Here is a 285876-nt window from a genome sequence, read left to right as displayed (position 1 = left end):
TGCACATTAAAGTTTGAGAGATATTGTTCTAGAAGTGGCTTACTGACCAGGGAACCACCATTGAAATTTGGGACAAAATGGTAGGACAAGACTCAGTTTCTTAAAATGAAATAAAAGTCAGAGATGGGCAGGGATTTCCATCTGTTTTAGTTACTGCCATATTTGTGGGCCTGGCGCAGAGCAGACGCTCAACCAATATTTATAAAGTGAATGGACAAGGGAAGAGTCCAGTTTCTGGAGCCAGGCAAGAGGCCAGAGTGGGGCCAGGAACCACCATGACTTGATGCTAACTACTAGGGCCAAGCTCTGTCTAGTCCTCTTCCCAGGACAAGATTGGTCCTGATGCCATCACAGAGCAGATCTCTGGCCACATGAGACATGAGCGTGTTAAACTGTCTCATCTGTGGAGATTAGCAGGCTACAGAACAATGCAACCGGGAAAATACACCGGCCTTCTTAAGTAGGTCTGCTATAGGAATCGGGGACTGCACCAACCTGTGGGGAGGTAGGTGGCCAGAGAGGCCCCAGGTCCAGAAATAACTCATCTGTGCTATAGGATTAATTCCATGAAGCTGCCTGGTACACGTTTGTCATGGGCAGAATTTAGTGCACTCAGCATCAATTCTATTACTCTCCTATTTCCTCTGTGCAAAACAGATGTCAGTAAGATACATGCCGGGGTCAAAGGCAACCAGTGTGGCTCTGTGGGTTAAGGCCAAATTCCATGTGCTATACGTAGGTTGGGCAAATGTTAAATCCTACAAAGAACAAACAGTATTTGTTATTAACTAGCCTTAGAGGAATGGATCAATAACTCATATCTGAAGTGACTATTATTCCTAGTCTTCAGGGGTGCCAGTCTAGAAAAGAAAACGTTTCTGTTTGTTTTTCCTACGTATAGCATTATCCCGACTTTCCGGATCACCCTGACAGTAGCAGTTAGGATTTCAGTAAGGTAAATTCATTCTCACTCTGCCCTAGCAACAAACTGGGCTGAAGATTTCTGATAGATTCCTCAAAACACCAGGCCCTTTTTCCTAATGATTACTGTAAATATACTGTGAACACAAGAGAATGCTTTTTAAAGCAGTGTTGTTTTTCTCAGGCCACTTCATTTGCTTGATTCCCACAAGTAAACTGGGTGAATAGTCATTGTGCATTTCTAAGGGTTCATCTCCCTCCGCCTTGGACTGGATCTCACATTTAAGGCAAAATGAAATGACTGTATTAATGGCCATACCAGTCATGGCAAAGTTCCCATGAATAACTGTTTTCAGAAGAAGAAGAATTTTCCATCACTGCTTCCTCCCCACTAACCTGATCCTCAACCTAATTTCTAACTGTCCCAATGAGCCTGGTTCCACAGAGGGAGAGTCCTGTGGGTGTCTCTGCAACTTCTCCAAGGGCTTTGAAAGTTGGTTCCTGGGTGCCTGGGTGGATCAGTCAGTCAAGAGTCTGTCTTCGGCTCAGGTCATGATCCCGGGGTTCTGGGATGGAGTCCCGCATCAGGCTTCCTGCTCAGTGGGGAGTCTGTTTCTCCCTCCCCCTCTGCCCCTCCCCCCTGCTTGTGTTCTCTCTCTTTCTCAAATAAAGTCTTTTTTAAAAAAGAAAAAGAAAAAGAAAGATGGTTCCTGCCCAGCACACAGTCCCCCATGTCGCCAGGTGCATGTGAGGAGGGAACAAGAAATCAGACATTGTACTCATTGGTTACCAGACAAGAAATTTAAACTCGTGTACTCAATGGTCCTGCAGTAAACTGGTGTGAGTGTACCGTTGCACGATTCTTGGCTTGTGAAAAGGACACGCTAATTAATTCTCCTTTGCTTTGGAATAGCACTCAATGGCAAGTCACCAAAGTCATGCAAATTCCGTCTTTTCAAGCCATTTTTGAACAGGTCTATGTTTCTTTTTGTTGACTAAGAGAGACAGCGAGTTGTCATGTTCACAAAGATGACCTAACTTGAGCTTCTGTGGTTTGGGATCCTGCCTGCCTGTGTTTCACCCTGTTTTGCCTCCAAGGCAGGAGCCTACAGTCTCCCAGCCAGGAGATTGTGGTTAGTTTCCTGGCCTCCAACCGAGGTGGGGACACACCTGCACCGCTGAGGGAGGGAGAGCCTGTGGAGGGTCCATGAGGCCAGGGCTGAGTCATTCACCCAAGAGACATGTCAAACGGCATGAGAACATCAGTTTGGCATTTAAGGAGCAAGAACCCACAGAAAAATTCTTCTGTATGTTAACAATCTAGTCCATTTTTTTAAACTAAACCAAGAAAAGAAATTCAAGTTTGGTGTCACCTTACTCCAGTACTGAGGTTTACTACTCAAGTGAAATTACCCCCAAAAGAAACCTCAGCTTCACCCACAAATCTAAGAGAGGTGAATGGCCTCCACCTGATAATATATCCTCCCATGGGCCCCTCTCTATGACTCCCCACACTTCACAGTTCTATTCTAAGCCCATGGAATTCAGAAAACCCCACTGTAAGCCATCGTCTTAGATTTTTCTACCCAAACCAGTTTTCTCTCTCAGAAAATTACTTGAAATGTAACTTGAATAAACCTGAGCCTTCTTCCTCCCTTATGGAGGTCCATCTTCATGTGGTATTTTATTCAAAAGAAACACAAGCTGGGGCACCTGGGTGGCTCAGTCGGTTAAGTGGCCAACTCTTGATTTCAGCTCAGGTCATGATCTCAGGGTCATTAGATAAAGCCCTGCATCAGGTTTCATGCTCAGCATGGCATCTACTTGAGATTCTCTCTCTCCCTCTCTCTCTCTGCCCCTCCTCCTACTCATGTTCTCATTCTCTCTCTCTCTCTCTCTCCCCCACTCTTTGTAAAATAAATACATATTTTTAAAAAACACACAAGTTGAATTCCAAATGCCTTAAAAAACCATAAATCTTTGCTAAGCTTCTTGAAGAAATGGCCATTTTTCTCACTCAAAGTCCCACTCAAGAGCTACACCCAGCCCATTCTCTCTCCAGAGAGTAGTTTCACACTTTTTCCTATGAAAATAATCTAGCTTATGTGGTTCTTTCCATCCTAGCCATCATCTTAATCCAGCCACAAGAATGGGAGGCCACACAGCTCAGAATCCTCCCAGAGAATGCTGGAAGGGAAGAAAAGCTGTAACTACCTGTGCCTCAGGGGCTTAGTTCCAAAAGTAAGAATGGGGAACAGAAGCAAAAGGACACCGACAGCACTATGAGAACCTGAGGGACCTTCTCCATCGTCAAGATGGCAGCCCTCCAAATGGGGCTGGGTTCTGGTGCGGCTGCCCTGATGCTCACCAGCACATGGAAGGCCAGCAGTGAAATCTTCAGGAGCCTCCGTGGAATCCTGGGAAAACTTTACCCAAACAGGGATAGTCAGAGCAATCTGCATGTGTTTGCCTCTCTGAGAAGAGCTTTTGAAAGATTCAGAAGGTTTTGGTGTAAAATGGTATACAGCCAAAAGAGAAAAACAGGGTTCACATCAAGTTTGATTTTCATTCCAGTAAGCCATTTGAAATGAAGGAGACAAAGTCTTTCCAAAGATGTCTTCAATGATTCAGAATAATTGAGTCCAGTTTAATTTGGTGCATGATGGAATTAAGAGCAACATGGCTGCTTCAAGTGTGTTTTGCAGTTCCCAGCATCACTAATTAGCTCCATGACATAAAGGTTAATGAGATAAAACATCTATAAATCGAGTTGATGGCTGATTCAAGAAGAAAACCCCCAACTCCCGCTACGCCGTGATAACACTATAATTTCACTCTTTTAGGCTATTTATTTGATTAAATTTGATTATGTGAGAAGATATACAAATGTATAATTATAAAATTCATACTTAAGTTATAAACTACCTTGCCCAAAGCTCCTTTCTAAATTTAGTTATTCAATACCCATAAGAAAATAAGTCAATCGTTAACTATTATCAGCATTAATTATACTGGAATTAACTAATTTGATGAGAGGGTTCATAGTGACCCTTCCCAAAGAGAAGAAGTCTATTATATTCAAAAACGATGTTCCTTAAAATATAGAAATAAAACAAAGTCCAGAAAATAAAATTGTGGATTTTATTGACTAAAGTTAGAGGGGAATTCGGGATTTAGAGAACATTCTGGTGAATCCTTTTGTAATGTGAAGAATTCTATCCCACTTAAATCCTCTATTTGTATAGGTGAGTTTTTCAGATGGTTATGAAAAGAAAAATAAAAACCTCAGAGTCAGGGAACAAGGTTAACATCTCAACTCAACCACTTACTGGTGTCCTTAAGCAAGTTACTAAAACATCTGTGCCTCAGTTTCTGCATCTGTAAAAGGGGATAATAGACTCTTATCTCATAGGGTTTGAGGACAAAATGTGATAATTCATGTATATCACTTAGCACAGGGCCTGGCACATAGTAAATGCGAAGTAAATTACGATGATTATGAGTCATGTAGGGCCTAAGTGTACTTAGACTTTACTTCTTGAGCCTAGTGCACAGAATGTGCAACCTTGAAGCATGAATTTAGTAAGACAAAGCTCTTTTCCATTTATCATGAAGGTATAGTTACTCATTATCGAGCTAGTTTGAGTGCAATATTTAGCAATTTTTCCTTTTGTCAAGGACTTGACAAAGGTCTTGATGCACCTTGGTTTTTTTCCCATTGCGGACTTTGTTTTAACTTTAAAGATTAAAAGAGTTATATCGTGTCCAAGGCATGCAGATCCCCAGGAGATGGGCAAGTAGCCCAGAGTCTCACTGATATTTGATACAAGGGGTCTTGAATAGAAATGGCATTTCCTAGGCCACATTTTGAGACTTTGGCTATACAGGAAATACCCACATCTTCTGACACTCTCTGATCCTCCTGACTGAACCCACTTCCTCAGAAGAGCACTGGGAGCACATTCTTAGAACAACTATCTCACTTCCAGATGTCCCCACTGGGCGCGTGTGCGTGCGTGCGTGCGTGTACACACACACATGTGCACATTCCCAGCAGGCAAGGATGTTCTCTGCAGGTTAGAGCACCGCAAGTGAATGGATATGAGGAGACTCTAACACATTGGTATCAACTATTGGCTCTGACAACCAGAGAATAAACTCCATTCCAGGAGAGAGTCGAGGAAGAAGAGGAAGCTGAAACTCTGCGGAGAGCCGAGCCTCGCAGCTGCAGCCCAGGTAGGCCCAGCCCAGCTGACCTTTGTTCTGTCTTCGAAGAACCACACAGGCTTGCGTCCATCCCTCTGTCTATTGCATCAGCTGCTGCCCATCTGCCTTTCCCCTCCCCGCCCCGGGAAGTGGTAAGGAGGGTGAAGTAACAGCCTGTGAGGCAAGCACTCAGGCAGGGGAAATCTGGGGGAGGCTGGCTCACTCCTTCCAGCCAGGCCCCACCCAACAGGCGCTCCTTAAACCTAAGTCCACGAAGGGCAAGTGATCAATTTGCCCAGAATCCTCCCCACTGTCCTTCCTGACACTGCGTGCGCTTCCTTCTAGCTCCACTTGGCCATGGGTGGGGTCATGGGCAGGACCTTGGAGCCTTCTGTTTTAGCCAGGGTGGGCTCCGGGATCTCAGAATGTCAGAGCTGGAAAGCCTCAGAAGGCATCTGAATCAACATTTTCCTTTTGCAAATGATAAAAGTGAGGCCCAGGGAAGTAACGTGATGTGCCTGGGTGGGCGGGGCGCACAGCTAGATTGCATCAGCTTATTATGACTACGGCCCACACCTCCTCTCTCCTGCACAACCTCAGGAACTGCTAAAGAACCCCAGTGTTCAGACTTCAGACTTGGCCAATCTTCGGATGGAAGACAGCACCAGAAATGAATGTTCAGAAGTCACGTAAGCTGGCAAGTAGGATGCTTAGAAGATTCTAAGGAGTGGGCGCCTGGGTGGCTCAGTCGTTAAGCGTCTGCCTTCGGCTCAGGTCATGATCCCAGGGTCCTGGGATCGAGTCCCGCATCGGGCTCCCTGCTAGGCAGGGAGCCTGCTTCTCCCTCTGCCTCTCCCTCTCTCTCCCTCTCTCTGACTCTCATGAATAAATAAATAAAACATTTAAAAAAAAAAGTCTTTAAAAAAAAAGATTCTAAGGAGTGAGATTGACATACATTCTGAACATATGCAGAAGAGGAGGAGAGGGGGATCTCCCAGGAGAACAGGCCAACATCAGGCTGAGCTGGGGCAGGAGTAGACTGTGAGGGAGAAAGAGGGACCATTCTGGAGCAGGCCCAGTGAGATGACCCTATGCCTGAGTCTGCCCAGGCCCTCAAGCCCCCTGGATCCTGGGATGTGCCAGGCCCACTGAGGCAGACTGGCAAGTTCCAGGTTACACTTCAACTACCAGGTGCACTTTGGCGGGACTCAGAACAGGGGAAAAAAGAGCAGCCATCAACGGAAAGTGTTGACGTGGGCTTCCAGGGTACTGGGTGAGATCAGGAACCACTGACGATGTGTGCTGACTTAAACGGTACATTAGAAGCTATAACTGCACATAAATTTACACACATATTCTTTTAAAAAAAACACGTTATTTATGTATGATTGACATATAAAAAGCTGAAAATACTTCATGTATACTTGATGAGTTTGGAGAACATACAGATTCTTTATTAACCTGTGATTCCACTGATGCCCAATCTAGGAGGCAGCCAGCTTCCCTGAGCTACCTGCAGCCCAGGAGTGCAGCCTCAGTGAGCTCCTGTCCTTTCTGGGGCCTGTTTAATAATCACCTTCTTTGGCTTTTAACCCAAGGACTGGAGCAACACCTGACAGTCCTGCACTGTAACCTTTTCCTGAACTCTGGAAAACTCACACTTGAGCCTGTGAGCATGATACTGATTTGATAGACACTCGGGCTCATTATCCGGCACATGTGATTGTGCTGAAGGTGACATACTATTTGACCAACTTTTAAAACTGCCCACCTTCTGATAGCCCCTCTGGACTCATGAGTTCAGTCATGTTCTCTTGCTGACTACCCATCTTTCTGATTCAGGTATCTACTTTTACGGTGCAATTACTTGTCTCAAATTTTCATAATCATCTCAAAGGGGATTCTAAGGAGTGAGGTTGACATACATTCTGAACATATGCAGAAGAGGAGGAGAGGGGGATCTCACAGGAGAACAGGCCAACATCAGGCTGAGCTGGGTTTTGGTTTTTTTTTTTAAAGCATATGTGTGTAAATTTGTGTGTAGTTATAGCTTCTAACCTCACTCCTTAGAATCTTCTAAGCATCCTACTTGCCAGTTGTTTAACAATCTTCCTTCTTTTCAGCCTGATGTAGAAAGGTTTTCCAGCTGCCAGTAAATGCTGGGCCTCACCAGGTACCCTATGGGCACAGTCCCACCCAGTGTGTGGGGGCCCCAGGGAGGGCCCTCAGGACCACAGGAAAGCTGGAGGATAGGGCTTCCATGTGACCATGGGACTTCCCCATTAGGCCATCAAGCCCCTGGCATACCTAGTAAGTCAGCCTGACACGTCACACCTCACCCTTTCTCAAAAAAGTGTCAGATAAGTGAGAGCCTCTGAGTTGGGCAACCCCATGGAGAGGAGTAGGAAAAGTACACAGGCTCGCTGGGGGAACAGGGAGATGGTCCTGTGAGCAAGAGGGTCTGGCAGAGTCACAGTGGGGAAGCGGGTAACAGGAGAGGGATCAGGGAAAAGGCCCATGGGAAGGAGCCCCAGACAGTGGAGGGGGGGTCCAAACCAATACCATCAGACGGGTTTCTATTTTTTCGCCTAACAAAGTTTCATTAGTCGACTCAAATGTTTGCTCTGACTTTCTGCCCCTAAGGAGGAAGAAGGTAGCTAGTCCAAGGATTTGGAATTTGGGCCTGTTGATTTCCAAGTATGGGAAAAATCTATTAAAAATGAGCACTCGTACTCTGTCTTCATTCCATTCCTAGCATAGACAACATTACTATTCCAAAGAAGGAGAGTGAATAACAGAACATAAAGGGAAATTTGAGATCAGCTAGTCAACATCCTCATTTTACAGATGAGAAAACTGAGACCCAGAGAAGTGCTCAGAATCAGTCAGCCAATCATTGCAGAACTGGTAGGACTAGAATTCTGTCTCCTAACTCAGTCCCTGCCTTTTCTTCCCTTCTACCTGTCCCCATCCCAGCTGCCATGACTGCTTAGGGGTGAAAGTTTGCCTTGGAGCGCCCTCCTCTGGCTCTGGCTCTGGCTCTGGCTCCAGGCTGCGGGCGCAGTTATGGTGTAGGCCTGGGTTCTTGAACTTGAAATGAAGCATGCAACAGAATCACCTGCAGGGCTGTTGAAAACAGATTGCTGGGCCCATCCTAGGAGTTTCTGATTCAGTAGGTCTGGGGCAGGGCCCAATCATTTGCATTTCCAACAAGATCCAAGGTGATGCTGATCTACTGATTCAAAGACCACTTATTGAGAGTCTCTGGTATAGGCAGAGATCTTGTGGCTCTTGCAGCCAGAATACTGGGATTCAAGTCCCAGCTTTGCTCTGTATGTACTGTAACCTTGAACACAATGTTACTTAATCTGCTGGCATCTCAGTCTCTTCATCTTATGATGGTAACTATAATAACCACCCAGAGAGTTCATGTATAAAATAAATAAATCCAATGTAAAACTACCTGAGGATTGCTGTACTGATGCTGTGTGAATACACAGACTCACAAATCTATGACCCTTGTCTGGAGAGATGGCACTGTGCACCAGGGGAGGCCCATGGTGACAGAAGTGTTCTCTTAATGCCACTCAAAAATACCACAAAGCCAGCCGAATCGGTGTTCATTCTTACATAAATATTGCCTGAGGAATTATTAGGGCCCTGCACTGGATTTACAAAGGTGAATGACACAGTCCCTGCCCTGGAGAAGCAACTAAGAGGAAGATAAACATGCAAATCCTAATAATTACTTCCTGGGTGATGAACCAAGGAAGGAACCCTTTGCCTTGGAGCACACAGCATCCAATCTGGTCTGGGGAGTCGAGCAAGATTTGAAGAGGCATCTGACTTTTGAATAGGGTCTTGAAGGATGAATAGGAGTTCTTTAAGAAGAGAAGTAGCAGGGGGCACTCCAGGCAGAGGAAATAGCATATGCAAAGTGGTCACAGACGTGTGAAAATGCATAACATTTTCGGGGGAATAACAGTAGTTCTATGTAGCTAGAGCCCAGCAGGTCTGGGGAGAGAGAGCAGAAGATGGGATTGGCAAGGAAGGATGAGGCAAGATTCTGCAGAGTCCTGGATGCCACGCTGAGAAGTCTGGATCTGATCATTGCTCTGGTGGGAAGCCACTAGAAGACACCCACTTTCTCCTTGGAAGATTCCTTGGAAAAAAATCCCTAATGTATCCCCAAGATGAAAATTTATGAGCCAAGGTACTTCACCACCCTCTGCACCCCCAGTGCCTCTGAGCCTCCCCTGCCAGGAAGCCAAGCCCAGAAATGCCTCCAGAACTGGGTGGGGGCCCTTGGGAACAAGCTGCCCTGGAAGGCAGAGGAGCAGCCTCTTACCTCTTACCTTCATCAGATAGGCGGCACTTTCCCAAGATTTCCTCATTCCCTCTCCCCTTGGGTGTGGAGTCCCTGGGAGAACAAAAGACTGTTATCTTAAGCTAAGAAGCCTTGGGAGGGGAGGACGGGCGCTCTGGCAGCGCTGAAGCAATCCAGGAAGAGCCCCGTGGAAACCTACACCTGGGGAGCAAGCCCCTTGCCTCACTGACCTCACTGAGCTATGGACACTTTTGCAGCCGGAAGAACCTGGAGAGTTCATCTGTTCCAGGTGCCTCCTTTCCACTCAGAGGTGGCTGGAGATTCCGGAGCTCCCTCCCCACATCAGACTCCAAGATTTAAAGCCCCAGTCTTGGGAAAAGTGGTGGTTTCTTTGGCCACTGGCCTGCTGCCCCTCTCCTGAGTCTCTCACATAGTCCCCAGCCAGCCAAATCCCTGCCCCTCTTTCAAAGTCAGTCTTGTTTCCAAACTGGCAGACAGCGGAGCGCGCGGAAAGTGCGTGCTGCTCTTTCTGGAACCAGCAAGGGCAAGGAAACGGGCCAAGCTGCTATTGGAAACTGCATGGGCTGGGGTTTTTATACCAGTTCCTCTCTCTCCTGCAGAGGGGGAAGCAAATTGCTCTGGCGGGAATAATCCCTTTTGTTTTCAGCAAAATATTTTAATAGGTCTTTGGGTTATGCAAGGATAAAATTTCAACCTATTCTGGAAAAGAGAAAAGCAATCTGGTACAATGTGAAGCTACAGGCCCTGCATCATAATTGTAGAGGGTAGTTTTCCTTCAGAATGAATGGCATCTCTTCGGGGTTTGGGGGGAGTTTTGTTCAACGCTGCAGCCTGGTCTTAGCTGTGCTTTGGTGAGTTGCGGGAGGGGCCCCTATGGGCTGCGGAAGAGAGGAGGACTGAGCTCCTGGACACCAGGGAGGACCTCCCAGTCAGTATGGGATTCCCAGGAGGCCTCACAAACCCTGGAGGAGGAAAGCCAGGAAAGGGCTGAGCCAGGATCTGGACTGTTCCTCTTCCTCGGGGGTTGCCATTTGTTCCTCTCTCTGGCAGGGCTACTGAGACCATCAAAGCCAGTCCCAAATCCACTGAGCTCTTTCTGAAAAGACCACAAAGTCATGTAAAACTGGCACATCCACCCCCAGACCACTGCCACAGCCCACCCAGAGTGGAGTAAGAGCCCCTCTGTGAGAGCGGAGCCTCCCCACCCTTCAACTTGGTTCAGTTAGTAGCCCCAAGGTCTGGTGGGATATGGACAAAACCAGTAGAATCTTGGAGTTGTTAAATGTTTTACTTTTATTAAAAATTTTCCTTTTCCTCAATACTTTAGTTTGATAAGGTAAAATACTCTATTTTGAAAAAGTTGCTCTAGGAAACTGGATCATCGTGGGATTAAGGATGCATGTCCTGCCAGGCATAGGGAACTGGGTTTAAGGCAGGAACCAAAGGAAGGAATAAATGGGCATTTGGGGGTTAAAGCACTTCTGTCTTACATTAGTGTAAAAATTACATTAATCTATTATTTACATAATAATACATTGTAAAGATAATAAATATATTACTATGTATATTATTTTATAAGAAATATAAATAATTAAAAATAGTAATTTATAATAGAAAAATCCATGTTAATATAAATGTCATACACTACTTTATAGAAAATATAAATAATATGTAAGTGGTAAAAGCCATAAATATCACGAGTTATCTCACCACCAAAAATTAATCGACGTTAACATTTTGGAATACTCCTTCAGAGGAGCTTCTTCTATGCATATAAACAAACAAATTACTAGATATACTTGCTTCTCCCTCTCCCACTCCTGCTTGTGTTCCCTCTCTTGCTGTGTCTCTCTCTGTCAATTAAATAAATAAAAAACCTTTAACAAAAAAAGGGGCACCTGGGTGGCTCAGTCATTAAGCGTCTGCCTTCGGCTCAGGTCATGATCCCAGGGTCCTGGGATTGAGTCCTCTGTCCGGCACCCTGCTCAGCTAGAGGCCTGCTTCTCCCTCTCCCACTCCCCCTGCTTGTGTTCCCTCTCTCACTGTGTCTCTCTCTGTCAAATAAATAAATAATCTTTAAAAAAATTACTAGATATACTGAACATTCACACACTTATTTTACAATCCCAATAAAAAGAGAACATGCTTCTTTTTCAATACTTCTAGTAATAATCCCAGGGCCAACTCTTGTTGGCCCAGCTTGAGTCATGTGCCTATCCCTGAATCTAGAACCCACAAAAGCCAATTTAATGTTTAAGACTGTTTAAGTGAATGTATACTTTTTTGAGTTGGTATAATTAATGCATAAATGAGACCATGTATGTGGAAGTTCTTTGCACATGCGAGTAATTATGAAGATGATCGATTACAAACATTATTATTAATATCACCACCCTTTCCCCACCATCCTTCTTCTTTTTTTTTTTTTTTTTTTTTTTTTTTTTAAAGATTTTATTTATTTATTTGAGAGAGAGAGAATGAGAGAGAGCACATGAGAGGGGGGAGGGTCAGAGGGAGAAGCAGACTCCCCGCTGAGCAGGGAGCCCGATGCGGGACTCGATCCAGGGACTCCAGGATCATGACCTGAGCTGAAGGCAGTCGCTTAATCAACTGAGCCACCCAGGCGCCCCCCACCATCCTTCTTCTTTACTTCTCCTTGCTTTATCTCTTTTTCTGCTTTCTCCTCATCCCACCAAATCCCCATCACAGCTGGATTAACTAGGCTGTGGTGGACTGGTGAGGAGACCAAGTACTATTTATAGCAGTGTTTCCTTGGGCAATGTGGTGTGTGGGAATTTCTATCTCTCATTGCAGCCAGAGTGGCTTCTGAGAACTTTGTCTAGAGTGAGGAAAAATGTGGAGAACATACCGCCTCTCTCCCAGCAAAGGCAAGCCCTGCCTTTTACACTGTCTACTCAACTATTTAGGGCACAGATTTTGGTAGAATAAGAGTTTGTCACTCACTCAGGGAGTACCTGAGATGGATACATTTTTTGTCAGTGGACTCCAGAAGGACATTTCAACTGGAGAGAAGCCAGAGAAAAACAACCATTATGACTCAAAGCCTGGAGAGGATATCAGTGTGAGAACCGGCATTTTAGTTTGGCAAATTAAAGCCTGGGAAGAGATCAGGGACTGTAAGAACAGAGTGACATAAAGTCCTTTATGGAGTTTTAGACTGAAGTAAGTAGTTTGGGGACAATTAAAATGAATTCCTACTTTAAAAATTGGGTGGTTGACAATACATGTATACTGGAATTGAATAAGTAAATGACTAGATAGTGGGAGCCAGATTTCTTATTTTCAGAATTTATATTTACAGATAAACATGAGGAGAAGGCTAAAATGATCCATGGGTTAAGGAATTAGAGTTGAAGACATCAGTGGGAACCCATGCTTAACTTAATATAGATATAGTTACATAGGGAAATATTTATAGATATGTGTACACACATCTATTTCCTTGCTATGTCAGCTGAGAAGACCTAAGGAGAATAACATCCCTGTAGAAATAAGCACATCTATCACCAGATACCATTCTCCAATAAAAGGACTAGGTCACCTTGGAGAAATGGTTGATTCTAGAACTGGGGCAGGAAATATGCAGGATGATCCAGGAGCATCTAATAGTGCCAGGAAGTAAGGAAGTGCCCCAAAAGTCCACAATGATGGGGGAGGTGGAGAGAGACACAAAGGGACACAGGAGCCAGTTGAAAGAGCTCCCAATGACCAAAGCTGGAATAATTTGAGCAAGAAAATAAATAAAGTAGTATTGTATTATAATCCAAAGTATAAAATAAGTATCCATGAGTCCATACTGATACGAATAAGTAAGTAAATGAAGAAGAATAGATAATATCTCACATGCAGAAGAACTCCAAATGATTTGTTGTTACATAGCATAGCTCCCCACCCCTTCACATGGGCTGCTCATAGCGACCTCCTTAAAAAGAGGACAATTTGGAAAGGAGTGAGGGAAGAAGTAACTCTGTAGTGCAGACACCTGTTAAATACTAGCTTAGCCAGGTGATCAAGGTCAACATCAATAGTAGTAAGTCATGTTGATAAGTATGTACCCTTGATATGATGTGACAAGAATGGCACTTCACCTCAGTGGTCTTGCTCCCAAAAAATCCATAACCCAAGTCTAATTATGAGAAAAGCATCAGACGAATCCCAGTTAAGGTGCATTCTACAAAATGTCTGACCAATACTCCACCAAACTGTTAAAGTCATCAACAACAAGGAAAGTCTGAGAAACTGTCACAGCCCTGAGGAGCCTAAGGAGACATGACAACTAAATAATGTAGTATCCTGGAAGTGATCCTGCAACAGAAAAAGGACATTAGGGAAAAACTAAAAAAAATCCAAATAAAGTTTGCACTTAGTTAATAATGAGGTATCAATATTGGTTCATTTATTGTGACAAATGTATCATACTAATGCAAGATGATAGTATTAGGAGAAAGTGGGTGTGGAGTATATGAGAATTCTGTGCCATCATGGCAATTTTTCTATAAATCTAAAATTATTCTAAAATAAAGGGTTTTTTTTTTTTTTAAGTACCTGATTGTATCATGTACCGCAATGTTCATATTGACTATTTTTGGGTGGTAGAATCATGAATGCTTGCTTTATTTTTTTTTAAGATTTTATTTATTTATTTATTTGAGAGAGAAGAACATGAGTGAGGGGAGGGGCAGAGGGACAAGCGGACTCCCCACTGAGTGGGCAGCCCAACCCAAGGCTCCATCCCAAGACCTCGAGATCATGATCTGAACCAAAGTCGGACGCTTAACCTACTGAGCCACCCGCGCATCTCCATGAATGCTTGATTTAATGTGCTGCTCCAATTTTCTACAATGTACTATTTATAAAATCTGTAAACATTTTTTTTAAGTAGGTATGAACTTCTGGTTAGACAACAAATTAATCGTATGCCTTCATCTCCTCTCCCTCCACACACCCCACAACATTTTTTTTTTTTTTTTTAAGTATAGACCTATGAGAATACAGAGAATAGAAGTGAGGACGTTAGTGGACAAGAGAGTTAGTTCAGCAATTTGGGGATGATTAAACTTGGCTGGAGGAGAGGTAACTGAATTAGTAGGGTAAGTAAAACTAAGACTCAGAAGGGCCTGGAGAGGAAACTGATGGTGATGATGAAGCAGATTCTACCCATAGAGCCCAGAGAGATGGGGGACTCAGAAGCAGCAGGTTTTGCAAGAATTGGGTTTGAAGCATGAGCTAAACACTAAGGAATTGGTTGAAAAAGATATGTGGAGAAATAACAACTCTGGATCCCCTCTTAATCCCATACGGTCAGGGAACTATGTCCCTACAAGAGACTAGATGGGGTTTTTTTCTCTAGAGAAATTGAAACAGAGCACTTCCAAGTTCAGTGACTCCAGCAACAGTAGAGGGGCAGCTGCCTGGCTGAAAACAGGAAAATCAAGTGTAAGTTGACATGTTAATATTGGGGCCCTCTGCCAGACTCCTTCCATTACACCATTCCCAAAAAGGAACTGTCAGGTATATGTCCCCTGGGTAGAAGACTGGAGGATTCTTCACTGGAAAACATTTACTAGCTCCAGAGAGAAATCCTCTAAGTAATGACTTTTCATGATCTCCCAATGAAATGGTCTGAGAATGAAGCCCTCCAGTAAAATCCCTCTCACGGTTTGAAAAAGGAATACTCAGAGGATGAGAGCAATTTGAAATTTAAACTGTGATAGCTAAAATTAAAGATTCAACAAAAGGGCAGAAAAATAAAGTTGAAGAAATCTCCCAGAAAGTAGAATAAAAACATCAATGTAAATTAGTTTTAGAGAAAAGAGTTTTAGAGGATTATTCAAGGCAGTCTGACATCTGTATTCAGTTTCAGAAAACAAAATATAGGAAATTATTATTTTTTAATAATAATGTAAGAAAGGACATAAATCTCCAAATTAAAGTTACCCTCTAAATGTCCAGGAGAATGGGGGGAAAATACCAAGGCAATAATTTGAAATTTCAGGATGCCAGGATAAAAGACATAACCTAATAGCTTCTAGAGAGAAAAATCATGTTGTGTGTGAAGGTGTAAGACGCCGTGGAATCGGACATCTCAACAGCAGTACAGGATGCTGGAGGACAGTAGTGTTGGGCACCCTAAGTTCTGAGTGAAAATTATTTTTATCCTATAAATCTATACTTATCCAAATAAAGGACAAGTATAAGTGTGAAATAAAGATATTTTCAGATACGTAAGAACTCAAAATTTGTACCTCCCACACACCTTTTCTTAGGAAGATAGTGAAGGATATGATTCAGTGAAATGAGACACTAAGCCAAGAACTAGGAACAAGGGGATGCCAGAAAACAGAGAAACAATCCAAAGGATAAGACTAATAAAAAGAAGTCCTAAGATGACACCTGAGCCCCAGGTATAAAGAGCAACCCATCCAAACTGAAGCAAGATGAGAGAGGGCATAAAAAGGAGACCTCCAGGGATGGAAGGCAGGAATGATAGTGATAGATTATTTGATACATTTGGACATTTGGAAAGAAACATCACTAGATGTTAACAGATACATAGAAAACATTTTTTAAATATTAGCAATAGTTATTAAAAAGAAACTAAGCAAAAGAAAAACTATGGCAACTATTAACTGCAAGAAAAACACAAAGGTTGATGGAATGTAATTTGTAGTAATGTTCAGCAGTGAATAAAATTTAAAGAGTCATAATACAATAGACATTGACTATTGATTTTTTAAAAATCATATTATATGGGAACATAAAAGAAGAGAAAATGCAAGAAAACTAAAACTTCAATTACCATGAAGAAAATTGACAGTATCTGTCACGCTCATGCATAGGAGACAAGGCAAGGCCAAGGCTTGATTGATTCAACCAGTAAGAACATAAAGGGCCACTTTTAGATTTAGACAATTTATTACTCACATAGACAACAAAAAGAAGCCAAAGGTGTCAGCTCCCTGTGATCCTGGTCCCAGACACCAAAAAGGATGACACTGAAGCAGAAGGGGCCAAATGACTGAAACATGAGTTGTGGGATACCTGTTGTTGAGGGGCCAATTCTAGACTGTAGCTAAGCAGTTTCATATTCTACTACTCTAGTCTGAGGCATGCTTTAGTGATTTGGAATATAGAAGTGAGGAGGTCTCCTAGATCATAGCTAGAAAGATAAAAGATATGGGATTAAAAAAAATAGTGGTAAGATTCCTATAATTAGAATTCTGGGATAGAAATTTTTTTTAAATGGCAGAAAAAAAAAAGCCCAAGTATATCATTAATCTCAATAAATATAGATTTAATATATTAATTACAAATTAATACTTCCAATTAGATCTCTTAATCAAAATCCAGCTAGATACTGTATAAGAGAGGAACAAGCCTTGAAACAATGATATAAAACAGATGAAAATAAAGGGATAGAAAAAGAGACACCAAGCAAGTATTAACCAATAAAAAGCTGGTTTTAATTCAATGTTATTGTCAAATAAAATATAAGTTTTAGCTTTCTTTTCTTTATTCTTTTTCTTATGTTTGGTATGTTTATTACTCCAGCAAAGCAGATACAGAAATTGCTACATAGAATTGAGATGCTGCCATACCAAAGGAAAAAGGGAAAGGAAAAAGAAAACACTACAATATGTGGTATTGGCTTTGGAGCTGGGCAGAGGGTAGTGAGGAAAGTTTTACTGGAAGCTGAAAAAAATGGTGCCCTCTGTGTTGCAGAGGTGCAACATTTGAAAAACTGTCATCTGTGATCATTTGGAAGGCTTAGGTACCTACTGAACTTGTAGATTCAAGTGAAGAGGCTGTGAAACAGGATATTTAGTAGTGTATCCTGGTTATTACTACCTGCATTTGACAATGTTCTACAAGACAGAAGAAGGTTTAGAAAATGATTGGCTGGTTTTCAAGAAGGGATGAAAGATTAACAGCGAATCTAGAATTCAGGGACTTGCAGGACTGAAAGATCAGTAGAAAATAAAGCAGAGAAATGCTGCATGCAACAAGGTAACTTTGGGCAAAGATTTTTGTTAAAATAGCTTTTGGGCAAAGATTTTTGTTAAAACTGCTAAATAGAACTAGACCAAGAGCCCACCCTACCAATGAGAACATGCAGTGGCCCCAGCTCCTGTTCCATGCATGCTCCCCCATGAGAGGCCGCTTCCTCAAGGGAGGCTCAGAAGAGCTCCAGTTGTCACAGGAGTCACCTACAGAACTGATGCCACTGCTCCAGGAGCTTGTGTTTGGACCCATCCTCCTGCCTTCTGAGGCTCCCCATGATTTCAATCTGAGCTCAAGGCCACATCTGGGCCTGACAGGCCAAGACAGAGGATGAGGAAGGTGGAGACCCCAGCACACCAGTTGTTGTCTGCTCTGCCTGTTCTGCTTCCTGTTCCACAGTGCCAGAGTGCATGGTCCTGCATCAGGACTGGAAGCAATGCTGGTAACTGATGCAGACCTGTAGAGAGGGCATGCATGAACACAAGCAAGGCAGTAGAAGCTGTAGAGACCCAAACCACCTATTCACATAGGAAGTCTCTGCATAAACCAGCACCCAGAGATGAGTGGGTAGATGAAATCCTAACATGGAAGGTGGGCCAGGAGGTATCAAACTTGGAGACAGTCTTTGGGCCTAGGAGTAGGAGCCAACAGCCATGGGTTTGGATGTGACCATCACGAAGAGCTGCATGTTTTCAGTCACCTCCCCATCATCCCCGCCCATCTTGTTCCACCAATTGCCACACAAAACAAAGACTTGGGTTAAGGTAATTTAATTTAATTTTTTTTTTAAGATTTTATTTATTTATTTGACAGAGAAAGACACAGTGACAGAAGGAACACAAGCAGGGGGAGTGGGAGAGGGAGAAGCAGGCTTCCCATGGAGCAGGGAGACTGATGCTGGGCTCGATTCCAGGACTCTGGGATCATGAACTGAGCCAAAGGCAGACGCTTAACAACTGAGCCACCCAGGCGCCCCAAGGGCATTTTAATTTTAAAAGTAATTTCACAATCTAAGGGTAAAATTGGTTACCTGAGCAGGTTTTCATTTATCTGGTCATTAGTTCACCAGCATGTTTTTCTGAGACCCTCCCATGGGCCACCATAGCACATTGGAAACAAGCGATAAATACCATGACCTCTGCCCTTGAGTCATTTAGAGTTAGAAAGGAAAAAGCAACACTAAAGCAACTAACTTATTTGAAAGAAAAGGTAAAAATCCCCACAAACCAACAACCAATTCTAAAGAGAATAAGGTAGCCCCCAGTACATCCTTTCAGTTGGACAAAGAAGAGAGTATAAACAGGATTCCACATAAGCTGGTTAATCAAAATATTTGCAATGAAGTCTAGAAAGAGGCAATTCTCCAAAAGAATTATGGGAACAGCTATGGACATACGGAGTTCCCTAAAATCAAATAGTTAAAAAAAAAAAAAAAAAGACAAAGTTTTGGAGAGAACAGCATTGTCAAAAGAGCCACCAACCAGTACTGAAAGAAACTGTGACAGTTTGAGATGTGAAATGAACTTCAAGCCACCGTCCGGCACCTGAGAGTGAGTACCTCCCTAAATTTTGATAATGAGATTTGGAAAATTGTCCACACAGAAAAGCTGACTAACACCTTATAGGAAATTTCTAACACAGCAAAATAGAGAAAATAGTATAGTGAAACTCCATATACCCATTATTCTACTTCAATAATTAGGGAATGTTCTTTCAACTACATCCCCACCCGCTCCCGCATCTTTGTCTTGGATTATTTTGAAGCAAGTCCAAGATTTCTTATCATTTAAACTGTGAATATTTCAGTATGTGTCTCTAACAGCTAAGAGACTCTCTTTAAAAATAACCACAATGTCATTATCACACTTAAATTTTTTTTGCCTTGAACCTATTTTTTTAAATTGTGGTAAAAAATACATAACATAAAATTTACCATCTTAACCATTTTTAAGCATATAGTTCAGTAGTGTTATGTATATTCACATTGTTATGAAACAGGTCTCCAAAACTTTTTTATCTTGCAGAACTGAAACTCTATACTCATTAAACATCTCCGCTTCCTGCCCCATCCCTACCCCAGTCCCTGGTAACCACCAGTACACATTCTGTTTCTATGAATTTGACTACTTTAGATACTTCATACAAGCAGAATCATGCAGTATTTGTCTTTTTGAGACTGGCTTGTTTGACTTAAAAATAATGTCCTCAAGATTCATCCATGTAGCATGTGACAGGATTTCCTTCCTTTTTAAGGCTTTTTAAGGTTCCATTGTATGTGTATGTGGTATTTTGTTCATCCATTCATCCATCGATGGACATTTGTATTGCTTCCACTTCTTGGCTATAGTATCACACTTAAAAGTTCTTAACATTACTTTTTTAATATCAAATTGCATTTACTTGATATATCTTTTAAGTCTCATTTAATTTGCAGGGTCCCTCCCTTTTTATTCTTTATATATATTTATATACTTTGTATATATTAAATATTATACTTATATATTATGAAATATATATCTTAAAATATATTTTTATATTATATTTTTTTATGAAACTGTGTCATTTTTTTAATAGAATTTCCCACAGTCTGGATTTTGCTGATTGACCCTTTGTAGTGTTAAAAGAAAACCACAGGTTCAAGGTGGAGTAACTCACCCCCAGGACAGCAAACCGAGACTTAATTGCAGTTTCAACCTCTCCAGCAGTAGAATTTTTTTTTTTAAGATTTTATTTATTTATTTGAGAGAGAGAGAGAGAGCAAGTGAGCACAGGCAGTGGGGAGAGGGGAGAGGCAGAGGGAGACACCTCACGGAGCAGGGAGCCTGATGCAGTGCTCAATCTCAGGACCCTGGGACCCTAGGACCCTGGGACCATGACCTAAGCTGAAGGCAGACGTTTAACCGACTGAGCCACCCAGGCGCTGTCCAGCAGTGGAATTTTAAAACCAATCAATCTGGAATTTTTCTGGTGAGCCCAATGAGGTAACCTGTCACATGGACCCTCTCCATCCTCCAAAGGAAGGTGAAGTAATCTGCAAGATAAGAGCCCCCAGCCCTTCCCTCTAAAGGAAGGTAACCTTGCCTGAAACAATCCTTTCTTTTCTTTTGCTAATAACTGCTTGCCCTATGCTCCTTCCTATAAAAACCTTCCATTTTGTACAACTCCTAGGAGTTCTCCTCTATTTGCTAAATAGGTTGCTGCCCAACTCATGAATCACTTAATAAAACTAATAGAATCTTCAAACTTACTCAAGTGAATTTTTGTTGTTTAACAGTAGTGTTGTTTACATCTTTCTTTATACCCTGTATGTCCAATAAATTGGTAAATATGTAGCATTTTTATTTGATTCAGGTTCAGCTTTTGGCAAGAATACTACTAGACTGTGTTGTATACCTCCAACGGTAATGATAGTTTAAGTGTCAATGACAATGATAACTTCATTGGATTAAAACACTTAAACTATCCCTCTTTGGCCAGTGGGAGCCTCTTCAAGTTGATGCTGCTGTTCTTCTGACAAGACCCTAATAGTATTCGACAACTTCTTTCTATCTGGTTTGATTTTTCCACACTGTACATTATCTTATCCTATAATCAACCATTTCCCCCAAGGAGCCCTGGTCTTAGTAAAATGTGGTATTTAGAAATCACAGTCTGGGAGTTAGAGGTGCTCATTGTTACTGGGTTGGTTATTGTTTGAAAGGACTTCTCATTTGACCTCACTGGGAGATTATTTTAAATTGATTCTAAGCCCAGGGATGCCTGGCTGTCTCAGTTGGTAGAGCATGTGACTCTTGATCATGGGGTTGTGGGTTTGAGCCCCACATTGGATATAGAGATTACTTAAAAAATAAAATGTTTTGGGGCACCCGGGTGGCTCAGTCGTTAAGTGTCTGCCTTCAGCTCAGGTCATGATCCCAGGGTCCTGGATCAAGCCCCGCATCGGGCTCCCTGTTCAGCGGGAAGCCTGCTTCTCCTTCTCCCAGTCCCCCTGCTTATGTTCCCTCTCTCGCTGTGTCTGTCTCTGCCAAATAAATAAATAAAATCTTTAAAAAAATAAAATAAAATAAAATGTTTTAAAAAATAAGTAAATAGATTGTAAGTCTATACTTATATTTCCAATTCAAATTTTGAATTTTTGCTTAATTTATTTGATTTTTATATTTCTATCTTTTCTCTTACCTGGAAATCTTGGATACTAATGATGTTAACATAATTGTTTATTTGCTTCATCTTACCTACATATAGTAGGTAAGTTCCAGAATAATATTAATAATATTGCTAACAATATGATTACCGTAAGAAGTTTAATATTGTTATAGGGCTTTTGGTCATTATTCCATAGGGTGTATTCTTCTATAGTCACATCCTCAAATTATTGTTTTTTTGGTTTTTTTAGTTTTTTTAAAAGATTTTATTTATTTATTTGACAGAGAGAGACACAGCAAGAGAAGGAACACAAGCAAGGGGAGTGAGAGAGGGAGAAGCAAGGTTCCCGCTGAGCAGAGAGCCCCATGCAGGGCTCGATCCCAGGACCCTGGAATCATGACCTGAGCCGAAGGCAGACGCTTAATGACCGAGCCACCTAGGCGCCCCAAATTATTGTGTTTTAAAGTCTCTTGAGGGGCGCCTGGGTGGCTCAGTCGGTTGGGCGTCTGCTTTCGGCTCGGGTCATGATCCTGGGGTCCTGGGATCGAGCCCCACATCGGGCTCCCAGCTCGGCAGAGAGCCTGCTTCTCCCTCTCCCTCTGCTGCTCCCCTTGCTTGTGCTCTCTCTCTGGCAAATAAATAAATAAAATCTTTTTTAAAAATTAAAATTAAAAAAAATTACAAAAATAAAGTCTCTTGAAACAATTCCCTAAGTTTTGCCACCAATTTGATACATGGTATCATTTCCTTTTTTTAAAATTGCTTTCTTCTATTTTAATTTATTGTTTTATAATTACGTAAATATTTATATGGCTCCAAAGTCAAGTCCATAATATCATCTATTCAAAGAAGTTTAGCTTCGGGTGCCTGGCTGGCTCAGTCGGTAGAACATGCAACTCTTCATCTCTGGGTTGTGAGTTCAAGTTCCATGTTGGGTATAGAGATTACTTCAAAATAAAAAAAAACTTTAAAAAACAAAACAAACAAACATGCAAAAAACCCAAAGAAGTCTATCTTCTATCAACGACACCTGTGCTCACTCTCTCTCCCAGAGAGAACCATTTTATTTTTTATTCTTTGTTATGATTTATTCTGCTTTTTAAAATATAGACAAACACATACGCAGACAAGTAATTTCTTTTAGATAAACAGTAGCAAACAATACATATTTCCGCCACTCTACTGTTTCATCTCACCAATGTAAGCTAGAAATTGCCCTATAGAAGCATATGGAGATGTCACTCATTCTTTTTCACAACTGCATAGTACTCCATTGTGTAGATATACCACAAATGATTCAACTAGTCCTTTATTAATGGGCAAAATAAAATAGAATTTAAGATAAAAAGTATTGTAAGGGCCAAAGTGGGACATTACATAATGATAAAAGGAACAATTCACCAAGAAGACATAATAACTGGGAATTTGAATGTATTTAATGCAGCCTTGAAATAGATAAAGTAAAACCCAAAAGTCACAGAGAGAATTTTACAAATCCATAAAAATCCATATTTTGTTCATTTGTTTCATAAAAAATGGCTAGCAGTATCTCACCCAGGGTCTTGGAATACTTTTTAGATGCAGCCATTGCATACCTGACCCTCCTACTTCTGTCTTACCTTATCCAATCAACTCTCCACACTGAAGCCAGAGTGATTTCTCTAAAACATGCACTGGACCATGCTTAAAACCCAGCAATGACTCCATAAGGTGCTAAAAGGTCTTGCTGCTCTGGCCTCACATTTGTCACCAGCCACCTTCCCCATACTCCCACTCTCACAGCCAGTCACACCAAACTGATTTATAGATCCTTAGGATGTACCATGGTTTCCCTTACCTTGGGGCTTTTGCATATATTATTTCCTCTACCTAGAACACTGCTCATCTTTTCCTTTCCTTTTCCTTCTCCTCCTCCTCTTTCTTCTTCAAGATAATTCCTTCTAATCATTTAGGATTTGGCTCAGGCATCACCTCCTCCAGGGAGCCTTTCTGGCTCCACCAGACTGGGTGCTTCCTTAGATGCCTGACATTCCCTAACACAGCGTGTATTCACCTGCTGGCCTCAGGCCTTTCTTTCTCCACTCTAGATTGTGAGCTGATCCTGAAAGGCCAGGATTATGGTGTTTTTTAACCACTGTATCCCCAACCCCTAGCACATGCCTAAAATATTTAAAGTCTCAATGTTTATTAAATAAATGAATAGTGGGGGCTCAGTGGGTGGCTCAGTCGGTTAAGCATCCGACTATTGATTTCAGCTCAGGTCATGATCTCATGGTTGTGGGATCCAGTCCTGCGTCAGGCTCCATGCTCAGTGGGGAGTCTACTTGAGATTCTCTCTCCTGTCCCTCTCCCCCTCTAAAATAAATAAATCTTAAAAAATTATTTTAATAAAAAAATAAATGAATAGTGAGTAGAGGTAGGAATTATATTACCTTTATGTTACTAGAGAAGAACAAAGGCCCAAAGATGGTCAAAAAACAAGTCAGAATCAGATGGAGGTGAACTCCCTAAACTTCTGATCTCTTAGCCAAGGCTCTGGCCTCAAGGTCTCACAGACCCATAATGAGCTGTCTAAAATAAACAATGTATCTCACATGTAGAAAACAGATGATGTCTAGGAGTTTTATAAGCAAAGCAGTGCAAATGGGAGCTTCTTGGAGTTCCTGATCCTGAAGTGTCAGTCATTTCTGGGCTGGGTGGCCAAAAGCATGTAGGATGGTGAGAGAGGTGCCCCTCACACCAGCCCTTCCCTCCTGGGCTTCTACCCAAAAACTCCACACTCAGCATTTGCTCAGGTGACCCTGGAAAGTGTTCTGTGCTCCCCAACACTTTCTACTATACCCTACAGAGTGAAAGTCGGCTTTCTGGAGCAGAAAGCTCCATCCTGGGGTGGAGGAGGGTGTTGGGAGGAGGGGACAGTGCAGAAGGGCAGGGGGATAACAGATGAGGCTAAATTAATTTTGGAAACCATTAAATCTTTGAAAAGAGAGCATGTTTTCAGCAGGGACAGTGAATCACTGTGATTTGCAGAAACAGGCACAAAGCAATTAGCCATCTGGATGCTGTGGCTTCCAGCCCCCCAACGGAAACTTCAAGTGAGCGGAAGGCTGGTCATTACCCGGCCCAGGCCCAGCTCTCCAGGTCCCATAGATAAGTCTGTGCCTCCAGCCGGCTGGGAGCCCAGAGGCCTGGGACAAAGGGCAACTTGGCAAGAGTCACAGAAAAATGGGCAGGAAATGCAACACCAGCCACAGGGAGCCAGGACTACTTCCTTCTTCCTGTGAGCACCTCTCAAAAGCCATCATGACTGAGTGAGCAGTTCATTCACTTGACAAGCATTTGTTAATCACCTACTATCTTCCAGGCCCTGTGCTGCTGGTACATAAATCATGTCACTTAATCTTCACAACATGCATAAGAGGAGTTCCACACCGTGAACAACTGCAAGGGGACCCATCACTTAGGAGCAAGGGGACCCATCACTTGGTACTCAGTGCGAATAGCACTCCTTGGAGTTATAAAGCAGTGTAGCCTTGCAGGAGAGCTTATTATCTTCTTTAAGCAATGAGGAAATAAAAGCTAAAAAAGATGACGTGAACTTGCCCAAGATAAGTAGCAGGATTGAGAAGGTAACTCAATATTCTGTGCCCTTTCCTTAGATGAACGTATTTGCCAATTCTGCTCTGTCTGGCTCATAAAATTATGAGAACGAAATAATACGCATGGACATGAAAGGGTTTTTTATAAACTGTAGAGTGCCATACACAGCTGAACTATTCTTATTAGCAGTTATCCCGCCTCCTGTGACCCTAAGGTGCTGCCCTTCCATTCACTCCTAGAAGCTGCTAGGGAGTACTGGCCAAGCCCATCCAAGAAAAGAGTCATCCAGCTTTTCCAGGAGGAGAATGTACAGTGGACCAGAAAGAGTGTTGCTCGAGGAAGCCTGCCTGGACTGAACGGGGCTGTGATTTATAGACTACAGTGGTTCTGGCACTGTTGAGCCATCAGGCTGCACCATGTGTGGCCGAAAGGCCAAATAGAGCCAAATGCTGCCAAAGGGAGTCTTCTTCCAGGGAAGAGAAAGAAGCCAGGAAGGGCAACCACTTAGACTGACCAGAGAGAGGTCGGTGCCCCCATGCCAAGGTGCCTGGGGCCTCTCACCTGCCCATGTTTGCTGTGGGACCATCAACCAACCACTTCCCGCTCATGCTTTGGTAAAGCGTTGCCTCTCCAGAGCCTCAGCCAAGAGCTATTTAGCCAAGCTCAGGACTCTGCAGTGGCCTAGGAGGGCCCAGAGCTTCTTGGCCAGATTTTCATTTGCCATCTACATCTGCAGTCCATCCAACTGCTGCTGGGAGTACCAGCTCTTTGACCACAAAAAAACTGGGTGAGATTCCCAGTCCTGTCTCTCCCTGGCTATGACCTTGGGCCATAGGCTATTGACCTCTCCCCTTGCTCTTTTCATGTACAAAATGGGCTTAATGTTCTTTACAGGGGGTTGGGGAGGCCTGAATGAGATCACAGGTGCTCTTGGGGACAGGCAGGTAATGGAACTAGTGATGAGAACTTCCACAAAAAGCTTTCCTGACTCAGCCATGGCTGCCACGTGGAACACAGGTTCAGGGGTGCCAGATCTTTATATTGGTCAGAAAAATTAGAAATCTGGATTTTCATGTGAACTTTTCCAATTTTCGAAAGCCTATAAGGACAGAACAGAGCATGTCTGCAGGCTGAGTGTCAACTCAGATGACAATGACATTTCTACAGGTATCCTAACACACTACCTGCTCAAAGAATGGGTTTCCTTCCTCCTCTCCCTGTTTTACTCCTTTCTTCCTGGCTCCCTAAGGCTCTGCCTTTCCTCTAGTCTGTCACCCACATTGTAAACTGAGCTGGGGTTAGTTCAGCCCTGGGGTGGCCTGAACGCAAGGCCATGGGTGGGGCCAAGGGACGACAGATGTTCTCAACAGAAGCAGGCTGGGTGCAGGCCCGCCACTCAAAAGCCCCACCAAGCCTCTTTCCCAACAGGGAGAGGGAAGGATGAGGAACAGGGATCTTCAACCGCAAAATGAATGAATGAGTGAATGAATGAATGAACTAAGAACAAATGAAAGAGCCAGGGCTGCCTCAGGTAGAATTTTGCTTGGCAGCTGTGGGGTAGGACTGAAGATTATGCTCTTCTCAATAATGTTGACAGAGCTCTGAGAAGGCCTCTTGCAAAGGTTGGTGGGGCCTTCAGCTGGGAGTCCTTGTGGAGCAAGTAGGCTCAGAGCCAAGTGAAGCAAACTGCCTTCCAGCTCCCAATCTCTATCTCATGCTCTGATTAGAATCAGGCTGCAATCTCCTCCCCCAGAGACTTCCAAAGAATTAAGCTGGGGCTGCCGGAAGCAGGAGTGCAGGGCGAGGCTGAGGGGGTAAGGGAGGGGGTGGGCACTTGCATCAGGGCCCTTCCCAGAAGGGGCAGGTCCTTCCTAGCACTGAGCCTGCTGGTCTCCCCCCTCTGCCCTTTCCCGGACATGCCAGTATCCCTCACTGCAGTCTTTCCCAGGCTTGGCTCAGGCTGGTCAGTCCTCAGGAGCCCTCGGTGAAGCCATGAGGAAGCACATGGTCCAGAGACACATCCCTCACTCTCTCAGCTGCTCTGAGGAACGCTGAGGAAGAAACCCCCACAAAGCCGCTTTTCTTTCCTGTGGCACTTCCCAGCAGATCCTCCAGGGGAGGAATTTTCCACAGCGTTCCCCACCCCGCATCCGGGTCTGACTAGAAGGGGCAGATGTGTGCCCAGCCACGTCTCCTTCCTTCTGCAGCTACACAACATGACCTCGGTGCCTACCAAACAGACAGTGGAAACTCATCCACCCAAACATCAGATACAACTAAACTGAGGGCTCTTTACAGAGCAACAGAAAGATAACAGGGCTGAGGGCCTATTCGGGACTAAAGGAGACTAAAGAGAATGACTACTAAACGCAATGGGTGACCCTGGACTGCATCCAGATGGAGGGGGGGGAACTGCCGGAAAGGACATCATTGGCAAAATGTAAATAGGGACTATATCATAGATGGTAATATTTTTGGTGCTAAATTTCCTAAATTTGATTACTGAAATTTATGGGGAAAAAATGGGGAAAAAAATCCTTGATTTGTTTCCTCTGACGTATTTAGAGATAAAGGGGCACATCTGCAACTTATTCTCATAGGTTCAGAAATAATAATTATAGGGGCACCTGGGTGGTGCAGTTGGTTAAGTGTTGGACTCTTGGTTTTGGCTCAGGTCGTGATCTCATGGGTCTTGGGATCCAGCCTTGTGTGGGGTTCTCTCTCAGCACAGAGTCTGCTTGAGTTCCTCTCTCCCTCTCCCTCTGCTTCTTCCCACCCCCCCCCGCCCCCTCTCTCTTTCTGTGTCTCTCAAATAAATGAATAAGTCTTAAAAAAAAAAAGAAAGAATAATTACATTATTATTCCTCAAACAGTTAAGCATACAGGTAGCATATGACCCAGCAATTCCACTCCTAGGTACATGCCCAAGAGAAATGAAAACATGTGTCCACACAAGAACTTGTACACCTATGTTCACAGCAGCATGTAATACATGCTCATTATGTAATACATGATCATTATGGAAGTTTTGGAAAATGCAGACATTCAAAGAAATAAAAATCACCTGTAACCCCCAAATTCTGTGAAAATCGTTAACATTTGGGATTGATCTGGTGGTGATATATTTAGAGTAAACAATACAATATTTAGCACACTGTGCACATTATTTTGTAACATACTTTGTTCCCTGTATATAACAGACGTCTGCTGAGTATTTACCACATATCAGGTGCTGGGTTTAGTGCTGAGGATTCTGAAATGAATAAGACAGACATCCAGCCCTCAGGAGTGAAATCTAGGAGCAAAAGAGACTTACTAGTAAACAATCAGAAGGCAAATTGATGATAGCCACACTAAAAAAAAAAAAAAAAAAAAGGAGACAGGCCCACCTGACTCAATCTACAGATGTTGGAAGGATTTTTCAGAGGTTCTCTGTAGAAAAACAGACATTTCAGATAGAGAAATGGGGAAGTGTTGTCTGGGTAGAGAAAAGAGTATGTGTCGACCAGCTGGGCTATACTCATGGACTGTTTAGGCAGTGGATCATGGTGGTAGCAGGCAGGGAGGGATAGCCATGGGGCTGAGACCAGATCATAAGAGAACTCGAACTCCATGCCAGTGCTTCTAGACTACAGCACAGCGTTCAAGGGTTAGAATAGACCTCCAACCTTCTAATTCTCCCTCTTATAACACAGTCCTTAAAGTCCCAACTTAGGAGGCAGATTGGCTGTGTTTAAATTCTGGCTGTGTTGCTTACCTGCTTTGTGACCTTGGGCAAGTTACTTAACCTCTCTAAATCTGATTTCTCATGTGGACAATGGAAAAAATAATAGAACCAAGCTCACTTGATTACTGTGAGGATCCCATGAATTTACAGTAAGTTGCTTAGAGCAATGTCCGGCATGTAATAAGCACTAAGTATTTGTTACTATATTTCACCCAACATCACCTCAAGCCTCCCTTCTAGCAGCTGAATTTTCAGTAATTTATCTCCAAGAAAGTGTTATAAGAGCAAGGTAGATGCCCAGGGTCCTGGGGATCACAGGAGCAGACCATTTGCCAAAGCTGGAGCCAAGATGTGCAAGGAAGGAGGAGAAGGCAAGAAAGGAGGCTCCTTACTTCGGGGAGCCCTCACTAATGTCTGATTGCCTCCTATCAGGAAGTTGTCCCCTGGGGCTGGGGCTGGAGCTGGGCTTGTCCTTTGAGGGGAAAGCTGTGATGGGAACACTTCTCTCTAGGGAGGAAATGGGCAGGGAATGACATTTGTGTCCCTACCAGTATGCAAATCATCTTGTGAGACAAATGCTTTTGCAGGAAAACATATCCTGTTCTCTGCAGAACATTTCCCCTGACGTCTGGGAGGAACCAATCGGGTGGTCAGGGCCAGAGCAACTGCTCAGGGAACTCCTGACCACTGGCTTACAGCCCTGAGCGGGCGGAGGGGTGGTAGAGAAGGAGGCCTGTAGGCTGGGCAGCCCCAGACTTGGCAGCTGAAAAGCGAAGTGGCCCAGGACCCCTCTCCAGCCAGGTTCTCCCAGCGAGCAAGGAAGGCAGTGGAAGCCTGGCAGAGCAGTGTCTGGGGGGCCAGCGGTCCTGGCATCAAGAGCTGACTCAGTCCCTAACCCACTGTGTAACCCTGGACAAGTAATTTCTCTCTCTAGGTCTGAGTTTCCCGATCTACAGAATGAGAGGGTTAAATTAGAGAAAGCATTTGCGACGTGGGGAACACAGATGCTCAAATCATAAATGGGAATTCGTGCCACCTTCAACTGTATGCAGATTTCCGTGCATGTGGTGTTTTTCTGGGGAGGTATACAAAGCTGTCTTCAGTTCACAGAGGGCTCTATTACCCCGACAAAAGTTTTGGCAATCTCTGTGGTCCCCTGAGCTAGCTGCTGGTTAGATAGAAGTCTCTTAAGGACAAGGATGTGTCTTGTAACATCAGCATAGCATAGTATCCAGCACACAGTAGATGCTCAATAAATATTTGTTGACTGAATGAATGACACTCATCAAATGCTGGATAATGACCATAGCAAAGGGTGGTGTTTGTTGGTGCAGAATCTCAGCTGTGGGAGTCAAGGTGGCCAGTGATGACGAGGCTGATGTGGGGACAGAGCACTGGGCAGTGAAGGAAAGATGTTGAAAATGGGTCCTGGAATCTGCTCAGTTTGTGAATTGTCTGGCTTGGGTTTCTAGTCTCCACCAGACATGCACACCTCCAGCCCCCCTTGGTTTCTTATGGAAGACTCAGCCAAGCCAAACTCTGCTCAACGTTCCAAGGTTCAGCAACTAGATCTGTCTGGTAGCAACAATTTAAATTCCCATGTTTCTCCAACCGGAAAATCCACTGAACCTGAAGAATGTGGATGAACTGCCTGGTCTTTGGGGGGGTCACTGGAGCTAGTACAGGAGTGAGAGTGGAAGCAGGGGCAGCAGGCCTCCCCATCCAGGACACCTGCAGCCCTAACCGCCCTGGTGCCCTCCCTCCCGGCCCTGGCCCCAGCTTGGGCTCCTGGCTGACCTCCGTCACCCTGCATCTTTGAGCCTCTCTCCACTCACACCTCCTCCTGGTCTCTCCTGGCCTTAATTAAAATGCCTTCACATGTTTTCTATGACCTGGAACAATGTTTCTGATTGGGCGCTATGTGAAAAAAAAAGGGGGGGGGGTGGCATAAAAATTCTATCTCTACGGTAAAGTCTCAACCCCCAAATATAAAACATATAGACATATGTATATTATACCACTTTTAAATTACGGATTTATGTAGATGTTTATATAATACTTTAATGTTTGCTCTGTCTTAAGACCATCCTATTTCTCCACTCAGGAAAACTGCTCAGGTGAGAGGCATTCTGGGAACTCTGCTGCAGAGGAGGCACAGGGCTTGGGGGCACCTGCCTGGCAGAGAAGACCCAAAGAGGATAACCAACCACATGGCCCAAGACACAGAAGTCCTGGAGCAGACACACTCTGGACCTGGCTATACAAAGCTCATCTGCCACTGTGCCCAGGGAGGCCAGGCCTGGGAAGAAAGGTTCCAGCTGGTCAGCCCCTTCCAGGCAGGATCTCAGCCCATTGGGAATGGGGGGTGGGGTGAGTGCAGGACCCAGCAGGATCCAGTTCTCTTGGAGAGGGGGTGATGAGGCTAGGTCAGGCCTGGGGCTTGGGGCTGAGCCTTTCATGCCTGCAGACCTGGGGCAGACCAGCTCTTTCCCCAGGCAGAGGCCAGCACTCAGGAGGAGGATGGGAGAGGGGGAAGGACTACCCAGTCTTCTTGGGAAGTGGGGAGAAGAGAACTGGAAGCCATTTTCTTCTTTCCCCTCTGCAGGCTGGCTTCCAGCCTCACCCGTTTTCTGGAACCATTCTCTTGCTAGAGTCCCATAGGCCTCCTTCCAACAGCACCAGTGTTAACACTGCTGGTGCCCCCCTTCCTGGAACTCTCTGCATCATTAGCTTTCCTGATCTTAAGCTCCTGGTTGTTCTTCCCCTGGGACCACCTATTCTTCCTTCACTCTGCCCTTTACATGCCCTTCCTTCCCCGCTGGGGGCACCCCCCAAGGCTCAATCCTTGAGACTCTGACTTCTTTCTCTACGCTCAGAAAAACGAGCCCTCTCTGGGTTTCAGTTGATGCCTCTATGTTTACCAATGGATAATGGAGGGACATGTTCACCACTGGCTAAGGGAGAGATTCTTTAAGATACCATTCTCACTTTGCCGATAAGAATTCAGATGACTTAAGTGACTCCCCCAAGGGTCACCCACCCTGGGTAACCTGGCCCATTTTGTCACCTTCTCTTCCACTGTGGCCCCACCTTCCACAGCTGGTGAGGCTATCACACAGGCTAAGGGAGCATTTGCAAAGTGAATAGCCTGTAAAGGAAGCACCACTTGGTCGTAAGAAGTATGAGTGCCTGGGCTGCAGACTCCCCCTGCCCCACCCCATGCCTCCGCCAGGTCCTTGCCAAACTGTCCCAGGTGTGTGTCCTGGTGACTCCCTGGCCTTGGGAGGAGTCCTGAGCTGGCGATTTGACTTCCTCTTCCTTTTTCCCTCTGCCTCTACTGAGAGCATCTGGGAGGAGTTGCCTCTGTCAGCTGGTCCATTTGTAGATTACTATTAAAATAATCATAGATGATAATAGTGGTATCTCCATTCAACTAATATCTGCTAGGCCAAGCAACTACAATATACCCTGTTTTCACGGGTTCTGGAAATACAGCAGTGAGCAGTACAAATCCTGATCCCCTACTGTAACAGAAATATACTGAACAAAGCGTTTCGGCCTTCGGTGACACATACGTAAACTCATACAGATGATGCTGGCCCAAATGCTTTCACCACAGAGACTTACCATTTTGTCTGCCCAGAACAGCACCTCCCCTCTTTGAGGAAACGGCTCCTTGCCCCACCATAAGGTATAATTATGGAAGGAGCTGCCCAACATGAGTAGCGTTCCAGAGTTCACAGGGGTGAATGCGTAACCCAGATGGGGCCAGTTATAGAACTCTTGGCCACTGATTGGTCTAGGAATAGTCACACGGCCCAACTTGAACCAATCAGAATGCTTCCATCATTTTTTCCTCTCCACTTTTAATTCTAAATAAATTATACGCAATGCTATCATTGAAAAACGTCAAACCTGACAGTCTCCTTCACCTCCCACCCCTAATCTTAGTCCCTCGTTGCTTTTTTTTAAATTTTTTTATTGTTATGTTAATCCCCATACATTACATCATTAGTTTTAGATGTAGTGTTCCATGATTCATTGTTTGTGCATAACACCCAGTGCTCCATGCAGAACGTGCCCTCCTCAATACCCATCACCAGGCTAACCCGTCCTCCCACCCCCCTCCCCTCTAGAACCCTCAGTTTGTTTTTCAGAGTCCATCATCTCTCATGGTTCGTCTACCCCTCTGATTTCCCCCCCTTCATTCTTCCCCTCCTGCTACATTCTTCTTTTTTTTTTTCTTTCTTAACATATATTGCATTATTTGTTTCAGAGGTACCGATCTGAGATTCAACAGTCTTGCACAATTCACAGCGCTTACCAGAGCACATACCCTCCCCAGTGTCCATCACCCAGTCACCCCATCCCTCCCACCCCACCCCCCACTCTAGCAACCCTCAGTTTGTTTCCTGAGATTAAGAATTCCTCATATCAGTGAGGTCATATGATACATGTCTTTCTCTGTTTCCTCGTTGCTTTTTTGTAAGCATTTGGATACAGTGTGAAATATATGTGAAAAACATACACATAGACATATCTATTATTATTTCAAGGCTTTGTTTTCATTTTTGTTTATGCTTGAGTGATACCATATTGTATGCATCATTCTGCAAATTACTCTTCCTATTTACCAAGATGTCTTAGGGGTTTATGTCAGTACACATTTCATTCTTTTTTTAACAGTTTCCATATTTTCAGAGTATAAAATATACCATGGTTTAAAGATGGACATTTAAGTTATTCCTAATTTTGTTCTACAAATAACATTTCAGACAACATCCTTGCATTTATTTCTTTATGCACATGTGTGAGATTTACTAATCTGGGTTTTGAGAAGTGGCACCATCAGATCAATAGTACCCACATTTAGAATCATAATACATAGTGCCACATTTCCCTCCAAAGTGGCTGGGACAACTTACGCCCCCTCCAGCAGTGTATCAGAGCATTAAGAAGTCCCCATTTTCCCATCCCTTCACCAACAGTTAAGATTATCTAAGTTTAATATTTTTGAAATCTGACGACTGAAAAATGGTATGTCGCTGTTTGCTGGGGCTTTCTATCTGAAGCTGGTGGGAAGATCTCTCTTCTCTCTGGCACAGCCCTGAGAGCTATGGATGAACCAACACCCAAGAGGGGAAGGCAAGTCCCAAGGGTGTCCACTCCTGGAACCTAGTTGCTCCCTCTCTGCTCCACAAGTCAGCTTATGTGAGCCAACACCTTTCCCTTGGGGGCTCAAGCTAATTAGAATGGTTCCTGTTACTTTCAGCCAATACACCAAACTTTTTTTTTTTTTTTTGTAATCTCAACATCCAACGTGGGGCTTAAACTCACAACCCCAAGATCAAGAGTCACAAGGCTTTTCTGACTGAGCCAGCCAAGGCACCCTTGAACTTCTGATTAAAATGTATAAATGACTGTTGGGTCTGTCACCCTTGTCTCTGAGCTCACAAGGCAACTGGTAAGTCTCTCATTGCTCCTTGTCTTTTCTCTTCTTTCCTTGCTCTCCTTACTCACACGCACATCGCTCACCAGAGGCACCACCTTCAGCGGTCCAGATCACACTGCAGAGCTCTGAGGGCAGGGCAGGGCGGAGCAGCGGACTAAACCACCCCCAGCAAGAGCAGGAGGAAGGAGAGCATTAGCCTGGCTCCCCAGTTGGAGTCTTCACAGAGTGAGCACCAGCACTCTTAGAACCCAGCTTATTTGCCTTGGCCTTGTCAGAGATGGCCAAGGTCAATGTTAACAGAGGGGTCAACACCTCTGTTTTAAGGGAGAAAGAAAGAAAAAAGAAGAAAAGGAAGAGAAAGCAGGATTGAAAAGACGCAGTAGAAGAATCTGCCCTCCTTTTTGTTCTTAATTATCATACTCCCCAGCACTGAGGGAAAACTCATTTTGTTACAAATCTACACTGCAGTTGCAGCTTCAGTGACAGACACAACACAAACACATAAACACAGGCTGTCAATGTTCTTTTGATGGTAGTGTGTGTTTATTGTTTTATTTTATTAACAAGAGTGAGAACAAGGTGCTAAACTACATCCAATCTAAAATAAAAGGGAACCCTTACTCCCATAGACATCATCTCCTGAGTTTACAAAACACGAGGACCTGGTCTTCCCCTGGCTGATCTAACACTGAGCAAGATGCCATCAAGTGTGTCTCTGGTTGAGATGACCCACGGTGCTAGAGATCTGAGGACAAGTCTTTTCAGATATGAGCTCATTTCACCCTGGAATAATTCTGAGAAGTGGAATGGAAATGGGATAGAGACAACATCCCCACGTCAGAAAGCAGGGGCCCTGGAGATTGAGGCCGTGTTCTTCAAGGTCAAACAGTGAGACAGAAACAAGACAAAAGCCTGCCCTCCCAAGACTGGAATGTGTGCGAAACTGTGGGCAAAAGGCTGGCCAGACTGGGAGCTTGGGTTGGGAGGTAGAGGGAGAAAGATGTGCCCCCAGGGCCTACTTGCAGGGCTGCAGGGCCAAAGGGGGCCATGGGAGAAGGATTCGCACAATGAGGAGCTATGAGAAGAGCCATATTGCTTCTCGCCCTGTCCCAGGAAATCTTCAGTAAAATGAGTCCCCCACCCTATGTTTGGTAGAAAAGGATTTTTTTCTGGAAGCTGGTAAAGGGGCTAAATTTTGCATTACATGTGCTGAGGTCAAAATAGTCAATGCACGAGCAAGAGAGAACAATCTGTGAAGCACCAGTGTGTGCACATCTATTCTATCTATCTACATCTATAGAATAGATGTACACACACCTGAGGATCAGTATCCCCAGGATCCAGAATGGTGTCTGGCATGTAGTAGGTGCTCAGAAGGTATTTCTGGAATAAATACATACAACTCCTCACACGCGCAATTTCAGCCACGCACACCACTCACTGTGTCTTCCTCCTTCAAAGTCTGGTTCAACATTCACTGAGACTCTGCTGTGACTAACCCACATCCTCACAGCACTCAGCACCCATCCTGCTGCCCCAGAGAGGTCCTCTCTGTTGCCCACTCCATGCCCAGGAAAGGGGTACAGATAAGATGTGCTCTGGAAGGACACTCTCTCCTTCAGTGAGAGCTGCCAGCCTGCCTACTTTGCCTATGGCTAGGGTAGGGCTGTGGCCTTGTCCACCTAGTTTTTAAAGCATGGTTTCAGGTCTGCCCCCTACTGTGAAAATGGAGAAACTTCACCCAGAGTGCCAACTCCCATACTTCCTGAAGCAGCAGCCTGGCTGATCACTTTGCTCTGTGCTAGGCGGGGGGCCTCAGCTCTCTGGGCAGACCTGACCTCTCAGCCCCAGTTTGCTCATCTATAAAGGAGAAGGTGGCTGCAAATGCCCTCCTTGCTCACTTGACAAGGACATGGTAAGGGTCAAATGACGCCAGACATGTGACAGCCCCTGAACTCTGTAAAGCCCAGGCCAGGTACGGTGTTGCCATTTTCTATCAGTAGGCCTCTGAAACACACACCCCACCCCACCCCCCCACAACCCTGACCCCACCACCTTCATCCCCAGGGCAGAGCTTACCTGTCCCTTTTCCTCCAGTCCTCTAGTCCCAGGCCTGCTGGGCCACCTCCTGGGCCTGGATGTGACACCCTGGCAGATGCTGCTGACCAGAGGACAGCCCTGGTACCTCATTTGTTAGGTCCCATGATCAGAAGCAGCAGGCTGTCCATCCAGGTGGGGAGCCGCTAGCATGTGGAAGGCCACAGCAGCTTGGGTTAGATGCCCGCTGGGCTGAGCCAGAAGCTAGAGGCTATCATAGAGACAGAGCTTGTGTCCCCAGGTGACCTGAGCCCCAGGGCAGGCTGAGGGACACAGAGGTTGTTCTTAACATGGTCTCAGACAGAGGAAAATCCCCAAGGCCCTGGTATGCAGTGGCAGTGAGGCACCCCAAGGGTTGCCAAATTTAGCAAATAGAAAAATAGGACAGACATCCAGTTAGACTTGAATTTCAGATAAGAATCAAATACTTTCAAAATATAAGTAAATCCCATGGAATTTTTAAAAAAGATTTTATTTATTTATTTTGAGAGAGAGCGAGCAGGGGAAGGGGCAGAGGGAAAGAGAGTATCTTGAGCAGACTCCACACTGAGCACAGAGCCCAATGCAGGGCTTGATCTCACGACCCTGATGTCACGACCTGAGCCGAAATCAAGAGTCAGCGCTTAACCAACTGAGCCACCCCGGCGCCCCTCCCATGGAATGTTTGACATATACTTATCCTAAAAATTATTTGTTATTTATCTGAAATTCAAATTCAACCGGGCATCCCATATTTTATCTGGAAACCTTACCCTCTCTGAAATCCCCAGGGTTAAAAGGGCTCAGGGAATCCAGCGCCCTTCCCAGAGCCTGCAGTGACAGCCCACTGGCTGTTCTGGGAACTCTTCTGAGAGGCCACTTCCTGGCTGCCTGCGAAGGCTGTGTCCTCACTTCCTGGGTGGTGACCCGTGCAGCCCAGCATTGGGTGGCAGGAGAAGAAGCACGACAGAGGGAAGAACCAGGGGTCCCCTTGGGTCATTTTACCTGTGAACCTCTGTGAGACAAGAGTAACCTGTCTCCTTCACAGGGTCTTGTCCACATGGATGGAGGTCACCGGCAGGCAGGGGCCCTAACATACCATGTGCTCCTCCTAAGAGTACTGTCGCAGGGGCTGCACCTGCCTTTGCTCAGCTCTTAAGTGCTGGGGTCCCTAGTGTTCCTCCCTCTTCCCTGAGCCACCTCATCTACTGCCCCACTCCAGACACTGTCTATCGAGAGCTCTGGCCCTTTACCATAGAACCAGCATATTCTAACTGACTCAGGGCTGACACCATCCCAGGGGCTGCTGTGCGCAGGCAGACCATCAGCTCTCACCTGAACTGCAGATAGCCTCCTGGCCTGCCCTGCTCTGAGTCCCTGCCAGACCACACCCCGGGCCCCCTGCTTAAAAAGCCTCAAGGCTTTCCCACCGGTCTCAGGATAAAGTCAAAACACCATGTCTGTCTTCTGCCCCCGTGCAGCCATATCTCTTGTTGTGACACAAACCAGCCAGCACCGTCCCTCCTCCCCAGGCCACTGTCTACCCAAATGCCTTGCAGTTCCCTTGCCAGCTCTGCCCCCACCCCCAGCATGCCTCTGTCCACCCCAGCCCTCAGTGCCCTTCACTTATCCTTTTACTATGTCCTTCCCTGCACAGTGGTGATACTCGCCACCCTGCCAGGCTTCACAGGTCTGAGAGAGAATCAAGTGAGAAAAGGGATGTAAAACTAGCTTGTAAACTGGAAAGTATTGTGAGAGGTGAAGAACAGAATGGCAGTTGGGTGGTGTGGAGGAGCCTTCAAGCCTCCTTACAAGCTGACTTCAGATGAAATTATAGCAGTTCAGGCAGGGAGGTGTGGGTAGGTGGGTGGGCAGTGCCTGGGTGGGGGCCTTAGCGGAACAGCCATAACCTGTGCATGAGATCTGGGCTGCATGGGAACCCCTGGAGAGGAAGGGATGGTGATGAGGGTGCAGGACAGTGGGGCTTTGGCCCCTTCCTTCCAGCTCAGCAGGATGAGTCATCCGGAGGTGCCGGCCCAAATCTCGCCCTCCTCCACTCGAGGCTGGGCTGAAATGGTCCAGAGGATGTGCCCAGAGCATGGAGACGGCAATGCACAGAGTGAGTCACAGAGCTGAGTCAGAGCCCACTCAGCCCTTTTCTGGGCTCTGACGAAGGCTGTGCTAGCAGAGAGGTATTCTTCCAGCCTTGCCCCTTTCCAAACACACCACACACCACACACACACACACACACACATGCACGCACACATGCACACGCATACTTACACACTCAATACTGCAGATCCATGAACTCACAACATGCTTCCCCTGACTGCTAGCCTCACTTATTTCAAAGGTTCAGTGAAATCCTGGGTCTCCCATATAATGGGCCATCTTCACTCTATCTCCCTCTCATTCATTCATTCATTCATTCATACTTCAGATACCAGGGATAAAAACCTAGTTCCTGTCTAAAAGGAGCTCTCTACCAGGCAGGGAAACAGTTTCCATTCGGGCCCTGCACTGCAGACGTGTGAGCCAGTATGGCCCTGGGAGAGCCACGTACACCACTGGCATCCTGGGTCACAGGAGGGGGAATGAGGGAGCCGGTCCCAGACACAGCCCCTCAGTGTTGGGATGAGCCAGGAAGTGACTGCTCAACATCCAGTCCCAGGACTGCCAAGTCCAGGGCCCTCTACCTCCCCATGAAAACGTTGAGCCTTAAGGACGCATCTACAAAGATTTAAACAACATTCTTCTTGCAGTGAACATGGAGAAGTTGACATGCGCAAGCATAGCCTAAGCTAATGGTTACAAAACAGGTTCTCGTCTGATCTGTTTTCAGTTGTGAAGATTGATTTTTGGCTTCGAACCTGTAACAGAAAACACCTGCTTCTATCAGAGAATATACAGTATCAGAGGATGAGTTAGCAGTCCTCTCCTTCTAGTCTAACTGCTTCTACAGAAACTGAAACTCAGATCCAGAGAGGAGAAAGGAAGCAGAGTTCTTTGACAATTTCCAACCATTTTCCAGCCTTTAAACAAATATAATTTTTGCTACAAAAATAAACCACATTACAGAAAGAATGAAAAAGAAAAACCACATTAATCCCAACACTGTAATATAACCATGGATATCATTCTGCTACTATGTCTTTATGGTTTCTTTTTACACAATTATAATCATATGTGCATGTAACTGTGTGAACTTTTTTTCATTAGACTGCATTCTAAGCATTTCTACCATGTCACTAGAGGCTTCATAACCATCATTTTTAATGAGCATATAGTATTCCCACAAAAAAGACAGCTGTCCTTTTTTCCTATTTATTATTTAACCATTCCCTTTTTTTTTTTTTTTAATTTTATTTATTTATTTGCCAGAGAGAGACACAGCGAGAGAGGGAACACAAGCAGGGGGAGCGGGAGAGGGAGAAGCAGGCTTCCCGCTGAGCAGGGAGCCCGATGCGGGGCTCGATCCCAGGACCCTGGGACCATGACCTGAGCCGAAGGCAGACACTTAACGACTGAGCCACCCTGGCGCCCCTTAACCATTCCCTTTTTGAAAGACATTTAAATTATGCCCAAAGTTTGGCTCTCATAATGCTAAATTGTACTTTTTCATTTATTTATTTGCGTGGGTTAGACAGACTCCCATAGGTGGAATCATTCTGAGGCAGAAAGTGTGAATATTTTTAAGTCTCCCAATACATGTTAACAAATTGCTTTCTCTAAGATTGTACTCCTTAAACTGCCACCAGCAATGTGAGGGCCTATTTGCACCGCATCCTCACCTTTCATTGCATACCATGGCTTAAAATAAAACCACAACTTATACATTTCAACGAGTGACCAAAATATAAGTGTTCATAACTTCTGCCCCCCCCAATTCCCCACTGGCATTGTGAAATGATAATCAAGTGTGGACTGCCCCCACACACAGATGTCCACGGAAGAGCATGACAGTGTGATACCAGGCACTTTAAAATGTAGAAGTGTGTCAAAGTCTATGCAGAGGCACATTGTGGGGAAGGACTTCTATATTTTACTTTGTACACTTCTGTGCTGTTTTAATTCTTCACGGTGTGCATATTACTTGTAAAATTAGCACGATGACAAAGATATTTCCGGATATTTTTGGAGGAAAAAGCTTGCCAAAACTAGCACCTCCTTTTAATCTGCAGAGTCCTGGTTCAGTGCACGAGCCCCTCAAGCCCTAAGCCTTCCCCAATCTCGAGTTTTCTGTCAAATGGTGGTGATACCACTAATAACACAGGTTACATAGTGAGATCATTCCTGTAAAATGCTTAGCATTTTATTAATGCTAAATGACTTGCATTTAGTAAGTATTAATAAATGTTAACTACATCATTATTTCATTCTGACATTTCTTTTAGTCCCCTCCCCACAACCTTAGCCACTATTTCTTACCACTTATTCCAGTAATTCCCAGTCTCCAGGGAACAAAGCCCATGTGAAGCCACATTAGCCACATAACGTTTCCTGAGAATTCTGTTCGGCAAATCATAAGCCATTAACCCCAGAGCGACACAAAGACATAACACGGGAGGGAACCAGTGGCGCGTGTATGTGGGCAGCGCACTTGAGCACAAATGAGTGCCCGTTCCATTCCAGATGGTGATGAGGATGCACAGCATTTGAAAATGGCAAAAATGAGAGCACTTATTTTCAGGAGAGGAACAGCTGGGGGGAAAAACACCCAGAGAAGTAAAAATAAGAATATCTGATTTTTTTAAGAACTGAAATCTCCAAACCCATAACGCTTAGCATCTCAAATACCTTATACTTATTTTCAGGGGAAAAAAATTAACAAAACAAAGATCATTTTTAGAAAGAAAAGCTGCATAGAAGGGCACTAAGCTAAGAGGCAATAACATGTGAAATCTGGCAGAAGGGACCTGCAGTAGACCCCTGGGGCCCAAATCCTGGCTCTTCCACCTGACTATCTCTGTGAACATGGCCAAAGTATTCATCTTTTTGTGTCTCAGTTTCCTCATCTGGGAAATGGAGATAATAAAAGTACCTACTTTTCTAGTGTGAGGTTGTTGTGAGGTTAAGTGAGTTAGTAAGTGCTGGCCAGGTACTATTTTTGTATGTGGTTGTTGGTCTCAGGCAGCACGGTAGCCGTGGGCCCCTTGCTTGGCAAACCTCATAGCCAGTCTTTGTGAGGGTACCCTCTGTGGACGTGTCCATGGAAGGAGGACCATCCCCGGTCTGCAGGCAGAGTTTTTGCTACTGCTCAACCCCTCTGGAGACAGTGATCCAGGTGAAGCGAAGCCTGCCCTGCTGGCCTTTCTGCTGGCACCAGGCTTTGACAGTCTCACAGAGGTGGGGATGGTGCCTGGGGCAGGGGTGGTGGAGGGGTCATGCAGTCAGGCAGAGGGAAGCTGACCTTGAAGGTTGTTGCTCCTAGAATGACCTCTGATTGGATTGCCTAGGAAGACACAAGGCCTCCAGGCAGCTTCCTGGGTAAGAGGGCAAGGTGCTTGCAACCCAGAGGCCAGGAGCAACGCGGGCAGGCTCTTGGGGGAGAGGGCAGAAATGGAGGGGCTGGTGTGGGAAAAAACAGAGGGGGAGGGGAGGGAGAAAAAAGAGGAGCGGTTAAGGGAAAGGTAGTGGGTGGAGGAGGAGGCTGGAGGCAGTGGGAGAAAGTGGAAGATCAAAGTCAGGGATGGGAGATTGTGGGGGAGAGGGAAGGAGGAGGCAGATGAGAAGGAACCAGCAGGGAGACAAGCGGGGCCCCAGGCCAGAAAGGGCAGCCCCGCCTTCCCATCCCGAGTGTGACTATTTACTGAGCAGTCCTCCTTCCTTAGCAGAAATGCAGCCTCGGCCTTTCTGGCCTTTTCTGGCCTTTTCTGGCCTGACTTCATCCACACACGCCTCCGACGCACTAGTCAGGCAGCCGCTGGGGAGGACTCGGCAGGAGCCTCAAATGCCACCTACTCCCCAGCCTCTCTCCCAGTTGATGCTTCTATTTTAGGCACCACATTATTTCCTGCTGTGATTTTTTCAGCCTTCTAATTCGGGCTCTGAGGTAAGCCGTGACATCCGCTCCGGCTCCCGCAGCCTGCCCCTCCCGCCCCCTGGAAGCAGCAACGCGACCCTTCCTGGGGTGGCCACCCCTGCGCCCCGTGCCGCACAGCACCCCAGAGACTTCAGGGAGTCACTCCACCACCAGGGCCCCAAAGGAGGCTTTCGGAGGAGGGCTTTCCAGCCCGTCCTCCCCACCCCGTGCCCGATGAAAGGCTACCTAGAATATATTTCTGGGCAAGGATTTAGAAAAAATGGCAGGGGCCAGGTATAAATTATACCAGTGTCCCTGTAGATGCTTCGGAATCAGTGGTTTTCAACTCTTTTTTGGACAAAGGCCCCTTTGAGAATCTGATGAAAGCTATGCACCCTTTCCCCAGAAAGTGTCCATATGCACCCCCCCACACACACAAACAGACCCTGCAATTGTGCTTATGTCAGGGCTGTGCGTGCAACCCTAGGAGTCTGAGGACCCCGGGTCAAAAGCCCCAGCTCAGAGGCCCCGAGTAGCCCATAGATCAGCTCCTCTTGCCAGTTTCCTCCCAAACAGACTCACTGTTCCCTTCTTCCTTTCCTCTCCCCTCCCTTGTGATCTGCCTCTTTACAGTCAATCAATGTATGTTTTTTAAAGAGGCTTTGTATGTGCAAGGATTTCACCCCCAAATGGCCATGGGAGGTCAGTTTGTAAAGCGCTTACTTGGGATAGTGGGCATCCCTCTGATCTCCAGTCTAGTTCATTCCCTGGGTCCTGCCTAACTGGTGGTGGAAAGGACATCGCACTTGGACTTGAGGAGACTTGCACTGGAATCCAACACTTAGTAGCTTTGGTGCCTGACCTCCCTGAGCCTCCACTTCATTTGCACAATGGGAACTCTATTAATAAAGCTTCCCTCCCAGGACTACATGAGGCAGTGCAAAGGCATGCAGTTCTCAAAGGGATTTCTCTGTCAAGGGAGGGGTCAATTTACTTCTCACTCAATCACTCAGACCTTGTCTGCTGCCCCTCAGAGTAGGCAGCACCCAATAAAGTTTTCGTTTTTGTTTTTTTAATGCTGATAGGAAAAATAAGTCCAAAATAAGGAAGTGATGTGAGATGAGGTATCTCCAGAATGATAAGTGAGAAGTCAAGAGCCCATCCCCAAGCAAACAGAGCAGCTACCATGGAAATCAGCCTTTGAAATCTGGCTGCTTTTGATTCAGGATCTCTCCTCTTCCCACGGGGGTTAAAAGGGATCCTCAATCTCCTCCTCTCCGCTGAAGCCTTCCCTACGACCTACAGACACGCCTCCCTCCCCCCATCCCTGTTCCCTAAGCTGCCCTCTGCTTGTGGTCTTAGTTCTTCCTCCCTGCCCTGCGAGATGTCTCTAGAGTGCCAGAGTCACCTCTACTTCCTAAATATGCATTCTCAGCGTGACGCCCTCCTCATTGTCCAGTTCAGGGACCTTTTCTCAGTCCCTGCTCTCTCGACTTCTGGACGTGTTTTCTGACACTACAGAGGGCTATTCTCAAGCTCTCTTCTCCTGAGCTCCTACAGCTATACCCCAGCTTGGCTCTCTTCCCGCCTCTCTGATTGCTCCTTCTCTTTGTTGGCTCTCTTCCTCCTCTGCGCCTTTTAAAGGGTGGGTATGCCCAGGGTTCATCATGTTGCCATCAGTTCTCCAACCTGTGTCCTCTGCCCTTTGGTGACACCGATCCTGGTGGTTTCAGCTCTCTCCTCTAGGCTACCAGCTCTGACCTCTCTTTGAGTTCCAGTCCCAGTTTCATCTGCCCGTTGGGACAGTAAATGTAAGCCCTGTTGTCATCTAGAAATGAATTCTTCATCTTCCCCCAAGTCAGCCTTCCCTCCTGGTTTCCCTTTTCTGTTTGGGGCATGACATTCCCCTGGTCACCCAGGCACAAAGGTGCCATCAACTTTGACTCTTCTGCCCTCTCCGCCCACCTCCATGCCAGCACCAAATCCTGTCCATCTCCCCTTGGGCTCTCCCTGGCATCCACCCTTCCTTCCCTTTCTCATCTCCATTCACCTAAACCTAGCTCTTAGCTCTGATGGTTGTAGTAGCTTCCTGGCTAGTTTTTCTACCCATAGTCTCTCTGTTCTTTAAAACAGGTTAACTTGGGAGTCAAGACCCATCTCCATTATAGCTTTCTCAACCATCTGAACTGCTTTAGCTCATCTTGCCTGTTCTAGTCACTTTAGCCAGTACATCTTATCTTGTCAGGTAATATCTATCCTATTGTTATTTACTGTTTCACATTTTTTACCTAAATGGGAAGACCCTAGAGCTCTTTCTTAGCCCCTGACCTGAGCTTGCCCAGGACCAGCCAGGACCCCTGGTGTTGCACCCTGGCATTCAATATAAGTGCTTCTGATTCCTCACTGTCTCACCTATTTGGTCTGGCTCACTTCAGACCTCTTCTTTATTAAACAAGGAAGGCCCTTCACCATAAAGCAGAGAACCCAAATTCCAATGCCTAGAGGGGCCAGCAGGTCATGAAATGGGTGAGGTAGGCCAAGTATACAATGATAGGGTGATGGGAGATGGCATCTAGATCCCATGTGCCCAGTTAGAGGGGTTGCTGCTACTTGGTCCTCCTTCATTGCCACTGGGCCAGGTATAACTAGATTTTCCAGCTTTTCAAAAGAAACAAATTTGGATTTTTACGGGAGATTTCCCAACTTTTAAAACACTGTGTAAGCCAAACAAAACACGACTGCAGGCTAAATTCAGCCTGTAGGTAACCCCGGACATAAAGGTTTCCTGCTTTGTAATTATTCTTAACATGGCAGCAACACTTTGGACTGGAGGTTTCTAGTTACAGTTGTGTCAGTAACAAGCTGTGTAACCTTGGGCCTCAGTTTCCTCATCTGTACACGAAGGATCCTATTAAATGATCCCCAAAGCCTTTTCAACTTGGTAATTCTGTGGCTCCTCAGCTTATCCTAAAGGGTGGGGGAAATGCTGTTTAACTGAATCGTCTGGTTAATGAGATTTACTATAAAAACACACCGAACGTAGATTACCACATTTCAAAGAACTAGAATACAATAAAGCATTGGTTAACTGAAATTCTCCAGGGTTAACTGGAAAATCCCCTTTTCATCAAGCTTATTGTTGAAAGACTTTCTGAAGTACCGGAGTTCAGTTTCCTGCCTTTCTAAGCAAAGGAGATGCGGCAGTGCTGGGCGAGGGGAACTGATGAGTCAATGTCTGGGGATGGCTCTGCCACCTGGGCTAACAGGGGTGGCCGCAGGGCAGGCCAGGAGCTGCTCATGGTCTGGGACCCCTGGCTGAGGCCAGAAGATAACTACACTGGGGCCTCACCAGCCTCTTTGCAAGACTTGGACCCTTGGGTTTAACATCCACGTTGGGAGCCTAACCTCACCCATAAGCTGGGAATTAGTTGAAAACCCACCCTGTCCAGAATGAGTGTTGAGGCTGAATGCCATGACACCACCCAGAGCTCCTTCCCACCAAAAAGAGTGAGCTTTGCAGCCCAACACATCTTAGTTGGAATCTAGACTCTTCCACTTTTTAGCTGTGTGACTTTAGGCCAATACCCTAACCTTTCTGAGCCTTAGTTTCCTCGTCCATAAATTGGAGGTAACAATGCTCTCTCTCATAAACTTGTTACGAGGACTGGTGAACAGTGTCTGCTAAGTGGCTCCCGTGGTGTTTGGAGTTTAGTAAGTGCTACATAAATGGAAATCATTATTCTACTAGGAAGTAACATCTTTTATCATTTAAAATCCAGTCTGATTCTTTAGTTTTTTTCCTAGGAGTGTTAGAAAGTAAATACCAGTCATCTTCTACTTTCCACAATAGACACTTGACAAACCAAATGTTTACAAAATTAGATGTTGTCTCCAGCTCCCCTGTCCCTTCCATCCTACACTATCATCTTGAAATAGACACACCAGCCTTACAATCAGAACCAACATCTCCATTTTGCAACTGTCATACTAATCGACTTAGTCAAGAATCATCAATGGATGGAAAAGTTTGGTGAGGGCAGAGTATTCACAGGCTTAAAATATCTCCCCTTAAATTACTTATTAATTATAAAGGGAGATTCAAAGAGCTGGGACAAATAATCCTAAAATTTGTATGGAACCAGAAAAGACCCCAAATAGCCAAAGGAATGTTGAAAAAAGAAAACCAAAGCTGGAAGGATTACAATTCTGGACTTCAAACTCTATTACAAAGCTGTAATCATCAAGACAGTATGCTACTGGCACAAAAACAGACACATAGATCAATGGAACAGAATAGAGAACCCAGAAATGGACCTTCAACTCTATGGTCAACTAATCTTCGACAAAGCAGGAAAGAATGTCCAATGGAAAAAAGACAGTCTCTTCAACAAATGGGGTGGGAAAATTGGACAGCCCCATGCAGAAGAATGAAACTGGACCATTTCCTTACACCACACACAAAAACAGACTCAAAATGGTTGAAAGCCCTAAATGTGAGACAGGAATCCATCAAAATCCTAGAGGAGAACACAGGCAGCAACCTCTGTGACCTTAGCCGCAGCAACTTCTTGCTAGACCCGTGTCCAAAGGCAAGGGAAACAAAGGCAAAAATGAACTATTGGGACTTCATCAAGATAAAAAGCTTTTGCACAGCAAAGGAAACAGTCAACAAAACCAAAAGACAACCGACAGAATGGGAGAAGATATTTGCAAATGACATATCAGATAAAGGGCTAGTATCCAAAATCTATAAAGAACTTATCAAACTCAACACCCAAAGAACAAATAATCCAATCAAGAAACGGGCAGAAGACATGAACAGACATTTCTGCAAAGAAGACATCCAAATGGCCAACAGACACATGAAAAAGTGCTCAACATCACTCGGCATCAGGGAAATCCAAATCAAAACCTCAATGAGATACCACCTCACACCAGTCAGAATGGCCAAAATAACAAGTCAGGAAATGCCAGATGTTGGTGAGGATGCAGAGAAAGGGGAACCCTCTTACTCTGTTGGTGGGAATGCAAGCTGGTGCAGCCACTCTGGAAAACAGTGTGCAAGTTCCTCAAAAAGTTAAAAATAGAGCTACCCTTCGACCTGGCAATTGCACTTCTAGGGATTTGCCCCAAAGATACAAATGTAGTGATCCAAAGGGGCACCTGCACCCCAATGTTTATAGCAGCAATGTCCACAATAGCCAAACTATGGAAAGTGCCCAGATGGCAACCCAGATATCCACTGGCAGATGAGTGGATAAAGATGTGGTATATACGTACAATGGAATATTACTCAGCCATCAAAAAAGTGAAATCTTGCCATTTGCAACTACATGGATGGAACTAGAGGGTATTGTGCTAAGTGAAATAAGTCAATCAGAGAACGACAATTATCATTGTCTCACTCATATGTGGAATTTAAGAAACAAGGCAGAGGATCATAGGGGAAGAGAGGGAAAAATAAAGCAAGATGAAATCAGAGAGGGAGACAAACGATAAGAGACTCCTAATCATAGGAAACAGAGTTGCTGGAGGGGAGAGAGTGGGGGGATAGGGTGACTCGGTGATGGACCTTAAGGAGGGCATATGATGTAATGAGCACTGGGTGCTATATAAGACTGATGCATCACTGAACTCTACCTCTGAAACTAACAATACTCTATATTTTAATTAATTGAATTTAAATTAAAAAATAGAAAAAAATTATTAGGGGAGAAAAACAGTAACTTTACAGTGGAGAAACCTGGCAGGCACTTCCTTAGCCAAGTGTTTGAAGTTAATGTCACCAATCCTGGAACAAGCAGACATCATGTGGTTCCTGACAGGATGCACTAAGAAGGACACAGCATCACTTCTGTGAGACTCCTGTCCACAAATGCCTAACCTGAATCTAATCATGAGCAGACATCAGACTAGACCAAGCTGAGAGATATTCTACAAAATGACTGGCTTATACTCTGGAAAAATATCAATGTCATGAAAGAGAAAGAAAGGCTGAAGAACTGTTCTGAATTAAAAACAAAAGGGATATGATAGTTAAAAGGAATGTGTGATCCTGGGTTGGATCCTAGACTAAAAAATATCATTATAAAGAACATTATTGGAACAACTGGATAAATTTAATATGGATTATGTTAATCATCCATATTAAATATGGATTTAATATGGATTATATTTAATATGGTAGTGGTATCATACTGATGTAAATTCCCTGATTTTGATTTTGTATAAAACAATATCCTTGTTCTTGAGAAATTCACACATAACTACTTAAGGGTAAAGATGTATATATAATGTCTCCAACTCACTCTAAAATCATTCAAAAAAAGAAAATCAGCATAAACGTGGAAAAATACAAGCCAGGAGAAAGAGAGAATATTAAAACAAATATAGCAAAATGCTTACATCTGGTGAACTTGAGTAAAGAGTACACAGGAGTTCTTTGTACTAGTCTTGTAGCTTTTTGGTCAGTTGAAATTATTTCAAAATAAAAAGTAAAAAAGAAAAAGAAGTCAGAGTCGGGGTGCCAGGCACAGAGCCTCGTGTGGTGAAGCAGAAAGAGCCCTGAACTGGAGACAGTCCTGTGAACTGCAAGATACTTAACATCCCTAGACTCTGTCCCTTCACTCCAAAATGTACATAATAATACCACCTTTCTCTTAGGGTTGTCAAGAGGACTAAATGAGGTAATTTATGAAAAAAATCTGGCACATGCCAACATAGTATTCTCATACTCTACAAGTATATGCTGCTAAGGGTCCAGAAGTGATCAGTACAAACAGAATTCTTGCCCTCACGCAGCTTATACTGTAGTCAAAAAGGTGGTAAATAAATAACTAAATGAACAGGCAGATGTAGAACTACAAACTGCCGTAAATTCTGAGAGTAATGGAGTGTGGCAGGAGAGCTGGGGAACCCTACCACATATACAGTGGTCAGGGAAAGCCTTATTGAGGAAATGACATTTAAGCCAAGACTGAAGAATAAGGAGGGAGGGGCTGGCAGTCTAGGTGGTGGGAGCGGCAGGAGAAAAGGCCCTAAGGTGGGCAAGAACTCAGTGCATGCAAGGAACTGTGACATTCTCGCCTCTGCTAGAGCATTTAGAACTCCTTGAATGCTCCTTGAGGGAAAGGGCAGCAGAGCACCTAGCAAAGACTGGACACTCTGTGTTTGCTGAGTGAACAAGGGAATGGGTATCCCTTGGTTTCAGTATCTGCCATGGGGAGATCTCCCCTCTCCCAGCCCTTAGCTGTACCACGTAGCAGAAAGGAAGCTTTCTTTTGAACTTGCAGCTCAGACATTTACCCCTCTGTGGGCAATTTGCTTAGATCACAGAGCTGGAAGGGACCCCCAAAATCTCATGCTCCCACCTCTCATGTTGGAAGGAGGAAGCAGAGGCCCAGGCTCAGGACAGACTTACCAGAACTCATGGACCTGGTTGGGGACCCATGTCTGGTGCCTTCCCCTGCCTTGCAGTCTGCCTTGTTTATTTGTTCAGCAAGTTTGTTTCAGCCATGGCACAGCCTGTTCTGATTCTGGAACATTTATGAGATGAGCCAAAAAATTACAGAAAAAATGGTCTGCTATTGGAGCTAAGGGGCGGGGCAGCCAGGGTGGGAGACAGGTTTCAGGCCAGCTCTGGGGCAGAGTTTTGGCTTGTCCTTTGCTGTCTTTTTCCCTTCTGCCCTTGGGAACCAAAGGGACTCTAGTGGGATTTCCTGCCTCAGTTTCTCCAGGACCATGACGTGGACAGACTAGAACATTCGACCATAAAATTTCCAATTCTCATCTCCACCCTCATTAGCTCCATTCCAAAATTCAGCTTCCACCCACTAAGTTCATGCCACAGCCTGATCCATTCGATCAGCCCAAGGGTGGAGGAGGGACAGCAGCAGTGTGGGACTGTTCTGCCCCCTCTGCCTGCTGCGGCACCCTCTTTCTCGCTGCTTAGGAACTCTTGCTTATCCTTCAAAACCCAGCAGTTATGGTCACCATCTCTAAAACGGACTCCCCAGGTAGTCGGCCAGCCACCCTCCAAATTTTAAAAAGCTCAACCAGGATAAACAGGATAGCTAAAATGCTGATTACTTTGCTTTTGTCTGACTGGATACTTACTCGGTGTGTAGTAATGTTAGTTATTATCTTGTGTTGATCAAAAACATTTACTTATTTGCAGTTACATAAATCATTAATTATGAAGAACTTAGAAGTAAATAATTAATAAATGCAGTTTTTTGGGTGACAACATAATTTATTTAAACTTTAATTAAGTCTAGGGTGGGAGAAGGGATGAGGTAAGGATGACAAAAGGATTTGTGGTAAAAATGTGACTCTAAGGTCCTATGCAGCCTTTGACTCACATGGCTGCCTCATGTCCCCAAAAGGCCTGGTGCATAGTAGGTACTCAGAAAGTATTCACTGAAGGTATGAGTGTGTGAGGATAATGATCCTCCCTGGCCCCTGGGGTCATTCCTCTTCTGCCCTTTTACTCTAGGCAGCTCCCCAAGAAGCAGAGTCTGGCCAGCTGTGGGAGGTGCTGTTCTCCTTCACTTCCAAGATTAGCTCAGACCTTAAACATCACAGTCCCGCGCCTGCTCCTCTCATGCCAAGGAAAACAGTGGATGTCAGAAGCCTCCTTAGGTATCTGGAAGAGAACAGCTCCTTCGGCTCCCTCCCTTCCTTGCATGAGGTCATTGAATCAGGATGACAAAGCAAACAGTGACATGTGTTGGGACTTGTTTTGCCCTGATTCCAAGCTTCTCCAGCCCCTCCCTCCTCCCAATCTTCAGAATGGCAGACCTAGGTGTGGACAACTAACTGAACTGAACCCAGTCCTTGGGATGCTAGGAAATGCATGCTAATTAGGAGACATCCTCTGCAGCAGTAAAGAGAAAGTCCTGGGGGCGCCTGGGTGGCTCAGTCAGTTAAGCGTCAGACTCTTGATTTCGGCTCTGGTCATGATCTAGGGGTCGTAGGATTGAGCCTGAGTGGTTGGGCTCTGCGCTCAGCAGGGAGTCTGCTTGAGATTCTTTCCTTCTGCTCCTCCCCCCCACTCACGCACTCAGGCTCTCTCTCTCAAATAAATAAGTAAATGTTAAAGAAAGAGAGACAGAGACAGAAGGTCCTAGATAAACCTCAGTAAGACAGGGAATTAGGATATTAGCACCACTGGACATTTGCACAGGGGTTTCCCAGGCTTCCATGTGCTCCCATTTGTTCTCATTTGAGTTAAGGAGGGCAAGAATTCTTTTCCAACTTTGCAGAAAGAATGAGAAAACTGAAGGTCACTTAAGGTGAGCAACTTAATCAGGGTTACATGGCTTGAGGGTCACAGAGCCAGACTTGAAATGAATTTTGTGACTCTAGTTACATCTTCCCACCTCACAACAATTCCTTGAACTTGAGTCATTGGTACACCTGCTTCATGCTTTTTGGCTATTGCATACCACCATACTATTAATTACTTAACACTTTTCTTTAAATAAACTCACTTAAAAAATTGACTTCATTCTAAGCAATAATACATATGCATCTGTATATATGTATAAGTAATATATGTGTATATTTATATGTGTAACTGCTAAAATTAAACATTTTCATCCTCATCCTTTAAAGTCAACTCTCATAACACCAGGGATGCCAGTGCACTCTTTGAGAAACTGTCCAACTGTCCTACATCAAGTCTGCATTACTAAAGATGGGTCTTCACAGACGGCAGCCAAGTGGCTGCCCCTGTTGAAATGGACAGCCAGTGGGATTGCTCAGGGATATCAACAAATCAAAAGTTACTGAATCGTGGAGGATAAGGGAGAGATCATGGAAGCCAACTCCCACGGGGCAGGGCCTTATACAACACACCCAGTCACAGTCCTAAAAATTAAAAGGGACACCATTCAGAGACATAAAGATGAATCAGATGTAGTCCTTGCTCTTAAAAGCTCAGAACTGACAAACATAAGCAACTGGAAACTACAAAGAATAAGCAAAGGATCTGGAATCAGAGAAACTCTAGACTTGGTTCCACCATGAACCTGGCATGATAACATCTCTTCTTGTTACTTTTTAAGACTAACAGGAGATTCAGATTTTTAAAATGGGCATAATATATTGAAATATCAAGTTGTGTATCTTAATTATATACAATTTTTATCGAATTGTACTTCAATAAAGATGGGGGGAAACGGGTGTGAAAAATTCTCTGTAAAAAACCATAAAGCTCTACAAATCAAAACCTCAGTGAGATACCACCTCACACCAGTCAGAATGGCTAAAATTAACAAGTCAGGAAACGAGAGATGTTGGCGAGGATGCGGAGAAAGGGGAACCCTCCTACACTGTTGGTGGGAATGCAAGCTGGTGCAGCCACTCTGGAAAACAGTGTGGAGGTTCCCAAAAAGTTGAAAATAGAGCTACCCTATGACCCAGCAATTGCACTACTGGGTATTTACCCCAAAGATACAAATGTAGTGATCCGAAGGGGCACCTGCACCCCAATGTTTATAGCAGCAATGTCCACAATAGCCAAACTATGGAAAGAGCCTAGATGTCCATCAACAGATGAATGGATAAAGAAGATATGGTGTATATATACAATGGAATACTATGCAGCCATCAAAAAAATGAAATCTTGCCATTTGCAATGACGTGGATGGAACTAGAGGGTATTACGGTAAATGAAATAAGTCAATCAGAGAAAAACAAGTATCATATGATCTCACTGATATGAGGAATTTGAGAAACAAGGCAGAGGACAATAGGGGAAGGGAGGGGAAAAATGAAACAAGACAAAACCAGAGAGGGAGACAAACCATAAGAGACTCTTAATCTTGAGAAACAAACTGAGGGTTGTTGGAGTGGACGGGGGTGGGGGGATGGGGTGGCTGGGTAATGGAAATTGGGGAGGGTAAGTACTATGGTGAGCGCTGTGAATTGTGTAAGACTGATGAATCACAGACCTGTACCCCTGAAACAAATAATACATTATATGTTAATAAAAAAAATTTTTTTTAAAACCATAAAGCTGGGGCGCCTGGGTGGCTCAGTCGTTAAGTGTCTGCCTTCGGCTCAGGTCATGATTCCAGGGTCCTGGGATCGAGCCCCGCATCGGCCTCCCTGCTCTGCAGGAAGCCTGTTTCTCCCTCTCCCACTCCCCCTGTTTGTGGTCCCTCTCTCGCTGTGTCTCTGTCAAATAAATAAAATCTTTAAAAAAAAAAACAAACCATAAAGCTGTAATATAGCGTGTAAGTACTAAATAGGCAATGCCCAAACTCCTCCATTGAATATTTGCATTACTACTAGAGAACTACTTTCTCAAGGTGAAATGAAGCACCAGCAACAACAGGTTGGGAAGAGATTTAAAGGAGCACCATTTGGGTCTTACCAGCATCCCTGACTAACTTGCTGCTCTCGGGTCTTGGGCCCAGGAAGACACTGGTGAACCGAACCAGCTTGCTACCTATAACTCTTTCAGAATCTTGATTTTCTTTTCTGATTTGTACTCTTTCTTCTGCTTTGAAACATTTTCTTCTTGCTCTCAGCCCAGCATGCAAGGTGACTGCATAGTAATGGGTCTCTACTGCCCTCTTGTGGCCATTCTCTGACACCGCAGCATTGACTTTTGGAGGGGTGTGCGTGACAGCCTGCTTCGGAAACCAGAGCCAACCCTCAAGATCAAGATTTTCCGGGCCAGCAGAGGACTTAAAGCCCAAATTAAAGCCAGCTGCTGGAATCCAGAGCTCTTTGACGGGAAGGGGTAGTTCTGCCTGGTTTTGCCCCAAGTAGGACAAGAATCCAGGCCCTCTGCATTAACCCTAATCAAATGGTCAGTTCCTGGATTGTCCAGTTTGTCTGGAGCAAGATCTTGGAAATGAAGGCAGCTCTGAGGTATCCCTTCTCTGCCCATAAGACCCAAGAGTAGAAAGGGCCAGGACTAGAACTTCCAACCCCCACTCATTTAAAGCAACAATAAACTGAGTCCTCATTTTGTGAACTGGTAGGTGCCATGGGCTAAGGGTGGGGTACAAAATAAGATATATAATTCCTATCCTCAAAAACTCATAAAGCTTACAAATGTAAATAACCCAAGCATACATATAATTAACGGACATCAGGCCATAGGAGTAAGGGACATCATAGAAGTAAAAAACAAAATGCTACAAGACTGGTGGGGAAGGAGAGATTCATGACGACCATGCGGATCAGGGGTTTCTGAAGGTAGTGAGATTCAAGCTGGACTTAAAAAAATGACAGGCATGAACAGACATGAACAAGGAAGACCACAATGATACTAATAATAGCTACATTTAGGGGTGCCTGGGTGGCTCAGTTGTTAGGCGTCTGCCTTCGGCTCAGGTCATGATCCCAGGGTCCTGGGATCGAGCCCCACATCGGGCTCCCTGCTCCGCGGGAAGCCTGCTTCTCCCTCTCCCACTCCCCCTGCTTGTGTTCCCTCTCTCGCTGTGTCTCTCTCTGTCTGTCAAATAAATAAATAAAATCTTTAAAAAAATAATAATAGCTACATTTGGGGAGAGCTGATTATACATCAAGCACAGCTAAGGGTTTTGTAGTTATCTATTATTTAATCTCCATAATACTATAAGGCATTATTTTCTCTATTTGATAGACCAGGAAACCAAGGCTTAAGGCCATGTACAGCAAGACTTGATAGAAAATATAGGAAGAAGTAAAAGCAAAAAGTGTGTTTGGGGAAATAATCTATTATTACTAGAGTATCAGGTACACCTGGTGAGGTGGCAGAAAGGAAGGGACAAGGGCATATGGGATGTATGATGATCAGAAAGTACAGGAACCCTATAATCAAGGATTTTGAAGCCTCAAATGAATTTGGACCTCACCCTTTGGATACTGAAGAACCTCTGAGATTTCAGAGCACAGGACCCTGCTCAGGGATAACTCAGATGTGTGGAGGAGAGCATGATGAGGCAGGGACAAGAGGAAGGGAGCTCTGTGAAGAATCATGGGGTGAGGGGAGCTTGGGTCAGGGCAGTGGGCAAGCTAAGAGATGAATCTTAAAACCTTTACATGCAGAAATTGTTAAGACTGACTTGGGGGATGAAGAGAATGGAGCTACCTTTGGTGGGAACCACTGTCCCCTCCCATGCTGAACCCTCCAACCCACCTCATCTTACTGGGGGAAGGGAAACTTCTGGTCTCCCACAGAATGGAAGCCTCAGTCCCACCCCGGACTATGGTTGTGCCAAACCTCTAAGACCAAACAAAGCAGGGCAAAGTCTGCTCTGAGACCAGAGAAGAATCTTGAAAATTGTTCTCAATGCCCACATCAAGTGAGGAATCTCAGGATCAAAGAACAGCCTGTCACAGAAGAGACCACGCCAGTTTAATGCTGTGACCCACTTCCCAAAGGTCAGGGAGAGTTTTATGTCATTTCCCAGCAGTCTGTCAAACCTGGATGGGTCCAAACAGGGTTGGATCAAACCCTGTATGGGAACACAGCTCCCCCGCCAGGGGCCTGGATTCCTGCTTTTGACTACCTCGGGGCTGGGCTGGCGGGCTTCCCTCTGGTTCCCACTTTCAGGAAGCCGGCCACAGCTGCTGGCTACTTGTCACACCCTATCCGGAAGGTGGCAGCATTTCAATGGTAAAGCAACAGATGTCCAGGCGGTGGCTAACAGCCTCAAAGTTTGTTGGGAATTATGTCACATTTCCCAAAAGAGCTAACTCCATCCAGTTCCAATGAAGTGGTAACTGGTAAAGGCTTGGGCTACAAGGAGACAGCGAGGCTTCATAATTCCTATCCTAGACTGGGGCCATTCCAGGGAAAATATTTAAGGCAGGCACTCAACAAACATTTAAATGTACCAGGCACTGTGCAAACTCCTTAGAAATTTCCTAAAGCAGACAAAGAGACTTGTTTTAATGTTAAATATATATCCTTGACTTTTTTTCTCCAGAATGCTGCTCACAGTGACACTTACTTTACCTTTTTCCTCCAATAAATGAGTCCCCATACCAAGAAAAAGTGCTCCCAATACCAAAGAAAGGGCAATCAGCTGTCCAAGCCTATGGTCGGCCTGCAAACTTCCTGCCTGCCTCCCGGTCTTTAACCCCCAACCGCTGGTGCCCCCTGACTCCTAGGCTCACCAGGTGGAAGACAGGACTGTTCGCCAGCCCTCTCTCCTGAGATCCAGCCTGCTGTCTCCAGCTGCTTTCCTGACATCTTTACTTAGATGTCTCAATGGAACATCAAGCTCAACTTGTCCAAAACTAAACTTTTATTCTCCTCTGACTCCACCCCCTCCTCCCACCAATCCATCACTCAGTCTCAGCCACTCCACTTTTCAAGATATTGCTAGGACCCCACGTACCTCTTTGCATTTGGATCTCTACTTAGTGCAAGCTGCCACAATCTCTCACCTGGACTTCTATAGCAGACTTCCAACCTGTCTTCCTGCATCCTCTTGTCCTCTTCCCTCCTTCCTCCACACTGTAACTTTGAGTGTCCTTTTAAAAACCCAAATCTGATCATTCACCATCACTAACACCCAAATGGCTTCCCACTGCTCTTTAAATAGAAAGGCAGAAGTGATACAGAACTCCTGGGGAGACCAGGACAGCTGACCAGGGACACCTTGCTTTTAGTTAACTGATAGTGTTCTTGCTGTAACAGTATTTCTTGTAATGACTAATAACCTTACTTTTCTTTCTTTGAAAAGGAGACTGGATTACCTTGATTTCTGGTGACCATAAAACTGCAACCTCCCAGTTTAGGAGGGTATAATTAGCCTTTTGAATAGAAACTTATCAAATATCCATGAACTGGGGCACACATTACTTCTTAAAGTTCTTGTAAACACCTTGAGCCAGATGGGACCTTGAAGATGAATTAGCCTAGAGCAGCAGTTGGCCAATGATACCCTGTAGGCCAAACCAAGTCTGCCACCTGTTTTTATAAATATTTACTGGAACACAGCCACACTCATCCATTTGTGTACTGCCTATGCCATTTGCCCTCCAGCGGCAGAGTCGGGTGGCTATGACAGGGACTGCATGGCTTGCAAAGCCTGAAGGACCCGGCCATTAACCGAAAAGGCTTGCTAACCATGCTGTAGAGGTTGGGCTGCACATTAAAATCACCTAGAGTGCTTTTTATTTTTTATTTTTTATTTTTTTAAAAGATTTTATTTATTTATTTGACAGAGAGAGACACACAGAGAGAGGAAACACAAGCAGGGGGAGTGGGAGAGGGAGAAGCAGGCTTCCTGCCGAGCAGCGAGCCCGATGTGGGACTCGATCCCAGGACCCTGGGACCATGACCTGAGCCGAAGGCAGACGCCTAACGACTGAGCCACCCAGGTGCCCCTGGAGTGCTTTTTAAAAGGGATCACATCAGAGAGTCTGATTAAACTCATTTAAGGTGGGACCCAAGCATTAAAATGAAAAACTTAACAAATTTCCAGAGGTGATTCTAATATGCAGCCACAGTTGAGAGTCATTGATTTCATCCAGTCTCCTGTCTCACAGATGAGGAGCAGGCCCACAGGTCAGGATTTGTCTCCTGTTTGTAATGAGTGACAACTACTAATGCCTACAAAGCCCTGTACAGCACATCCCTCTACATTATCTCATTTGATCCTTAGAACAAATCTGAGGTTCAAAGAGCAGGAAGCATTACTGTCCCTGCTTCACACATGACAGAACTGAGCCTCAGGGGATTTAAGTCATGTCCCCAAAGTCTCCTATTTGGTAAAGGGAGCTAAGACTCCTGCGCACATCTTTTCAACCAAGTCCACCGACCACTGATGTTCATTGTACAAGCGACATATTTATGTTTTATTTTGGCATATGGAGTCCTATTTGCTTTCGGGGTCTCCAGAACACTTAGAAATCTGCCTTCCTAAATAGACTCTGCTCTGTGAGCCCCTAGGATTCCTTAGGAACACCATGAGGGAAGATGGAGAGGATGCATGTGGGAATGTATCTATCGATCCCATTTCTGTGCCCACACTTAACCAGAGTAGATATATTTTTACCTGTTCAAACCTAAGGATCCCACATATGATTTTGCTTGAATAAAGAGTTCCACCTTTGAGGACCACTGACATGGCTTGGACCTTTGCTTACTGTTTCAATCCAAGATGGCATGGTCACTCTGCTCCTGAATTCCAGTCACTTCTTATATCAAGTTCTTCCCTGTTGGTCTAAATGAAGTCCTAAATAGTAGTTTCTCATAATACCAATATTGGTATTGTTTTTTGAGAAATGAAAGGCATCACTTTCAGTAGACCAGGATTCCCACATCTGTCAGGGAGTTCTGAAGTTTCTCATTACTGCTCCTTGCCTACTTCACGTATACCATATAATGAAGAAAATATATATATATACACACACACCATATAAAAAAAAAAAAGGAAAACATCACCCTCATCCACTCTCTTGCTGGGCCACAGAGTTTCTCCTGCCTGCTCACTGGGTCTGCCTCCTGCCTAATCCACAAACTCTCCACCTTGCTTCCACTCTTAGGCTTTCATTCCCTGTGGAAGTGGGGTGTTCACTAATGTTGGGGAAGGGAGAGGGTACACTGGGGGAGATAAGACATCTTCTCACATTTCTTTGTGTTTCCAGAGAGGAAGAACTTTTATTCTCCTCTCCACAGAAGTGAGAAGCCCCATAATGGGCAGAACACATCCAGTTTTTCATTCTATGACCCTATTTGCACCTTTCTACAGGAGAAGGAGTGACTAATCTGACTGGTCAGAGTCCAGGACATTCAAAGGACTGAGTTTTTATCAGGACTGGTGCCTGAGTGCACAAGGTGTACTATGGTCCTGAACTGTGTCCTGATAAATCAGGGTCTGTTCTCAAACCTGGCAGGAGGATTACAGTGGGAGGGAGGAGGAAGCCCCCACTCTGTATCTGCTTTTAGTTCCAGGAATGACACAGACGCCCAGGGTCACACTATGGCATGACCTCAAATCTGAACACTTATTTGAGGAGGCCCTATCAGTGAAGCTAAAGTCTAGCTGCCAGAAGCACCCTATTCCTCAGGAGAAGCATAGTCCCTAAAACTTAATGAAAGACATTGTGGCCTTAAGCAAACATGAGACATCTTCACCTTCTCTTTTAATAGAGTCATATCTCACTTTACCAATTCTCAAAATATATGGTTTCTTTTTACATACATACACAAACACTTTTAAACGAGAATCAGATGAGTAGATAAATTTAGGGAGCCATGAGAATGGAAGAAAAGGCCCGTCACCAGATTTTACAAAAGATCACCTGAACTCCTTCTCTGGACATTCAACTTGATATAGGACCCTACATATCCCATGTCACATGGTCCACAAGGTCTTCCTTTAGGATTCTGAAGCAGTCAATAGCCATACTTGTCATTCAGATGGGTCCTGCCATCTCCACTTTGGCCTAGATCAGAGTATAAAGAAAGAAACACATTCACTTTTCCAAAGTCAGGAGGGAAAAGATACCCAGACATTAGTGGGCTAAAAAGTAAAACAGACAAAAGAGGTTTCATCTATTCTAGAACTCTGCCTTTTTGCATACAATTTCAAAATTTGGTTCTCTTTCCATTTCTACCTTTATATTTATTAGCCAATAAAAAGCAAACATTTCTAGTAACAAAATTTCTATTAACTACTAGTATACTAGAAACCTAATCCATAGAAAAAGCAATCTATGATGAGCATATGGGGAACAAGCATCTCATATATTGCCTTAAGAGTGTATGTATGAACATAAGCTGTACCCCCTCCACAGAATGCAATTTATAATGTCTTAAAAATGTTTATAGCCTCTGATCCAGCATGTTAACTTTTATGATTTTTTCTACATATGCACCTCTATACTTGCAAAAGTATTATGTTTGAGGTTACTTATTGCAGAGTTGTTTTTTTAATTAATTAACATATAACGTATTATTAGTTTCAGAGGTAGAGGTCAGTGATTCATGAGTCTTATGTAACACCCAATGCTCATTACATCACGTGCCCTCCTTAATGTCTATCACCCAGTTACCCCAGCCCCCAACCCCTTCCCCTACATGCAGAGTTGTTTGTAATGGCAAAATTGGAAACACAGCATATATTCATTGAGGGAATGGAATAAAAAGCAAAGGTATTATCTATACCATAAAAAAGAACTATGCTACAAAGGAAGGAAGGAGGGAAGGGAGGGAGGGAGGGAGGGAAGAAGGAATCTATAGCTATGGAAAGATCTCCATAGTGTTAAGTGCAAAACAGCAAGGTATAGAATATGCTTCTATTTGTGTAAAAACAACAGTGAAATATTATGTATTTAACTGCTCACACAAGCATTTTATGTGACATATATAAAAAGTCACAAGAAAGTGATATTTGGCACCAAGTAGCTGAGGCAGAGCCAGTAGTTGTTGTTTTTATAACTTTTTTTTTTAAAGATTTTATTTATCTGTCAGAGAGAGAGCACAAGCAGAGAGAGAAGCAGGCAGAGAGAGAAGCAGGCTCCCCACTGAGCAGGGAGCCCGATGCAGGACTCGATCCCAGGACCCGGGGATCATGATCTGAGCTGAAAGCAGATGCTTAACTGACTGAACCACCCAGGCATCCCTGTTTTTATAACTTTAAAGAAAATTTAAAAGTCATGCAGAAGTAAAGAAAAATATATAATGAATCTCCATGTACTCATCACCCAGCTAAAACAACTATCAATATGTGACACGTCCTGCTTTATCTATTACCCCCTCCACGCTCCCTCATCCTCTACTTCTATAGGATTATGTTAAGGTATATCCCATATATTCCATCTGTGAACACTTCTGTACACAGTCCTAGAAGATAAGGACTTTTTCTAAAAAACATAACATCATCCACACTTTAAAATAATTAATAATTTCCTAGTATCATCGCTTATCTGGCTAGTGTTCAAAATTATCTGACTGGTATATAATTTTTTTAATAGTTGGTTGTTCAAATAAGGATTCAAGCAGAATCCACAAATTCTATTTAGTCGATATGTCTCTTCAGATCTTTTACTCTACCTGTTCCCCTAGAAGGGAGAACTTTCCCACTACATACTTTTTTTTTTAAGATTAAAAAAAAAAAAGACTTTTTTTTTTTTTAAAGATTATTTATTTGAGAGAGAGAGAAAAAGAGAGCACAAGCAGGGGAAGCGGTAGAGGAAGAGGGAGAAACAGACTCCCTGCTGAGCAGGGAGCCAGATGTGGGGCTCGATCCCAGGACCCTGAGATCATGACCTGAGCCAAAGTTAGACGCTTAGCCAACTGAGCCACCCAGGCACCCCTATTTATTTTAGAGAGAGAAAGAGAGAGCACGAGTGAATGGGAGGGAGGGGCAGAGGGAGAGAGAATCCCAAGCAGACTCTGCACTGAGCAAGGAGCCCAACATGGGACTCAATTTCACGACCCTGAGATCACAAGCTGAGCTAAAATCAAGAGTTGGACACTTAACCGACTGCACTACCCAGGTGCCCCATCCCACTATATACTCATAAAAACTTTCTTATTTCGAACCTTAAATATACATTACCTATTCAGAAATATAAATAATTAAGTCTTAGAAGAGAAGAAAAGTAATAAAAACAATCTACCTTCAGGTGGGACCCACACACAGTAGTCTGGGTCATCTTCTGGATATTTGGAGGAAAGTGTTGCTGGAAGCTGCAAAGAAAAGATAGGTTATTTTACTCAAAAGAATTTTAACTCTAAGAATCATTGTCCCTATGCCTGTCAGCAAATAAAAACTAAGAGAAAAGCTTCCATTAATTACCTTAACATAAGTAACCAAAAAATGGGGGAACACTCTCTTTCTGAACCTTGACTTTTTGCCGTAAAGCCTCAACAAGCTGATTTTCAGCCAGTGAGAGTGAAGTGATGTTTTCTAAAAGGGGTTGTTAACAGAGGTATGAGTTCTAATGGTATAATCCCCATAGAGGGAAATGTGGAATCTGTCTTTTGATCTAGGTGCAGAAAAGAGTTAACAGGGCAAGCCTGACTGCTATCCTTTGAAAGGCCTGTTTACAAGGTTGGCCCTCGCCTGGTATCTGGGGACTTGGATTTCTGGAGGGTTCCCACTACCCTGATAAAAGTGGCTTACTATGCCTACAATGTCTATAAAAACAATATGGTTCATGCTGAACATCTACTTTCCTTCTGGGAGAATGGAATTTGAGGGCATGCCAGGCAGAAGGTGCCTATGTGATCAGTCCCCAATAAAAATCCTGGGCACTGAGTCTCTAATGAGCCTCCCTCGTTAGTAACATTTCATAAACTGTCACAACTCATTGCTAGGGGAATTAAGCACATCCTGTGTGATTCCAATGAAAAAGGACTCTTGGAAGCTTACGCCTGGTTTCCTCAGACTTTGCTCCACGTGCCTTTTCCCTTTGCTGACTGTACTTGGTATCCTTTTACTCTAGGATATCATAGCTATGAGTACAACCACAGGCTGAGTCCTGTGAAGCCTCCTGTGAATTACCTAGCCTGAGGGTCTTGGGACCTCCTGACACAATCTAGCAATCCCACTTTTGGGAACTTACTGTATCCACACAAAATTCTGTATACACAAGATTATTCATTATAGCACTGTTATAATAAAAGACTAGAAACAACCCAAGTGTCCACCTATAGGGAACTGGTTAAGTGGAGTACATCCATACAGTAGGAAGCTCTTGGTATACTGATACACAGTGATTTCCACAATAGGTTAAAAAAAATAAATCCTGATGTAGAATACAGCACATTACATTCTGTCTTCTGTGTAATAAAAATAGTCAAATAAGAATATATTATTCAGGGGCGCCTGGGTGGCTCAGTCATTAAGCGTCTGCCTTTGGCTCAGGTCATGATCCCAGGGTCCTGATCCCAGGGTCCTGGGATCGAGCCCCGCATCGGGCTCCCTGCTCCGCGGGAAGCCTGCTTCTCCCTCTCCCACTCCCCCTGCTTGTGTTCCCTCTCTCGCTGTGTCTCTCTCTGTCAAATAAATAAATAAATAAATCTTTAAAAAATATATATATATATTATTAAAATATCTTTGTATGGCATAAAAGGATAGGAACAAAGATTCACAATTAATCAAAGAGGTATATGTGGAGTTATAGGGAACGGTGTGGATGGAGAAAAGAACAGAGAATTCAAAACATAAAAATTCAAAAATAAAAGAGAGCCCAGACTTCTAGAAAAGGGAGTATTAGGCAGTTGGGAACCCTGCTAAGACAATCCTTAAAAATTCACTCTTCTGAATGTGGTCTATGACAAGGGGATTCACTTTTACTTCTAGAGAGGTGAAGATTATGGCTAAAGTACTTACTTTGCCTGGACCAGGAGCTTTCTTTTTCTTCAATTCATCTCTGTTTTTCTCATATTCATTCTCTGATGCTAATTTGAGAAAAAGAAAAACAAGAGGCAATAGCTATTTCAGAATAAGTAAAATAGAAAAAAACAAATTCCTCCTAAGAGAGCATTATAAAAATTGAAGAAAACATGTAACAATCAAATTCTCAAAAATTCCTTCTACTATAAAGACTATCTTAAGAGAACTTTCTCTCTGCTAATAACCCTACTTTTCAAATCCTAAGGCTGTTCTACAAGCTTGAATATAATCACACCATTTAAAAAGGGAAAGGAGGGGCGCCTGGGTGGCTCAGATGGTTGAGCATCTGCCTTCGGCTCAGGTCATGATCTCAGGGTCCTGGGATCAAGCCCCACATTGGGCTCCCTGCCGAGCAGGGGGCCTGCTTCTCCCTCTCCCTCTGCCTGCTGTTCCCCCTGCTTGTGCTCTCTCTCTGTCAAATAAAAATAAAATCTTTAAAATAAAATAAAATAATTAAAAGGGAAAGGAAAATGAGGCTGATTTTACTATTCTACAGTTCAACCATTACAGTTAAAACAGTAGAAAACCAGTCCTTTTTTTTTTTTTTAAGATTGTTTATTTGAGAGAGAGAGAACATGAGTGAGGGGAGGGATAGAGAGAGAATCTCCAACAGACTCTGTGCTGAGCACGGAGCCCGATGCAGGGTTCAATCCCACAACCCAGGAGATCATGACCTGAGCTGAAACCAAGAGTCAGACACTCAACCAACTAAGCCACCTAGGTGTCCCAAAACCAGTCCTTTCAATTTATTTTATTTATTTTAATAGTTTTGGAATCACTCTCATGATAGGCAGACTCATCTCTGGGAGATGAAAAGTTGTGGAGGGCTTTGCATGGCCAGGGCTTTCCATGCCAGGGAAGCGCGAAGGCAGTAGGAATTTTGTAGGTCAGGGAGACAGAACCCCAGGAGGTAGGAAAGGAATAAAGAAAGGCAAATGGGATGGCGCCAAACATAACCTCTCATATATTCCAGTTCTGTCCAGGGCCCTGGCAGGAGCGTCTGCCCAGTGTCTGAAAGGCAATTCTCTGTGCTGCTTCAGCTCAGCTCCCAACCCCTCCTGTCTGACACCAGCTGGTTGCTCGTGTGCAGGGCAGCAATGGAGTCAGCTACACTACTTGCCTGAGGGCTCCTCACATGATGCAGCTGTTTCACTGATCTCTTGATAATCTTTATTCTGTTCCACTTGGCTGAGTTGAGACATGTTTTCTATAAAATGCAGAACCAGAGCATATTGTTATTATTTAATTCATGGTGGGGAACCAAGAAAACAAAAACAAAAGCAAGAAAAGCTAAGTAAATACATAATCATCCAGCTTTACTATCATTAGCTTCAATAAACTTAATTAGATTTTCAAAAAAATGTGCCTCCATATGTTTAACAGAGAAATCAATTTTCCACTTTAAAAACTGGCCAACTCTGAAGTAAAACTTTTCAGCACTACTTACCAAAAGCCTTAAAAAATGTACATATTCCTTGGCCTAGAAATTCTATTTCCAGGAACATATTCAAAGAAAATAATCAGATGAGTACCAAGATTTATTATATATACAATATGTTTAGAATAGCAAAAATTAATAAATTACGTACAGGTCTAACAACAGGGAGGTGATTAAATAAATTATGGCACAAGCATGTGATGGACCACTATGCTCCTTACTGACTCCACATTTTAAAAGAAAATTTTAAGACATAGAAAAAAACAGGTTATAAAATAGCATGTACAATATGATCCTAACATTGAAAAAAAAAAAAAAGAGGCCTAGAGTAATCCCTAATCAGCTGCAGATTTACTCATTAATGTACCTTTACCAAATTTTAAAATCTGCTATTTTTACACACACATATATTTCCTTTGGTCCCTTAACAAAAAAGTACTTATTGCTCGCCCTCCTACTAACCTGTTTATGCCACCTTCACAATGTATGGATCAAAGATGGGACTCATAAAAAAAGTACGTGTAAGTACCTTGTTGGAAAAGGCTAAGCATTTTGCCAATAACTAAACAAAGGAAAATGCAAAAACAAAAGATCTCTCACAGATGAAAAAACAGAAACTTTTCTTTTCTCAAACAACTGAGGATGAATCAAGAGAAGGCCTCCATACCAGGCCTGGCACTTTATGCAGACAAACTGGATTTGTTTTGGAAGTAGACATGCGTGCATTCCCATGCATATTTAATGTCAGTTTTTGTTTTGTTTTTCCTCATGCTCCCTATTTTCTGTGAAGTCTTAACACCCTGCAGGAAAATAACTCCTGCAGCTGACAAGGGACAAGAGGATACTGAAAAGATGAACAATGATCTCTGGGGGTGAGATTACAGGAGATTTCTCTTTTCTTCTTTGGACTTTTACGTATGATCCAAAGTTTCTAAAATGAATACACCTTCCTCTTATAATCAGAAGAAAACATATTTAAAAACCAATCAATTCCCTCTTTTGTCATTTGTCATCAAACCTTGGCTGAGGTGGGTGAGTACTGTGTGCCAGCTTGTCCACTAGGTACCATGGACAAAAAGATGAATAAGGCACTGTGCTTCCTAAGAAGTGTGTACCGAGGGCACAATTACGCTTAGCCTCTGTTTTAGAGATGGGAAAATAATGACTAAGGGGAGGTTTACCTGATCAGGCCCCATCATGCACCCTCTTCTACTGCCCTCCAATCACACAATGGAGGCAGCTCAGGGCTGTTCCACAGCAGCTGTGGTTTCAGATTCCACAGCTTTCAATGTTCTGTAATTCTGGAATACACTGGAAATGCCTGCTCTGATTTTGCAAAGAGGATAAATAATGACTGACGGTCAAAGAAAGACCAAGAAAGTATGTTTCCAGGGTCAGCGGTATCACATATCATAAAGTGCCACAAAGTCAAAATGCATAAGCAAGAACTGGCTTTGCTTTTCAAACCTGTGCACAATCAATGCAAATGCCCCACTAAACAGCACGGGAAGGAGAAGAAAGATATTACCATGGGTTTTTGTCTCTTTAGAACACATGAGGTCAGTGGCAGGCCTCGCTTCCTGCACTGCATCTTCCGGCTCTGTCTCCTGCTGCAGCCTACTGCTTCCAGCCTCCATTTTTCCCCTTTCATCCCCCTCCTTTTCCCTCTCATCTTCCTCTTCTTCTTCCTCCTCCTCCTCTTCTACTTCAGGCTCATCCTTCATTCTCATTAGAGCTGGAGGGAGTTCTGGACGCTTAGGGGGTAACTTCTATGAATGAAACAAAACCATGAACAAATAGTTCCACATAATGATAGAGACAAATCTCTTCAAGGAAATTAAGCTAAATGTGTAAAATGTCTAACCTCTCCAGGCTGATGGACCCTGCAGAAGTCTGCTGGAAGTAGGACTCGCACATGAAATTTTACTCATCTATGGACCTTTAACACATATCTTTATTAGTTTCTAGGGTCAAAAGAATATTAAGTACGAGTCACTTGAAACAGCTTGTAGGGAACTAAAACATTTATTGCAGGTACCAGCTGCAGGAATTCTGTCCTGTTACCCCTCGTGGTGTTAAAGGGTCTTAATTCATCACAAAATCTTCCGGGGTAAATCAGACACACATTTCTGAGAAACAGATCATTTGTGCAGCTTTTTCATTTTAGATTTAACACAATTTCAAAGAAAGGAGACATGTAAATCAGTAAAACAGACCCTGAAGACATTTTCTTTTTTTTTTTTTTTTTAAGATTTATTTATTTATTTTAGAGAGAGAGACAGAAAGAGAGAGAGCAGGGGGGAGGGGCAGAGGGAGAGGGAGAGAATCTCAGGCAGGTTCTGCACTGAGCGTGGAGCCAGACCCACAGCTCAATCTCACAACCTTGAGATCACGACCTGAGCTGAAACCAAGAGTTGGACGCTCAACCGACTGCACCACCCAGGCGCCCCCTGAAGACATTTCTTAAAGAATAAGGCCAAATATTTTAATCAAGACCTTTTAATAAAATTATTAGAAAAAGTTGATTGAAGCTTAAGGGATAGAGAAAAAGTACCAAAGTATGTTGGGCATATCATTTTTAAAATATAGGACTGAATTCAGTAAACCTCTAAAGAGAGCTTTTTAGTAAAGAGTTTTCCCTCTAACTAAAACACAAGTACCTGCTCTCCCCCGACCCTCACAGAAAAGCCTGCATCTCAGGTGAACCTGAGTTTGCCCTAATTCAAGGTGCTGGGGGCTGAATTCTGTCCCCACAAAATTCATATGTTGAAGTCCCAACCCCCAGTACCTCAGAATGTAACCACATTTAGAGGTAAAATTTTTAGAGGTAAGTTAAAAGAAAGCAGTTAGAGTGGGGCCCTAATCCAAGATGACTGGTTTTCTTGTAAGAGGAGGGGGAGACACCACAGGTGCAAGTGCACAGAGGGATGACCACAGGAAGATGCAGGAAGAGGGCGGCCACCTCCAAGCCAAGGAAAGGGACCTCAGCGGAAACCAACCCTGCTGGCATGCTGATCTTGGACTTCCAGCCTCTGGAATTGTGAGAAAATAAATTTCTGTCATTTAAACCACCCAGTCTGTGGTGTTTGGTTAGGGCAGCCCTCACACACTACTACACAAGGTTCAGCTCTTTAGGTATGAAGGACCTTTTAAAAGCTGAATCTGTGAAGAGGGTCGTATGCAAAGCAAAAACATTCACCAGTGAAGTGTTAGAGGACAGCAGAGAGATCACAAAACTCAAGAAACCGAGGACCTGGATTTGATTGCCAGTCTAGTCACTTATTGATGATGTGATCTCATATTTAACCTCTCTGAACCCGTTTCCTCACCTGTGAGAGGTAATAATTCCCACACGTCATGAAGTGTTGGAGGGAGTAAATGAAGCGTGGAAGGCCGTATGGCAGGGCCAGGTGCAGGGACTATATGACTAGCAAATGTTAGCTGAGTCTGAACGTTACAATATCCACCCACCAGGAAAAGAGACACTTCTTAAATGCGACATTCATCACAAATTAATAAATTGATGTTCAATGTACAAATCAGTTTACATGCAAACTGACTCGAGAGCTAAAAGTTTAACACCATGACCCCCAACTTACCCCTACTGTTCCCGTTTTTAATTTGAATTTGCTTCCTCCTTTCATGGCACCAAAGAGAGGCAACGTAAGCTTTTTAGCTTTGTTTTCCACATCTGTAGGCTGACTTTCAGTCCTAAGAAGAAAGAAGAATTATACATACCTATTCCAGTGAAGCCAAGATTTTTTCTAAAAACACCCTGGACAATGACAAAGAAACTTTTGGCAAAACAAAAATTTCCACAAAATGAGTACCGAAGCATATATTAATAGGAAAGGCCAAGAGAATCTGAATGGACAATGACACTGCTGACTCTCAGAGACACAGGGCTATTAAGGGCAAGATGAGGCTCCGACTTTAGTAAGCTGCAACATGCTACCTGACTTCACCTTCATAAACTGATACTGATAGTACAAAGATCACTATCTTTGGGGGCAAGACCCCATTCCCACTGAGTGGTAGGAGATAGATCCATGGGGTAAAGCCCTATTTTCCACCAATCTCTCAAGAGGACTCACAGTGTCTTACTTATCTGGAGTCCACACTGACATCATACCACACACAAAGGCTCTGATCACAAAAGTTTAAAAAAAAAAAAAGTGTGTGTGTGTAGGGGCTATACTGCATGGTGAATAATGACAAAGACATAATGAGAGACCTTACAACTGATGAGCTTGTCACCATTCTCACTGGCTGGACAGAGTTATAACAGCTAAGCCCACTCGGGTAAAGCTGAGGAAGAACAAAGAGAAGAGATTGTAGAAATTAGGAAAGAGCAGGTGAAAAAAAGAAATGAGCAAAACCAAAAAGGGTGGCAGTTGAGTTGACCAGACACTCAGAGAGTAGGCAGCATGAGGAGACAGAGGGAAGGACAGGCCTGCATTCTGGAATACGGGGAGAGCGCTGGCACGCCTGATGCACAGTGACCCATACAAGAAACTGACCTCGCTGCTCCAGCTAAAGCCCTATTTGCCACTGCTGCCTTCTTCTTCTTACCCTCTCGGCAGTGCTCTTGGGCCTAGCCTCACTCCCTTGCTCTCTACCACAGACAGACCCATTGCCTTGCTAAGGCCACCAGAAGAATCCTGCCTGCTTGGCCTTAAATATTATCCTTCACAGCCCCTCCCCAAAGGCCTCAAAGACAAAGTGAAGAGCAACACAGATATTTTTCAGCTCCATTAAATAGCTTGGCTGGTCTGGAGGACGAGCAAAGACACCCCAAGGAGACGAAAAGGCAGAATATGGGATCACAATCAAGAGCTGCTTGGGTCAGCGGGAAAAGGTGTTAGGTAGAAAGTTTGGAAGTTCAACCCTCAAGTGAGAAGAGAGGGAGAAGGTACACACATCTAAAGGCCAGGATCTAAAGTAGGAAAGGGAGGTGAAACTAAGCAGACACACAGACAGCAAGAAGGGAGGCTCTGGAGGAAGCTGACATACCCTCTCTCGCAGGGATGACTTATCAAGGGAAAGGATTTTGGAGTTAGAATTAAAACTCACTGTTTGTTTACCCTGAACTATACCTCAGGAGTTTTTATCCTTTCTCCATAAATACGACATTGCGAATAGCTGCTAGGTGTAGCGGAAAAAGGACAATGATGACCACAGTAATACATATATGCCAGCACTTTGTCAAGTGCTATTCATGTCATCTTTTCCTTTTTAAAGATTTTATTTTGTTTCATTAGAGAGAGAGCACATGAGCAGGGGGAGGGGCAGAGGGAGAGAGAGTGCAGAGCTCAACATGGGGCTTGATCCCACAACCCCAAGATCATGACCCAAGCCAAAACCAAAAGTCAGATGCCCAACTGACTAAGCCACCCAGGCACCCCTATTCATGTCGTCTTTCAACATCACCTGTACTTCTAATTTACAGAGGAAAGCAAAGGTCAAAGAAATTACATAACTTGCCTCAAAATGCCCAAAAAGTAATTCATAGAGCTGAGAATGAAAGCCAGGGAGTCTAACTTGAGTGCTAACCCCCCTCCTTACTATCAGTAAATGAAATACCACTTGGGTCATAGCTTTTGTGAACTGACCTATGAATCACTGTATGAAATATCCAAACTACACATAAATCTTTTAAGAAACCTGCTAGTAATTTGGGGATTAATTTTCTGTACAGATGATCAAGGGCTCCAGAAACATTTTGTCTTTACATCTCTATTAAAAAAAAAAGGTGCCTCCCAATATCTAGATATTCATCTATGCAATGCCCCCACCATCAAATTACAGGTTTTGTACACAGTGCTAAGTGGCTACATAAATGCTTACTGACAATCTAAAGTAGCACTGTCTGATGTTTATAGCAGCAATGTCCACAATAGCCAAACTATGGAAAGAGCCAAGATGTCCATCGACAGATGAATGGATAAAGAAGGTGTGGTATATATATACAATGGAATATTATGCAGCCATCAAAAGGAATGAAATCTTGCCATTGGCAACGACGTGGATGGAATTGGAGGGTATTATGATGAGCAAAATAAGTCAATCAGAGAAAGACATGTATCATATGATCTCACAGATATGAGGAATTCTTAATCTCAGGAAACAAACTGAGGGTTGCTGGAGTGGTGGGGGGTGGGAGGGATAGGGTGGCTGGGTGATAGACATTGGGGAGGGTATGTGCTATGGTGAGTGCTGTGAATTGTGTAAGACTACTGAATCACAGACCTGAAACAAATAATACATTATATGTTAAAAAAAAAGAAGAAGATAGTAGGAAGGAAAAAATGAAGGGGGGGAAATCGGAGGGGGAGACGAACCATGAGAGACTATGGACTCTGAGAAACAAACTGAGGGTTCTAGAGGGGAGGGGGGTGAGGGGATGGGTTAGCCTGGTGATGGCTATTAAAGAGGGCACGTATTGAATGGAGCACTGGGTGTTATACGCAAACAATGAATCATGGAACACTAAACTAACTAACACTAAACACTAAACACAAAAACTAATGATGTGATGTATGGTGATTAACATAATAAAATTAAAAAATTAAAAAAATAAAGTAGCACTGTCCATGGGGCACCTGGTGGCTCAGTTGTTCAAGCAGGCAACTCTTGATCTCAGCTCAGGTCTTGATCTCAAGGTGGTGAGTTCAAGCCCCGCATTGGGCTCCAGGCTGAACCTACTTAAAGCAGCACTATCCAAACAGAACTTTCTGCAATAATGGAAATGTTCTACATCTGCGTTGTCCAATATAGTAGCCACTAGCCACATATGGCTATTGAGGACATGAAATGGGACTACTTGACTGAAGAACTGAGTTTTTAATTTCATTTAATTTTAATATCACAGGAGACTATTGGGTGCTATATAGGTCAGCACAGATCAAAAGAAAATAAGAAACTTTCCAGAGTTAATTACCTTCATAAGTGAGTGATCCCACCTAGGCAATACCACTTTTTGAGATGCCTACCTGAATTGTGCTCACTGGGAGTTGCTCATTTCCACAATAACCTACTCAACATTTTCAAAATTTGTTGAGACCACATAGAACAAAATGTGAAAATAATGTCAAATTGAAAGACTGGATCTTACGCTCTCTCTCTCTCACTCACACACACACACACACACACACACACCACACATACATTCACACACTCACAAATACTAGCCAAATCTGGGAAAAATTAGTCCCAAAATCTTGTTCACAAATTACTAAAAAAAAAAGGATTAGGTTAATTTCTTCCAATAATTTTCACAAAATCAAAGTTAACCAATAAAATCAACTTTAGGGGGTTATGCCTTCCCCCATTTTAAAGGAAGAAATTCCACTTTAAAAGTATTTAAATATAGGGGCGCCCGGGTGGCTCCGTCAGTTGGGCATCCAGTTCTTGATTTCAGCTCAGGTCATGATCTCAGGGTTGTGGGATCGGGCCCTGCATCGATCGGGCTGTGTGCTCAGCTCAGAATCTGCTTGTCCCTCTCCCTCTGCTCCTTCCCCTGCTGTGTTCTCTCTCTCTCTCTCAAATAAATAAATAAATAAAATCTTTTAAAAAAAGTATTTAAATATATTAAAATTGTCAACTGGTTCTTAGGAATTACAAATCAGGTGCTAAAATAATCTGCACTCAAATATTTTCATCTGTGGTTTTAAAATCATAGGTTAAAAAATGGTATTACATTATTATATTTGTATTCCTCTTATAAGCAAGATTGAGCATTTTTTTTTATATAGTTAAGAGCCATTTGTATTTCTTTTTCAGTGGCCTGTCAGTTGATATCCTTTTCCCATTTTTCTCTTCGGTAGATGGTTGTCTACTTATTCAAAGGTCTTTATATATTAGGGAAATTAGCCTTTTGGCATGTTTCTCTTTAAAGAAGTTTACTCTGCATTAAAAGATTAAGTAAAAAATTCAATAAATAAAATCTTTTAAAAAGGCAGGGTGGGGGGGCACCTGGGTGGCTCAGTCGGTTGAGCGTCTGCCTTTGGCTCAGATCATGATCCGAGAGTCCTGGGATTAAGTCCCACATCGGGGTCCTTGCTCAGCGGGGAGCCTGCTTCTCCCTCTGCCTATGCCTCTCTCTCTCTCTCTCTCTCTGTCTCTCATGAATAAATAAATAAAATCTTAAAAAAAAAAGATTAAGTAAAAAATTCAGAGCCTTGGGGCGCCTGGGTGGCTCAATCTGTTAAGCGTCTGCTTTCAGCTCAGGTCATGATCCCAGGGTCCTGGGATCGAGCCCTGCATCAGTCTCCCTGTTTCTGAATGTACAGAAAGCCTGTTTCTTCCTCTCCCTCTGCTGCTCCCCCTGCTTGTGCTCTCTCACTCTGTCAGATAAATAAATAAAATCTTAAAAAAAAAAAATTCAGAGCCTTCCAATGAAACAGGAATCAATATAGTTTTCTCTAAAAATCCTACAGCAGTCTATATTTCACAAATGAAATGGTTTTGACTGTATGAAATCACTGCCTCCTGTGCTTTAAAGGATTTCTTACATTCTATTTCTATTCTGTAATGATTATCTAAGAAAACAACTATATAATTAAAAATGTTATCTATGCAAACATGTTTATTTAAAATTTCAAGTATAACTAAGACTTACTTTTTCAGCTCTGGAATCTCTGCTGGCTTTACAATTTTTATCAACCCTTTAAGTCTCTGTTGTTCTTTCCTCAGTTCAAAAGTTCTCAGGTGAAGTTTCTTCCGGGACACACCATCCAATGCACTCCCTGATTTCATTTCTGACATAAATGCATCTAAAGAGTCCTGAGATGGTGACTCTGACAGAGCTGTCCAAGAAAGGGATAATATATATTCAGAAAATGGGCCTCAAATATTTTAAAATTCAGCCCCAAGTTTCCATAGAAAAGTCACTAACAGGGGCGCCTGGGTGGCTCAGTCACTTGAGCGTCCAGCTCTTGACCTCAGCTCAGGTCATGATCTCAGGGAGTCTGCTTGGGATTCTCTCTCTCTCCCTCTGCCCTCCCCCCACACTGCACACTCTATCCCTCTCAAATAAATAAATAAATCTTTTTTTTTTTTTAAGTCACTAACATAAAGCTGGGCAGAGGACATTACTCATATCAGGAATAAAAAAACAGGGGCGCCTGGGTGGCTCAGTCGGTTAAGCGTCTGCCTTCGGCTCAGGTCCTGATCCCAGAGTCCTGGGATCAAGCCCCGCATCGGGCTCCCTGCTCGGCGGGAAGCCTGCTTCTCCCTCTCCCACTCCCCCTGCTTGTGTTCCCTCTCTCACTGTATCTCTCTCTGTCAAATAAATAAAATCTTAAAAAAAAAAAAAAGGAATAAGAAAACAGGTTATAGCTTGAAGACCTCGGGACATCATTTTGCCTCAATGGGCTTCATTTTCCTCATCTATTATATAAAGAGTTTAAAACAAATAACTTACAATGTTCTTTCTAGTTCCAAGATGCTATGTTGCTCCTTAGAAAGACTCCATGTTCTGTATATCTTATTAACTAGGCTCAGTGCTGGCAGAGAGCACTACATATGGTAGACGCCCAATATATACTTGTTTAATGGGTCATTAACTTACCTTTGCTTGAGGCTTTCAGTTTCTCAGAAATCTCAGAGAGTTCCTTTTCAGCATCATTTAACTTTGCAACCTGTAACACCCAAATTAACAGGGTTAGCAAATGTTTTTCTTCTTTCAAAATATGGTAGCTTTTCTGTCTTCTTCCTCTTATTTTCATAATTGTTACAAGGTTTAAGAGGAGTCATTCAGAATTCCAGTTAAATCTGCATCTTATGGAGTTAACAATTTTCATGTGTTTATTTAATTTGAATTAACTTCTGAATTAACTCAAAATTAAACAGAATGAATGTACAGAACACAGACTTGACATTACTCAAAAGAACTCAAGGCATTTGTTTTCATTGATGAATCAAAAAGATGTTGGGTAATGTTTTAAAGCTCTCAATACTACTTAATATAGTGAAAACACATGCTATCTTATGATGATTTCATAAAGGATATACAGTTTAAGACTACTACCGAACTATACTCTTCAAAATTCCTTTCACAATTCTTGACTGCCAGAAGTCTAAAATCAGTTTCACCTCAGAATGACCGAATTTGAAAATTTTTCCTTTCTTTTTGTAGGATTAACATCATATCCAAAGAATGCTCTTTCATGGATCAATATCCACCTAGAGATAGACAGTCTCTAGCAGCAAGCCAAACTTTTTCCAACTTGAGTAAGACTGTTTGTTACTATCAAATTTACAGATCAAGAAAGCTATACTTCAGTACCAAATTTCAATGCTACTGCTTTAAAAATTATAATTATAAAACAAATTTGAATAATACATTATCTTATTTAAAAATTAAACTACCACAGCTACTTCTATAATTAAAACTTGCCAATGATTCAAAGGTCTCTGGCTTCTCATCAATCTTCCCAGCTTTCTTCATTCGGTTCAGACGCTTCTTTTCAACCAGGCCGGTCCGATCAAGAAACGTGTCATCATCACTATCATAAAAGTCTTCATCCTCCCAGTTCTTGGCTTTCCTTTTCCGAGATACTAGGAGATAAAATAAATGGTAATTAAATGAGTTTAAAGAAAAAGAAGACAAGTAGGTAAGCAGCTTAAAATATCACCATGAATTATTTCAAGACTCAACAAGCTGTCAAACTACATATAAAAACAAAGAGTTAAACCTGGAAGACATTATGCTAAGTGAAATAACTAGAGTAGCCCAATTCACAGAGACAGAAGGTAGGATGGTAATTACCAGGGGCTGGGGAAAAGGAAGAATGAAAAGTTACCAACCAGTGGGTACAAAGTTTCAATATGGGAAGATAAGAAACTTCTGAGAGGGATAGTAGTGATGGTTGCACAACAATGTTAATGTATTTAATACACTTAATGCTTACAATGGTAAATTTTGTGTTATGTATATTTTACCACAATAAAAGAATTAAAACAAAGGGCTAATTTATTTAATGAGCAAGAAGTTCTCAAAAATCAATGTGTAAAAAAAGGAAAAAGATAAACAAGGAAAAGGCCAATAATCCAAAAATTTTTTAAAGGATAATGAAAGCCGTTCACAGAAAAAGAAACATAAATGGCCAAAAAAAATTTTAAAGATGTTCAACACTTTTTAATAATTAAAAAAATACACATTAAGGGGCGCCTGGGTGGCTCAGTCATTAGGCGTCTGCCTTCGGCTCAGGTCATGATCCCAGGGTCCTGGGATCGAGCCCCACATCGGGCTCCCTGCTCCGCGAGAAGCCTGCTTCTCCCTCTCCCACTCCCCCTGCTTGTGTTCCCTCTCTCGCTGTGTCTCTCTCTGTCAAATAAATAACTAAAATCTTAGCCATAGTATCCTCAACTCTTATAAAAAATAATAATAATAAAATAAAAAATACAAATTAAAATAATGAGATACCACTTCTTACCTATAGACTAGAAAAAACATGAGAAGATTAATAATGCCCAATTTGGCAACGGTATGGGGAAATGGACTCTCAAACAGTTGGTGGGAATGTACACTGATACAATCTTTTTGATGATCAAACTCATAACATCTGTCAATAATAAAAATCCAGTTGACCTAGCAATTCCACTTATAGGAATTTATCCTACAGATATCAATGCAACATTGTTTGTAACAGTGAAAAATCTGGAAAGCTCATCAAGAGGGGACTATGGTAGCTATTACTTTTTTGACCCTGTGCCATCTTACTCCCCTTGTTCTGGTAAAAGTACCCCTTTTCTTCTAGAAAACTCCTCCCCCATTCCATCTGGATTAGGGGTAGTCAAGTGACCAAAGCCAATCAGTAAGAATCCTCATATTTATATTTAGATATAAGGAAAAAAGGGCTCTTTTTCCAATGAAGTTATGAAAGAGGAAAGATATAAATTCTGTAAGCAGCCAGCTTTTCTGCACAGGGTAAGAATCTATCTGCAAAATAAAACCATGCGCTCATGAAACAGATCACACAGATACACATATACAGTTTTATAGTGTCCTGGTGATACTGAGAGTTCTGGTTTGATAGGACCAGAACTTAAGGTCCTGGTTCATGCACTTCTTCCTTCAATCCTGTAAACTACTCTTCCCAGGCTCTGGAGCCAATAACTTTTCTCCCTAAGCTAGTTTGAATTGGGTTTCTATTATTTACAACCAAAACAGTCCTTATTAATATAAACTTCATAATTTCCAAGTTAAGATGGTACATTGAACATACATATCTAATTTCATTCTTTCCCCATATCCCACTAAAGCTGAAGTAAAAAGATTTTTTTTAAAAAACATTAATCTAGGGATGCTTGGGTGGCTCAGTCGGTCAAGCATCTGCCTTCGGCTCAGGTCATGATCCCAGGGTCCTGGGATCAAGTCCCGCATCAGGCTGCTTGCTCAGCGAGGAGCCTGCTTCTCCCTCTGCCTGTCACTCCTTCTGTTTGTTCTCTGTCTCAAATAAAATAAAATCTTAAAAAATAAAAAAATAAAAAACATTAATCTAAAAATAAATGAATAAATTAAATAAATAAATAAATAAATAAAACACTAATCTACTGGGGCAGCTGGCTGGCTCAGTTGGTAGAGCATGCAACTCCTGATCTCAGGGTTGTGAGTTTGAGTCCCATGCTGGGTAGAGAGCTTACTTAAAAAATAAATAAACAAATAAAAATTCTAACTCTACAAAGACAGGGAGAAGGGATAGCAACACCAAATTTTTGGAAATTAGAAAGTAGACAGACAAGTGGAAACTAAATTAGCAGAACTAAAAAAGATGAATCCTAAACCAACAGTGAGGAAAGCCGAGAATCAATCTGATGATACTGTAGAATCTACAAAAGGATCTTGAACTGGGGATGGTTAGTAGTGCTAAAATAAGCAGACGAGAGCAAAAGCTGTCGAGAAACAGATCCCCTTCCCTGCCTACTTACCTCCTTCCCATCCCCAGAAAAAATCCAGAAGTTAATCTCTAGAAAGGGTAAGACAGAAAGTCTTTGCATTGTGGACTGACCAGTTGAGTTGAGGGCATGGGTACTGTATTCTAAAAATAGTACTATCCTGAAAATAGGTGAATATTGAGAATCTGCTCAGCCATCTTCCAGCACTTAGCTCTAGAAATTTCATGCAGGAGACTGGAAGAATATTCTCTGAGGAATCCTGCCTGCAGAAGAGGAAAAACCTAAGGATATTTAAATGAGGAGTTCCCCAACAAAAGGCCCACCAACATCATTCCATATTGTTGCTCAAAGTTAATAAGTCCCACCTATATAATCCAAGCTGTCAGTCACCTTTTTTGTCCCCAAATAAGAATCTACAACCAAGGACTACACCACTGAGAAACACCTCTAACATGCAGACTAGAGACCACACAAAGAAAAAGAAAAGGCAACCTGGAGAGCACAGATTAGCAGTGAGATTAGATACTTACAATCCATGAGACAAATAGCATATTATGTTTTAAAAATGAATATTCAGGGGTGCCTGGGGGGTTCAGTTGGTTAAGCATGAGACTCTTGATTTTGACTTAGGTCATGATCTCAGGGTCGTGAGACCGAGTCCTGTGTCAGGCTCTGCTTCCCCATGGAGTCTGCTTCAGATTCTCTCTCTCTCTCTCTCCCTCTGCTCCTCCCTCGACTTGTGCTCTCATGGGCATACGCGCTCTCTCTCTGATAAATAAATTAAATCTTTAAAAAAATGAATATTCGAGGACAAAAATGAGCCTTGGAAATTAAAATCTTGATAGCAAAATAGAGACGGAAAGATAAAGCTGCAGAAATCTCCCAGAAAGAACAAAAAGATATAGAGATAAAAAAAGCAAAGAAAAGGGGCACCTGGGTGGCTCAGTCATTAAGCATCTGCCTTCGGCTCAGGTCATGATCCCAGGGTCCTGGGATCGAGCCCCGCGTCAGGCTCCCTGCTCAGCGGGAAGCCTACTTCTCCCTCTCCCACTTCCCCCTGCTTGTGTTCCCTCTCTTGCTGTGTCTCTCTCTGTCAAATAAATAAATAAAATCTTAAAAAAAAAAAAAAGACAGAAACTTGAGACGGTCAGTCTAAGATGTTCAATATCTAAGCAAAATTCCAGAGAGAAAGAGAAAACAGAGGGATGAAATGATTAATGGCATAATTCCAGAAATGTTCCTGAACTGTCAAAGATTTCCAGATCAGGGGCGCCTGGGTGGCTCAGTCAGTTGATCCTCCAGCTCTTCACTTTGGCTCTTCACTTCGGCTCAGGTTATGATCTCATGAGTCATGGGATCAAGCCCCAAGTCAGGCTCCAGGCTCAGCACAGAGTCTGCTTTGGATTCTCTCCCTCTGCTCCTCTTCCGCCCTGCTCACTCTCTCTAAAATGGATAAATAAAATCTTAAAAAAAAAAAAAAAGGCATTTCCAGACCAAAGGACCCAATAAGTACCTAGAAAAATGGATGAAAATAGGCCAACAGAAAGGTACATCACAGTTAAGTTTCAGAACCTTGAGAACAAAGGGAAACTCTAACAAACTTCTAGTGAGAGGGGGGGAAAATAACTTATAATTGATCAGGGTTTGAACGGTTTTGGACTACGAGAGCAACACTGGATATAGGTGATAAGAGTAATACCTTCAAAGTTGTGAAGGAAATTATTTCCAATTTAGAATTCTACTCCCAGCCAAACTATTAACTGAGAATAAAGCTAACATAATTATATTTTCAGAATGGAGAATTTAATAAAGTTTACTTGCTATACATCCTTTCTCAGGAATCCACTAGAGGATGTCTACCAAAACAAGAGAGTAGACCAAGAAAAATGAAAGATGTGAAATCCACTGAAGACTATCATCATCCATGCCCTCTACTATTATATCAGCTTTTTTAAAAAAGATTTTATTTATTTATTTTTCAGAGAGAGAGAGAGAGAGCACAAGCAGGGAGAGCTGCAAGCAGAGGGAGAAGCAGGCTCCCCACTGAGCAAGGAGCCTGATGCAGGACTCAATTCCAGGACCCCAGGATCATGACCTGAGCCAAAGGCAGATACTTAACTGACTGAGCCACCCAGGCGTCAGTCCTGCAGCAAGTCTAGAGAGCAATAAGCCCTAAAAGAATAGTGCTCTTCAGGAGAAATGTTTTCAAAAGAGTCAGAACTGATCAATTACTGAATGTGATTGACCATGTGGAAAAATATACTGAAAGGCTATTAAAAGGTGAGAGAAGAATGACCAAGAGCTATAAAATCCAAACACATGAAAAACAAACACAATTATTCACTTTAGGAAAAACAAAAAGAAAAAACTGCTCAGTTGCGACTAATATTTGCATAAACATAATCATGTAAATACTAAGTACTAATTTAAGTCAGTAAATAATGTTTTAAAATACATGACTCAAAGTCAGTAACACAAGATGGCGTAGGAGTAGGAGACCTTATTTTCGTCTGGTCCCTGCAATTCAGCTAGACAGCTATCAAATCATTCTGAAGACCTGTGAACTCAACCAAAGATCTAAGAAAATAGCGGCAACTCTACAAACAGAAAAGCAACCACTTTCTGCAAGGTAGGAGGTTCGGAGAAGTGAATCTGAGGCAATATATCGGAAGATAAACCATGGGGGAAGGGAGCCTCTGTAAGCCGGAACCAGAAAGTGATATAGCAGCAGAGCACAAAACAGTTAGCACATTTAGAAGTCTGCTCTGGTGAGGGACATCACTCAGGTGGCTAAGTGGGGACAGAACCCTAGCTGGGACACTGTGGTCTCAGGATCCCCAGGGTCACAGGAAGACGAGGGGTGCCTGAATGTGTCAGAGTTCCCAGGCATTGGAGCGGGGAAGCCGGCTGCAATCAGCGTGCATAGGAGTGGGCTCTTAGCTCAGGTTGCCATAAACCGTGAACTGCAGCACAGTCAAGCGACTGAACAGGGGCCCAGCAAGTGGCAGAACTGTGGCGAGACCCGCTCTTCATCCCCCAGGAGAAGCGCCGGGGGCATGCCCTGCAGAAGTCTTCAGGGTTTGGAGACTTGAAACGAGGCCACATGTCTGATAATAGAGACAATCTGTCACCTGCTAGGTGAGCATGGAGTGCAAACAGAGACCAGAGAGACAGGAATGATTGACTGCTTTTCCCTGAGGGCCCACTGAGGAGTAGGGCCCCAGCTCTCAGCTCTGGGGCTGGAGATTGGGAGGCTGCCATTTTCATTCTCATCCTCTAAAGTGGCATGGAAAGCCTTCAGGGAACAAAAGCCACATAGAGCAATCTGGAGCAAATTACTTAGCCTGGCCCCCTGGCAAGGGCGGTACAGTTCTGCTGGGGCACAGACACTTGAGAATCAACACAACAGGCCCCTCCCCGAGAAGATCAGCAAGAACATTGGCTAAGACCAAGTTTACTGATCATAGGTAACTGCAAAACTCCAGCACTAGGGGAAAGTAGTATATAGAATTCATGGCTTTTTTCCCCCTACGATTCTTTCAACTTTAATTTTTTTTCTCTTTTCTTTTTCAACCAATTTCTGATTTCATCAACTTTTCTTCTTTTTAAATCTTTTTTAATTTTCACTTTTAGTTATATTCTATCCTTTCATTGTATTTAATTTTAATTTCGTACATATATAAGTTTTTCTTTCTTTACAATTTTGGAGTATAGTTTTCTAATAAACAGACCAAAATACACAGAGGATCCAGTGTATTCTCTATTCTGTTCACCTGTCTGATTATATTCTCTCTCTCTCTCTCCTTTTTTTTTTTTTTTCCGGTTTTGGGCCTCTTCTGACTTGTTTAGTGTATATTTCTCTGGGGTCGTTGTTGCCATTTTAGTATTTTGTTCTCTCATTCATCTCTTTTTCTCTGGCTAGAATGACAAGATGGAAAAACTAGCCTCAAAAAAGAGAACAAGAAGCAGTACTGACTGCCAGAGACCTAATCAGTATGGATATAAGTAAGATGTCCGAACTAAGTTCAGAATAACGATTATAAAGATACTTCGCTGGGCTTGAAAAAAGCATAGAAGACACTACAGAATCCCTTTCTGGAGAAATAAAAGAACTAAAATCTAATCAAGTCAAAATAAAAAAGGCTATTAATGAGATACAATTAAAAATGGAGGCTCTGGGGCGCCTGGGTAGCTCAGTTGTTGGGCATCTGCCTTCAGCTAAGGTCATGATCCCAGGGTCCTGGGATCGAGCCCTGCATTGGGCTCCCTGCTCCCCGGGAAGCCTGCTTCTCCCTCTCCCACTCCCTCTGCTTGTGTTCCCTCTTTCGCTGTGTCTCTCTCTGTCAAATAAATAAAATCTTTAAAAAAAAAATTGAGGCTCTAACTGCTAGGATAAATGAGGCAGAGGAGAGAATTAGTGATGTAGAAGACAAAATGATGGAGAATAAAGAAGCTAAGAGAAAGAGGTAAACAACTACTGGATCATGAAGGGAGAATTCAAGAGATAAGCGATACCATAAAGCGAACACAATATTAGAATAATTGGGATCCCAGAAGAAGAGGAAAGAGAAGGCAGATGCAGAAGATATACTGGAGCAAATTATAGCAGAGGACATCCCTAACCTGGGGAAGGAAACAGGCATTCAAGTTCAGGAGGCAAAGAGAACCCCCCTCAAAATCAATGAAAATAGGCCAACACCCCAACATATAATAGTGAAACTTGCAAATCTCAGAGACAAAGAGAAAATCGTGAAAGCAGCTCGGGACAAGAGGTCCATAATCTACAAGGGTAGAAACATTAGACTGGCAGCAGACCTATCCACAGAGACCAGGCAGGCCAGAAAGGATTGGCATGATATATTCAGGGTTCTAAATGAGAAAAATAAGCAGCCAAGAGTATTTTATCCAGCTAGGATGTCATTCAGAATAGAAGGAGAGACAAAAAGCTTCCAGAACAAACAAACTAAAAGAATCTGTGATCACTAAACTAGCCCTGCAAAAAGCATTAAAGGGGATCCTTTAAGCAAAGAGAGAGCCCAAAAGTAACACAGATCAGAAAGAACAGAGAAAATATACAGAAACAGTAACTTTACCGGTAATACAATGACACTAAATTCATATCTTTCAACAGTTACTCTGAATGTAAATGTGCTAAATGTCCCAATCAAAAGACACAGGGAACCAGACTGGATAAAAAAGCAAGACCCATCAATATGCTGTCTGCAAGAGCCTCATTTTAGACCCAAAGACACCTCCAGATTTAAAGTGAGGGGGTGGAGGGGCACCTGGGTGGCTCAGCTGGTTAAGTGTCTGCCTTTGGCTCAGGTCATGATCCCAGGGTCCTGGGATCAAGTCCCACATTGGGCTCTCTGCTCAGCGGAGAGCCTACTTCTCCCTCTTCCTCTGCCTGCCGCTCCCTCTGCTTCTGCTCTCTCGCTCTATCTGACAAATAAATAAATCTTTAAAATAAATAAATAAATAAACTGGGGGGTATAAAACCATTTTCATGCTAATGGACATCAAAAGAAAGCTGGGGTGGCAATCCTTATATCAGACAAATTAGACATTAAACTAAAGACTGTAATTGGAGATGAGGAAGGACACTATATCATAATTAAAGGATCCATTCAACAAAAAGATCTAACTGTAAATATTATGCCCCTAACATGGGAGCAGCCAATTATATAAACCAATTAATAACAAAATTAAAGAAACACATCAATGATGATACAATAAGGGGCGCCTGGGTGGCTCAGTCGTTAGACATCTGCCTTTGGCTCAGTTCATGATCCCAGGGTCCTGGGATCGAGCCCCGCATTGGGCTCCCTGCTCCACGGGAAGCCTGCTTCTCCCTCTCCCACTCCCCCTGCTTGTGTTCCCTCTCTCACTGTGTCTCTCTCTGTCAAATAAATAAATAAAATCTTTAAAAAATAATAATAATGATATAATAATAGTAGGGGACTTGAACACCCCCCTCAATGCAATGGACAGATCATCTAAGCAGAAGATCAACAAGGAAACAAGTGAATGACACACTGGAACAGATGGACTTTACAGATATATTCAGAACATTCCATCCTAAAGCAACAGAACACACATTCTTCTTGAGTGCACATGGAACTTTCTCCAGAATAGATCCATACTGGGTTACAAATCAGGTCTCAATGATACCAAAAGATTGGGATCATCCCCTGCATATTTTCAGACCACAATGCTTTGAAACTGGAACTCAATCACAAGAGGAAATCTGGAAAGAACTCAAATACATGGAGGCTGAAGAGCATCCTACTAAAAAATTAAAGAAGAATTTTAAAAATTCATGGAAACAAATGAAAATGAAAATACAACTGTTCAAAACCTTTGGGATGCAGCAAAGGTAGTCCTGAGAGGGAAGTGTATATAGCAACACAAACCTTTCTCAAGAAACAAGAAATACAACCTAACCTTACACCTAAAGGAGCTGGAGAAAGAACAGCAAATAAAGCCTAAATGCAGCAGGAGAAGAGAACTAATAAAGATTAGAGCAGAAATCAATGAAATAGAAACCAAAAGAACAGTAGAACAGATCAACAGATCAACAAAACTAGGAGCTGGTTCTTTGAAAGAATTAATAAAATCAATAAACCCCTGGCCAGACTTGACAAAAAGAAAAGAGAAAGGACCCAAATAAATAAAATCATGAATGAAAGAGAGATCACAACCAACATTGAAGAAATACGAACAATTTTAAGAACATATTATGAGCAACTATATGCCAACAAACTAGGCAATCTGGAAGAAATGGATGCATTCCTAGAGACGTATAAAATACCAAAACTGAGGGCACCTGGGTGGCTCAGTCGGTTAAGGGTCTGCCTTCAGCTTGGGTCATGATCCCAGGGTCCTGGGATTGAGTCCCACGTCAGGCTCTCTGCTCAGCAGGGAGTCTGCTTCTCCCTCTCACTCTCCCTCTGTATTCTCCCTCTCTCTCTCAGATAAATAAAATCTATTAATTAATTAATTAATTCTTAAACTACCAAAACTGAAACAGGAAGAAATAAAAAACTGAAAAGACCCATAGCCAGCAAGGAAACTGAAGCTGTAATCAAAAATCTCCTACGAAACAAGAGTCCAGGACCAGATGGCTTCCCAGAGGAATTCTACCAAACATTTAAAGAAGAATTAATACTTACTCTTCTCAAGTGATTTCAAAAAATAGAAATGAAAGGAAAATTTCCAGACTCTGTCTATGAGGCCAGCACTACCTTGATCCCCAAACCAGACAAAGATCCCACCAAAAAAGAGAATTACAGACCAATATCCCTGATGAACATGGATGCAAAAATTCTCAAGATACTAGCCAATAGCATCCAACAGTACATTAAAAGGATTATTCACCACGACCAAGTGGGATTTATTCCTGGACTGCAAGGGTGGTTCATCATCCACAAATCAATCAATGTGATACACTACATAAATAAAAGGACAAGAACCATATGATCCTCTCAATAGATGCAGAAAAAGCATTTGACAAAGTACAGCATCCTTTCTTGATTAAAACTCTTCACAGTGTAGAGATAGAGGGAACATACCTCAATATCATAAAAGCCACCTACAGAAAAGCCCACAATGAATATCATTCTCAATGGGGAAAAACTCAGAGTTTTCCCCTAAGGTCAGAAACAAGACAGCGATGTCCACTATCACCACTGTTGTTCAACATAGTACTAGAAGTCCTAGCCTCAGCAATCAGAAAATAAGAATAAAAGGCACCCGAGGGGCGCCTGGGTGGCTCAGTCGTTAAGCGTCTGCCTTCGGCTCAGGTCGTGATCCCAGGGTCCTGGGATCGAGCCCCACATCGGGCTCCCTGCACCGCGGGGAAGCCTGCTTCTCCCTCTCCTACTCCCCCTGCTTGTGTTCCCTCTCTCTCGCTATGTCTCTCTCTGTCAAATAAATAAATAAAATCTTTAAAAAAAATAAAAAATAAAAAATAAAAGGCACCTGAATCATCACCAAAGAACAAGTCAAACTCTCACTCTTCACAGATGACATGATACTCTATGTGGAAAACCCAAAAGACTGCACCCCAAAATTGCTAGAACTCGTACAGGAATTCAGCAATGTCACAGGATATAAAATCAATGCACAGAAATCAGTTGCATTTCTATACACCAACAAGACAGAAGAAAGAGAAATTAAGGAGTTGATCCCATATACAATTGCACCCAAAACCTAAGATACCTAGGAATAAACGTAACCAAAGAGGCAAAGGATCTGTACTCAGAAAACTATAGAACACCCATGAAAGAAATTGAGGAAGACATAAAGAAATGGAAAAACGTTCCATGCTCATGAGTTGGAAGAATAAATATTGTTAAAATGTCTATGCTACCTAGAGCAATCTATACATTCAGTACAATCCCTATCAAAATACCATCAACTTTTTTCACAGGGCTGGAACAAATAATCCTAAAATTTGTATAGAACCAGAAAAGACCCCGAATAGCCAGAGGAATGTTGAAAAAGAAAACCAAAGCTGGTGGTATCACAATTCTGGACTTCAAGCTCTATTACAAAGCTGTAGTCATCAAGACAGTACAGTACTGGCACAAAAACAGACACATAGATCAATGGAACGAGCGTCTGCCTTCAGCTCAGGTCATGATCCCAGGGTCCTGGGATTGAGCCCCGCGTCAGGCTCCCTGCTCAACGGGCAGCGTGCTTCTCCTTCTGCCTCTGCCCCTCCCCCTGTGTATGTGCATGCTCTCTCTCTCTCTCTCTGTCAAATAAATAAAATCTTAAAAAAAAAAAAAGACATACAAATGGCCAACAGACACATGAAAAAATGCTTAATATCACTCAGCATCAAGGAAATACAAATCAAAACCTCAATGAGATACACCAGTCAGACCAGTCAGAATGGCCAAAATTAACAAGTCAGGAAATGCCAGATGTTGGTGAGGATGCAGAGAAAGGGGAACCCTCTTACTCTATTGGTGGGAATGCAAGCTGGTACAGCCATTCTGGAAAACAGTGTGGAGGTTCCTCAAAAAGTTGAAAATAGAGCTACCCTATGACCCAGCAATTGCACTACTAGGGATTTACCCCAAAGATATAAATGTAGTGATCCGAAGGGGCACCTGCACCCCAATGTTTATAGCAGCAATGTCTACAATGGCCAAACTATGGAAAGAGCCCAGATGTACATCAACAGATGAATGGATAAAGAAGATGTGGTATATAGATATATATATACAATGAAATATTACTCAGCCATCAAAAATAAAATCTTGCTCTTTGCACAACATGGATGGAACTAGAGTATTATGCTAAGCGAAATAAGTCAATCAGAGAAAGACAATTATCATATGATCTCACTCATATGTGGAATTTAAGAGACAAAACAGAGGAGCATAGGGAAAGAGAGGAAAAAATAAAACGACAAAATCAGAGAGAGAGACAAACCGTAAGAGACTCTTAATCATAAGAAACAAAATGAGGGTTGCTGGAGGGAGGGGGTTGGGGGGATAGGGTAACTGGGTGGACATTAAGGAGGGTGCGTAATGTAATGAGCACTGGGTATTATATAAGACTGATGGATCACTGACCTCTACCTCTGAAACTAATAATACATTGTATGTTAATTAATTGAATTTAAATAAAAATAAATAAATTAACAAAAATAAAATAAATGACTCAAAATAAAGTAGCATACTCTTCCTTTTTGGAAATATGGATATTTTTAAATGCCAAAAGGAATAACTGAAAGAGTTAAAAAGCCTTCCAAGGTTGAAGACTGAGGAGGGGCAGGGCAAGGAATAGGTATATTTTGTTATAAGCCTTTGGTAGTTTTTTTGTTTTGTTTTGTTTTTAGATTTTATTTATTTATTTGACAGAGAGAGACACAGTGAGAGAGGGAACACAAGCAGGCGGAGTGGGAGAGGGAGAAGCAGGCTTCCCGCCAAGCAGGGAGCCCGATGCAGGGCTCGATCCCAGGACCCCGGGACCATGACCTGAGCTGAAGGCAGACGCTTAATGACTGAGCCACCCAGGCGCCCCAAGCCTTTGGTAGTTTTAAACTACACATAAGTTGCTTTGCAATAATAGAAACTAATTTTAGAATAAACAAAAATATAGCATAAGCCTTTATTAATAAATGATGATATAACCAGACAGGTTTTTTAAATGAGATAAATTTAATGCAATCACATAGATAATATCCATTCTTACATTAAAAATGTAAGTACGAAAGAGTATAAGTAATGTAAATGCATTTGTGTATGAGTGTTTGCTTTTTATTAAAGGATCTAGTTCTGAACACACATCTATATTCATAAAAAGTGTCTAGGAGAATATAAACAATGGCTTCCTTTGGGTATTGAGATACAGAATCTTTTCTTTTCACTTCATAGAATTCTAGACAATTTACACTTTCCACCTAAAGAGATATTTTATTGCCTTCTGTGTTAAATTTTCCTTTCTTCTTTCTTTTTCTTTCTGCCTCTGTCCATCTATTTGTATCTCTCTCCCCTCTCTCTCTCTCCGTCCCTCTCTTTTCTTTCTTTCTTCCAAGGAAAAGAAGTGTTCCCACATACCTGCCTCCTGCCGGAGCAATCCCAAAGTATCAAGGATTCGACAAGCTTCCAGTGAACACTGGATCATTGCTTCTTTTTTCTTTCCTGAATGAATTGCCTCAGCTACCAGTTGTTTTCCGGTTGAATCATCCACAGGTAATCTGTATTGGTTTGGAGGGAATCACAGCACAGTACTAAGCTCCAATTCTCATGAAAAAAACAAATATGCTGTGATAATAGTCATTTTTTGACATGCCTTTTTAATCTCTCCATTCATCTCGTTCTATCTTACCAAGGTCAGACTTCAAATCTTTTCCTTAGACCTCTGACCCATCCCACCCCATATGCCAAATTATCAAGGCCCAAATTCAAGAAAAGCCTAAAAATAAGGCTAAAGTTACTCTTTGGGTTTGTTGTCTATAACCTGAAATTGACCATTTTTCAGAAATGGACATTAATGAGAACAGAACATACCTCACCCTACAGAGCCAAGTGCTATGTCCCTGTTCATCAAATTCATATTCTAGTTCTTCTCCTGTGGGAGGAAGAAAGACAAAACAATTTTAATAACATCTGAAAACTACCAGTTGAGACAAAGGGAAAAGAGAGGAAAGGTTAAGTAGGAGTATCAAGTTCCCATACCACACTGAACACTAAATTTCAAAGCATTTCACTTCTTATTCCTACGGATTATCATCTGATAATAAAATTAGGATGAGCTTGGGGAGCCTGGGTGGCTGGCTTAGTCAATTAAGTGGCCAACTCTTGATTTCGGCTCAGGTCATGATCTCAACGTCCTGGGACAGAGCCCTGTGCTGCGCTCTGCGCTCAGCAGGGAGTATGCTTCAGGAAATCTCTCTCTCCCTCGGACCCTCCTGCTTGCTCTCTCATTTTCTCTCTAAAATAAATAAATAAATCCTTAAAAAAAAATTAGGATGAACTTGAGGCAAAGAAAAGCAAACTCAGATCAAAATAATCAACTCTAAAAATAGCTTTGTCCACTACATAGCAGCTTTCACACTTATTTAAGTTGTAGATGTAAGCTGTTAATTTGTCACAATTGCCTGGTTTTTAGAAGCATAAATATTAAGTGCAGAATGCAACCAATTCATATATATATTCATACACACACAGAGATATTTTCTCAAAGCACCTCTATTGAAACAATCCTCTGTGGGAACATTCTTTAAATCATATAAAGTGGACATCCATGTTAAGAATTACAAAAGATCAGATGAATTAGAAACAAAAAATTTTAAGAAGTTAAGTCAATCTCCCCACCACCCAAGTTTAGGATCATTTGAGAAAGTCACAAAAAAAAAAAAAAAAAGGGCAATCCCTTTTTTCCAAGATGGGAAGACTATCCAAGATGGGAAGACTAACAAGACTTTTACTATTTTCCAAATAAACCTGAAGCAATCGACCACAAGAGCAAGAACTGATTAAGGAGAACAGCAGATAAAATACAGCATTTCTAAGTACCCTGAAGATCTACAAAACAACACTGCTATGGATACCTTTTACTAGTAGGGTCAGAATCTGTTTACATACCTTCTCGGTCAAAAAAACCTTGGAGAGCCTTTTTTGGATCCTTTATATAAAAAGCCTCCCTTTCCTGCTGAAACTCTAAGACAATGGGGTTCTCTTCAGCCTCATCTTCTACAGCATCTTCTCCTACAGGAAAGAAAGAAAAGACAGACATAGGAAGAGACTGTCTTAATGACACCCACTTTCCATTCAGCCTGCATAAATATACAGTTATCAATGAAAAGAAAGGTGGGGGAGAAGGGGGCAAAGACAAAATCACCAGTATAAATATCTTGAGTTTTTCTTAATTGTGTGACAAATTAAAACTTGTTTTCATGGCACCTTGTTTTTGTTTTTTTCCTCCATCATTATATTTTATTTTATTTTTTTTTTTAAGATTTTATTTATTTGACAGAGAGAGACACAGCAAGAGAGGGAACACAAGCAGGGGGAGTGGCAGAGAGAGAAGCAGGCTTCCCGCTGAGCAGGGAGCCCCATGCAGGGCTCGATCCCAGGACCCTGGGGTCATGACCTGAGCCAAAGGCAGATGCTTAATGACTGAGCCACCCAGGCACCCCCATCACTATATTTTAAAAACAAAATTACCTACCTACCACACTGTCCATGGAAAAAAATCTAAGCTTCTTGGCCTGGCATTCCTGCTCTCTATCACCTGGGTCTAATACTCTGTCTCCAATATAATTTCTTAATATTTACCGCATCTGTCAAATAGACTGGTCTACTCATTACTCCCTTAAAATCATCAGTTCTGCCCTGAAAACCATACTCAACACTCAGCTTCCTGGAGGCTAATTTTCCTTTCCTTCAAGTTCCAGCTCAAGACCTGTTTGTAAATTTAAAAACTTTCCCAAATTTTAAGTCAGTGTTGCCCAAAAGAAATATAATGAAAGCCATACATGACATTTTTCATTTTCAGGGTGCCTGGGTAGCCCAGTCTGACTCTTGATTTTGGCTCAGGTCATGATCTCAGGGTTGTGGGATCGAGCCCCTCCTCGGACTACACACTCAGTGCAGAGTCTGCTTGAGATTCTGTCTCTCCCTCTCCCTCTGCCCTTCCCCCTGCTCACACCCATTCTCTAAATAAATAAGTAAAATCTTTAAAAAAGAAGTTTTCATTTTCTCATAGCCACATTAAGAAGGAGAAATGGGTAAAATTATTATCAGGTAATCAGTAAAAAATATTATGAATATTTTACATTCTTTTTTTATACTAAGTCTTTGAAATCAAGAGTGTATTTTACATTTATAGCACAAGTCAGTTTGGACTAGCCATACCGTAAGTGTCCAATAACCACATGTAGGTAATGGATACTATATTGGACAGTGCAGGTGTAAGTCCTCAGTGATTACTCCCTTCTCTGAACCCTTACTCTGGCATACTTACGGTTTCTAGCTTTTGTTTTGCACTTACAAAAGTAATTTCATAATATTTATCCAGTCTTCCCAACAACATATTAAGGCCATCTTCTTTTTATATTCCTAGATCCTGAATACCCATCCTCCAAAATGTCTGGCATTATGGAAAATTCAATTTATTCCTCTGGCTAAGGGACAAGCTTTCTCTGATTAGCTATTTCACATTTCAGGGAATTTACATAAAGTACAAAAAAATTGAGGGACTATCCTATACTGAACATTCCATGTTATTTAATTGAATATAGTTCCATCCCCTCCAGTGATGATAATCAAGGTCAGTACTATATGTATATATTTATATATATTTAAATGGTAAAAATAATAAGTTAGTTGTGTGCTGAGGAAGAGTTTTGAACAAGGAAGTGTGATGTAAAACGCATTAAAAGAAATCCATACTGCCCATAATTCAATTGTTTGACATCAGAAAAGTTAACAAATCTCTGTGGGTTTTGGTAATCTCATGTCCAAATTGTATTTGTCTCACCTATCTCAAAGTCATGAAAGCTGTGTGATAGAAAACAATTAAGGCGGGGCGCCTGGGTGGCTCAGTCGTTAAGCGTCTGCCTTCGGCTCAGGTCATGATCCCAGGGTCCTGGAATCGAGCCCCGCATCGGGCTCCCCGCTCTGCGGGAAGCCTGCTTCTCCCTCTCCCACTCTCCCTGCTTGTGTTCCCCTCTCACTGTTTCTCTGTTAAAAAAAATAAAATCTTAAAAAAAAAAAAAAAAAGAAAAGAAAATAATTAAGGATACCACTAGTCATGAATTTAAAATACTAATCTCTGGCAGCAATTTTAACTTCTTACCCATTCCCCAGGTGCAGCCCATTTCATCATCTTGATTACTAGTATTTCTCTTCTTTTCAGTGGTATCCACTTCTTCCTCATCGGAGTCTTCCCCTAACATCTTCTTCTCCAACATCGTTTGTTGCTGCTTGCGCAATTCCTTCAGTTGCGTTACCGTCAACTCGGATTCTGCCTCTCGGTCTTCCTCTGGTCCCTGATGAACCAAGCGAAAGAATTCTTTCAGAGTTCAGGGTTGCTGGATTCACTTTCTGAAGTATGGCAATGCGTAGAGAGGTCTGGCGAGGGCCCAGACTCCTCCACTTTTGTCATCGCTGACTGGGAGAATCTCCTTCCTCAGTGAAAGCTTTAAGGAGCTCTGGAACCCAGCCCGGTGCACTCCAGAGATTGCAATCCTACGTTTTTCTACTTACCTGAAGAAGAAAGAGCCGGGTGCTGCCTCCAAAGCGAAGAACATGCCCGACGTGGACGCGACAATAGGTGCGGGGTGGGATGCGGGTTTTGTTAAGAAAAGTGCCGTGGGTGCTTCCCAGATCGTAAAGGTAGAAGCCCGGCCCGTGGCCGTCGCATTCTCCTTCGAGGCCGGACGCCCGGTGCTGCAGCACGGCGTGGTACCGGGACACCGAAGGGTGCTCCAGGCACACGTCGCAGCTAGACAGCCTCCCGAAAAGGCAGCAACTCGTCCCTTTCAAGCTACGGGTGCCAAGGATCGTGCCGCCCTTGAGTGTCTCTAGGCTGTAGGGGGCCGTCGCGGGGCCACCCCACGGCGGCTCTCGGTAAGGGGGAGCCCGGGCCGGGCCTCCAAGGGAAGGAGCCGCTGTGGGAGGCCGCGGCTGCTCCTTCGGTGGACTCCTGGTGCCCCCGCTGTCCGGCCGGGCTGGCGGGACCTCAGGTTCCCCCGAATCGGGCTCTAGCAGCGCCGCGGGCCTTTCCTTCTTCACCTCTTCAGGGTTTGAAGGATTGGTGGTCGGGGCCTTGTTCCGCATAACTGGGGACACCGGCAGGGTTGGCTTCTTGAAGTCATCACTGAGCTCTTGCAAAGCCAGAGGCTCGGACTGAGAGGGACTATCAGCCATCCTCAGTCAGATGCAGTCTCGAAATCTGTTCCTGGGAAACTATCCCCTTCGGTCTCTAAGTTCCCCTCTCTCTCTCTCTCTCTCTCTCTCTCTCTCTCTCTTTCTCTCTTTCCTCCCAGCGGCTTTTCTGGGCAGCGATAGCGGAATTGCTCCTTCACCACCCACAACGTTACGAAGAGGTGAATATCACGGGACGGGAAAACAGAGAAAGGTGGCCAAGGTGCTGTGAGAACGGGGACATCTTTAGAGGTTGCAACCGAATTGTAATAACTTCCTGTGGCATACCCTGATTGAGAAGAAGCGCTTCCGGCAGCCTAGGACCCCTAATCAACAAGCCCGCCTTCTGGGCCTCGCGCGACCCTCGCCTCAGGCCTTTCGGAGTCACACAGTCGTGCAGCCCAGCTCCTAAGACGGGGCAGTGAACAGTAACGCTTCCTTGCCGTGGCCCAGGTCCAGACCTCCTCGTCTCCCGGCCGCCGCCGGCATCAGGTGACTCCAGGACCCTGCGCCTGCTGACCGTGACCGAGGAGACCCCGCGGTGCCTGGGCATTCTTTGAACTTGCTGCTTATTCTTCTTGCTCTTTTCGGTGAAATTAAGGAATAGGGTGATTTTTTTTTTTTTTTTTTGGTCCCTTCGTTGATCCGTTTCTTTGTTCCTTTTGTTTTTTTCCGAAACCCATTATTGAGACTGCATAGTGTAGTGGTTAAGAGTACAGACTCTGGAGCCTGACTGTCTTGATTTTCTCCCTCCCTCATTTGTGACATTGGGCAAGACAGTGGGCCTCAGCTTCCCCATCTAAAAAATGGGGTAGTTGGGGAAATTGAATTAAACAATAAAGGCAAAGCCTGGCACATAGTAAGCACTCAATAAATGCCAGATACACTGTGTGCCAGACACGGTACATGGATCATGGTTGTGGGGGGTTGATTGGGAGAATAAACTCCATTGAGATAAGTCCTAGTTTAAATCCAGGTATAAACGCTCTGGTGGAGACATGGGAAGTGTTATGAGAATATAATGAAGGAAGATTTACTGGGGAGGTGATGGAGACTGGTGCCTTAAACTATTCTTCAGAGTGAATACAAGTCTACCAGGGATGTGGTGGGCAGCAGGGCATTTCTGGCAGAGATCACAACTTAAAGGATCAACTGGAAATACATGACATTCTCAAGAAACTGTGTAGTATGATATTGTTAGAACTAGGGTGGTGACTTCCTCCGGGAAGCTCCCTCTTTGTGCTTCCACTGCACCATGTCTGTGTCTCTAGAACAGTCCTTACCGCATGCTTTCATACTGAAATGTGGTTTATATTTCTCTCCCTCACCTCAGGTCAGGGATCTTGCAGTGGTCTTTGTCTCCTTCTGTAATGCCTGGCATTTGAAGAGACATATGGGCAATGAACCTGGAAAGGTGGGTTGAAGCCAGATTGCAGATTTTGATGAATGATAGGCCCAAGAATTCTGGCTGACTTTTTCCAATAGGCAAGGAGAAGCCATTAGATCTGAGTTTTTAAAAGATTAAGTCTAACAGCACTGGAGAATAGATTAGATACAAGGAGAGACTGGAGGTAAGGGATACAAATTAGGAAGCAGCAGAAATCACTCAGATTCTTCCCTGTATGTGTCAGAAATTGAATGCATAAGACCAGTTAGATTACTGGTCAATAAATTTTTCCATCATGGGTGCCTGGGTGGCTCAGTCGTTAAGCATCTGCCTTCGGCTCAGGTCATGATCCCAGCATCCTGGGATCGAGCCTCACATCGGGCTCCCTGCTCAGCAGGAAGCCTGCTTCTGCCTCTGCCACTCCCCCTGCTTGTGTTCCCTCTCTCGCTGTGTCTCTCTGTCAAATAAATATAAAGAAAGAAATTTTTCCATCAGGACCAGGGAAAAGGTTGCCTGTGTTTGACACACACAGAATAAGAACCACCTCTTCCTATCTTTAACTCTATTCCCCTTTCTCCTACTGATTCAGGACAGATGTGTCAAGATACTCTGAGAAATATTCCAGGTCTCATTTAAGTATCTTGCCTTGCAAATTGTTCAGGATTGAGCATGATGATAGTTCTAGTAATGAGTTAGTGGGGTGAGATGGAAAACATGGACACTAATGCTCCCGATACTACTGCAGCTATTAGTCTACTAATGATCCAAATTCCACATGTGGTTCAGTCCAGTAGGAACTGTCACTGTATGTGACTGGGGATGACTGGCATCTAACAGTTGTATTTCTCTTAATTTCTTCAGGGAGAACGTCTTCGGTCCTACAGTGTTGATGACACTGACATTTTCTGAGTGGTCTTGAACAGCCTACTTTTTATGTAAATAACTGGCTAGACTTCATGTTTTTCACTAGAGAAGCCTTTAACCTAGAGATTTAAAAACACTGCTTTTAGCTTACTACTATTTTTAACTTGAAAGTTCTTCCTTTCTTATTCCAAAATGTTGAGATACTGGGGAGAGATACCAATCTCATCAAGCCAGACCAACAGAAGTTCCTTTGATTTGCTCCCACGGGAGTTCCGTCTCGTAGAAGTCCATGACCCACCCCTGCACCAACCCTCAGCCAACAAGCCCAAGCCCCCCACAATGTTGGACATCCCCTCAGAGCCGTGCAGCCTCACCATCCATACTATCCAGCTGATCCAGCACAACCGACGTCTGCGCAATCTCATTGCCACCGCTCAGGCCCAGAGTCAGCAACAGACAGAAGGTGTAAAGACTGAAGAGAGTGAACCTCTTCCCTCTTGCCCGGGGTCACCTCCTCTTCCTGATGACCTCCTGCCTTTAGATTGTAAGAATCCCAATGCACCATTCCAGATCCGGCACAGTGACCCAGAGAGTGACTTTTATCGGTAAGACAAGGCTTTGCTATATCTTATTTTTCTCAAAAAACCTTCACAACAGCACTGTTAAGAATGTAATAATATTTCCATGAGGAAACTGAGGATAAGGGTAATTGACATGGCCAGAGTTGCTCAGGTAATTAGTAGGAAGTCTAAGACTTGAATCCTGATCTTCCAAATCCAGAGTGTGTATCTTTTATTTTTGATGTAGCAAATATTTACTGAGTGCCTATTACGTGCCAAACACTTTCCTAGGAGCAAGGTACTACACCAGTATGTAAAATAAGCCATGGCCTCAGTCCTCAGAGCGTAGTCTTTCTGTTTAATTTGAAATGTATATTATGGGTTTAGCTCAGTGTCCTCAAATTGAGATTCATGGACTTATTCTCATATTATTAGGAATCCATAAGTTCTATATAAGAATTTTTAAATTGTGTACAGTTGACCCTTGAACAACATGAGTTTAAACTGTGTGGGTCCACTTACATGTTGATGTTTTTACAGTACAGTACTGTAAATGTATTTTCCTTATGATTTTAACATCTTTCCTCTAGCTTACTTTATAAGAATATAGTATATGATACATATAACATACAAAATAAGTGTTAATCGACTGTGTATGTTATCACTAAGGCTTCCAGTCAATAGTAGGCTATTAGTCATTGGGGTACCTGGCTGGCTCAGTCAGAAGAGCATGTGACTCTTGATCTCGGGGTCCTGAGTTCAAGCTCCATTTTGGGTATAGAGATTACTAAAAAAATAAAATAAACTTTTTTAAAAAAAGATTTTATTTGAGAGAGAGTGAAAGAGAGAGAGCATGAGAGGGAGGACGGTCAGAGGGAGAAGTAGACTACCCACTGAGCAGGGAGCCTGACAAGGGGCTTGATCCCGGGACTCTGGGATCATGACCTGAACCAAAGGCAGACACTGAACCTACTGAGCCACCCAGGCACCCCTAAAATAAAATAAAATTTTTTTTAAAAGTAGACTATTAGTCATTAAGTTTGGGGAAGTCAAAGCTGTTTGTGGATTTTCAACTGCACAGGGGGTGAGTACCCCTAACCCCACATAGTTCAAGGGTCCAACTATATTTTCATTTTGTTAACATCACTTAAGAAATAATATAAAAATGTTCTTGATCCTTGCTACTCAAAATCTGATCTGAGACTAGCAGCATCAACATCACCCGGGAACTTATTAGGAATTCAGAGTCGCAGGCTCTACCCAACCTGCTGAATCAGAATCTTTATTTTAACAAGATCTCCAGAAGATTCATATGTCTATTTAAGTTTGAGAAGCCCTGCTCCATATCTTCTGAATGACTGCCTTATAACCTAATGCCACTATTGGGCTTCAGTATGTAAGTTTGCATTTGGTGCCAAATAATTACTTTTTCTTTTCATTTTGCAATTTGTCAGACCAAAGAAAAATTTAAATAACAGTACAAGAAATGCCCAAATACTCTTTACCAGGATTCACCAGTTGTTAACAGTTTGCCACATTTATTTTCTCTTACATATGTATAAGCATGTATATACACATATACACACATAAATATATGCATAACAAACATAAACAGATACACGTACACTTTTTTTGCCAAATATTTTAAAGTTGCACATATCCCAGTATTTCACCCCTTAATTCTTAAACATTCCCTACATAATCCCAATACCATTATCACACCAAAGTCAATGAACACTAATTAAATATCACTTAATAAGTCCCCATATTCGGATTTCTCCAGTTGTCTGCAAAATATCTTTTGTAGATATATTTTTCCCTAATGCAGAATCTAACAAAGATTCATGAATTGCATTTGGTTGTTTAGTGTCTTTTTTTTTTAATTAATTAATTAATTTGAGAGAGCGAGAAAGAGTGTGTGCAAGCAGGGGGAAGGGCAGAGGGGAGTGGGAGAGAGAGAATCCCAGAGCAGACTCCCCTCTGAGCGAGGAGCCTGACTTGGGTCAGTCCAACAATCCTGAGATCACGACCTGAGCCGAAACCAAGAGTCGGATGCTCAACCAACTGAGCCACGCAGTGCCTCTGTTTAGTGTATTTTTTTTTTTTTTAAAGAAATGTTTATGCAAGTTTTTGCCTATTTTTTTTTTAAAGATTTTGTTTATTTATTTATTTGACAGAGAGAGAGAAACAGCATGAGAGGGGATAGAGTCAGAGGGAGAAGCAGGCTCCCCACTGAGCCGGGAGCCCAATGTGGGACTCGATCCCAGGACTCTGGGACCATGACCTGAGCCGAAGGCAGTCGCTTAACCAACTGAGCCACCCAGGCGCCCTGTTTAGTGTATTTTAAACCAAAACTCTCCTTCCTCCTTTTTTAAAAAACATGATAATTAATCTTTTTTAAGAGTTCAGGTCATTTGGAATGTAGAATGTCCCACTCACTGGATTTGCTGATTATTTCCTCAAGTTTAGAGTCAGGTTAAATATGTTTGGCAAAGAAAAAAAAAAAATTCATAAGTAATATTGTATAACACTTATTGCATCTGCTATTGATGATAATAGTTACTACTATTTGAACTGTCCCAAATTAATGAGAAAAGAACAGAAATGGACTTTTATGTAAGGGTTGCAGTTGGGCCAAATGAAGGTCAGATGATGTCCTGGTGCACTGTATAATTGAAGGTTCTGAAGTCCTTGGAATAGTGAAAAAGGCAGGGATAACTGTATCATTACATGCTTGGCACATATTCGTACAGATAGGGCCAACTTCAAAAAACTTGTTCCATACTGATAGTACCATATTTACATTTTGAAGGCAATTTAGTTTTAACAAAATAATATTGTCCATCATGTTAAATTGATGCTGTTATTTAGCATTTTATAGTTTTGCATCAACTTCTAATTTAATCCATTTACGTCCTCATCAGAGGGAGGCAGAAGATAGGAATTTTCATAATTAGAAGTTTGTTAAAAGTTATTTTTAGGAGATCAGACAGCTTTTTGAAATTTTTTCTTAGATTAAGATTTCAACAGCAGTGATTAGGGGCAAAATGGTATATTATGAAGAACATGCGATCTGAAGTCAGAAGCTCCACCTTCTGATAATACCGAAACAGCTTCTGGCAGGTCAGCGCCTCTAAACCTCAGTTTCTCAAACCTGCCAAATGGGAATCATAGTATGGACCTACTACCCATTTCTTTGCATAGGATAGGATAAAAATGATTTGTAAACTGTATATATTTTGGGGCGCCTGTGTGGCTCAGTCGGTTAAGCGTCTGCCTTCGGCTCAGGTCATGATCCCAGGTTCTGGGATCAAGCCCCGTATCGGGCTCTCTGCTCAGCGGGCAGCCTGCTTCTCCCTCTCCCTCTGCCTGCCGCTCTGCCTCCTTGTGCTCTCTCTGTCAAATAAATAAATAAAATCTTAAAAAATAAGTAAAAATATATTTTAAATTGCTTTCTTAAAATCAAGTTGCTTTCCCAGTTTTACAAATGGTCTGTTGTAGTTGTATAAGAATCTCCTAATTGGGACTTCGAATTTCTAAACTCCAAGTATCATCCAGCATATGAGGAAACTATGTTGTGGTGAAATAATTAGAGCACTCTTGAGCTGTACCTGAGCTATCCTGTTACATTTTATTATATCCTAAAAGTGATCAAAATTGAGCAGTTGGTAAAAGAAAACTTCCTATTCACCTGATACTTTTTTTTTTTTTTTTTTTAAGATTTTATTTATTTATTTAAGACAGAGAGAATGAGAGAGAGAGAGCACATGAGAGGGGGGAGGGTCAGAGGGTGAAGCAGGCTCCCTGCCGAGCAGGGAGCCCGATGCGGGACTCGATCCAGGGACTCCAGGATCATGACCTGAGCCGAAGGCAGTCGCTTAACCAACTGAGCCACCCAGGCGCCCTCACCTGATACTTTTATATTAATTGTAGATATGCATTGCCTATGAAGTCTTCATGTAATTGGAGGAGCTCAGAGGTGACTGTGGGTTGTTGAGACATGCCCTGGCAGCAGCAAGATGAAACTGGGCTCTGTAACTGCAGAGAATTCCCCTAGAAAGCTGAGCCAGTGGCTTGACTGAAACTGTAAAACTCCTAGGGAGACAGGACAGGTCACCCTTTCACAAGAGCACTAATAACCCTGCCGTGTCTCCCCTTTCAGCGGGAGGGGGGAACCTGTGACTGAACTCAGCTGGCACTCCTGCCGGCAGCTCCTCTACCAGGCAGTGGCCACAATCCTGGCCCACGCAGGCTTTGAGTGTGCTAACGAAAGTGTCCTGGAGACCCTCACTGATGTCGCACATGAGTACTGCCTTAAGTTCACCAAGTTGCTGCGCTTCACTGTGGATCGAGAAGCCCGGCTCGGGCAGACTCCTTTCCCTGACGTTATGGAGCAAGTATTCCACGAGGTGGGCATCGGCAGTGTGCTGTCCCTCCAGAGGTTCTGGCAGCACCGCATCAAGGACTATCACAGTTACATGCTGCAGGTGAGGTCACCCGGGAGGGTCGGGTAAGGAAGTGTAATCCAGGGCTGTTCAGCTGGGTCCCACACTTGCCCTAGAGAACAGAGCGTGGGGTCTTGGAAGAGAGTGGACTCGATCTGCTCTCATGGCCCTGGCTGTGTTCCTCTGGCTTCATCACTGACCTGGCCAGACCCTAGGGCCTCCTTTAGTCAATGAGTGGCTGCATTTATTGATAACACTTCTGCTGGAAGAAATTATAGACAGGAATATGGAGTCTGAGAGAATGTGGTTAGCGTGCTTTTTTCAACAAATACTGAGTGCCTACTGTGAGTCAGGCACTGTGGGAGACAGCAGTTAATAAGACAAGATCCTGGAGCTTGCATTCTTGCGAGGGAAACAAAACAAATAAATCATGATCAAAACAATTCTGGATGGCATCAAGTGCCATGAAAAGCAAACCAAACAGAATGAGGTGATACTGCCCAGGGGTGGAGTAAGGGGTAGAGATACCATTTTTGGTTACAGCCAGAAATATCTAATCTCTTCAACCCTTGTGACCTTAAGCAAGTCATTTGTTCATTGTTTTGGTTTCCCCAAATCTAAATATGATAAGGAATTTTTAACACCCCACAAAAAAGTCTTTGCTAAGTGATCCAGATTTCCTACACCCTTCATTATCCATGTAAGGTACCTATGTCAACTGTTAGTCTTTACAGCCAAAAAATGTAATCTTTTTTTTTTTTAAGCAAGTTTTGACTGCTTTTTTTTTTTTTTTTAAGATTTTATTTATTTATTTGACAGAGAGAGACATAGCATGAGAGGGAACACAAGCAGGGGGAGTGGGAGAGGGAGAAGCAGGCTTCCCCCCAAGCAGGGAGCCCGATGTGGGACTCAATCCCAGGACCCTGGGATCATGACCTGAGCTGAAGGCAGACACTTAACGACTGAGCCACCCAGGCGCCCCAAAAAATGTAATCTTTTGTCCCCATTCTGATTTATCTTTAACAAAGTCTCTTTTACCTTTATGTAACTTTTAATTAATGATACACAGACACTTTTATACAAGACGACTTTTCTTTACGTGTTTCTGTCATTTACAAGTGCAAACTCAACACCTTAAACGAATCCTTCCATGTGTCTACGATGCTTAAAAAAAAGTAAAAAAAAAAAATTCTTTCCATTGGCAGTGGTTGCTTTATGCATATTCATATTATGTTGGCTTTTCCATGGGATACCACAAGCTGACCATCCACCTTGCTTTTAACATTCCTTTGAAAAACTGACTCTTGCTTGCCAACAGATTAGTAAGCAACTCTCTGAGGAGTATGAAAGGATTGTCAATCCTGAGAAGGCCACAGAGGACACTAAACCTGTAAAGATCAAGGAAGAACCTGTGAGCGACATCACCTTCCCTGTCAGTGAGGAACTGGAGGCTGACCTTGCTTCTGGAGACCAGTCACTGCCCATGGGGGTCCTCGGGGCTCAGAGCGAGCGCTTCCCATCTAACCTGGAGGTTGAGGCTTCGCCGCAGGCTTCAAGTAAGAGAAATCAACTGACTCTGATTCTGGGAGATCTGCCAATCTGATTTAGCACTTTTTGCATTTTGGAATCAAACTCTGGAGATGAGAGAAAAAAATGGGGGTGGGCAAGAGAATGGAAAGTCTAAAAACATATAGCCTCACTGATCTAGATCTATCAACATTCTTCTCTTTGAAATTAGTGAAGGGAGGACTAGCACAACTTTACAGACATTCTTTTAAAATAATTCCTAGTTAGGATGTAGATGCACTCAACTCTCCTGTTGAGTACTGGAGCTAATGTAGCTGACCGAGCTGGATGGGCAGATGTCCCCCCTCGTCCCTTAGTATGCTGTATTTGTCTTTCCTGATGCTTGTAAGACAACTTCCAGATAGATGGAGGAAGGCCAATTGCTCAAGGCTGTTTGAATAGTTGGGCTTCCTTGCTAGAGTGCCCCCAGCAGATTGGAGCTGAAAGGGACTGAAAAAGGGCTATCTAGTCAGAGGCAGCTGGCCTCTTCTTCCAGACTCTGTGATCACCTTAGGAACCAGGCTGACTCGATCCTTAAGTCAGTTAGATTGCAAATTAGTCTAGATACTCAGTTCTACTCCAATATAAATTGTCACTTCATCAATGCACAAATGATACAAGTAACAAATCCTAAACAGAATTAGGCCACATTTTTTAAAGTGTTGAGCAGAGAGCCTTTCACCATGGAAGAAGTAATAACCACAGAATAGCACTGCCAGAACAGAGACAGGAGGGCCAAAGAGAAATTGTTGCAGATTTAGGAGCCAGGTCTGTTTTCAGCACTGGGAACTGCTGCCAGTGTTTTGTAGTGATCATGAACTTCATAACGTGAGAGAGGACCATGGACCATAACAAAAGGCAAGAAAACAGGACAGCCTTATAGAAGGAAGGAAGGAAAGAAGAAACTTAACCCCTGAACAAGAGCCTGTGGTTATGCCTGCCTTTGGGCCATGAGACAGCGAATCTTCCCACCTACATAGTTCTACTTCCCTGGTTTAAGAGAAATGGCAGGTGGGTGAGGTGGGGTAAAGGAGGGGGGAGGAAGTGGAATGGAAAATATTCAGAGTTGGTAGTTTTTGGAACAGAGAATAACAACTATATTCTCCAGCCAAGTAGAGTCAAAGTGAAGTCTGAGCTCAAAGGCTAGTAATCTGCCCCGGGTAAAATATTTGTTCTGCTGTGTTCCAGCCTTGGCTTACCACTAGTTGTATTCTCTTCCATTGCTAGGCACGGAGGTAAATGCTTCCCCTCTTTGGAATCTGGCCCATGTGAAAATGGAGCCTCAAGAGAGCGAAGAAGGCAATGTCTCTGGGCATGGCGTGCTGGGCAGCGATGTCTTCGAGGAGCCCATGTCCGGGATGAGTGAAGCTGGGATCCCCCAGAGCCCTGATGACTCAGACAGCAGCTATGGTTCCCACTCCACGGATAGCCTCATGGGATCCTCCCCTGTTTTCAACCAGCGCTGCAAGAAGAGGATGAGGAAAATATAAAAGGAAAAGGGGAGACTTTCTCTCCAGACCTACAAAACCCACCAGAAAACCTTGGTGTATTCAAATTTGTTTCCATAAAAGGTGATTTGACTCAGTAAACAAGTGGATTTTCCTGATTTCATTGGAGCTGGATTTAACCAAGCAAGTTTGCATTTTACTTTTACAGCTAGTTTTTGTACTTTTCCACAACCAAGCCACCTTTCACAGACAGTTCACGATACTGGGATGGTAATCGGGAGACCAAAGCACTGTCCCTGACTGATGTTTTTACCTTTGCACAACTGAGAAGAATCATATGGCTTGGCTCATATCGCAGGGATGTTGTACAGATTGAGATTCTTAATCAAACCTCAAAGCTGTGCTTGAAAAGACTCACAAGTAAATATATGCTGATATTACATACCAGTTTTTTCATTGAACTTGCTTCACTTTGGAGTCAAATCTTTGGGAACCTGGTACTAAAACCTAACAGGAAATAGTGAATCCCCTTATCCATCAGTAGTCTTTTTTAAATTTTTTGCTGCTCGTGATGTCTCACAAAACCAGGGGTCTGTGGTGCTCCTTCAGACAGCCCTCCTAATCTTGTCCGCATCGTTTCTTCTTCCTTCTTTTTTATTAAGTAAACTCTACCCCTCAAACTCACGACCCCAAGAGTCACATACTCTACCAACTGAGCAGGCAGGCACGCCCCTCTTCTTTGTTAGACTTATTCCATCTACCCTCATCCTTTTTGTCATTTTCTTATTTCCATTCAGATTTTTTAAGATTTTGTCAGAGAAAGAGAGGGAGAGAGCACAAGCAGGAATGGCAGGCAGAGGGAGAAGCAGGCTCCCCCCTGAGCAAGGAGCCCAACGTGGGGCTCAATCCCAGGACCCTGGGATCATGACCTGAGCAGAAGGCAGATGCCCAACCAACTGGGCCACCCAGGTGCCCCTCCATTCAAATTTTTAAAGATATTTCACCTGTACCTTTTTTCAGTTGTTTCCTTCATTTTCTCCATTGGAAATGAGCAAAGAGGACCTGCCCAAGGACAGACTTGTGCTGATTGTATTCGTTGCATCTACTCGGCCATCAGAGGACAGCAATCCATTCCTGTACCAGAATTCAGCATCTGCACTGTGCTCATGCTGGCTGGGCAGCCTCTAAAAGGCTAACAGTACACCTCTTTTCTCCTTCACATCATGTCCTCAACTTTACATCATTACCCATCACAGTATCTGCCCTGCTTGGCATCTGATAGTTGCAGTCAGTATTTATCAAGTGAATGATTAGCACTGGAATTATAGGAGTAATTAGCAAATGTGTGTTTTATGCCTTGGTAGTGGGTGCCAGCATGTTAAATACTGAAGTTTGGTTTTTGGGTGCAGAATACAGTCTTTTGAAATTTACAGCATTAAGAGACCAAAATCAAGGCACAACTTTAATTAATATATTATTGAATGACTTAAATGTCCCAGGCACTGAGAATAAAGGTGAAAGCAGGGGTGCCTGGGTGGCTTAGGTGGTTAAGCGTCTCACTTCACCTCAGGTCATTATCTCAAGGTCGTGAGATCAAGCCCGGCGTCTGGTTCTCCCTCTGCCCCAACCCCCTCTCAAGCATGCACACTAATAATAAATAAAATCTTTTTTAAAAAATGCAATAGCAGTAAAATGAGATTACAACGTAAACTCTGATAATTTATAAATTTGCTAATTGCACAATCCTTAGTACACTTCTCTGAACTCCCATTCCACACTTAGCTTCATTTTCCCGTTTATTTATGAAAGCAGACATCAGGCAGTTTCCATAAAGTAGTCATCTAGTATTTAATTCATTCAGTTAGCAAACATTTATTGAGCTATTATGTACTGGTTCTTGTGCAAGGGATACAAAGATGAGGAAGACTTTGTCCCTGTCCTTATGGAGTGGAGCTTAAGGCATACGCCAGGCAAGGGTTTTGTTTTTTTGTTTTGTTTTTTAAGTAGGCGCCATGCCCAGCATGGAGCCTTGGCTTGAACTCATGGCTTGAACTCATGACCCTGAGACCAAGGCCTGAGCTGAAATCAAGAGTCAGGCACTTAACTGACTGAGCCACCCAGAAGCCCCCAGACAAGTTTTTTTTAAGGAAGTATTCAAAGCACTAAGGGGAAAAACCAAGTATGTTCAGAGTCTTGCTTTGCAAGATGGTTTCCTCTTGAACAGGTTCAAATTTTTAAAACTAGTGGCTTCTAGGTATAGAATATTGAAATTAATATCTATAAGTATATAATCTATAGGTGCAGAACACTGAAATTAATACTTAATGGTAAAATAAAATACTTTTTAGAATATTTACATTGGAGAATAGGCACCAGATGGTCAAGGTTAGGTACTCTGATAAAGCAGGTCATTTTAAGATACCTGAGATTCTCCTGGCCTGGAACTGTCACAGGCTATTTTAGCTAGAGCAGTTCTCAAACTTAACATCATGGGAATTCCCTGACGGACTTACTAAAACAGATTTCTAGGTCCCACTCCCACAGTTTCTGATTCAGGTCTTAAGTGTTGTGTTTTTAACAATTTTCCAGGTCATGCTGATGCTTCTGGTCCAGTGATCATACTTGAGAACCGCTGAATTGGAGTACAGATTAGGCATGGATAAAATTCCTTAAGAGAAATACACTATGTTTTAAGATACTGTGACGAATGTGGAAGGTTTGCCTTACCAAAGCTATTATATATGGAATGTGCACCTTACCCAAATCCATGGTCTTTGAATAAATCACAAAGGATACTTCGCCTTAAAGTATAATAGAAACGGTGCCTAGCTCTGTACCTGGTTACTTGGTATATGTACATGGGAGACTTTAGTAAACATCCCCTCTTTACTGAGACAGGTTTGGACATGTGGCTTTAAACCTCTGTGTTGAATAGAAGCGAACCTACTTGCAATTACATAATTTTCTTATTTGAAATTATGACAGGCAGGCTTACAACAAAGTTAAAATTAAGAACACTTTATCCAAGTCATCATCCAAAGCAGGATTCTTATTCATTAGTCATATGTTTTGCTCACTTTCTTCAATGAACCTGTTGTCCTATAGTGAGTTACCCCCGTGTGAGGCACACTTTATACCCAAGATTGATTGGTTGCCAAGGAGACTCCACTGCCACCCTGGGCAAGCTCATGTTTCCACTCCCTTTCGGCTAAAAAGAGGGGAACTCATGGTACAGGGTCAAGGGCAAGATGCTGGGAAAGTAGAATACAGATCCAACCTGACAGAGATTTGAAGTGAAAAGTTCTTGCTGTTCCATCCATCAGCAGCAAAAGTACTTGAGTTCAAATGATAAAACTTGAAGCTTTAGGCTTGAAGGGATATCAGCATCCAAGAATAGTCAGAATATCCTTCCTTGCATAAATCCAAGGGACAGGCCAAGGGGAACCTGCATCTACCTGCCAGGTCCAATGGTTTTCTATCCCTGGCTGCATCTAAGTCAAATTTCCCTATAAGAAAAACTCTGCTAACTCTGAACAAAATTGTCCTTTATAGTAGCCCCCAATCAGAGGTTAGGATAGTTCCTTCACAGAGTTCCAAAATTCTGGACTTCTAGAAACTACTTGTTGTTTCTCTTCCAATACTGTGCCATTGATTCTTGCATAAAATTCTGGAATGCTGGCTCTTCACGGCTTTCCTCCGTAACTACAAGGAAAAAAAGGTCAAGTCTTTTTAACTTTCCCATTAGACAGATTAGAGCTGCTGTCACCAATCCATGAGAAATAGTACTCTGCTTCTAATAAACTACGTGTTCACTCCTCACAATGAGGAAATATCTCCCAGAAGCATGCTCTATTTATCATGTTGCCCAAAATTTAGTTTCTTTCACCTGTAAATGTGGAGAATATCTTCCTCATAGAGTAACTAAAATGAGGTCCCACTCCTAGGTATTTTTAACCAAGAAAAACATATAGAGAAACTTTATTCATAATAACTAAAATCTGGAAACAACCCTAATGGCAATCAGCTGATGAATGGACAAACAACTTGTGGTAAAAGCCACATCATGGAATATTATTCAATAAAAAGAACATACTTCTGATACATGGATGGATTGCAAAAGCATTACACGGACTGAAAAAAAGTTAAATCCAAAAAGCTAAATACTGTGATCCTAATTATACAACATTCTGGAAAAAGCAAAATTATAGGAACAGAAATCAGATTAGTGATTGCCAAAAACTAAGTGTACGGGAAGGGGACTGAATAAAAACAAGCATGAGGAACTGGACTATGATGGCTGTTACAAGTGCATATATATTTGTTAAAACTCATCAAACTAGGGGCACCTGGGTGGCTCAGTCGTTAAGCGTCTGCCTTCGGCTCAGGTCATGATCCCAGAGTCCTGGGATCGAGCCCCACATCAGACTCCCTGCTCAGCAGGAAGCCTGCTTCTCCCTCTTCCACTCCCTCTCTTGCTGTGTTCCCTCTCTCGCTGTGTCTCTGTCAAATAAATAAAAATCTTTAAAAAAAAAAAAAAAAAAAAAGGTGAGCTTTACTGTTTGTAAATTATACCTCAATAAATCTGAGTCAATGAGGCAGTTTAGATGTTAGCATCCGGCACACTGGATGGTAAAGAGAGGTTTGCTCTCGGTCATAGCTAGAACCAAAAAGCGTTGTTTCAAGAAACAGATTCTGTTCACAGTACATAAAACTATGCCAGGTGGAACCCTTTTGGGTTTCCAGAGCCATTCTATCCTCAGTGTTACAGTCCCTTCTAACTGGTTTCGGTCTGCTGAGGCCTCCTTATGCATTCTTCCCCGCCCCCCACCTCATGTATTTTTAAAACAGTAATTACACGAAACAAAAATCCTGGATTTCTCAAATTGAGTTAGGACCTAAAGATGAGAAGACAAGAGACTAACAAAAAGCCTGTAATGAGCTCAATATTAACCATTCAGTAGAAAGGCCAGGAACTCAATATATGGATCTCTTTCCCGCTGCTGTATCGGCTGCCATCTTTCTCTCCCCTATCACTGGCTGCATCTATATGGTTTCTCTCAACAAGAAAGCTCCTGAGCAAACAATGTGGGAATAAGCAGCTACTCTTCTCATGAGCCACCTCAGCCACCTCTCACCTCTGTGATCAATATCATCAGTATCACTGTCTGCTTCCTCATCCTCTTCATCCAAAGTTCCCCGAGTCAGGATCAAGTCAGAAGGGTCAAGTGCAGGAGATAAGCTGTCTACGGAGAAAACACCTGTCAGTAGCATGTCATGAACCTATGTCTCCTCAAAAAGGTGATTTTGATTCAGTAACTATGATTATAAATTAGCAGGATGAAAATGCTCATGATAAATATAAATGCTGACTCTTACCTCTTCTAAATGTATTATTGTTAATACCACTTAACATTTTTACAGTAGTGTAGTTCACAAAATGCTTTCAGGATCCCAGAAACCCAAAAGGTGCTATTTTTAAGCTGAGGAAAATAATTCTCAGGTATCTTGTCCTGATAGTAACATCATTCGTTTTAGTAGCTCACAGCTTAGAAGAGGCTATAGGGGCGCCTGGGTGGCTCAGTTGGTTAAGCGACTGCCTTCGGCTCAGGTCATGATCCTGGAGTCCCGGGATCGAGTCCCACATCGGGCTCCCTGCTCAGCAGGGAGTCTGCTTCTCCCTCTGACCCTCCTCTCTCTCATGCTCTCTGTCTCTCATTCTCTCTCTCGCAAATAAATAAAATCTTAAAAAAAAAAAAAAAAAAAAAAAGAAGAGGCTATAGTTTTTCCTATGAAGACTAAAGGTATCTGAGCAGATGCAGTGTGTGATGAGTCAGCGTAAAAGCGTAGAGTACTAAGGAATATTCCTGGTGGAAATTTAAGTTCTGAGGGTCTGAAGAGAATAGATGGTGAAATGACAGAGAGTAAAGGAGCCAGGATATTATTCAAGAAAAAGAGGGAGGGAGGAAAATGGGAAATTGAATATACTAATAGAGGCAAATTCCCTACTCGGGGAAACTGAACAAGGGCTAAGTGCCAATCAAAGTCGAATCACTTCATTCCTGTGCAGGGAATTCAGCCTGCAAGGGTTGGACTCAGAACCTAAAGCGATGCCCAGTATCCTGGAGCCACGGGAGGACATGACCACTCTCTTCAGGAGCCTAGCTGGAGAGAAGTCAGCTGGGGATGGAGGAGGCCAACAGTGGCAACATCAAGGGGCACAAATCTCAAGGGGACTGTGGCCCTGAAGAAGGATGGTGACATGGCGTGCTAACAGTCAGTGCTTAAGTCTGTGCCCAGCTATACTTGTGATTTTCCCCAAATAATTTACTGCAAGTCCCCAACCTTTAACAGGTTATCTGAGTATGGAAGACCTTTTGCAGCAGATTTAACATTTGCTACTTCACATATTCTTGAGTGATGAGCACAGAAATTTATGTCACTGGGGTGCACAACAAAGACAGCCAGGTGAGTTCACATAACTGGTAAACCCCGCCAGTTTCTAGCATCTCCCCGCTCCAAGTGGCTTTGCTGTTGTCTACTGAAGATACAGCAAAAGCTTTCGTGAACAGAACTTCATTCCTTTAAAGGCCAGTCCATCCATAAGTGTGGGTGGGTGGGGCGCCTGGGTGGCTCAGTTGGTTAAGCGACTGCCTTCGGCTCAGGTCATGATCCTGGAGTCCCTGGATCGAGTCCCGCATCGGGCTCCCTGCTCGGCAGGGAGTCTGCTTCTCCCTCTGACCCTCCTCCCTCTCATGCTCTCTGTCTCTCATTCTCTCTCTCAAATAAATAAATAAAATCTTTAAAAAAAAAAAAAAAAAAAAAAAAAAAAATAAGTGTGGGTGGGTGGGGGCGCATAGATACTAAATACGAGCACCAACCTAGAAACCCCTAAGAATCAATGACAAAATTAATTCAAACAATAAGAAAATTCAGGGGCACCTGGGTGGCTCAGTCGGTTGAGCAACCGATTCTTGGTTTCGGCTCAGGTCATGATCTCATGGGTCACAGGATCTCGAGCCCCACACTGGGCTCCTCACTCAGCACAGAGTCTGCTTCCAATTCTTTCTCTCTTCCTCATCCTCCCCCTCTGCCACTCCCACCCCGCGCGTGTACTCTCTCAAATAAATAAATCTTTAAAAAATATTAAAAAAGAAATTCAGTAAAGTAGCAAAATAAAAAGACTAATATATGGAAATGAAAAGCCTTCATATACACAAACATAACCAGTTAGAAGATACAGTGGTTCAGAAAATCCCATTTTCAACACTGACAAAGAAGATAAAATACTTGGAAAATTTTAACAAAAACTATGCAAAAACCACAAGGAAAAACTCCTGAAAAATACAAAAGTACACTTAAAAATATAAACATATTCCTTATTCTTGGATAGAGAGATTCAACATGAGTCTGCAGTTCACCCTATATTAATGTACATAATGCAATACCGATAAAAATACCAAAAAGTTTTTTTAGCAAACTAAATAAGTTGATGCTAAAGTTCATGTGGAAAAACAAACATGCAAGAATAGCCACGGAAACACTAAAAAAGAAAAATATGAAAAGGGACTAGCCATGGCAGACATTAAAACATAATCTATAAAGGCCCTACGTAATTATAACAGTGTGGTACAGACAAATAGACAGTCCAGAAGAATAAAATGGGAAGTCCAAAAATATACCCAAGTACACATGGAACTTTAGTATACCATGTAGGTAGTATCTCAGATCGCTGGGGCAAAGGTAGACTTTTTGAGAAACAGTGCAGGTACAACTTTATGAAAAAGGTAACACAGACCTATACTTTACACCATACCCAGGAATAAACTCTAAATGGATCAGAGATCTAAATACAGAAAATGAGGGGCACCTGGGTGGCTCAGTTGGTTAAGCCTCTGACTCTTGGTTTCGGCTCAGGTCATGATCTCAGGGTCATGAGATCAAGGCCCACTTTGGGCTTCGTGCTTAGTGCAGAGCCTGTTGGAGATTCTTTCCCCTCCCTCTCCTTCCCCCTCTGTTCCTCCCCTCTGCTGGGATAACTAGCACGTTCTCTCTCTCAAATAAATAAATAAAAATCTTTAAATGTAGACAGTGGGGTGACTGGGTGGCTCAGTGGGTTAAGCGTCTGCATTCAGCTCAGGTCATGGTCCCATGGTCCTGGGACTGAGTCCCACATTGGGTTCCCTGCTCAGTGGGAAGTCTGCTTCTCCTTCTCCCTTTGCCCCTTCCCCCAACTCATGTTCTCTCTCTCACTCACTCTCTCTCAAATAAATAAATAATAAATATAATGAAACCATACAAGTACTACAATAAAACATGAGTAAATTCCTCTTTAACACAGCATAGATAAGGGATTCCCAATTATGAATCAAAATCCAGATGCAGTAAAAGAGAAGGCAAGTAAATTTGATTACATCAAAACAAAAACTTTCACCTGGCAAAATAACACCATGGACAAAGTCAAAAAACAAGTGACAAACAGAGAGAAAATATTTCTAACAGGCATCACAGAAAAATGGATACTATCCCTATTACATTAATGGATACTAAAACTAGTGGGTAAACATGTGAAAATTAGAAGGATATGCATATGGTCTCAAAGCATCACCCAAAAAAAGACTTACTATAAAGGGAGAAAGAACTTTACAATGAAAAACCTGGCAGACACCACTTTAAGCAAGTAATCAAAATTAACATCACCTATGATGGACAAATCTACATCGTGGGCCTCGGATGTTATGCATGGAAAAATCACAACTTCACTTCTGTAAAGTGCTGCCACCAATGAGCCGCCTGAACTGAGTCCTGAGGGAGCGTCAGACAAACCCAAACTGAGGAACATTCTATCAATTATCTGTCTCATACACTTCAGAATTGTCACTACCATGAAATACAAAGAAAAACAAAGGAACCATTCCAGATTAAAGGAGAACAAGAGTCAAGATAACTCAATGCAATGCAGATCCAGGATTTTCTCCTGCTACATAGGGCAAATGGCTACATCTAAATAAGGAACACATCAGACAACAGTTATCAGAGTTAGTTTCCTAATTTTTAGTAATGAGCTTATATAAAATAATACCCTTGTTTTTAGGAAATAATACACTCAAATATTCAAGGATAATATTCAAGAGTAAGTCTATAACTTATTCTTAAATGATTTTGAAAAAAAGAATATATATTTTGTTTATAAATGTATTTATATGCTTATATATAAGTCATACATAATGAGAAAAAGAAAAAGAATGAAGTAAATGTGGTAGAATGTTAACATTTTGCGAATCTGGTTGAATGGTATATAGTAATTCTTATACTAGCCACACAATTTTTCTGTTAATCTGAAAGCAGGTCAAAATAAACAGGAAAAAAAAAAAAAACGCAGGGGTTGGAGAGTAAAAAGTATTTAAGAAAATTGTAGGTGGGGGGACGGGGTAATTGGGTGATGGGCGTGAAGGAAGGCACTTGATGTAATGAGCACTGGGTGTTGTATGCAACTAATGAATCACTAACAATACACTGTATGTTAACTAAATTTTTTTAAAAAAATATTTAAGAAAATAGAGAAGATATCAAGTATCTTGCCAAAGTAAAGCAAAAACTACCTGAAGAGGAAGAAGTCAAAGTGGTATAGTTATATACAAGTTTCAGGAGTTTACCTTTCCAAATCACACACAAAGTAAATGTGATATAAAAAATAAATAGATACATCAATCTCAAACACCACTTTATCTTTATCCTTTTCTCTCTCTTAAATATAAGATTCTCCCTGCTCAGTGGAAGTAGGCATATCCTCCTTTTCGTTCCTAACACCAAGAGACCCTCCAATACCTGTGGCAGTCCCTGTGTCCAAGGCTACAGAGCCCAGATCTTTCCGAAGGCGTTCCAGTTGTTCCTTCTGCTGCTGGCTCTGTGCACTGGCCTGTACATACAGAGAAAAAGATCTTCATATTAAAGAAGGAGTCCTAGGGGCACCTGGGTGGCTCTGGCAGTTAAGCGTCCAACTCTTGATTTTGGCTCAGGTCATGATCTCAGGGTCACTGAGTGTGGAGCCTGCCTAAGATTCTCTCTCTCCCTCCACCCTCTCCCCCACCCCGCACTAACGTACTCACTCTCTCTCCAAAATAAATAAAATAAAATCTTAAAAAAAAAAAAGAGCCCCAAGTTAGATGCCAGACTTCTAACAAGAGATGACTAAATATACAAATACTAGAGGCTCTTTAGACACTGAGGCAGGTAAGAAACACTGAGGCAGATACAGAAACACCAAGCAGTGTGGGCCCAGAGGAGCACAAGTTCAGACGAGAGGGCTCTGTAGACAGAATTAGAGGTTTCAGAAACTGGATACAACACATCAAAAGAACCCTCAAGCAGACATAGCAGTGGTAAGGGGCCCAATGCAGCTGAAGAGGGCAGGCCAAGTGATTATTTGGAATAAGCACTGTGAACCACCTTTTTCTTAAAATTCTATAACCAGTCCTTAAATGAGCCTCGGGAGTAGGAGAGGGGTGGGGCCCAAGAAGTGCTTAGCAAATGTAACAGGAAAAATCAGATTTAAAAAACTTCAAATAAAGAGAAGAAAAATAATTAAGGGGCCCTTCTGCATCTAGACAGCACACATACAAATTTACTAATTTAAATAACAAACATCTAAAACATACACTGATAGCCAAAACAAAGGATTTATGGCAGGAGGATTAGTGCATGGTTTGAAGTTATATTTTAGTGGCCCAAAATACACAAATAGCCTCCTCTCTTACCACTGACTTCTTCAGACGTTCATATTCAGGACGATACTCCCTGGAAAGAGAAAACACTTTCTAAATTCCTTTATTTAATAATCTGTCCTGCCCACCCCCACATCACTTCTATTTTCCTAGGTCCCTGACAATAACAGAAGACCTTACTTCACTGAACATTATATGTAACAAGTCTTAGTCACGGAGATTATACCCCTATGGAATTAAAAGTCAAGGTGCTTGCCCCCACCCTGAAACCAGCAAAGAGACAAAAGACTGCTGGCCTGGAAAGATTAACTCTAGAATCCATGACTCACGAGCTCATCATTTGTTTGGATAAAACTAAGATGAATAAAAGAAGGGAGCCTGGGGTGCCTGGGTGGCTCAGTCAGTTAAGCGTCTGCCTTCGCCTCAGGTCATGATCTCAGGGTCCTGGGATCAAGCCCCACATTGGGCTCCCTGCTCAGCGGGGAGCTTGCTTCCTCCCTCTCCCTCCGCCCCTCCCTCTGCTTGTGTGTTTGTGCGCGCGCTCTCTGTCAAATAAATTTTTTAAAAAAGGGAGGCCTGTTGGGCTCAGGAAGCCCAATATGTAATTATGTGGCTTATCTGGGCAGTTACAAAAGGATACAGAGGGTCTATCCTAAGACTTTGGTAACACACAGAAAGACCCCTTGTCTGATGAATCAAAATCAAAATAATGTGTCTAAAAACCACCATGTGGTTGTTAGCATCTTGCTAAGTATGAAGCCAAAGGAACATGCTAGTAAGTGGCCAATTATCATGCCACCAGCCCAAGGAAAGTGCTCTGATTACACTTTCCTGTAAGTGAACAGAACTCCAGTATTAACCATGATTACAGTAATAACCACCATTTATCATGAAGTGTGCTTGCTATGTGTCAGCAATCGTGCTAGGTGCTTGGATATATTTTCTCAAATAATGCTCACAACAACCTTAACAATAAATGCTATTATCCCTGATCTACAAATGATGAAAACTTGCTAAGGCCACTCATTTATTCAGTGGAGAAAATAGAAATCCAACCCATGTCTGTCTGACTCCAAAGTCTATGTTCTTAATCCAGGGTCAGCCAATGTGGCAAACAGGCCAAATCATGTCTATTTTTGTATATAAAGTTTTATTGGAACACAGCCATGCCCATTCATTTGCAAATTGTTTATGGATGCTTTTGCCCTACAATGACAGTTAAGCAGTTGCAACAAAGATCGTATGGCCCACAAAAGCCTAAAATATTTACTATCTGGCTTTTTACAAAAAGTCTGAAAACTCCTGCTCTTAATCATTCAATACAGCGAAGGTTTTATACTCCTATTTTTAAAAAAGGTTAATGGGGACTTGTTATCCCTAAGTGTACACATACAGATCCAGTACACATACACATGGCAAACATAATACCTATACTATGAAAACCAAAATGCTTTGCTGACAAAACTGCTACCATATCAGATTGTACTGACATTTACTAAAAATGTCATCAACAGGATTTTCCTTTATCCTCACCTTTCATATTCTTCCGCAGCACTGGTGACTTGCATGAAGAGTTCATCTAAGCCTGTACCCAGAACAGCAGACACACCCACCACCTGTCAAAAGCATCAGTACCACTGAGGAAACTGTATATTTTTAAATGCTGTACATTACTTTGTTCAAATATCATAAAATCTTCATAAAAGTTGTTTAGATACTTCAAGAAGTCTCTGACAAAGAGTGAAGCCAAAACAAAACAGCACACATACTCAAAAGCCACGGAAAGATGTCTATGGAAAAGAGAGGACTAGAAAAAAAAGAGTTAGGAGAAACACGTAGCAAGACTTGTCATCTATTCCCTGTCAAATCCAACCACTGTTTTCTATAAAAATTAGTATCGCAATGCCTTTGCTTGGGCAATTACCATCCTCCCTGCCACCCCAACACACTTTTGCTTATATAAATTGTACCCTTCCTGGGTGCCTGGGTGGCTCAGTCGGTTAAGCGTCTGCCTTCGGCTCAGGTCGTGATCCCAGGGTCCTGGGATAGGGTCCTGCATTGGGCTCCCTGCTCAGCGGGAAGTCTGCTTCTCTCTCTGCCCCTCTCCCCCCCTCGTGTGCACGCTTTTTCTCTCGCACGCACATACACACACACAAAAGTAAATAAAATCTTTAAAAAAATAAAAAATAAATCGTACCCTTCCTTCAAAGCATATCTCTAATGCTATATCCTCCAAAATCCTTCATTTCAAGAGTGATCTGCCCCTTACCAGCATGAGCCTCAACCTCCAATCTTCGTAAGGTCCTTAGCACAATATATCATGTTTCAATTCTGTGTGTAGCCCTCTCTTCAAACTAAACCATAAACTCTGAAGGTAGGGTCTTTACCTTATTTATCTTTTTTAAGTAATCTCAGTGCCCAAAGTGGGGCTCAAACTCACGACCCTGAGATTAAGAGCCAGCCATATGTTCTAGTGACTGAGCCAGCCAGGCGCCCCTACCTTATTTATCTTTTAAACCTCCAGTTTTAAAACTGGACAACAACACGCAAAAGAATGAAAAAAAAAACAACCATAAAACTCCCATTTTTGTAAGTAATGCTTAAATGCCTTTTTTATGAAGGTAACGAACTTCTTTTCTAAGATAGGTTCAAAACCAGCCCTATGGATTAAGAGATTGTCTGAAGGGACTGTCAGCATAAGGAGAGGAGAAAGTTTACCCTAAGTGAGCTGTAAAATTCATCTAACACCAGGCTCATTGAACGAGTCAGGTTACTGACGTATGTAGTCTCTTGATTCAAGGCATCTTGGAATGCCTCAAAATCTTGCATCCATTCCACTGCAAAGCTGTGATCAATGATGTCAGTCTGTACCAGAGAGAAGTCAACTATTAGCAACCAGAGATGTGCTTAGATATCAAACATCGAAAAAATTTTAATTAAGTGGCGGCAACAAAGCAATTATTCATGTATGTTCTCTCTGCTTTCGCCATTTCCTCCACCACTACAACAAACCATAAAGGGCCAAGACTACTGTAAATAATGAAATGAAGATACGTGTTCTCTTGGTTGAAGCAGACCCTTCACTATCCACTGCCAAGTGACCATGGCGACAGTAGATGCCAGCATATTCCAGGCTCTGAAGTCATGTAGTCTCTTGAATCCTAGCTGTCAACCCAACAACAGTGACGTTTTCTGTTTTAATTGTGACTGCCAATAAACTAGCAGCCCCTCCCCCATATACAATGCAATTCTGAGGGATAACCTATACACTACGGTTGAGGGGCTACTCTATCTAGTTTAAAAATACTTTGATGAGAGCCACTGATAAATATTCATGCAATCTGATTCAATCTTTCTGCTACAAGTGCTCATGACTTTGTTTCAGATAAGTCTGAATCTGTTCTCCGACAGGTGAAAATCCTCACCTACCCAAACCTTCCAATAACACAAGGTTCTGATGAAAAAGAAATACTGAAGGAAGGATCCACTTACTTTATTCATAACCACAATGAAAGGCAGCTTGGTTTTGTACAAGATGCTGAAAATCAAATATCAAGACACTATTAGTAAAAACACTTAAGCTCCTGCTTGCCCAGTGTCAGTCTGTGGGAACTGAGTAAAGAGAAGTGGAATGGGTTCAGACTCCACATATACGTATCCATTCTCACACAGCCCTCAGTTTCCTCTCCCAAGAGGAAAAACCAGCACCTACCCACAAGCAAACAACACACACACATTCTCTCTCTTTCTTGGAGTAATAATGCTTTGATACTGATCTTGTTTTTTGTGTATGCTTTTTTTGTAGGGTTGTTTTTACCAAATAACTGTCTTTTAAATAATAAATATGGAAACAAAAAACACTATCAATCATCAGATTTCTATTTGGACTAGGATTTCCTGAATCTAACAAGAAGGGATCCCCCTAGTCATATGAGAAGGCACAAATGCTGGCGATGGCTTTTGTGTACACCCCAAGTAAATTCTCTCACATTTAATAATAGTTCGCCTTGTTCCTATGTCTACTGCACTCACATACCCTAGTGAGGCATGTCCTTCTGTCCCCAATGACACCAAGCTGGGGCAAACTTGTGCTTTGTGGAATTATAGATAAATCTCTTTATTCATAAGCTCTCACATTATAATTTAACTCTACATGTCATAACACAGAAAAGGAGCATTTAGACCAGAGGGCTCTATTCTATTTAGACTTGTTTCATTCAACTGGGAGCAACTACCAAAAGGTTCATATTCATACACGACCTGTTTCTATAACAAGCAAGGGAGGAAGATGAGAAGCTGCTCATAGAGAATGCCAGCACATGTGTCTCTTTTCTCTTCTAACCTCTCCCCAGCTCACAACTACTAAACTGAGGGGCACATCTAAATGAGCACAAATCCAGGTTGGTAAGTACTCGGGACTCAAATACAAAAGAGAAAAGAAGAGGCCTCCTCCCTTGATGTAATAGCATGCCCACCAGCAATCAATTACCTGCAGGCATAGAGCATATTGGACATGAAGGTCACTGGGTTGGTACTTCTTGATGTGTCCATTACATAAATGACAACTGTTGGAAATGAGGATGCCTAAAGCCACAAAATAATCACAGCCTTAGTCAAAGGGCTCATGACCTATCCCCAAACTCTTTTCCCACCTTCCTTAGCAAGGGAGAACTGCCTTAGGCAGGGTGTACAGAGCTTCCACAACTCCCTCCCATATAAGGTCCCATGCAATAAAAAGATGCTTAACCAGTCTAGCTCTCTAGTTACTCTCAGTAACCAGACCTACAGTACTCACCAGGGCCTCCGTGATGATTGTCCCAGAAGCTGACCACGTGAACACCTCAATCTGTCCAGGTGTGTCAATCAAGACATATCTGTGTCAAAAACGACCATTAAAGAAGTATTACACTTGTGTAATGCTGAAAGATATTCCAGCACACAAAACACTGAACATCTGGTTATCCAAGATTGGAACCTCTTCACACTGTCAAGTCTAATTTCCTCCCACTGCCCTTAAAACATATACCACGTTCCCCTGGGCTTTGTTCAATGTCCAATACTCACGCTACCAGGCAGGAGCAGCAGTCCACAAACTGCTGCAAATGATCACAGAGAAACTGTGATAGTTTTAGAAACACACTGCATTAAAGATGAGAGATAAAACGAGAAAGCAAATCTCTTGGGAAACCATCTGGTCTCTTGGGGTGGAGGTGGGGGTGAAGGTGGATGAGGGGAAGGAGGAATAGAGAGATAGGGGAGTAATAGCTAAATACAGGGTTTCTTCTTGAGGTGATGGAAATGTTCTAAAAGTGACTGTAGCTATGGCTGCACAATTCTGTGAATATACCAAAAGCCAACAGACACTTTAAATGGTATATGAATTATATCTAAATAAAGCTGTTTTTAAAAATGAGCAGAAAATTTTGGATAGACATTTCTCCAAATATATACCAATGCCCAAAAAGTACATAAAATGATGTTTAACATCTTTAATCACTGAGGAAATATAAATCAAATCTGATACCACAATGAGACACCACTTCACACCCACTGACATGGCTATAACCAAAAACAAGGACAACAAGTATTGGCGAGGGTGTGGACCAGGACCCCTCAGACGATGCTGGTGAGAATGTAAAATGGTGCAGCCACCCGGAGCTGGGGTAGGAAGGGAGAGTAACAGGAACTGCTAATGAGTATGGAGTTTCTTTTGAGGATGAAGAGAAAGTTCTGGAATTAGATAGTGGTGATCAGTGCATAACTTTACAAATATACTAAAAACCACTATACTGTATACTTAAAAATTAGAGTGGACCTTTGGTACATGAATTTATATCTCAATAAAGCTGTTATTTTTTTTTTAAACTACCTCTAGTAGTTATTTATAAAAACATTTTTGTTAAACACCTTATCTATCCATGCTTCTATGTATATATGCATGGAAACATGTGGAATGAGTCACTGATAGTAATAATGGCAATAATACATATAATATTATATAATAATACTATATGTTATACATTATAAAATAATGTAACACAATATAATAGTAATAATGATGATTGTTACTTCTACTGAGAATCAGGGTGAAATAGTTTCATCTTTTAAATATTATACATGGTTTTAATTCTCTAAAATTCTTTTTAAGATTTATTTTTAAACAAGGGTTAGTAAGATGTTTCAGAGATCTTAATGCCAACAAATGTGGTTTTCCCAAGAGAAGGCAGGTAGACAACTAAATTTGGACAAAGTCTCAAAAATACCTCCTAGGAAGCCATGGGCATATATGACAGGATTGGGGGCAGGATACTATTAAATTTAGATCTTCACCGTATATCACCTTAATGGGTTGTTTGGTTTTTTTTGCCCACTTTTTTCTTTTCACTTCTAATGGTTTCATCTCAATCTACACCCTTTCAGAGTTTGACGGTATGCTGAAATCCTCGAAACATGTCAACTACAGAGTAATAAATTGGTGTTAAACTGAAATCACTTACTTAGATATGTTCTGGGCCTTCTCAATAAATTTCATCACCTAAAAGAAAAAGATGCCAATTACAACAGGATCCATTTTCAACACAAAAATCACCCTTTCCGGGGTGGCCTGCCTTATAGGCACTATCAACTATTCAATCTCTGTGTTCTCAATTTAGGACACCAACTAATAAACTCAATGAACTAAAGAAACAGAGCCACACCAGCAGCACTGCAACACGCCGGAGTATACTGCAAGGTCCTAAGAAGCTAAAGACGATCTGTCACTGTCAGGACTTATCTCTTGGTGCTTCAGTAAAATGTTAACAGCCTGTCTCACGGAGTGATATCAGGGTAAAAAAATCAGTGATTACAAAACACTCTTATGGACATAGGTGACAGAGAGAAACTTAAACAGTGACAATTATTTGTCACACGTAAAAAGCCCCATTATCTTTCCATTCCATGCCTGCTAGCCCATCCCACTCCCCAACCCTCCATTCCATCCTCAAGGTGACACTACAAGCCAAGATCAAGAAAAGAACCTGGATTTTTGTTTTATTGGCTGTCACAATGTTAAATGTGAAGTGTCTCACAACATTGATCATCCTGTCATAACCTCCTCTGTCTCCCAAAATGCTTACTTATTTTCTATGTATATCCAGGTTTATTGCTCTTTCTCAATGTGAGCAAGCTAAGGCATTTAAAAGTCACAGGTTTTTACACAGCCATGCCTATAAAAGTAAAGACAGACATACCTGATCAAATCTGGTAGCAAAGAGATTGAGTGACGTCACTATACCACCATTGGGCCCAAGTCCATACCTGGACACTAAGTTGAGGATTTAAATTACTTACAGATCAACTTAGATGATGAAATTCACACTTAGGATATCATTCACACAAACAGCATTATAACATTAGTGTTCCATGAATGGATACGGGCAGCTAATCCTTGACATACCACACAACCTTAACCTCACAAGGAATTTTCATTATCCTCGTTCCTTTATCATGTTGGGGATGCCGAGGCAAAATGAAGAAATTAAAGTGACCAAAATGTAACAGACAGATGCATCTGGCAGTGACAGCTTAATAGCATTAGCCATTAAGATCATCTGAAAATATCATTAAGATATCACACTCCTTGCTCTGATCCTCACTGGTCAATCAACCTGCTGATTAGAATTAGTCTATCCACCTAGACCCACCTATACGGAAAGTACACATTTCATGCAGCAATGTACTAAGAGTTGATCCTACTTCTGAGTTTCCCAGTGTCAGAGGAGGTGGTAGCCTCCAAGGTGACACTACTTTATGGGACCAGGCACAGCACCAGCTAGCCTCTCACTCTCTATGCTCTCCAATTATAATAGCCTGTAGTCTGGGAAGATGGTAAGAAAACTGAAACCACAAGCTGAAACAGTATTTCTAATCACCTATAATACCTCTTCTCACATTCATCTTTCCATCCTCCTAATTAAATTACTTTAAAGCAATTAAATGCTTTTGCTAGTATATTTCACAAAGAAATGGAAAAATACTCTCAAAGCCACAAAAAACAGATAGTAACTAGTCAGGGATGAGTCAGCAGCGAAGCAGATGCGGAAAAGGATACTGTTTCATGACTTCTTTATACTTCACAGTGTCACGAATATCTGGGGGGAGGCGGGAGGAAGAATTCATTGGAATTTAACAGACAGAAACAATATAGTTGAGACCCTCCACCTATAATATCCTCAGACAACGGGCCTCTCAAGTCATCCCTGCTTCCCCTGAGGAAAAAAAAATAAGTTTCTCTTTTGGTATCTCACTTACTTTTCAAATCTGTTTTCTAAATTTTTAAGCTAAGGTCACTGAACTGTGACAGGGGAAAAAAAAAACAAGATCGTGAAGAGAAGAACAGGGCAGAAGATGCCCTGCAAGTACCTTCTCACCCAGCAAGAAGCTGAAACCAACCATTCAGACTTCTCTTGTCTGCATTCTCTTCTACTAATTCCCCCAGTTTCACACTGGTTTCCTTCCTTACAAAAGACAGCGGGGAAGTAACCCATGAAAAATGTTAGCTAGGAGCTCAGAAGTTATGGTAGAAATGGTCTGAGACAAGGAGAAAAGTTTTTTTTTTTTAAGTAATGTGGCCAAGCTGGGTTTTGGGGGTTTTTTTGAGATTTTTTTTTTTTTTAACTTACTTCAAAGAGAGAGAGAGCGTGTGCACACATGCATGAGCAGGGGAAGGAGCAGAGAGGGAGGGAGAGGGAAGGGGAAAGAATCTCAAGCAGACTCCCCACTGAGCTGGAGCCCAATTCGGGGCTCAATCTCATGACCCTGAGATCATGATCTGAGCTGAAACCAAGAGTTGGACACTTAACCGACTGAGCTACCCAGGCGCCCCAAGAGAAAAGTTTTGTACAACTTTAATACCTTATCAGTGACCATACGCATAGAAAAAAGGCAGCTAAAAAAAAATGCAGAATTGTTGAATCACTATATTGTACACCTGAAACTAATATAACATTGTATGTTAACTATACTGGAATTAAACTAAAAATAAAAGAAAGAAAAGAAAAAGGGAGATGAATCAAGAAAAAAGTTTATTTCTTACTAACTGCCTACTGGTAACAAAGGTAATACAGACATGATTTTTCAAAAGGAATTAATACATCCAGTAATATCTAACTAAACCTGTCTACCAGCCTGTAGACCCCACCAACTATTAGAATTCCATCTTTTTTTTTAATTTAGGTATAACTGACATACAGTATCTTACCAGTTTCAGGTTTACATCATAATGATTCGATATTTTTATATATTTCAAAATGATCTCCACAATAAGTGTGGTTACCATGTTACCATACAAAGTTATTATATTATTGACTATATTCCCTATGCTGTACGTTATATCCCCATGACTTACAGTGTACCTAGACGTTTGTACCTCTTAATCCCCTTCACCTATTTCACTCGCCTCCCAACTCCTCCCTGCTCTGGTAACCAACAGTTTGTTTCCTGTATCTATGAGTCTGTTTCTGTTTTGTTTTGTTTTTTAGGTTCCACATATAAGTAAAATCATAAGGTATTTGTCTTTCTCTGTCTTGGCTTATTTCACTTAACATAACACCCTCTAGGTCCATCCATGTTGTCCCAAATGGTAAGACTTCATTCTTTTTTATGGCTGAGTAATTTTCCATGGTTTATATATACCACATCTTCTTTATCCAGTCATCTATCAACAGAAGTCCATCCTTTAAATGAGAAGATACCAACTTTTTCCCAAACTCTTCCCAAAATGATCTCTGCTTCTTAACAAGGTTTTCCTTTATTAGTATGATTGGGGTACAAGCAGCTTAACAGGATTAAGAAGAGACAAAGAGGGAGAGGATTAGCACAGTGACAGGCAGGAAATCAGGAGGCCCCTGTATCCTATCAAGAACCATGACAGTGAATCATATCCACTCTTAATTTTTTTCACAGTCACAGATCCTCTGAAAGTCTGATGATAACTGGAAACCTCTCCCCAAAACAATGCATATATGCATATATATACACATTTTCCCATGTAACTTTGCGAGTGGAAGAAAGGTTCCTATAGATCAGTAAGTGAACTACCACACAAGAACCCTTAAACTCTAAACTTTTGAGAAAAGAAACTAAACAAAAAAGGTTTATGTATCAGAGCCTGCTGAAGGTTTTATGACCTTGAGGTGAGAGGACTGACTTTCTGTCACTTCATTATCCCAAATAACAATAGCCTGATACTCTCTGGTCAGAAAGAGGGGAGAGATAACAGTGAGAGGTAAGGAAATAAACTTACTTAGGGAAAGGAGTAAACAAAGAAAATGTGAATAAGGGAGAAGGCTTGTTTAGAGATTCTAGGAAATTCAAGGAAAATGAAAGTAGTTTAGAAAAATGAAAATGAGGGGCACCTGGGTGGCTCAGTCAGTTAAGCGTCTGCCTTCGGCTCAGGGCATGATCCCAGAGTCCTAGTATGGAGTGGGAATGGGGCTCCCTGCTCAGCAGGAAGTCTGCTTCTTCCTCTGCCTCTGCCCCTCCCCCTGCTCCTTCTCTCTCTCTCAAATAAATAAATAAAATCTTAAAAAAAAAGAAAAAAATGAAAGCATTAAAGACTGGTGGGCTGGAAACTTTCCATTTTCTGAGGGACTTCACACAATTTACACAGTGCTTACAATTTACTCACCAATATTGGCAGGAAAGGGTACTTCATGTACAGCTGGGTCCAGATTAATCACATAAGGTGGAGAGCCTTGGCTATGTAGATGTCCAGTAAGCCTCTGCAGAGATATGAGAAGAGGGATGGAGTGAGACAAAGAGGGAATAAGGGGCCAAGATTCCTGTATCGATCATACCTGAAGACTCCTACACTTCCATTTCCCTCGACCTGAAATATTCGTCCCCAATATCCACCTCCAACATTCAATTCTCATAAATGCTAATTCTTCTTTATCACCCGTCTAAGGGAGTCTCCCCTACTCTCGATCACTTATTTACCTGATTTGTGTGAGGTTTTTTCTATCACTCCCATTAAAATATTAGCTCCCAAAAGCGGGAACCTCGTCAAATTCAATCTCTGTATCTCCAGTGCTTGAAACATAAGAGCTGCGCAAGAAAAAATTCTTTAGTAATCTACACCAAAAGCCTGTATGCTAGCACTGTATTAATTGCCAGTTACATGTAAGCCTCTGCCTTCGAGGAGTCGGCAATTTTACCGGTTAAGACAATTCCGGAACAACGTGGTAAGTTGTACCAAATATGAACTGAGGGTGCGAAGAAGAGCGCCCTAAGTAAACCAGGCTAGAGTCCAAAAAGGCTAGCCTAAGAAGGAACCGGTGTTGCTGGGAAGTACCTTAAAGCCACACGCGGGTCCCCTCCAACTCTCCTGAGAGACCCCCTCCCGTTCTCCCTGGCCTTCCGCCCACCACTGACAACCTCTCGCGTGCACCTACTACGCCCGCGCCGTGTACGTCACCTGTACAAAGGTGGTTTTCCCAGATCCCGCCATTCCCAACACTAACAGACAAACTGAGGGCCGAGGACCCCCCGAAGCCTGCAATGCAGCTGCCTCTGCGGGCGCCGCCATCTTTCTCCTGGCTCCGCCCCCTCTACCATAGAGACGCCGCGTGCCTAGAGAGGCTGAGGTGACGCTCGGGGCCGCGAGAGAGGATAGAACCCAACTAGCGCTAAAGGGGAAGACGAAGGGGCGGGCCGGGCGCCAGAGCATCCTAGCCTCCCAGCCAACTAGCGACAGTGGCAGGGAAATGGAGGGCTAGAGAGGGCCAGGAAAAGGGACACTCACCGTCGTAGGGGAGGGCCTGGGAGGGGCAAAGCTCTTGTCCCCAGAAAGGCGAGACGAGATGGGGTCCCCAAGACAGGACCCCCACGGGTCGAAAATGAGGAGAGTGCGTTTCTCTTTCGGCCCCCAAGGAGCGGGAGAACCGGCTGCTGGGGCTTACTCGGCAGCCGACGAGGTTCAGCAGCTCAGGGCTGGACCGGCCGGGACTGGGGCGGAGTGCGACCCCGGGGGTTGCTGGGCAGCGTCGAGACCCGGGGAGCACGGAACGGAGAAATTGCGAAAACTTTCCGCAAGGGGACGCCATTTCCAAGTGTCGCAGACTCCCGACAACAGCGCTCCCTCCTTGGCAGTCACCGTCAGTGAACCACGCCGTGACCTTGGAGATGAACGCTTGGATTCCTGGAGCAAGTAGGTACTGAAGGGGCGCTTCCCTCCACGAAGTGTCCTCGGATACCGGAAAGGTGGTGGAAAAGCCGGGAAATGTATTGCTACTCTCGACCACCCCGGCTGTTCCTGTGGTCTTTGGTAGCTACTGCAGTGTTCAGTAAATCCTAAAATCTAGGTTTCACACCCACACTCTACCACTTGCTGGCGGTGTAAATCGTGGCCAAGTCATTTAAATTCTCCGAACCTGTTTTCTCCTCTTTAAAATGGAGGTAATACCTCACAGGGTTGTAGTGAATGCGTACTGTAAATTGTAAACTACACTCATTCATCTTTACCCCTAGCTGTATTCCCTGGTGCCTTGCATAGTGGCAGAACCGTAATAGGTACTCAAAAATATTTTCTCGTATGAATTAAAGTACAATTGTGCATTTTGTATTTACTAAATTTTCATTAAGAATTTATGCGGGAATGTCTCACTTGTTCTTCCTTCAGGTTTGCTAAGGACTCTAGGAGTTCCCCTCCACCATATCTTAGTTTAATAAATAATTTTTTCAAGCCAGAGAAGCTAAGAAGCTCAGAGATGAGGTTTAAAGAAAAGACAGTGGAAATGATGAAGCTGAACAACCAAATAAAACAAACTCAAATCCAGCAAGAATTACTAATGGAGGAGACCAGGCAGCTGTACGCTGAAAAGTTACTTGTCCAGACTGAAAACAAATTCTTTCTGGAATACCTAACCAACAAAACTGAGGAGTATGGAGGGCAGCCTGAAAAGCTGTGGAACAACTACTTACAAAAAACTGAGGAGATTGAACGAAGGAGGCAAGAATCAGCCTCCAAATATGCGAAACAAACTTCAGTGTTTAAAAGGGAGCTCTTGCAGAAGGAAAAGATCCAGTTCAATTTAAAGCAGCAGTTGCAGGCTCTGAGGAATGTTTCACTATTAAAGGAGAAACAGGAGAGAGAAATACAGATATTACAGGAAGAGAAGAAGAAAACCCAAGCTGAGACAGATGCAAAGAAACAGGAAGTCCAGGTCCAGTTACTCCAGGAAAAAGCATTCCTGGAGAAACAACTGAGTGAGCCAGACATGAGGCAGTTGGGAAAGAGAAAAAGAAAGGAGCTTGACAGGAAGGCCCAGGCCTTGGAGCAGGAAGCAAAGCAGTATACTTTTGAGTTCTACTGCAGCATCAGGAGAGAGAACCAGGAGTTAGGGAAGAAATTACTGCAGCAAACTCAGCAATGCCAGGAGTTGCAGGCTATTAAAAGCCAGTTAAAAAATCAGAAGCAGCAGCTGCAGCAGGAACAGTGGTATGTGCAGTGCTTAATCCGGGGGAGGCAACGATTGCAAAGAAGGCATAATTGGTGCCCAAGACAGGATGCTCCAAAGGCCACAATAACACCTCCCCTGAGTACCAAACCAAGGATTAATCCAAAGCAATTCCTAAAATAACACTGATTCAGTAAGGACTGGAGTATTCTTATGTGCTGCATACACCTGGTTAGGAAGGCTTTGGGACCTCAGACTGCTATGGTAAAACATCCATCATGATGTGTTAGTGTGAAAGATGAGGTGCGTTTTTCCAGCGGTATGCTAGACATTTGTGCCACCAGCTTCCCTTAATTAGGTTTTTCCTTAATTAGATCTTGTTAATAAACAGGATGTTCCTTAACTCTCCAGATAACCTAATACCATTTCCCAAACACCAGTACATTAAACTAGCTCAAGAAAAGCACCTTGAGGTAGTGAAAGGAAAACAGTTGTGTGATTTATCTCATCTAGCTAAGTTAGATTTCTAAGAATAGCATTTCAGATTGACTTTATATAGTGCCTTCTGCTCTGTAAACAACCAGTGATCCTCATGTCTCTTGGCCAGTTGCACACAAAGAAGGCAAAGTGCTTTTAAGCTCTTTTCCAGGTCTGCACCAGTGACCAGGCAGTTCCTGCTCTAGTTTTGTCAAGTGAAAGAGTAATCTAACTGAAAGGCATGTTCAGTAAGAGCTAGGCTGGAGGAGGGGGGTGGAGCACTGGGCAGAATGACCTTTTGTCTGATGCTCAGCCCCTACAATTTTAGCTTTGAGTAAATTGAGAAGGGAAGAGCAGATAAAGGGGATGTCTGTTAGGTCAGCTCTTACTTTTGAAAATCTTGTCTGTAAGAAATACCTCTAGCATTAATGAGGTCACTGCTTATTTCAGGAAAACATATGAAAAAAAGTTTTAAAATATTGGGACAACTTTAAAGAGTCTTGTGCCATCTATTTCCCTAACAACATTCTAAATTCTAAGACAACAAGTAAGATTAGTTGATGTTAGATATAGTAAGTACTTCAGTTTTAGGTCACTTATTACATTTTCTTCCTACTATGTGTGCACTTAATAGTACATGAAATGCCTTTTGTAATCAATATGTGCCTTATATTTATTTAGAAGAACTGGAAATAATATTTTTAATTAGTATAGACTTTTAGGGTAGTTTTTAAAAAATTTTTTGCACTTAATGACCTACTGATGGCTGGACTAGTTATTTGCATGCTGAATCCTAGTACAGGAATATAATCCCATATTTTAACATCACTTCTCTATGGGAAAATAAAATCAACTTTGTTTTCCAGAAATTGTCAGTGATGAAAAACTTCAAAATAATTTTCCTGATTTTCAGTTTTATTCCTATGTAAAATGAATTCCTTTAAAATTGTGGAGTAAAAAATTTTTTCTCCCTCAATGCCTTCAACTTCTAGCTTTAACAATGTTTTTGTTAAATGTGTAGTTATTAAAAATAAAAACCTTAGATTATAATGTATCTGTTGACTTTTTTCCAGTGTATTTTCTACTCCATCACTCTTCTCCCTTACTATTGCTTCTGCATGTCTTATTCATATTAGTGTGCACATAATAAAACTGCAATTTTAATACAGAAAGTAGAATTTTAGATAGTATGCAGGTACCTTAACCTGAATACTTTGGTTCTTGAGCTGAAAATACAGAAAGACTGAACTTGAAAAACATGGTAACCAAGACAAATTTGAAGGCCTATTCTCTGTGGATGCAAAAATGCAAAAAAAAAAGCATAGGAAAATACATACTAAGGCTGAGTTGGTAAGTAGGAGGGATTTAGAATCTTATTATTCTGCTGTGAGTTTCCCTTCTGCCTTTGCTGTCCCAATTATCTAACTGGGGAGTAGATAACTTCCGTCCCATACATTTATCTTTTAATTCCTACCATCCCAGATAATGAATCTGGTGTATTGCATTATGTCTATCCCTTTCAGAGTGAGGCCTCAAGGGCTTGAAGACTTTTGTGGGTGACAAGGTACTTTGAAACCCAAACCTGCAAGTGAGCAATAGATTGGCCAACTAATATCTCAACCTACTTTTAGTCTGCTTTGCTATGAAGAAAATTAAACAGGGTGATGTTACAGAAAGTACATTTAGAGGGAAAAGACAACCAAGGTGAAATTTAGGTTAAGACCTAAATGATATAATGAAGCCTACCTTGCAAAAACCAGGGAAGAAGCCATTCTGGGCAATGGGAACAGTGAAGGTAAAGGTTCTAGGTTTAGTAGGTTCCAGGAACTAAAAGGTGAATGTAGCTAAAGTGTATTGGGAAATGGTCAGAGAACAGAGGTGGAGCAGAGGGACAGGAGGCTAAATGGGTTAACAGTGGGAGCAGAAGGCCTTATAGGACAAAGAGCACTGGGAAACCAGCAGGCTTTTAGCAGGTGAATGAGGTCTGATTTACAATTTTAAAAACTCAATACAGCTGTTACTGGCGTGTATCCAAGCCAGTAAAAATCAGAAGGAAACAATCAAGAAAGTATTATGGTCTAGCCAAGAGGTGATGATGGTTCAGACTGGGGTGGCTGAAATAGAAGTAAATAGAAAGAAGAGAAGACTAAAGGGTGAAGGGAAAATGAAAGGTTAAGAATGAAACACAAGTAAAATTTCTAAAGTGTTCCCTTTTAAGAAGATGAGCAGAATAATTGGTGAGAACTGATTTTTAAAATGAAGTATTTCAGACACACAATACAGAAGACCAGAACAAGCTCACTATCCACCTTAAGAAATAAGAACTTACAAATTCACTTGTAGTCCCTCTGAATCCCAGAAGCACTGTCCTAAATTTGGTGTTTATCATTCCTGTGCATGTTTTCATGCCATATATACATATGTATATATGATATTAAACTATAAATGTACTAAATACAAATATATATATAACATAGCATAGAAATATTTTTTACATATCCATAAACAATATAGAGCATTGTTTTTGCTTCTTTTTAAACCTTATATAAATGGCACACTTCACGTATACTGTAACTTGCTATTCCCAGACATTATTTTTGAGATGTATTCATGACACAAGAAGCCCTAGTTAATTTTGTAGCGTATAGTATTCCACTGTACGATTCTATCCCCTCTCCTGATGGACAATTCGACTAGTATCAGAGTAGGCTAACAAACCCAAGAATGTACAATGCCTCAAATAAGGTATTTTTTTATCTGCAGCAGTCTCAGACAGATGTTCCTGGTTGGCAATTAGTCCTTCATGGGATGATTCAAGGCATCAACTATTTTCCATTTTGTGCTCTGCCACCCTCTAAAGCCACTCTATTATCTGCATCTGGCCCGAGGAAGGGGAAAGAAAGCATAGAGCTAACATTCACTTTCTTAAAAGTTCTAGCCTGGATGTGACACACGTCACTTCCACTCACATTCTACTGCTGAGCAGTTAGTTGGCTACCCCTTCACTACAGGGTCAGGGGACTAGAAGGCTGGGAAACATAGTTTAACCATTTGTCCTATAATTCTGTAACTCTGCAAGGTGAGAGCAGATTTTGGTGGACAGCTAGTAGTCTCTGCTACGTGTTGTAAACGATACCATGATATCATTCTTTATGTCTCCTCGTACACCTGGGCAAGAGGATTTTTCTCTGTATGTACCCAGGAGTAAAACTGCTAAGTCTTAGGGCATATTTTGAGCTTGACTAGATACTGCCAAATCATTTCCAAAGTGATTGTTACAATTAATGTTCCAAACTGTGCATGAGGGTTCACATTCTCCACCACCTGGCTATACTCGATATTTTCAAATTTATATTATTCCAATAAATTTGGTTTAAAAATTTAAAAACTCAGTAGTATGATTACAATACTCTCTACTGAGTCCTGCTGAGACCTGGCCTCAGGAAGGAAAAAAAAAAAAATTTTAAGATTATATTTATTTATTTGAGAGAGAGCCCGAGCAGGGGGAGGGGCAGAGGGACAAGTGGACTCCCTGCTGAGCAAGGAGCCAAATGCCGGGCTCAATCCCAGGACCCTGAGATCATGACCTGATCTAAGTCAGATGCTTTACTGACTGAGCCACCAGGGCGCCCCAGGAAGGAAAAATTTTTAAAGTGCCTGCAAGGGCCCTGGATGAGACTGGACAAGTTTCCTATATTAATTCACTTTAATCTCAAACAAATTACTCATTTTAACCAGCAGATTTCAGGGGATAAAAAACTACCAACACCCCGCATTTGGTACTTCTTTCAAACCCACTCCCATGTCTAGCCATTTTCTTACCCCCATATACTGTGTCAGCAAGGAGTCAAGTAGCAGGTCGGAGTCAATGAACAACTGGAAACATCATTCTAACCGACAGTCATTTATTTCTTTTGTCATTGCCCAACATTCCCCAAGTCTTACTCACCAGAAATTAATATAGCTTCTTCATTTCTCCTCCCTGACAATCCTCATCTACCGAAAGGGTTTTAAGGGTGCAACTGCCAATGAAAATGTAGAGTGGACATACCACATCCTTGACTTGTTTCAAAACTATCTATTCTGGCAGTATCCAAATCTGGTTTCAATGCTCCCTTGTTTGAAAGTGGTCTTCACAAAAGCCCACATTTTAAAGCTATGTGGAGCAGCACAGGATACAGAGTTCAAGAGTAGTAACAGCCTTTCAGAATTTGAAAAGGTAGTATTAATCCATATCAGGGTTCAGGGTCCTTGCTTTTTATGTGGCAGATGCCACAAAAATTGGCAAGAATATATAAGACCAATATATGTGGAGAAGGGGAAGAGAATCTAGAAACCCAACACAGAGCTGTTCTAAACAATGCTCCAGAGAAAGCCAGCCTCAAAGAAAAGTAGCCCACTAGACATTTTTTATCAGGTAGGCATGAGGTACAGAAGAGGAATTTTTCTTTCCAACACCAGAGAAATATCTACATCTGGTGTCAAAGTCTCAAGATATAAAGAGGATAGAACTCCACATAAAAAGAGGACAGAGGACAATATTCTCAGAAAACTCCAAGAGACAGAGGTTGGCTAAAGGGAGGAATAAAGACTTAGCACAGTGTAGACTAACAAGTGAGGTCAAGTCCAGAGGAGAAGGAATGTGTACCTTGGCTACCAATCTTAGTGGCATTACCAGGAACACTAGGATTCTGGGTCAAAACATCAAGTGCAATGTGGTATTTCTCAATCCTTAAAACTGGGGGAGCAAACAAGCTTCTGGAGGGCACTGATCATAGCAACTGATGAGGCCTCAAGCCCCAAGAAAGTCGAGGCAGTATTTATTGCTTCTTCTACTTCCTTCTTTCCAATCATTTTCATGTTTGGGACATGTTAATGTTTGGGCTGCTTTTCATGCTTGTGGGTCTAGTTAGACAGTCACTGCTACTTGGGACAAACAAAACATTTCCCAATAAAACCAGTGTAGAGAGGTTCTAGCTTTTTCATCCTAAATCCATTTTCTTACTTTCAATCCTAAAACCATATCGAGAGAACAAACAGCCTCCATAAAATCTGTTTCCCAAGGAGACAGGATAAGCTTATTATATGAGTGACAACAGTTCTAGCTTCTAGGATTGTTATATCACAAATACAAAATGATAAGTCAGTATGATTTTAAAAAATTAATTTGGAATTGTTTTATAAGCGAGATGATGGAATGACTACTTAATCAGTGGAGAGTCCAAGAACATTCTATAGCCCAGGAAGGAAAAGGACAACCAATCGGGTTTCTCAGTTTTGTACAGGGCAAGAGGGGCCCATAGTTGGCCTTAAGAGGGAGCTCTTTGGGCAAGATAAGAGAAAAACAAGAGGACTCCAATGAGGAATAGCGGGGAAAACCTACCCAAAAGGGCTGGGGGTGGGGGTGGGGTCAAAGTGAATAAATAGGGAGAACGGTGAAATTTACACAGGAGGTAGGAGCTGAGAAAGTCACAGCCTTACACAAACAGCTGAAAGAGTACATTTCCCCTCGCTCAGCCCCCATGACTCAGTCCTCCCAGCACAGGTCCCCGTGACAACAGCGGCACGTCTGCTCTCCTAGGAGCTTCCACACTGCCTGCCTACTTCCTTCCTCGTTTATGATTAGTCTTTGGGGGCTTTACTTTCTGGAACTGTGCTGGCACCGGCTCCTGCTCCGGTTCCTTACGGGAGGTCGACACTAGCAATTCCTCGTTACTCCTCCTCTGATCCTTCCCTACTCTAAGACTCAGCTCTGCCTCAGGAAGCTCGATGCCAGGCTGCTGCAGCCTTCGCAGAGACCTTCTGCTCCTGTGCTGCTGCCTCCGCTTTTCTTCTTCTTGCTGCCGCTGCTTTATCTTCATTAGCTTTTCAAAGCTTTTGGTTGTTGTTGGGTTTACAACGAACCAATCCTACAGAGGCAAAATGGAAAAATCATCCAGTCAATACACAGTAGAGAGCACAAAGAATGGGTGCGGGAAGAAATCTTCTCTTTTTTTAAAGATTTATTTATTTATTTGAGAGAGAAAGAGAGCACAAGGAGTGGGTGGGGCAGAGGGCAAGAGAGAATCCCAGGCAGACCCCTGCCAAGCACAGAGCCCAACACGGGGCTCGATCCCACAACCCCAAGATCATGACCTGAGCTGAAATCAAGAGTCCGACGCTCGACCGACTGAGCCACCCAGGCGCCCCGGGTGTGGGAAGAATTTCTAAAAGGCATGGTTAGGGCAGAATGCAGTAAGAAGGAAACAGGGAACCATAGCTTGTAACTCTGTGCTTTAAACTGGGAGAAATTCAATACAGAGTAGTCATTATGAGCATTTATTGTGTAAGACATGATTTGGGGTACTTCAGTAAGTGATCTACAAAGTCTGTTCACTTAGCATCAACCCACTCATTTATCTCCTTTATAAAAATCTCATGAGATACAAAGCACTGGGCCATACGAGATTTTTATTTCATGATAGTATAGTGGGTAAGAGCATGGACTTTGCAGCCAGACGGCCTACGTGCAAATCCCAACTGTTTCTAGCTCTGTGACCATGGGGAAATTACTTAACCTCTCTGAGACTCAGTTTAAAAAAATAAGAGTTGAGGAACATGGAATCCAATTATGAAACATCCTTGCAAGAGAAAGAAAGAAAGAAAGAAAGGAAAGAAAATGAATTTCAATTTAAAATCAAGTGATCTGATCAGTCTTCTAGGTCTACCTACCAATTTATAGGAATTACCCTGAGAGAGGACCACCACCACAGAAATGCAATCAGCAAAATCCAAAATGTGTGTAAACATATGTGACAAATGACTGCTTCTTCGGAGGAAAGGGGAAACCCCTAGACCTGCAGTGTCCAATGAGAGAGTCACTAGCCACATGTGGCTAATAAGCTCTTGAAAAATGGCTAATCCAAATTGAGATATGCTTTCAATATAAAAAATACACATTAAATTTCAAAGACTTAGTATGAAAAAATATAAAGTATCTCATTAATAATTTTTATTGACTACATGTTCAAAAGATAGTATTTTAGCTATACTGGGTTAAATAAGATATATTATCAACATTAATTTCACCTGTTTTCTTCATTTTTTTTTTTTAAAGATTTTATTTATTTGACAGAGAGAGACACAGCGAGAGAGGGAACACAAGCAGGGGGAGTGGGAGAGGGAGAAGCAGGCCTCCTGCCGAGCAGGGAGCCCGATGCGGGGCTCGATCCCAGGACCCTGGGATCTTGACCTGAGCCGAAGGCAGACGCCCAACGACTGAGCCACCCAGGCGTCCCTCTTCATATTTTTAAAATGTGGTTACTAGAAAATCTTAAATTACATACTTGACTCACATAACATTTCTATTGGATAGCACTTTAGAATAAAACATACAGTATATGGACCTTTTTTTTTTTCTTGCTCCTGATTTGAACAAGCCAACCGGAAAAAATTATGAGGCAATCAGGGAAATTTAAATAATTTAAATAATGACTGGGTATATGACGATATTCAAGAACCACTGCTAATTTTTAGGTGTAATGATGGTTGTGGTTATACATTTTTAAAAGTCCTTATATTTTAGACACACACATCAAAAGAAGCAGTGACAGTGGACATGGTATGTGGAATTTGCTTTAAAATAGCCTTTAAGGGACAAAAAAAGTGGGTGTGATTATAAAGGAAAACAAGATTGGACATACACTGATGTCTGTTAAGGCTTTTCATTATACTATTCTGTCCATTTCCACGTATTTGAAAATTTCTGTTAAAAAAAAAAGTAGTATAAGAAAATGTGAGGCCAAGAGGGAAGAACAGAGTAAAAATGTTTTACCACCACAGATAATTCATAAATACAGGCACAAATCATTGAACTAATGCTTGAGGAACAAGCCCCAAACCAAGTGAAATTTGTTGGCTCCAACTTTTTAAGAAGAAACTGGAGAAACAGGTTAACTACATAAAGGCCAGATTTTGTCAGGAGATTAATTATCTTTTAAATAATTCCTGAGGTTAAAAAGGTATGCTATTATTGTAAAAAAAGGTATGACTGCCTTCCAGAAGAAATCTCAGATATAGAAAGGGATTCCCAAAGCTTAAACCTGTAAAACAACAGGGACCACACTTGATGACACTAACTACAGCCCACATTGTTAAGAACTATTAAATGTGAGGGCAGAGAACAGCTAAAGGTGCTTGCTCTTTTTCCTTATCAGGCAACAATAGTTTCTACAGTAAGATATTCCAAGAGAATGCACACTCTACTCCTTTAGCTTTTGCAACACAGGTATTTAATTATACAGGAAACAATTTCTCTATTCACCTGTATTACTAAAAACTTGTCCTAAGAGAAAACTCTTGACTTTCTGAACCTTAAAGCATTTTTATACAGAATTGATTCTGTAATTCTGAAAATTTACAAACCTTAAGAAAAGCTTAATGAACCCTAGATTTACTATGGTTAACTTCTCTTCCCTTTTTTCCTTCTTTTCGTCCTTTTGCTGAACCATTTGCAAGTTATCTGCAGACTTATTTCATCCCTAAAAACCGGCATAGATCTGCCTAAGAACAAGGGCATTCTTCTGCACAACTACAATACAGTGATCACATTTGGGAACATGAACAATGACTCATTACTATTATTTAATGAGTCCGTATTCCAATTTCTCCAGTTGTCTCACTAATGCCCTTTATAGTTGTTTCTTTGCGGTATTTGAAACATTAAAAACCGGTTGCTCAAAGACATTAGAATAGGAGAAAACAGAAGTATAGAGATGGCTATAAAACAAGAATTCCAAAAGTATAAATTTAGCCTGGTGCCCAAATGCCTGATTTAACTGAATTTAAAAGAACCAGAAGAGCTCAGGGATGCTCACACTTACAGTGAGCTCAAATGCTTTCACAGAAAAATATAATTATGCATCTAATTTTACAAAGTATTTTAACTCCATCTCTCGTAACCACTTTCGAGTTACTTTCCTCAACAGTCCTAGCCCATAAAAACGCACAAAATGCTCCTTCCTTGGGACATATGTGTGGGTTCCACAGGATTACAAAAACATGGTGAGAAAGCAGGGACCTCACCTCGGCATGGACAGAGTTGATATGATACTTGACACCACTCTCTGACACAAATTCTTTTTGACACAGCAGACATTTGTATTTTCCAGCCACAAAGTTTCCCTGTTTTCAAGACAGAAAGAAAAGGGAATTACTGGTAAATTCAGGAACACATACCTGGGTCATGTGTGGGGATCATTAGAGATGAAAAAAGGGGATTTTACTTCAGCAAAGGTAAGAAGGAAGAAAATCCAAAACAGCAATATACTTAGGAAAATCAGATTGGGCCAGACTATCACTACTATAAATCTATCCTAAAATAATTCTATACGTAATACCCCCACCCCCTCAACACAACCTGAAGTTCTCCTACTTGTATTATAGAACATGCCACACTTTTCTATCTTCCCTTGTTTCTGTCACTTCACTTCCAGGTTCTCTTGGTTCCTCTTCCCAAATTATCAAACTCCTGAAGTTCACCAGAGGCACCAATGTATATAATTCTTCCCACTATAATCCACTGCTCCAAAGAGTGTCTTGGACATCCAAAATTAAAGAAGTATCATCCATAATACCTAGTTGAAGGGCTCAGACACTAAGATCATGATGACAAACTCCTTAGTATTCCTGGACAGATCTGGTTTGGATGCCTACACTCCCATGCTGCCTTGAACTGAGACTTCTCTCCCCTCCTGAAGCTCTGAGTGTCCATGGTGTTCATTTTGTGTGAAGAGATATTTCTGAATGGAATTAAAAAGTGGCAGCAGTCCCCATAGCTGTGGGTTGTAGGGCACCTGGGTCAACACAGAAAAGATTCAGTGAGGTGAACAGCTGTCTGCCTGACACCCACGGAGAGAGCCTACTTCTCATCCCCAGAGGCCAGTATAATTCAGATGGGATTAGAGGATCTTCATCAATCCAGATAAGCACACGTAAGTTGATTCTAGAAAGTTTAAGGCCCAAAAAGACAGGGCAGGCCCAAGGCAGGAGAGGCTCAGGTGGAAGAAGTTAAATCCCTGGAAGAGGCTCAGAATTAATATTATTTTTCTCCAAATTCTTTAAATGATAAGATTTAAGGCTATGTTGGCTTTTTCTGTATCTTGGACATATCCTGGCATCCCATCCAGTAACAGACCAAGAATCCTTAGGACATAAAAAACTAAACCAGCCTCTGAAGATAACAGCAAACAGGACAACTAGCTGTTCACCTAAACTGAATTCTCTTCCATATCAGACTATTTTAGAGGTCATGTTAAGATAAATTGTTCAGAAAGTTACAAACCAAGGTACAAGAGCCCAGGTGAGCTTTAAGGCCTGATACACTACTGTAGACAGCCTCACAACCCTGAAAAAGAGAAGAAGAAATAACATGAAGATTATACCAAACCTCATCCTTCTCTTAGCAATCTGGTCGTTTACACTGACCAACCATACATTTAGAGGAAGAAGCCCAATAAATTATATTGCAAACCAAACAGGAAAAGAATTCACACATAAGCCACAAAAGCAAAAAGAGAAAACCAAGGATAGGTTTAAAGAAAAAAAAAAAAGTGAACAAGCTGTTTAGAAAAGCTTAACATATTCTCTTCCCTGGGACTTTTTCTCTGACACTTAGAGAAACAGAAAATTGCACAGTAAGATTTTTTTTTAATCTGCCTTCTTCAGTACAAATGTGTCTCCTATTTCTTGAGTATCTGCCCCTTCCCCAAGTACTGCATATATAGCTGTGGCAGGTTAAAGATGGCTGGAAATTCTCTGCCACTCTTCCCTGTGAGAAGTGGAGTCTGCTTACCCTCCCTTTGAATCTGGGTGAACCCTGTGATTCCTCTGACCAATAGAATGCCATGGAAATGATGCTGAACAGATTCTGAAGCTAGGCCTTAAGAGATCTGCAGCTTCCACCTTCATGTTCTTGGGATACTCAGAAGTCAGTTGCCACGTACCCTGCTGGTAACCCACTATACTCTGATGGAGAGAGGCCATGTGGACAGCCAAGCTCCCAGCCAAATTAGTTACACAGAAGCCATCTTGGACATTGAGGTCCCATCCAAGCTTGCAGCTAAACACAACCCACGAGTGATCCCAGCGGGTGCCATGTACAACAGGAGAATGTTCTCTGAGCCCTGGCAGAATTAGTGATTTACAGAATTCTGAACAAATACAATAATTGATGTTTTAAACCACTGAGGTTCAGGTACTTCGTCATGATGGAATAAATAACTGAAACAACAGTTTGATAAACATTTACTGAATAAATGAATGAGAAAGAACCACCTGGTTAGGGCACTGAATGCGATGATATTTCTTGATATCTGACTTCCATTTGTGTAGGACTTCCTGGCTGAAGGTAGGTAGCCCAGGGCGAGTATATTTTAACTACAAGACAAGAAACATTTTATTGGAGGAATCCGATTTCCAACCAAAACACCCCAAAAGTTTCACACCAATTCTTCAGGTTATGTAATTCTGGACTTCAACAAGCATACTTCCATATGCAGAAAAACTGTAGTATGTAAGACCTTTAAATACAAATTTACCTGAAACTGGTAAGGACAATTGTCTATTGTTTAATCTTAGGATAGTCTGACTTTTAACAGAGGGCAGGAGACTTTCAGATATCGCACTTCATCTATAGTTTGAAAAAGCTTAATGACAGAGCATTTACACAGTTAAAACACTTGTTACAAAAAAGACAGGGATACAAATATGTACTATATATAAAATATACTTATCATATGTATACTTACAGGGTACACATATACACACACATTTATAATACATTCAGTAGAAATATATGTAGATGGGGAAAAGGCTAGAAGGCTATAAATGAACATGTTAACAGTAGTTGTCTCTGGGTGGTGGAATTTTGAGTGGTTTTAATGTTTTTTCCCTGCTCCTCTGCATTTCTCCTTTTTCTTCAAAGGTGTCATGTTAATTTTGGGGGTTTTTTTAAGATTTTATTTATTTATATGAGAGAGAGACACAGAGATAGCGAGAGAGAGCACAAGCAGGGGGAGGGGCAGAGGGAAAGGGAAAAGTAGGCTCCCTGCTCGGGCTCCCTGGAATCAAAGCAGGGCTCAATCCCAGGACCCTGGGATCATGACCTGAGCCAAAGGCAGACGCTTAACCAACTGAGCCACCGAGGCACCCCAATTTTTGGTATTTTAAAAATTCAAACAAAAACACTGAGGTTCAACCTAAAACAAAGATGTGAGAGAACTCTGGGGATGGAACACACCATCTTTCCTTCTACTGCCCAAGTAGAATTAACTATTCCTCACACTCGCCTTCATGTGCTTTGACACAAGTTAGTCTCTTCTTAAAACTGCAGCTGTAGTTTCCAGAAGAGACAGCTAGCACCTGGAGAGACAGTTCTTACAAAGTCCACCACAGGTAATAGCTATATTTCCAGTGAGTAAACGATCCTCCTGCTTGAAAAAAATAAGCATCTGATCTGTACCTCTGAAACAAATAATGCAATATATGTTAAGAAAGAAAAAAAGAAGAAGAAGAATGTAGCAGGAGGGGAAGAATGAAGGGGGGGAAATCGGAGGGGGAGAAGAACCATGAGAGACGATGGACTCTGAAAAACAAACTGAGGGTTCTAGAGGGGAGGGGGTTGGGAGGATGGGTTAGCCTGGTGATGGGTATTGAGGAGGGCACGTTCTGCATGGAGCACTGGGTGTTATGCACAAACAATGAATCATGGAACACTATATCTAAAACTAATGATGTAATGTATGGGGATTAACATAACAATAAAAAAATTAAAAAAAAAAAAAAAATAAGCATCTGAAACAGATACCGAGACAGAAAAACAGAACCAAAGCCCATAGAGGTAAGGGGAAGGAAGGAAGGCACCCTAAAGAAACTCTGGCAAATCTATAAAAGGAGTCAGAGCACAGAGTTGGCTTTATTTATAAGCACCTCCTCTCCTCTGCAGCTAGTGTATATGGGTCCATCTAAAATCCTTTTATAGTGATAGCAGAATATTTATAAAAACTATTATATTCATATAATAAACTATCATATTTATGCAGCTATTAAAAAAAAAGAAATGAGAATAATCTCAATGAACACATATGGAGTGATTTCCAGGATATACTTTTAAGTGAAAGAGAGTGAAGTACAAAAAAAGTACCTACGTAAGAAAGAAAAGAATATAAGAAAATACGCATTAATGTATGGTGATTAACATAACATAAAAAAAAAAAAATCTGGCCATCCATCCCATAAAAATATAAGAAGGATAAACCAGAAACTACTGAGTGTGGTTATCTTTGTGGGGAGCATGGTGGGAATAGGATGAAAATAAAAGGGTACTAAGAACAGGACAACTGGGAAGAGACCAGTGGCCCTTCTCTAAGAAGACCTTTAATACAGGTCTGACTTTTAGAACTACGGTAATGTTTCACATACCCCCAAGATAAATGACTACTTTCAATTAAACAGGACATACGGGGGAACCCAAAATGTAATGTAACATATGAACCTAATGATTACAAATGAGAAACCTAATGAAAGGGGGGGACCAATCTAAGTAACTATAAAATAGTACTCTGATTATATAGTATAAGGCCAAAGATGAAAAGAACTGTAACAAATACTGTTCTCCAGTTAGTAAATCTGTTTTTACAGGAGTATGGGAAAACAACTGTAAAACTATGTTATACTAGCGCTAAGCAAATAAGTAAATACATTGTACACAATGAGAGCCAGGTCTCTCACTGTTGGAGAAAGGAGTTACAAATAAGCACAGAGGAAGACAAGAATGAAACTTGCGGTGTTGGACTGGAATTGATGGTATCACGGCCTTAAATATGTATACAGATAGAGAGACATAAAAATGAACACAAGAGAGAGGGAGCCTGGGTGGTGCAGTCAGTTAAGCAGCCAACTCTTAAATTTCACCTCAGGTCATGATCTCAGGGTCCTGGATCAAACCCCACGTTGCGCTCTGCACTCAGCGTGGAGTCTGCTTGTCCCTCTCCCTCTGCTCCTCCCTTCACCCGCTCCCTCGCTCTCTCAAATGGATAAATGAAATCTTAAAAAAAAAAAAAATGAACAGAGTGTGTGTATGACCCATGAATATACATATATATGTATATGCATATACATATGCACCCTTGGATATGCATATACACACATACATACATACACACACACACACACATACACATACTCACATACTTACATATATATATATATATATATATATATATATATCTCCTAGCTCTATCCACCAAGAGGGCCCAGAAGCAATAACACCCCAGCAGGAATGAATACACCTACCATTCAAATCTTGGTTTTTTTTTTTTTTTAAAGATTTTATTTATTTGACAGAGAGAGACACAGCAAGAGCAGGAACACAAGCAGGGGGAGTGGGAGAGGGAGAAGCAGGCTTCCCGCTGAGCAGGGAGCCCGATGTGGGACTCGATCCCGGGACCCCGGGATCATGACCTGACCCGAAGGCAGACGCTTAACGACTGAGCCACCCAGGCGCCCAAAATCTTGGTTTTTAAATATATTCTCCAATAAAAGAAATCAGGATTCCTTGGAGAAATGGTTGATTCCAGGGCTAGGGCAGGGAATATATGAGATGACCCTACAGCATCTCATGGTGTCAAAAAGTAACAAAGTATTCAAAAAAATGATAGAGGCATGTCAAAAAGACACAGGGGCCCACTTGGAAGAGCTCTTGATGGCCAACTCTGGGACAATTTGAGCCACAAAATTAACAACAATAACAGCACCGTATTATAATGCTACAATAAAATATCCATGAGTCCATACTGATATAAGCAGATTAATAGAAGAAAAGGATGTATCTTTCTGACAGAATTCCAATTAATAACTGTGGAAGAAATAATGGAAATACTAAATATCATTAGGCAAACAACCATAATAATAATTGTTGCAGTGATGGATGCTACGTTAAGTGGGCAGAAGTATGATAAGGGTAGTTGCATAGTGTCAATCCCCCCACAAAATATTCACTAATTACAAGGGGGAAAACTGTAATTTTGCCTTGGAGAAAACTGGACAACACATCCTCATCAAGTGATCAAAGTCAACACCAGTAAAAAGACACATCAATATCATATACTTCCTGATATGGTGCACTGAGAAGGGCCAACACTGCTTCAGTGGTATTCTTGATAAAAACATAGGACCCTCAATCTAATCTCAAGAAAACACTAGACAAATCCCTATTAGAGAAATTCTACCAAATAACCAGCCCGTCCTCTTCAAAGTATCAAGAGCACAAAAGACAAAAAAAAAAAAAAGAGCCAGAAGAATTATAACAGATGGGAAGAGACTAAGGAGACACAGTAAAGAGAATTAAATGTGAGATCCTGATGGTATCCTATTATGGGATCCTGATGGGATACTATGTTATTGGTTATGTAGGATACTGGCATTAGAGGAAGCCAGGTAAAGAGCAGATGGGAACTCTGTACTAACTTTGCAATGGCTCTGCAAGTCTAAAATTATTTCCAAATAAAAAAGTTTTTCAAAAAGTATATATATTTGTGAAATAATAAAAAATATATATTGGTCTCTGCCCTCAGTTCCTGTTGGTACTTCGTTTTTGACCCTGGTTCCTGACAGAGAGCTCCTAAAACTCCTAAGTTCCGGAGTAATACCAGTATTTGACACAGAGCTCATAATCCCTTTTCATAATCCCCCAATTCTTGGTAGGCTCCTGGGTGGGGGGCTAGTCACCAGAAAGACCAAGCCATGACTTGAAGCTTGGAACTTTCAGACCCATTCCCCATTCTCTGGAGAGGGAAAGGAGCTAAAAATGGAGTTAATCAATCATGCCTACATGATGAAGCCTCCATAAAAATCCCAAAATTATGGGGTTCAGAGAGCTTCTGGATTGATGAGCATATATATGTGCCCAGGGGGTGATATACCCCCAACTCCACAGGGACAGGAGGTCCTATGCTTGGGACTCTTCCAGACCTCACTCTATTTTTCATCTGATTGTTCATCTGTAGGTTTTATTATATCCTTTATAACAAACCAGTAAACATGTTTCCCTGAATTCTGTAAGCCATTCTAGCAAATTATCAAAACCAAGGACGGGGTTATGGGAACCCCAATTTATAGCCAAATCAGTCAGAAGTACAGGTGACAACCTGAGACTTGTGACTGGCATCTGAAATCGGAGCAGTACTGTGGGACTGAGCCCTTAACTTGTAGGATCTGACACCAACTCCAGGGAGATAGTGTCAGAACTGAATTATTTGTAGGACACCCACATGGTGCTAGGAAATTGGTCTGTGTGGGAAAAACCCACAAACCTGGTGTCAGAAGTTTAAGTGTGCAGTAGTGTGAGAGTAAAGGAAAACACAAGAGTTTTTTCCTAGACAATATTGCTTGTATTTGTATCAAGAAACACTGGAAGGGGGCGCCTGGGTGGCTCAGTCAGTTAAGCGGCTGCCTTCGACTCAGGTCATGATCCCAGAGTCCTGGGATCGAGACCCACATCAGGCTCCCTGCTCAGTGGGGAGTCTCCTTCTCCCTCTCCTTCTGCAGCTCCCTCTGCTATTCCCCTGCTTGTGCACTCTCTCTCTCTCCCTCTCTCTCTGTCAAATAAATAAACTCAAAAAAAAAAAAAAAAGAAACATTGGAAGGACACACAAGAAACCAGTAAGAATGGTTAACCCATGGAGACAGGATAGAACAAGGATAGGGTGAGAGTGAAATATCTCAATGTTTATCACCATTTTGACTTTTGAATGACAAGAATGTATAATCTATTCAAACAAATTAAATTTTTATTTTACTTTATTGGGGGCGGGCGGCACAGGGAGAAGGAGAGAGAGAATCTTAAGCAGGTTCTACATCCAGTGCTGACCCGACGCAGGGCTCAATCTCACAACCCTGAGATTATGACCTGAGCTGAAATCAAGAGTCAGACGCTTAACTGACTGAGCCCCCAGTTACCCCTAAATTTTTAATTTAAAAAACAAAATGATAATTCCCTTAGCCGACACAATGTCAAAATATAAAACAGCTAATTTTAGGAAAGTATCTGCTAGATAAGACTATCAAAACTTATCAGTGAGCTAACAAATATTTATGTCAAATTCCCTACCACAGACCATGCACAGTGAAAACAGTTGGACTACAATATCACAATATACATATCACTGTACAAAATTCACATTTAAACTGAATTTAGATAACCATATACTTTAGCCTGTGGCAGGAAGAAAGTAGCAGTAAGTCTAAAAGAAGAAAGGATAATCTGATATTCAAAAACAGGATCCTACTCCTTGGACACCTGTAGGACTGACTGTTAGGCCAAATAAGAGGTATCAACTTCTAAAATTTGACCCATTTTCTTTTAACATACGACATTCCTCTCACATGAGTCTAAGCCCTAAGCCAAATCTAAACTGTTCTTGTCCGTACCATGGAGAGTAATAGGTCCTTAGCTCTAATCTTAATTCTCACTGTATATCCTCCCAAGCCCTTCCCACAACTACTCCCATAAGTCATATACCCCTTGTCTCCTCTTGGCCAAATAATGTTCCTCTGGTCTATGATCTATTTTAAACTAAAGGCTTCCAAGCTGGGTCCTACACCCTGCAGAAGTACGTGGAGGGAATGATAAAAGTATCAAGGAGAAGGCCAAGCAGACAAGGCTTTGGGCTCACTACCCCTAGTTATTCAGAGTGACTCCGTTTTCAGTTATTTTACATACTGGTGTGTTATATAAGCTTTCATTTGGAAAACAGAGTGGGTAGGGAGAGGAGTTCTGTGGCTAGAAAAACAAGTTGAAAGCATTTATCTAAACTAAACACAAACTACTAACTAACAAAGTGGAAACACACTGGGCAACGACTAGGCAAAAAACTAATCTGGGAATTCCGGTTCCCTCTGGAAATAGTCTAAAATTAAGAGGGTTCCTTAAGAAACTTCTGAAACAGACTATCTCTCTAGGACCCACATGAATCCAAACACTGAAGCTGGATCAGACATGTTCCATCTCTAAGAATAAAGAAGCAAAATATCATTTATCACGTAGCCAAGTGCATTTACTTTTCCATATATAGAAAGCACAGTATCAGACACAGTTCTAAATTAATACTTTAAGTTTCTACTTTACCTTCCGATCATCAGGTACCAAATCCTGAAGTACCTTCCTCTTAGGCCATTCCTTGGCCAGTTCAGCAGAAGCCAGCTCCTGCAGGTGGTATACAGCTATCTTGGCAGAACGCCTCTGAACTCGACCCCCACTCTTTGGCTCCAGGCTCATCTCCTTTAAGCACTCTGGCTGTCCTGACTCTGGATAGAATGAGATCTGCAAGAATGAGACATAGCAAAACACAGGCCTGAGAAGTGGCTTCCATCACAGCCAATGATTAAAGGCTATCCTTCCTGCTCTAAGTATCAAAAGTTATTTACTAGCTTGCTAACCATTAGCATAAAGCTCCACCACCTTAATGCATATTTTGTTGGTTAAAAAAAACTTCTTCGGATATTGTTTTAATAAGTCAAAGTGGTTAAAGGTCAAGACACAGCCGTGTGCAAAGACATGAACCTCAACCCATATCTAATACTACATATAAAAATTAACTGAAAATGAATCAAATGTAGACCATATAACTGTAAAACTTCTAGAAGAAAGCAAGGGAGGAAATTTTTGTAATCCTGGGTATGATGGTTTTTTTGATGTCACCCTGGCTAAGCTAGTCATCAGCTATTCAACCAAACACTAATCTACATGCTGATGGGAAGGTACTTTGTAGATCTAATTTTTAAAGTCCAAAATCAGTTGACCTTAAGTAAGAGAGGTGTGACAGAAGAAAAGGCAGGAGAGATTCAGAGCTTGAGAGAGACTCAATACATCTGCTGACTTGAAGATGAAGGAAACCACAAGCGAGGGAATGCAGATGGCCTTCAGAAGCTGAGAACAATTCCTAGCCTACAGCAAGCAAGGAAATGAGGTCCTACAACTGCATGGAACTCAATTCTTAATTTTAATGAGCCTCAAAACAGATTCTCCCCCTTGAGCCTCCAGAAAGGAATAGCCCTACTGACACTCTGATGCCAGCCTGGTGAGGTTCTACACAGGGGAGCCAGCTGAGCCGTGCTATACCTGGACTTCTGGCTTAATAAACTGAGTTCATACAGTTGTGTTGTTTAGGCCATTAATTTTGTAATTTTTTTTTATAGCAGCAATAGAAAACTGTACCTTGGGTTGGGCAAACGTATCTCAGATACAACAAAAGCATTACCCATAAAAGGAAAAAAAGATAATTGAACTTTATCGAAGTTAAGAATTCTACTCTTTGAAAAACACTGTCCAAAACTTAAAAGACTAGCTAAGGGTGGGAGAAAATATTTACAAGACATGTATTTGATAAGGGACTTTTGTCCAAAATACACAAAAAACTCAGAATATTTTCAAAACTTAATAGTAAGACAATAAAACTGCAGTAATAAAAAAAGGATTGCAATGGCCACTTCACTAAAGAGGACTGACACTTCACTAATGACCCACATTGCCAATAAGCACATGAAAGGATGGTTAATGTCATTAGTCATTAGGGAAATGCAAATTTAAACTGCGGGGAAATACCACTGCATACCTAACAAAATGGATTAAGAAAAAATGATACTGGCAATAGCAAGTCCTGACAAGGACACAAAAAACTGGAATTCTCATTTTTGCCAGTGAGAATGCAAAATGGCACAGCCACTTTGAAAACCAGTTTGGCAGTTTCTTATAAAGTTAAACATATATTTATGATTCAACCTAGCAATCCCATTGCTAAGTATTTACCCAAGAGAAATTAAAATTTATTTTCACACAAAAGCCTTTTATGTGAATGTTTATAGCAGCTTTATTCATAATTGCCAAAAAATGGAAACAACCCAAATGTTCTTCAACTGGTGAATGGATAAAGAAACTGTGAAACATCCATACAATGGAATCCTAGACAGAAATAAAAAGAAATAAATTAATGATACATGCAACACATGGATGAATCTCAAATGTGTTATGCTAAGTGAAAGAAGCCAGACTCAAAAGGCTATACATTGTAGGACTCCATTTATATGCTATTCTGCAAAAAGCAAAACCATAGGGACAGAAAATAGATCAGTGGACAAACCGTTCTATATCTTGAATGTGGTGGTGACTACACGACTGTATGTATTTGTCAAAACTCTTATAACTGTACACTAAAAAGGGTGAATATTAATTACCATATGTAAATTATACCTTGAAACTTAACTCTAAAAAAAAACATGAGGTGGGGCAAGCCTAGAAATCAAGAAAAAAATGTCAAGACCAAAAAATTGGGACGAAAGAACCAGCTGGACAGAGATTTCCACAAAATTTCTAGCTAAACGGGAACGCCTTAAGCTTTAAAAATATAATAATGAGTTTACTTCTGCACAGATTAAACACTGAACTTTGATTTCTCTAACCTAATTATGTTCAAAAGGCAGAAAAAAGAGAACCAAGGAAAAACAAGAGAAAACAAAAGCATTCAAAGATTAAAAAGGGATACAAATGAGGAACCAAGGATGTATGGGAAGATGTAAGGGTAAGTAGTCACCACAAAATAGATCCCCAAACAGGGTCTGGAAAGTAATCAGTACTCACAGGCCCATGCTCTGACCTCAGGTGATACGCAAGTCCAGCCTTCGATTTATATGGCTTTCCACAGTGGTGACATTTCAGGGTCATCTCCTCCAGCTCTGCAGCCCCTTTGCCACATTTTCTGACATGGTACAGATATCCCATGATGCTGGTGAAGCTACTAGAGCAACTCTGAACACAGGAGAGAGGCCTGAACTATAATCTTACATCTTTTGACATGATCTCTCAACAGCCACAAAAGACTCAACCACCACATCATATAAATAGATCCTTTAACATCGGTAGACCCTCTCCAACACTTCCCATTAGCACAACCCTTCCTTGTCCCTTGTACCTGCCCAAACAGCTGTCCTGTCTACCACCAAGAGTGATATTCAATCAGTTTAGTCAGCATTCAGTAAACTAGCACTGTGTGTTTCCTCTGTGGTAGACCTTCCTCTCTGGTCTGTGACTCAACTCCGCCCCGGTAGCAAACACCCAGCAATGCCAAAGCTCCTCACAGGGAGATTACTGGGAGCCTTTCATCACACTAAAGATGGGTGGTAAAGAAACCCCTTTGAACAAAGAAAAAGGGGAGAAAAATAAGTTTGTGGAGATGAGAAAGAAAAATAAAGAACTATTCATGAATTCAAAACACCTGGAAAAGCAGGAGCCACTCTTATGCTGGAAGGTGACACAGAACCAGGTCTACAAGAAAGAAGGAGGAGAAATGGAAGAAAGTAACAGAAAGACATTGACTCAAGACTCCAGGCTAAAGGAGACGCTGTCCCTGGGCTCTTACCTCACGCATGCACCTGAGCTTTCCCAGTCTCTTTAGAACTGTTCGGAGCCGTTCTCTCTCACTTGGCTCATCTATTTCATCTCCAGCCTTCAAAATGGGCTAGAAAGCAAGAGAAGCAAACAAGCAGATGATTCATGGAAAAGACAGATACAGAAAAAATTATATCATAGGAGAATCAAGGACTGGACTAGCACCTAAGCCGATGCCCATGAAGCTTAGTTATCTGACTCCTGGCTTTCTCCATCTTCTCCTAGACAGACAAGGAAGCAAATGCAATGCAAATAAGAGTCCAGAGCCTCTATCTTCGAGGAGATGAACCTTTGGGGCTAACCTAACACACAAATACCCACCACAAAGGTTTCATTGTGCATAATTCTTCTATCAAAAGGGTGTTCTTACACCCCTAAAAAGCCCCAGAGCCTTAGCCACCTCCACTGGGTTATCCACACTCATCTATGTAAAGACATGCAAACACCACACAGGCTCATATGGGACAGAAGACACTCTTACCAAGCTATTATGATTTGCCATGACGTGATACTTCATCCCTGCCAGTGAACGAAGCTGTTTCCCACAATGATGACACGTAAACATTTCCTACGAGGAAGAAATACTGCTCAGTGCCAGGCTGTTCAACAAAGAAACAGAATGTTAAAAAGTCCTACTCAGATGCTCTCGACTGTATCTCCTTTATGTCCCAAACTCAACAGTCAATGAATCTCAAAATCCCACAACATCAGTGTCATGTCCTCAAGGACAAAGTAAAAGCAACTCATTTTTAAAGTAGTAAGAATTACCATTTACTAAGTGCCAACTATTTGCCAAGTAATGGGATGGGCACTTAGCCTGTATTATTGCTTTCTTATCCTCTCAGGGGCTGCACAAAATTATTTTCTCTCTCTTATAAATGAGAAAACCAAGGTCCACACATAAAAAAGCTAAATGACACAACCAGTAAGTGGCTGAGTGAAGGTTCAAACCCAAGTCTCTCAGACTCAAAAGCCTCTGTTTTCCTCATAACACAATGCTGCTGCTTTTCCACAGTCATCAGTACACCCGACACAGCAACAGATATCCAAGGTATGGGGAAAGATCATAACTGTCACGAAAGGCCACAAAATCTCTAACCTGTTTGCAGGTCTCCATGTGTTTCTTTAAGCCCTCTATGGTCTTTCTCCCCACTGCCTGGCAGGTAGGACAGGAGACACTGCCTTTATCCACGATTTCTAAGTACCACTGTTCCTCCAAACTGCCTACAAAGGAGAAAAAGGAATACCTCATCATCTGCAGAATTCTCTAGAAACAAAAAGCACAATCCTGAAACCTAGTAAAAGTATCATAAAAATGGTTTGTTCCCTTTCTGGGGAAAAGACTCTTGCTGCATATAATTTCTAGAAATAATTCTTTTTTCAGTCAGTGAGGAGTTTCTGAAACACCTACTCAATTTCCCATGATAAAAACCATCTGAGCACCACTCAAAAGCCCAGCGGCTTACAGAACTGGGCAACATTTTTTTTCTAGCTTTACTGAGGTATAAGTGACAATGGGCAACACTTTCAAAGCAGCATATAACAAGGAGATACTGAGATATATAACAGCCAGTTTGCTGAGTGTTTCCTGTGTGCCTGAGACTTTGTGAAATGTTTTTATCCCGTTTAATCTCCACGAAAATTCTGACTGCCCTCATTATCCCTACTTAGAGACAAGGAAACCGAAGTTTGCAGAAGTTACTAGATGGCGGCAGGCCAGAAAACCAATTAAGAGCCAAAACTTCAACAAGGGTCTGACTAGCCTCCAAACCCATGCCCCTAATAACTGCCTCCTTAAAGAAACTCTTTGCTACATCATTCCTTAACCACCACAACCAACAACAGAAACAGGGTGTGAGAACTAGATACCCCAAAGCTTCCAACAGAAAACATACCTGCTGCATAAGCTGGTGGTTCCTTCCGAATACGACGAGCCTGGGATTTGGGATTAGGTTGAGTTTTAGTCCGTTGCTTCCTCCCTGACACAAGACAGAAACTTGAAGCCCAACATGTCAACTTTGCTACCCCCTCTCTACTACCAAAATCTCTTCCTTCCTCTTCTCAACACCCTGTGCCCGACTCCCTCAACCAACTGACTCCCTTTGGTTGTAACAGAAAAAACGGGTAAAGTCAGGCAGGATGGAAGCCATTCGAGCCAAAAAATGAAAGGGCTCAACAGTGCTTCAAGGGTCAAAACCTAAGATCTCTCTTGTACCTCTAAAGAATAAAGCCCAGGCACCCAAGAAAAGAGAATGAGCAAAGTTACTCCCTTACCATAAAGCTTATGCTTCTTCTGAGGAAATTCTCGATAGTCTTCATCTTCTTCCTGCCTGGGTTTCCTTTTGCCTTTGGTTGATACTCCACCTGACCCTGAAATACCGTACAAAAAGAAACAAACAAAACCCTCAGTATGGCTTACAAGTGAACATCTCGGCCTGCCTTCAAACCATCATTCACAAGATCATCATTGAGAAAGATCATCAGTGAGCACAAGGCTCACAGAAGTGTTTTGACATTTTTAGGCAAGTTGGTAAACTTCACTAACTCACTCAACCTCCGCTTTTCCCTTTTTACTGTTCTCCACCCAAGTGATCAATTGTTCCCTATGAGTAATGCGAGCCTTCAGGCAATGTGCTTCTTTGATCTTGATTCAAGGCTAACACTGAAGTAGAAGAATTGTTCCAGATAAAGGGCTACTAAGGACCCTTGAGACTACGCCCACCAAGACTATTACACCCAGAATCACTCTTACACCAGCCCCTAAACTTCAACAGAGGACCAAACTGCAACAATGCGAAAGAAGTTCAAATCTTGTGAAGAGGAAAGGCTGAAAACAGCCAAATCTAGAGGAGTGAAGATCAGCAGAATTTCACTCTAAAATAGAAGGGAAGTTCACAAAGTTGAATAGTATGTGGCAGCCTAACACAAATGTGAGATACACATATGTGATCCTTAATACTTTAAGACCCATTTACAACAGCTACCTAGAGAGTGCTCTGCCTTTGAAATAAGACGGAGATAGTGGTACCTTCTACACGGGAAGCAGCAGCTGGCTTGACCCTTCTCATCTTCATCCAGTAGGTCGATTTTCGGAAGGACGGTGGAAAATCACTCACTGGCTCACATGAAGAAGCAGACGATGAGCCACTTAAGGAGTCATCATGAGGAATAGTGTACTGGAAACTATTATCCTTTATGGAGCACTGGGTCCTGCTATTAATATGACACAAATATATATACCACAAAGGAGGATCTGAAGGAATGTTCCTGTTAATTATTTTATATCGTAAGAAGACAAGTTAGTTACCTATGCAAAAACTAAGAAGCCTGATAATAAAAACAGAATTGAGATTGTAATCTAACAATTACAATGGTTGATCAAATGCAACATATAAAATTATTATACATCATTGTAATAAGAGAAAGCAGTCCACATTAATGATCACTCTGCAGCCCAAGTAGGCATTCTTTCCTAGATTGATCAAAGAAAAGAAAGTAGTCAAAGTAATAGGGTGTTCTATGATCCTTTAGAAGATCCCCTGGATCAGTAACCAGGTATGTCCAGGCCTCCCTACTTCTCTGACAGAGGGACAGTAACTAAATAGTATCCCTGAGAACAAAGAAGGAAAAGAACAATTTGTAGGGCCCTAGTCTGATCCATCTTCCCTCTCCCTTAGCTGCCTCCCTAAACATGGTGTCAGGGCTGTCCTGTCTTATTTAGGCAACATGATTCTTAGCTCCCATAGTTAAAGGAAGGGTGCTGCTACCTTGTCCGAGGTAAGCTGGCCAGGGAAGTCTGGTATACAGCTAGATCCAAATTCCCAAATCTAAGACCAGTCAGTATGTAGTTAACAAACATTACCCAGTAACTACAAAGTATCTTCTAGGTCATTCAGAATGCACAGAGGAGCAGTTCTCAAAGTGTGGTCCAAGGACCTCGAGACATCCCTTTTCCAGCTAAAGATCCGTGTGAGATCCTGCGTTAGGTTTATGGCTTAGAAAGGTCACTCTGGATGCTATATGGAATATGACCCATGGAGGAAAAGTGAATAAAGGGAGAAGGGTTAGCAGCTTATTGTTAACAGTATGGAAAAGAGATGATAAGGACTTGAACTAAGGTTTTGTAGTTAGCAGATTCTAGATAACATTTAGTGGCAGAGCTGATAAGAATAACAGAGACGTTTGTGGTAAGGAGATGGAAGTAACACAGGTGACCATTCTTTTTTTTTTTTTTTTAAAGATTTTATTTATTTATTTGACAGAGGGAGAGAGAACACAAGCGGGGGGAGCAGGAAAGGGAGAAGCAGGCTTCCTGCTGAGCAGGGACCCTGGGATCATGACCTGAGCCGAAGGCAGATGCTTAAGGACTGAGCCACCCAGGTGCCCCCACAGGTGACCATTCTTAAGAAAATATGTAAGTAAAATATGATACATGCCTACTATGGAATACTATGTAGTTGTTGGAAGCAATAAACCGTTTCTACATATAGAGACATGAACATAACCAAAAAGCATACTACTGAATGAAAAAAGAAACAGGGGTGCCTGGGTGGCCCAGTCAGTTAAGCATCCAACTCTTGGTTTCAGTGGCTCAGGTCATGATCTCAGGGCTATGAGATCGAGCCCTGCATCAGGCTCTGAGTCTGCTTGAGATTCTCTCTCCCTTTCCCTCTGCCCCTCCTCCGAGTGCACATGCACACCCACACACACACTCTCTCTCTCCCCAGAAATAAATAAATAAATCTTTAAAAGAAAAAAGAAGAAACAGAGTAAGACTTAATGTCAATTTGGTAAATTAAAAACAAATATACATGTAAACAACACTAGCTATTTTACAAGGATTCATAAATATTTAAGGACAAATATCAAACTTGCTAACATGGCTCTCTCTGGAAGGGAATGGAAATGGAAACAGGGAAAACAAAAAACAACAGGGACTGATGATGTCGGTATGCTATGAACAGGGAAGAATGATTTTCCATTCTCTGCACATGAGATCCAAAATTACAAATTTAATACAGCAAAGTCCTGATTCTGCCATGGTACATTAGGCCACTACAGCCCATCCCTCCCACTGATTACAACTAAAAATCCTGGACTCTGAAAAGTAAACAAAGCAGGTGGATTGTGGAGAGGAGTCAAAACTGGGAGAAGTGACTCACAGGGGGTGTGTTTCCCCATTTTGTTTGCTTTCCCACACATGTGGCAATGCAATAAGGGGGCCCCATTTGCAGAGTAGCATGGGCAGCCTAAATTCCAATAGAAACTCTATCTTATTGGCCAGAGAAACCAGGAAAAGGGCCTCTATAGACTAAAATGTGTGAGGGAACTGTGGATAAGAGACAGTCAAAGAAGGCGATCCCATAATTCTGTGTATGAATCCACACAAATCACAGCTTAATCTGAACTACATGTGCGCAGCATACCCAAACCAGCTTAGCAAAGGCTTCGAAAAATGAAATAAGATTTGAACAAACTGCACAAGTCTCAGACTAACCCCTGAGCTGCTAGTAAAAGACAGACCCAAACCAATGTATCAAAAGCTTGAAGAAATGAAACAAGACTTGAAACACCTGGAAAAGTCTTAGACAAACCCCTGAGCTATTCAAGACAGACCTAAACCAACATAGCAAAGACTCAAAGAATGGAACTAAGATTGAACCAATGCCCTCAGAAGGCAAGACAGAACTTATGGTCTGAACAGTAAGCAGGTTACTTGCTAAAATAAAAACAGCAATGATCTCCCAGAAGATTCTAAAAAGACCCAACGTCTATACAAATAACATTCACAATCTTGGGAATAAATCCCAAAATTATGCAACACACAAAGAACCAGGAAAATGTGCATAATTCCAAAAGGAACAGATAATGAACAAATGTCAACCCCAAGATGATCCAGATGTCAGAACTATCAAAGATTTAAAGCAGCTATTACAGGGACGCCTAGGTGGCTCAGTGGGTTAAGTGTCTGCCTTTGGCTCAGATCACGATCCCAGGGTCCTAGAATTGAGTCCTGCATCGGGCTCCTTGCTCAGCAGGGAGCTTGCTTCTCCCTCTGCCTGCCTCTCCCCCTGCTTGTGCTCTCTCTCTCTGACAAATAAATAAAATCTTAAAAAAAAAAAAAAAGCAGCTATTATAAATATGCTCCATGAAATAAAGGAAAACACACTTGAAGTGAAGGAAAAGGTAGGAATTCTCAGCAGAAAAAAAGAAACCATAAAAAAGAATTAATTGAAATTTTAGAACTGAAAAATACAGTATTTAAAATAATAACAGAATGGGCTCAGTAGGAAAGGAAAAAGAGACTGTGGCACAAAAATACATTTGAAAAAAATAATGGTGGAAAATCACCCAAATTCAATGAGACATAAATTTACAGATTCCAGGAGCTCAACAAACATGCAATAGGATAAACTCAAAGAAAAACACACCTAGACACATCTTAATGAAAATGTTCAAAACCAAATATTAAAAGAGAAAAATCTAGAAAGCAGCTAGAAAAAAATGACATGTTACATATACAAAACAATGGTTTGAATGATCACAGAATTATCAACAGAAACCAAGGAGAACAGAAGACAGTGTAACATCTTTAAAATCCTGAGACAAAAGATTTGTCAATCTAAAATTCTATACTCAGTGAAAATATCCCTGAGACATACTTCTTCAGATAAAAAAATTAAAAAAAAAAACAAGAAAATTTGTTGTCAGCAGACCTGCTCTATGAGAAATGCTAATGGAAATTATTCCAGATATGATGAAGGAAAATGATACCAGAGAGAAATTTGGATTTTTAGGAATGAAGAAAAAGCAAAAGAAATGGTAAATAGCTGGGTAAATATATTAACAATGACAATGACAACAACAACAAAACCCTCTTTAAAACAAAATTTTAACATTATCTGGTAAGGTTTTCAATATATGTAGATGTGATACATATGACAGCTATAACTTAATGGTCAGCAGGCAGGGGGTTAAGGAATCTACATGGTTGTGAGGCATCTACATTTAAGCAGAGTGGTAGTATATTAACTCTAAGTAGCCTATGAAACAATAGGTATGTATATTGTACTTCCTAAAGCAACCACTACACACAAGAGAAAGAAAGAGAAAAAAAAGAAAAAGAAAAAGAGAGATTCAAAAATCAATAAACTAAAATTGGACACCAAATATTCAAATAATTTAAAATAAGATATAACACTGGGTACGAAAACACAAAATAAAATGGCAGACCTAAATCCAACCATATCAATAATTAATTTATATGTTTATGATCTCAACACTCCAGTTAAAAAGTCCAAGACTGTTCAAGAGTGAATAAAAAAGCAATACTCTAATACAGTTGACCCTTGAACAACATGGGTCTGAACTATATGTGTCCATTTATACATGGATTTTTTTCGATAAATACAGTACAGTATTGTAAATGTCTTTTCCTGGTAATTTTAATATTTTCTTCCCTCTAGCTTACTTTATTGTAAGAACACCATAGTATATAATATATAACATAAAAAATATGTGTTAATCAACTGTTTATGTTATCAGTAAGGCTTCCAGCCAATAGTAGGCTATTAGTAGTTAAGTTTTGGGGAAGTCAAAAGTTATATGAGGATTTTCAACTGTGTTGGGGGTCAGCATCCCTAACCCTTGTGTTGTTCAAGGGTCTACTAACTGTATATTGTGCCTACAAGAGGCACACTTTCTTTTCTTTTTTTTTTTTAATTGTTATTTATTTAAGTAATCTCTATACCCAATATGGGGCTTGAACTCAGACTCCAAGATCAAGAGTCAAATGCTCTTCTGACTGAGCCAGCCAGGTGCCCCCAAACTTTCAATATAAAGACATATATAGATTGGAAATAAATGGATGAAAAAATTATACCACACAATCGACAAACACAAGAAGGCTGGAGTGGCTATTCTAATACCAGATAAAACAGACTTTAAGACAAGAGTATCACCAGAGGGGCGCCTGGGTGGCTCAGTCGTTAAGCGTCTGCCTTTGGCTCAGGTCATGATCCCAGGGTCCTGGGATTGAGCCCCACATCGGGCTCCCTGCGCTGCGGGAAGTCTGCTTCTCCCTCTCCCACTCCCCCTGCTTGTGTTCCTTCTCTCGCTCTCTCTCTCTGTCAAATAAATAAATCTTTAAAAAAAAAAAAAAAAGACAACAGTATCACCAGAGATATAAAGGGACACTCCATAATGATAAAAGTAACAAATCATCACAAAGACGTAATTACTCATTGCATGTGTCTAGTAATAGAGGCTCAAAGTACACAAAGCAAAACTGATAGAATTAAAGCAAAAAACCAAACAATTCTACAGTCTTAGTAGAAAATTTTAAGACCTCCTCCTTTCAGGAATTGGTAGAACTAGACAAAAATTCAGTAAAGACCCAAAAGATGTGAACAACACTATCAGCTAAATTACTCTAGATTCACTTTATAGAACACTACAACCAACAACTACAGGATACAGTCTTTTCAAGTAGACGTTGTGCATTCAACAAGACAGAGTATACGCTGGGCCATAAACTTTAAACTTAAAAAGATGAAAATCAGGGTGGCTCAGTCGTTAAAAGTCTGCCTTCGGCTCAGGTCATGATCCCAGGGTCCTGGGATTGAGCCCCAAATCGGGCTCTCTGCTCCACGGGAAGCCTGCTTCTCCCTCTCCCACTCCCCCTGCTTGTGTTCCCTCTCTCGCTGTGTCTCTCTCTGTCAAATAAATAAATAAAATCTTAAAAAAAAAAAAAAGATGAAAATCATATATGTATTCTCTGACCACATCAGAATTATATTAGAAGTCAAGAACAGTAGATCTAAAATAAAAAATAAATCTGGAAATTAAGCAATCTACTTGTAAATAATTCATGGGTCAAAAAGAAATCACAAGAGAAATTCAAAAATATTCTGAAGTGAATAACAACAAAAATACACACATCAAAACTTGTGGATTGCAACCAAAAGTACTTAGAAGGAAACTCACAGCTCTAAATACTCCTATTAGAAAATTAGATCTATAATCAATGACAAGATTTCATCTTAAGATAACTTAAAAAGGGGAAAGTAAATCCAAAATAAACAGAAGGAAAAAATATAATGAAGAGGAGAAAGTCATGAATTAGAAGAGACAACAGAGAAAATCTGGTTCTTTGAAAAGACCAACAAAATTGACAACCCTGTGGCTAGACTGAGATAATAGCAACAAGCAACTAGAAATGAACTTATAAAAATAATATCATTTACAATAATATAAAAAAACACCTAAAAACAAATCTAACAAAAGATAACCAAGATTTTTATAATGAAAACTTACAGAGAAGTTAGGGATCTAAATAAATGGAAAAATATAGCATGCTCATTAAGTCAGAAAACTCGGTATTGTTAAAATGGCAATTCTCCCCAAATTGATCTACTGATTCAATACAATACTGATCAATACTCTAGCATGCTTCTTTTTATAGAAATTGACAAACTAATTCTAGAATTTATATAAAAAGACAAAGAACCTAGAATAACTAAACAAATTTTGAAAATGAACAAGAGAGTCAGATGACTTACCCTATCTGATTTCAAGATTTACTCTAATCCCACAGTATCAAGACAGTTTAGTATTGGCAAAAAGACAGATATATACATCAATGGAACAGAATAAGGAGTCCAGAAACAGACCCACACATACATATGTTCAAATAATTTCTGACCAAGGTGCCAAGGCAATTGAATAGGGAAGTCTTAAACAGGATATACAAAATGAAAAGAAATTAACATTGACTCTTATAACACACCACCCACAAAAAAATTAACTCTAACCAAGTCAATAGACCTAAATGTAAAACCTAGAAAACTTCTAGAAAAAAACAAAGGAGAAAATCTTTGCAGTTAGGGATAGCAAAGTTTTCTCAAACAGAATACAAAAATAAGAAACATAAAAGGAAAAAATAACATTTTAATCATTTTTAATGATGAATATAAAACTGTTGGTCTTCAAGGCACCCAGGTGGCTCAGTCAGTTAAGTGGCTTCAGCTCAGGTCATGATCTCAGGGTCCTGGGATCAAGCCCCAAGTTGGGCTGCTCCACGTTCAGGAGGGAGTCTGCTTCAGGATTCTTTCACTCCCTCTGCCCTTCCCCTCTCTCTAAACTACATAAATAAATCTTTAAAAAATAAAAATAAAAATAAACAAAACTGTTGGTCTTCAAACACACCATCAAGAAAACGAAATGCAAATCAGATTGGAAGAAAATATTCAAGACACATCTATCAGACAAAGGAACTGTATTCAGAATATAGTTTTTAAAAATACTACAATTCCATAGTAAGACAAACAACTCAATTTTTTTAAATGGGCAAAAGATATGAACAGGCACTTCCCAGAAGATGATATATGAATGGCCAATAAGCACATGAACAGAAGTTCTACATCATTATTCGTCAGGGAAATGCAAATTAAAATCACAATGGAACACAACTATATACCCATAAAATTGACTAAAATTAAAGACTTATTCCCATACACTGCTGGTAAGAATATAAAATAATACTACCAACTTGGGAAACAGGCAATTTCTTAAAAAGGTAAACATACTCCTGACATAAGACCCAATCAACCTAAGATGGTAAATCTTAGTAAATAAATACCATCTTAGGTATTTATCGAGAGAAAAAACAAAACATTTTTCTACACAGACTTCTACGTGGATGTTCATAACAGCTTTATTTTAATACCCTCAAAATGAAAATAACCCAGGGTGCCTGGGTGGCTCAGTTGGTTAAGCGACTGCCTTCGGCTCAGGTCATGATCCTGGAGTCCCAGGATCGAGTCCCGCATCAGGCTCCCTGCTCGGCAGGGAGTCTGCTTCTCCCTCTGACCCTCCTCCCTCTCATGCTCTCTGTCTCTCATTCTCTCTCTCTCAAATAAATAAATAAAATCTTTAAAAAAAAAAAAGAAAAAAAGAAAATAACCCAAATATCCATCAAGGTAGATGGCTAAACAAATCATAATGTTATCTATAATGAAATTTTGTTCAGCAATAAAAATGAATTTTCATCCAAAATCATTATTTTGAGTGAAAAAAATCATGCAAAAAGAGAACACACTACATGATTTCATTTATATAAAATCCTAGAAAGAAAAAAGGTCAGTGGTGTCTGGGAACAGGAGTAGAGGAAGGAATGGATTGCAAAGAAACCCAAAAAATGTTTTCAGAGGGATGGAAATGTTATCTTGATTGTGGTGACACTGTTATGGTTACTTACATACATCAAAGTTGATCATACTGTATACTTTAAATATGTACACTATAAATATGCAGTCTATTGTACTTCAATTATACCTCAATAAAAGTATTTAAAAATTTTTAATAGGAATTGGCAAGCCTCTAGGGCCAAAACCCACCATCCAAAACAATGGGAACAATGCCTACTAGCAAGACTTAATAGTATCAAGAAGCCATTAAGAGTCAAGTCCCATGTGACTCCTCTTGGTAAACTATCCTCATAGGAATGTCTTCACTGTCAGTGTAGGACACAGATATACCCATATCCCCTCTCATGAGTAAGTACAAGCACAGTAATAAATAAATAAATAAATATCAATAGTTCATATAATCAGTATGATTAACATCTTGGAAATTAAATCAATGTAGTTAGGGAATCCCTCCCTATAGGTCTCTTTCATTTTTAAAGGACTCAACAAAAACAATACTTGTCAAATGAGGGTACTTGATTGCTTGTAAAAACCCAGATTAATCTCAAACTTCCCTTTCCATAAATATGGCAAGAAAAAGACTTTGGTTTGAACAATATGATCATAACTGTAGTAACTTTATAATTTGTTGTCTGTGGCACACCTTTTGGCCTCAGCTTCTAACCACAAGAGTGAAAAGTCTGACCAATTTTCAGTTCCTTTCTGATCTACCAAGAATCTTTCAGAGACCCTAGTTCATTCTCTAGGTGCAACTACTTAGACTTCATTAGAAAATTATTTCAGTTCATCCCAGTTTCCTTTGCAGCCTCTGTTCATTCTACCCAGTCCTTAAATGCTGATGTTCTCCAGGGTTTCATCCTCTAGTCTCTTCTAGTCTCACTTCTCACCAATGGTTCTCAAACTTCACAATCTCTTACAAAGTCAGTTAAAAAGGATTCCTATGCCCTAACTCCAATGATTCTGATTCAGATTAATAGATGAGGACCTGTTAATCTTTATATTTTTTAACAATTAACCACTTGCTATTCCATTAAATGCTTTTACCTGTTCACATTCTGTTCTCTATAAAAAATACCTTTTCCTCTGGCTAACTGCATTATTCCTTGACTTTCAAGTCTGTTTAGTAGGAGTACTTGCTCTGGCAACTCTTCCCTTCTGAACTATCATCCCCTGTCCCCCAAATGCTATATTAAATTCCTGTTTAAAAATATTTACTTACACCTAATCATGTTGATGTACTTGCCTATCTCCCCTTTTAGACTATTCTGTGTTTTTTTTGTCTGTTATCTAACAGATGTGTTAATATTGCACATAATAGATACTCAGCAAATGTTATCTGAATTAATTCCTTCCAATGAATATCTAGTTAATAAGAATCTCTAATATGGAAAAGGTTAGCACATTCAGTGTACGAAATAAACAACCAGTCTTAAAGCCAAATAGTCCGAAAATAAAAGGATTTCTTACAGCCATTTTTATCAGTCCTTCCCATGTTCATCAATGTATTCATGAGTATATATTTGATGTCTGAGGACATGCGGGGCTACACTAAGTCATACGTTCCATTTTTAATATAATTCGTACTTTTCTTTGCAAGCTAGGTTCTTCTCCCCTATATTAGGTTTAGACCTGCACTGTCCAATCACGTAGGCACTAGCTACAGGTGGCTATTTAAATTTAAGATTAAATACAGTTAAAAATTCAGTTCCTCAATCACACTGGCCACATTTCAAGTGCTCAAAAGCCATACGTGGCTATGGTCCTGGACAGTGCGGATACAGAACATTTTCTCATCATCACAGGAAGTTCTACTGGACAGCGCTGGCGACACGATTATAAATGGATCCCAGAAAACCTCACTTACTTCTTAGCTCCCACGATCTTCGTGCTCCTCTGCTGCTTAAAGGATGTGGGTTCCGGAGTCTAGCAAATCGCAAGCACATGAGTGAATGCTAGGGACCTCTGAACCCTGACCACAAAAAGACGAATCCCCTTGTGCCCAGAAGAAATGATGCTCTCCCCAGGCAACTACCTCAAACGGAAAAAGGCAAGACTTTTTAAGAAAAGTGTGTCGTCCTGTCTTCCTACAGAGTTAAGGCAGCTGACAACACCACAGTCTTCATCTCCACCATTCCCAAAGCTCTGTCCCAGATAAAGGTTCTAAAGGGAGGCGAAAAGAGAGGACAACGGATATGGGAGGTACTGGGGACATAAAAGGAATAGAAACTAAGGGCAATATGGCGAGAAACTGAGTCCAAGGAAGCGGGGAACAGTCAGCGGTAAGTGGGGGGGAAAAGGGAGACAGGTAGATCTGACCTAGAAGGGTGGGGCCTACGATGGGCTCTGATAAAACCAACTCTGAGCATGGGACAAAAGCGAGGGACCGCGTGTTGCGGGCTCCACAGCGCTACCCCTAAAGCATAACGGTCAAACCGAGAAACTCACGGCGGGTACTGCACCGAGTCTGGAAGACATCACTCCCTCTCCACGCCTAACAAATCCACCCAAGGGCTCCGGCCAGACCAACGCCACTTCCGCTCTCCTCTCTTCTCCCGGATGTGGAGTCGGCGCCGCGGATCCCAGGTCTGCACGTCTACTTCCGCCTGGCAGCTTCCGAGGGGGCTGCGGCCGGAGTGAGTCACGTGACACGCCTCCCTCCTCTGAGACCCCGCCCCGGGAGGCTGTAGGTGGGGTTTGGAGCCTTATCATGCCCTCAGAACCCCTTGCTCGCGTTCCATCCGTTTGCGCGACACCAAATATCCCTCCACCCTCCATTCCCCACCCAGCACGACGAGTGGTCTTTCTAGATGGAGATCAATTATTGCCCCTTTATTTATCTTAGAGAAATTTCAGACCCATTCCCGCCCTCCCTCCCCCCACCAGGTAGAGAGGCATAGAGGCTCTTTGATTGCTGAGGATGCAGGTATTGGAGGCAGTGGCTGAGCAGGAAAGAAGCCAGGAAAGGGGCAGCTCGGTGAAGACTTGAGCCAGTCAATGAATAATGGGGGCGAATCTCTTCTCGTCTGTTAGCTTCAGGCCTCTAAACTTGCCCTGCTTTGGAGTATTTTGTGTGTGGTCCCTAGGAGATGTGTTTGAGTAACCCTTGCAATCTTTAGACAGACTATGTCTGAGCCTCTCCCTAGGGGAGCTGTGCTTGAGTCTCTCCTTAGCGGGACTGTGACTGGTTCTCTCAGAAGGACTGAGATGGGTTTTGTCAGACCAACTATGTTGGCCCCTTTCAGAGTGGCTGTGTTGGCTCTGCTCAGAATGACTGTGTCTGCTCCTCCCAGAGTGCCTGTGTCCACTTCTTTCAGAGGGACTACGATGAGTTCTCTCTGAGGAACTGCAACCGCTCCTCTCAGAGGGCCTGTGCTGTCTTCTCTCAAAAGGGCTGTGTCCTCTCCCCTCTAAGGGACTGTGATGAGTTTTCTGAAGGAGACTGCGATGGCTCCTCTCAGAGGGACTGCGACATCTCCTCTCAGAGGGACTGCGACATCTCTTCTCATAGGGACTCTGATAGCTCCTTTTGGAGAGACTGTGATAGCTCCTCTGAGAAGGACTTTGATGGCTCTTCTCAGAGGGACTGCGACATCTCCTCTCAGAGGGACTGCGACATCTCCTCTCAGAGGGACTCTGATGGCTCCTTTCAGAGGGACTGTGATGGCTCTTTAGAGAAGGACTTTGATGGCTCCTCTCAGAGGGACTCTGGTGGCTCTTTAGAGAAGGACTTCGATGGCTCCTCTCAGAGGGACTCTGGTGGCTCTTCAGAGAAGGACTTCGACGGCTCCTCTCAGAGGGACTGCGACATCTCCTCTCAGAGGGACTGCGACATCTCCTCTCAGAAGGACTCTGATGGCTCCTTTCAGAGGGACTGTGATGGCTCTTTAGAGAAGGACTTCGACGGCTCCTCTCAGAGGGACTCTGGTGGCTCTTTAGAGAAGAACTTCGACGGCTCCTCTCAGAGGGACTGCGACATCTCCTCTCAGAGGGACTGTGACATCTCCTCTCAGAAGGACTCTGATGGCTCCTTTCAGAGGGACTGTGATGGCTCTTTAGAGAAGGACTTCGACGGCTCCTCTCAGAGGGACTCTGGTGGCTCTTTAGAGAAGGACTTCGACGGCTCCTCTCAGAGGGACTCTGGTGGCTCTTTAGAGAAGGACTTCGACGGCTCCTCTCAGAGGGACTCTGGTGGCTCTTTAGAGAAGGACTTCGACGGCTCCTCTCAGAGGGACTCTGGTGGCTCTTTAGAGAAGGACTTCGACGGCTCCTCTCAGAGGGACTGCGACATCTCCTCTCAGAGGGACTGCGATGGCTCCTTTCAGAGGAATTACACGGGGTTCTCTCCCTTAAGAAGCTATGGTGGTTTCGCTTCTTGGGCGTGAGTTTCTCTTTAAGGTGACTCTGTGAGGTTCTCTTAAGTGAACCATGTAGATTTCTCCCTCGGGCTTGAACTCTGGTTCCTGTTTTGGAGTTCTTGAACTCCTGGCTAGAGATTTCACTTCTGCAGAAGTTTTTCTTAGCTTTGCTGCTACTGTCATTTTGAACAATACCCATACGCTGTCCGACTGAAGTGGTTTTGAAAATGGCACTTCTTTTAGAAACTATTGGCTTGGGCAGTTGGGTACGTCTGAGTTGGAAAGAGCTATCTCTTTTTGGTTGTTGAGCTGATCTGAATTGCTCTATTTCTTCCCATAATATCTTCTCCTGTTTAGTGGTTATGTCTGTTGGTTTTAGCTTAACAACTGGCATCCTGTCTCTTTTGATATCTCTTGATAAGGAATAATCTCTGGCTTTTTGTTTTAGATGGTGGTTTTTGCTTGAGCGCAAATGGTCTGGCCTTGACCTGTCCTCAGGCTTTGGCCCAGCAAAAGCCATAATTCTGTGTGCTGTCTGGAATGCTTGCTTTAGGCCTTGAAAAAGCAGTTGAATGAATTTGGGTTGGGAGGATTTCTTAGATTGTCTTTTTAAAGAGGCAGTAATCGTGTGAGATGCTCCATTCCTCTTCCTTCTTAACTGGGCTGGTAAGTCCCTAGAAGGACTCCATATTGTGGTTCTACCATTTGTGTAGAACTTTGTGTTTTGTGTTCTGCCTCCCTTAGTGATTCTTTTCATTGGGTATTTTGAACTATGGGTCTTTTTGGTTCTCCTTTTAGCCCATTTTTCATCCTGATTGCTTTCAGAGTCACTCTCTGGTAGAGAGTGAACTTGAGTAAATTCATAGTGCCCCAGCTCTCCAATTTCTGTCTTTTCTAGGTCAGGGCCGCTATACTGCCTTCGCCTGATGTGGACTTGTACAGGAGATTGGGAAGATCCAGACTGGAAATCTATTGTAGAAATAGGACTCTTGGAAGCTCGAGTATAGACTTTAGCTTTCCTCAGTGATGGTGATATAGGACTCCTTGGTGTGATGGGTCTGTCTCTTCTGTGGTACTTTGGGACTTGGGGTCTTTTCCCAGTTCGCAACCTAAAGCCAAGATGCAACCTAATCTCTCCGTGGCCTTCAGGAGTGCTTACAAGGTGGAGCTGTGGATAGATAAGAAGGTAAGGCCCAAAAGTGCCCTGTAATTTATGACAGCAATTAAATCCTGCACATCGGCCACACTGTAGGCAGATAGGGTATTTTAAAACCAAACCTGAAGTTAGAGGTGGAGGTACATTTGGGGGTATCTGACTCCTTAACAGTTTTGCTGCTATTTTTAGCTGCAGATCTTGTAGCAACTGGAACTGTTCTGAGAAGTCAGTCTTGGCCTGGGGAAGATAACTTGGCTTGAGACACTGTTGGGACTCAAAAATCCTCGTCTGTGAATTACTCTGTGAGTTCTCACTCTCTTCCACTGGAACAGAATCTTTCCTAGTGAAAACTATATTGAAGGAAGACTCTAAACTTACTGTGGCAGGAGGCTGGCCCCCTGTACATGAAACAGGCATGCGCTGAATGACTTCCTGGGATATATCACTGAGCTTCGAACTTTTCTTTATTCTCGTTCTAGTCCCAGAGTATTGCTGTATTATGGAGGACATGGAGCTACGTGTCCACATCCTTAAGGCTATTCTTTGCTCATGACCATGGCATGAAGTGTGTCTCTGAATGTAGTTTTTGGACACTGAAGTCTGAGAAATAATACTTCGACTCTTCTCTAGCAGACTCTGGGAAAATTCCATCAGTTCAGCTGGAACCCCAAATAAATTCTGAATAGATTGACAGATATCTTCAGTCGCTCTTCCTGTTAAAGATGTTTGAGAACAAAGCTTCCTTTCCATAGTGGTTCCCAAGACATTCCCCAGCATTAGCATTTTGGAGAGATATTTTCTAGGTAGTCGCTGTCTCCAGGAGTGATTCTCCCAGACATTCTGTTGTCTGCCCAGGACAGACCAGGTAAAGCCTCTTTGAGTTCCTGATCCTGACTGGAAGGTCCTAGATGGTGATCGCCAGCTTTGCAGTGGATGTTGGGATAGGCACTGGAGTGAATTCTCTAGCTTTTCCACCTGCTTCTTATCAGTCCTCTTAGATATGACACCCACTCCTGGGATCTCAAAATGTGGGGTTTCTACAGTGTTAGCTATCTTATCAGAGGGTTGATTGTGAAGGGGCAAGGGAAGGGTTGAAGCTTGTATCACAGTAGGGTCTATAAAGGACTCTTCAGGCTGCAAAATATCTGTCCCAAGGTTTTTTATATCCAAGGCCCTTGATACTTCTGGCATCTCCAAATCACAAAGGCTTCCTAATTCAGATGCTTCGACAGAGCTTGAGATGAGTGAGTTTGAAGAGTTCTGTAGAAATCTAGAGAAATAATTCCCTATTTGTAACTCCTCTCTTGACATAAAATCCTCAGAGTCCCTATTCTGATATACCTGTGCTAGATTCAAATCCTTACATTCCATGGTTTGAGGAAGCCCTATTTTTATCCCTATTACTTTCACAGCCTGAAGCCCTTGTTCATGAGTGAATACTCTAGGTTCCTCAAATGAAAATGCTGGCTGTGAGAGTAATTCTGCAGGTTTTACTTCGGTATTTGGCCTTGGAGTTAATTCTACAGGTTCTACCATTTCTTGAAGATGTGGCCTTGGGAATAAATCCAAACAATCAATAGCTGATCCTAAGGCTACTCCTATTGGTTCTACAATCTGAGGAATTGGTCCTGGCGCTAATTCCTCAGATTTTACAATTTGAAGTGGTGGCCCTGGGATTAACACAGTCTTTACAATTTGAAACCCTGTCAACTTCATTATTTCCAAAATTTGGTGTTTTGGCTGTGTGGTTAATTCCTTTGATTTTACACTTTGCAACCATAGCCCTGAGGTAGACTCAGAAGGTCTCACATGTTGCAGTTTTGGAGTCAACTCAACATAGTCTACCATTTGAGAGGCTGGCCCTGGTGTTAATGCTACAGACTTCACAACCTGAAGTGGTGGCCCAGGAGTCACTTTCACATATTCAATAACTTTTGGGGGGGCTACTGGGGTTATCCCTATTGGTTGAGCAGCTTGAAGCTGCGTCTTTGTAGATCCTGTGACTTGATCTAGTGGCTTTGGAGTAATCCTCATAAATTCTGTAATTTGACTCCGTAGTCCTGGAGCTAACTGTGAATATTTCATACGTTGATTCTGTGACTGTGTTAGCCCCATTGATCTATCCCCTTGCTGCCATGTCTCAGATGTGAGCTCTCCAGATTCGGCATGTCCTGCAACTTGACCTGTTTCCTTTGGGGACAAATCTAAAGATTCCTCTCTTTGAAGCCATTGCTTAGAGGTTGAACCCACAGATTCAGGAACTTGATATCCTAGCCCTGGTGTCACCTCTGGAGATTCTGGGACATGATGTAATGACTTTGTATTCAGTGCTTCCAATTCTTCCCTTTGCAGTCTTTTCTCAGAGATCACCTCCACAAATTCTAGTGCTTGAGGATAGGGCCTTGGAACTCTCTCTGCATATCCAGTGGTTTTACTTATTGGCTTTGGGGTCATTCCAACGAATTCCTTCCCTTTTGGCCCTGCCTTGGAGGTCAACCCCACAGTTTCTGTAGTGTGATGCTTGGGCTCTGGTGTCATCTCTTCAGATCCTACAACTTGCTGCAGTGGCCTTGTATGTGACTCCCCCAAATCCTTAACTTGAGGCCATGACTGAGAGAGCAACTCTAGAGTTTCTGGGATTTTCTTTAGGGTTAACTCCAAGGATTTAGAGTCTTGATTCCTTAGCCCAGGAGTCAGATCAACAGATTCTGGTACTTGAAGATCTAGCCTTAGAGGTACTCCTGAAGATTCCATGGCTTTACTTGTTGGCTTTGGGGTGAACCCCACAGATTTGTCTACGGTTCCTTTGCCTTGATGTGCCAACCTTTCTGTGATGTGATAAATTGGTATTGAAATCAAATTCACAGATTTAGAGATTTGATGCTTTGGTGTTGGGATCATCTCTGCATGTTCTACAAACTGATGCCCTGGCCTAGGGATTATCTCAGAGGAGTCTGTGATTTGATAGCTTCTTTTTGGCGTTAGCTCCTCAGATTTTGTTCTTTGAAACAGTGACCCCGGTGGTAACTCTACAGATTTTATATCTTGTTGCAGAGATACTGAAGACAATTTCACATGTTTTATACTTTGAAACTTTGGTTCTGGAGTAAATTCCAAAGGTTTCTCACCTTGTTGCTGTGATTCTAGAGAGAAATTTGAAAATTTAACACTACTCAACATTGGTCCTGGCATGAACTTCTTAGTTGGCTCTGGTGCCAACACCACTGATTTCATACCTTGCCATCCTGAAATCAACTTTTGGCAATTCATACCTTGCTGTTGGGACCCTGGTGTCAACTCTACAAATTTCACATCTTGAAAACATGGTTCTGGAGCAAAGACCTCAGAATTAACACTTGGTGACCTTAGACGTGATGACAACCCTAAAGAATTAGCACTTTGAGGCTGTGGCAACAGGTTTGACTTCAAAGATTTCACATCTTGAGAACATGGCTCTGATTCAAACACCACGGATTTCTGCCTGAGGCAAGAACTCAAATCCTTAGAATTCACATCTTGAGGCTGTGGCCTTGGGCTCAACTCCAGAGATTTCACATCTTGAAAACACAGCTTTGGTGCAAACACCACAGATCTCAAACTGCGCTGCCTGAGGTGTGAGGGCAACTCCCCAGAATTCATACCTTGAGGATGTGGCCCTGGATTTAACGCCACAGATTTCATTTCTTTTAAACATGGCTCTAGTGCAAACATCTCACATTTCAAGTTCTGCAGCTCAGAGCCTGAAATCAGTTTCACAGAATCTGCATCACAAAGCAATGGCTCTTTGTTCATCTTCACAAACTTTACATCTTCAAGCAGTGGCTCTGGTAAAAATAAGAGAGATTTCATACCATTTAACGGAGAGCCTAAAGTGAACACTGACTGCACAACTTGTTGCTGTGACCCACAGTGATTCTCCAAAAACTGGATTTCTGGAAACTTTGTCCCTGGAATTAACTCAGAAGATTTTACACCTTGCAAATGTGGCCCAGAGTTGAACAGAATAGATTTTGTACCTTGATATTCTGATGTAGGGTTCAATTCAGAGGGTTTCATGCCTTGCATCTGTGGCCCTGGATTAAACTTTATAGAATTTATGCATTGAAGTTCTGACCCTAAATTCAAATCAGAAGAATTCACACCTTGCAGCTGTGGGCCACAGTTGAATTCCCGTGATGTTATATCTTGAAACTTTGTCCCTGGAGTCAATTCACATTTCACATTTTGTAAATGTTGCACAGGGTTGAACATAACAGATTTTATACCTAGAACTTCTGACCCCAGATTCAAATCAAAAGATCCCATACCTTGACATTTAACCCCTGAGGTCAACTCAAAAGACTGTATACCTTGCAAAGGTGGCCCAAGTTCATACCCCATAGAATTTATGCATTGTAATTTGGGCTCTGGATTCAACTCAGAAGAATTTACACACTTCATCTGTGGCTCAGGGTTGCATTCCATAGGTGCTACACCAAGAAACTTTGACCCTGGAATCAATTCAGATTTCAAACCTTGCAAATGTGGTTCAGGGTTGAACACCATAGATGTCTCCTTTGGAATTTCTGTCCCTGAACTCAACTCAGAAGACTTCGTACCTTGAAGTTTTGATACTGAAGTTAATTCAGAAGGGTTTATACCTTGCAAGGGTGGCTCAGAGTTGCATCCAAATTTTGGTTTTGAAATAAACGCAGAAGAATTCATACCTTGTACAGGTGGCCCAAGGCAGAACACCTGGGATTTTATACCCTGAAGCTCCGACCCAGGATTCAACTCAGATTTTATACCTTTCAATTGTGGCCCAGTGCTGAATGCCCTAACATTTACACACTGAAGCTGTGGCCCTGGATTCAATTCAGAGGATTTCCCACCTTGTAATTTAGGCTGATGCTTGAATTCCAGAAATCGCTCATATGGAAGCTTCATGTCTATGCACAACTCAGATTTTATCTCTTGTAACTGTGGCCCAGGATTGAACTCTAAAGATGGCATACCTTGAAGCCTTGATCCCTGGCATAACTCAGAAGGTTTCACATCTTGTAACTGTTGCTCAGGATTGAATTCTCTAGATTTCACATCTTGAAGCTTTGTCTCTTTGCATAATTCTGAAGATTTTATATGTTGCAAATGTGGTCCAGGATTGTAGACCACAAATTTCACACTTTGAAGCTCTGGCCATGGTTTCAACTCAAAAGATTTCTCTTCTTGCCACTGCTTCCCAGCTTTGAACTCAGAAGATATCACACTGCAAATCTTTGATTCCAAGGCTAACTCAGAGGGTTTTGAAACCTGGAATTCTAGGTCATGGTTGACCTCTGTGGTTTTCATTATTTGAAGCTTTATGGACTCAGGAGATTTTGCACCTTGCAACTTTGCCCCAGGGTTGAGTTTCATAGATTCCATACCTTGAAGATGTGCCCCTGGTGTCAACATAGGCAATTTCCTATTTTGTAACTGTGGGTCTGACTCAAACCCCAAAGATTTCACATCTTGGGCCTTTGCACCTAGAGTCAATTCAAGAGATTTCATATCTTGCCACATGGGTCTGGTAAGGAACTCCACAGATTCTCCACTTTGAAGCTTTGTTTTTGGTGTTAACTCAGAAGATGTTACACCTTGTAACCGCGGAATAGGTTTTAACTCAATAGATTGCAAATCTTGAAGCCTATACTCTAGCATCAAATCAGATTTCTCACCTTGTCTCTGTGGTCCAGGGTTGAACTCCACAGATTTCACACCTTGAAGCTCCCTCTTCTGAGTTAAATCAGATTTCCCACCTTGTAGCTTTGGACCACGGTTGAACTCAGAGGATTTCACTTCTTGAAGCTTTGGCCCTGGGATCACTTCAGAAGATTTCATACCTTGAAAGTGTGATCTAGAACTGAACCCTGCAGATTTTTTATCTTGAAGCTTTATACCCATGATCAACTCAGAACATTTCACATCTTGTAACTGTGGGCCTGATTTCACACCCGAAAACTTCCTCCCCGGGGTCAAATCAGAAGATTTCTCACCTTGTAACTTTGGACTAGATTTCAATTCCACAGATTTCACAACTTGACGCTTTTCCCTTGCGATGACATGAGAAGATTTCACATCCTGCAAGTGTGGTCCAGACTTGAAATTCATAGATTTTACATCTTCAAGTTTTATACCCATGATCAACCTAGAAGATTTCATATCTTGCAACTGTGGGCCTGACTTGAAATCCATGGATTTCACTTTTTGAAGTTTTGTCCCTAGTATCAATTCAGAAGATTTCACACCTCTCAGCTGTGGCCCAGGTTTGAACTTCACAGATTCCACATCTTGAAACTTTGTTTCTGAGATTAATTTAGAACATTTCACTCCTTGAAATTGTGGCTCAGGGTTGAACACCAATTTCACATTTTGAAGCTTTGATCCCAGGCTCAGGTCAGAAGATTTCACAACTTGCACCTGGGGACTGGGGCAGCTTTCTTTATGTTTTACATTTTGAAGCTTTGTCTTTGAGGTCCTTTTAGAAGAATTCACACCTTGTAACAATGACCCAAGGTTGAAATCTGTACATTTGGTACCTTGAATCTTTGTCCCTGCAGTCAGTTTAGAAACTGTTATACCTTCCGACTGTGAACTTGGATTTAACTCAGTAAATGTCATATCTTGGGACTTTATCTCAGGTGACAACTTAGAAGATTTTAGATCTTGCCACTGTGACCCAGAGTTGAAATTCTCAGATTTCATACCTTGAAGCTTTGTCTGAAGAGTCAACTCAGATGACTTCATGCTTTTCAAGTGTAGTGGGGAGTTCAACTCTATATTTGTACTGCTTTGTAATTGTGACCCTTGGCTTAATACCCCAGATTTCATGCCAGGAAGCTGTGGCTCATCTGTAAGCACTAGAGACTTCACAACTTGAAGCTGTGCTCCTGGGGATGACTGTAAGAGTTTCACTTCTGGATGCTTTGGTTCTGCAGTCAATTTAGGAGATTTCCTATCATGCATGCAAAGTCTAGATTTCAATGGCATAGATTTCATATCACAGAGCTTTGACCCTGAAGTCAGGTCACATGATTTCACACTTCTAACCTGTAGACAAGGTTTCAAATCACAGTCTTGAGGCTGATGTTCCTGGAGTGATGCCAAAGATCCTGTATCTTGGAGCTTTGGCCTTGGAGTCAACACAGATGACTTTCTATCTCTTAACTGTATCAAAGATTTCAACCCTACAGACTTGACACCTTGAGATTGTAACCCTATAGACTTCACACCTTGGAAATCAGGTCCTGGTATCCACTGAATACGTCTCATACTTTCCAGCTGTGGCTCTTTTTTTAACTCAATAGTTTTTACATCTTGAAGCTGTGGCTCTGAGGTTGATGCCAAAACCTTCCCTTTTTGCAGCTGTGGTCCTGGGAGCACGTCGGGAGTTCTCACGTTCTGCAGCTGTGGCCCAAGGTTGAACTCTGTATATGTTGTACCTTGAGTTTTTGGCCCTAGAGTCAATTCAGATGACTTCATATCTCTTAACTGTATCGAAGATTTCAACCCTACAGATTTAACACCTTGAGACTGTGACCCAAGATTTAACTCTACAGATTTCACAGCTTGGAACTTAGGTCCTGGTATCCACTGAATACATCTCATACTTTCAAGCAGTGGCTCTTGTTTTAACTCAGCGGTTTTTACATAAAGTTGTGGTTCTGAAGCTGACTCTGAGGGTTTTATTTGGTGCAATGGTGGCCCTGGGGTCAACTTAGGAGACTTTATGCTTTGCAACTGTGGTTCAACTGGTTCAAGTTTGAATTCTTTAGGTTTTAAACCTTGAATATTTGATTCTGAAGTCAATTCAAATGATTTCATACTTTCAAACTGTAACTCAAAATTGAGGTCTACTAATTTTTTACCTTTAAGTTTTAGCTCTGGAATTAACTCCAAAGACATTCCATCATCTGACTTAGCCCCTCTCTTCAATTGCTCTGAATTCACACATTGCTGCTTTGGTGAGATTACAGATATCGTGCCATCCTGTTCTGGTCCAGAAGTTAAATTTGCAAGTGCCATCCCTTGAAACTGTTGCCTTGGGGCTAAATCCACAGCTTTTACTCCTTGAAACTTTGGTCTTCTGGTCACTTTCACAGATTTTACTTCCTGGTTCTTTAGCCTTGGGGTCAACTTCACAGATTTTACACATTGCAGCTCTGAATCTGGAGTTTCCTCTACAGATTTTAAATTTTGATGCTTTAAACATGGGGTACTGTCGACAAATTTCGTATCTTGCATTTGTGGCTCTAAAGTCAGTTCCTCAGGTTTCACACCTTGCAGTTCAGACCCTTGGAGCAATGGCCCTGGTGCAAAAGGCACAGATTTCTCACCTTGCATCTTTGGCCCAAATTTCAATTCCACAGTTTCCACAGCTTTGGATTCTTGAATTCTTGCATGCAGAATCAAATCAGATTTTGCACCTTGAAGCTTGGTATCTTCAGTGTTTTTCACAGATTTGACATGTTCTATCCATGGTCCTGCAGTTATCTCCACAGATTTCTCACCCTCCAGCTGTGGACTGGGGGTTAGCAACATAGATTTCATACCTTTTAGACACTGTCCTGTAGTTAAGGCCACAGATTTCACATCTTTCAGCTCAGAGATCAACAACTCAGATTTTAAACCTTGAAGTTTTGAGCCTGGGGTCAGCTCCATTGGTTTCACACCTCCCACCTGTGGCCCTTGGATCAATTCAGAAGATTTTATACCTTGAAACTGTGGTCTTCTAGTCAACTCAGAATAGTTTACACTTGGCAACTGTGAATCAGGAGTCAACTCCATAGATTTTGCATCTGGTTTCTGTGGCTGGGAGACAATTTTATAAGAAATGTTACCTTCCAGGTTTGACATTTGATCCATCACTAAATTTTTTACACCTTGAAACAGTGTCTCTGGTAACATCTCAGGCCTGACCACTTGCTTTTGAGGTCCTGGGGACAACCCCATAGATCTTACTCCTTGCATCTTTGGCTTTGGGGTCAACTCAAAAAATTTCACATATTGGAGTTGTGGCCCTGAGTTTAAGTCTGAAGATTTCACACCTTGAGGTTGAGTTCCTGATGTCAGATCACAAAATTTGACATCTTGTAGCCATGGCCCTGGGTTAAGCCCCACCTGTTTTATATCTTGAAGCCCTGGAGACATCTTTGCTAATTTAGATTCTTGAAGCCCTAACTCTGGAGTCATCTCCATAGAATTCACACCTTGAAACACTGATCCTGGGGTCTGCTCCCCAAATTTGACACCTTGAAGCTTTGGCCCTGAAGTCAGTTCAGAAAATTTGACATCTTGCTGTCTTGGCCCTAGGTTCAGTTCCTGAGACTTCACACCTTGAAACTGTAGTTCTGAGGTCAATTTCATAGATTCCATGCTGTGAAACTGTGATCCTTCAATAGACAGAAGAGATTTCATATTTTCACTCAAGAGCCCTTGGCTTGATTGCAAAGATGATTCTGTTACAAATCCTAAGGACTGTATATCTTGAAGCTGTGTTCCCGGTATACATTGCACATGTTTGAAACCTTGATGCTTTGGTGCTGAGGTCAAATCAGAAAACCTGACATCTTGCAAGCATAGTCCTGAGTTTTGTTCCACAAATTTCATACCTTGAGTTTGTGGTTCTGGAGACAATCGTACAGACATAACACTTTGATGCTTCGGCCCTGGGATAAAATCTGACAATTTGATTTCTTGCATTGGGGAACCTGGGGTCAGTTCATCAGATTTCACACTATGATGTGGGGACCCTGAGATTAAATCTACAGGTTTTTCTCCTTGAAGAAGTGGCCCTGGAGATGACTCTGAAAATCTGACACTTTGCAAATGTGGCCCTGGGGTCAATTTCACACCTTGAAGCTGTGCCCCCTTAGTCAATTCCTCTGATATTATACTTTGTAGTACTGGTTCTTGTACCAGCTTCTCAGATTCTACCATTCCAGTAGTAGCTGGTTGTTGGATTAAATTAACATATTCCACATCTTGTAATTGTGGCTCTGGATCCAGCTGCATAGACTTTACTCCCTGGAACTGTGGCTCTGGGGTCAACTCCAGAACATGTAATTTTGGTCCTGTGAGAAATTGTTTAGATCCTACCACTAATGGGGATGACTCAGGGGTTAACGTCACAGATTTCAAATTTTGCATTAGTGGCTCTGATTTCTCATATTGCATTCCTGGTCCTAAAGTCAATTCTGGAGATCCTTTTACTGAATATGGTGGTACTGGCATTGGCTCCTGGATATTTTCAACTTGAAACGATGCCAACCCAAAAGGTTCTGTGTTTTCATATTCTGACCTTAGGGGTATCTCTGAAGGCTCAAAAACTTGAAGGTGTGGCTTTAGAGTCATTTCTGTAGATTCTATAACTTGACCTGTTGGTTTTTGTGTCAATGCCACTTGGAGCAAAGCCTCAGAAACCGGCCTCGCAGTTTCTGTGCCTTGATAGCCTGGGCCTGGAGTCATCTCTGAAAATTTTTGAAAACATGGCCTAGGCATTATCCCAGTCGTTTCCACGACTTGCTGTGGGATTAATTTCACAGATTCCTCCTCTTGTGGCCAGGTCTCAGAAGCTAACTCTGCAGATGGTGTGTCTTGATGCCTTGGTCTAGAAGTTGGACCCACAGATTTCATTGCTTGTAAATGTGGTTCCATGGTTAGCTTCCTTGACTCAACATGTAAGTGTGTTTCAGGAATTAACCTCCTAGATTCTTCCAGTGGTACAGTTAAATCCATAAATGTATTGCCATGCATTAATGGGCCTAGAGTCAACACCTCAGGTTTTGTACTTTGGGGCTGCGGTTCTGAGGTCAATGGCACAGATTTCACACCTTGAAATTGTGGTTCTGAGTTCAACTCCTTATAGTTCATAAATTCTGAATATGGCCCTAGATTCAGATGAACAAACTTCATACCTTGGGACTCTGGGTTCAACACTTCTGGGTTCATTCCTTGCATCTCTGATCCTGGTACCAACTCTGGAGATTCTTGTATTATGTGTTGAGACCCTCGAGTCTCCAAGGCTTTTACACCTTGGAGCATTGTCTCAAGAGCACCTTGGAATGGCACTGAGTTCACCTGCATAGATTCTGAAGTCTGACTCAATGGCCCTGGAGTACTTCTTAAAGATGATTTTTTCAACTCCATAGATTCTTTCCTATGGTGACAAGTGTCAGAGGTCAACTCTGCTTCTGCTCCTTGATATCCTGGCTCTGTGATCATTTCTGAAGATTCTAAAGCTTGATGCCATGGGGTCAATCCTTCAGGTTCTGTGGCTTGATCATTTGGCATGAGGTTCAGCTCTACAGATTTTACTGCTTGAATGTGTGCTGCTGAGATCGGCTCCTCATATTTCATACCTTCTACCTGTGTTTTGGGAATCAACTTTCTACATTCTACCATTTGAGGAATTTTCACATCTTTAAGCAATAGTACTGGGGCTGTCTCCTTAGATCTTTCATCTTGTAACCATGGCTTTGGGGCCAACTGCACAGATTTCATATCTTCCTGTAGTGGTCTTAGGGTCAACTCCACAGCTTTCATATCTGGAAACTCTGATGGTAGGGCCAAATGAACATATTCCAGACCTTGCAACTGTGAACTGGAGTTCAAATCTATCGATTTCCTTTTTTGCAACTGTGGTGCTGGGGCTAACTCAGCAGATTCTCCACTTTGTTGTTGTGTTTCTAGGGTTAAATGGATAGATTTCACACCTTGAAGCTGAGACCCTGGGGCTAACTGCACAGAATTCTCACTTTCCAGCTGTGGAATAGGGGCCAACTCATTAGATTTTACAATCTGCAATTGAAGTTCTGGGACCAATTCTATAGGGTTCACAGTTGGGATCAGCTGTCCATATTTTACCATTTGTGGGACTGGACCTGGGGTTATGTCTATAGATTTTATATTTTGCAATCCTGGGGATAACTTCATAGAATCCACAGCCTTAAGTTGTGGCATTGGCTTCACCCCCAAATATTCTACACCTGGAAGCAGTGATGGAGTGGTCATTACTGCAGATTCTGTGACTTGATGCAGTGGCTTTTGGCTCATTCCCTTAGATGCTGTGCTTTGACCCAGTGACCTTGGGACTGTCCCTAAAGGTTCCACTATTTGATGTTGTGACTGTGTCGACTCAGTCAGATTTCTGATTACAGGGTCAGAGGCCAACTCCATAGTTTCTATAATTTGACGGCTTTGCCTTGGACTCATCTCTGAAGATTCTAAGATTTGATGCCACTGGGTCAACCTTGGAGATTCCATGACTTGATGAGGTAGCCCTGGGGTTAATTCCATAGTTTCTGTGCCTTGATGATATGGTTGTGGAGTCTTCTCCACAGAGTCTAGCATTTGAATCCATGACCCAGGAGTCAACTCCAGAGGTTCCTTGACTTGAGATACTGGCCTTGCGGTCAAATCCTGAGTTTCCGCAACTTGTGATTGTGGTGCTATGATCATTCCCATGGGTGACTCCAGTGCTACTGGAGTTACCTTTAAAGAATGTATGGATTGATGTGATGGCATTGGAATCATCCCTACTGATTCTGTAACTCTAAGTGGGGGCTTTGGAGGTAAACCCACAGATTCTACAACTCCAGGTGGACCAATAGTAGGAGGAGAGCTAGAAGAAGTCAAACCATCTGGCTGAGTTGCTCCTGGGGCCAAATTTGTAATTTTAGATTGTGAATCTCCAGATTCTATAACATGTGGCTGTGCTGGTGGAATTATCCCCATGAAATCCATAGCTTGTAATAGTGCCACTGGAGTTACTTTTGTGTAATCCATAACTTGATGCAATGGACTGGAGATCATTTCCAATGATCTTGTGGTTTGACATACTGACCCTGAAGGAATCTTCAGTGGTTCTATGATTTGACTTTGTGGCTTTGAGGTTATGTCCACTGATTCACTAACTTCAGGCTGTGGTCCTACAGTGATTTCCACAGTTTCCACAACTGCATGTTGTGCCTTTGGACTCATCTTTCCTGGTGGTATGACTTCATGGTCCAACAATGTGTTGATTTCCCCTGATTCCATGGCTTGAGATGATGTTCTTGGGGTTATTCCCACTGATTCTATGATATGTGCATGTGATTTATTAATCATCCCCATAGAATCCATGACTTGAAGCAATGCTACAGGAGTTACCTCCACATTATCTGTGACTTGATTCAGTGGTCTTGAGGTCATCTTTGATTTCATAACTTGATGCTGAGGACTTGGTGTTACCTCCACTGATTCAGTGACTTGATATGATGGTTTTGTGCTTACACTCACTTTTTTCATGGTTTCCATTGGTTTCCCAACTTTGTCTGGTGGCTGTGGGAACAAACCCACAGATTCTCTCACTTCTGAATGTGATTCTGGGATCATCCCCATTGAATCCATGACTTGAAGTAATGCCAAAGGAGTTACCTTTATGCTATCTGTGACTTGATATGGTAGCCTTGGGGTCAACTCCACATTAGTCACGTGGGTCTTACGCTGTTGTATCCTTTTTTCTGGAAGATCTATGACCCTCTGCTCTATATTAGGTTCCAGGACATGTTTTGGCTCCTTCTGCAGTAAAGTGGTTTCCTCTTGAATTATGTCAGCTCCTAAACTCTTGGGAGGTGGAGTGCCCAAAGATGTAACTAAGGGCCTGGTTTCAAGGATTTGGGGGCCATCCCCAGGTTGTGACTGCTTACCTGGGATAAGTGACTGTGAAATTTTTGTTTCTGTTCTATTTAATCCAGATTCCACTCCAATATTCACATGGAGCTGAAATGATGGACAGTTTGGGGATTTATTGTTGAGACCTTGTTCAGTGCTTTGATGAATGGGAATAGATACCTGGATTTGAGGTTTCTCTGGTTCAGGAACTCCTCCTTGTGCCTCAATTAAATAATTCAGCATTGCCCATGATTCCCTCACAGGCAGAGGCACTATTTGTTCCCTCAAAGTATAAACCTTCCAGGCCATATGTCCCTCTAACTCCCACCTAGCCAAAGGAGAGAGCCGGATTGGAGCCCATCCCGAGAATCGTGGTCTTGCCTTGAAAACAAAATCTGGCCTATGATCCGATGTCAAATGCCTCTTGCTCTCTCTCCCATTCTTTGTTTTTTCTTGTTGGCAGAGATCTGAGGATTTGAACACAGAGTTGATAAAAGAGCTTTGGGATCTTAAGGGTGAATGAGCTGCCAAATTCTGAAAAAGTTTTGATTTCCCAAACTCTGAGAGCTGAAAAGGACGCAGGGATGTGCCTTGGTTCCTGAACACAGAAGACTGGTTTTTGGGTAAAAGAGGTAAACTATGGCTCCGGCGTTTCCAGGTTGTTCCTTCAGAAAAGACAGGAAGGTGTGACAGGCTGGAGTTGTTGCATGATGATCCAGAGGAGATGCTGTGGTCAGTAGAATGTTTTGCCTTCTTACAGCCACAACAGGGTAGAATAGGCTCCTGAGCCACAAGCACAGAGGAGGTGGAGGAAGAAATCATATCCTGTGGTTCAGGCAAACACAATTCCATAAGACTTGATCTAAGAAATAAAGAAAAGTTTCCATTTGCTTTGAAGCAGAAAAAGGTAGGAAAAGGGAAAGATACTGGCTATTTCCAATGTGAAATATTTTGGCCTGAGGGAGAACAACAACAACAAAAGAGGTTGCTTTCCCCAGTATCAATTACTTATGGATAGAATTCCTCTACCAGGAGGAAATGATCCTCTACCAATCAGAAATGATCCATAGACCAGTTGTTCTTAAACCTTTGGACCCAGAGTTTATCCCCCCTGCCAAAACTAAGTAAATAACCAACCAACTAACAATCTCTCTTTTCTCTCTCTCTTTCCATCCCTCCTTCCCTCTCTACTATGTCCCTTCTCAGTCTCTTCCTCCTTCCCTCTTAAAAGTTCTATCACCTTTGGGGCGCCTGGCTGGCTCAGTTGGTAGAGCATGCAATTCTTGATCTCAGGGTTGTGAGTTCGAGCCCCACATTGGGGGTAGAGTTTACTTAAAACAAAAACAAAAACTTCCACCACCTTCAGCCTCCTCCCAGAAACTACCTTCCCTGACCTTGCACATTCCAGATGTTGGAAGATCTGTTGAAGACTTCTGTCCATTGACCAGAGTATATATTCCTGGGCCCATCCCACAGGGAGTCCTGAAAAGCTGGATACAACAGGGTGTGTCAATGCAATTGAAGTGATATTAAAGTATTAGTAAGGAAACCAATAAGAAGGGTGACTTAACTTAGAAAGGAAACAGCTATAATCGTGAGGGAAGTAAAACAATACTAGGTATCTTTCTCCTAACCTTTACAGAGTTTATCAGTAGGTTTGGCTGGAGAGAGAAAGAATTGATAGTGAAGATCAACTTTACTCACTGTGTCAGATTAGCTTCAGGGCAAACCATCCTGAGATTTTCTTCCCACTGGGAAGCTGGGAGCAGAGGTAAAGAAGATTTTAGCATCCTAATTGTTGATACCACCTTGTTCCACCCCCTTATTTCACAAATAAGAAAAGGTGAAATCATGTGCAGGTTCATAAAGTTAATTAGTGGTAGAGCCCAGACTTAACCCAGGTCTCAAGTTTTTATACTTTGAACTATACTCTGCTGCCTTCACCATGTAGTAGATTAAGCCATTGGAAAGAGCAGGAACAATCATGGTAGTAGGGAGTTGGAGTAGGGGAAACAAAAGTTCATAACACATATTTTTTCCTCCAAAGGAGTCTATCCAGTGCCCATAACAGGGAAAAAAGTATTGAAACTTCCTGCACTAAACGCTAATCTCACCAATTTTCTTTCCTGAAACTTTGAGTTTTGCACGAGAGGAAATTAGGAAAGAAAGCATGAGGAAAGGAAGCATAGGACGAATTGTAAATCTGTTTATATCTCTTTGGAAGTTGCCAGAAAGAATAAGCACCTTTCTTTCACTTATGTAATCTTTTTCAACCTCCCTCCCTCCACCTGTTATTAAAGTCTGGAGTCTTAAAGCAGACCCACAGTTGATTTGTCATTTAGCCTTGAACTGAAGAATAAAGGATAGGATCTTTCTGACCTGTGAATTTCTGGATCTTTTTCAATTTATGCTGCTTTGAAGTCTAGAGAGGCACAAAAAGAAAAAATAAAATCAGAAAATGTTCTAGGTTAGAAAATCAACAGCACATTTCCTCTTACAGACACAAATATTGGTACAGTTGGTGTCCATAACTACAGCAACAGCTGCCTCCCCATTCACTTATTCATAAATCATTTAATGAGCACCTATTAAGTCCTAGGCATTATGTTGGGTGCCAGGACTACAAAGATAAATATGACCCCAGTATTCTGGAAATTCACATTAATAGGGAAAACAGATGTCTAAACAGCTAAGTTATAACATCATGTGGTAAATGCTGAAACAGAAATATAAGTGTTGGAGAATAAAAGGACAATGATTAACTTCCTGGGAGAGAAGGGGACAATTACTCAAGAAGTTGCCATTTGTCCTGGAGTTTGAAGAATCAGCAGAAAGTTTTTAGGTAAAGAAAGAGCATTCCAGGCAAGTGGGAACATCACCAAGAAGATTATAAAGGCATGATTGTCAGGTGTACTTTTGCTAAGTAGTAAGAGATGAAGCTGAAAATATAAGTGGAAGCCAGATTTTGGTGGAATTTTTATTTTATCCTTTAGGTCAGAATTTCCCAATCAGTAGTTTGTAAACTCCTGGGTTTTTTTTTCAAGCATGTTCCAGGCCATTTTAAAGGCAGAAATGACATTTGTTACCATTTCAAATAAAACAATTTTTATTTCTCCCTTTTGAATCAGGACATCAGTCTCTGAGAGTGTATTATAAGAGCCTACACAATATTAGTCATAGTATTGCCAAATGTTTTAGATAAACAATGTTGGATAAAAGTGTTAAAAGCAAGATTTCTCCCAAGAATGGTGGGTCCAACATAAGAAAGTAAAACAATGTGATATACCACATGAATAACATGAAGGAGAAAAAAACTGAACAATTATCTCAATTGATGGAGAAAAAGGATTGGCAAAATCCAATACCCATTCATGATTTAAAAAATAAAAATAAAAACACTCAACAAACTAGGGATAGAAGGGAACTTCCTCAATAGAGTAAAGGGTATTAATGAAAAACCCACAGCTAATATCATTCTCAATAGTGAAAGATTGAGAGCTTTCCTTTTAAGGTAGGGAACAGACAAGGATGCTCACTTTCACTATTTTCTTTAACATTGTACTAGAAACTCCAACCAGAGAAATTAGGTAAGAAAAATAAAAGCCATCTAAATTGGAAAGGAAAATGTTAAACAATCTCTATCTCTATTCACAGATGACATAATCTTATTTACAGAAAATCCTAAAGAATACACACACACACAAAACGCAATTAGAACTAATAAATGAATTTAGCAAAGTTACAGAATACAGTATCAACATACAAAAATCGGTTGTATTTTTTTTTAAGTAGGCTCCACACTGGGCCCAATGCAGGGCTTGATCTCACAACCCTAAGATCAAGATAAAGATCAAGATCAAGACCTGAGCTGAGATCAAGAGTCAGATGCTTAACCGACTGAGCCACCCAATTGCCCCTAAAGATTTCATTTTAAAATAATGTCCCCACCCAACATGGGGCTTGAACTTACAACCCCAATATCAAGTTCTGCATCGGGCTCCTTGCTTGCTGGGGAGCCTGATTCTCCCTTTGCCTGCCTCTCTCTCTCTCTCCCTCTCTCTGACAAATAAATGAAAATATTTTAAAATATTTATTTTTTATTTATTTTTTTTAAAGATTTTATTTATTTATTTGTCAGAGAGCTAGAGAGAGAGCACAAGTAGGCAGAGAGGCAGGCAGAGGGAGAGGGAGAAGCAGGCTCTCCGCTGAGCAGGGAGCCCAGTGCAGGGCTCGATCCCAGGACCCTGGGATCATGACCTGAGCCGAAGGCAGGTGCTTGACCGATTGAGCCACCCAGGTGCCCCAGAAAAAAATACTGAAGAGAAATAGCATCAATAGACTTTAAACAAGGTAGATCAGCCTCCATCATGTAAGCAGGCATCATCCAATCAGTTGCTGGCCTTAGAGCAGAGTGAGGTTTTCTGAAAAGGAAGGAATTCTGCCTCAAAATTGAAACACGTTGAATCACTATGCTGTACATCTGAAACTAATGTAACATTGTGTGTCAACTATACTTCAATTAAAAAATAATACTTAATTTAATTTATTTTTAAAAAGATGAACATAGAAACCCTGCCTAAGTTTCCAGTCTTCCTCAAGAATTTTGGATTTGTCAGCCCCCACAAGTATATTAATATCAGCCAATTTTTCAACAACTCTCTTTCTCTAGCTCTCTTGTTTGTGTGTGTGTGTGTCTGTGTGGTGTGTGTGTCTATATGTGTGTGTGTGTCCGTGTGGTGTTATAATAAAGAACATATCTGGTGTTCGTCCCAGATTCCTGACACAGAGCTTCAAAAACCCTTGGAATTTCCTGAGTGATAGGAATGCCTTAGTTATGCTAATGAGGTAGAGAAGAAACATTACTTCTCCCTTTACTTTAGTATGCTGAATTAACCTTGATTCCAAAATCTGATAAAGACATTATTAGAAAGGAAAATTACAGCTCAGTCTCTTTCATGAACACACATGCAAAATTCCTAAACTTAATATCAGCAAACTTGATCCAACAATATATATAAAAGGATCATGAACAATATCACAAACATGTTATATTTATTTCAGGAATTCACAGTTGGTTTAATATTTTAAAAATCCATTGTAATTCAGTACTTTAATAGAATAAACAAGAAAAACCATATGAACATCTAAATAGAGGCAGAAAAGCACTTGATAAAATTCAATAGCCATTCATGCTAAAATCCTTAACAAACCAGAAGTAAAAGGGAACTTTCTTCATCTGCTAAACAATATTTACAATAACCACACAGCAAACATTATACATAATTGGTGAATTAAAGAAAACTTTCCTCTACATAAAAAAAAGAAGATAAAAATCTCCACTATCTATTGAACATTGTATTGGGAATCCTAATCCATGCAATAAAGCAAGGAGAAGAAATAAAAGTCATAGGATTAGAAAGGAAGAAATAAAGTTATCATATGCAGACAATATGATTGTGTAGAATATCACAATATGCTTTTGGAAAAGCATGTACAGATAAACTTTTAGGATTGATAAGTAAATTTAGCAAGATTCTTAGATATAAGTTCAATATAGAAAAATCTATTTTATTTCGAAGTATTGATATAATTTAGAAAATGACATTTATTTTTTAAGACTTTTTTTTAAAGATTTTATTTATTTATTTGACAGAGAGAGATACAGCAAGAGAGGGAACACAAGCAGGGGGAGCGGGAGAGGGAGAAGCAGGCCTCCCGAGGAGCAGGGAGCCCGATGCAGGGCTCAATGTGGGGCTCGATGTGGGGCTCGATCCCAGGACCCTGGGATCATGACCTGAGCCAAAGGCAGACACGTCTGCCTAACGACTGAGCCACCCAGGCGCCCCTTTAAGATTTTATTTTTAAGTAATCTCTACACCAACGTGGGGCTCAAATTTACAATCCCAAGATCAAGAGTCACATGCTCTACTGACTGAGCCAGGCAGGTGCCCCTAGAAAATGACATGTAAAATATCATACAAACCAGACATTGTGTCCCTCCTGATGATCATCATTACCTATGAAATAATCTCCCCCACAAAAAGTAATTCTGATAAGTCTTAGACCCAACTTCTCCATTTAAGGAAACAGAGAAGACAATGGAACATATTAAATAACAACATGGGTATTTAATCAGTAAAATCCTGCCTGCAAAACTCTAGAGGACAAATGATCCATTTCTTTAACATATAAATGGAAAGAATAAAAGAAAGAAATGGAGGTAGGGAATCTACAAATTATAAGGGATTTAAATACACCAACTAATCTCAATTTGTGAACCTTATTTAGATCTTGAGTCAGACAGACTGTAAAAAAATTATATCATTTATGAGACAATTGGAATTTGAATACTGACAGATATTTGATGGTATTCAAAGATTATTGTCAAATTTTTAGGCATAATAATGATATTGTGATTAAGTATGTTCTCTTTAAAGAGTCCTTACCTTTTAGATACACATATTTAATTATGAATGAAATTATATTATCTGACATTTGCTTCAAAATAATGTCAGAGTGAAAACTGGGTTCATGAAGATTCATTATGCACTTCTATGTGTTTTTGATTTGTTTAAAAATTTCCGTAATCAAAATGAAAAAAATCATTTACTATAGCTTCAAAATTCCTCTTTATTGAAAGCTAAATGTTATTAAAAGAAATTAAGAAGGCCCGAATAAATGGAGAAACAAACACATTCATGGATCAGAAGACTCATTGTTTTTAGTACATTACTTATCCTTAAACTGATGTATAAATTCAATGGAATTCCAATTGGAATTCCAATCAATTTGTGTCACAATTAACAGGATGATTCAAAAATTTATACAGAAATGTCAATGACCTGCGATGCCTGGGTGGCTCAGTCAGTTGAGCATCAACTCTTGGTTTTGGCTTGGGTTGTGATCTCAGGGTTCTGGGATTGAGCCTTGCATTGGGCTCTGTGCCCAGCAGGGAGTCTGCTTGAGATTCTCTCTCTCCCTCTCCCTCTGCCCCTCCCCCAGCTTGCACGTGCGCTTGCTCTCTCTCTCTAAAATAAAGAAAATAGGGGCACCTGGGTGGCTCAGTCGGTTAAGCGTCTGCCTTCAGCTCAGGTCATGATCCCGGGGTCCTGGGATCGAGCCCCCATCAGGCTCCTGCTCAGCAGGAAGCCTGCTTCTCCCTCTCCCACTCCCCCTGCTTGTGTTCCCTCTCTCGCTGTGTTTCTCTCTGTCAAATAAAACTCCTTTAAAAAAAGGAAAGAAAGAAAGAAAGAAAGAAAGAAAGAAAGAAAGAAAGAAAGAAAGAAAGAAGAAAGAAAGAAGAAAGAAAGAAGAAAGAAAGAAAGAAGAAAGAAAGAAGAAAGAAAGAAAGAAGAAAGAAAGAAAGAAAGAAAGAAAGAAAGAAAGAAAGAAAGAAAGAAAATAAAGTAAATCTTAAAAAAAAAAAAAGAAATGCCAATGACCTAGAATAGCTAAGACAATTTTGAAAAAGATCGAAGTTGTAAGACACAACCAAACTTCAAAACTTAGTACAAAGCCACATTAATAAAGACAGTGAAGTATCAGTACAAGGATAAACAAACAGACCAATGTAACAAAATGAAGAGTCCTGAAATTGACCCACACATGTGTATGTTTATCTGATTTATGACAGGGTCACCAATGCAGTTCAAGGAGAAAAACTGATGGTCTTTTCAATAAATGGTGCTGGGAGAAAGGACTGGCATTTAGAGTGTGATGGTGAGGCAGTCATGTAAGTGTAGGGTCAGATTTGAAATTTTGGTATTTTGTCATAAATTTTCCACCTTAATTTTGATTTTATATAATATTATATTAAATATTACCATGATTACTAAGTTTTTTGGTGCCCCTTAAATTTTGTGCCCAAGGTGAATGCCTTGCTCATGTCACCCCAGTCCCTGCCCTACTGAAGGGATTGGATAAATTCTATGGGGGGGAAAAAAAGAACTTTGATCCCTACCTTATACCATACACAGAAAGTAATTTGAGATGGATCATAGGCCTTAATGTAAAAGAAAAGAAAAAAAAAGGCTTCTAGAAGAAACACAGAAGACTATCATCATAGCCTGGGGGCAGGCAAAGATTTCTTACATTGGAAACAGCAACAAAAAAGCCCTGACCATAAAAGCAAAAACTGATACATTGGATTTCATTAAAATTAAGAACTTCTGTTCATGAGCACACCACTGTGAGTGAAAAGATAAGCCACAGAGAGGGAGGATTTATTTTTAATACCTATATCTGACAAACAACTCATATCTATAATATTTAAAGAGTTCCTACAAATTAGTAAGTAAAAGACTGACAACCCAATCACTAAAAATGTGCCAAAAAATTGAGCAGGAAGGTCACAAAAGAGGATTTTCAAATGGCCAAATAAACATAAGAAGTTTCTCAATATCATTAATAATCATGGAAATGCACATTAAAACCACAATGCAATGCCAAACATACTACCTAGAGTGGCTATTAAAAAGATGGTCAATGTCAAGTGTTAACATGAATGTGGAGAAACTAGAACTCTCATACTCTACTAATGGAAGTATAAATTGGTATAATTAGAGAACTGTTTGGTATCATCTACTAAAATTAAACACATATAGCATACAGACAGGCATATTTCCAATCTTTTATTGGAAATAGGGTTCCACATCAACAATGTATCATTTACAGTTAACATCTTGAAACTTTATCTTGTCATACAGGTACATACATTTTTAATTATAAAAAATAGCAGACTTTTTGAAATGCAATATGCAAGAATGAAATTATTATTATTCATTATTTCTATTTTTAAAATTTTAACTCCTGTGTAGTTAACATACAGTGTTATATTTAGTTTCAGGTGTACAATATAGTGAGTCAACAGTTCCATATATTACTCAGTGCTCATCAAAATACTCTTAGGGTGCCTGGCTGGCTCAGTTGGTAGAGTATGTGACTCTTGATCTTGGGGTTGTAGGTTTGAGCCCCGTGTTGGGTGTAGAGATTACTTTAAAAAAATAAAATAAAATCTGGGACACCTGGGTGGCTCAGTCGGTTAAGCAACTGCCTTTAGCTCTGGTCATGATCCCAGGGTCCTGGGATCGAGTCCCACATCAGGCTCCTTGCCCGGCAGAGAGTCTGCTTCTCCCTCTGCCTGCCGCTCCCCCTGCTTGTGCCCGCCCCCCTCCTCTGGCAAATAAATAAGTAAAACCTTTTTAAAAAATAATTAAATTAAATTAAATTAAATGTTAAAAAAAAAAAAAGATAGTATACCTTAATCTCCTTCACTTATTTCATTCATCCCCCCACCCACCTCCCCTCTGGTAACCATCTGTTTGTTCTCTACAGTTAAGAGTCTGTCTTTTGGTTTGTCTTTCTCATTTTTTTCTTTTGTTCATTTGTTTTGTTTCTTAAATTGCACATATGAGTGAAATCATATGGAATTTGTCTTTCTCTGACTGGCTTATTTCACCTAGCATTATACTCTCCAGATCCATCTGTGCTGTTGCAAATGGCAAGATTTCATTCATTTTTATGGTTGAATAATATTCCATTGTGTGTATATATATATATATATATATATATATATATATATATGCCACATTGTCTTTATCCATTCATCTACCGATGGATGTATAATTCTATTTTTATAAGGTTCAAGAAGAGGCAAAATTAATCCATGACTGTAGACATCAGAATAGAGATTGCCTCTGAGTGGAAGGAGAACAGACTGGAACAGATCATGAAGGAACTCCCTAGGATTATAAGCAATATTATAGAATATTAAGCAATATTATAAGCTAGTTAATGGGTGTATAAATTTATCAAAACTCATCAAACTGTACACTTAAGATCTGTGCATTTTGCTGTTTATAATTATGCCTGGATGAAAAGTATATTTGACAAAAAAGCTTTTTCTCACATATATATGTACTAAGAAATTTTATTAATTATGTAGCAAGGTGACATTGAGGAATTTACACTATACATCCTTCTGGGAAAGAAACTAATGTTTCCCCTCCTCAAAGCGGGTAGCCAGGCCTTTGTTCTTAAGGTCTTAGTTTTCCTAATCCATGGCAAGGAGTTAAGTTTCACCTGCTGAAAAAACTGGCAGGAGCATAAGAGACACCCTTCATATAAGACTAGACCTGTGGAGGATTTTAAGCTGAATTGTGCCAGAGACTTAGTGTTTGGTACTTCCAGGGTTGAGAAGAACAGGAAGCGGGCTTCCTGATATGGAAACAATGCTGAAGCTGCAGATATACTGGAATAGTGAGGCCCTGATCCTGGTTGATTTAGGTCCGCCTGACGCTAGGAGCTCAGAGATAGTAGACCAGGAGCCTTCACAAAGGTCTCTGTGACCAAGATTGGCACATAGGACCTGAGCCACAGTTTTTGCCTTCAGATGGCAAAGATGAAAAGCAACAGTTACTCCCATGGTTTAAGGACCTGAACCTCAGGACGCCTGGGTGGCTCAGTTGGTTGAGAGTCTGACTCTTGATTTGGGCTCATGTCCTGATCTCAGGGTCATGGGATTGAGCCTCAGCTGGGCTCCATCCTCAGTGGGGAGCCTCCACCCTCAGTGGGGAGGTTTCTCTCTCTCTCTCCCTCGCCCTCTGCCCCTCCCCCCTGCTTGTGCACGCACGCTCTCTAAATAAATCAATATAAAATCTTTTTTTAAAAAAGTACCTGACCTTGGGCGCCTGGGTGGCTCAGTTGGTTAAGCGACTGCCTTCAGCTCAGGTCATGATCCTGGAGTCCCGGGATCAAGTCCCGCATCAGGCTCCCTGCTCAGCAGGGAGTCCGCTTCTCCCTCTGACCCTCCCCCCTCTCATGTGCTCTCTCTCTCTCTCTCTCTCTCTCATTCTCTCTCTCAAATAAATAAAATTTTTTTTAAAAATTATTAAAAAAATAAATAAATAAATAATAAAAAGTACCTGACCTTCTGCCATTTGGGATAAACTGCAAAAACTTCAGAATTTTCATATAATACAAAGGTTGAAGAAGAAAAACGGATCCTGGACTTTTTTGCCAACCTAGGCGATAGGAGGCTTAAACTAGATTATACTTGATGTAGACAAGGAAATATATTTGCCCTTTCTTATACCTAAGTATTGTGGAGCAATTCATACCTGTTAAAGTCAGTTAAATATTGTGCATCACTTGTTACACGGGGAAAAGTGGACATTTGTCTTTTCTCTTTCTCTTAAAGATATTAAAATGAACTTTACGATTTTAAAAAACATGCTGGTTTAAAATGAAAATATTATATACCTAAAGTCACTTATCATATATTATGAAAAAGAGATAAAATGATGTTTAAATTCCCAAGGGGCTGACAAATTTTGACAATGAAGGAAGTTTGAGGGTCAAAACAGGCTGGGAAAAGCTGCTGCAGGCAGTGGGATGGCTGAGAGATTTTGTTTGTTTAGTCACTTTTGGCAAAGTGACACCATCAGCTAGGGGAAGTTCTGTGTATGTAGTTTTCGTTCTGTAGGGCCAGGGTCTATGCTCCCTGCTCTAGGCTGAAGAACGTTTGTAGGAGACCAGCTAGCATACTGTAAATAGATGAAGTCCTGGTTAAGACAGTAATACTCAATCAGGATTGCTGTGTTGGAGAGATGTTTCTGAGGAAAAAAAAAATTGAAAGGACTTTGTGGCCAAATATATTGATAACTAGATCTACCTCCAAGATCTAGAGTGTAAGCTAATGCTGTCCAGTAGAATTTTCTATGATGATGGAAATATTCTAGATCTGCCCTGTCCAATATGATAGCCTCTAGCCACATGTGATACTTGAAATGTCCATAGTGCGATTGAAGAACTGAATTTTAAATTTAATGTAATTTTGGTTAATTTAAATTTGAATGGCCACATGTGGCCAGTGGATACCAGACTGGATAGCACAGATCTAGACCATTAACTTGAGCTGCTAGGTGAATATTTCCACATAAATTTTATAAGCACTTCAAATGTAATAGTTCATTTTCTGCCTCCTACCACACAATTTCTGTCTAAGGTTTCCTGTGTTGTTCAAAATGCCATCATCTTGTCAGTCATTCAGGGTTAAAATTGAAAAGTCATTTATTCATTTCACAAACATCCAGGGAGCACTTACTGAATGCCAGACAGTGCACTAGGCACAGGGGGTACAAAGATGAATATAGTTCTTGTAGGAAAACAGTGATAATGTTTATAATTAACTCTTGTATTTGAGGTCCAATCAGGAAAAAAAAAAATTCAGTCCCAGGAGCACCTGTGTAGCTCAGTTGTTAAGCGGCTGCCTTCGGCTCAGGTCATGATCTCAGGGTCCTGGGATCGAGCCCCACATCGGGCTCCCTGCTTAGCAGGAAGCCTGCTTCTCCCTCTCCCACTCCCCCTGCTTGTGTTCCCTCTCTCGCTGTCTCTCTGACAAATAAAATCTTTAAAAAAATAAAATAAAAATAAAAATAAATTCAGTCCCTTCCCTCTCTTTCTGCTTTACTTTTCACATCCAAACTTTTATCACAATAGCCCCCGGAGGGCAAAGATTTTTGTCCCTTCCACTTACCGCTGTATCCGTAGAGCCTAGAGGAGTGCCTTGTACATAACGGTGGTGGCGGTGGATGATAAACATTTGAGGAATGAATCCATGTCCTCTCGCCTACCATCCTGCTCTAATTTTTTAATTTCCTTTTCCCTCCTTCCCACTGTATTGTTAACAGAGCCTCCAATTGGCTTAGCTACCCAGACAACTGCCATAGACGCTTACTGAAGTTATTTTAAAGCTTCACTTTCAAAGTGTGGTCCTGGGTCACAAAATCAATATACAGAAATTCACTGCATTTCTATACACTAATAATGAAGCAGCAGAAAGAGAAATTAAGAAAACAATCCCATTTACAACTGCACCAAAAATAATAAAATACCTAGGAATAAACTTAACCAAGGAGATAAAAGACCTGTACTCAGAAAACTACAAAAGAATGATGAAAAAAACTAAAGATGGCACAAATGGAAAGACTTCCATGCTTCTGGCTTGAAAGAACAAATATTGTTAAAATGCCCATACTACCCAAAGCAATCTACAGATTTAATGTGATCCCTTTCAAAATATCATGAGCATTTTTCATAGAACTAGAATAATCACAAAATTTGTATGGAACCACAAAAGACTCCAAAGAGCCAAAGCAATCTTGGGGGGAAAAAAAAAACAACCCAACACATCTGGAGGTATCACAAATCCAGATTTCAAGGTATACTACAAAGCTGGGATGACTGAGTGGCTCAGTAGGTTAAGCGGCTGCCTTCAGCTCAGGTCATGATCTCACGGTCCTGGGATCGAGCCCCGCATCGGGCTCCCTGTTCAGCAGGGAGCCTACTTCTCCCTCTCCCTCTCAAATAAATAAATAAAATCTTTAAAAAAAATAATGCTGCTATAAACATAGTGGTGCATATATCCTTTTGAATTAGTGTTTTCATAATTTTTGGGTAAATACCCAATAATGCAATTACTGGATAATATAATTCTATTTTTAATTTTTAAAAATATTTAGAGAGAGAGCATGAGTGGGGGGAGGGGCAGATGGAGAGGGAGAGAATTTCAAGCAGACTCAGCCCTGAGCATGGAGCCCAACGTGGTGCTCGATCTCATAACCCTGAGATCATGACCTAAGCTGAAATCAAGAGTTGGACACTTGAGGCGCCTGGGTGGCTCAGTCGTTAAGCGTCAGCCTTCGGCTCAGGTCATGATCCCAGGGTCCTGGAATCCAGCCCCGAATCAGGCTTCCTGCTCCGCGGGAGGCCTGCTTTTCCCTCTCCCACTCTCCCTGCTTGCATTCCCTCTCTTGCTGTGTCTCTCTCTGTCAAATAAATAAATAAAATCTTTAAAAAAAAAAAAAAAAGAGTTGGACACAACTGACTGAGCCACTCAGGAGCCCCTCTATTTTTAATTTTTTGAGAAACTTCCATACTGTTTTCCACAGTGGCTGCACCAGTTTGCATTCCTACCACCAGTGCATGAGGGTTCCTTTTTCTCCACGTCCTTGCCAACATTTGTTGTTTCTTGTGTTTTTGACTTGAGCCATTCTGACAAGTATGAGGTGATAGGTCATTGTGGTTTTGATTTTCATTTCCCTGATAATGAGTGATGTTGAGCATCTTTTCATGTGTCTGTTGGGTGTTTGAATGTCTTCTTTGCAGAAATGTCTGTTCATGTCTGTTGCCCATTTTTTTTAAGTGGGCTCCATACTGGGTGTGGAGCCCAACACAAGGCTTGAACTCACAATCCTGAATCAAGACCTGAGCTGAGATCAAGAGTTGGACACTTAACTGAGCCACCCAGGTGTCCCTATAGCAGCATTATTTACAATAGCCAAATTATGGAAGCAGTCCAAGTGTCCATCAATAGATGAATAAATAAAGAAGATGTGGTATATATATATAGTGGAATATTATTCAGCCATAAAAATGAATGAAATCTTGTCATTTGCAACAACATGGATGGATCTAGAGAGTATAATGCTAAGCTAAGTAAGCCAGTCAGAGAAAGACAAATTCCATATGATTTCACTCATACGCGCAATTTAAGAAACAAAACAAATGAACAAAGGAAAAATAAAGAGACAAACCAAAAGACAGACTCTTAACTACACAGAACAAACAGACGGTTACCAGAGGGGAGGTGGGTGGGGGGATGGGTGAAATAGGTGAAGGGGATTAAGAGTACACTTATCTTGACAAGCACTGAGTAATGTATAGAATTGTTGAATTACTATATTGTACACCTGAAACTAATATAACACCGTATGTTAACTATACTGGAATTAAAATTTTTAAATAATAAAATAACATAAAAATTTCCTTTCTTAAAAAAAAAAAAGTGACAGAGGTGCCTTTTGGTGGCTCTGTCGGTTAAGCGTCTGCCTTCAGCTCAGGTCATGATCCCAGGGTCCTGGGATCGAGCCCTGTATCAGGCTCCCTGTTCAGCGGAGAGCCTACTTCTCCCTCTCCCTCTGCTGCTCCCCCTGCTTGTACTCTCTCTCTCTCTGTCAAATGAATAAATAAAATCTTAAAAAAAAAAAACTAACAACAAAACAAGTATGGCCTTTGGTCCAACAACAGTAGCATCACCTGGGAGCTTGTTAGAAAGGAGGAATCTCAATCCCTACCCCACACCTACTGAATCAGAATATACTTTTTAACAAGACCTCCAGCTGATTGATTCATATGGGTGTAGCAGTTTGAGAAGCATTGCTCTTCACCTTGAGCTCCTAGAAGGTGGGGATGGTGTTTTATTTTTCCTCAAGGTCTAGTACGCCACCATATATAATAGGTGCTCAAGTTTTGTTGAAATAAACTGAAAGGAACAGGATTGATCATGACTTATACTTATAGGACGACATCCATAGGCACTATCTCAACTCCCCTCTTCCCCCACCCAGTTCCTCCCCCAGCCTAAGAGATAGGAGTTTCCATGGCCTCAGAGGCAGGGACAGGGAGCAGTGAACTTCAAGGGAGGGTTGCATCACATACCTCTGAGTCTGTCTTGGCTACCACCTGCTCCCTGCTCTGTCTCCCAAAAAAGAGCAGCCAAAGCCCCCAAACAAGGAAACCAAATAATAGTAGAGGGCTGACATACGATGGAGGCGGGATGGCCAGCCCCCAAATCGGTGCCATTACTCAACCCCATGCCCCTCTCAGCCAAACAATATTCTCCTTCAAGGTTGTGACTCCATATGACATCACAATGGACATTCCAAGGTAAACCTGACAGGGCCCAGCCAATGTGAGAGCTGCTTCAGTCTCCTCTCTGAGACATGCCCATCTGCTGTCCCTTCATGCAACTGCTCACGGGCTCTGCCCTGACAGCCAATGCTCAGGGAAGACCTCCTTTACAACTCTACTAGGACTGGGCTGGACAACTTGGTATAAAGTAGAGTGTATGGAGGCAAGATTTCAAAGAAGCAAGCCTTCCAAGTGGCCTGCCTTGCCCTATGAGCATCTTCTCTGGAACCAGTCATTCCCTAGAGGTCCAGGTATGGTGTCGTATGTTCCCAATCACAAATTAGAATACAGAGTCAAGTACATTTAAGAAAGCTAGCATATCTTAAGTAAATACTCTCAGAAAATGTGATATATATGGTTTCCTAACTCCGAAGTTTGACATATAGCATTGAAACAGAGAAGAGATGTCACATACGAAAATTAAATGATCTTAAAGGATCACTCAACTCCAAAATCCATGGTCTCATTTTCTAGAACATTCATTATGTCATTATACCCAGAGTTAACTGGATTCTCTCTGGTTAATTCACTGTAAACAAAATTTACAAGGAATCAACTTATGCTATAATAAAGATAAATAAAACTGGCCAGAGTATTTTTTTTCTTGTAGGAACGTTAATTTGGAAAATGAATTCAATTAAATAACTATTGTATAGCGGGCGCTGTTTTTGAAAAAGAAAGTTATGGTTTCTCACCTTATAGAATTTTCAGTCTATTGGGGCAGCCAAAGTAATATTCTCAGAAAGCCCATCATCAAGGAAGTGGTTAAATAACATACAGTATGTCCTTATTATGAAATACTTTGCAGTCACTACAAAGATTATAATTATAAAGACTGATATTGTCAGGCTGAGCACACATCACGTGTCAGGTACTAGCGTATGCCAGCCTGGAGATCTAAGGTTAGGGCTGGAGGTACAGTTTTGGTCCTTAGAACACGTTTGTACAGTTTGACAAGCCCTTTTTTTTTTAAGGATTTTATTTATTTATTTGAGAGAGAGCACGAGCTGGGGGAGGGGCAGAAGGAGAGGGAGGAAACAGGCTCCCCACTGAGCAGGGTGCCAAGGATATGTGGCTCAATCCCAGGACCCCAGGATCATGACCTGAGCCAATGGCAGACCCTTAAGCAACTGAGCCACCAGGCACCCCCACTCTTTTCTATATGCATATAAAAATATATTCTTTGTGGGGCATCTGGGTGGCTCAGTCGTTAAGCGTCTGGCTTTGGCTCAGATCATGATCCCAGGGTCCTGGGATCAAGCCCCGCATCGGGCTCCCTGCTCCACAGGAAGCCTGCTTCTCCCTCTCCCACTCCCCCTGCTGTGTTCCCTCTCTCACTGTGTCTCTCTGTGTCAAATAAATAAAATCTTAAATATATATATATATATATATATTCTTTGCGTCTTGAATATTTACTCACCATTATGTTTGAGTCATCCACGCTTTTTTGTACAGCTGGGATTCAGTTTTATTTCATTGCATAGTATAACCATTGCATAACTTTTTTTTTCTTTTTTTTAATTTAAATTCAATTAGCCAACATAGAGTACATTATCAGTTTCAGATGTAGTGTTCAATGATTCATCAGTTGCGTTATAACACCCAGGGCCCATCACATCACATGCCCTCCTTAATGCCCATCACCCAGTTACCCCATCCTCCCATCCACCTTTTTTCTTTTTTTTAATTTAAATTCAATTAGCCAACATATTTTACATCATTAGTTTCAGATGTAGCGTTCAATGATTCATCAGTCATTGCATGACTCATTTATCCATTATGATATTGATGGACATTTGGCCTGTTTTCCATGTTTGGGTATTATAAACAATGCCGTTAAAACATCCTTGTCCATGTATCTTGGTGGATATATATTCCTATTTCTCTATGGCAGTGGCTTTTAAGCTTTAACATACATCAGAATCACCCGGAGGGTTTGTAAAAACAGACTGCTGGGCCCTACCCCTAGAGTTGCTGATTGATTAGGTTTGGAGAAGAGCTCAGGAATTTGGCATTTCTAAGACGTTTCCAGGGGTTGCTGATACTGTTGGACTGAGGACCACACTTTAAGGATCCCTACTCTATGGTATCTACCGAGGAGTGGAATTGCTAGGTTATAGAGTTATGTGTAACTTAAGCTTTAGTAGACAGTGCCAAACTGTTTTCTCTTGAGTGGTTGTGTCATTATTTCCACCAGTGGTGAATGGGAGTTCTTCCTGCTCCGTTTTCACGCCAATGTGTGGTATCGTCAGGCTGTTTCATTTCAGCCAATCTGGTATATGTGGTAATTGTATTCCATTGCTTAACTGAAATTTTTCTGGTTACTAATAATTACTAACTTGTGAACACATTTTCATAAGCCAATTGGGCATTTTGTTTTTAAACATAATGCTGCATTCCGCTGCTAATATTTTGTTTAGCATTTTTGTTCCCTATTTTCATGAGTGAGGGCATCCTGTAATTTTTCTCTCTTGTTCTGTCTTTGTCAGGCTTTTGGTATCAAGGTCATGCTAGACTCCTGGGTTGGGGAATGTTTCCTCCTTTTTTTTTTTTTTTTAATGCCTGAAGAAGTTTGCATAAGATTTAAACTATTTGATCCTTCAACATTTGGTACGACTTGTCAGCAAAGCCATACAAGCCTGGAGTTTTCTTTGAATGAAGATTTCTGACTAAAGATTTCATTTATTTGAAGGGTATAATGCTATTGAGAATTTGTAAATTTTTTGGAGTCATCTTTGGTGACATTTATTTTCTAGTAATTTTTCTATTTAATCTACATTTTCAAATGTACTGACATAAAGTTATTCAAATGCAGTACTGTCTCCTTGTTTTTATATTGGTTATTTGTGTCTTCTCTCTCTCTCTTTTTTTTTCCTGTCCTTGATCTATCTTGCTAGAGATTTGTCAGTTTTATTTTATTTTTTTTTAAAAGATTGTATTTATTTATTTGAGAGAGAGAAGCAGACTCCCTGCTGAGCAGGGAGCCACTGTGGGGCTTGATCCCAGGACCCTGGGATCATGACCCCAGCCTAAGGCAGCTGCTTAACCAACTGAACCACCCAGGCGCCCTGAGATTTGTCAATTTTAATTAATTACTTCAAAGAGCCAACTTTTTGTATGTTTGCTTTCTATTTGAATAATTTCTCCCTGTCTTTATTTCCTTACTTCTACTTTCTTTTTTGCCCCAGTTTTATTGAGCTATAATTGACAATTCTACTTTCTTTGGATTTATTTTGCTGGTTTTTTCCTAACTTCTTGAGATAAACGCCTAGATCATTCACTTTTAACTCTTTCCCCCTAATATATGCATTTGAGAGTACAAATTTTCTCCTAAGCACTACTTTAGTTTCATTCCACAAGTTATGATATGTAGAATTTTTATCATTCTGTTCCAACTATTTTCTAATTTCCATGACGATTTCTTCTTTGATCCATGGGTCATTTGGTAGTTCATTTTAAGTTTCTAGATGTATAGGGATTTTCTAGTTATCTAACAAAGCTGCACTGTGGCCAGAATATATACTTTAATTTCACTCCTTTGAAATGCTCGAAGACTTTATTCCCAGTTTATGGTCAGTTAAAAAAATTCTTTGTGTGCTTAAAAAATAAGATGTATTCTGCAGGTGTTAAAAATAGTCTCTTCAGGGGGGCCCTGGGTGGCTCAGTCAGTTAAGCGCTGGACTTTTGATTTTGGCTCAGGTCAGGATCTCAGGGTCCTGGGATGGAGCCCCGCATTGCGCTCCGCCCTTAGCCAGGAGTCCGCTTGGGATTCTCTCTCTCCCTCTGCCTCTGCCTCTCCCCCTGCATGCGCTCGCACTCTCTCTCTCAAATAAATAAATAAATCTTAAAAAAAAAAAGTCTCTTCAGAATTTCCCCTTCTGCTGGGCGGCAGAGGCGGGGGGGGGGGGGCGGATGTCTCTATGACCATTAGGTCAATTCTGCTCATCTCAATGTTCAAATCTATATTATTCCTAAACTTTCGTCTGCTTTTTTTTCCACCAATTACTAAGACAAGTATGTAAAATTTCTCATGATTGTGGATTTGTTTATTTCTTCTTTGAATACTGAAGATTTTTGCTTTATGTATTTTTAAGTGTTATTTAAAATCATTATTCCTGGTGAATTAAATCTTGTATCACTATGAAGACCCTCTTTATCTCTAACAATACTACTGGACTTTAGTTCTTTTGTCTGATACTAATATTGCTAAAGCAATTTTCTTTTGGTTGGTACTTGCATAGTGTATCTTTTCCCATTCTTTCAACCTTTCTATATTTTTTTAATATTGGATAAATAAACAAAATCTAAATATATGCTATTGGTAAGAGACACATCTAAAACAAATAGATTTTAATTGGAGAACTGATAAGAGAGTAGGCAGCTGGACAGAAGCTGGAGGCAAGGACAGTGATAAATAGGTTACACATTAGAAGCCTGGGGGCACAACATCTTGACTTTGTGGCTTCCAAGTCCCCTAGGCTAACAGACCAAGAGCCACATGTGCAGAACAGGCCACTCTCCTCTTCCACCTCTGCCCCAGGGTAACCCCTAGACTCATTATAATGCATTTGCATTGTGGCTTTAGCCTCCCCCTACCCTCCATGGGGGAAGGCTGCCCTGACGGTTCAGAGACAAACCTAATAGGGTCAAAAACTAATCTCTCCCGGGGCACCTGGGTGGCTCAGTCATTAAGCGTCTGTCTTTGGCTCAGGTCATGATCCCGAGGTGCTGGGATCGAGCCCCGCGTCGGGCTCCCACCCCGCGGGAAGCCTGCTTCTCCCTCTCCCACTACACCTGCTTGTGTTCCCTCTCTCGCTGTGTCTCTCTCTGTCAAATAAATAAATAAAATCTTAAAAAAAAAAAAAAAAAACTAACCTCTCCCAACCTATGGGAGTCCCTTAAAGGATTGGAAGCAGCCTCCATTAGAGACCATCCCATCCACGACCCAAGACACCCTCCCAGCCCCTCACACACACAGAAGAAGATTCCTGTAGCCTCAGGGCAGTTGCCACCTCTGGGCCTTCCTGCTCTCCCACCTGGACAGTGTACTGTCCTCAATAAACTGCTTTGGGCTTGCTACTTTCTTCTCTCTTTTTTTTAAATTTAAATTCAAGTTAGTTAACATATAGTGTATTATTAGTTTCAGGGTAGAGTTTAGTGATTCATCAATTCCATATAACACCCAGTGCTCATTATATCACGTGCCCTCCTTAATGCCCATCCCCCAGTTAGCCCATCCCCCCCCAACCCGAACTGTCTTTATTAGAGCATGGATCCTCATGGAAATCTTTCGTGGGGAATCCAAGAACCGACACCTCCATTCACATAACACAGACTCTCCCACCCCAATCAGCATGTGCTCCATTTCCAGTTCTGTTACACTTTCCATTATATTTAATGTAGTTATTAAAGCATTAAGATCAAAATTACCCTTTTACTTGGCACTTCCTATTTCATCCTGTTTTATATTTCTTTTTCTCTCATTTCTTGCCTTTTAGTTAGATAGCTATTTTTAATTAATTACTCCATCTTTTCCTTTACTAATCGGAAGTTAAATTCTGTTTTTGTTCTTTTACTGCAAGGGTTGACAAACTATGGCCTGCGGGTCAAACTAGCCTGATGCCTGTTTTTGTAAATAAAGATTTATTGGAACACAGCCACACTCATTTTACATATTGTCTCTGCTTTCAAGCTACAACAGTAGGTAGTTACAACAAAAACCACAGGAGGTTTACAATGGCTAACATATTTACTATCTAGCCAACCCCATTTTTAGTGGATGCCCTTTAAAATGCAAAATACACATTTAACCTATCAAATTCTTAAATAAAACCTCTATCCTCTTATTCATGATAAATCAAGGCCCTCAGAATATTTTAATTATATATGCCCCTTCCCACATATAGGTTACTATAGTCAGGAATTTTCTTTTCTTTTTTTTTTTTTTTAAGATTTTATCTATTCATGTGTCAGAGAGAAAGAGGGAGGGAGAGAGGAAGAGAGAGAGCACAAGCAGGGGGAGTGGCAGGCAGAGAGAGAGAAGCAGACTCCCCCCTGAGCAAGGACCCTGGGACCACGACCAGAGTCGAAGGCAGACACTCAACCAACTAAGCCACCCAGGTGTCCCATGGAATTTATTTTCTTAATAAACTCTATTTGGGAATAATTTTAGACTTACAGAAAAGTTGCAAAGATAGCACAGTGAGTTCCCATATGCCCTTCACCCAGTTTCACCCAATGTTGACATCTTATATAACTTTGGTTCATGTGTCAAATCTATGTGATTAACATTGGTACATTTACTTTGTTTTTTGTTTGTTTGCTTTTGTTTTTAAAAATTTTATTTATTTATTTGACAGAGAGAGAGACAGCGAGAGAGGGAATACAAGCAGGGGGAGTGGGAGAGGGAGAAGCAGGCTTCCCACTGAGCAGAGAGCCCCCTGCGGGGCTCGATCCCAGGACCCCGGGGATCATGACCTGAGCCAAAGGCAGACGCTTAACAGCTGAGCCACCCAGACGCCCTGGTACATTTACTTTGAACTGAATGACAAACTTCATTCAGATTTCACTAGTTTTTCCACTAACATCCTTTTTCTGTCCCAGATCCAACCTAGGGCCCACGTTGGATTTGGTTGTCGTGCCTCCTTAGTCTCCTCTGGTCTGTGAGAGTGTCTCTGACCTTGACAGTTTTTAGGAGTACTGGCAGGTTCTTAAATTTGGGTTTCTCTGTTTTCCGTATGCTTAGACCGAGGTTATGTGTTTTGGGGAAAATACCACAGAGGCGCCCTGTGCTTCTCATTACTGATCTCACTCAGTACATGATAGCAGCCCGTGTTGCCAATCTTCATTACTTGGCTAAGGTAGCCAGGTTTCTCCACGGTGAAGCCATTATTTTTCTCTTTCCATACTCTGTTCTTTGGAAGCAAGCCCCTAAGTGTAGCCCATGTTGGGGTTAGAAGAAGTGAGGGGTTGTTAAGCTCCATCTCTTGGAGTGGGCTATATCTACATATATTATTTGGAATTCCTGTGTAACTCCTATTTATTTATTCCATTATTTTGTTATATCAGCATGAACTCATGCCTACTTATCTAGTACTCTGTGTTATAGTCCAATACAACATTATTTATTTTGTTGCTCACGTTGTTCCAACTTTGGCCATTGGGAGCTCTCTCAGGTTGACTCCTATCCCTTTGCTATGACCCAGTCCTTTTGTTTTTATGGGCGCTTCTGTACTTCCTGGCATTACAAGATGCTTCTGGCTCCCCTTCCTGTCTCTTCCTCCCCTGCCAGAGCACCCCAGCCACTAGCTTCTAGGTAAGCCCAAATCTTCTCTTTTCCAGGATGGAAGCATTGCACACCGCCTAAATTCAGTGCCTAGGATTTGACCCACCTGTCCAATCCATAGCTGAATCTGGATTGGATCTTAGACATTTTGCTGTGCTTTAAGGCCCATCCCTGGAGCCAGATTGGGGCCCTTTGATCTCCTACCTGGTCCCAACATCTTCCTTCAGTCTTACTGTCCCAGGTGACTGGCCCCAGCCTGTCTAATATTTAAGACCACCTAAGTTATGAAAAGAACAGCTGATTTGGAAGAGAGATCCTGGGTTCCGGTTTTTAATATATTAAGTTTGAAGTATATGCAATATCCGAATATCTTCCACCCTTCACCTCTTATTTTTGATCGAGCAAATGAGTGTAGCAGGAAATTGTTTCCTTCACCTTCCACAATCCAATCCAGTCTTCTGGGATAGATCCTTTCATCATTTCAGCAGAATTACTGCCTTGTGTTGATAATAGATTACAGCTTTCTTACCCTCAGAAGTTTGCTTTCTCCAAAATAACGGTAAACATTGTCACCCTGCCATTTGTCTCTGGATAATTCTAAAAAATCTTTGAACCTTTTTAGCTCAACCTAGAGGTCAGGTTCCATTGACAATGACCTAACTCTCTGATGTTGGAACCACACATCAGTACAAGTATCCAAACATCCCCAGGTTTTCTTTGGATGTTCCCTCACCCCACCCCAACCTCCTTTCTTCCAAAATTTTCCTTGATTCTTGGCCTACCCTGTAATCTCCCCCAAATAATTCTGGCAGCTCTCTGTACCCAGCCTGCTGTTCTAATCCATTTTAACTCTCTCTGTCTTGTATTGGAATGTTTGTATGTGCTTGTGAATTCCTAGGGGGTGGGGATCAGACCTTAGCCATCTTTATCTCCTCCATAATGCCAGAATGTATCCAGCTCCTTCTCCACCTAGTTCATTACACCTGAACATCATACACAACTGAACAAGAGTTGAATTGACTTGATATCACTGTACCAGCCAAGTACTTGGCAACAAAACAAAACAAAACACCCTCTGGACTTCTAGAGTCCTCCTTTATCCAGCCTTGGGGAGATCTGACCATGCACCATATCCATTCCACATGTGGGAGTGGAGCTACTGCACAGGCTGGTATCACCAACAGGATCAAGGGGGTACTTCGCCCTCTCCAGTGCTAGAGAGCTGGGTATCTTCTCTGATTTGACCCTGCTCATGATGCCAAGAAGAGAGAGGAATTTACCCAATGAAAACAAGTGGGAAAGTTCTGGTAAAGAGAAGCAGAGAGCTTTTGCAGGAATCTCTCCTCACTTTACCCATCTTGAGCTGTTGAGTTAGGAAGAGGTGTTTGTGGAGGATGAAAACCAAAGGGATGACACTGAAAAGTCAGGTGAGTGGTGATTGAAGAAAGTGGCCCTGGTTAAGGATCTCGGGTCCAATGTACTCGGAGTCCAAAGAGCACTCCGATAGAGGTTGGAGACCCACAGACATTTCGAGGGCGCTTACGGCTGCCTTTACAAGGTTGGTGACTCCATCCTCATAAAACCAAAATCTGGCTCCTTAGTGGTCACCCTACTGCCTGAAGGTTCCAGTGAGCTTTTGAGGTTTTTAACCTGTGTACTTCTTGGGCACAAGGGGGAGCCAGCTCTCTATTATCAGAATCCTATGTCCTAGGCATTGAAGAGCTGGGATGGGTCTGGGATGGGCCAGGTTTGCCTTTGATACATCAAAACAGTCGAAGCTGAGGTCTAAAATGGACAAACTGGGGTTTCTAGTGTTCATCACATCCCCCCACCAAAGGCTGTTCAGCAACCCCAGAGTTCCTTATGTTCCCCTTACAAACTTGGGCAGGGGAAGCAACCCTCACTTCAGGGTCTACTCTGTGGATGTAGCTTTCAATTCTAGTGATAAGGAACCTGCTGTCCTGCCTACTTGGCATCCTTTTTCTAGGTGTCCTGTGTTGGGGACACAACTTTTCCCCTCTTCCTCTGGAATCATCTAGGTTCCCACCTCTCCTTGCTTGTGTGATTCCGGGCAGGAGCAGAGTGTATGCGCAGGTGCGTGCACGCACGAACCCACATGTTGGAGATGAGGGATACAGAGATGTTGGAATAAGGTCTGGATCAGTGGCCAATGAAATGGGTTTGAGGGGTACGGGAGGGAAGTAAAGAAACAAACCTGTTGTTGGGACCAACCCATGCCACCCATCTGGTCCCACCTCTAATTTATTGACTCTGATCTACTGAGTGTGGAAGGTTAACTCTCCAAAACAAGGCATTTTGTTTTATTTCTGAAATCAGAATATGCCAGTGAAAGTGAAGACCACTGGGTCAAGAACAAGAACTCCCCCAAAGTAGAGAGACTCTTTTTCCTCACCCTGGGCTGCGGGTGGCCCCGGGGACTGGGCCTCTCCTCCCACACATGTGCCGCTGGCCCAACATGCCTCCATGGGCTTCGCGCCCAGAAACACCAGTTCAGGGCAGGGCAGGCTCTAGGGTTTCCAGGGGGTCTGCACCGCGCTTCCGACCTGGCCCAGTGAGGGCGCTCCTGACAGCCTCACAGACAGACGGAGCGGCCGCCAGTTGCGCCTGCGCCTCAGGGACGGAGCACCGGAATAGGAGGCTCAGCAAGCCTATGGGGATCACCTGTGGGGAAGACGCAGGGAGAACTGAAGCCTGAGAGAGTGAGGCCATCTGGGCAAGAGCCGTGGAAGAGCCAGAGCATTCGGTGTGGGAGTCAGAAGCTACTAGGTTGGATGCAAGAGTAGAAGAGAGTTATCAAGACCAGAAATTGTAGTGAGGTGGGTTAAGAACAGAAAGAAGCCTTCACCCAGACCCAGAAAACTCCTATTCATCCTCTAAGACCCAGTTCAAAGGCCCCCCTCCCCCTCTTTCCTGGCTCCCCTCCTAAACAGACCCCATTTCTGCACCCCCGCAGCAGCTTTTCCACACCTCTGTGCCTCCTTGTCACAATCACAATTCCCCAAGAAACAGGGAGCTCCTTGGCAGAACATCACTAACTTTGTAAACACAGTACCAAGCAAAATTCCTGATACGCTGAAAGGACTCAATAAATGTTAGCTGCCGGCGGGATACCTGTTCCTTCTCGTGTGCAACCTGGATGTGGAAGGAGATGGGAGCAGTCCGAATGTCATCCGACAGTGGCTGGGGGAAGTGGATCACCTGGAGGAGGGTCTCGATGCATCGAGCCTTGGGCTGTCCAGAGAACCGCTGTGGAGGAAGCAGGAAGGTCAGTGTCGGGCTAGAAGGCCAGGGGAGCAGAGAATGAAGTCGAGGAGGAGAAAGGAGTGGGAGAGTGGGAGGCAGGCACCTGGGATCCTGAAGACTGGCCAGAGAGGCTGTAGAGAAGTGGTCCCTATAGGCGATCCCAAACTCACAATCCCCAGGTGTGAAGAACAAGGGTTCGTGGTGGGCTTTGATGGGCCGGGTTAAACTGGAGGATTAATGGCAACTTGGTCACACTTTCAGCCATGTGCCACCAACCCCATAGGTTGGTAACCTTAAACTGAATTCACTCCTTCCAGTTTCCTCCTTAACCCTATCCATCCTTCATACCCTGCCAAGACTGCTCATCTGCAAAAGCTGCTCCTTTTTGTTACCCGCCCCCCCCACTAGCTCAGCACTGCCCAAGAGAAATATAATGTGAGCCACATATGTAATTTAAGATTTTCTAGTACTGCATTAAAAAAGAAACACATGGAATGCAAAAGAAACAAATAAGAAAATAGATTTTAATCATGTTTTATCTAATCCAATATATATATCTAAAATATTATTTCAACATATAAACAATATTACAAATTATTAATAGGATATTCTACAATATTTTTGTATCATGTCTTTGAAATCTAGTGTCTAGTTTATAATCCCAGCACATCTCAGTTCAGGTACTGAATTTCGATGTAAAAGTAAAATGTAGTTCTACCAAAACAATAAAGTTGCATTTAATGAAAAAAATTACACTGCTTCAGTTTTTAAACAAAACATAAAAGTTCAGCTCCGAAGACACACTAGCCACATTTCAAGTGCTCAGTAGCCACATGTGGGTGGTGACTGCCATTTTGGATGGCCCAGGTCTAGCTACATTTGGTAAGCCCCAGTTCTGGTCTGGCTTTCAATCTTCCACGTAATCCTTAGAGGGGCCACTCTGGGATGCCAAGTCCTGGATCAGACATATCTCCGATTCCCCCTACCCACCCCAACCCCAGGATCTAAAAGAGCATAAAGCACTTTTCTTTTCCTGGTTGATTGGTTCTATTCATTAGAGAAGGTTCTAGGGACTTGGTGGGTGCTCACTAAATGCTCATTGATTGATTCCCTTTACACAGGGTTGTCAGATTTAGCAAATAAAAATACAGGATACCCAGGAATAGGAATTTCAAATGAATAATGAAAAAAATAGTATAAGTATGCTTCAAATATTGCATGGGACATACTTATACTAAAAAAAAAAATCCTTTATTTATCTGAAATTCAAATTTGTCCTGTATTTTTATTTGCTAAACTTAACAACCCTCCTTTCATGACCAGCTATTGTGCTATCTGCTCGGCAGCCATTCCTCCCCCTTCTAGTACCAGCACCTTGATCTTCCTCCGGGGAACTATGGTTCTTCCATCCTTAGGCCAGGCCATTTGACTGAGGCTCACTTCCCACCCTTTCCTCCAGTGCCATCCCATAGGGAGAGCACATGAGCCAGGCCTGGGCAGAGGGCTGCTTTCCCCTGGAGCAGTGACTGGCTCAGAGATGGCATGTGACCCAAGACAAGCCAGCGAGAACCCTTCCTCCCAGGCATTCGTGGGAATCACAGGCACAGATAAACTCTCCTTCCACTCGGGTTGCTAAATTGGTAGGACGCTAGGCTGGCACTGCCGGGGGCCGATTTGCCACCTACTGGAGAAAAGCTGCCTGAGAAGGAGAACAACACAAAGGAGAGTTAAGGGCTGACATTCCGGAGCACATCGTTTGGAGTATCTGGATCGAGCTACCCTGGAACTCCAGTTACGTGAACCAGTCATTTGCCTTGTTTAGCTTAAACCGGTATGAATTAGAGGTCTGTCACATACTTGTAACTGAAAGAATCTTGTCTGATAGTTATCATCACACAGTTATGCCCCCAAGCGTGCACATACATTCCCCAGAGTGGAGGATGAGCCTGATAGGAGGAGGAGGCAGCGCAGGAGTAAAGTCAGCCCTTGGCCCCACACGTGTCCATATCTCTGTGGCAGCCTAGGCAGGGGGCTGGGCCCCACCCAGCCACGTCCCATCATGGCCTACCTGCAGCATGGCCAGCGCCCGCCAGAAGAGCTTGGAGTTGCGAATGCGGAGGTCCAACATGTGGTTTTGGAGAATCTTCCCAAGAAGCACATGGGCCCCTGTGCTCACAGTATTCAGCACCCACTTGGTGCTTAGCTCATGCTGGAACCTCTAAACAGGGCACACACACGAGGGTATGGGAAATTAGAGGATGGTAGAGCAACAGGGTGAATAGGGCCCTATTGTCAGACAGGAATCCAGGGATCAAAAACCAGGGACCAAAATGCAGACATAATTTGTTTGACCAGCCCAGAGTTTAGATGTCAGGACAGTAGTTGTAAACCAGGACTGTCCCAGGCAAACTTGGTGGTGTCACACATTTGTGGTTTTGACCCCCCAGTACACAGATATCTTCTCTGAGTTCTTTTTTTTTTTTTAAGATTTTATTTATTTATTTGACAGAGAGAGACAGTGAGAGAGGGAACACAAGCAGGGGGAGTAGGAGAAGGAGAAGCAGGCTCCCTGCCAAACAGGTAGCCCGATGAGGGGCTTGATCCCAGGACACTGGGATCATGACCCGAGCCGAAGGCAGATGCTTAACGACTGAGCCACCCAGGCACCCTCTTCTCTGAGTTCTTGCGCAAAAGGGTTTTGCACTTATCAGAACTTTCCTTTTGCTCCCCAGGTACCTGACAGGGGAGGAGTGAAGATCCTGGGATTCATTCCACTAAACCAAAGGCTCCTTGAGAGCAGAGATGGTGTCTTATTCTGCTCCAGAGCCCCAATCTTTTTGATAATGGCTGATACATGGTTACTGATCAATACACATTTGTTGAAAACTAATTCAATTTAAACCTATAACAACCCAACGAAATAGGATTTTCTTTTTTTTTTTAAAGATTTTATTTATTCATTTGAGACACACAGAGAGAGAGAGAGAGAGAGAGCATGAGCAGGGAGAGAGGCAGAGGGAGAGGGAGAAGCAGGCTCCCCACTGAGCCAGGAGCCCGATGTGGGACTCGATCCCAGGACCCTGGGATCATGACCTGAGCTGAAGGCAGACGCTTAACCATCTGAGCCACCCAGGCGCCCGAAATAGAATTTTCTATCCCCATTTCTACATATGTGGAAACTAGAGGTCAAAAGTAAAGTAACATGAGGGGCACCTGGGTGGCTCAGTCAGTTAAGCGTCCAACTCTTGATTTCGGCTCAGGTCATGATCTCAGAGTCATGAGATCGAGCCCTGCATTGGGAGTCTGCTGGAGATTCTTTCTCTCCTTCTCCCTCTGCCCCTCCCACCACTTGTAGTCTCTCTTTCTCTCTCAAATAAATAAATAAATAAATAAATCTTAAAAAATAAAAAGAAGTAACTTGAATAAGCTTATATAATAGTGACATGTAGAATCAGGACCTAAATCCAGGTCTTCTGATTTGTGATGAAGGCATTTCCTACTTGGCCACAATCATCTCCTAGGTGAATAAGATAATGTATGGGAAAGCACACTGAAAACTAAAACACTGTACAAACACATAGTACTGTGAGTATAAACACCACCTGTCCTTGGCCCTCATCTCTTGCACTTATAACCTCCATTACTGCACTTTGCATCTATTACTATAACCGGAGTCCAGAAAAAGAATTGAGAGGATTAATTACTGGGTCCTAGCCAGGCTAGGGAACAAGCTACCACTACTTCTACCCTCTTATTCTGGCATCCTAGAAATAGTGGGTCACACACACCCTTTGCAGAGGGTATATTGAAAATACTTAACAAGTGATTGACAGGGACATGAGTACCGTATAAGAACATTTGCAATGATGTGGATGGAGCTAGAGATTATTATGCTAAGTGAAATAAGTCAGTCAGGGAAAGACAAATGCCATATGATTTCACTCATATGTGGAATTTAAGAAACAAAATAAAGGGGGGAAAAGAGAGAGAGAGAGGCAAGCCAAGAAACAGACTCTTAACTATAAAGAACAATGGTTACCAGAGGGAAGGTAGGTGGGTGGGGGATGGGTGAAGCAGGTGATGGGGATTAAGGAGTGCACCTGTTGTGATGAGCACCGGGTGTTGTATGGAAGTGTTGAATCACTATATTGTACACCTGAAACTAACATTACACTGTGTGTTAACTAACAGGAATTTAAATAAAAACTGGGGGAAAAAAAAAAGATACTGTGGCTCATTTGGCCAAAAACAAAAAAAAAAGAGAGAGCGCACACGCAGAAATCTGACCAATCAGAATGGAGCTAGCTAGTATGCAGTACACAGACTGCCCTGTGGGAACGAGATCAATCAGCTCTGGGTTATATCATTTATGTCACTGACCATTATATTACCATGTATACCATGAGCTATCATTAACACAAAAATATATTAAAGTGTACATAATTTGAATCCAGACACATTCATTTTAAAGTACATATAGAAAAAAGGCAGCAAATGTACCTAGAAAAATCCTTAAAAAGATGAGTGAGGGGGCGCCTGGGGGGCTCAGTCGTTAAGTGTCTGCCTTCGGCTCAGGTCATGATCCCAGGGTCCTGGGATCAAACCCCGCATCGGGCTCCCTGCTCTGTGGGAAGCCTGCTTCTCCCTCTCCCACTGCCCCTGCTTGTATTCCTGCTCTCACTATCTGTCTCTCTGTCAAATAAATAAATAAAATCTTAAAAAAAAAAAAAAAAGAGTGAGAGAAGCACTAACCTTTCAGATATTAAGAACACAATAAGCCTCTATATTTAAACTGTATGGCATCATCACATCAATAGACAGACTGGTAGAACAGAACAGAAAGTCCATAAATAAACCAGTGCACGTGGGAACTAAGTATCTGATAGAAGTAGCATCTCAAATCACTCAGGAAAAGATGAATTTTAAAAATATATTGAGATGGAGCATCTGGGTGGCTCAGTCAGTTAATGTCTGCCTTTGGCTCAGGTCATGATCTCAGGGTCCAGGGATGGAGCCCCATATGGGGCTCCCTGCTCAATGGGGAGTCTGCTTCTGCCCCCACCCCTGCTCCTTTTCTCTCTCTCTCGCTCACTCTCTCTCAAATAAATAAATTATAAATATATATTATATATATATGGAGAGAGACAGTCACTTAGAAAAAAATAAAAGTGGGTTCATACCTTAACCCATACACAAGAATCAATTAATGAATTGCAGGTCTAAGTGTTTTTAAAAAAAGAAAGAAAAAAGAAACCATTTTTACTAGAAGAAACCCGTACTAGAAGAAAGCACAGGTGGAGTTCCTTTACAACCTGGGAGTAGCAGAGAGCTTTCAAGGTCCAGATTCAAAAAAAATGGATTAATAAGTTCTATCCCAGAAAAATTAAAACAAAGACATTTATTTGCATGGTTAAAACCCAAATGAAATATTTACAATATATATCAGAAAGAAAGGACTAATGCCTCTGATTTATAAAGTGCTAAAAATCAGGGGCACCTGGGTGGCTCAGTTAAGCGTCTGCCTTCGGCTCAGGTCATGATCCCAGGGTCCTAGGATGGAGCCCACATCGGGCTCTCTATTCAGCAGGGAGCCTGCTTCTCCCTCTCCCTCTGCACGTCACTCCCCCTGCTTGTGCTCTCTCTCTCTCAAATAAATAATATCTTTAAATAAAAATAAAGTACTAAAAATCAAGGGATCATACAGACCTCAATACCATTAGAAAATGAGTATATTTCATGTATTTACATGAACACACAATTCACAAAAAGATTTACTAAAGACCCTTAAGTATGTGAAAAGATGCTCAACTAAACACATAATAAGTAAAATACAAACGAAAACCACACAGAAATAGAATTTCTCATCTATCAGATTGGCAAAAATCCAAAAGCTTGAGAATGCTCTTAAAGAGGCTATAGGGAAGGGGCGCCTGGGTGGCTCAGTCGTCAAGCATCTGCCTTCGGCTCAGGTCATGATCCCAGGGTGCTGGAATCGAGCCCCGCATCGGGCTCCCTGCTCCGCGGGAAGTCTGCTTCTCCCTCTCCCACTCCCCCTGCTTGTGTTCCCTCTCTCACTGTGTCTCTGTCTGTCAAATAAATAAATAAATAATCTTTAAAAAAAAAAGAAGCAAAATGGGAAATCCCTATGACGGGAAATGTTGCAGTATCTAACAAAATTACATATGTATTTATCCTTTGACCCAGCTCTCATTCTTCTAGGAATTTACCCCAAAAATACACTTCTACATTACAAAAATACATGCATATTCATTGCATCATTATTGGTAATAGCAAAATATCGGAAACAACCAAATGTCCTACATCAGAGACTGCCCAAATAATTCTTGCACGTGTACAATTTACACACAAATGTAAAAAATAATGAGGAAGGGTTTTATAAACCCAAGTGGAATTATTTTCAGGATATCTCATTAAAGTACAAAAGAATATACATAGCACAGTGCCTCTTGTATAAGAAAAAATTGTAAAGTACATACAAACACACTTTTTTTGCAAAAAGAACCACAGGAAGGCACGTCAGTAACTAATGAAATTGTTTACCTGTAGGGATGAGTGGAGACAGGAGGAAGGAAGAGTGAAGGGGTGGGACATCTCCTTTTTATACAGTTTGAGTTTATTTTTTTTATTTTTTTAAAGATTTTATTTATTTGATAGAGAGAGACACAGTGAGAGAGGGAACACAAGCAGGGGGAATGGAAGAGGGAGAAGCAGGCTTCCCGCAGAGCAGGGAGCCCAATGAGGGGCTCGATCCCAGGACCCTGGGATCATGACCTGAGCCGAAGGCAGACGCTTAACGACTGAGCCACCCAGGCACCCCTACAGTTTAACTTTAAACCATGTTATGTTTTACATATTCAAAAGATAAAGTGAGATCAAAAACAAAAAACTCAGGGACACCTGGGTGGCTTAGTTAAGTGTCTGCCTTTGGCTCAGGTCATGATCCCAGGGTCCTGAGATTGAGTCCCACATTGGGCTCCCTGCTCAGCGGGGACCCTGCTTCTCCCTCTCCCTCTGTCTGCTGCCCCTCCTGCTTGTGCTCTCCCTCTCTCTCTCTCTGACAAATAAATAAAATCTTAAAAAAACTTCTAAGGGCGCCTGGGTGGCTCAGTCGTTAAGTGTCTGCCTTCGGCTCAGGTCATGATCCCAGGGTCCTGGGATCGAGCCCCGCATCGGGCTCCCTGCTCGGCCAGGAGCCTGCTTCTCCCTCTCCCACTCCGCCTGCTTGTGTTCCCTCTCTAGCTGTCTCTCTCTCTCTCTCTGTCAAATAAATAAAATAAAATCTTTAAAAAAAAAAAAAAAAAAAACTTCTAAAATGGAAAAAAAATAAAAATAAAGGAAATGAAACTAACTATATATCATACTGATAACTACAGAGAGAGAGGAAAAAATTTAATGCAAGTGACTTTTGACACTTTAGGTATCTTTCGTGGGATATGGTCAGAAGACAAAAAGAACTGCAAAGAAATCTTGACCATTCTTGGTAAGTTTGTTGATGATAGTGTTTTAGGGTAGCAATTTCAAAACCAGTATTTATTGCAGGACTAAGCAAATGGATAAATATATTGATGATGTTGGAAATCAACATTCTCACTAAGGGAAAACAGGAAGGAGAACACATATACATTCATAAATGTGTATATATGTACTTATGTGAAAAAAAATACACAGTTGACCCTTGAACAACAAGGGTTTGAACTACACGGGTCCACTTATAGGCAGATTTTTTCAATAAATACAGTGTGGTACTATAAATAAATTTTCTGTATGATTTAACATTTTCTTTTCTCTAGCTTATTTTACTGTAAGGATACAGCCTATAATACATATAACTTTAAAAATATGTGTTGACTGTTTTCGGGAAGGCTTGTGGTCAACAGTAAGCTATTAGTTAAGTTTGGGGGAGTCAAAAGTTATAGGGGGGTTTTCAACTGTGTGGGGTGCCAGTGCTTCTAGTCCCCGTGTTTTTCAAGGTCAACTATATTTCCTCATTCTTTTCTTTCTTTTTTTTTTTTTTTGAGACAGAGACAGTGCACACGCAAACAAACAGGGAGAGGAGCAGAGGGAGAGAGAATCTCAGACTCCACCCTGAGCACAGAGCCGGATGTGGGCTCAATCATGACCCTGAGGTCATGCCCTGAACGGAAATCAAGAGTCCGACATTTAGCCGATTGAGCCACCCAGGTGCCCCTGTATTTACTTGTTCTTTCTACCAAAGAACTTTGCTTAGGGGCAAAGCCACCAGTAGCAGAAGCGCCCCTACACCTAGGTTTTAAATACAGCAGTCCCCACTTACCCACGGGATGAGTTCCAGACCCCCAGGGGATGCCCGACACTGCACAGTACCGAGCCATACACATACTGTTTTTTTCCTATATATACATACCTATGATAAAGATTATTTTATGCATTAGGCACAGTAAGAGATGAACAGCAACAACAATAAAATAGAACAATTATAACAACATACTATAATAAAAGTTATGTGACTGTGGTCTCTCAAAATATCTTATTATACTATATTCACCATTCCCCTTCTGGTGACGATGTGAGATGACAAAATGGCCGCTGGATGAGATGGAGGGACAGGAATGACGTAGGCAGTGTGACGTAGCGTTAGGCTACTACTGACCCTTTGGACTACAGTTGATTGGGGTAAATGAAACCGTGGAAAGCAAACGTGGAGAAGGCGGGACCGCTGTACCAATCCCCACTGACAACCACGGGGGCTCCTTGAAAATTACTGATTCCAGCCAGGACTGGAACCAGGGAAAGTACGAGGTGAACCTGGGACAACATTTCTGTTCTCCTACATAGACGGCTGGGGACACTATTGTACGGACGCACATCTATACACACACACAGGTAAATAGTAATTACGAGATTTAGAAACTGAAGTGGAGTGATTTTCAAGATATCTTGTTAAAAAACGCAAGGCACAAAGACTATAATATGCTACGCTTTTGCATAAGAGAAAAGGTGATTTATTTTTTTTCCCAAAAAGACACACAGCAAAGAATGTTTAAACACTAATGTGGATATGTCACAAGGACAAAGCGGCCAGCTTGAATAAGAGCTTGTTTTGAGTATTAAAATCAATAATGACAGGGATGGATTAAAACACGCTTAACAACAAAAAATGCATGAGTCCATACTGAGTCTAAATATATGTAGATGGGGTGGGGAGAGAAGGGAGAGATTTTCTTTACAGAATACCAACTAATAAATGTAGACAGAAAGATAGAAATAGAAAATCACCATTAAAAAGCCACCATAGTAATAAATTGATTCAACCAAGAATCATCTGTGGATGCTAAAACCATTGGGGGAAAGATCACTAAGGAATAGGATGCAAAGAAATCAGACTCTATCAGGGCGCCTGGGTGGCTCAGTCCGTTAAGCTTCTGCCCTCAGCTCTGGTCATGATCTCCGGCTCCTGGGATGGAGCCCCCCGGCTGGCTCCCTGCTCAGTGGGGAGTCTGCTTCTCCCTCTCCCTCTGCCCCTCCCCCATCACTCATGTTCTCTCTCTGTTTCTCTCAAATAAATAAATAAATAAAATCTTAAAAAAAAAGAAATCTGACACTACCTTGAGTAAGTGATCAAACATCACCAATAAAGGAATGACCTGACATCAGGCACCTCCTAATCTGATACACTGACAAAGCCACAGTCTCCTCTATACAGTACTCCTGCCAAAAAACTTCACCTGAATAGAATGAAGAAACAATCAGGCAAATCCAAGGTGAAGCACATTCTGGAAAACAATTGGTCCAGACTCCTATACTATTAGTGTCATAAAAGACACAAAAAACAGCTAAAGAATTCATCTAGATTAAAGAGACTAGGGGCGCCTGGGTGGCTCAGTCGGTTAAGCGTCTGCCTTCGGCTCAGGTCATGATCCCAGAGTCCTGGGATCGAGCCCCGCATCGGGCTCCCTGCTCTGCAGGAAGCCTGCTTCTCCCTCTCTTACTCCCCCTGCTTGTGTTCCCTCTCTCGCTGTGTCTCTGTCAAATAAATAAACAAAATCTTAAAAAAAAAAAGAAAGAAGGAATTAAAAAAAAAATAAAGAGACCTGATAACTAAGTGCAATGCATTATCTCTGATTGGATCCTGGACCTGGAAATAAAAATAATACAGGGATAATTGGGGAAATTTTAATATGGTCTGCAGATTTGATAATTGTATTCACTGTCATTTGTCCTGAGTGTGATAATTATATTGTGATTATGTAGGCAAATGTCCTTGTTCTTAGGGGACACAGTAATTTGTGTCAAGTGTCATCATATCTCCAAGTATCTTTCAAATAATTCAGAGGAAAAGAGGGATGAAGCAGATATGGCCAAATGTTAAAGATTGGTGAACCTAGCTCTCTCTCTCTCAAATAAATAAATAAAATCTTTTTAAAAATTGGTGTATGGGTGTTCACTGTTCTTGCAATTTTTCCGTAGGGTGGAAAATTTTTCAAAATACAAGTGTGGGAGGAGTTTACATCAAAAATATTTCTGCAACTAAAGATTTACTAATGGAAGCCTCTTTATTTCAAACAATTGCCATATATTTAGAAAGATACAAGCCAGAATCAAGCATAAGACAGAAGCCATACACACCAAAAAAAGACTGATAGATATGACTATGTAAAATAAAACATCTCTACATCAAAAATGTAGAAATAAAAAACAGTAATAAACTGGAGGAAAATACAGAACAAGAAAAAAAAAGGCTACTGTCCTTGCTATATACACTCCCTTTTATAAATTAGTAAGAAAAAAATAAATATGCTCAAAAGAATGGGTGAATATGCTCAAAAGGTATGAAAAAGTAACACAATAAAGAAAAAAAGTGCAATACCCAATATATATCTTTAGGTGGCCAATCTCCACAGTTATCAAAGGAATTTGAATTAGGGGCACCTGGGTGGCTCAGTTAACTGTCTGACTTCAGTTCAGGTCATGATCTCAGGTCCTGGGATCAAGCACCTGCGTTGGGCTCTGCGTTCAGCAGGGAGTCTGCTTCTCCCTCTCCCTCGGCCCCTCCCTCTCCCCCTACTCATGCTCTCTCTCTCTCAAAACCATAAATAAATATCTTTAAAAAAATGATGATGTCCGGCGCCTAGGTGGCTCAGTTGGTTAAGCATCTGCCTTCCACTCAGGTCATGATCCTGGAGTCCCAGGATCAAGTCCCACGTCGGGCTCCCTGCTCAGCAGGGAGTCTGCTTCTCCCTCTGACCCCCCTCTCTCTCATGCTCTCTCTCTCAAATAAATAAATGAAAAATCTAAAGAAAAAATGATGATATGGATATATTTGTACAGAAATGTGTTCATAATTTTCAATGAAGAGAAGCAAGTTAAAAACAGCATGTCAAATATGGTCCTGTTTTTGTATAAATATATTTACGTATGCATAAAAAAGCCTAGAGGGACATTCTCCAAAATTTGTCTAAGTGGTTTTTTAAAAGAAGGTTGTTATGGATACTTTTTTCCTTCTTTTGATTTCTGTATTTTCTGAAGTGTTTACAACAAAAATGTTGCTATTATAATTACAATTTTCCTTAAAAACAGATCTTTTTCAAAAGATCACAGGTTAGGGTGCCTGGGTGGGTCAGTTGGTTAAGTGGCTGCCTTTGGCTCAGGTCACGATCCCAGGGTCCTGGAATCGAGTCCCATGTCTGCAGGGAGTCTGCTTCTCCCTCTGCCCCTCCCCCCACTCGTTCTCTCAATCTCTCTCTCTCAAATAAATAAATAAAATCTTTAAAAAAAAAAAATCACAGCTTAACATTCCCTACCATATCCCCTATCCCTGGAATAGTACCTGGCATGTGATAGGTGCATAAAAAATATTTGTTGAAGGAATGAGTAAAAGAATCTGACTCAATTCATGGATATGGTTGAAATTTATATTGTGAAGTGAAATAAACCATGGGCTTAGAGTCACAAGGCCAGGGTTTGAGTCTTGACTCCTGCTTTAGCCATGTGGCTATGATTACAATCCCTTAATCTCTTAGTTTCAGCTTCCTTATCTGAGATGGGGGACAAAACCTACATCCCTTAGGAGCTCGTTATGAGAAATGATTATTATAGGGCGCCTGGGTGGCTCAGTTGGTTGAGCGACTGCCTTCAGCTCGGGTCATGATCCTGGAGTCCCGGGATCGAGTCCCACATCGGGCTCCCTGCTCGGCGGGGAGTCTGCTTCTCCCTCTGACGCTCCCCCCTCTCATGCTCTCTCTGTCTCTATCTCATTCTCTCTCTCAAATAAATAAATAAAATCTTTAAAAAGAAAAAAAAAAAGAAATGATTATTATAAATGAAATAGTTTGTGAAGTGCATAGGCCTACATGTGTATTAGGTACGATGAGTGTACAGTGGAACCCGGAAGTGCGGAGAGGTATCTCACATCAAGGAGAGGGCTCAACATTGTGGGTTTCATTGGAGAAGACTTCTTAGAAGATGTGAGATGTCAAAGGAGACAACGAATGTGGAAAGTATGCCAAAAAGTAGAGATGTGACCAATGAACACCATTTGGAAGGGAAGACAAAGATACACACTGGAAGGAGCAAGGATCCCCTGGCTCGGGGGGGTGGGGGGGCGGGGGGGAGCTTCCATTGAGTTCTTAGTGCAGGTAAGAAAGCATGGCAGCTGTTGTCTGGTCAAGTCAGGAAGCTTCCTGGAAGAGGTGATCTGAATAATGGATGAGACCACATCTCTCCAGGGCAACCCTTCGGGGCCCTGGTTGCGCCCTGTGGATGGTGGACAGGTGTCAGAAAACGGAGGACCACAGATGGAAAACTGCCTTCTTTCTTGGGCCACAAAGCACAGATGAACTGACACTCAGATGTCCCAATGCCCACTCTAAACTCTGAACTGCGAAGTGCACCCAAATTGATTATTATTTCTATGATTATTATCAGTGCTTGTACTGATAATGCTTTGCCCAAACATTATCAGTGCTTCACTAGTGAAATTATAATTAGCAAAAATTATAATTATAATAAATATTATAATAATTATAATTACTGAAAATTATAATGATAATACATATTGTAATAAATTATAACTAGTGGAATTATAATTTCATTATATTACGGACGATATCAGTATAATATTGTCTGCAGTGAATTCAGCATAGTGAATTTGCAAGCATATGCCTTAAAGAGTTTTGTATAGTGAGGATGACTATAATATCGACAATGAACCCGTAACAAAGGACAAATGAGTATCTGTCAGACGACCGGTGGCCTGGCCTGTCTTTTGCGCCTATTCCTGGATAGAACTGAGCCATTGCCTTGGAAACTCTGACCAGTGACCTGGTGACACAAGAACTTGCCCAGCTGGCTTTCTGGAAGTCCAACAAAGCTTTCTACCTCCAGCCTTGAGTTTTCTAATTTCTGGAACCCCTCCCCCTTTGAGTCCCTCAGTGCAGATAATATCCTCTTAGTCCCCATACCTGGATGAAGTTCCCTTCATATTCGAAGAAAAGCAGTGGCCACATGATGCTGATGATGGAGGGGAAGAGCTTCTTCAGAGGGGTCTGGGGAAAGAGAGAGAGAGATGAGCCAGAGCAGCATCTCCAGGAAGGCCTTGCTGTAACTGCCACCCCAGGTTCCCTCCTCAAGGCCGGACCCTCACCGGCAGGGCCTGGCCCACGGTGCTGGGTGCCTGGGCCTGGAGGCTGGCAGTCTTCTCTTTCACCTGCTCCACCGGCGTCTGCACCTCCGTGAGGTTGTCTAGGAGAGGGGGAGGGCACCAGAGATGAAAGGCTGGCGGTCCAGCTGTTCTTCCTGTTCCCCGGGGTCCAGTCAGGACACGTGCCCCTGGCCCTCCCTCAGAGCAGGTGCCTTAAGACCCAGAAAAATGACAGTTCCCCTGAGTCACTCTGCCGCCTCCATCTGCTCACCCCACCGCTTCCGTCTTCCCTCTCACCACCCAGGGTAAAAATGAAGACCACAGTGTCAATTTCCATGAGGGATGGCAAGATGGAAGTCAGGAAGTCCTCCTGGGAGAAGGAGAACTGCGGACCCTGGGCACAAGAAGATGGGAGTCCCCCCGCATGAAAAACTCCAGCACAGAGCCCCGGAGACTGCAGAGGGCCTCACAGGACCTCTCATACAGCGTGTTTGTATACAGATGAAAGAACTGAGGTTCAAGGAGGTAAAGTGTTATGCCCAAGATGATGCAGCAAGTTGAGGGAAGAGCACTGGACCAGAGCCAGCTTTAGAGGGTGAATCCAGAGCCTTCCACCCTCCCTGTGCTGCCCCAAAGCCTCCCGACCTCTAACCCATATTCCCTTCTCTGAACTGTCTGCCCTGTTACACTCCCCAACCTGTCTCTACCTCCCCTTACCTCCCATTCTGCACACCAATCACCTTCACAACCTCCCCCATGTCCCGTCATCCTCCCACCCGGTTGATGAGCTCAGCCTTCTGGTTAAACATATCACTGTGATCACCAATGAAAAAGCCACAGACATCTCAGAAATCTGGAAAGTTTAAGGACAGGGAGAAAGGAGTGATGGGCTTTATAGGAAAGAAAAGTTCTAGGCTTGGGGGGATGTTAATGCGACTTGGAGGAAAGTGGCAAGTGGGGTGTAGGGTGAGGTGTCACACACATGGGAGGCCACAGCTAAGCAGGGCTGGGAGTTAAGGGACCAAGGCCTGAATAGGGGTTCAAAGGAAGGAGCATTTGACTGAAATGCCTATTCCAATAAGACAGGATGGACATTGAATGAGGAACCCCCATGGGTTGGGGGGGAGGAAATCGGTTTGCATCAGGAGGAACCAGGAAGAAAGTCTGGACTGGGGTCCCACCAGCACCAAAGGTGTGGGTGCACTCCACTCCATCCATGATGGCAATGATGCCGAGGGTCTGCCAGCCAACCAGGTACACTCGGCCTTTTTTCTCCAGGCTGAGAATGGGCCAGAGGTCAGGACACAAGAGGAGAGATCACAGTGAAAAAAGACGAGGGATCAGAGAAAGATGCACATGGCAGAGCACAGGTGTACACCAACAGGAAGCCTGCCATGCCCCTCCACCATGCAGACCACACCCCTCACCCTGTTAATGAGTCTTGTAGGGTCTCTGCTGCTCTCATCCACGCCACCTCCCCCCTCCAAACACATTTCCACATACCTGGTGCTGGCTTGCTTCATCAGGGCAGTGATCTTAGGGCTTTGACTATAGGTCACCTGATGAGCCCGCTCAAATGTCCGCAGGATTTCCAGAAGGCACCTGGGAGAAAGGCCACTGGCACCCGGGGTGGGCCCAGTGCCCCCTCAGAAAGCATGGGTACCCGCCCCTGCCAGCCGAAGGCACAATCCCCTTAAAACTAAGTTCTGCTGGTCTCTAGTGGAGGTGCAGTGAGTATTATCAGAATGCATTACAGAGAATAGAAAGGGCTTCAGTGAGCAGAACACAAAGAGCAGACAGAGGGATAAGGCCATTAAGAGAGTGGTGGGAGGAGGATGGGATCAGAGTAGATGAGGAGGTTAAGTGGGGATTCTGGGAGCCAGGCCAGAGACCCCAGTAAGGGAAGCAGGCCCCCAGCAGAAGGAGCTCTTCCTGCATGACCTGGACCATCCCCAAGTCAAAGACTCTCCGAAATTAGGTTAGCTTTGGATGTCCCAAGTGGGCACAGAGATTAGCGGGACCTGAGGAATCCAGGGTCCACTGGAAACAATCGAGACTCTCTGTGGTAAGAACCCCAGGCCAGCTCTTTTCCCATGGGAGGCATGGTGGGGCCTCCGTCTTGCTGCCATTAACCCGTCTCTGCGTCTGGACTTGCCATCCCCCAACCTGTACCAACCCCTTCCCTGCCTGACTGATCTCTCTCGTCCAGATCCTCCCTACCTCTGAGCTGCTGCGATGCCCCGGTCCACAGTCTTATGGGCTGCCAGTAGCAGGGTTTCCAGCAGGATCTTGGTTGCACTTCCACCTTTCATCCGGGATGAGCCACTGAGGCCCTCGGGCTGAGGAGGTGATGACAGCCGAGAGGAATTGGGAGAGGAAGGAGGATCCTGGAGTTCACTAATTAGTGGCCCCTGGCATGGAGTCTGGTTAGAGGCCACTGGGGCTGCATTCGGCAGGACTGGGGGTGCCCAGGGCGCTATGAGGAGTGCTGGGTTGAGGGCTTCACTGAGAGAAGAAGAGAGAGGGTAAGGGCCAGCTCTGGTCATTTCTACGGTACATTCAGGACTCTGAAGAGGAAGCCACAGTGATTGGGTGTCCCGTTAGCAGGAGATAAGTGTTTTTTGGAGAGGGTGTTTTTTTTTTTTCAAGAAGTTTCTCCCCACCCAACCCCCCATTTTTTTAATAGCAGTTTGTCAACCTGAACACCACATTTCATGTCCTTTGGACAGACCAATGAAGCAGCCATTGTAATGGATAGGGATGTGACACGACACACCATGCATAAAGAGATGGCTGCAAAAAGAATGATCAAGGGGCGCCTGGGTGGCTCAGCCGTTAAGCGGCTGCCTTCGGCTCAGGTCATGATCCCAGAGTCCTGGGATCGAGCCCCGCATCGGGCTCCCTGCTCGGCGGAGAGCCTGCTTCTCCCTCTCCCTCTGTCTGCTGCTCTGCCTACTTGTGCTCTCTCTGTGTTAAACAAATAAATAAAAATCTTTAAAAAAAAAGAAAAGAATGATCAAAGCGGTGTCTGAGAAAAGGAGATTAAAAGTAAACAACTGCAGACAGGAAGAGAGATGAGCGCCTGAGAGCTGAAAGATAGGGACCTCACACGGGGTAGCTGCCTTCCTACCACACAGAGGGAGGAGCAAGGAGAATGTCTCAGATGCGCCGATCACTGGCAGAGAGGGCCAGCAGCAGGGATTCGGCTCAGGCCCTTGTCAAGTCTAAGTGAGGGTAGACTACGCTCATGCCCTAGTGCCACGCATCTCCACCCCAGAGAAAAAGGCGCCGGAGCACCGGAGGCTTGAAAGGCCCACCCAGTTTTGGAGAGGATTAGAAAGGCAGAAAGATGAAACTGAATCCCATTGTTTTAAAGCCTGTATTTGAAACTAAAACGTAAGAGAAACAGAAAGCAATTCACCATTCCATTCAATACTCTCTACTCACAGATGCAAAAGAGGTTCTTCAAACGGGAAACCCACCCCAGACGGGTTAGGTGTTTAATGATTACGGATTTAGGAGACAGGATCAAGATGGAAATACAACATCTTAAGGTGAGTGAGGAAATGGGAAAACAGGATTTGCTTTACTACATTTTAGTTGACACACAATGCCAGGAATTTAGAGAAGATGTAACAAAATCAGAAGCATCTGGGAGGTGGCAAGCATTCCCTAGGTGGGAGTGGGGAAGATCCTACCCCAATTGCAGGATTGAGCACAAAAGCTTCTTGTTTCTCTTGCAGTTTCTGCATCCGCTCTGCTATTTGTCGGAATGTGGAACTCCAGTCTTCAATGGGGTCATTTCTGGGGCCCACAGAGAGAGAGGTGGGGAGATTGTGAGGATCTAAAGGAAGGAAGGGCCTCAGATGGGAGTCAGGATCAAAGACCACATTGGGATTGGGGTCTAACATCAACAATCTCCTAGAGATATGCTTTGGAGCTCATGGGGGCACTGTGTCTCTGAACCCCAAGGATAAGGGCTAGTAATGCATTCAACAATTTAATCTCAGAGCAAAGCCAACACTCAAGTTTAAAGCTCCAGCCTGAGACCAAAACTTTCTCGTATCCTGGTCCTTGCCCATGTCCCACTGCCACGGCCATACTACCCACAACTCTCTGTAGGTCCCTGGAGGAGTACCTATCATCAGAATGTCAAAACTGCCACTTTATTTTCAGTCTTAAGGTCCATCAGAAGCCCTTCCCATTCCTGGGAATATATTCTGGCCATCTCCCCAAATAGCAAACCCCTCACTACTTGAGGGAGGGACAACAGTTCCTACTGAAGGAACACCACTGCAGGGTATGAAGCATAGCACCTAACAGTCGGCAAACATTTCTTGAATAAATTAATCATGAACAAAACAATGTGCTAAGGGGACAAGAGATCAACAGACTTGTTACCTGCTTAGGTGCAACCATGGAATCTCAAAGAATGGGGATCTTCTGTAGTTGACCTCTACTGGTCAACTCTGCTAGGGGGTACTTAGCAAATCACCCACTGTGGCAGGAGCTCAGAGAGTTACCTCTCTATAAGACCTCTCTAACCTCCTCTTATCATCCCATCCCTGCAAAATGTCTACCCCTACTTGAACTATTCTTATATTTTTTCATCTGTATTTCCTCGAGGGCAAACAAGTTTCACATATTACATGCCCATCGTGTAAAGTGTTTCTGTCATTTGTCCTCAAACTACTTCTGAAAGTCCCTAGAGACCTAAGCAGAGCGAGGAGACAGTGTTCATTGTACAGTGGAAAACTGAGACTCCCAAACTTGGCTAGTCATCAAAATCACCTGGGGAGTTTGAGTTGTTTTTTTTTTTTTTTAAACTACCCATTTCTGGGTACCACGCCCACCCTGAGAATCAACTTCAGGAGTTCTGGAGTAGAGCCCCAAAATCTGTATTTTTAAAATGCTTCCCAGACGACTCTGAAGATTGGCCAAGTTTGGGAGCCACTGATTTAAGGAACAACTAGAAGATCTCCACGCCTACGTTGTTTGAAATCCTTTATTTCTCTTAGTCACAGTGCCTGAAATTAGCATCCACTGCAGCAGATACATTTTTGGTGAAGGAGAGTCCTCCATGAAAAGGAGCAGGGTTAAAAGTATCTCAGACTCATTTATATCTTCACATGAATTACACTACAAGCCTGGAATCTGGGAGTTAAGAAAAAGACCTCAGAAAGCACCCAGCTGCCCCATCCCCCAAGACCACCCCTGAATGCAAAGCTGCTCTTGAGAAATCAACAAGCCTTCACTGGAATACTCCAGCGACAGGAAGCCTTTAGCTTCATCAGGAGGCCCACTCCAATGGTTAAGTTAGCAGAGTTCCCCAAACCTGGCTGTGCACCAGCATCTCCAGGGATGTCTTCGAAAAATAGATATTTCAGGGCCTTACCCCAAAGCGACAACATCAGAGCTCTCGCACAAGGGGCTAAAAATCTACCTTCTTATTGCTTTAACACTCCCTGGGACGCCTGGGTGGCTCAGTTAGTTACGCGTCTGCCTTCGGCTCAGGTCATGATTCCGGGGTCCTGGGATCGAGCCCCGGATCGGGCTCCCTGCTCCACAGGAAGCCTGCTTCTCCCTCTCCCACTCCCCCTGCTTGTGTTCCCTCTCTCGCTGTCTCTCTCTGCCAAATAAATAAATAAAATCTTTAAAAAGAAAAATCTAAAAAACAAAAACAAAAACCACTCCCAAGGCTGCACATCCACAGAACCACACCTGAGCACTATGGATTTCATACGCTGACCTTCTCTGAGGTCAAAGTGGTCATCTACATAGAGAATAAGGCAGAGGTGATTGGGTGGCACAGAGTTTTCAGGAAAGGGGAACAGAGCCAAAGGGGTGCCTCGAATGACAAAGGAGAATGGGTGCTAAAATAAGGGAGCTGGGCAAAGGGGAGTCAGAGGCCACTCAGCACCCACTGCTCCTTTGAAAAGATGCTCATCTTTGTGGTATGCATTTTCCTGACCCTATTCTACCTTCTGGCCCTTGTTTCCCATGTCTCTTCCCTTCCTGTTTTGAATGTATGCTTTTGGTATTTTATGTGGCCTTTGTAAGCTGCCTTCAATCCTTTCTGAAACAAGAGAATAAATCAACCAACCGACCAAAAAAACAAAACAAAAACAAAAACAACCCACCGAAAACAAAAACCTCATAAGCTTAGGGACAGTCGATATTTACTTTAATATTCTGAGATGTGGTGAATAAGACCATATCCACCGTGCCATACCCTTTGTGGTCGTACTGTAGATTTTGACAGGTTCCCTCTTGGCCTCCCCTGGGGTGTGGTCGGTCACTGTCTTTCATTACAGCAGGCTTACCTGGCCATGTTCACGGGGTTGCAACCAACCAGAACTGGCAAAAAGATGGCTGGGTTGTCCATGCAGTAATCCATCTGGCCTGCCACAAAGGGAGCCTGATGGTAGGGGAAGAAAAAGGGCATGATGAGAAGGGTTACTCTATTGTTGCTCGAGGCCCAGAGGCATCAGGATCCCCCAAAATGCTTGTTAGAAATGCATATTCCCAGGGGCGCCTGGGTGACTCAGTCGTTGAGCATCTGCCTTCGGCTCAGGTCATGATCCCAGGGTCCTGGGATGGAGCCCCGCATCAGGCTCCCTGCTCTGCGGGAGGCCTGCTTCTCCCTCTCCCACTCTCCCTGCTTGTGTTCCCTCTCTCGCTGTCTCTCTCTCTGTCAAATAAATAGATAAAATCTAAAAAAAAAAAAAAAAAAAAAACCTGCTTTAAAAAAAAAAAAGAAATGCATATTCTCAGACCCAGGTAAGATCTACTGGATCCACATTTGATGGGGAAAGCCTCAGGCCTGTATTTTTAACAAGTTTCCCCAAGGAAATCCTCTGCATGGTAAAGTTTAAAAACTACTGAACTAAATTTTATGCTCCTTAAGGTCAGTGTCCTGCCCTCCTTGTGTGCCTCCTTCCACATCTAGCATTGCTGGACTTGTTTCTGCTTAGTGAATTGTTAGAATCAGTATGCTGCAATGGTGAGAGAAAATTGGGGTCACCAAGTCCAGTGCTTGGAATCTTGTTAAAATGCAGATTCAGACTCAGTAGGTTTTGGGGGGGGAGCCTGCAATTCTGCATTTCTAGCAAATCCTAGGAGATACTGATGTTACTATGCAAGGACCATGCTTAAGTAGCAAAGGACTGGCCCAGAGATCAGCTTTTTCTGTAAAGAGCAAGAGAGTAAATATTTTAGGCTTTGGGGGCCCTATGAACTCTGTACAATACGAAACCCTACCATTGTAGCATGAAGCGGCCATGTTATGTAAACACAAAGGCTGCGTCTCAGTAAAACTTTATTTACAAAAACAGGCAGTGGCAGGATTGACTTGCCTATGTAGTTTGCTGACGCTGGGACTAGTCCCTCTACCTTGGTTGTTGAATGGATTGATACACAGGTATTCTGAAATAGGATCCTTTCCCTTTCGTCCCACATTCATACAACTGGATCTCAATTAGTGAGAGTAAAATCAAAATTCCTTGTGCAAACCCTTTCTGTTTTCTAGCACCCACTTCATCAATCTATTTTCCATGCTATTCTGTTCCGACCCCCTTCCTCCCTATAAAATGGATCCACCCAGCCTGTCTTTACACTCACAGAGAGTCCCACCGAAATGCCAATGACAATCACCCTCTTCCTTCCCAGCAGCCACCTAGGAGAAGAGGGTGGGTGAGACAGTGCCACCAGGAGGATTCTAGGACACAAACCTTTGCGTGGGGATGTCAGGGTCAGGACTAGGGGAGGGAATGGGCTTTGGCTGGATGGGGGCTTTTGTGTCCTCATGGGAAGGAACAGACAGAGGTGTCTGGCTATCAGTGGAAAACACAGACCTTCTTCAGTTCCTCAATCCCGTGCAGGGCACTATCTTCTGTCCCCTCCCTAGATGCCACCACAGACCTAAGAAGACAGACTCAAGGTCAGTGGCACTGGTTTGGAAGCAGAAGCCTACGGTATACCAGGGCAGAGAAGAGAATGCTTTGAGAGAAGGGAATGAAGGGAAAGCTATCATTGACTGAACACCTACTATTTGCTAGACACCATGATAGATGCTCTATAGGGCTGAAAAACTCCAGTACCTTTAAGGCCAATCAGGTAACATGAGTATGTGAAGTGGGCCAAGTGCAAGGCAATAAGAAATGATGGGGACCAAAGTAAACTGGATACAATCTTCACCTGAAAGCTCTAAAATTACATTTCCAAAAAAACACTGTCCAGACCAAACAAAATATTCAAAGCCAGCTTGTCTTACCTGTCACCCCCTGCAATGAGGTAGGTGTAAAGGGGTTTCTGTCCTAGACCTTTCATCAGCTGGTTGAAGGAGACCTGTCAGGGGGGAAGGACATGAAGTAGTGATGATAGTGAAGGGAGCGATTATCTTGGATTTGGGACACCTAGAGTGTAGAGGCTTATAAGGATTCCCTCAGGCCAGCGCTTAAGCCAGTACTGCTTGGAATTTGGCACTTCAAATGCTACTTGCAGATGATGGACTGGGGGTGCATGGGATGTAGAGACACGGGCAGTAGACTGGTGGGGATCGGGTGGGTTCTGAAGATATGAGGGCTCCATGGTGAGATCTAGCTTTGGGAAGAGAGGGAGCCAGGCCTCGAGGGGGCCACCTAGGAACATAGCTATGATGAGCTTTATGGTCCTGAGGGTCACTCCGAGAAGGCAGAAGGAGGAAAATCAGGGATCAGCGTACTCACCGACATGAGAAATGCCATCCTGCCAGAGGTGCCCCCTCCGCTCAGCACCACCAGTGCCCCCTCAGGCTCCTGAGAAAGAAAAACTGCCTATGTCGCCAGGTCCTAGCTCAGGTTGGGGGAAGCATATTCTTTCTCTATCAGCAGCAGAAGAACAATTGGGGAGACTTCTTAACCCTCCTCTTACGACAAAAGGGAACAGAACATAGGTGGTATGGTGTCGCAGAAAGAATGAAACTTCAGTCTGACTCCCAGCTCTGGCTTAGCTACTTATTCAAACCCTTACTTATTCCAGAAAGGACTGAGAGCAGCTTTGTCATCAACCAATCAATCAATAAAAAACAGTGCTACCCGGGGCGCCTGGGTGGCTCAGTCGTTAAGCGTCTGCCTTCGGCTCAGGTCATGATCCCAGGGTCCTGGGATCGAGCCCCGCATCGGGCTCCCTGCTCGCTGGGAAGCCTGCTTCTCCCTCTCCCACTCCCCCTGCATGTGTTCCCTCTCTCGCTGTGTCTCTCTCTGTCAAATAAATAAATAAAATCTTAAAAAAAAAAAAAAAAAAACAGTGCTACCCAGCAATTATTAGCTGGATATATTTGGGCAAGCTACCGTGATTATCCTTTGTTTTCCTATCTGAAAAAAAAATGGAGACAATCACACCAATTTCACAGGTTTTTACAAAGGTAATGAGTGTGAAAGCACAATGTCAATTATAGAGTATGACGCAGATAATAGTTATTATAATTACTGTTGATTAATAAGATGACAATAAAGATCCCAGAGGGAGGACTGGGAGAAAGGAGAATGGAGATGGAGCAAAATCAGAAGTGGAGGCCAAGAAAAGAGAAAGGTGGAGGGAAGAGAAGTTCAGGAGGGGAGCAAATGGCGAGCCCGTACCTTCAGCACTTCCTGAACTTTGCCAGCCACTTGTACCATGGTGGTCAGAATCGATTCACTATGCAGTCGCTGTAGGCAACAGGCAGGAATCAGAAGCCATTTGGATTTGGGGCTGGGGGGGTGTTAATGGTGGGGTGGAGGGGCTCTCAGGTCTCAAACATTAGGGACCATGGTTTGAGAGAGCAGAGGTTGAGGTACGGTTGGAGTCGGCATCTTTATTTTCAGTGTCCAGGGGATGGTCTGGGTCACCTGGTACGTGGGCATGACTTGCCCCTCCTCCTGGAAGATCTCAGCATCACATTGTCCCAGCAGTCGAACAATTTGCTCGGCATCTGCTTTGTCCAGGTCCTGGGTCGGTGGGTTTGACTTCTCTGTGATTGGCAGGGCTTCCTCATACCCAGACAACTAGAGGGAAGGGGGCACAAGGATACAGGCAGGAAGCCAAAGCCTCATTCACGCCTGCTGATCTGGAGGTGGGAGTGGCAGCGGGCACAAGGTTTGGACACACACACACACACCATCCAAGGATTTAGCCTGCACTTGGTACTCTGGGCCTGATAGGGGAAGAAGATCAGGAAGGAAGATGGGAAGGAGGGGAGGGAGAGTAGAAACCCAGGGTGAAGGGAAGTCCAGATGAGAAATGATTCTAGGAATCAGTGCAGAAGACCAACATGGAGAAGAGGGTCTCACTTCCCACTTGCCAGGCTCTGGGGTCTCAATCACATGTTGAAACCGTTTTGTGCCCGGCATGGTCACAGGCTGTGGACACCCTGTCGTGTCTGCCTCCTCAGCCACACAAACCCTTTTGTCACGCTAACTCTGCTTCCAGCTGGCAGGGCCTTATCTGAGCCACAGTGATGATTAACCCAAGTACCCTGGCCTCTCTGTGCACCACCCCCTCTGAGTACCTCTTCCTGCACCCTTTCCTGGTCAGTCGGTCCCCAGCCCTCTGGTCACCCAGGGAAGCTCCTGGGGTCCCTCTTTGCATGCATGCAGACTGCCCAGCCTCTGCTTTGCCCCTGCAGGGGAAAACCTGAGGTTCATTACTCTTAACTTTGGACACAATGACCTCTTCTCTGGAGGGCCTGGAGCCTGGAAGTGCAGGATAATACCCAGTCCCAGGACAGTGAGAATCCCTGAGCAAGTGCTCTGGGACCAGGATGCATCAGGAGGCCAGAGATCAGGGTCCTCAGGGACAGCAGAGGTCAGAGGACCTGGGCCATGGCTTGATCACATGCCCAGAACACACAGTCCTCCCTGCCCCTCTTGCTCCATTTCACTCTTTCATCTCAGAAGGAAGGCAACAGAAGCTTTGGAGCCCCAGGGGGGCACATGCTGAACTGAATATTACAGGAAAAAGTGCCACAGAAATAGAAATGCTGCAATGAGAATTAGAAACCAAAGTATCTGCCCTAAATACAACATTAGCCAACATTTATTTACACTGAACAATGCACTTTTCACATACGGTATCTCATCGGGTACATTAACACTCAAGAGACCATTCACTGACACCCTCATTTTTCAGATGGTGAAACTGAGGCTCAGAGAAGTTAGGTCACTGCTGAAGATCACACAGTTGACAGAATGGGGACTCAGACCCAGGTTGTTACTCCAGATCTCATGAAATAACTTAAGGATTTATGTTTGTTAAATGAGCGAAGTAACTAACAGATTGGTGCAAATTAATGATAATCCCTCAGTCACATAGCGTCATAAGATTTATAAAGACATTCCCCAACATTGTCTCATTGGATCCTGCCAAAAGCCCTATGAGGTTCTGGACGCTCTGATTTTAGGAAACCTGACACTTAGATGACCAATTTCTCCACGCCAGTTAGTGAGTGGCAGAGCTAAGACAAGAACCATAGGTCGCTGCTCTTTAGATTTCCCCCTATAAACCCAGCCGTCTTAATCGCTGTATCTCCAGCACTTCACATGCCCAGACACATAGGTGACGCTCAATAAATATTTAATAAATTAAAGAATGAATGAGAGCGAAGAGAATCAATATCAGATTATGAATGGGGAAGAGATTTAAAAGCTGACGCAGTCTACAAGTAGGAGATTGTTAAAACAATTATCTCCGCCGCTCTGTCCCCTCCCGCGGGGGGGGGGGTGGAATTCCTCCTCCCAACTTGGCGAATTCCACCCGGGGAGGGGGGGCCCTCCCAGGTGCCCGAGACCCTCGCACCTGCGCCTCTCCCCACGCCCCCGCAGGCTCCTTGGACCGAGCCGGGATCAGAGGCAAGGGGACCCGGGAGGCCGCCAATGGGAGGGTCGTGGGAGGAGCCCCGGGAGAACCGGGTCGGGTCGGGGTGGGGGGGAGGGGGTGAGGGGGATGACGGCGGCGAGAACCCCAGCGGGGCGGGGCTGGCCGGCACGTCCCGGTCGGGCTGCGGCGGAGCGAGCCGGGCCAGCTCTGCAGAAGGCGGCGGCTGGCTGGCCGGGACGGTCACATCCCGCTGCAGGGGCCGGCGGAGCAGCCGCACTGCCTTCCGCACCGGGACTCAGGCCAGCGGCCAGGCCGCGCCGGCACCGCCCCCTGCTCAGGGACAGACTACGCTGCCCGTCCGAGCTCTGGGGGCCCCCGCAGCCCCGCGGCCCGCTCCCGCTACGCCTCCGCCTGCCCTCTGCCCGCAGCTCGGTTCCGCGCTGCCCGCCGCGCCGGGCCCGCGCCGGGATGGGGTAGGGGCAGCGCCACGGAGTCGGGCGATGGGCCGCCCTCTGGGCACCGTGCAGCCCCCCGAGGCCTGACCGACCGCGAGGACCGGCGGAGGTGGGTGTGGGCCGGGCAGAGCCGCCCGGGTGATGCGGAGGCGGGGAAGGCGTAGGGAGAAGGGGGGCTCCGGGGCTTCTGTGGGCGGTGGGGAGCCCGGGAGAGCTGCTGCCACCCGTGCGTTCTGGGCAGTCCTTGACCCCCACCCCCACCCCCCACAACTCCTGCTACCTCCAGGAGCCCCGCCTGGATGTTAAGCGGAAGCCCCAGTGCCTCCCAGCGGACTCGGTGGGGACCATGGCTTCGCTGATGCCCCTCTCCCCATATTTAAGCCCCACGGTCCTCCTGCTGGTCAGTTGTGACCTGGGCTTTGTGCGAGCAGGTGAGTAAAGGGGTAGTGGGGTTAACCAGAGCTAGTCCGTGGATGGAACCTGTTAACCTGTTCACTCTGACACCCACAGACCGGCCTCCCTCTCCTGTGAATGTGACAGTCACTCACCTCAGAGCCAACTCGGCCACTGTGTCCTGGGACGTCCCAGAAGGCAACATCGTCATTGGCTACTCCATTTCCCAGCAAGTATGAATCACCCTTCTGCTCCCTCAACCTGTGTCCTTGGATCTCTGAACATTCCTTCAGTTACCCCCACCCCAGACCTAAGCTCCCCTCCCAGTGGTGGGGAAATTTGGGAGCTGGTGTTCCCTGGCTCAAGCTACCCTTTTCATCCTACTCCGTGGAGTGCTTGGAGGTTCAAGAGTCCTGGAACTGGTGTGAGACTGCCCTCCTGTCCCATCATCTCCCCACAGCGACAGAATGGCCCTGGGCAGCGTGTGATCCGGGAGGTGAACACCACCACGCGGGCCTGTGCCCTCTGGGGCCTGGCTGAAGACAGTGACTACACAGTGCAGGTCAGGAGCATCGGCCTTCGGGGAGAGAGCCCCCCAGGGCCTCGGGTGCACTTCCGAACTCTCAAGGGTTCTGACCGGCTACCCTCAAACAGCTCAAGCCCAGGTGAGGGTCTCAGCTATTCACCACTCCCGAAAGCTTTGGATTCTCGGGCTTTTCACCTGGCCTTTAGCCTCTTGTTTACTTCCGCCAAACAAGCCACAGTCTAGCTCAGATGAATAAAAGGATGATTTAATCCATCATACTGCCAAGAAACGAAGGAAAAAGGTTGGCAGGGGGACTGGGTATAAACAGGCTGATAATGAATCGTTTGGGAGAAGGGCTTTTAAGCTGCCTTTTACCCACCCTCAGTTCCCAGCCGCAGCAGCCTGCGTGAATACTCACCCACAGCCTTCCTGCTTTTTGGTCTCTAACTACCCGTCCACCAACAGCTTCCTAGAGAGGGTCTACCAGGGGCAACCCTGGCCCCAGACTCTCCATCCTTACCTGTCTGCAGAGAAGAGCTTTGTGGCCGTTCCCCATAACCTGGAGTCTATCTCCTCCTTCTCAGGTGACATCACAGTGGAAGGTCTGGATGGAGAGCGACCACTGCAGACGGGGGAAGTAGTCATCATTGTGGTGGTGTTGCTCATGTGGGCCGGTGAGTGAGCAGCTGGATGGGGGACCGAGGATTGGGGGAGCGGGGCTCAGTGAAGGTGGGAGATGGTGAAGGTTGTCGGGAGAAAAGGCAGGGAGGGAAATGGAGCAGGGAGATGCTTAGTGGAGTGGGGTGAGCAGAAGTTTGAGGAGAGGAAGGTTAAGAGGGTGGTGCTCACACATGAACACCAGGAATTCAAGGGTTTTCTTCTCAGATTCTCTAGAAACTGTGTGGGTATCTCACTGCCCTTCAAGGCTGTGAGTGGGGAGGTCAAGATTAAGGCACAGAGGGGCGCCTGGGTGGCTCAGTCGTTAAGCGTCTGCCTTTGGCTCAGGACATGATCCCAGGGTCCTGGGATCGAGTCCCACATCGGGCTCCCTGCTCAGCGGGAAGCCTGCTTCTCCCTCTCCCACTCCCCCTGCTTGTGTTCCTGTTCTCGCTGTCTCTCTCTGTCAAATAAATAAATAAAATCTTTAAAAAAAAAAAAAAAAAGATTAAGGCACAGATTGTATTGTTGTGTTTCAGCTGTAATTGGGCTATTCTGCCGTCAGTATGATATCATCAAGGACAACGACTCCAACAACAACCCCAAGGAGAAGGGGAAGGGGCCGGAACAGAGTCCTCAGGGAAGGCCAGTGGGGACAAGACAGGTGATGTGGGGCCAGTGAGGGAGGGAATGGTGATTTTGCTTCTAGGAGCAGTCAGGGAAGGGGAGAAGGCCAAAGAGGGGCAGGAAATGAGGGAAAATGGATATTTGGGATGGAGGAGGCTCTTACCTTCCTGAAATTAGAGACTCAAGCCATTTTCTTTTACAGAAAAAGTCATCATCCATCAACACCATCGATGTATGAGTGAAGAAACAGAACCAGAAAACAGATGCACTAACACCCTGGGGATGGGGATAGGGTCAGGGAGCGCCTCAGATGGTGATCTGCTCAGGACTGAAGGATCCCACAGTCTCCTAGAGGGTAATGACACTCCCACAATCTCAGGCCTGGTACCCGTCCTCTTTCCACTGTGAGCGGGGCCAGAAGGTAGGTCTCTTAGGGTCTGTGCCCCTGGACCTGGGGAATGGCTATCAGATGGGATATGTCCTTCCATCCCCCAGGTCCAGGGGAGAGTCACTTGTTCAACCGTATCCCACTAGGTCTCAAATGGGGCCCCCATTCCACCTGCATCAGGACTCTTGGCATCCCCAGCTGCCCCCACATCTTGCCTCTGGGTCTCAGAGAGGGGTGTTTCTTTGGCTACTTCCCCTCCCCCCAGCAATTAAAAGGAATTGTCTGGGTCTGGAGGCAGATGCTGCACTGCACTACTCCAATGTCTTCCACGGAGCCTCAGGTGCTCCCCCTCTCACCTGGTAGCCCCTCCAGCTGCTGGTGATCTCACCCCTTGGACATTTTTCCAATAAAGGTTCTTGGACAAACTGAAGCTGACTGTATGGTATACTGTATAGTATGCTGAAGACATTTCCCCACTGTCTCTCCCCTGACAACAAGGGCCTCTCACACCACCACCAACTCGACAGGAGCACTCTCATTATTTTAAGGTGTTTGTTTTGATTCTCTAGCCTGGAATGGGTGGGGAGAGGCCAGAAATGAGTGTAGAAAACTGGAGCCCTAGTTCCTTTTGTTTTGTTCAGTGAGAAAGGGGCGAAAGAAAAGAAGGGGGGATATAAATTCCCCTGCAGCAGTGGAAACGAAGATTATACCACATGAGAGGGGCCAGTAACCTTTTTATGTTCACTGCCCACATTGACACCCAAGCTCTTCACCATTTATTTCTCTGACTCCTCCATCAACCTTGAGTTAATTTCCAGAAAAGGACTGAACAGTGTCTTGGGACAAATGCAAGAGCAGCTACACTAATGGATCCTTCAGTGCCATGTGCTCCTATCCTGTGCATTCCCGTACCTAGTCTTCCCTGCCCTTGCTTTTCCTTTTGTCTCTGTCTGTCTCTGTCTCTGTTCATTCGGTCAAAGCCAATAATAACTGTAAGGTGTAAATGAATTTATATTCACTCTTGCCACTATATCCAGAGGAGGATTATGGAAATAAAACTGAGGGGTTGGAACTCCCCTGTCAAAAGACTTATACTTTGGGCTCTGGGGCTACTTGTTTCCTGTGAAAATAGAGGCTTTCCTCTACTCTTTCCTAAATTCCAAGGTGGGGGGTGTGATGGTGCCAGTGAGAGAAATACCTGTTGACGTTTGCAACCACTGTGGGGGAAAAGCTGTAGAACCCAGACTGTGTCTGGACAGCATATGCTACACTTTCTGGAGAATTATAGGTCTTCTCAACTTCGGATCTTTCCAGAGGAGGTGCATGAATAACTCTCCTTTTCTCCATCTCAGTCTCTCTGGTATGTTACAAGAATTTAGACCAATAATTCTGAAAGGACCCCAATCCAAACAGATCAGTAAGTCAATATCCTTGTTACTTAACCAAGCTCCAACCCCAGGTATCACAAGACTTAACCCTACCCTATCAGGTGAGCCAAACTCAGGTTTGCCCTCTGCCCTGAGCCATAAAAGCATCCCGATCTGGGCAGCAGTCTTTAACCCACTGCTACCCGATTCTGAAGTAGTACCTCTCACTGGCCACTGGTTCCGAAACACTCATCTCTCAGACTCTGGACACTTCAGTTCTTGGGATGGAAGTGGCATGGGGTACAGAAGCATGGCATGGAGATCGGGAGCTAAGAGTTCAGAACGAATAAACGCACCAGCTCTGGGTTGAATCCCATTTACATCCTTTACTGACTGTTAGTTTGGGTAAGTGACCCCTCTAATCCTGAGTCTTCTGGTATGTAAAATGGGACTAATAATGCCATCCCTTTCAAAAGGTGTCTTTGAGATTAAATGAGATAGCGCATATACGACCCTTTGCACAGTACCTGGCAGACGCATACTGAGTATTCAGTTAGCTATCATTATTAGCCTTGTGATCCCGTGCAAATCGTATAACCTATTTGGGTTCAATTCCGTCCGCTGCAAAACGTATGAAAGCAACTGCCCTGCTTTCCTCCAGGGTTGCGAGAATTAAAAGGACGCACCCAGCCACACTTTACTCGCCTCAGGGCGCGAGAAAGACCGCGCTTACGTAGGACCTCGAGTTTGCGGAGGGCTTGTGGGCGTGGCTCGAGCTTGGGTTTGCAGACAAAGACACGATTGGTCGAGGAGAGGATGCGAGTCCTCTCGGTGTCCCGCCCTAGACCTCACTGCGCCTGCGCACGTCCTGTTTGCTTCGCAGCGAAGCTACGTGATGACCTTGCGAAGTGTGTTGCGCTCTGGTCGCGTCTGCGTCAGCGGCAGTCGCTGCGGCTGCGTGGCGGGTTGTCCAGGTAACCACGGGAGTTGTCGCTGACTGGTGGCATCTGAGAGACAGGTGTTCGTCATGCAGTTGAAGCACCTGAGAACCCTGCTGAGCCCTCAGGTGAGGAGTTGCGTGCCTCTTCCCAACCCCGCCCGCCTTAACGTTCCAAGAAAAGTGAGGGAACTGAAATTTCATGATGTTGAGCGCCTCCTGTTACGCGGAAGACTGAAGGCTCTAGCGATGATGGGACTCTGCTCGGTCGATAGTGTGCAGTAGTTGAGACGGACCGCTAACCGCGGTAGCTTTCATTCCGTCTCTTTTAACATCAGTTGTGTACGAGGCCCCGTGCTGGGCGCACATGTAAACAACGAACCTAAGTCTGCACCCAAATAAACAAGCGCTTTAGGTGCAAGCCCCAAAAAGGGAGTGCAGAAGACCTCACGTTCGTTCTGATGATGAAGATCTCAGTTTCAGAAGAGGCTGGGCACTGGGGGAGGAACCATGCTAAAGAAACGCTGGGTTTTGGAGCTCGGAGACCAGCATTCCAAGTCCTAGTGCCAGCTCTACTTTAAATAAATGATCCAATACCGCTGATTTTAGCCCTTGTCACACAATGTCTCTGAGCGCTCACCCAACTACTTCATTTGGAAAATGGGAGTAACAATAATAGCAACCTGAGGGGGGTTTGGAGGAAGAGTTAAAGGAAGTAATGTACACAAAGGCCATTGCGAACTGAAAAGCAGTGTAAAAACTGATAGACAAGAGAGGAGAACATTCAAAATTCAAAGGACAAATTCATACAAAGCTAATGACAATATCTGCCATAGTGAATGTTTCATACGTAGTAAAGCAGCGTAAGTTAAGTAGTTAGGATTGGGGTTTGTGTAGTCAGACACGTGGATTTAAATCTTGGTTCTGCCACTTATAAACTGTGTTTGTAAACTTGAGCAAATTACTTAACTTTTCTGAACCCAGGTTCCCCATTTGTAAAATATGCATAATAATGGCATCTGTCCCTGTGTTATGAGGTAAAAGAATGCATATCGAGCACTTATCAAAATGCCTAGTCTATGGTAAGATCTTGTTAAAGGTTAGCTTTTACTATTCTATTCCCTACCCCATTTAATCCTCACGACAGTGCTGTGAGGAATCAGGAAGGCTTCACAGAGGATGTGGCATTAGGAGAATAGAGGGAAATTAGAACAAAAGAGAGATGTGCTCATTGCTCAGTTAACTGCCCCTGAAACTGTAATTTAAAAATTCCTTTACCCTAATGGAATAATTGGAAATGAAAACCTCCTTCAGTCTTTCAAAATAAGATGTCATGAGGCAGGGAAGGGCGAACGCCCAGGATTGGCAAAATGATGAAGGAAGATGATGAGCAATGGTTATTGAAGGAGCCCTCAGCCCTTCGAACCTAATTTGATCAAGAGTTGGAGGGTGGTAAAGGTGGTGGTATGGCTATTTTCTGACTCTGAGGATCTTGATGAAAAAAAAAGAGGGCTTTTTTTTTTTGTTTTAACTTCTGACTTTGGAGGTAGGTGGGTTAGGAGTGAAAAGTAACAAAGTTTGAAACTAGAGCTCTAGAGCCCAAGTAATTAAATCACACAATTGGAGCAGAAGCTAAATGTTTTATTTCAAGGAGGGAAGTCCTTAGTGCAGAACCACTGAGGACCAGGGCTGGTGGTGGACAGATGTGGAAAGAATAATTCATTGGGAGACAATCACTTCTAAATTGGGCTTCTGAGCAGTGCATAGTTTGGGGGGGGGAAAAAATAAAAAAACTAACCAGGTGGTATTTTCATCCTGTCTCAACTCTGATTGTCTTACTCCCCATTCTGGAACTTTCACTGTCTCTCCCTTTCCTACCAAATAAGCCCAAATTCCTTGGCCAAATTTCACAGATCTTTCTTGAGCTGGCCTCACTGTTTTTCCTGCCTTACCTCCTCTGTTCTGTTTGCAAGGTAGTTTCAGCTAAATTAAATCACTGTTTCTTGACCAGACTTGCCTTTGCTCATGTAATTCCTTCTACCTCGGATAATTCCCCCATTTAACTGCATCCATTCTTCAAAGCTTAAAGTTGATCGGTTAAACATAAAATTATCTCGGGCTTCTCCAAACTGTTATCATGCTTTGTATGTGCCTTTCTAATGGGATTTTTCCTGTTTTTGTACCATCTTATTAGCCTGGGGCAGGGACCATATTTTGCTCTTTGTCTCCCTCTCAGCCCTTGGCCATGTGCCTTTCTCAATAAGGTATTCAAAAAATATTGAATGAATGGCTAAAGACCAAAACCTATTTAAAAAAAACTTATCAGGGGCGCCTGGGTGGCTCAGTTGGTTAAGCGACTGCCTTCGGCTCAGGTCATGATCCTGGAGTCCCTGGATCGAGTCCCGCGTTGGGCTCCCTGCTCAGCAGGGAGTCTGCTTCTCCCTCTGACCCTCTCATGCTCTCTCTCTCTATCTCATTCTCTCTCTCAAATGAATAAATAAAATCTTAAAAAAAAAAAAAACTTATCAGACCAATTGAATTTATTTCAGTCGCAGTCCTGGGATATGAGGGAGCAAGGCCATTGCAGGGGCACATTGGTACAGTTGATTCAGCAAGTCACCTCTTAGTGTATTTGCATTATGGGTTTCTAAAGCACCTTGTTCTCCTGGTCCAGGGTTTTATAGCCTTGGAGACCAGGATACATCACAGGCATCTCTTTGTTTTAAGGACTATCATGGGGGAAATTGACCAAAGTCACACTCGAACTAAAGGAACTAGAAATGCTTTTGTCATTCTAGATGAACACCTGGGTTTATTTTTGCCCCCACTGCCTCTGCAGGATGGAGCTGCAAAGGTGACCTGCATGGCTTGGTCCCAGAACAATGCCAAATTTGCTGTCTGCACAGTGGACCGAGTGGTGTTGCTATACGATGAGCATGGGGAGCGGAGAGATAAATTCTCCACCAAACCAGCTGACATGAAGGTGAAGAGAGTACTCTGTGTGTACTTAATCTGTTGATGGGGCCTCATGAATCTGGAAAACTTCCTAACCAACTTCCCCAGCCATCGGCATAGGAAATGGCCTGGCCCTTCTTTTCTCAGGATAAATCCCTCAAGCTCATTACAGTCACACATACACCTTTTCTTCTCTTCTCTCTTTCATGTGTACTCATTACCTCTTTTTCTTTTCTTTCTTTTAACTCCTAGTATGGCAGGAAGAGCTATATGGTGAAAGGCATGGCTTTTTCTCCTGATTCCACTAAAATTGCCATAGGACAGACTGACAACATCATCTATGTGTACAAGATTGGAGAAGATTGGTGAGGATAGAGACTGGGAGATGGGGTGACCTGGAAAAGAAGGGGAAGGCAGGAAGAAATGCCTCCCTGGGAAAGAGGGAGTAGAGAAGATGATGGTCCAGGCTGGGACATGGAAGGCAAAGGCCTTCCAGAGTCTGATGCTGCTTCTTTACCTTTGCCTGCCCTATGTGTTCTGAGATCCCATCCCCGGTGGAATCAGCCTAAGGTCAATATGAGACCCTTTGAGGTTCTGGGGAGCCCTTGGTGATACAGCATCTTTGTTACTGTTCCAAAGCTGTTTAGGCTCCGTTTTATGCCTCTTTTCAGGACTCCTGTGGAATGGTAGGAAACACTAGAGGGGGCAGGGAAGGTATCTGCTCTTTTTTCCCTTCCCCCAGCATCATGCATGACAATTTATTTATAAAGTGTTTTTTTTTTTTTTTTTTTCAAAGATTTTATTTATTTATTTGAGAGAGAATGAGAGAGAGCGAGTACATGAGAGGGGGGAGGGTCAGAGAGAGAAGCAGACTCCCCGCTGAGCAGGGAGCCCGATGCGGGACCCGATCCAGGGACTCCAGGATCATGACCTGAGCCGAAGGCAGTCGCTTAACCAACTGAGCCACCCAGGCGCCCTATAAAGTGTTTTTAATATGCTTTCTCTCCTTTTTTTGGCAGGGGTGACAAGAAAGTCATCTGTAACAAATTCATCCAGACGGTAAACTTCAGACCTGTCTCTGGGAGATTAGGATGAACAAACATGTATCAATATATCTACTTATAAATGTAACCAGGAGTTGCATTTTTTAACATGTGAATCTGACCTTTCCAACTGCAAGGATGGTGCTGCCTTGCTGCTCATCCTCATCTGCTTTCCTTCTTGAGCCCAGTCGTGTCCTCTCCTCTGCTATAGGCAACTGGGGTGGTGGCCTGTGGCGGGGGGTTCAGTTTGTTATAAATGTGCTAGGCTACATGGACAGGGTTATCCTTTTCATGATTTCCTCTTTACAGAGTGCTGTCACGTGTCTGCAGTGGCCAGCAGAGTACATCATTGTCTTTGGACTGGCTGAAGGGAAGGTAAAGGAGGAAGAGAAACACAGGAGAGGTTGTGGGTGGGGATAATGGTTCTGGAGAGAGAAATGTGGTTAAACTTCTCCCTTAGGGTCAAATTGTATGTTGGGGGAGAAAACAGAAGGACCAGTTTTTTGTTATTTCTTTTTCCTTAGGATCTGGGTGGGATTGAAAGTAGCTTAACCAGACTTGTATCCATTTTCCCATTTTCAGGTTCGTTTAGCAAACACTAAAACTAATAAATCATCTACCATCTATGGGACAGACTCTTATGTGGTATCACTGACGACAAAGTGAGTAAGGAAGAACATATCCCAGGAGCTTGGAAATGTAGGAAGAAGCGATGGGGATGTCAGGACTGGGAGACCATAATACGGAAGATGGGGAGGACTGGTAGCAGGGAGCCCAGGTAGGGTAATGTTTGACAGAGAAGGGGGATTTCTTGGTGAGACAGAATAATCTCTTTCCTCCTCTTCCCCTTTTATAGTTGCTCTGGGAAAGGAATTCTCTCTGGTCACGCAGATGGTACCATTGTCAGGTATTTCTTTGATGATGAAGGCTCTGGAGAGTCACAGGTATGACTAACGGATGCTGTGGGATGGGGGTAAGGAAACCCAAAATCCCTGCTAGAGGAGGTTGAACGTTAAGATTGAGGTGCATGGGGGAGGCGGCTAAAGGAGAGAGAGAGAGAGAGAGAGAGGCACATTTGGATGCAGCCACAGAGAGAATTTGTATTAAGGCCAGAGGTTAATATTTGTGGGCAAGGGGAAATCAAGTGGAAAGGATTCTGAGAGTAAGGGAAAGTGAAAATTATTCTCATCTATGTAAAAAGTATATTTATGTGTATAAATTCATGGAAAAAAAGTCATTTGCTCTCAAGAGGGAAAAGGGAAAAAGATGGGAGATAAAAGGAATGTTCATGTTTTACTTTGTATAATTCTCTATTGTTTGAATAACTTACATTAAGAATTACTTGTATAGGGGCACCTGGCTGGCTCAGTTAGTGGAGCATGCGACTCTTGATCTCGGGGTTATGACTTCAAGCCCCACGCTGGGTGTAGAGATTACTTAAATAACTAAGACTTTAAAAAAAGAATTACTCATGTAATAATTAAATTTATTTACCCTAAAAAGAAAGAGTCATATGCTCCCTGTGGGCCTACCCAGGGTTAGTTAATGTGTAGGATTATTAAAGAACTCTAACATATAAGTATTTTGAGGTTTCCTCTTGAGCACAATGTCAGTAAGTGTGTATGTATGTGATACATATGTGTGTGAGAGTATAAAACAGAAAGACAGTTTGTGAAGTCCTCCAGATTAGGATGTGTTAGGGTGGGAAGATGTTGGGAGGACGATTTATAGAGAGTAGGACGGTCAGAGTGAGTGTGTCAGGGGCTAGAAAGGAGAAATTCCGGGCTGGAGGTGTCAGAGTCAGAGTGATTGAAACCCTCTATTCTGTCTTAGGGGAAGTTGGTTAACCACCCATGCCCACCCTATGCCTTGGCTTGGGCAACCAACAGCATCGTGGCTGCAGGCTGTGATCGGAGAATTGTGGCCTATGGAAAGGAAGGCCATGTGCTACAAACTTTTGATTACAGCCGTGACCCTCAGGAGCGGGAGTTCACCACAGCTGCCGCAAGTCCTGGGGGCCAGTCTGTTGTGTTGGGCAGTTATGACAGGTGGGTCCCTCTCCACGTGCATCTTCTGCCTACTTTCCCTGTGTACACTCTGCTGTAGCCCAGTTAATCTCAAGCAGAGTGGGAGACTGGATGAGAAGCACGTATATGTTGAAAGAGATCCTCAGGTTTTAATTCACACACTTCCCTTTTCCTGCTCCCACCATCCGTTGGCACTCTGGCAATTCCAGAATGCACCAGGATTTTGTGTCTCCGTGCCTCTCCCTGGGACTCCACAGTGGAATTCATCTCCGCTCTCTTTGTATTACCATTGCTTCTTTTCAGACCACTGGCTTAGTGTTTGTCACATTATATTACACTTTGGTTTTTATAGCTATCTGGCTAAATTGAAACGCCCTTGAGAAGAGGGCCTATTCATTTTGTTTTAATCTCCATTGCCTAAAGTAGCATGTAGTACATAATATACGCTTAAGTGTTTGGTGAATGAATGGATGAATGGAGGGATGGATGGATGATGGAATAGTAAATAAACAGCTAGGACCCGGGTCCCCTCATGTCAGCTTTGTCAGCCCTGTCCTTGTATCCCCTTCAATCTCATGTGGGTCTCTTCCTTCCTCTTTCTCTGTTTTCTACCATTTCTCTTTTCTTTTTCCTTATTTCTCTATTGCTAACAGCTCATTTTTCTCACCAGTCATGATCTCCTTTTGTTTTCTCCACTCCCATCACTCTCACCCCATTTTACTTTTGGCTTAATTTTTCCAACTTCCTTCCTTTGAATCTTTTTGTCCTCTCCTATAAGATTCCCTAGGTTGTGTGTTCTCTTTTACTTCCTTTCTTCTCTAATACAGCAAAACTCATTGCCTTCAGTTCCCCACCCATTTCCACTCTTTTGCTCAGCCTCCATCTCTTCTAAAAGCCACCTACTTAATTTCAGACTTAGGGTGCTCAACTGGAGCCCTCGAAGAAGCATCTGGGAGGAGGCAAAGCCCAAGGAGATTGCCAACTTATACACCGTCACTGCCTTGGCCTGGAAACGGGACGGCTCACGACTCTGTGCGGTGTGTTTTACGAGTAATCCCTTTCTGCATGGGTGACTTTCTCCAAACTAGGAAAAATCCAGCCTTATCCTAAAGCACTGTCCCCTGAAACTAGAGTGTCTCTTCCCTTTTGACTCCAACCTAAAAATACGACGTTAAAGGCAGGAAAGAGAAATTCGCACTTTATTGGAAGCCGAAAGAGACAAAGAATTCTGTAGGCAGGGCTGATTTCTCCCTTTCATCCCATCACTATCCTTGAGTCCTGTGATTGCCACCTCTTTCCATCTGGTACTTCCCAAAACTGCCAGCCCTTTTACTGCCAACTCTTCTCTAGATTCTAGAACCGAGGTTTTGAGGGTGTCTCTAGATATCCTCCCCATGCCTGTTACCTTTTATGCTGTCGCTTTCCCTCCTAGGGCACACTCTGTGGTGGAGTGGAACAGTTTGACTGCTGCCTCCGGAGGAGCATTTACAAGAATAAGTTTGAGTTGACATATGTGGGACCTAGCCAGGTAAGCAGCTGATAGCCTGCTGCACCAAGATCTTGCCAGCGCTCATTCATCCTTGTGATGCTTTCCTACCTTGTGGACACAGCCACAGTGTCAAATTTAACCCCTGGCAGAGCTGTTCTGGAGAACAGAGTGTATTGGGCAACTCTTTGGCAACTTTCCTGCTGTAGCACTTCCAGCTTATTGTAAGAAAAAATTTAAACACCAGACTTAAGGGGTACAGAGATCACCACTTACAATGTCCTGGTTTAAAACTTCACTACCTGGGGCGCCTAGGTGGTTCAGTCAGTTAAGCGCTGGACTCTTGATTTCAGCTCAGGTCATGATCAGGCTTGTGAGATCAAGCCCCACGTCGGGCTCTGCACTGGGTGTGGAGCCTGCTTAAGATACTCTCTCTCCCTCTCCCTCTGCCCCAACCCATATCCCCGTCCCTCTCTAAAACAAAACAAAACAAAAAACAAAAACAAGCAAAACAGAAAAAACTTTACTACCTATATGCTGTCAACTGGGGAGTTTAGGATTACGCGGGTGCATAACATTGCTTTAGGGCCTCTGAACTCACTGTGTATGACATTGCAAGGTAATTTCTTAGTTCCTGAGCCCACTTTTCTCTTTTATCTACCTCTGTCCTCTTTTCCTTCCATTTATTTATTATTCATTGGTCCCTTCATTCTTTCTTTTTGTCTTTTTTTCAGATTTTGTTTACTTATTTGAGAGAGAGCACGCGTGCAGGAGCGGGGGGAGGGGCAGAAGGAGAGGGAGTATACTCGGAAGTGGGGCTCAACCTGGGGCTCGATCCCAGGACCCCAAGATCATGACCTGAACCGAAGGCAGATGCTTAACCAACTGAGCCACCCAGGCACCCCCTCTTTTTTTTAAGATTTTATTTTTAAGTAATCTCTACACCCAACGGGGGCTCAAACCCACAACTGACATCAAGAGTTGCATGCTCCTCTGACTGAGCCAGCCGGGCACCCCATTCTTTCATTTTCTGTCCGTTCTCTATGCATGAGCACTGTTAGGTATTGAGAATACAAAGATAATTATCTGTTTTATATTGTCCCTTAATCAAGAAGATCATTCTAGCTAAGGAGACAGGTATATGAAATGACAGTATAGTACACCATGGTTAAAGTCATCACAAAGATTTTCACAAGAGGTATAGGAATGTAAAGAAAGTGGTTTTACCCCGTATGTATTATGTATTATGAGCATTGAAAGAGATCATCTTTGAAAGCATTTCATAAATAGTAAAGCACTACGTGAATGTGAGGTGTCATTTTTACCAACAATAGCCTAGGCTAGGTGAGGAAACAAGATATTAGCTTTGTTTAATATTGTGGAGGTGGGCAGGGGGCACGGCATGTTCACCCCTCTTTTGGGTTGGGGAAAACCTCGGGGAGCTCAGACTTGTACCTTATCAAGGTGATTGTGAAGAACCTGTCATCGGGGACCCGAGTGGTACTCAAGTCACACTATGGCTATGAGGTGGAAGAGGTGAAAATCCTGGGAAAGGAACGTTACCTGGTGGCCCACACATCAGACACGCTGCTGCTGGGGGACCTGAACACTAATCGCCTTAGTGAGGTAGGAACCACAGATGGGGTGGGGGGGAATGGAGCATCTTGAGTTGCTACTTCAGGGGAGCCAGGTCCCTAGGGGGAAGATCTCTGAGGAAAGCTCTAACATGCTGGTGTTGGGGAGTTGGTGGACCTGGGAGTGAGACCCCAGAGGTTTAGAATCCTGGAATGTGAACCCCCACTGTTGGACTGTTTTTACACCATCTCTCAGAAACCTGGAAACCTAGGGCAGAATCTGATGTAGCACCTCTTTTGTGCAACATCAAGGCCTTTCTAAAGTCAATCTCTCTGCCTCCTACCCTGTCCTTCTTTCAGCGTTGTCTTGGATACTTATCCACATTGTTCCTTATGTCTTCTCCCTCCTTTACAGGTAGCTTGGCAGGGATCTGGTGGCAATGAGAAGTATTTCTTTGAAAATGAAAATGTGAGTAGAGCTTGATTAACCATCATCATCTCAATAAGCCTCCTTCTAGCTCCTATGATGGAAGGATGGCAAGTGGCAAGGGGTTGAGGAGAGAGCAGATAAAGAAGGGAGAGTGAGATAGGCACAGGAACAGAAAAAAGAGAAAAGTGAGAGTCACTTTGCACTGACAGGACACCTCCATTTGCTACTGTTGGTCTCTTTCTTCATGCAAACTTCCCACCACGTGACAGTTCCATTCATCCCCAGGTGTGCATGATCTTCAATGCTGGAGAGCTAACCCTGGTGGAATATGGGAGTAATGATACCCTGGGTTCTGTACGTACTGAATTCATGAACCCCCACCTCATCAGGTAACCCAACAAGGTTCTCTAAATTTTTGAAACCCCAAAGAATTCCTTTTTAACTTCTAACTCCTGTATCCTCAAGATTAATCTAAAAACCTCATCCCATATGGTACTGCAGGGCCCTTGATAAACATCTCGATGGCCCAAGCTCATTCTGCCTTACCTCACCCTTCATGTTTCAGTGTCCGTATTAATGAGAGGCGTCAACGAGGAATGGAAGACAATAAGAAATTGGCTTATCTTGTTGATATTAAGACTATTGCTATAGGTGAGTAAGACTCTCTCATAATTCTGATAACAAAACAGATGTTTATAGTACGCTTCCATATCACAGGATTGTGTATGGTGGAGAATCCAGGAATCCGAGAGGCACCAGGTAAATGTGTGACCCTGCTCTTACAGAGGATGTGTGAAGTGTTCAAATCCGTGCGTGCGAGTCTGCATCTGGCTATGTAGATACAGGTACAGATACACTGTTACGTATATCGGCCTGTCCATATAATTATTTGTGTTCTCTGGGCGTGTATCTTGGGGCTGGAAATTGTGAATTGTAGAGAGGAACCATTAGTAAATTTATGAATTTTCCTGTTTAGACTTCATAGGATAATGGACTATTTGAACCGAAAGGGGACTTATTTTCTGTAGAGTTTGTCATTAGTAGCCACTGATGACAAACTTTATTTGAATTTCGCAAGTGTTCACATAAATAAATAAATCTTATTTTATATATTAATAGTTAACTCTGTATCATGAAATGTTTCAAGCAGAGAAAAATGTATATGGAATAGCATAGTATTCCCTACAAAGTATAGAGAATAGTATATCCATAGAGTGTAGTTTGTTAAGAACAAGGGTCTGGGGCGCCTGGGTGGCTCAGTTGGTTAAGCGACTGCCTTCGGCTCAGGTCGTGATCCTGGAGTCCCTGGATCGAGTCCCACATCGGGCTCCCTGCTCGGCGAGGAGCCTGCTTCTCCCTCTGGCCCTCCCCCCTCTCATGTACTCTCTCTCTCTCTCATTCTCGCTCTCTCAAATAAATAAATAAATCTTTAAAAAAAAAAAAAAAGAACAAGGGTCTGGAGTCAAACCTCCCGACTTCTGTAATTATACCCGTGTGGTCTTAGGTAAGTGTCTTAACCTTTCTGTATCTCAATTTCCTCATCCACAAAATGGGGATAAAAATAGTACCTACCTTATATGAAAAGCACTTAGACTAATGTCTGGCACATAATAAGCACTTAATAAATGTTAGCTATTAATAATACTATTATTAGTTGCATATTTATACCTAGTTCTATCATGTCCTGACCTTTCATTATATTTACTTTGGATCTTTTATCTCTCCTCTTACTGAGGGACGTTTAAGTTGTTGGTTTTTCACTGTTTCCATTGTTTTGGTTCTCTAAGGTTTACCCCTAGAGTGGAACTGCTGAATCATAGAAGAGGTACATCTGCAATTTCACTAAATATTTCCAAATTGCTCTCCAAAGAGATTGTACCAATTTACATTCCCACCAGCAGTTAGAGGTCCCAGTGTTCTGCATCCTCTCCAATACTTGAAATTACTTGACTTCATAATTTGGCTCACTCTGACGTATGTGAAATAATATCTCATCATATTAGTTTTTGTTTGTTCATTTGTTTATTGGCCGCTTGGATTTCTTCTGCTGCTTATTGCCAGTTCTTATCCCTTGCCTATTTTTAAAATCAGGCTGTCTTTTCCTTATTGACTTGAAGGAGTTCTCTGTATGTGTGTATCTAGCCTTTGATGGTCATTTGTATTGCGGATATTTTGTCTCAGCCTCTTTTAGTGTTCAGACATTTTTAATTTTAATGTAGTTCATTTAATCACTTTTTAAGTAATAGTTTGTGATTTTTGAGGTCTCATTTAAGAAGTTTCCCTGGGGCACCTGGCTGGCTCAGTCAGAGGAGCATGTGACTCTTGATCTCAGGGTCATGAGTTTGAGCCCCAAGTTGGGTGTAGAGATTACTTAAATAAATAAAACTTTAAAAAAAGAAAAAGTTTCCTACTCCCTCTTATATCTTAATATTTTTAAAGTTTGCTTTTTATCTGGAACTTTTGTGCATAATGTGGGTATGGATCATATTTAATTTTTTTCCATATTTAACAACTTATTGGAAATCCATTCTGTGCTCACTAATTTGTAATGTCACCTCTTATCAATCAAGTTTCCAAATACATATGGGTCTATTCTTAGGTTACTTTTACATTTCATGAGTTTTATATTTCATATCAGATTGTTGAGCTCAGAAATGTAAGTGTCTGTAATGGAAATAATATAGTCTGGTGGCCCGTGTTCCAGTGGCAATAATGAGCTGTGAGACTTTGGACAAGTCACTACACTCCATAGGGCTCATCTTCAATAGTATATAAAATGACAGAATTCTTCTCTTAACCTTTTTTGGTTACCGGCCCCTTTCAGTATCTAATTAAAATCATAGATCATATCCCAGAAGAAAATACATAAACATATACTTTTGTATATAATTTCAGGGTGTTCACAGAAATAGGGTCCCCACAGTTCTAGTATTCTATGATTCTACTTATAATTTGGGACATTAAAACATGGCTTTATCATTTTGCTTTTTAATTAAAGGAAATTTCATTTTTAAGTTGGTCTTCCCAGTTGTAGACATTAGCTGGCGTTTGGTCTTATGTCCCAGTTGTGGACATTAGCACGTATGACAAAGGTAGGACATTACGCACTGGTAACGTATACAAATGAGAGTTGTGAATGGGCTGTGTTCAGGAGACTCCCTGAAAGCATCCTAGCCAATCCAAAGTGGTCTAAGTGTGAGCATATCTTATATTGTCAACAAAATTCACACCAAACTGAAATACACATCCTCAGCACACTCAGCCTAACTTTAGTCAGAGGTTCCTCCTGTTTGGTCTGTGTGCTTTCTCCACTGTTTGCTCCTCGTGCTCTGACATCATAGGCACTTAAAGTGCAGGTAACTCCTTGGAGCAGATATGTTCATCAAGGTCATTTCATCCACCAGCTTTCTCTCAGGGGTGTGCTGGAATTGGGGCTCTTCCTTAATGTGCTCAGTGCTGCCTTCCAGAGGATTTCGTGAGTAACGGAAGCCAGTTGCTCTGATCTGTTCTGACCTGCTATGAGACAACCCCAAGAGTCCCAGAGAGGAATCACATTTCTTGATGGACCTAGACCTTTTGAGTTAACTACGGAGTTAAACAAAACCTCTACAGTTTTAGTAGAAATCTAGTATTGTAAGCATCTTAGCAAAATTATGTCGTATTCCTCATACTCTAGACTGAGCCCAACATATGATTGAAGGCAAGACTTGGGCAGCCGGCCTCGTGCCCTGTATATGATTATGTGGAATCTGTCTCCTTAACCCTGTCTCCTTTACTTTGTAGTGGATCTGATTGGTGGCTACAACATTGGCACCATCAGCCACGAGAGCCGTGTGGATTGGCTGGAACTTAATGAAACTGGGCATAAGCTTCTATTCAGGGACCGGAAACTTCGTGTAAGGCCTTAGCCATTGAGTCGTCTGTACAGGATGTGGTACTTAGTACCTGCTACCAGAGATTGCGGGGGGGCGGGGGGGGCAGGATGGGACATAATTTCTTGGTGCGCTATGCCATTAACATAGCAAAAGGCACAGAAGAATCAACACTGTGTCTGCTGTCATAGCCCATCCTGTATTACCTCTAAGGAGATGGTATCATGATGGCACCAGAGTCAAGAGGGGAATTTGGGAGCTGATTTCTCTTTTACTATTCACAAGTCTCTGCCCTCATGAAACTGCCTCACCCCCACATGCCTAGCTGGCCTTTACCCACACCTGTTCCAGTGTTCCTCAGCTACACTTACCTGACAGCATAAAAGCTGGCCTGAGGACAGTCTCCCCCAAGCCCCTTATTGACTCTGATCTCAATATGGTATCACCAAAGAGCTCAGCCTCAAGGGCAAAGAGACTATCTGGTGATTTTTCATTTCGTTTTCACTGTGATGTGAAAGCCACATCGCAAATTTCCAGACCATTTAATGTGCCTGGTGGCCTTACTTTTGTAATCCAGTCTGGTAGCTCTGGCCCAGAGTTACTCTAAGGATGAAAGTCTGACCTTCACCTAACTTAAATTTCTGGGTGTAGCTCTTTGCTCACTTGGTCATCTCTTACTGGCCAGAGTCAGGATATACCGAGTCAACATAAACTTCAAGTGTTGATGGTTAGTAAGCTTTGAAATTCAGCATCTGCCTGACTGGTGGGTCAGTCGGCCACATTTCACCATTAGAGAAATGGTCAAGATCAGAAGACACCCCATAGCCCCTTCTAATTGTGCTGTCTACCTCTTCTTTCTTCAGTTACATCTATACGATATTGAAAGCTGCGCTAAGACAATGATCCTCAACTTCTGCTCCTACGTGCAGTGGGTTCCAGGAAGTGATGTGCTGGTAGCTCAGAACCGAAACAGCTTGTGTGTGTGGTACAACATTGAGGCACCTGAGAGGGTCACCACGTCCTCTATTAGGGTACGTCGGCACCAGGGTACCTCAGACAGAGTGGCAAACTGATCAGTTAGGGCCCTGAGGAAGCTCCAGAGGTTATTTGGTTTTCTCTGGCCCACCACCTATCATGTCTGTGATAGAGTTGGCAAGTAAAGCTTCAATCCTTCCCCACAGTGGCCTAGGTCCCCAAACCATCCTTGTTCCGATTCCTGACACTGTATTAGGTCCTTGGAACGTGCCTCTCTGTTACAGTGGCCCTGGGAATTCACCAGGTCATAGTGAGTTCTCTTAATCTGGAAGAGCACCCCTAGGAGGGGCAGTTCTGTGTCAGTTCCTGTGTGTGGATTCTCTGTTGTAAGCCATTCAGAGCTCCTTTTTTATCAGACTGAAAATCAGCCACTCTCCTCTCCTGCCAGCATCACGTACATTCCAGTGATCTTCCAAAATCTGGGAGGATCCTGTGCAAACAAGAGAGGCCCCTGTGCTAGGGTAGGATGACTGGTGTGGGTAGAGAGCACATGATAGTTTCTTTTTGTCCTTTTTCTATATCTCTTCTTTTTCCTCCTCTCTTACCTCATTTTAGACTAATTAAGTTTGGGTTTGGGGGTTGTTTTGTCCGTTTTTAAAACACCATTTTTCACTTTTTTGCTCTGGAGGTTATACATTTGATTCCTATAGTGATTACCCTCTGAAGTTTACCATTTCCTTAAATTAATAGTCTCAAGTTATTTAGCATCAGATCCCCCGGCAGATGATACAAGGACCTTAACTTTGATTACGTCCCCTTTGCCACTATTGTCCAGTGTTTTGTTATCCCCAAAGTGAGACATTATTCTTATACACAGCCAGAATTTGTTTACATTTCCCATCATGGTGCCAGTTTCTCTGTTCACTTTTTCTTTTTGCATTGCTGATCTTCCCTCTGGAGTTATTTTTCTTCTCCTTGAGGGAAAGTGTTTTGAAGATAAATGCTCAGTTTCTGAAAATTACTGAAATGGAATTATCTGAAAATGTTTTTATTTGGCCTGTTCTTGAAAGATACTTGGACTCCGTTCCCATTTCTAGATTGACAGTTTTTCTTAGCCTTTCGCATATACTGTCCCATTGACTGACTTCCTTAGTTCTGAGTTTATTAACAGCCCCTTCTGTTGTCTTGTTGTTTTTTTTTTTAAGATTTTATTTATTTGAGAGAGCAGGAGCAGGGGGAGGGGCAGAGGGAGAAGCAGACTCCCCACTGAGCAGGGAGGGTTGTGGGGCTCAGTCCCATAACTCTGGGATCATGACCAGAGCCTAGGGCAGACACTTACCCAACTGAGCCACCCAGGTGCCCCTGTCTTGTTGCTTTTAAAGTCTTTTTCTTCAGCATTCTGAAGCTTCACTACAATATGTCTTCATATAAATGTCCTTTTACTTATCGTGCTTGGTGTATATGTGTGTGTGTGGCGCATCTGCCAGGACACGTCATTCCTCAGCCATGAGCTCTTCAAATGTTGCTGCTTCTCTCGAACTCTCTAGTCTCACCCTCAGAATTCTAATTAGGCCTGTGTTCCATTTCTTGTCCTGTCTCTGTGCCTCTATAACCTCTTATTCTTCCTTTTTCCTTCTTGCTCCATGCTACATTCGGGGTAATTCCTTAAGAAACATCTTGCAAGTCAGGGGTTCGCTTTCACCATTGTCTCATCTACTATTGAAACCACCCACTGAGTTTTTTTTACTTCAAATATTGAATTTTTCATATAATTTTATTTGGTTCTTTCTCCAGTCTGCCTGGTCATTTTCTAGTAAATGTGCTGCCGAAGTGAGTACAACCTGGCTATTTTTGATAGTCTCTTGTCTCTTGCTTAATTTTTCACTCCATCTTTTAGGTCTTTAAACATTTTACACTTACTTTATATTCCATAACTGTTTTTTTCATAACTGTTATTTTTAATATTGGAAATCCTTGGAGGTCCAAAAGTGCTGTAGTTATTATTTACTCCTTTATGGTGGTTAACTTATATTTTGGTACTTTTTTTTTTGATTGGGGCTCATGTTACATTGAATATAATCTTTTAGAATCTCAAGGGCCTAACATGGGCATGTTTTCCTCCAGAGATGATTAGTGTTTGCTTCTGCAGGAATCAGGCATATTAATGACTTTTGTTCCCTTTCTTAAAGAGAGGATCCCAGATTTCATGACTGAGGGATTCTCAGATTCACCCCCTCATCCTGCTGGAGGATCCCTGATTTATTCGCCCACTACTGTGTTTGCCATCAGGGAAACGTACCCTTTCCGCTTGCTCTCCTGTTTTTTTCCTGCTCAGGTTTTAGCTTCCTTCCTTCCTTCCTTCCTTCCTTCCTTCCTTCCTTCCTTCCTTCCTTCCTCCCTCCCTCCCTTCCTTCCTTCCCTCCGTCTTTCCTTCCTTCCTTCCTACTAGGAAGCATGCCTAGTGATTTCTTCAGGTGAACTCAGCAACGAATGCATTAAAAAGTACGTCCCAGGTGGAAGTTGTATTTAACAGGAGGACTCAAGCAGGAAGAAGTGGATGCACACATTGTCACTTTACCTCCAGGCATTAGTGCGGCACAGCTCTGAGTGTACTTTAACCCGAGGGCATTAGCATAGCGAAGGAATTCATACCTGCTTGAAAGAAACTAAATGTTAGGCAACCAAGGGCCGCTGTAATTCCCCCGGTGTGTGAGCGCTAGGGTTGGGTAAGGGTGGGTCTGTTCTGCAATGGAGTCAATGGAAACACTAACCTGGAATTCGGGGGGTGGGGATTGAAATTTTACAGGGCGATGTGGTAGGTCTGGAGCGGGGCGGGGGGAAGACCGAGGTGATGGTGACCGAAGGTGTGACTACGGTTGCCTACACGCTGGACGAGGGCCTGATCGAGTTTGGAACAGCCATTGATGACGGCAACTACAGCCGGTGAGAGGCTGGGCTGATACCCCGGGAGGTGGTGGGAGAGTCCGGTTCTGAGGCGGGAGGACCTCGGAGGGGCCGGACCACTGGCCACGTCGCCCCCGGCCGCATCACCAGTATTCCTCCGCGTCCTGCTGACCCCGGACTCCTGCTTTCCTTCCTTCTCTCTTCAGGGCCACAGCCTTCTTGGAGACTCTGGAAATGACCCCAGAAACAGAGGCAATGTGGAAAACCTTGAGCAGACTGGCGCTCGAGGCACGGCAGCTCCACATCGCCGAGAGGTGAGGCAGACCAGAACTGAGGTGCCGGGCAGCTAGGAAGGACAGCCGCTCCTCCCAGTCCTAAGGCACCGCTCCCCTCCCGTGCCAACAGATGTCTTAGAACCCTTCCAAACGTTCTTCCATCCCAGGTTATAAGAGTTCTCGTTTTTGCTTCCCTTTCTTGTAAGTAGGTGCCCCTCAGAGTTTTAACACCCATACCCCCCAATCCGTGTGTTGTGTATTTCCGAATGTGGTATAGGAGTATAGTTAGTAGGACAAACTCGGGACTCCAGACTCTCTGAGTTATCTTGGCTCCATTTACCAGCTTGTATAACCGTAGGTTAAGTGAACCTTTCCAAGCCTTGGGGTTTCTCGATTTCCCTTCCGTAAAGTGGGAGTAATAATAGAATTTACCTCCTAGGGCGGTCAAGAGGAACTGTGGGGGCAGTGAAGAAAGTGGGAGATTCTAAGTGCTCAGTGAACGTCAACTGCTGCTGTTTTGCCAGGAGTCCTCAGCTCCCTCCTTTCCCATGCCCCCAGAGCTAGATGACCCACTCGTCCTAGGGCCCTGACCCAGCATCTTCAGCACATGTCCTGAAGCCCTTACTGCCCAGCCCTACTGTCTCCACCCTAGAACAGACCACACCTCTACCTGCAGTGTCCCAGAAGCCTCTTAGTCTCACTCATACTGTTCTTACACCCTACCGTCCATTCATCCCATAATGGCTGAGATCATTTTTTAAACCATAAATTAGATTGTCACTTTTTTGCTCAGAACCTTCCAGTAGCTTACTGTTCTCCTTAGTATAAGATCCATAGTCTTTGCCATGTCCTAAGGCCCTATGATATTTGGCCTCTGCTTCCTTCATATACCAGGTACCTACTTGCCCATGTCTCCAGCCACACTGGCATCCTTTGGGCCCTTTGAGCATCTCAAACTCCCTCCTGCCCTGGCACCTTACATGCGGTATTCCCTCTGCCTGGAATAATTTTTTCCCATCTTGTGGAACTGACTTTTTCTTGTATTTAGGTCTTGGCTCAAATGTCAGCTCCTCAGATAGGCGTTCTCTGACTACCAACTTAACTAATCCCCTCCATTACTGTCTGTATGTACTATCACACTATTTTATTTTACTTTTCATTCTCTGAAATATCTTTGTTTGCTTACTAATTATTTGTTTCCACTAGAAAGTAAGTCCCCTGAGAGCAAGGCCCTCATCTGTCTTATCCCCTTGTGTCTCTAGTGGCAAAAACAGTGCCTGGCACATAATCGATGCTCAGTATATATCTGCTGAGCCAACGAATTCACGATGATCCTATGGTAATACTGCTGTTACTATGATTGCTTCCATACTCTAGGTGCTTTTCTGCTTTGGGCCATGTAGCAAAAGCTCGATTCCTGCATGAAACCAATGAGATTGCAGATCAAGTGTCTCGGGAATATGCAAGTATTATCCTCCTGAATTATTCAGTCTCTCAAGCTGAGGTTTCTCTTCACGCTCTGTCCCATGATCCCTGGCTCTCCAGCCATGGCTCGTGTGCTATATTCTGCCCACCCCACCTCCATCCTCAAGTCAGACCACTCTGGAATTGCTTGCCAGACCTCATCCTCTAAGCCCCATGAAGGTTTTCAGCTTTCCAGTCTTTTAGCTTCCTCGTCTCTGTGGCCTTCCTGTCGAAGCTCACCCAGACAGAATGGCTCCTGCAGCACCGACAGATAACCAAAACCTTCTTCCTCCCCACAGGGTGGAGAAGGAACAGACTTTTACCAGGTCCGAGCACGCCTAGCCATGCTGGAGAAGAACTACAAGCTGGCTGAAATGATCTTCTTGGAACAGGTGATGGGAGCAGAGGGACCAGATTGAAGAGGGGAGCAGGGCGGGAGGGGCAGTGAGGCAAACTGAGGGGAGGAAAGAGCACTGGGAGAGAGCACTTGGAAAGGTTTATGCAGTTAACGGCACTCCTTACTTGCCCTTCTGCATTAGTCCTTACGGTTATGTGCTTCTTTCATAAATTATCTGCTGCCTCCCCCGTACTGCCGCCTGTCCTGGCGCTTCTTGCACACATAGGCAGATCCGGGTTTGTGGGGCCTGAAGCTTATACAATTTGAGGAGCCCTCTTTAAGAAAAAATGCCTTGGAAGGGGCCTATGCAGATAAGGTGCCCTGAGGCTTAAGCTGCTTCTACTTTCATAATAAATCCACCACTGCTTGTGTGTAAGTAAAGGGTGAGGCTTTCAGGCCACATGGGCTGGCATCATAGCGAGGCTGAGGACAGCCTGCTGATTCCTGATCCTCCTGTATCTTCTTGGTGTCCCTCTTTCCCCTGCCCGGGTTCCCCTAGAATGCCGTTGAGGAGGCCATGGACATGTACCAGGAGCTGCACCGTTGGGATGAGTGTATCGCAGTGGCTCAGGCCAAGGTACTACCAGTTCTGTCTTCTCCACGGTGCTCACAGCTCAGTTCCACCAATATCAGAAGCCTCCTCTTACCAAGGAGGCTATAGGAACTGGAACAGGGTTGGGGCTGGGAGTTAGGACGTTGGAGACCGGGAGGCTTTCCATTGTTACAGTGGGATTGGAGAAGCTTGGGAAGCAGCAGGGCAGGAAGGAGGGATGTGACTTTTCTTGCCTCTATTGTGTGTCCAGGGGCACCCAGCCCTGGAGAAGCTGCGCCGGGGTTACTACCAGTGGCTGATGGACACACAGCAAGAGGAGCGAGCCGGTGAACTGCAGGAGAGCCAGGGGGATGGCCTAGCAGCCATCAGCCTCTACCTCAAAGCTGGGCTCCCTGCCAAAGCTGCTCGACTGGTGCTGGCCCGGGAAGAACTGCTGGCCGACACCGAGCTGGTAGAACACATCACTGCAGCCCTTATCAAGGGGGAGCTGTATGAAAGGGTAGGCCTGGCTTCCCACTCCTGTCCCTCATCGCCAGGACTCAGTGCCCCCTCCTACTTAGAGGAGGCCTGGAGTGCATGGCCCCCCCAGGACCAGTGGCTGGGCTGATCCTCGATTCTTTGTGCAGCAGGGCTATCGTTGTAGTCACGTGCTATGTGTCAACAGGCAGGTGATCTCTTTGAGAAGATTCGAAACCCACAGCGGGCCCTGGAGTGCTACCGTAAAGGCAGTGCGTTCATGAAAGGTACTATCACCGACAGCCCAGCCTTCCCTGCACCTGTTTGTGCATCTCTTCGGGTTGACCAGCTCAGTTCTCCATTCCTCCACTTCTCACCTGTTTTCCACACCCCGTTTCCCTGTCTTACTTTTCCTGAGTCCCATCCCTGGAAGTCTTAGCTGAGTGCCTTCTCTGTCCCTGGCAGCGGTGGAGCTGGCTCGACTGGCATTCCCAGTGGAAGTGGTGAGACTGGAAGAGGCGTGGGGGGATCATCTGGTGCAGCAGAAGCAGCTCGATGCAGCCATTAATCACTACATTGAAGCCAGGTAGAGGGGTGCAAAGGAGATTGGGCATGAGGTCCAAGGTAATGGGGCAAGTAAGGGCACCAAGGCCTACAACAGAGATGGCAAAATGCAGGTTGGAGTAGGCGTGAGGTGTGTCCCTGCCTCTGTCTCCCTCCCTCTTGTGCACACACACGGATGCCTTTCCCAACTATGCCAGGTGCTCCATTAAGGCGGTGGACGCTGCCCTGGGCGCCCGTCAGTGGAAGAAAGCCATTTATATATTAGATCTCCAGGACCAGAGCACTGCGTCCAAATACTACCCCCGCGTGGCCCAGCACTATGCAGCTCTGCAGGAGTATGAGGTGAGGAGAGTCCCTTCCTGGAGCCAGAAGCAACGCAGTACAGGCTAACGAGGAGAACCCAGAGCAGGGATTGGGGGGCCCCCTCACCAAATCCTTCTTTCTGGGGCCCAGCAGCACCAGCCATCCGGAGTGAGAAGAAAGCAGCTTGCTCCCCTTATTTCATTCCAGCGTGACACAGACCCCTCTCCCAGATCTATGAAGCCAGTCTCCAGCTCTCTTCCTATGTAACTCCGTCAGAGTTCCAACAGAGAATTGCCTTGTGTTGCAGAAATGCAAGGTCCTTTTAAACTGCCATTGTATTGTCCCCATTCTGGTGTTTTGTTTGTTTTTTTCCAAAACAGTGGAAGGTGTGAGACACCATAGCCCTCTTTTCTTCTCTGTTGTAGACCAACAGTCTCCCTGGCTCTCCTCCATCCCGGCTGAGGTTTGCTCTTCCCCCTGCAGGCCGCTTTAACTCTCTTGCTCTTGGCCTTCTGTATCTGCCTCTCTCAACCACAGATTGCTGAGGAGCTCTACATTAAGGGAGACCGGACAAAAGATGCAATAGACATGTACACTCAGGCTGGCCGCTGGGAGCAAGCCCACAAGGTAAAGAGCGGGGTGGAATTCCTCAGAGAATTCCACCTCTCTGGGGGTGTTGCCACTTTCCCTGGGCTCTGATCTCCCCCCTTCACCCGGTTCCGTGAAAGCCGAGAAGGAGTACCAAAATAAAGTCTGGAGAACTTTGATCCCTAGCCACAGGGAGAGGCAAGGATGAAGAGGCCCTTGTTCCCAAACCTGTAATCCCGAAGCGAGCAGAAGGGTTTGGGAGCTGGGGAGTCCCAAATACCCCTCCCCAAGCTCTAGTCACAGTGGCAACTTCGTTCCACGCCTGCACCCAGAACCCGGTGGGTACAGTGGGAGCGGGAACGGGTGCCCCAGCACAGGGCACCTCTGGCCTTCCTGCCTGAGCGGAATATAGTCCTGACTTTGCTCCGTATGGACTTGGAATTCCCTGGACTGACCAGGAAAGCAGCAGTATGCAAACTCCTATGGTTGTTGGGAGAGTTCAGAGTTGCTGAGAAAACAGGCAGCCCCCCAAGCCCTGCTTCCCTGGCTGCTCCGCATTTCCCTCTGCTTCCCTTGGAAACCGGCGCCCGAGATACTCAGGCTCTGTGTGTCTGCACAGCTGGCCACGAAGTGCATGAGGCCGGAAGATGTGTCGGTGCTGTACATCACCCAGGCTCAGGAGCTGGAGAAGCAGGGCAAGTACCGTGAGGCGGAAAGGTGAGCCGCGGCCCCGGAGGAGGTGTGGAGGGCGATGGGGCGTCAGGGCTGCAGGCAGGGATGGCGCTGAGGGATCTCTTAGGAATGACTGTAGTGGCAGGAATCTGGGTCTAGGAGACCCCGGGTGTATCTCCCCTCCCCAGGCTCTACGTGACAGTGGAAGAGCCTGATCTCGCCATCACCATGTTCAAAAAGCACAAGCTGTATGATGATATGATCCGCCTGGTAGGGAAGCACCACCCAGATCTCCTCAGTGACACACACCTGCACCTGGGCAAGGTGAGCCCTTCTTCTGTCTCGGCCGTCTCTTCTCCAAATAGGCTCCGTGTCCACCTCGCTCCATCCTGACCCTCCTTTCCCCAGGAGCTGGAGGCTGAAGGCCGACTGCAGGAGGCTGAGTATCACTACCTCGAGGCTCAGGAGTGGAAGGCGACGGTGAACATGTACCGGTCCAATGGGCTTTGGGAGGAGGCCTACCGGGTAAGGAGCCCAGGTCACACTGGGGATACGTCCGTCCCTCTTTCCCACTGTCAAGTGACTCATTCTGAACTGGTTGCGGTATCTTTGAAAAATGTCCACACCGATAGGCAAAATTTTACGTACGGTATGAAGGGTCTGTGGACTACCTGAAGTCCATCCTTGGACCCTCAGCAGGTTAGTAGACCCCGAAACTTAGCCATCTCCCTGTTCTAGTAGAAGGACCTGACCCTTGTCAAAGCTGAAGTCAGGTCCCAGGGGAGGAGGGAGCAGCCATGTGGCCCTGCGTGGAAGGATTGCCAAATGGCTTTGCTTCACAGGTGGCCAAGGCTCACGGAGGAGCTACTGCCCACAAACACGTGGCCTATCTGTGGGCAAAGAGCCTGGGAGGAGAGTCTGCAGTTAGACTGCTTAATAAGCTGGGACTCCTGGAAGCTGCCATTGACCACGCCGCTGACAACTGGTGAGGCCCTGAGGCTTCTCTCCATGGGCCCCGTTCCAGACAGAGCCTCTAGATAGACAAGAAAAATTGCTGTATAGCTAAGAAGCGTTTCTAAAAACTGAGGCAAGAGTGAAGAAATCCTTGGAAGAACTTGATGGAGAGGCAAGAATGAATCAGTAGTCTGCCCCCGGGGGCTCAGAACAGTGTTTAATCTGTAACTGTTCTAAGGAGATGATGGAAAGAGAGCATTTTTTTTTCTTCTTTTTAAGTAATCACTACGCCCAGGGTGCAGCTTGAACTCACAACCCCAAGATCAAGAGTCACTCATTCTCCCGACTGAGCCGGCCAGGTGCCCCAGAGAGGACAGCTTTTAAAGCTAAGGTGCACTGAGCCAGTAGCTTACTTTTGAGTAATGGAAGTGTGATTCTGTTAAATGCAAAAAGAGCTTTTCTTCAGCAAATGTTACAAAGACCAGTAATAATCCTGCATCGAGTCAGATTGCTGAGGGTAGTCTTACTGTTTTTGAGAGACCCTTTTTTTCTGCTAGTGTAGATGTGGCTCAGGAGGAGGTGGTGGAGAACCAGGCACCCTTGCTCCCCAGGCAGAGTAGTGCTGTGAGGCTCACCATGGTCCCCTGCCTCGTGCCCATCCCACTCCTTCATGTCCACTGGTCACAGGAAGCACAGGCTTTTCCAAGTGTCCCCTGATCCACGTCTTCCTTTATGTGTCTGTGTGCTTCTGTGTCACTTCATACGGATTGTCTTATTTTTTTTTTTAAGATTTTATTTATTTATTTGACACAGAGAGACAGAGAACACAAGCAGGGGGAGTGGGAGAGGGAGAAGCAGGCTTCCCGCCGAGCAGGGAGCCCGATGTGGGGCTTGATCCCAGGACTCTGGGATCATGACCTGAGCCGAAGGCAGACGCTTAACAACTGAGCCACCTAGGCGCCCCATGGATTGTCTTCTTAATCTGTCCTTTTTCCTCCCCCCATCATTGCCCTTTCTGTTTTCTCTTGCCCTGTTTCTCCTCTTGTCTTACAAAATTAAAGTACTGAGTAGGCAAACCTTATCTACACCTTCCATTTTAGCTCATTTGAATTTGCTTTTGAACTCTCTCGGCTGGCCCTCAAGCACAAAACCCCTGAGATACATCTCCGATATGCTATGTACCTGGAGGATGAGGTATGGATATGATCCTTCTCCATTGCTTTTGACCTTGACCTCCTCCTGTCTCATGGCTGCCATGATGGCAATCTGCTTCTTACCATGTGCGGCTGCCCTTTTGTCCCTATAGGGTAAATTTGAAGAGGCTGAAGCTGAATTCATCAGGGCTGGTAAACCCAAGGAAGCAGTCCTCATGTGAGTTACCCATAAATTCCTTACTCCTGCCCTCCCAAGTGCAGCCCCAGGACCTGGCATTGTCACCTTCACCTCCATCTGCACCTAGTACCAATAAATTTCCTACCCCCTCAGTGACATGGCTGTTTGCCTCCCACTGTTGAGGCTTCAGTCCTGTACTTAGCCTCTCCTGTGTCCTCATCTGGGAGCAGGTTTGTCCATAACCAGGATTGGGAGGCAGCTCAGCGTGTGGCCGAGGCCCACGATCCTGACAGCGTCGCCGAGGTGCTTATGGGGCAGGCCCGGGGGGCCTTGGAGGAGAAGGACTTTCAGAAAGCAGAAGGACTGCTGCTTCGGGCCCAGAGACCGGGCCTGGCCCTCAATTATTATAAGGTAGGGCACCAGATTCAGGGCCATGAGGGGAGGGTGAGAGGGTATGAGATCCCACAGAGCACTACACTAACCCCCCGGCTACTGGGAAAGATCCAGGGAGTGAGCATTGGGGGGGCGGGGGTGGAGGGAAGGAGACAAGAAGGAGAAGAGCGGTCTAAGGACCTAGCGATCAGTGGCCCATAGTACATAGCACCTGTGTGGCAGTGGGAAGCTGTCATGCCTGCCTCTGCCTTCCTGATCGCTGGAAATCTGAGCAGGAGGCTGGACTGTGGAGTGATGCCCTGCGGATCTGCAAGGACTACATGCCGGGCCAGCTGGAGGCTCTGCAGGAAGAGTATGAGCGGGAAGCCACCAAGAAGGGGGCCAGGTATGAAGCCAGGAGGCAGCAAGTGTCGGCAGGGCTGGAGGGTGGCTCACAAGGTATACACAGGGTAGGCCGCGCTGCCCATCCTGTTCCTGGTCACGTGTACTCTCATCTCCTCAGGGGCATGGAGGGGCTAGTGGACCAAGCTCGACAGTGGGAGCAGGCTGGAGAGTATAGCCGTGCAGTCGACTGCTACCTCAAGGTGCGGGACTCAGGCAGCAGCAGCCTGGTGGAAAAGTGCTGGATGAAGGTGAGGCCTGCTACACCCTTCCTGGCCCTCCGCTTCCCGGACCGCCCTCACACCCAGCGTCCCTCTTCAGACATTCCTCTTTCCTCTTGTGCCTCTTGTTTTCACTCAGGCAGCAGGTATCTGCTGAGTGCTTGCTAGATGTGAGAGCCAGAACCTCTGAAGGCTATAAGAGGGGCTGTAAGGCAGAACCCTAACAGCCAGAAATTGGGGGAAGTTAGACCAACGTGGCTCAACTAATTGTGTATCTCAGTGAAAACTAAAGGATGTGATTTGAGGTGGAGTTCAGGGAAGGTGGAGTTCAGAGAAGCCCTCTATGGGCTGGAGGGGTCAGGGAGGCTTGAGGGAGAAGGTTGGCCTAGGACCAGAGCTGGAAGGGCAAATCCAGAGCCCAGAGCTGGGGCCAGATGGAGGCCATGAAGAAAGCAGAGGCTCCTCCTCTATACAGGAGCTCCTGAAAAGAAGCATCTAGCAGATTAAGCTAAGTCAGTATGTTTCATCAATTCCTAAGCAAATATATAATCACATTTTACTATCTTAGAAATTGGGTTGCATGTGAAGTTTTAAATGAGGTATCTACGGCACCTGGGTGGCTCAGTCGGTTAAGTGCCTGACTCTTGATTTCGGCTCAGGTCGTGATCTCAGGGTTGTGAGATCTAGTTCTGCATTGGGCTCTGCGCTGGGCGTGGAATCTGCTTGAGATTCTCTCTCCTTCTCCCTCTGCCCCTCCCCACTCGTGCTCTCTCTCTAAAACAAAAAATAAATGAGGCATCTTTGATTCAGAGAAATATGGTATTAGGAGTTGTCAAGGGGGTGAGATTGATCAGCTCCCTAAGTAAAATGTTGGTGCAGTGATGACCCGGCAGAATTCCCCTCGGGTTTCAGAGGCCTTGTAATTGAATAGCCCCTAGTAGTTGGGGGGGGGGGGGAGGAAGTAGAAAGAAGGACTGATGGTTATGCAAATTTAGCAAATTTAGTCAGCAAGTGTTTATGAAGCATCTGCAGTGTTTTACTCTGGAGCATTGTCTTTTGGCATCTGTACATGACTATACCTTCTTGAGATTAGTCAACTTCCCGGATGGGACACTTGAAGCTTTGAAGGGTTTAGCAGGTAAAGAAAATGAGGCAAGAATAGGTGGGGAAGAGACCAGGAGGATTTAGCACATAGACTGTAGCTAAAACAGACCATGTATGTGGAAATTAAAATTTGATGAGGATGTCAACATCACAGTGGAAAGAGTAAACTTATAGAATTGCTCAGGTTTGTAGAATTACTGAGTTTTAGGGTTGGAAGGTATCTCCAAGGTCATCTAGACCAGCACTGTCCAAAAGAAATACAATGCAAGTCACAAAGGTAAGTCATACATGAAAGTTTAAAATTTCCTAGTAGCTGCATTCAAATAAGTAAAAAGAAATACAAGAAAATAATTATATTTTACCTAATCAAATATATCTAAACTCATTTCAACATATAATCAATATTTTCTTGGTTGATTTTTTTTTTTTTTTGACAGAGACATAGCGAGAGAGGCAACACAAGCAGGGGGAGTGGGAGAGGGAGAAGCAGGCCTCCCGTGGAGGAAGGAGCCCGATGCGGGGCTCTATCCCAGGACCCCGGGATCATGACCTGAGCTGAAGGCAGACGCCCAACGACTGAGCCACCCAGGCGCCCCTGGTTGATTTTTTTTTTAAGATTTTATTTATTTAAGAGTAAGAGAGCGTGTGCGCATGCACTCACAAGCAGAGGGGAGGGGAAACACAGAGGAAGTGGGAGAAGTAGATTCCCCACTGAGCACTGACTCCAGGCTAGATCCCAGGCCCCTGGGATCATGACCTGAGCCGAAGGCAGACGCTTAACTGACCAAGCCACCCAGGCGCCCCTTATTGATTGATGATATTATTGATACTACTTATTTCTCAATTTATTGAGATATTTTACATTCCTTCTTTCGTACTAAATCTGTGAAACCCAGGGTGTATTTAAACTGATAGCACATCGGGGCGCCTAAGTGGCTCAGTCGTTGGGCGTCTGCCTTCAGCTCGGGTCATGGTCCCAGTGTCCTGGGATCAAGCCCCGCATCAGGCTCTCTGCTCAGCGGGAAGCCTGCTTCTCCCTCTCCCACTCCCCCTGCTTGCGTTCCCTCTCTCGCTGTCTCTCTCTGTCAAATAAATAAATAAACTCTTTAAAAATAAATAAATAAATAAACTGATAGCATATCTCATTTGGGACTAGCCGCGTGTGACTAGTGGCTTCTATTCTGATGGTACAAATCTAGACCAACCGTCACTCTTACAGGTGAAGAAACAGGCACAGAAAAGCCCAGCACAAATAGCTGCAGAATGCCTTCTTTCTCTACACCACACTACCAAGATTCTGTTTGTGACAAAGAACTTGAGAAACCAGTTTGTCCAAGGGGGGCAGGACCAAACGCAGTGACCTCAGACAGCATAGAGTGTCTGACAGAAGAGCTGAGAGGAACAAATAGATCTGCGGATGGTCATTTCAAGGCTCTGAGGGACCGTGAGGCAGGCCTTGCCCAGGAGGGTAGAAGGTGATGGAGAGTGCAAGACAGGAAGTTGGCAACTGAAGGGAAAAAAACATACCAGGCTGAGGACGTGCAGTGGTATTTGTCTCTCCTACCCATTGTCATCTGTTCCACCCCTCAGGCAGCTGAACTCGCCATCAAGTTTCTGCCTCCCCAACGCAGTCTGGAAGTAGTTCGGGCTGTGGGACCCCAGCTGATTGGAATTGGAAAGCACAGTGCAGTAAGTAGGGTACTGGGACAGAAAAGAAATAGATTCACGGAGAGGGTGGAATTCCGGTGCCATCTACACCCAGGAGGGCATATGGGGTGGGCCTCTTGGCAGGTGTGACCTGCAGTCAGTTCTGTGGAAATGGAGGAGATGGTCTCCAGGCTCTGATTCCCCAACTGTGCAGGCCGCAGAGCTCTACCTGAACCTGGACCTAATCAAGGAAGCGATCGATGCTTTCATTGAGGGTGAGGAGTGGAACAAGGCTAAGCGCGTGGCCAAGGAGTTAGATCCCCGGTAAGCTGCTGACCCCTTCTCTCCAGGAAGTTCTCTTACTTCCTTTTGTAAGGAGGAGGAAGAAGTTCTCATGGGAAGCGTGTGCGTCCCAGGACCGTGTAGTATTAGATCTCTGCACATCTTCACAGGTATGAAGACTACGTGGACCAGCATTATAAAGAGTTCCTCAAGAACCAGGGCAAAGTGGACTCGGTGAGACTTGCAGAGAGTTAGCAAGAGGCCAAACACATGGAGGCTCAAGGGATTTTCTCCTTCCTCTCCCCGCTCATGTCATGTCTGTCCTCTTAACTCTGTCTTTTCCACTGATCCATAGCTGGTGGGTGTGGATGTGGTGGCTGCTTTGGACCTGTATGTGGAGCAGGGCCAGTGGGACAAGTGCATTGAAACGGCTACCAAGCAGGTACTGCTCTCTTCCTCCCATCCCTAGCTCTTCTGGACATTTTCCCTTGGCTCCCCTTGCCCCAGAGCTGTATCTCTCTTACTTCCTCCAAAGCCCAACCCCAAAGATCCCTAACCAGCATCAGAGAGTCAGTCTTCCACCTTTTTGAAACTGGAGTCAGAGGCCTAGCTGGGCCTGACTTACATAGGCCTTTGCCTCCTAAACAAATCCATGGCCTCAAGTTACCACCCCACCCTCTCTGCCTGGTCTTACTGATCCCAACCTCCCCATGCTTTTCCTCCATCTCCGGGACAGAACTACAAGATTCTGCACAAGTATGTGGCTTTGTATGCGACTCACCTGATCCGAGAGGGTGGCTACGGGCAGGCACTAGCCCTGTATGTGCAGCACGGAGCTCCTGCTAACCCACAGGTACCAGCCTGCTGCTCAGGGTGAATGTTCCCCAAGGAAAGTCTTACCTTCTCCTCAAGAACCACCCATTCCCTCGGCAACTGTCTTCTCAAAGGATTCTTTTAGACAGTGTCATGCCCAGGGACCCCCCCCCCCCCCGCCAGCGTCTTCTGAAATGTACAGCCACTCAAGATTTCTCGTTTGAGGATACATCCAGCAACCTCCCCGTGCTCTTAGCTAACACAGGGAAGTCTTTCAGAGATGAATTCTGCACACACCTCTAGGTCCTTACTAACTTCCTTCAGAGACTAAACACTGCTCTCCTACCTGAGCACCCCAGCTCAATGGAGTATCAGTCCATTAATGTGTGACTGCATTCGCGTTCACACATCTGTCCACACGCACACTGCCAATTGTAAGAAAGTTATTTTCTTACTCTTCTTTCTCTTCCTGAAAACGATCAACACTTTCTCCATCATTGTTCCCTAGCTCCTCCACATGCACGCTTACAGCCTGTATCCTCTTCGGCCCCACACGCACTTTCTCTTCTAGTTACCCCTCCTCACTCAGCTCTCCTTTCCCCACTACCCCTAGAACTTCAACATCTACAAGAGGATCTTCACGGACATGGTGAGCTCACCTGGGACCAACAGTGCTGAGGCCTATCACAACTGGGCTGATCTTCGGGACGTGCTCTTTAACTTGGTGAGGAAGTCAGGTCCATGACAGAGTTACAAGGCTACCCGACCTGTCCCTGTCCCCCTCTTCTTTCAGGCACATAAACATTTACCTTCAAATGGGCTGCACCTTTGTCCAGGTGGCCATGAGCTCTCCGGCACTCCTCCAACCCCTGACCCAGGCTGTGCTCTCTTCCTGCTCTAGTGTGAAAACCTGGTGAAGTCTAGTGAGGCAAACTCTCCAGCCCATGAGGAGTTTGAGACGATGCTGCTGATTGCTCATTACTATGCCACTCGCTCAGCTGCCCAGAGTGTCAAACAGCTGGTGAGACTGGGCGGGGGGCGGGGCGGGGGGGAAGCAGTCTCACAGACACATCTTCCAATGTATGAAGTTGAATGAATTCAAGTTCTGGATTCTCAAACTTGGTCCACTTCTCTCCTAGCTTCTCTTCTGTTTAGACAAATCTTTAACCCCCGCTGAGGTGGTTTTCTTCCTGGACTCCTCCACTGACCTTCTTAGGACTCTGCCCACATAGCTCCAGCCTCATTATACTTAAACATTCAAATCCCACAATTTCTGTATTGATCTCTTACAACATACACACTTGTTTGGCTGATTCGTGATAGCATAATGTAAATTTATTGTGTGTACTTGAATGATAGAAATAATCTAGGCCTAGTTCTCTTGTGCAGATGAAAAAGACCCAGAACCACTTGAGATCCAGAGCAATTTCATATGTATTACTGGTTTTTTGGTTCTCTGGCTGCTTTAGTTATAAGATCACTGGTCTGGTAGCTTAGTCGCTACAGTGCCAGGATCATAATGCTTTGACTTTAATCTGTAGGAAACTGTGGCTGCCAGGCTTTCTGTTTCGCTCTTACGCCACACCCAGCTCCTGCCTGCAGACAAGGCCTTCTATGAAGCAGGCGTTGCTGCCAAGGTGAGCTGGGACAAGGGTGTGGCCGAGGAGATGGGGACATCAAAACTTGGGAGGTAGAATATCCTGTGTACTCAGGTAGAGCAAAGCAGAGTGTGGGGCGGATGATATGGAGGACATTGTTTTCTTGTGTCTTCCTGGATTCTTTCCGCTGCATCCTGGAGAAGCAGCATCCAAATCCCAGCTGCTCACCCCCACTTGCAATTTTTCTCTGTTGCAGGCAGTTGGCTGGGAGAACATGGCATTCATCTTCCTCAACCGCTTTTTGGATCTGACTGATGTGGGTAGAGAAGTTGTGCCCAGAGGGTGGGAGGTTTTGCCTGTCACAAGCTGTGTCTATCTCATGGCTGCCCACTCTGCCGCAGGCAATCGAAGAAGGGACTCTGGATGCCCTTGACCACTCTGACTTTCAGGATACAGACATTCCCTTTGAGGTGCCACTCCCAGCCAAGCAGCACGTACCGGTAAGAGCACGAGATTGGAGAACAGGGAAGGCCTCACCGGTGTGAGGGCGCTGTGAAGGGAGGACACTTTATCACTTTATGTTGGTCCTCCTAACCTTTGTAACGGGCATCAGCTAGCAACATCTTGGGAAGGGCTATTCCTTCAGTGAAAGTAGAAGGAGAGAAAAAAGAAAACTAAGGTGGTGACCATGAACCCCATCCAAGGAGGATTTTGTATGGGTAAAAGATGATGCACAGGACGACAGTTAAGTAAGACTCCCAACTCCCCACCTTCCACTTGCCCTGCCCTGCGTGAAGCTGCTGCTCCTTCTGTCCTTCCCAGGAGGCTCAGAGGGAAGAGGTTCGAGACTGGGTACTCACAGTCTCAATGGACCAGCGGCTGGAGCAGGTTTTGCCTCGGGATGAGCGCGGTGCCTACGAAGCTTCCCTGGTGGCAGCGAGCACCGGAGTTCGGGCACTACCCTGCCTCATTACAGGTACAGAACTCTACAGCAACCCACGTTCTGTGGTGGGTGGAAAGGAAGGGAAAACAGCAGGATCAAGAGAGTATTTTACTCCGAAATTGCTCTTGGTTTTCCCCCTAAAATGCCAGTTCATCTTTTTTTCTTTCCCCACAGGATACCCCATTCTGAGGAACAAAATTGAATTTAAGCGGCCAGGGAAGGCAGCTAACAAGGACAACTGGAATAAGTTCCTTATGGCTATCAAGGTTAGAGAGGGAGACTTGGAGGGTGGGGACAGGGAGAGCAGCACTGAAGGAAAATAAGAAACTACTAGAAGGGTGGTGGAAATGTCAAGAAGGCAGGTACCGGCCCTGAACTCTGCTCTCCCTACCAAGATGGGGTTGATTTTCTTTAGAGAAGGAATGCTTTTCCTTAGCACTAATGCATTCCTCTCTTGTTCTTCTGTTTGTCCACAGACTTCCCACAGTCCAGTGTGCCAGGATGTGCTGAAATTCATTAGTCAGTGGTGTGGAGGGCTACCCAGCACCAGCTTTTCCTTTCAGTAACTGGCAGGGTTCGGGGAAGAACTACTGGATTCTCTCCCTCATTAAAGTCTTGTAGGTAGTGGAGACTGCTGTGTTCTTTGAATAAAGTCATCCCCAACATCAGCCTAGTGCCCTTTTCCCCGGAAAAGGAATCATCATCAAGTAGAAGAAAAGAGTTCTTTTATTACAACTGTTTACGTCATCTCGGGGTTTATGTCACCGTTGTGAACTGAGCCTCTGGATCAGCACCTGCTCCACAGAACGGAGAACCTGGGTCAGAGGGCAAGCAGCACAGCAAAGGACTTGACCCAGTTCTAAGAGTGGTTCCCTGCCTCCACCCTTTCCCTGGCCCCAATTCTCACATATTACCTGTCCTAAGCCCAGCTTTTCTGGGATGCCTGCATTTCTTGATTTTGATCCAGTAGCTGCTCATTTTCCTGTCTTTTACACTTAGGAAGTTCAAGCTCTGTCAGTTCCTCTAGCTGTAGGGGAGGATGGAGTTAGTACTCCTGCCCCGAATTATAGTTCAGCACTTTTTCAACACAGCCAGTCCGTGTTGAATGAGCCTTTCCTGTTCCTCTTCCTTACCTGCTCCTGAAGCCCTTCCTTCCTGCAGGGCCCAGCCCCACGCAGGGTGAGTGCAGCCACACAGCAGTAACCAGACAGGGCAGCCTCCGCTGCAGACATGAGCAAAGACGGGATCCAGAGAGCCAAGGCTGTATCCTACAAGGTGAAGAGGAAAGGGGGAGGGGGGGACTGAGAGGAGCAGGACAGGAAGTAGACAAGTAGGGGTGGTTGAAAGGGCCAGGGCCAAGGCCCTGGAGACTGCAAAAAGGCTGAGAAGAGCACGCACTCACATAGATTCTTGTGGGGTCAAATGGGCAGTCAGCCCGTCCAGGCCCCTGGTCCAGCGGTAGCAAAGGATTCAGCAGTCCTGGATGACAGTCAGCAATCAGACGGCGGCCACCGTTGGCCACAGTGAGTGACACAGCAAGGAGGAGGCCCAGGGAGCAGGCGGCGGACAAGAGCAGGTTCACCAGAGCTACCACCAGCAGGGCCCAGTGCTGGCAGGGGCAGAAGATCAGGGTGAGCGGCTGGGCGCGCCGGCTGCTGTCTCCCACTATAAGGCACCTTGGTTTCTCTGAGGCTCCTCCTCCCACTTAAAGATGAAGCTGAATCGGGTCCTCATTTCCCTGACCCCAAGCCTCATTAAAGCTCCAGAAATCCCCTCTCACCAGTCGTGGGCACAGAAGGTTCCTGGATGCCAAGAGGGCCACAAGTCCCACGGAAACACTCTGGAATACACAAAGACTGAAGCCCGCGCCGCTCTACGTCCCGCCTCCCCTCCCCCACGCCCGCGGCCCCGCCCCCCGCCGCGCTCACCAGCAGCCCCGAGCCCACGGAGATGACATTGGCCGTGGTGTACTCCGGGGTGACGGCGCCGCGGGGATTGGCCACGTGTCGCAGGACTGTGCCGTGCAGCACGGCCCCCAGGAGCAGGTTCACATGGCCTACCAGGATCAGCGCGAGGCCCACGCGCATAAGCCGCCGGGGGCCGCGGGCCGCGTCTGCAAAGCACGGGGGGAAGGGCAGGCCTGAGCCGGGAAGGGAACCGGAGGGCCCCCCGTGGCCGCCGCCCCCGCCGGTGAACCAGGGGCTGTGGGGCGGGTGGCCGGCGGACGGAAGGGACCGAGCCCGGGGCCGGAAATTACCGAATCTGTAGAGGCGGCAGCACGCCATCGCGGCCCTCCGCGCCCTGCCGCCGGGCAGCTCTCTCTACCTGGCCCCGGCCCCGCCCCCGCTCTCCCGGCCAGCCCCTCCCGCTCGCCACCTGAAGGCCCAGCCCCGCGCGCGCCCCGGGCGGAGCTCCGAGCCCGCGCCCCCTGGCGGGGAAGGCGCGCGCGCACGGGCGCACGCACACACACACGCGCGCGCGCACACACACACACGACGCTTTTAGCAAAAAGTAGACTTTTATTACAGCAGCAACTGAGGCGAATCGAATGGCCCCCCAGGGCCACCACTGCAGCACCACCCTTCTCTCCCACCCCGTCGGCCCCAGCGGGATTGTAGACTTCAGCTCCCCCAGTGCCCGTGGGCCTCCTTTCCACACAGGCTGGGCGGGAGCCGGCAGATCAGCTACTAGCGCCCAACTAGAAGGCGGCTGCTGAGAAGGCCCAGGCCCACGTCTGTGCAAAACAAGTAAACAAAGTGCAGAGGGGAGGAAGAGAAGGGGAAGGGGGAGGGTGATGCTCAGAACCAGGGAGCCCCAAAGCCCTCCTGAATAATAAAGGAGAGAAGGGGCTTCACAGGGTAATACTGACTGGGGGGAGGGGCAGGAAGGCTGTTGCGCGTCTAGTGACGGCCACAGCTCTGATTAGGGGCCTGGCCCGAGTGAGCTCTAAGAGGAGACGGTGACAGCGGCTGAGTTGAGGGTGCTGTTCCTGGCAAAATTGAACTTGTTCAGGGTCTCCTCTAGCAGAGAAGTCAGTCGGCTCTGGTCAGCCTGGGGGAGAAGAGCTGGGTGAGACAGGGCGAGAGGAGAATGGAGCGGCCAGGGCGGCTGAAGGCAGAAAGCTCACCTCGCTAATGAAGCCCAGCTGCACCAGCTCAGCTGCCAACTCCGGGATGTTCTCATCTGACAGAGAAAAGGGAGGCGGTGAGCACGGTGTGCGAGTAAGGGGCCCACAGCCCGTCGGGTCAGCCCAGCTGGGAAAGAACGATACAAGCAAAACTGCCACGTCTACCTATCCGTTCTATGTGCGTCAATGTGTTGCTGCCCCGTAACCTTCTTCCCCACCCCTAAGAATGTCCCTCACAGATAAGACTCAGAGACTCTCATCCTCGGAGGGAAAGGAGAGACTCACTTGGCATCAGGTCACAGCTCAGGTGCCGGTTGAGTTTGTCCTCCAGCTTCAGAAGAAGCGTCAGCTGGAGAAGAGGACAGTCAGAAAATGAGGCTCCCCTTCTCCACCCCCGGCCCCCCAGCCCTTGGCAGCCCTGGCCCTGAGCCTTACGTGGTGTTTGACTCCCTCCTCCACGGACTCGATGTTGCACTGCATCAGCACCACCTAGGGAGCGGGGATGCAGAGGTCACCACAGGAGTATTACCAAGGAATAAAAAGCCCCGAACAGCTAGAAGACTTTCCAGCCTACAGGACAAGCTTGCTAGAAAGCAGAAACACATTCTTTTCTCTAAAGGACAAAGCCTTATTTGATGTGTCCTCTTCTCCCTTGCACCATGACCATGGAGACCTCCACAGCCCTTAGCCCCACCTTGCGGGTCTCCACCTCAGCTGGTTCAGGTGTTGGAGTCTTGACAGAGGGGGGCACAACAGGTGATGTCACCTCCTCCTGCTGTGGCTGCTGGGGCCGAGGTAGCCCAAAGGCTGTCAAGGGGTAGATCCCATTCCTAGAGCGAGATCAAACAGGTCACACGGGCTCTGTGAATGCCTCAGGACACCCACCCTGCTTCTTCAAGCAAGCCTTTCCTCTCACCCTTCTCTCACCTGACATCTTCAAGGAATTTATCCAATTCCAGAGCCGGTGACTGAGAGTACCTGCAGGAGAAGAGAGAGCACGTGAAACGAAGGAAATAAGCAAAACAGCAGATTCAACAATTCCCAAAGAATGGACAGGTGACAGAACCCTCAGTGGTAGTGACAAATCTGTCCCTTTCAGACCCTCTCAGTTAGTTACTCACAAAGTCTGTACTGGTTCTCTTCCTGGTCCTGCAGGAATTTCAGCCAGTACAGCACTGGTATCCATGTTTTTGGTGATCTCCTCCAGAGCATTCTCTGGGATCATGTCTGGAGGGCATGACGAAATGGAAAGTTATTAGATTAATGTCCCGGAAGGCCCAGGGATCCTGGGGGGTAAAGAATTCCTTTGGAAGTGGAAAAGGAAAGAGAGCATTGCTAGTGATAGTTATTAACGCTCTGGACGGGTAGAAAATTCCTAGCAGGGCCAAGGGGACTCACGTTGGTGTCCCACAATGCAGTGGGCAGCAAGGAGTTTGAGCGAGGGCACTTCAAACAGTGCTGGGTGGAACAGAAGTTCTCTGGCTGTTGGTCTGCGAGCAGGCTCAGAATGCAGGCACTTTTGAATGAACTCCTACAAAAGGGAATGAGGAAGTAGAGCGGGAATCTGGCAACCAGACCACTGCGTTCATCATGATACTTCATCACTCATACTTAAGACAGGCTTTATACATACTAGGTGGTCAGCACTGGCTGAGGGAGTAAATTGTTACATGTATCTGAAAGGGCTTTGAAGATTCTAAGGTATTAACATGAAAGGTATTGTTCATGGTTTTTCTGGTTTTAATTGTTTTTCTACTCTCCAACCACAAGCTTTCTTTTTTTTTTTTACTATTCAAACTTGCAAATTCTTTTTCCTGATTTTCTACTTCTGTGCTTTAACAGCCCACTCACTGTCTTCCTTCCTCTCCGACTCTCACCAAAGTTACCTCTCTGTTCCCAAACCTATCTGCTGTGGTCAACAGTATTCACCATCTTTTTATTTCCCAAGCCAACTACCACAATTTCCTTTGTCTCCTACAATCATTGATTAAGTTCACTGGCTTTCCCCAAGCTTCCTCCTCACACACACACACCCCTTTCCCACCTCCCGTAGGTCCCATGATGATTAACCTGCTTTTCTTTTCCTCCTTACAAACCTGAAGGCCAAGAAGGTCATATACCTTATCTGTCGCTTGAATGCCCCAACCTAACAATGAACTAGAAATTTACTCCACACTAGCCTCAGGACTTCCCACTAGTCTCCCTGTTACACTATCTAATGAGTTACAAACTATCCTTGTTTGGACCTTCCTGTCCAGCCTCTACTTACTGTAGTCTATCTATACTGATTCATAACCTTATACCCTTTAAATCTTAGCTTGTTATTTCAGGGCACTTTCCCTACGTAAAACTATATAAATATAAAACCCCAAATGACAGATTTAATTCAAACTGGCCAATTTGCTTAAAAATATCAAGATGGTTGTCTGAGAGCATATACCAATTACCTGAGGTAACCACTGAATTAGTTTACCTCCAGGTAGACACACCTAAATTAACACACAATCTTTACCCCCAATACTACCCATCTTAAACCCTTAACCTGTGTGTGTATATATACAAAAAACAACATAGGTACCGCCGAGGGAAATATTCAAATATTCACTGCTTTTGCCTGTCCCTTCTGCTTTCTGTTTTCTTGCTCTTAGAAGACAGCATATTCCAAGTAAGTAAAAAGGAAGAAAAACCTAAAGAACATTTCGAAGTCTGTTCAGGGAGTGATCCAGAAGATTCTTACCCTCTGTAACGGGTCTTCTAGAAGCTGGATGGCACTGCTGATAGCTTCCTGTGGCACATATGAGGACTCCCCATTGCCCTGAATCTCCAGCACCGCCATCTGCAGTGGGGAACAGAAAAGACCAGCAGAGACTTCAGAACTTCAGTGCTCCAGCATCACCCCCTCAAGACCTTACTTCTCCCTCCATTTCCCCCTTCCATCTTCTAACTTGACCCCTTTCCAACACCACTGCTTGTGGTTTCCTCACCTCCAGTGCACACATGCCAAAGGAGTAGATGTCCACTGCTGTTGTCACATTAGTGACTTCTAGGGAAAACAGAGAAGCCTTTGGTGAATCAGAGGATGGGGGCAAGGGGTTGCAGAAATGCCTTTTAAAAACTTTTCGTAAGCCAGCAGAGAACTAGAAGTTTCAGTTCTATTACCTCTGGGCCTCGGGTTATAAGGTGGAAACCTGGAGAACAGGGAGAGGGCAGAGAAATTGGTGCCTCACCTCCATACTCTGGTGCAAAGAAGTGTAGATTCTTCTGCTCTTCCCGACAAGTCTTCACATGATTGTTGATAGTGTCAGGAGCCACTGGGAGTAGGGGAGATACCCACAATCTGACCACCATCAACAAAGCATAGTCTCACTCCAGAGAGAGGTCCCCAAAAGCCAAATTCTCTCCTGATGACTCTAACCCTCAAGGCGCAAACCTGTCCTTTTCCCATCTTGAACCACAGACTAAACATGAACACCACCTACTTCCCCTTTCTTGGGTCAACTGCTTCTCATTTAAGGTCCCTAATTCAGCAGCAACAAACACTCCACACTAAACTAATAGGTATATAGGGACCTTGGGCTGGCCAAGAAGCAATGGAGGCTAAGGAAAAACTTTTGTTTGTGATCTGCTCACCTTCCCCAAAGCTCAGGAATATCTAATCCCTGTCACATGAAAACATGTGGTCTAGTTCTTTCAGCTACCCTGCAAATAGCATAAAAACACAGGCAGCTCTTTCTAATCTGGGACAATTAAAGATCTCAGAAACTTGGATAAAAAAGGTAAGAAGGATTAACAGTACAACCAACTAGATACCCTCCTTCTTACCCACCTTTGCTGACTAAAACTCAAAAACAGCTCAAAGTTGAACCAATACCCTTGAATCAGTCTCATGTTTAATCCACCAAAATTTTAGACTCCTACTCTACTCCCTTATTCCTCAACATTGCTGCCACAGGCCTTAACGAGGAACCAGGGCCGGGCCCAATTTGGACTCACTCAGATCGTAAACAATGACAACAAATCAGAGAGAGTCTGGGAACACAGTATGATTTAGGGAACCAGCCTGATGATGAAGGGAAATAAGAATCCAGGACAAAAATGGCCAGCCAGGCAGAATCCACAGGAAACAAGCAAGTCATGGAAGGGCAAGCAGGTGGAGGGCTGGTAGGGAGAAGCCAAGCAGGCATAACTAGGCAGGGGAGGTAGGGGAACAGGGCTTGCTCCCACGACTGCATGCACTGGGCAGCCGCAAAGGGGAGCAGATGGAGCACAAACAGAGCCCCACAATGGGGCAACAGGGAGCTCTCACCATTAGCAAAAATCCTATGAAAGACTGTTGGGAACAGAGCAGCCCGTAAGCGGGAGGGAGGAAAACAGAGAAAAGTTGTGAGCAATGGAGCAGCCAAGCCCCAGACAAATGGACACACAAATCACACAAAGACACAGCACACAGAAATGTTATACACAGCACACAGATACACGGCAAATGAAAGCACTCACAGCAGGCACAGCCTGGAACCTCCTTTGGTAGGGTCTGGCCCCAGGGGCTCAAGTCAGACCTTAGACCCATCTCTTGCCCTTTTCCAACCTCCTATCAAGATCTCTGGATTAATCCACTTCCCTCCAAAAAAGGTATAAGATCAATCCTACCCCCTAATTACCCCTAGCAAAGTCCTATCTCTTACCACCAGCCCACACCTCAGAATTTTGCTCTACTCTCCCCACTCCTTTCACCTTACCCCCATGGTTCCCAAATTCCCGAGGCTCCCCTGCCCAGAACCTCTCCCTCCCCTCACCAGAGCCAATCTTGATGAGTCCGTTGTGCTGGATGAAGATGGTGTCACAGGTCAGGTTCCCATGGATGATGGGGGGGTCACAGGAGTGCAGGTAGCTGTGGGGGCACTGGGCTGTTAGAGGGGCCACTGGGAAATTAAGGGCAGGGGGAACCCAAGGGTTAAGAGGAGCAAGGGCCTGGTCTCCTGCTGGTCACCACAAAGATAATCCCCACACTCTGAATCTCCATTATGCCTGATGAGTTAAATAGCTGGATAAGCACTAGGAGAAAGAGGTGGGAGATAGCATCGTGGTTAGGGCATTAGGATGGACCCTTTAAAAGACAATAGGGGCCTAATCTTGACAGTATAGGACAGTATAGAGTAGTACCCTACAATCTGTTTGGAGGAACTAAACCAGGAAATAGGGGAAAAACACTAACCAGATCCTACTTACCTAAGGGCAGAGAGGATTTGCGTGCACCAGCGCTTCCAAGCCTGGAACAGTTTGATCAAAGGGTCAGCAGTAATCCCCTCTCTTAACCCTCCAACTAGTTCTCCTCCATCCCTTCCCGATTAGCTTCATGATTAATATAATCTTTTTAAAACCCCCAAACCAGCCTAAAGCTTTGTCTGCTCTCCCTCCATACCTTTTCATTCATAGTCTTGTGGTTCTTTTTGGTCTTCTTCAGAAACTGCTTAAGACTCCCAGATGACATGTATTCTGTGATAAAAATGACCTGGAGAGGCAAAGCACTCAAATAAGGCCTTAGAGTAGAAATGATCCCCTACCTGATGACATGTATACCAGATATATATTAGATTTGGAAGTCTGGTGGTGGTGGTTTTTTTAAGTTTCCCTTTTGTTGTTAGCACTACTTCCCTAGATTTAATAGGACGAAAAAAACTACTGAACAACAAGAGCTATGGGAAGTAGGGATGCCTGGGTGATTCAGTCCATTAAGCGTCTGCCTTTGGCTCAGGTCATGATCCCAGGGTCCTGGGATCGAGTCCTGCATCGGGGTCCTTGCTCAGCAGGGAGCCTGCTTTTCCCTCTGCTTGCCGCTCCCCCTGCTTGTGTGCTGACAAATAAATAAAATCTTTAAAAAAAAGAAAAGAGGGGCGCCTGGGTGGCTCAGTCGTTAAGCGTCTGCCTTCGGCTCAGGTCATGATCCCAGGGTCCTGGGATCGAGCCCCACATCGGGCTCCTTGCTCAGTGGGGAGTCTGCTTCTTCCTCTCCCTCTGCCGGCCGCTCTGCCTACCTGTGCTCTCTCTCTCTCTGTCAAATAAATAAATAAAATCTTTAAAAAAAAAGAAAAAAAGAAAAAAAAGAAAAGAGCTATGGGAAGGAAACAAAAGTTTGCTCATTTCTGCCCCATCCATCACCAGATAAAAGGCATAGGACATAGACAAAGCCCTACTCTCATCTTCACAACAGCTGATTTCAGTTTTGTTTCAAAACTACCTTATTTTCATCTCTAAATGTAAAAAGAACAATAAATGTAGCTAGTCTCTTTGTGGTAAACTCAAGAAAAAGTTCTTACCCTGGCCTTGTTCTCTTTAATGTCAGCCCAATACTTGTGAAACTTAACAATGTTGAGATGTTCCAACTGAATCAGATTATCAAACACAGCACGGACTTTTTCCTGAGAGCAGGGGAGAGAGTGGATAACAGCGTTCAGAAATCACTATAATCCTGAAAAGCCATTCCTTATCCCTCCCCAGAAATGATCTAATCCCGACATACTCTCCTCCTACTCAGCTTCTCAACATCAATTCCTCTTTAACACCTGCATTCTTTTTTTTTTATTTAAGTTCAATTAATTAACATATAATGTATTATTTAAGGGGTAAAGGTCTGTGATTCATCAGTCTTATATAACAATCAGTCTTATATAGCACTCACCACAACACATACCCTCCCCAATGTCCATCATCCAGCCACCCCACCCTCCCACCCCTTCCCCTCCAGCAACCCTCAGTTTCCTAAGATTAAGAGTCTCTTATGGTTTGTCTCCCTCTCTGGTTTCGTCTTGTTTCATAACACCTGCATTCTAACACCCCACAGGCTACATCCTTTCACCATTACCTACCTCCTGCAGCTTGTAGTTCTTGCGTTCAGAGAACTGGACCTCATTCCACACAACCTCTACACCCTCCTCTGTATCCATGGCCAGGTATGCACTGTCGATACCTGGTACATTCCGTTGATTCACCTGAGAAGAAATTCAAATGGAAAGGAATTATTAAAGTTGCCTTATAAACTCTCCATTTTAATACTCTACAAGATCATCCTCTCCTAGGCTCTGATCTGTTAAAGTTTGGTCTGCCCCTTTGAGACTTTCCCCTTCCACTTTGCACTTAGAATTCACTCCCCCAAGAGTAACACTACAACCACCTTACCTCTTCTCGCCTCTTCTGCCACCGCCCACATGGTGACTCTTCCAAGATCTCAGACTCATCTTCACTTTCTTCTTCTTCCTCTGGGGAAGCAGCTGAGGTCGTGGAGGTCACAGGAGGTGACACTGACGTCAGGCCAGGAGCTGAGGATGAGGATTCTACCTTTGGGTCTGAGCCACTGCTGACTACTGTCTGGGACTCCCCCTCCGACATGCTGGAACAAACACTCAGGCCTGCATTGGTTGGGGCAAGGATGGAGGGAGAAGGCAGAAAGGGTCAGGATAGATCCATAAAGATTTAATTCTGGGGCACCTGGGTGAGTTCAAGCCCCACGTTGGGCTTCATGCTTAATCCTAATAACCTCATCTGGGGTTAAAAAGAAAACAAAACATATACCTCCCTTATTTCCTTTAAATCCAAAATCAAATTAACCCTGTCTGAACACAGAAACATTAACTACTCTCTTATCTAGAGAAGGTAACTTATCTTGGTTGAAGATGACCCACCAGGAGTGGCAAACCTAAGATTTATGACAATACAACCCCCATTAGTAAGGTCCAAATTAACGGCCAAATCAGGGACAGACACCACTCCTTCTCAGCAATACTCACCCAACAGCCTTCCCCCCTTTGAATTCTCGCCTGCCTCTATTTACACTGTGCTCAAGAACTAAGCTACATGGGCCCTGTTCAGAACAGATGACCCCAGACCCCAAAATGTTCCACTGATTCAGCCCTAAGGCTGGACTTGTAGTACTCTCAGCGAATTTATCCAGCTGAAACCCTCAGCTAATTTATTCCATTAGAATTCTGGTATTTGCTATCTGTCCCTCCTATACACAGATCAAGTCTGCCAGTCCATGCTGAGGCTACCCTTGGCCCAGGTGACTGGCAGTGGTTAGTGACTTCATCCCTGATGATCTCACCTTCCCTGTGATGTGAGTGTGCAAACGGGTATTGGTTAGCAACATTTTTTTTCATTCACTCATTCAACAAATGTTTATTAAGCACTTACTGTAGGCCAAGCACTGGGCTAGGTACTTGAGATACACTAGTGAATAAAATAAATGAGATGCCCACATTCATGGAGCCACAAATTTAAACTGATATAGAACTTCCAGCTTCCAGCTTTCATTTCATTCACATGGCTCAAAGCGCCACCCTCTGGGATACTAGATCTGACAGAGATATTCCCTCAAGAATAACTCAAGGGGCACCAGGGTAGATCAGTCAGTTAAGCATCTGTCTTGGCTCAGGTCATGGGTCCTGGGATCAAACCCAGAGTCTGGCTCCCTGCTCAGCGGGGAGTCTGCTTCCCCCTCTGCCCCACCCCCCCATGCGCGTGGGCTCTCCCTCTCTCAAATGGATAAAATCTTAAAAAGAAAAAATTTAAAAAAAAAGAATAAATAACTCAAGATATGGCAGTTACAGGAAAAAGTACTATATAGTATAATATTTTTTTCAAGATACATGGGTACTTGGAAAAAAAGAATTCTCAAAAGCTAAATGTCACTAACTTGTCCAGACAGTCACAGGACAACCACTGAATGTTATTCCAAATCTCTAAGAACAATGGCTGTGAAGGAGTTGAAACCTGTGTGTGCTGGGCTCAAAGGAAGGCTCCAGTACGAAAGTGACATTCTGGAAACTAGATTTCCTCCTCTAAGTCAGTTCACAATACAGAAGCCTCTGACTAACACCAATCTTTTGAAAAGCCCTCATTTTAGAACTCTTGGATACCCACTTCTGCCAATCTCCACCCCCAGCCTACACTATGTTCAACCCAAATCAGGAGATTCTTATTTGACGACATTCTAGTAAATACCAGAGAACCACAACACACTACAGAGAAAATCTGGCAAGATATTCTTTCCCTGTTATTTTCTAGGTCCTGCCTATCACAGAGTTGATTCAACCAGCCAAGAAAGCTACTATCTGTATATCTTGGTAATCTACCAGAAAATGAGTTAGAGATCATTTTCTTTTTTCTTCCCCTGAAAAGTAACTAAGAAAACAATAAGAAAGTTCATATGGATTACTTCCTAGAGATATTTATAGAATGCATCTTGAATCTGAACAGCTAAGTAAAATTTCCAGCTAGATTACAATAGGAAATACCAGTGGAGTTCTAATACAGGAAGCCCGTAACCAACGGGCTCTAAGGAAACCTCTGGACTCAGGGCGCAGACAATCCACACAACACCACAAAAGAAGCCAAACCTTTACCGGTCACAGACATGTCCTTGGAATGTGCTTGTCTTCTCCCTCCCCAAGCTTTCCCCAGCAGGCAAAATGAAGGCACTGCCCAAGATCCCCCAGCACTTCCCCTCCTGATGAAGAAACCATTGTAACGCCGGGATTTTCATCTCAGGGTCATTCAGAGGTGTAAGAGATCACATACGGAAAAGGTCATTTACGCCCCTACAAGGGAATCTCCTCGCCGCCTCCAGCAACCCCGAGAATAGTGTGTTCACTTCTGAGCAGTGTAGGTAGATCGTCGCGCAAAGTTTTTCTCGGAGACTTTTATTTATTGGACTGCAGCCCCTCTGCATTTCAACTCCTCGGCGACAGCTCGCAGGCCACGGGCCTCTGAGCTACCCTCACCCCGAGGAGACCAAAGGGCCTCCGGGACCCACAGGACTGTCCGCTCAGACGTCAAGCAAGCGCAGGGGACGGCTTCACGCTCCAACAGGTCGCCCTGCCCGCTGTCTGCAAGGGAGCGCCTGCAGTCCCGCAGGCCCGGGAGCCAGCGGCCGCCACCTCATCAAAGGCCGGCCCCGCGGCGCCGTCAGGGGCGCAGGCCACGCCCCCGCGCAGTCGGCGCGCCGGCCTCCGCCAGCAGGCGCGGCCCCGACGCTGCGCTTCCGCAGGCCGCGGGGCCCGCCACCACCGCCCCCGCCGCCGGCCCCGCCTCTCGTCAGCCCCAGTTCGACGCGAACGCCCCGGCCTCGCGCCCCGCGCCGGCAGAATTCCGGGTCGCCGCCACTCAGGGCAGGACGGGCAGGCCCGGCAGAGGCTGTGGGGCCCGGGCGGCCCCTCGGCTCCGGCGGGCCGGGCCTGGGCCGCCGAGCGAGCAGAGCCGCCACCAGACACCCGCCTGCCGGGGTCCCAGCACCCCGGGCCGCGGAGGCCGACCTTTCCGTCCTCTCGCCGAACCCCTTCCTCCCGCTCATTTCCCTCGGCGCTCACCTCCTGACTCCGCTCCCCGCAGCCTGCGCTTCAGCTCCAGCTCGGGTTCGGGGCCGCGGACCAGAGAGACTCCCTCACAGCTGCGCTCCGCAGCGCAACCGAACTGCGGGCCCCGCCCTCGCGGCGTCCCGACCAACAGATGGGCGGTGCCGCACAGCCGTTGGGTTTCCATTGGATAAGGCGGTCAAGATGGGCGGTGCCCCGGGAAGACGGTCGCTCGCTGGCCTAGTCTTCAACCCGGTCTCCTCCCCTTGAGCCTGTCCGGCGGAGACCTCTCGGAGGCTTCGGTGTGTTCGGTCTCAACTGGGGCTGGTCTCTCTGTCCATCCCTCCGTCCAGCCCAGGTGCCCCCGATGATTCTGCTGGGCGAAAGGAAGGCCTTCCCTCTCTTCTTGAAGGCGCCATGACAGTTCTGGTCCGACTGAAAGACAAAAGGAGCGAAAGACGTAGCCTCAATCCGGGAGGAGCGCCCACCCACTTTCATTATTTGGGGGGGGCGAGACTGCGCAGGACACCAATTCTTCAGAAAACTTAAAAATTTTCCTGAATATATTCTGAAAATTGCATAGCACTGATATTTGCCAAAACTTCGCAAGAGGTTTTCACAGATAACTCGTTTGATCCTCGTAAGAAATTGAAATCATTCAGTGCTAATTGACAAATGCAAGAAAACTGAATCAGAGGCATTAAACTATTCACCAAAAGTTGATAGGAGCCAGATCTAGCATCCAAACAGATTTATCAAAGGCTTCCTTGAAAAGATGTTTGGGAAAAATTTGGATTGACTTCGAGGAAGTGGAAAGAAAAGATTCTGGGTGAGCCCATTGATCTGCGAAAACTAAACGCTGAGTCTGAGCGGTATAAATTCGCTCTGCCATTAGACGTCTATTATGGAGGGAGGAGGATGAATCAACTATCACAACTTGGGAATGTCATTATCACTAAATTTCACTGCCCTTAAAGGCAATCTCTAATCCTTCTTAACTAATATAAAGAAGGATCCTGTATCTGGCAAAAGCCCTCTCATTTTCTCAAAATAGTTCTTTTTGCAACCAATCTCATCCTTTGATTCTTCTACCTTTGAAAGACAGGGCTCACACACTCTTAGAAATCTGCTGGAAGTTATGGATCTTGTCTTGGATATTTAAAAAATGCATTTGTCCACCAAATTTAGCATATAATTTTAGAAGAGTTGAGGTTAAAGTCTTTGTTCTAATCTTCGAAGGAAGATTGTTCCTCCTCCTCTCCAGATTAACTTTTTTTCCTTGTGGGCTCCAAAGCAATTGGAGCACCTGGTCCACTATAAACATTCATTAAATATGAGTTGACTTTATCATTATAGTTTCTCATTCTCTTCTGTCTGGTCCTTATCATTATCAACCTTACCTTTTCAACTAGCTACTTCTTTCAAATATGCATAGGGGACCCATTAGCATCCTCCAACTCTCATTTTTAATTTTTCATGTTTAAAAATCTCAAACACTGCATTTTCGCCACCTCATTTTTTTCTGCCTTAAAAAATAATACACATCTGTTGTAAAAAAAATCAAAGTATTTCAAAAATATTTAACATAGTGTAACAATATTTATGTAATAGCTTCTATGTGCTATGTTCCACCATTTTAATTGCCTTATGACATACTAACTCATTTAATACAAGAATCCAATGGAATATTGTGAATTAACAATTGCTATAGAACGTGAAAATCTCTTGTAATCCTACTTCACCAAAATAATTAAGACTTTGATGTATGTATCTCCATTTTTTTTCTGTCCGTATTGGGCTCCCTGCTCAGCAGGAAGCCTGCTTCTCCCTCTCCCACTCCCCCTGCTTGTGTTCCATCTCTCGCTGTCCCTCACTCTGACAAAAAATAAATAAAATCTTTAAAAAATAAATAAAAATAAAAAATAAAATGAAAGCAAGCTAATACTACATAAGCTTTTTCAATTTACTGTTACTTTTTCCATGGCAGCTCATATAGCATTAATGTAATTTTTAACCACTGTAGAGTATTCCATTGTCCAACATTTAATTAGTAACTACCAGGGGGCGTCAGGGTTATTTCCAACATTTATTATTATAAGTAAAGCTGTAATAAAATCCTGCTGCACACATCTTTGCCTGTTTGTGAAAATTATTTTTATATATTCTTAAAAACGGAATCGCAAAGTCAAGAGCTAAGAACATTTTAACTTGAATAGATAGTGCCAAGTTACTCTTCAAAAAGATATCAAATAGTATCAAGAGTATGCTAGGGTTTAGGGATGCCGGGGTGGCTCAGTCGGTTAAGCAACCAACTCTTGGTTTTGGCTCAGGTCATGACTTCAGGGTCGTGGGATTGAGCCCCGCATCAGGCTCCTTGCTGAGGATAGCATGTGCTTGAGAGTCTCTTTCTCTCTCCCTCTGCCCCTGTCCCCACCACTGCCTGCGCATGCGCTCCCTTTCTCTCAAAAAAATAAAATCATTTTAAAAGAGTTGTTTAGGTTTACATCAAAATTGATAAGATTCAGAGATTTCCCATATATTACTGCACCCCATATGCATAGCCTCCCCCATTGTCAACATCACTCACCAAATGGTATACATTTTACTGAGAATGAACCTACATTTACCTATCATAATCACCCAAAATCCATAGTTTACCTTAAGGTTCACTCTCGGTATTGTACATTCTAGAGGTT

General features: G+C 43.5%; 11 protein-coding genes across 26 annotated transcripts; 4 read left to right on the top strand and 7 right to left on the bottom strand.

Moving 5' to 3' along the window:
• Nucleotides 1-59604: 59604 nt before the first annotated feature.
• SLC4A1AP (solute carrier family 4 member 1 adaptor protein) lies at nt 59605-93786 on the bottom strand. The gene is made up of 14 exons (XM_036090204.2): nt 92951-93786; nt 92541-92733; nt 90326-90448; nt 89249-89309; nt 88796-88935; nt 75721-75881; nt 74893-74962; nt 73942-74128; nt 68921-69032; nt 66850-67090; nt 65004-65090; nt 63821-63888; nt 62103-62172; nt 59605-59924 (listed from the first exon to the last, which is right to left on the bottom strand). The coding sequence occupies exons 1-14, from the start codon at nt 93611-93613 to the stop codon at nt 59875-59877; spliced, it is 2226 nt and encodes a 741-aa protein (XP_035946097.2). The 5' UTR covers nt 93614-93786; the 3' UTR covers nt 59605-59874.
• An 82-nt stretch (nt 93787-93868) lies between these two features.
• On the top strand, nt 93869-104320 carry SUPT7L (SPT7 like, STAGA complex subunit gamma). Of its 6 annotated transcripts, none has more exons than XM_036090212.2 (6): nt 93869-94102; nt 94944-95024; nt 95859-96466; nt 100584-100908; nt 102185-102422; nt 103660-104320. In XM_036090212.2, exons 3-6 carry the CDS (start codon nt 96054-96056, stop codon nt 103920-103922), a joined length of 1239 nt encoding a protein of 412 aa, XP_035946105.1. In that variant the 5' UTR covers nt 93869-94102; nt 94944-95024; nt 95859-96053; the 3' UTR covers nt 103923-104320. The 6 variants fall into 6 exon arrangements, with proteins under 6 accessions (XP_035946105.1, XP_035946106.1, XP_035946103.1 ...); XM_036090213.2 differs by having other exon boundaries at nt 93869-94151; XM_036090210.2 differs by having other exon boundaries at nt 93869-94200.
• A 1383-nt stretch (nt 104321-105703) lies between these two features.
• Nucleotides 105704-126217, bottom strand: GPN1 (GPN-loop GTPase 1). Its single transcript, XM_036090206.2, has 14 exons — nt 126060-126217; nt 125271-125364; nt 122694-122733; nt 121834-121900; nt 121099-121136; nt 119397-119475; nt 119091-119185; nt 118094-118139; nt 117320-117466; nt 116135-116217; nt 114635-114674; nt 113706-113796; nt 109016-109123; nt 105704-107582 (listed from the first exon to the last, which is right to left on the bottom strand). The coding sequence occupies exons 1-14, from the start codon at nt 126168-126170 to the stop codon at nt 107497-107499; spliced, it is 1125 nt and encodes a 374-aa protein (XP_035946099.1). The 5' UTR covers nt 126171-126217; the 3' UTR covers nt 105704-107496.
• A 10-nt stretch (nt 126218-126227) lies between these two features.
• CCDC121 (coiled-coil domain containing 121) lies at nt 126228-129605 on the top strand. The gene is made up of 2 exons (XM_036090205.2): nt 126228-126791; nt 127263-129605. The coding sequence occupies exons 1-2, from the start codon at nt 126445-126447 to the stop codon at nt 128221-128223; spliced, it is 1308 nt and encodes a 435-aa protein (XP_035946098.1). The 5' UTR covers nt 126228-126444; the 3' UTR covers nt 128224-129605.
• Nucleotides 129606-132405: 2800 nt separating this feature from the next.
• Nucleotides 132406-163807, bottom strand: ZNF512 (zinc finger protein 512). 6 transcript variants are annotated; one of them, XM_078056120.1, is made up of 15 exons: nt 163648-163799; nt 163235-163362; nt 163067-163125; nt 153024-153208; nt 152270-152365; nt 151891-151974; nt 151095-151219; nt 150477-150563; nt 149967-150065; nt 149189-149356; nt 146681-146875; nt 139831-139932; nt 138839-138901; nt 137581-137679; nt 132406-134426 (listed from the first exon to the last, which is right to left on the bottom strand). In XM_078056120.1, the coding sequence occupies exons 4-15, from the start codon at nt 153067-153069 to the stop codon at nt 134118-134120; spliced, it is 1473 nt and encodes a 490-aa protein (XP_077912246.1). In that variant the 5' UTR covers nt 153070-153208; nt 163067-163125; nt 163235-163362; nt 163648-163799; the 3' UTR covers nt 132406-134117. The 6 variants fall into 6 exon arrangements, with proteins under 6 accessions (XP_077912246.1, XP_035946094.2, XP_035946092.1 ...); XM_036090201.2 differs by lacking the exon at nt 163235-163362 and having other exon boundaries at nt 163648-163807; XM_036090199.2 differs by lacking the exon at nt 163235-163362 and having other exon boundaries at nt 153024-153205; nt 163648-163807.
• Nucleotides 163808-164035: 228 nt separating this feature from the next.
• SPATA31H1 (SPATA31 subfamily H member 1) lies at nt 164036-196115 on the bottom strand. The gene is given in 11 exon segments (XM_078057421.1): nt 164036-164269; nt 164271-164303; nt 164305-170168; nt 170280-170354; nt 170856-173021; nt 173271-178348; nt 179423-181246; nt 181779-181874; nt 182089-182143; nt 182728-182806; nt 195883-196115. Coding segments are annotated over 11 exon segments (15648 nt in total). The 5' UTR covers nt 196027-196115.
• Nucleotides 196116-205652: 9537 nt separating this feature from the next.
• Nucleotides 205653-230823, bottom strand: GCKR (glucokinase regulator). Its single transcript, XM_036090240.2, is given in 19 exon segments — nt 205653-206101; nt 206552-206686; nt 208752-208901; nt 220144-220227; nt 220326-220423; nt 220620-220716; nt 221099-221175; nt 221504-221601; nt 221826-221924; nt 222543-222661; nt 224021-224126; nt 226646-226740; nt 227943-227989; nt 228169-228242; nt 228595-228668; nt 229049-229117; nt 229940-230008; nt 230189-230344; nt 230630-230823. Coding segments are annotated over 19 exon segments (1878 nt in total). The 5' UTR covers nt 230690-230823; the 3' UTR covers nt 205653-205930.
• A 1485-nt stretch (nt 230824-232308) lies between these two features.
• FNDC4 (fibronectin type III domain containing 4) lies at nt 232309-235630 on the top strand. 2 transcript variants are annotated; one of them, XM_036090237.2, is made up of 7 exons: nt 232313-232718; nt 232896-233040; nt 233120-233235; nt 233463-233667; nt 234113-234202; nt 234725-234849; nt 235015-235189. In XM_036090237.2, exons 2-7 carry the CDS (start codon nt 232956-232958, stop codon nt 235048-235050), a joined length of 657 nt encoding a protein of 218 aa, XP_035946130.1. In that variant the 5' UTR covers nt 232313-232718; nt 232896-232955; the 3' UTR covers nt 235051-235189. The 2 variants fall into 2 exon arrangements, with proteins under 2 accessions (XP_035946129.1, XP_035946130.1); XM_036090236.2 differs by lacking the exon at nt 234725-234849 and having other exon boundaries at nt 232309-232718; nt 235015-235630.
• A 1826-nt stretch (nt 235631-237456) lies between these two features.
• Nucleotides 237457-270339, top strand: IFT172 (intraflagellar transport 172). The gene is made up of 48 exons (XM_036090196.2): nt 237457-237633; nt 240344-240487; nt 240712-240824; nt 241479-241518; nt 241812-241877; nt 242085-242164; nt 242359-242446; nt 243336-243550; nt 244443-244566; nt 244962-245057; nt 246480-246641; nt 247005-247058; nt 247305-247408; nt 247585-247670; nt 250803-250915; nt 251755-251922; nt 254673-254809; nt 254977-255084; nt 256423-256507; nt 256809-256901; nt 257406-257483; nt 257710-257958; nt 258124-258202; nt 258381-258501; nt 258677-258821; nt 259320-259409; nt 259990-260087; nt 260231-260366; nt 260451-260567; nt 260885-261027; nt 262097-262190; nt 262303-262367; nt 262559-262739; nt 262997-263106; nt 263224-263353; nt 266018-266116; nt 266289-266398; nt 266527-266590; nt 266712-266798; nt 267093-267209; nt 267783-267893; nt 268071-268190; nt 268711-268806; nt 269024-269083; nt 269169-269267; nt 269590-269743; nt 269885-269976; nt 270187-270339. The coding sequence occupies exons 1-48, from the start codon at nt 237595-237597 to the stop codon at nt 270274-270276; spliced, it is 5250 nt and encodes a 1749-aa protein (XP_035946089.1). The 5' UTR covers nt 237457-237594; the 3' UTR covers nt 270277-270339.
• On the bottom strand, nt 269302-272109 carry KRTCAP3 (keratinocyte associated protein 3). Of its 4 annotated transcripts, none has more exons than XM_036090235.2 (7): nt 271968-272107; nt 271639-271823; nt 271491-271550; nt 271113-271319; nt 270844-270978; nt 270625-270737; nt 270419-270525 (listed from the first exon to the last, which is right to left on the bottom strand). In XM_036090235.2, exons 1-6 carry the CDS (start codon nt 271993-271995, stop codon nt 270630-270632), a joined length of 723 nt encoding a protein of 240 aa, XP_035946128.1. In that variant the 5' UTR covers nt 271996-272107; the 3' UTR covers nt 270419-270525; nt 270625-270629. The 4 variants fall into 4 exon arrangements, with proteins under 4 accessions (XP_077912242.1, XP_035946128.1, XP_035946127.1 ...); XM_036090234.2 differs by having other exon boundaries at nt 270419-270504; nt 271968-272105; XM_078056116.1 differs by lacking the exons at nt 270419-270525; nt 270625-270737 and adding an exon at nt 269302-269407 and having other exon boundaries at nt 271968-272109.
• A 100-nt stretch (nt 272110-272209) lies between these two features.
• On the bottom strand, nt 272210-283547 carry NRBP1 (nuclear receptor binding protein 1). 2 transcript variants are annotated; one of them, XM_036090194.2, is made up of 19 exons: nt 283196-283547; nt 280011-280240; nt 279701-279823; nt 279152-279253; nt 278257-278346; nt 278064-278104; nt 277631-277725; nt 277144-277167; nt 276065-276148; nt 275822-275880; nt 275575-275673; nt 274236-274368; nt 273959-274064; nt 273765-273815; nt 273532-273667; nt 273273-273326; nt 273123-273186; nt 272838-272893; nt 272210-272761 (listed from the first exon to the last, which is right to left on the bottom strand). In XM_036090194.2, exons 1-19 carry the CDS (start codon nt 283365-283367, stop codon nt 272657-272659), a joined length of 1824 nt encoding a protein of 607 aa, XP_035946087.2. In that variant the 5' UTR covers nt 283368-283547; the 3' UTR covers nt 272210-272656. The 2 variants fall into 2 exon arrangements, with proteins under 2 accessions (XP_035946087.2, XP_035946088.2); XM_036090195.2 differs by lacking the exon at nt 277144-277167 and having other exon boundaries at nt 283196-283543.
• Nucleotides 283548-285876: the final 2329 nt, after the last annotated feature.

This window comes from Halichoerus grypus, chromosome 10 (genome assembly GCF_964656455.1).
Source record: "Halichoerus grypus chromosome 10, mHalGry1.hap1.1, whole genome shotgun sequence".
Classification (NCBI taxonomy): domain Eukaryota; kingdom Metazoa; phylum Chordata; class Mammalia; order Carnivora; family Phocidae; genus Halichoerus; species Halichoerus grypus.
This window is presented reverse-complemented; position numbering and strand designations above follow the sequence as displayed.

Excerpts from the sequence above, each read along its gene's own strand:
- SLC4A1AP (XM_036090204.2), bottom strand. The coding sequence starts at position 93,613 with ATGGCTGATAGTCCCTCTCAGTCCGAGCCTCTGGCTTTGCAAGAGCTC. Across the intron at positions 62,173-63,820 it reads AAGCTCCTGGTCCAGGCAAA|CTTCCAGCAACACTTTCCTC; the intron begins GTAAGTACTTTA and ends TTTTCTTTGCAG. Across the intron at positions 59,925-62,102 it reads TGTGTGGGTCCCACCTGAAG|GCCAAAGTGGAGATGGCAGG; the intron begins GTAGATTGTTTT and ends ACTCTGATCTAG.
- SUPT7L (XM_036090217.2), top strand. The coding sequence starts at position 96,054 with ATGTTGAGATACTGGGGAGAGATACCAATCTCATCAAGCCAGACCAAC. Across the intron at positions 100,909-102,184 it reads ATCACAGTTACATGCTGCAG|ATTAGTAAGCAACTCTCTGA; the intron begins GTGAGGTCACCC and ends GCTTGCCAACAG. Across the intron at positions 102,423-103,659 it reads GGCTTCGCCGCAGGCTTCAA|GCACGGAGGTAAATGCTTCC; the intron begins GTAAGAGAAATC and ends TTCCATTGCTAG.
- GPN1 (XM_036090206.2), bottom strand. The coding sequence starts at position 126,170 with ATGGCGGCGCCCGCAGAGGCAGCTGCATTGCAGGCTTCGGGGGGTCCT. Across the intron at positions 122,734-125,270 it reads ACCCTTTCCTGCCAATATTG|ATATTCGTGACACTGTGAAG; the intron begins GTGAGTAAATTG and ends GCCTCCCCCCAG. Across the intron at positions 119,186-119,396 it reads CAATCATCACGGAGGCCCTG|GCATCCTCATTTCCAACAGT; the intron begins GTGAGTACTGTA and ends TTGTGGCTTTAG.
- CCDC121 (XM_036090205.2), top strand. The coding sequence starts at position 126,445 with ATGGGGTCCCCAAGACAGGACCCCCACGGGTCGAAAATGAGGAGAGTG. Across the intron at positions 126,792-127,262 it reads CGCTTGGATTCCTGGAGCAA|GTTTGCTAAGGACTCTAGGA; the intron begins GTAGGTACTGAA and ends TTCTTCCTTCAG.
- ZNF512 (XM_036090201.2), bottom strand. The coding sequence starts at position 163,677 with ATGTCTTCCAGACTCGGTGCAGTACCCGCC. Across the intron at positions 146,876-149,188 it reads TGAGGTCAGAGCATGGGCCT|ATCTCATTCTATCCAGAGTC; the intron begins GTGAGTACTGAT and ends TCATTCTTGCAG. Across the intron at positions 139,933-146,680 it reads TGGTACCTGATGATCGGAAG|TTAAAATATACTCGCCCTGG; the intron begins GTAAAGTAGAAA and ends CTTGTCTTGTAG.
- FNDC4 (XM_036090236.2), top strand. The coding sequence starts at position 232,956 with ATGGCTTCGCTGATGCCCCTCTCCCCATATTTAAGCCCCACGGTCCTC. Across the intron at positions 233,041-233,119 it reads CCTGGGCTTTGTGCGAGCAG|ACCGGCCTCCCTCTCCTGTG; the intron begins GTGAGTAAAGGG and ends TGACACCCACAG. Across the intron at positions 234,203-235,014 it reads GGTGTTGCTCATGTGGGCCG|AAAAAGTCATCATCCATCAA; the intron begins GTGAGTGAGCAG and ends TTTCTTTTACAG.
- IFT172 (XM_036090196.2), top strand. The coding sequence starts at position 237,595 with ATGCAGTTGAAGCACCTGAGAACCCTGCTGAGCCCTCAG. Across the intron at positions 257,959-258,123 it reads AGGGGGAGCTGTATGAAAGG|GCAGGTGATCTCTTTGAGAA; the intron begins GTAGGCCTGGCT and ends ATGTGTCAACAG. Across the intron at positions 269,268-269,589 it reads CAGCCAAGCAGCACGTACCG|GAGGCTCAGAGGGAAGAGGT; the intron begins GTAAGAGCACGA and ends TGTCCTTCCCAG.
- KRTCAP3 (XM_036090235.2), bottom strand. The coding sequence starts at position 271,995 with ATGGCGTGCTGCCGCCTCTACAGATTCG. Across the intron at positions 271,551-271,638 it reads CCGTGGGCTCGGGGCTGCTG|AGTGTTTCCGTGGGACTTGT; the intron begins GTGAGCGCGGCG and ends TGTGTATTCCAG. Across the intron at positions 271,320-271,490 it reads ACCTTCTGTGCCCACGACTG|CACTGGGCCCTGCTGGTGGT; the intron begins GTGAGAGGGGAT and ends TGCCCCTGCCAG.
- NRBP1 (XM_036090194.2), bottom strand. The coding sequence starts at position 283,367 with ATGGAAACCCAACGGCTGTGCGGCACCGCCCATCTGTTGGTCGGGACG. Across the intron at positions 280,241-283,195 it reads GCGGGGAGCGGAGTCAGGAG|GCCTGAGTGTTTGTTCCAGC; the intron begins GTGAGCGCCGAG and ends CAACCAATGCAG. Across the intron at positions 277,726-278,063 it reads CAAATCCTCTCTGCCCTTAG|CTACCTGCACTCCTGTGACC; the intron begins GTAAGTAGGATC and ends GTGCCCCCACAG.